The following is a 288,358-nucleotide window of genomic DNA, read 5'->3' as shown; positions in this document are numbered from 1 at the left end:
GTACCTGAAGCTAGTGTGATGCAATGTGTGGGATAAATCGCAAAGGAAGAAATAGTACGAATTCTCAATGGCCACTTAGAACCTGGCCAACCGTTCCAAATCAAGAAGTGTTTCCTAAACTAAATAAAACCGCTTGAAAATAGCAACAATAAACCAACAAAAGACGTGAACAAGATCTGTGAGAGAGAGAGAGAGAGAAACTCTTGGCGTAGGTCGACTACTGAGCAATAACAAAGGATGAACACCAAAATCCAATACTAGTCACGAAGAAGTGCTGTATAAAGGATGGAAAGCCGTAGTGTTGCCTTATTCTACGGGAGGTTAGTTGCCAAAGGACGAAATTATCCACCAAGTTCAAATGAATCAACTATCGTGTACCCGTCCACCTGTTTTGAATTTCGCGAGGTTCAGTTGTAGTGAGGAGGGGCGGTGGTGTATTGGTTAGTTATAGAAAAACCCGAGTTCAATGACCAATCTGTTTGATTCCCATATGTCCCTGTTCACGCGTCAGATACACTTAGGAATGTGGATGAAAGCTCGATTGTTCTGTATCGTAATATGAGTCAAATTGTACTCTTCGTAACTCCTCTTTCTTACTGATTTAGTTTGCATGAGTCCATATCATCTTGTATGTTATTAATATAGGTTTAATAGCGACATGATTTCCATCAGCAACAAGCAAGCCGATACTGAGGCTTAATGTGCAGAATAAATCGCCAAGGAAAAAGTGTTACGAAGACTCCGAAGCCAACAAGAAGTAGGGGCCTAATTTTAAGCTTATTTTTTAATTTAGAGCTCTGTCAGACTGAGGTCGGAATCGGATTAAAGTTCGTATTCTGTCTGGAGATTTCGCAGTACTGCTTCTGTAGCGATTAATTTGCACATAACACATCTATAGTCTCCTGCATGTTAGTAATGCAAACTACGTGGGTATTAAAACGACCTGAATAGCACACAAGAGAATGGTAAGATGTAATACGCAGAATTAACGGCTTGAGAAGACGTGCGACGAAGTCTCCTATGGTCTTTTGAAATAGGGTTGTTCTTGCAGCATTATTTTGCCCTAACCTGGTGCTGCAGAGTGTCGCCTTCATGTGGTGGCACCGACATAACTGGGTGACTTCACGGCTCGGTTATACAAGCATCCCTCAGCTCCCTTCCCTATCCCCGAAACGAGGAATGTGGGCTCCAGGAGAGGGGCAACTTCAGCCTGCAATCCATCGGGTTCACGTTTCAAGTGAACCTGAAGCTACATCTATTACAATTACCCTGGCCTACATCTGTTGGGTGAGGTCCTTCAGTTTTTATATATATGTAATTTCTGTATACCATCTTATAAAAGTTATCCTAATTAGGATACACGGTATATGGAATAGTTCCTGACTCCTCTGATTCCCTTTCATATATTGATGTCCCCTATATTAGGTTGTGCCTTGAGTGACAGTCGCCAGGTGATGAGTGCAGGTATGTAATGTAGAAAGGTATTATATATCCGCAGTCGATGGTGTTCTCTTGGTCGAGGAATTTTTATCATTAGTGTAGGTTTAGCTATTTGTATCTTTAGGATTTAGTATACGTTAGCGATTTGTCTGTTAGGTTATTAATTTTAGAGTTTTTAGATTCGGGTTTTTTTTTTCAAATAAATAAGATAATATTTTAAAAATAGGATAAAATAAAAAGAAAAGAAAATAAAAATAAAAATATATATATATATATATATATATATATATATATATATATATATATATATATATATATATATATATATATATATATATATTGAGCCTCCAGAGAATGCTAGCCGATAGAAATCTTATAATGCTTTATTTTTCAGCATACTGTCCCTTCAAGTCAACACACTTCTTCCACCGGTGGTGGAGTGCCTGGATCCCGCTGGAGTAGAAGTCCTTAGTTTGGGCCCCAAGGTAGGCGTCCACGGCCGCCATGACCTCCTCATCGGTGGCTTAGCCTTGTCCGGCCATATCCTTTTTCAGGTTCGGGAACAGGTAGAAGTCAGAGGGTGCGAGGTCTGGTAGTACGGCGGGTGAGGGATGAATTGGAAGCCACAGTCATGGATTTTTGCCATCGCCACTACCGAGTTGTGGGCCGGAGCATTGTCCTGATGGAACAAGACCCCTCTGGTCAGCATTCCTGGTCTCTTCTTCTTCATGTTCTCGAGCAGCCGTATCAGCAGGTCGGTGAAGTATTGCCCAGTGGTGGTGTGGCCCTTTTGGAGGTAATCCACCAGCAACACACCTCATGCATCCCAGAAAACGGACTCCATGACCTTTCCAGCCTCGGCCGTGACCTTGGCCTTCTTTGGGGTGGAAGAAGAGGCGTGCTTCCACTGCTTCAACTGCTGTCTGGTCTCAGGCTGGTAGTGATAAACCCAGGACTCGTCCATGGTAACGAATCGAGCCAAGAAATTTTCCGGATCAGCTTCGAAGAGTTCCAAATTGTTGGTGGACAGGGTGCACCGTGTGGCTTCTACTCCTGGGTCAGGAGACGTGGCACCCAGCGAGCGCACACCTTCGATAAGCCAAGCTCATTCCTCAGAATGTTGTCGGCTTGCTCCTGGAACATGCCCAACCTGTCTGCTATTTGACAAGATGACAGTCGCCTATCCTCCATAACCATCCCGAGGACAAGATCAATGTACTCTGGTGTGGTCACGGACGATGGCCTCCCTGACCTTGGATCGTCTTCGAGGCTCTCCCTGCCACACTTGAATTCTCTAACTCAACGTTTGACCGTGGCATACGAAGGAGCATCTTCCCCTAAAGTGTTCACCATATCCTCATGGATCTCAGATGGAGTCATGCCTTTCAACTGAAGATGCTTGATCACGGACCGGTACTCGAGTTTCTCCATTTCCACGACATCTGTCAAGTACGTTCACTTCGAGAGACTGCCAAAAGGAAACGAAAACTGTTAGGATCAAGAAACTTGATTAGCACAATAATGTTATTTGGTAGATTACGTAGACTGTTTCATTTGCCTATCTCACTGTTTTCTGGGTGAGGCTCGAAACTTATCAGTCACCCCTCGTATAGAGAGAGAGAGAGAGAGAGAGAGAGTATATGTACAGTACATGTGTATGTATGTGTGTATGTACAATTGTATATATGCATGGATGTGTCTGTATATATATATATATATATATATATATATATATATATATATATATATATATATATATATATATATATATATGTGTGTGTGTATGTAAAATCTCAATAGCCGTTTGAGTGTCCACTGAAGGACCGGCCTATCCCGACCGAAGTGGGGATGATACAGCCAATGTATTTCTACCAAGTGGCTTAGGCTGTCTGGTAGAGACTGTATGTATGGTGAGAAGTGCTTGTAAGTGTAATTGTTGTGTTGGAGTGGCTTTGGATGTGTGTGTAGTCTGTGAACCAAGTGTAATCAGCCCGTCCAAGATGAATGGGTGCAAACATACTTTACAGTATGCGACACTGGTTCAACCACAGCACCCCTTGTATCCGCCAATGCAGTACATGACATGAAGAACGCTCCCAAAGTTTATTACCCTAGCAGGGCGCGAACCCTCGTTCTTCAGTGTACGACAACTCACACTTTACCACTGTACCACAGAGTCTACATATATATATATATATATATATATATATATATATATAGAGATATATATATATATATATATATATATATATATATATATATATGTGTGTGTGTGTGTGTGTGTGTGTGTGTGTGTATACATATATATATATTGCCTTATTACCTTAACGACCAGGGGCTTCGGCCCCAGTGGTCGATAGACATAAAAAAAAAGGTAAAATGGCCTACGTGATCGGACAATTTGCTGCAGAAGCGTTGTATTCTAAGTCACTGTGGAGATTAAACACGTTTTCCTTAGCGATTATCCTACCCACAATATCCTTCTGTATGAAATGAGTTACCTGAGAGGAGCATGTGGAGTGGCGTGGAGGGACAGGTTGACGGATGGAGAAGTGAAGGAACATTGTGGGGTGGATATGGATGTGACTGAGAAAATTAGGAGTAATACACTGAGGTGGTTTGGACATGTGGAGAGAATGGAGAATGAAAGACTGTCCAAGAGGGTGTATGTAGGTGAAGTGGAGGGAGGGAGAGGGAGGGGAGACCGAGGATGAAATGGAGGGATGGAGTTGAGAGGTACAGCATATGAGGGAGGGGGGAGTGAGTTGGGGGGAAGGCAGTCAAATGAAGGGTAACAGAGCGACTTGGAGGCGTTATGTCTGCGCCCACCCTTTGCGGGATTAAGGCGTTGGGCTATAGATAGGTAGATAGATGTTACTGACGCGAAGTTTGTCGATAATGAAGCGATGTAAACAGCATGCGAGAGAAAGTTAAGATGCAATATGCAAAATTAATCAGTACAGAAGATTGCTACAAATCCTTCCATGCTACCTTAGAAAAATATAGTTTGTGAAAGCCGCATTCTTGTGAGGCGCTTAATTCTCTTTTGTCTCAGTGTTCTATATGATATATATTTCTGCACACTATACTCCTTTTATCTTAACTTGGCCTTGATTCTCGACCTTTTACAGCTGATTTCAGGCAGGTCAGTGGCAGAAAAAGACAACAATACGGTACTGCACCCCTTGTATGTCACTTCGTCATGCATCATATCCTGGTATCAGAACAATTATTGTAACAACTCAGCAACCTTAATTGTGATGTGGCAATTTATGGTCACATAGCGCAAAAAAGAGTAGCCTGTATCATCAGTTTATATGAAGAAATAAAATGATAAGGGTAGTGAGGATATCTTCAACTGATGAGAATAAGGCGTAAGTGTTTGTCGTTAAGTGAGGATGTACGAGATAGTTAGGTCGCTGTGAATGGTGTCATATTCAAGTACATCGTCACATAATATTAGAACCGCCAGACAGTGGCCAAGGTGAAGCTTGTCATAAAACTCGTTGAAGCTGCATTTGTACAGGGCGTCCATATACTGTACAAGGCTTCCCTTCCACCACTTCTGTGTGTTGCAGGACGGCTTAGAGTTATGAATGTCTGTCCTGCATCATTTATTCATTTCTAACTCTCACAGCCGCATCAACGCCCACACCAGCAGACTGAGCAGTCCACGCAACATACAACACCAGCCGAGTATGAATGAGGGTGTTATTAACGGGCCACCCCGTTTTTGACATGTATTTATGTACTATTTAATTATAGTCATCGAGTAATGTGTTTCTATCCTAGTTAATCAAAGCTGACAGTAATGTAATCCCCCCTCCCCGGTTCCGCGATTACAGGCAGGTTTCAAGTTTCGAGCGGCATCTTTAAATGTAGAAACTTCAACAATTTTCTTAGTTACCTAGATTCCATATCTTCATATTCAGACACTTTGTTCAGTAATGTTTTTGTTACCTGGATTCCATAGTATGTCTTCAATCCATCCAGTCGAATATAGACACACACAGCACTGCCTTATAACTCAAAATTTGAAGCCTGCCTGAAACACGGAGCTCCAACGATTATATAAAAGTTCATAATTTCAAGCTTTGTTTGTTTACATTCGACTAGAGAGAATTATCATAAGAGACATACCATGGAACCTATCTAACAATACTTCTGAAAAAGAGTTTCTAGACTGAAAGATAATGTTCGTATTTATACATTTATATGAGAGGAGTTTAGTATAGATGAGTTCTGTAGTATCAGAGCCAATCTCTGTTTGCATAGACTGTATCTGAGTTTATTCTCGAGTGACTCAGGAGTGTGTGATGCGGCTGCCTGGGTCCTGTAATCTGTCACGTGAACCATCTCAGGCCCAGTCCAGTCATACACCCTCACCCAGTCCATCACCACTCACCTCACCACTCGTTCACCACTCCTTTGGTACTGTTTGAGTCTAAGAAGCAGTCCGAAACCTCATGACTGCTCGTGAAGCACGCTTGAAGCTTGCTATCATCTCAGTGCAGTTCACGAGCTGTCTTGGTCGGTAACGTCTCAGAGAGTCACCAAAAGCCAAAAGTAACATAACTACACAGGGAGCTCCTCTCATCGTAAGTCGAAAAATCCTTTCATCCAGAGAATCTTTTTTTTTTATTCCCGTTATCTCCAAACAAGAACGTAGACGAGGAGGTGTGTGTGTGGGGGGGAGGGGATTGGGCCATATCCACCTAGTTCAGAATAAAATATTGCTTAATTTTTCGCATTAAAGTTTAAGACAGACATCAACTACGTCAGAAATGAGAAGCAAGTACAACACATTCCTTTGCGTCATTGTAGGCGTCATTACAACGTAACTAAAAAATACTTTGGTAGACATACTGTACATATAGCAAGAATTTTTATATTCAGTGTAAAATGCCGGCTTCTGCAGTATACTGGATATTTACTATATCCTCTTAGCTGCCTACAGGTGAAAAGTTCTTAAACAAGTCGTTCTGGTTTAAACTCAAACCATACTTCCATACTGACAACGCACTCTCACTTTCATGTATACAACAGGTCAGCTCTGGAACACTCGCCTTCATACTACATTTCCCACTGCCTACGACCTCCAGTATGTTGAACTAAATGTGTCTAGGCATCTCGAAGTGAATTATCTTGCTTTTGGTCTGCCTTTGTTCGAGTTTCTCTGGACAGACTAACTCAGTTTTCGTTAAGGTTTGTGGCTATTGTTTGTTTTTTTTTGTGAGAAAAAAAAAAATCGCTGACATTGTTAATCTGCCACCCACACCCAGTTCGTAAACCTTGCTAAGCCCTTTCATTCAGATGATTTTGTACAGGTTAGGAACTGCTGTGTGAGGGAGAGGATGTCGCCTGTGTTTCTGTACGTGTCTGGTGTATGTCTTATTTGTGCCGTCGTGTGTGCGTATTTGTGTGTATATGTGTTTGTATGTGTGTTTGTGTGTGTATGCTTGTTGCGCGTGTGCTAAACGTGCGGTCCAAGTGTATGTGCTTGCTTGCCTGCGTGCGAACGAGCGTGCGTGCAAGTGTGTGTGCATGCATGCGTGCGTGCATGCATGCGTGCGTGCAGGCTCAAAGATCGTTCTGAGACGGTCAAACCCCCTCAACCTGACGTCTTCTTTTAATTTTATATTCAAACCATCTCCAGACGATTTATTTAGAGAAATCTTTCGAACAAGAGAGCTGCAGGTATACTCTGTTCAATTTAACTTGGCCTAAAATTGCCGTGATTGCTGAGTTGTAACAAGATTTGAGCACTAGAATATGGTGTCAGTTGTGAAAAAGTGCTACGGAAAGGATGTAGAACCGTAGTATTTCTGCCACTACGCTAAGTGAAAGAAGCTGCAAAAGGACGAGAATTTTGGCCAAGTTAAAGTGAATGAACTGTAGCAAAAATTAAAATGTCAAAATGCGTCCTCTCGCTGAAAAAGTTAGCCAGTTGCGATGGCCCTGTAGGATACAACAACCCGGTGACCTTTTCAGTTCTTGCTGTAGTTCGTTCATTCATTTTCACTAGGCGGAGATTTTCTTCCTTTAGCAGTTTATTTGGTGTAGATCAGTGGCAGAATAAAACAATACTGTGGCTCAACCTCCTTTCCACAGAACTTCATGATTACCAACACTGGTGTTAATCTCTTGCTTCAGCTCAGCATTCAGGATATGACAGATGGCAATCTTACACCTAGTGTGTGAACAGAGTGACCCTCAATTTATTTTGTCCAACTTAGGAGAGGCTTTTCAGACTGAGTGGATTAGATGCAGCCTTCATTAACGCCTTCACTACACGGTGGCCCAGCCTGAGATGAATAAAATCGTCTAGCGGTAGCAAGTATAATTTGCGAAAAACACACGAGGTTAATTGACTCGCTCACATGAGGAGCGCCTTTTTCCGGCGGGATTAAATGTTGTAGAACGCAATCAACAAACCCTCTCCAGGTGGGGATAACTCTGGTATTCTATTCCAACCTGTGCCAGACTACCGCTCTCAGCTTAGTGTCATGAGCCTAACATCTATATGAAAGAACTGGCAAACTGGTATATGTACAGTACAATTGAAATCCGTACGGATGTTATATTTTCAACTGGTTGTTTATTTAGTCAGCCAATACTGCACAATATTTGTGTTTGGATAATAGTTGGTTACAGCCACCATCCACTCACTCGATGTACTACTTCCTTTATGTGGGTTAAGGCGCTCCGACCGGATGTAGCCAATAAGCAATTGAATGCAGCGCCTGGATGGAGTACCTTGCTTATATTTAACCACTCAGGGATGGGACGGCTGGTTATTCACTAGCCGTGGACCCCTGTACTCCCAATGGGGCAATGAAAGATGTGGCGGTAACATAAACAACTGTATAGTGCATGTTGTATCATTACCGTTATCGTTATAATGTTCATTATTATCATTAGTACTACTACTACTACTACTACTACTACTACTACTACTACTACTACTACTACTACTGCTTCTATTACTATTTCTGTTACTACTTCTGTTACTATTACTACTTGTATTACTACTACTACTACTCTGCTGCGGCTGCTGCTGCTACTCCTGTTAGCAGTAGTTGTAGTAGTAGTAGTAGTAGTATTGTGGTAGGTGGGGACGCTCACCATCCACTCACTCGATATCGTGTTGCTTTGGGTTTCTGCCCTTTCCTTTCTTCCTTCCTTCCACTTTTGTCTTTCTTTCCTTCATTCATTCCTTATCCTTCTGCCTACAGGTGACTTTACACTTCCTCTTCTGTCTTTCTTTACTTCATTCTTTCCTCTTCCTTCTGCGTATTGGTGACTACACTGAGTGACAAGCCAAATGGTTCCCTGCACATCAGGAAACCATTTACTATGCTGGGTGGTAACCATATAACCAAATTATGGCGCCTGGTGGTTTAATGGGTTATTCAGGCGCTCCAATCGGATCGAGCCTGAGTAGGTTTGTATCCAAGGAGTGATTGGGGTTCACTGAGCACGTAATGCCACTCGGGAATGAGTGAGGCAGGTCCTCTCATCTTAATTGTCAGGACCAACTTAGCTAGCCCCGAGCTCCTACGCTCCTCATGGGGCAGCACAGGATTGGATGATGAATGGATGAATGGAGTATTATTAGTAGTATTACTTCATTTCGGTATAAACATTATTTTATAATGTACTCCATCATTTAGTCACAATTTGCTTATACGAAATGTTACGAGTAGGTACAAATACAACAGTCCTTTCGCCTCCTATGCCTCTCTCATCGTTGAATTCACACACGCATGAATGTGTCAGCGGACAGAGTGCATGTTGTCATCCTTACGCGGGTGACAGCAGGCGCCTTTGTCCACCCCGTCAGTCAAGCTTCTATGACTCCAGCGTTGAGAGAGTCAGGAAAGGCGCACGGCCTTCAGCATTTGACTGCACAGCATCGATTATTTATGATTTACTTGTGTAGATGTTTCGTGTACGTCTGTTTATCTATCTATTGCCAGACGCCTTAATCCCATACGGGGTGGCCACAAACAAATCGCCTCCACGTCGCCCTGTCCCCCGCCATTTCATTGCCCTGCTCCCAACTCACACACTCCTCTCTCACATACCTCTCCACTCCATCCCTCCATCTCATCCTTGGCCTCCCCCTCCCTCTCTCCCCCTCCACCTCACTCACATACACTCTCCTCGTCAGTCTCTCACTCTCCATCCTCTCCACATGTCCAAACCACCTCATTGTGTTTCTCCTAACGCTTCCTATCACATCCAAATCCACACCACAATGCTCCTTCACATCCTCATTTGTCAGTCTGTCTCTCCATGTGACTCCACAGGCTCCTCTCAAACACCTCATTTCCACTGCTCTCACTCTTGACTTGTGTCTCTCCAACAACGTCCAAGCTTCACTTCCATACGTTAGAGTTGGTATCACAATACTGTCATGTAGTAACTTTTTCACTTCCATGCTCACTTCCCTGTTTCTTATCACTACTTTCAAGGAACCAGCAACCTTTCTTCCTTGCTGTACCCTTTCAAGCACTTCACTCTCCAAATTTCCATCTTTACTCATCACACTACCCAAGTACTTAAACGTACTCACATTTTCCATTTCCTCATCATCCAACCTCACTGTAAATTCACGGATTTCACTTCTCTCGAAGACCATAACTTTACCCTACATTCACCTTTAGATTCCGTTTCTTACAAACTCTCCCAAACTCATCCACCAAGCTCTGCAGCTCCCCTTCGTCTTCACTTAACAACATAGTATCATCTGGAAACAACAGTACAGGGAGTTTCCAAACACTACCCTCTCTCATTAGGGCCACTTCAACATCCACTGCACTACCTTGTATCTCATTTATAACCGCATCCATGTACAGATTGAACAACCAGGGAGACATGACACACCCGTGTTTCAACCCAACCTTCAAATAGAAAAATTCACGCAGTTCACTATCCACACACACTGCAGCCTTAGCACCCTCATACAAACTCTTCACATCATTCAACAACTTCCCATCTACTCCATATATTCGTAATACTTTCCACAACCCTTGTCTATCCACCCTGTCATATGCTTTCTCCAAGTCCATGAAGGCCGCATACAACTTCTTTCCCTTCTTTAGAAACTTTTCCACTAAAGATCTAAGAATGAATATCTGATCTACACAACCTCTTCCCTTCCTAAAGCCTCCCCGTTCTTCTCCAACTAATTCTTCTGTTATTTCCCTAACTCTGTCAATAAATATCCTACTATACATTTTCCTATTACACTAAGAAGACAAATGCCCCTATGATTACCACACACTCTTTTTCCCCTTTCCCTTTGTACAAGGGAATAATTATACCTGACTTCCAATCCTCCGGGATTTTACCTTCCTCCCATGCCAACCTGCACATCTTCCACATCCATTCTACTACTATCTCTCCCCCATACTTCAACATTTCACCACACACTCCATCAATTCCTGGGGCTTTCCCCATTTTGACTTTCTTTTCATTGCTTCCACAACCTCCATCCTACTGATTTCTTCCTGTCTTTTCACATCCCTCCTTCTCCTAGCCATTCCCCAGCCACTTATTCCTGCATTACTTTCATTCTCTATGTTCAACAATTCCATAAAGTGTTCTCTCCATCTGCTCACTTTTTCTCCCTTCTCCACTGGTAATCTACCATTTTTATCTTTCACTCTCCTACTAACTTCACTGCCACCCTGTCTTACTCTCTTCACCTCTTTCCAGAACATTTTCTTACATTCCCTCCATTTGACACTCAAATTCCTTCCAATTTCCTCATCCACTCTCTTCTTACTCTCTCTTACTAATCTTTTCACCTCTCTCTTCCTTTCTACATATAGCTCTCTCTTCAGTCTCTCAACTTCTTCCTCGCCCCTATTTCTCATCCATTCATTATATGCTTTCTTCTTTTGTGCCACAGCCTGTCTCACCTCTTCATTCCACCATGCTGTTCCTTGCACCCCCTTTCGTCTTCTCTTCCTCCCACACACCACATCACATGCTACACATATTTCTTCTGTAAATATCTTGCACACACCTTCCACGTCCCCCATATGCTCCAATTCATATTTACCTGATCGTTCCTCCACTTCTCTCTTATATTCTGCCTTTTTCTCATCCTCTTGTAACTTTTCCACTCTCCTTGCATCTACTCCTTCCTCCCGCCCTTCTCTTCTTCTTTGTCTTCATTTTACTTGGACCTTGATTCTGACCACCACACACATCTTCACATCCTTTCATACACACACACATTATCAATCATTGCCTTCCTTTCACTTAGTTCACCACCCACCCTTCTCATCACACGCCATGTATACCTGTGGATCATTTTGTGCCTGAAGAGGGTATTGGCTATCACCAACCCTCTCCCAGCACCAATGTCCACTAAAGCACTGCCATTCTCATCTGTCTCAGCAGGCACACCCCACTCACCAACTACTCCATCCACCTTCACATTCCCTACTTTACCATTCATATCACCAGCAAAAAACACTGTCTCATTCCTTTCAAACTTTTCGTGCATGTGCTGCATCGTATTAAGGGCGATTGGGATTATAAGGAAGAAGTTGAATTAATAACTACTGTATACTCGTTTTGTACTAACTAGGCCTAAAACTGACATCTGTCCATCTTCAGTGCTGATAGGTGACAACAAACTGACACCGGATTATGACGCTAGGTCTGCGGACACCAGAGATGAAGGGAGTGTGCTTAGATAGTATGGGCATGTGGACAGAACGAGTGTGAATAGAGTAGTCAATGTGGTATTTCTGAGCTAACTTGAAGGTGGGAGAAGGTGTGGTAGACCTAGAAGGAGGTGAATAGATTTGACAAATGACTGTGTGAGAAAGAGAGGTACCATACAAGAGATAACGAGGCTAGGGAACTGATGAATGAACGAGATGTCTAAATGAATTTTGTGCAGAGTAGTGTATAACCTGCGTTTGATACCCCTTTTCACTTGAAAGTCGTTGGACTGACTCAACCAGATAGGTAAGTGTGAGGCTACGTGCAGAACGTGTTTGTTTTTATTTATCAGGTGACCCTCCCTCCCCACAAATCCCCTGATCGTCTACCCGCACGTGGAGTGAGGTCTGATATACCAGACTTGCCCGGTGATCTAATCCCATATCACTTACCCTCCCACCATAGACCTCGGGGGTTAGATTATAAACAGCTTCGCCATTAACGGTGCCTTTTTCCTCCTCTCTGTTACCATCTAAAAGATGCCTAACCCAGTCATCTAGAACCCTACCTAACCTAGCTTTTCTTACACTATTGAGCCCTATTGAAACGAAGGCCGCTTCTACCACACAAGCTCCTGTCATGACTAAAATTACCCCACACATCAACGAACATCACACCCTCCTTTCTACACAGACTTTCTAGCCTACCACTGACTCCTGTCAATCTGCTGAGAATCACAGAACCAACGTCAAGTCCTGGCAATATATCACGGTTAACTAACTTCCTACGGTTTTCCTGAATTTCCTAATAAGATCAATATACTTCCTAAGTAACTCATCTGACCTTTCTGAAGCTACATTATTAGTCCTTACCACAATGTAATAACTGAATTGAAACTTAACAAATTGATTACACTGTCCTGACCAGGATTTGAACTCAGGCCCTCGCGCGCACGTTACCATTGAGCCAAATAGAGGATCTCCACTCTGCCTGCAGGCAATGCAGGCATTTTATAGACCCCATTACATCCCTCTGTCTCTCGCCATTGTGATCAGTTTGGTGAGTTTCGAATATACATGGTAGAGTAGCGTTAGAGGCCACCACTGGGGACGCTGCAGACCGCACCGAACAGCTCATCCCCGGGATGTAAGGACAAGGACGCTGCCAGCTAACTAAGGAATAACATCAAATTGCCAACTAAGCCTCGCCCCACATCCCACACCGCTGCCAATCAGATTTAGTAACTGAAATGAAATTTAACAAACTAATCACACTATCCTGGTCGGGATTCGAACTCAGGCCCCTGAGCTCTAAATGCGCGCCCATTACTACTGAGCCAAACAGAGGATCCCCACGCCACCTACAGGCAACGCGAGCATATTTATAGATCCTAGTACAACAGTAACAAAGACAGAGTTTTCTAAGGTGGTTAAATTCATCAAAACTCTGTCATGTCTTGTATCCTACACCCAGGAAAGCAAAGACACATTCGCCTAGAACCCTTAACACAAAACTCCTCCTGATGCCTAATCAATGAATCCCTGACAAGTATGAGGGTAGGCTCATCCTGCACTTCATCTTTAAGAACCTGAAACCTATTCCTAATGTATACACTCCATTCAATGTTACTTACCTTTTAATACTCCCTTGAGAGGCTGGAAGCTATCACTATCATCCATCCTGATCTCGACCTTAACTAGCGTTGTCTCTAAGTTATCTACCTTACCTAACACTTCTGCTTCCACTTCACCTACATACACTGTCTTATCACTCACTCTTCAGCCTCGTTTTCCCAAGCATTCAACGTGTCGCTTAACACATTAATTCTCACTTTTTTCTCAGTTTCTAAATTAAGCCTACTCGCTAACACGCCAAACAAAAACACGCATACTCCTCTTCTTTCACCACTAAGTCTGTTATAAACTCCTTAGAACACAAGGAGCAGGAGAATCATTGGACAGACACCATCTAAAGGGAGGCTTGGGAAGAGCACCGAAAGAGTCTTCGTCAGAGCAGGTGAGAGGACTGTGAGGGAGAAACAGTGGACAGGAAGGATGCGAATAGAAAAGAAAGAAAGAATGAAAGGAAAAAATATATATGTATATAGGGATGGAGAAGGAAAAAGCAAATATAGGACCAAGGAAAATCAAAAATAAGGAGAGAAGGGTAAAAGAATGATGGGCAGGAGTCAAAGGAGAAGACAGCATTTTGATGCCACTCACCTCATGGATCATGACTCCTAGTAAGGACAAGAGATTACCCTAGGGTGTGGCTGCGAGCTATAAGGAGAGCGGCGAGTAGGTAATGATGGGGGAAAGGAACGAGAGGGAAGGGAAAAGAAGACACAAAAGGCATACTGCATGTCCCCTTACATTTTAGGGAAACTGCCGGGGGGGGCCTGGATCCGCCCCGATATACACACTTACTGAAAGTTGAATACCAAAAGCCACAATTCTACAAACAGAATAATGTAAATCGTTAAGTTTCGTTTATAAAGGTGCCAGTACCTAATAGTAGCTCTCCACTCTGCACGATCTCTAGCAACCTCGCTCTTCAGTCCTTAATCCCTGAGATCACACTCTATTGCCTAGTCCCATTTTTTTTTTTTTTTTTTAATATTTCTCTTGCAACCCGATCCTCAACGTTCACACCTCCCGCCCCCTGCACCCATTTTCATCCATCTCCTCTCCACAGACTTTGGATGGCCAAACCATCTCAATCTACCCCTTCCCATAACAATGCTAATATATTCAAGTCTCATCCTTCGTCGCAGCTCCTCATTCGAGATCCTAAACTCCATCCCTCAGGCCTCTCATTCAAGGACGCACTACACATCCATCTAATCACTGTCATCTCTGTACTTTTAAGACTACGAATATCCTCTTCCTATACTGCCCAAGCCCCAGTACCGCACAGTATTAACATTCTTAACACTTGATGCATGCAAGGTAGCACAGAGGGACGGTGCCCACAAAGGCAATAGCTTGAAATTATTCCAACCACTCCTTATTCTAGCCACAAAGCTCGCTCCAGCCCCATCTCCAGCACATATATACCCCAAATGAACACACACACACACACACACACACACACACACACACACACACACACACACACACACACACACACACACACACACACACACACACACACACACACACACACACACACACACACACACACACACACACACACACACACACACACACACACACACACACACACACACACACACACACACACACACACACACACACACACACACACACACACACACACACACACACACACACACACACACACACACACACACACACACACACACACACACACACACACACACACACACACACACACACACACACACACACACACACACACACACACACACACACACACACACACACACACACACACACACACACACACACACACACACACACACACACACACACACACACACACACACACACACACACACACACACACACACACACACACACACACACACACACACACACACACACACACACACACACACACACACACACACACACACACACACACACACACACACACACACACACACACACACACACACACACACACACACACACACACACACACACACACACACACACACACACACACACACACACACACACACACACACACACACACACACACACACACACACACACACACACACACACACACACACACACACACACACACACACACACACACACACACACACACACACACACACACACACACACACACACACACACACACACACACACACACACACACACACACACACACACACACACACACACACACACACACACACACACACACACACACACACACACACACACACACACACACACACACACACACACACACACACACACACACACACACACACACACACACACACACACACACACACACACACACACACACACACACACACACACACACACACACACACACACACACACACACACACACACACACACACACACACACACACACACACACACACACACACACACACACACACACACACACACACACACACACACACACACACACACACACACACACACACACACACACACACACACACACACACACACACAAGCACACACACACACACACAACAAACCACAAGCACACACACACACACACAACAAACCACAAGCACACACCACACAACACACCACACACACACAACACACAACACACAACACAACACAACACAACACAACACAACACAACACGCCACATCACACAAAATGGAGTATGCATCAGTAGTCTGGAATCCACATTTCAAAATACACGTAGATAAGACTGAAAAAGTGCAAAGGGCCGCTACAAGATGGGCACCAAGCTTAAGGAATCTAAGCTACGAAGAAAGACTAGAAAAACTGGACCTACCAACATCACAAGAGAAAGGGAAAAGAGGAGACATGATTATGCCACATAAATTCATCACGGAAAGAGAAAATAGACATAAATGAGAATATAACCTACGGAGAAGCATCAGCAAAAGGACACTGCTTAAAAAGAACGATAAAGACATAAGGAAATTCAGTTTTCCAAATAGGGCAATAATGCACTACCGAATGAAATAGTGTGTGCCAAAACTATTCATAAATTTAAGGGTATGTATGATAAAAATGGTTTAATACACGGGACGGTACGAGCTTGATTCATACCTGTAGAGGTACAGTTAGATAAGAACAATTACATAAAAACTCTCTCTCTCTCTCTCTCTCTCTCTCTCTCTCTCTCTCTCTCTCTCTCTCTCTCTCTCTCTCTCTCTCTCTCTCTCTCTCTCTCTCAGAAGACTGGCAAAATCCATTCTTTCCCACCTCTGTCTGTGCATCCTCTTCCCTACGCACCCCACATGAAACCAGCAATATTTCACAGCCTACCTCTAATACCACTACACCTCCTATGCTCCCACTTGTTACAAACATTGCGCAACATGGAGTTACTTCCCACACCCTTGTGACAACAGCGTATGGTCACACTTCCTCTGCACTGACAGTACCATCACCAGCCCTAGATATCATTACTTCTGTTTATGCGCGTTTACTCTCAAACCCTTGTACCTCATTCCATCTCCACTCTGACCAAATCTTTCCTCTGCTACCTTCTCATTCTCAGCGATCAGCACAAAATCATCAGGATACAACACCTCCCATGGGAGTCAAGTTCTGAATTCACGTAAGAGAGTTTCCAGAACCACGATAAACAGTGAGGGGGTTAAAACTGCCCCCTGATGCACACCAGCATTCACGGAAAATTCATCATTGAAACTTCCGTTCACTCTCACCTGGGCGCGAGTACCCTCATACATTGCCATAACCACCCTATGCAGCCACCCCTCAGCCGCAAGTTTTCTCATTGCCCACTCCACCACCTCCCTAGAAACTCTGTCATGGGCTTTCTCCGAATCAACAAAAACAAAGTACTATTCTCTCTTCCCTCCTACATATTTTTCCTGAAGCTGTCGGACAGTTATAACGCACCGGTGGTTCCTTTGCCTGACTTAACCCAAACTGCTTCTCATCAGTATTCACTCTTTCCTTTCTTATACCTTCCAGAAATCTCTCCATTACCTTCACTGTCTGTTTCAAAAGTTTCATGCCTCTGTATTTCCTCTTTCCAGAGAATCACTCTTTCCCTTATATATATTTACAATGATGATCTCCAACCATCATCTGGAACAACATACTCATAATAGAAGTTACCAAATCTGTAACTAAACCCACTCTTGTATTTCATGAGGCCTTCAACATCTCGATAGTCATCCCATACACACCCACTGGTGCGCCGCGTTCTCCAGCTGCATGAAGCCGATTTCCCTGCTCACGGTACCATCAAACAAAGACCATGGGCCAAATATCGATCTATTGACTCCAAACCTTCCCTTTTGCAGTCAAACTCCTCATTCAGCAACCGGTTATAATGCTCTCTCCAAACATCCTTAACATCCATTCTATCCACCACTATCCTTCCCTTATCATCCTTCACACACTGCTCATCTATGATACCGCTATATCACCTTCTTCCTTTCAACACGGAATTATTTAGGCTATCCAGTAAAAGTCTCTGGGACTCAGACTTTGTTCTGTATATCTCCATTCTGGCTCAACGTTTATCATTTAAATGTTCCTCTTTGTTACCACCCTTTTTCTATTCCCGGAAGAGTCTTCCTTTCTCCTTAAGTACGACTTCTACACGCTCATCCCTCCATGTTACCTCATGTCTTAGTGGACCTCTTGACCATCCATACACTGAGTCAGCAACTCTCAAGAGATTGTTCTTCAATGCTCTGTTCTGCTCTTTAACACTTCTGCCAACGACTCCCTGTTCAGCCATCACTATCAGGGCCGGATCCAGCACTTTGGAAAAGAGGGGGGCGTGATTCCTGGCAGATTATCACTCGATGAATTTGAGTAATCAGAAAATTACGATATACTATTATTTAACTTGTCTTGATTATATCAGTACAATAATACAAGCAAACGCAAGTGCAGTAAGATATTTATAACATATACCCCCCCCCCCAATACCAAGCCCGTTGCAGTCGCGGGGGGGGCTCTGGGGCCTGGGGCTGGGGCCTGATGGTGGGGGTGGTGTCGCTCTGTGCTGCTTCCCCCGCCCTCGGGTTCCAATCTTTGACCCAACTTATTTTGCTTGCTCCTTTTTCTTCTCTTCTTTGTTCTATCTTTCTTCTCACCCTCCAAAGGTGTGAGAGCTGTGCTGATGGGATGCAAGGCTGTCTCTTTTGTGTCAGTCACGAACGGCCTCAGGGAATCATGGATACGGTAGCCCTTGTCTCTTTCACCCTTGCTCCTGACTCGGGCTCTCAGGAGTTGACCAGTTTAATTTCCGTAATGTACTGTACAATTCGGCTCACCATGGCCAATCATGAATCTGCTCCTTTAATACAAGGAGTAACGGGAGATGCTCCTTCAAGACCTTCTCCCAGTCAAGCGGATTCCCCCTCCCCTACTTTTTCACCCTTTTCCTCTTCTTCCTATCTTTCTGTTTCTTCTTCTCCCCCACCTCTCCCTCCTCCCCTCTTTCCGAACCCCCCCTCAATATCTTCGATTTGGAGGCGCCAGACATGGCCGAAATATTTCAGCCTCCAGCCGATGAAGAACAACCTCACACTCCATCTCTCTCTCCTCCGACAAGTAGGTCCCGATGTTACATTCTCTTCACGTCCTAATGGCGACCGACTCCTGATAGTTCAAATTGCTGTGCAAGTTGAAAAAGTGTTGTCAATAACCCTTCTGGTCACCCTATCACTGCAGTTCCAGATGTTCACCTAAACTCTACCACCGGAACTGTTCTGATCCCGTCCTATATAAATCCATAGGTGACTGCAATTTCTCTGAATGTTCTGCTGACATCCAAGCAATCTTCTTTGCTCAACACCTTGCTGTACTTTCTCTTCAGTGCTACACACTTCCCCCTCAGGGGCGTTACAGATATTCAGCCAACGTAGCAAAGATCACCTTCAAGGGTCGCGACCTTCCCACCTCTGTTATTGTTAGTGGTACATTACTTCAAGTCAAGGAATACACGCTTCGTCCTCAACAATGTTCTTCCTGTGGATGATATGGTCACACAGCTAAATACTGTAGGTCTGAAGCAGTCTGCCCCGCCTGCGCTCAACCCGGCCACACCTCTTCAGCCTGCATAGCTGAGTCACAAATCTGCCCAAACTGCCAAGGCTCTCATGCTGCCTCGTCCTGAAAATGTCCAGTCTACATCTTTGAAACTGAAGCCTCCAGGATTCGATGGAAAGAAGGTCTCTCCCTCCGTGCAACCAGTCAACGTTCCCATGACTTAGGATTCTTTTCCCGTGCCACTTATGCTTGAATGGCCCATCCTGTCTCCACTACCTCTGCTGTCTTTCAGTCCCGCCCCACTGCAACTATCACAACCTCTAACTCCTTTTCTGCACTCACCTCCCTTTCTGACACTCCTGCGCCCTTGGTGTCGCCAATTTCCAGCTCCTTTACTGTCTCGGCCTCTTTTCCTGTCTCTACTCATACCTTCTCCTCACCTATCCCTCCGACTGTCATTGTTGTCTCCTCTCCCTCTGTTTCTGTTCTCCCCTGTTCCTCCTCCCCTTCTCCCGCATCTTGTTCTACTCCCTTCTTTCAGGCCCCTCCTGTTTCTCTTTCCACATCTTTCTCTGTTCTAGACTCCTCCACTCCTACCTCCTCCTTGTCACCTTTATTATCCACTCCTCTCTCTTCCCCTCATCACCCTTCCGGTTCTTCTGCTCCCCCTTTGCTCTTCCTCTTCTCTTCGTCAACGACTACTCCATCTGCCACAGCGTGGCACCCTCCATCCGCCTCCCTCTGGTAAACATAGGCTGCCCTCCACTGCATAGGATGCCAAGGGTTCCACAAAACCCTCACATTGTCCCCCAGCTTATAAAATGGATACTGCCCATCCCTCGCTCTCTGTGACACTTACTTCAACGAAGATCCCTGTCTTGACTTCACGATCTTGTCTCATCCCTACCCCAACCTGTCAACGCTGCAGATGACGTTCCCTACAGTTGCTGAGGATGAAACCCTCACTGACATCACGGATTTTCTGGCGACTCCTTTACAGGAACTCACGAGCCCCAAAATCGTGCATCATGTGGCTGAATTCCATTCGTTTCCTTCTGATCTCCCTCCTACTCCCTTCCCGCCTTCCCCTCCTGCCCCCTTCTTCTTGTTTTACTCCCTATCCTTTATCCCTCCCTATGCCACCGGGCTATAGTGACCGTTCCGCTCATCCGCCTCTTCCACCCTCTGTTCCTATTCCTGCTATCGTACCTACCCAGTGATGTATGGTACCCATCTGTCGTAAATTTATTTCCTGTGTATTATATTTTGTCTTTTGTAATCTTTCTTATGTTTTTTACTTTTCTTTGGTTTTACTTTTATTTGGTGTCGTAAATTTTAGTATGTCTGTTTTACAGTGGAACCTTCGAAGTTTTATGGCCCATCATAATGACCTTCGTTATCTTACATCCTTCCTTAGTCTGTTTACAAACACCTCATTTGACTTCCTCTCCAGTACCTATACCTGACTATTGTTCTCCTGCTTCTCTTCCTATTTTAGCTTAGTCCACTACACAGTTCCTCTTAAACGTCTATCCCTTCACACAACGGTTCCATATCATTTTATCCTCGTTTTTCTCGGACGTTGGAGTACGGTGGTTTCCATTTATTTCCCTCCCTCCCATCCTATTGATTTTCCTGCCTTATCTCTTTTATTGACCCAGTTACCCACCCCAGTTTCATTACTGGGAGATTTTAACTGACTCCATGCTTTATGGGGCGATGCTGTTACTGATTCTCGTGGCCACCGCCTTGAGTCTTTTGTTTTTAGTAATTATTTATCTTTACTGAATACGGAAGCTTCGACACATTTTGATGCTAGAACTCATACTTTCTCCTGTCTGGAGCTCTCTGTTCCCTATCTCTGTCTTCAGATTTTCATTGGTCAGTTCTTTCTGATGCAGTATATAGCGATCACTTTCCTATCAAACTTACTCTTACTTCATATTGTCCCATACTCAGACCTCCTAGGTGGTGTTTTCCGAAGGCTGACTGGCTGTCTTTTACTTCTTTAATTGTTCCTTCTATGTCCCCTTCTTCCTTCTCTACTGTTTGAGATACGCTCACCTTTTTCATTGTTTTAGTTCTGAGTGCAGCTTTGACTGGTTCCTAGGTCGTCCCATCCTTTTACTTCTAAGTGTGTGCCTTGGTGGGATTCTGATTGTACTGTGGCACTCCGTATTAAACGCGCATGTTGGAAAAATTACCTCTGTAAACGCAACACCCCAGACGAATCGAGTGCGTTTAAAAAGGCCCGCGCATTTCTTCGGGAGACTGTTAAACGGGCTAAATGCCATAGCTGAAGATTATACGTTTCTACTATTACTGCCAATATGCCCATTGCTTCATTCTGGAAACGTATATGTAAAATAGCCGGAAAGCATTTTCCTATGCCTTCCCCTGTCATCCGTTTGCATGGGGAGTGCAGATGCTCATCTTGTTGCTAATGGCCCAGGTCTTCATTTTAGTAATGTTAATAGCGGCTCTCAACTTTCACCTGAATTTAATGCCCTTAAAGCTACTCCTGAATGTACGCCTGTTGTCTCCCGGTGAGTTAGTTGTGTAACGCGCCTTTCACACTCCTTGAATTGTCCTCCGCTCTTCATCTTTGTAAGAACACTTGTGAGGGTCCTGATGGCATACACTATAATATACTCCGTCACCTTTCCCCCCAGGCCCTGGTCTTATTATTAGCTATTTATAATTGTATCTGGACAGAGGGTGTTCTTCCTCCCTCTTTTCGTAATGCCATCATTCTCCCGTTTCTTAAGCCGGGAAAGCAAGGCCATGCCCCTCAAGATTATTGCCCCATTGATCCTACTAATTGTCTCTGCAAATCGTCTTATGTGACTCCTAGAATCCAAGCAGCTTTTGTCATCTTCACAGTTTGGTTTTCGAAAAGCTCACAGTACCTTAACTCCCCTCTTAAATCTATAGAGACTTAAATCTGCTCAGCCTATGCCACTTAAAAATCTGTTGTCGCAGTGTTTTTTGACCTTGAGAAGGCTCATGACACAACCTGGCACTACCATATTTTACGCACAGTTCGTTCTTGCGGTATTGATGGTAACCTTGGTGTTTTCCTAAAGAATTTTCTATCAGCTTGTTTCTTTAGAGCCTAGGTTCAGCATACTTATTCGGATCCATTCCCACAATATGAAGGTGTTCCCTAAGGCAGTGTTCTTTGCACTACTCTCTTTTTATTAGCTATTAATGGGATTGTTTCTTGTCTCCCGGTTGGGGATCGCCCTTCTGTATATGTAGATGACTTTGCAATATATGCCTCAAACTCTGATATCTCTGCCCTTGGTGCTCTTATTCAAAGTGCAGTTTCTGCTGCCTCAGAATAGGCTACTTCACATTGTTTTCGTTTCTCTCCTCTTAAGTTTCATGCTATTACTTTTACTCGCCCTCATCTCATTTCCCAACCACCTCATTTTCTCTATGGCTCTCCTCTCCCATACAAAACCTCTGTTTCCTTTCTTGGCCTTCTTTTCGACTCCCGTCTTACTTGGAAGGATCATATTGCCTCCTTGATAATTTCAGCCTTGCAGTGCCTCCATCTCTTGCAAACTTTTTTCTTATGTATCGTGCGGTGCTTATCAGAATACTCGATCTCCTTCGTCTCTATATTGTTCTCGTGCTTTCCAAAATTGATGATGTTTGCCAAGTTTATTCTTCCGCTTCAGACACCGTCCTCCAACAACTTGATTCTGTGCATCATCACGGTTTGCGGCTGGTTCTTGACACTTTCAAATCTTCCCCAGTTGAGTGTCTCTATGCTGAAACAGGAGTTCCTTCACTTTTCCGCTGTCGTGCTTTACTTTCTGCTCGTGCCTATGCTAAGTTGCATTATTTTCCTCATGCCCCTTCTCTACTTCCTTCCAGTCCTGACTTAGACACGTTTTCCTCACATCCTAGGATAAAGCCACCTTTTGCAGTTCGAGCTCGTACTCTCCTCTCGCACTCCTCCCTTACTGTTAATGTTTTTTTTTTCTTTCCGCACATGCCTGTTTCCCCCGTGGCTACTTCCGCGACCCCACGTTTGTCCTTCCATATTCCAAGTCCAATTCTTCTTCATTCATTCTCCGTTCCCAGTTCTCCAACCATCTCTCCCACCATTCCTCTGCAGTCCCTGTATACACTGATGGTTCAAAAACCTCAGTGGGTGTTGGGTTCGCAGTTTTCTCTTCTGACACCTTTTATCATTTTAGCCTTCTTGCTTACGCGAATGTTCTAACAGCAGAGTTATATGTCCTCTTGTTTTTGTTCCGGTATATTTGTCGTGCCTCCTCTCCCTCATTTGTGATATTTTCTCGTCGTAACGTCCGGTTCTGTTGGGTCTTAGGACATGTGGGCATCGCGGGCAATGAGGGTGCTGATCAGTTGGCTCGCACGGCTGTTGCCAGAGATGCCTCTCCTTCCTTCCTTCCTTCCTCATTCCAGTCTCTGATTTTCTTCCTGTCCTATCTTCCTTCAACACCGGTGGCAGTCTTGTTGGGAATTAGCCTATCACTAATAATACACTCCGTGTTGTTAAACCCTTTATTTCTCCTTGGTTGACCCCTTGCCACCGTGATAGGAGGTGGGAGACTGCTTTAGCTCGTCTTAGAATTGGTCATACTAGACTTACCCACTCTTATTTGATGTCTGGTGACCGCCCTCCTCTCTGTAGTCATTGTAATACCATCCTCTCCGTGCGCCATTTTTTCCTTGATTGTCCTCTTTACACTCTACAGAGACGTATTTCTTTTCCTTTCATGTCTCACCTCCAACGTCCCCCCTTTCTTGCAGAATTCCTCCGAGAGTCACCGTAGTTTTCCTTCCATATCATGTCCTTCCTTACCTCTGTTAGTCTTCTTTCCATCTAAATCCGTTCCCTACTTCAGTAGCCCCATCTGTAAAATTATATACTTCTTTCACTGATCCATTTCTCTCACCAAGTCGCGTCTGTGCTCCTGGCTCCGCGAGCGAACACAACTTGTAGCTGATGATCCGGCTTTGTGCTTGATTTTGAGCACTAGGTTCTTATTGTTCTTCTTTTTTCACATATCTTCGTAAATAACAATGTCCATTTTATTTTATATGAAGAAAGGAAGGGAAAAAACAAAATTTAAAAAAAATTCATACAGAGTACAGGTGTCTACCAGTCATTAAAATTAAAAAAATATATATATATAACAGTTGAACCTGAACTACTGTGGGTTGAAATTTGGGGGTAAACTAATCTGGGAAAGTGAGCTCCAAAATGAAGCAGTTTAAGGAATAAAAGACTTCTGATAGGCAAAATTTTTGTTATTGAAATGCGTGAGCTACAGCATAGTGCCCCCGGAAACTCACCGACACCCCCACCCGGACCCCACGGAGTAGCCGCAGCCGAACCACAGGATGCACTGCGACAACGGCACAAGTCAGCCTGAGCTGTGCGCCCCTATGGCACTCAGCCTCCTCACCGTCGCCCTAGCAGGAAGACAACAATACATTCACGGAGAGGGACCGCCAGATCAGATTGGGGTGGACCTGTCTGTTCAGCTCCAACAAGAGCCCCTCAGGAGACAGCCGATAGCCGCTCCTGCGTTCTACAGTAGTGCACCCATAGCTGCTCAAAAGGTGCCTTCTCTTTAGGGACGGCCGATAGCCGCTCCAAAGGTGCTCTCCCCAAGTCGGCCTATAGCCCCTCCCCCTCCCTCCTGCAGAAGACGGCAAGAGGCCGCTCCCGCCTTCGTCAGATGACCGATAGCCGCTCCAAAGGTGGTCAGAGGCGCGCTGATTCCCCCACTCAGGCCACAGCCAATAGCCGGGCCTTGGCGCCCTATAGGCTAGTTGTGCCCTTGGGCAACCACGGCCAATAGCCGGGCCCCACGGCCAGAGAGAGGTGCGAGCAGTGTCACCGCCCCAGCGTGAGGCGAGTGCCTGGACCTCCAGCACAGAAGGACCCCAGGCAGGCCCTACAGCTTCCCCCAGCCTCTGCTCTTTACGCCTGGCCCTGGAGAAGACCCACCTGACGGACCCTGATTCAGGTCAGTGCTGCAGTCCCTCCCTGACGGCACCCCTTGACTCTGGGGGCTGCAGTCCTAGGGTACTCCAGGCCCTCCCCAGGACGCCTGGGCATGATCTCCCCAGGCCCCGACGGCAGAAGACCTCCACCTCCGGCTGAGATCTGAGTCAGAGATTCCTGGACCTGTTTGGCCCCAGTCCTGAGGGCCACACTCCTGTACCCAGGCCAGAGACTACGGGCCCCTTCGCCACCTGCAGCCCTGGACGAGAGAGGACACCCCTGCGAGTCGTCCCGTGCCCTCTCGGCACGCCCTCCCCTGGCGGTGCCCCTGTTCCGGCAGAGTTGTCGCCGGCATGTCTCCCCGCCGCCCCCGCCATGCAAGTAACTTATGTTAGTATGATGTTGCCCCAGAATTAGTGTAACAGTGATACAGTGACCAGGGCGAGTGATATCATGGGGTGGATTAATAAGGAGTGCAGAGACCAAGTTCTGGTGAATCAGACTCACGAGTGACGTCCTTGTATAAAATCAGTAAGACTCCTAGCACGAGAGATTCTGCTAAGTGAAATATCCAAACGTCCCTTGCTACCAGGAAATAGTGGAGAAAAAGTGTTAGTAATATCCTCCCGCTCATATTGCCATGAACATGTAAAACTCTCAGTGTCTTCTACCCTCCCTTAATAAATCTCCCCTCAGCAGTCAGTGCGTGTGTAAGAACCTGGACTAGCAATATAATTAATTGTCAAAATCCCCTTGCTATCAGAAAATACTGTCAGAATCCGTAACATCAATTCCCTCCCAATATTACTATAACTTTAATCTGACCCTCCACGCGTCACCCCTCGCCCTTCCCCCCCCCCGTGTGAGACTCACTCCTACACTTCCCCACGTACCGCGACCCTGTATTCCAAGTACACCTGTGCACTAAACCTAGAGTGTTAACATCAGTGTCTGTTAAGCTAGTATCCTGCGAGATATTAATTATCTAGTTAAGGTTTTACTTTCTGCCATGTACTGTGTTGTATTGTCTGTTGATTTTGTTCTGTGTCTGACTGTGGTAATATACGTGTGAAGGTTATTGCCTGGAGTTTTTGTGCCCTACCTCTCTTTATTGCACTAAGCCCCGGTCTCGAAAGAGGACCCCGCTACACATTAGGTATTCTAGGACCGAGGAGTTGGGCCTTTTTTACCTAGCATTACAGTTATATGACAGTGTAACAGTCAAATCGTGAGCCGCACCAGATGCCCGTGAAGCACGGGGAATGGCGTTGAGAAGTGGCGCAATGGATGCAATTTCGTCTGCACATTTGCCATAAAAGTATATGTAAAATAATGCAAGGGAGGCAACATTCCCTCTTACTTGTAGGTAGTTCATTTGTTACTGCTGGGTTCATAATTATTCTTACAGCTTTGTTTTGGATTTTGTTTAGTTAATTTTTAAATACCCGCCGCCGCTGGACCACTCACCCCACCACCCCCCACCCCACCATCAAGCCACGACAACCCCAGGAGGACACCACAGTGGGGTTAGTGACCCAGGACAAGAGGGTCACCAGGACACCTCTGTCCAGAGTCCCTCTTCCCCGCAACTGTCACAACACCAGGTGAGCGTGAAGAGGCAATGACCCTGCAGGCGGGGCAGCCTTCACCAGGTTCGAGGTGGGGCTGATCTAGAGTCAGTCCCACGCAACACCGCGATACGGCCACCGTACGTACTGGGGAAGGAGAGGTCACTGTACGCCCTTCAGTTGTTTCCCCCTGTGACACCGCCATCACAGCCACCGTATGTGAAGGGGGAGGGAGTGGCCACCGTACGCCCCTCAGTCACAGCCACCTCTGAGGACGGCCTCGGGACGTTAGTTATTGAACGCACCCCAACTGGCAGAGAGAGGAATAGTGGAACTGCAATCACGGCCACCGTATGTGACGGGGAGGGAGTGGCCACCATACACCCCTCATCCACTATTACCTCCTACTACGGGAGTAACGCCTCAGTTACTTCCCGAAGGGCAGGCAGGCCTATGGCTACGGCCTTTGTACGTACCAGGGTAGATAGACCCTCGGCTACAGCCTCTACATACCGGAGAGGGCGCTGCCCCTGTGCACCCCTCTCTTGCCTTTTCCTCCTATGGGAGTAACACCATGTTCACGGCCACCGTACGTGACGGGGAAGGAGCGGCCACCATACGCCCTCCAGTTACTTCCCGGCAGGTGGGCAGGCACACGGCTACGGCTGCAGTGTGTGCAAGGGTAAGTAGACCCTCGGCCACAGCCTCAGCACACACCGGAGAGGGTGCTGCCCCCATGCACCCCTCTCCTGCCTTTTCCTCCTTCGGAAGCAGCACTGCCAGTACTGTTTTAGTATGTGTGGGGGAAGGAGCGGCCACCGTACGCCCTTCAGCTGCGAGCCCTAGGAGTCATGAAACCGCGTTCACAGCCACCGTACGTGATGGGGAGGTAGTGGCCACCGTACGCCCCTCATTCGTGACTCTGAAGGCCCTCCCAGAGCAGGAGATCCCTTGCCCGGCCGACCCCTTCCCTCTCGGCTGCGTGGGATGCCCTTTGTCTCCCAACAGGAGTAGTTACCCAGAGGTGCTGTCGGAGTGGTGGCGTGGCCCAGTCCAAGCCCTATCACCTACCCCTGGGAGGTCCCTGTCCCTGACAGACACCCGACGGAGGCAACGCTGCAGTTCACCCCTGACAGCGCTTCTTCCCATAGGCGGCCGCAGTCCCCGGACTCCCAGGTCTGGCCAGCAGCCCCCAAGCCCAGACACCCCAGGCTCCCTCTCTCCTCAGAGCCAGAGGCGCCAGGCCCGCCTCCTGCAGCTGTTCGGCCCTAGTCCCGAGGGCCACCTCCCAGGTCGAGGACCCCAGACCGGAGGGCTTCCCTGCACCCCACTGATGCGGCCCCAGTGTGAGGGCCGCCTCCCAGGTCAAGGCCCCCAGATCGGAGGGCCTCCCTGCACCCCAACGACGACTACAACCCGGGCAGTGACGCCTCTATGGACAGTGCGTTGCCCCCTGCAGGAGGGCTTCCCGTAGGACCCCTCTCTCACGCCCAGGATGCGCAACAGGTAATACCCAGGGAAAATATGGGCACATAGTGACACTAATAATACTAGTACAGTGAACAATCAACACAATAGTGTACAGTGACAAATAACAGAGTAAAGGCCCAAGTGATACATAAGTGACTAGAGTTACACACAGTGCACAGCGACCCGGTACCTGGCAGAACCGAAAAGACCAATAACTATATACGGGAGGACTTATAGAAATCGTGGGCTAAAGTCAGGGACGTGCGGGGTTCATCAGATACTTGTGAACTAGTGTTACTGCAACTAAGTGACTCCCGCGAGTGTTGCGACCCGCATCCTACCCACTTATGGTAATATTTATTCCCCCTACTCTTGGTCACGTCCTCTCCTAGTGAAATGAACTCAGTATATAAAACGCCATCTCTGCCTAGAAACAGTATCCGAGTAATATAGTATTAGTATCATATATCCATGTACAAGCGAAGCGTGACCTATTGTGCGTGTAACCCTACCCATTTGTATTAAAGGCTAATTCTGTGTTTCCTGTCTCTATACATATCCAATATCTCTTTGTGTATATTGTCACGGTGTAAGAATTAAGACAATAGATGTGTTAAGGTGTACTGCCTGATTTTTTTATCCTGTTCCTTTGTGGGTGCTTTACTTCCGGTCCGAAAAGAGGACCCCGCTCAGTCGCTGGTGTTCTTAGGACGAGAGGTCGGACTAAAAACACCCAGCAAAACAAATTTATTGCAAACTCTCCTCATCTGCTCCACAAGGATGAGCAATATTCGGGAAGAGAGCGCACATGACTCTCGTAAATTGTAGTTAACTGCTCGTCAGTGAAGCAGATACGGATTCTGTATAATAATTCATGTTTCTTTGTGGCGGTTTTAGCAGGTGATCTAACGTGCTAGATCCAGCTCTGGGTTTTGTTTAACACGCTGATAATTTCAGTACTCTTAGGGATATGAATATTGGTTGCACTGAACGTAATACAGGAATCAGGCAGTCTCAGTTTATTAATAGTAAATTGGATTATTTGGCTTTCCTGGCAATAAATGAGACTGTTATTTTGTCCCCTGTCAGTGATCTTTGATGAGTCTTGATTTTTGGAGACTGCTGTTTTGAGTTGGGAGTTATAGATATCAAACTTTGTGAATGAGTGGTTAAATGTGAAGGAACTGTGAAGCGTTGAGTCATCTGCATATGTAGGCCTACGAATGGGACTGTGGAAGGCAGACAAGAGATCATTAATATGAATGAGGAACGGTTGCAGCCAGAGCTGATCCTTGTGGCACGCCGGCATTAATTGAGTGGAAGTTGGAATATAAATCATTTACTTTTTTTTCTTATCTTTCTGTTACTGAGATATGAGATCAATGGACAAAAGACGATAGGCCGTAGCAAGGGAGTTTGAATAACAGGGAATGGTGCCTCATTTTCAAGAGCTTTAGAAATATCAGGGGTTACTGCATGGGTTTCCCAATGTTGGTCATTTGACTGATAGATTGTGTGAGTAACGAGATTCAATATATCATTAGTTGATCTTTCTTGGCAAAAACCATACTCTAAGTGAGCAAATGGAGAGAACAGTCTAATGAATTTTGGAACATATTGTAGAGAACGAAAGTAATGCAAGCACAAGTGGCTGGGGAATGGCTGGGAGAAGGAGGGATGTGAGAAGAGAGGAAGAAATCAGTAGGATGGAAGTTGTGGAAGCAAAGAAGAAAGTTAAAACGAGGAAAGTCCCAGAAATTGATGGAGTGTGTGATGAAATGCTGAAGCATGGGGGAGAGATAGTAATAGAATGGATGTGGAAGATGTGTAGATTGGCCTGGAAGGAAGGTAGAGTCCCGGAGGATTGGAAGTCAGGTATAATTATTCCCTTGTACGAAGGAAAAGGTGAAAAAGAAGTGTGTGGTAATCATAGGGCATTTGCCTTCTTAATGTATCTTATTGACAGAGTTAGGGAAATAACAAAGGAAATAGTTGGAGAAGAACAGGGAGGTTTTAGAAAGGGAAGAGGTTGTGTAGATCAGCTATTCATTCTTAGATCTTCAGTGGAAAAGTTTCTAGAGAAGGGAAAGTTGTATGCAACTTTCATAGATTTGCAGAAAGCATGTGACAGGGTGGATAGACAAGGATTGCGGAAAGTATTACGAATATATGGAGTAGATGGGAAGTTGCTGAATGCTGTGAAGAGTATGTATGAGGGTGCTAAGGCTGCAGTGCGTGTGAATATAGGTAACCGAGTGAATTTTTCTAATTGAAGATTGGATTGAAACATGTCTCCATGGTTGTTCAATCCGTACGTGGATGGGGTTATAAAGAGATACAAGGTAGGGCAGTGGATATTGGAGTGGCCCTAATGAGAGAAGGCAGTGTATGGAAATTCTCTGTACTGTTGTTTGCAGATGATACTGTTGTTGAGTGAAGACGAAGGGGAGTTTCAAGACTTGGTGGGTGAGTTTGGGAGGGTGTGTATGAAACGGAATCTAAAGGTGAATGTAGGGAAGGGTAAAGTTATGGTCTTCGAGAGAAGTGAAGTCAGTGAATGTACAGTGACATTGGATGGGGAGGAAATGGAAACTGTGAGTGCGTTTAAGTACTTGGGTAGAGTGATGAGTAAGGATGGAAGTTTAGAGGGTGAAGTGCTTGAAAGGGTGCAGCAGGGAAGAAAGGTTGCTGGTTCCTTGAAAGCAATGATAAGAAACAGGGAAGTGAGCATGGAAGTGAAAAAAACACTACATGACAGTATTGTGATACCAACTATAACGTATGGAAGTGAACCTTGGACCTTGTTGGAGGGACAGAAGTCAAGAGTGAGAGCAGTGGAAATGAGTTATTTTAGAGGAGCATGTGGAGTCACATGGAGTAACAGACTGACAATTGAGGAAGTGAAGGAACGTTGTGGTGTGGATGTGGATGTGATAGGAAGCATTAGGAGAAACACATTAAGGTGGTTTGGCCATGTGGAGAGGATGGAGAGTGAGAGACTGATGAGGAGAGTGTAGGCTATATGAGTGAGGTGGTGGGGGTGTGGGGGCGGGGGAGGCCAAGCATGAGATGGAGGGATGGAGTGGAGAGGTATATAAGAGAAGGGGGTGTTAGTTGGGAGTGGGGCGGTGAAATGGAAGAGGGACAGAGCGATATGGAGGCGATTTGTTTGTGGCCTACCCTAACGGGATTAAGGCGTCTGGCAATATATATATATATATATATATATATATATATATATATATATATATATATATATATATATATATATATATATATATATATATATATATATAGACAAGGTCTGATTGTTTTTAAGAAGTTCTGAGGTACCAAGTTCTGTTTTTATTTATTTATTTATTTTTGTTTTTATTTATTTATTTATTTATTTGCTAAATGCAGTTTAACTGTATTATGCGACAGTCTTCAAGCTCAAGCGGCAAAAACCCTAGTGGTGTTATAAATATTTTTTAAGTTATAAAATATTCTAGGTACTGTCACATACTAATCGATTTTCTGCAGTTTCTAGTAATGAAGTTTGGCACCATTCGTTCAGTTTGAGTTGGCAACGCTGATTGGGTTCACTACTTGTGTGAGTGACCCGACCCGGCCATCGACCTCAATTGGCTCGTTCATCGTTCCTCCATTATATTCTCGTGACCCATCTTCTTTCTTGTGGTAGTGTATCTGTAGTTCCTTTATTGTGTTTAACACTGTCCATATAGATTTTGGATCTTGTATGTTGTGGGCAATTCCTCAGTTTATACTCTGGAACTACTGTAATTCGCCCGTTTATATCAGACTATGAGGATCCCGCAATAAACTTTTTTTCTCATTTTATTTTGTATGTTATTGCGTGTAAAACTGTAATCATGGTAACCTGTGCATAGACTTCAAGCAAAAGTTATAAAAGTGTATTGGTTGGGTAAGTAATGTGCGAGTATTTTTTGTGGTAGTCACTTGTACTGGCCTGTGATGCTAGGCCTGTGGGGCTGTTTATTCCACCCACCACAAAGCAGGTTCACTACATGTTGACCATTGCAATGTCAGACTCCAACAAGTGCCCAATATTTTTTTTTTTTTTAATACTTTTGTAATTATAGAAAATGATTTGTTATTCATTTCAGCCATTCTATAATATAATCAGACAAGGAATGCTTATGGTGCAAAATGTTATTCACATGAACAAAATAAAACCTACTCCAGTCACTGAATTTTAAATATATTAAATACTGTACTATTGTTTGTACTTGTTGCTGGCAGTTCTGTTGTTCGGGTAGTATTTTATAGAATAAAATATGAAGTCTGTATATGTGCTGAATGACTTGTAATATACAGTACAGCATGGCATCTCTTAACTAAGTTTGTTTACCCAACAGACTCAGCAGTATCCAAGAGATGGGTCGGCTTTTCCTTGAACACATAAATGGGCCACAGGTGTTCCAGTGTGTGGTGTGCAGGACACCCCTCACTAATCGCTCCCATATTCTTTCCATGCGATTCCAAGGCGGTACAGGACGTGCATATCTCTTTGACTATGTCGTCAACTTTACTCTAAGGTCAGCAAACTGTTCTGAGAGTGATCCAGTACTGTACATGTACAGACCCCTGCTTAATAAATGTTCCCCAACCCCTCCCCACCACTGAACCTGTGGCACCTTTGCAATTGCAGTTGACAAGTGACATAATACAGTGAAGTACCTTGATGGTGGTAAGGCATGGTGGTTAATTAAATGGAAATACTTTTTCTCGTTGTCACGGGGCCAACTGAGTGAACAGTTTGGGGAATGTTTATTGTACTGTAGGCTGATATGTAAATTTGTTTCGTGGTATATAATCTCTTTTAATCATGAGTAGAGATTGCCTATTATGGGATATTTCTGTTTATATATACTACAGTAGTTTAAAAGAATATCAGTGTTGTGTCTCCCTTATCATTAGTCAAGAACTTGGTCCAAACTATCAGTAAATTTTTCATACAACCTTTATTGCAAATTTAACCCTTTAAACGCAGATCGTCGCGTTTGCGACGCTCGGCGAAAAGGGCATAATGGCGGAGCGTCGCGTTTGCGATTCTAGTAAATTTTGAATAACCGCAGGCAAGCAGGCTCCAGCTGGTATTGTCTATCAGTACCACCTCCCTTTAGGTACAATTAGCATACTTTACCTTTGTACTACTGACCTCCGTTGTTGCCAAGTATCGCGCTTTTCCCCCCTCCCCCCCCCCACCATGGCCCGGCCAGCCTGGCTGTGATACATGGCAACGCTCTGACTGCTCAGAACTGTAAATCTGCGCTCTCCTCTCACAAGCAGTTTATGCTACTAGGAAACGCTTGTTTCCCCAGTTGTAACACTAGCTTTTTTTCGCACGGTTTGCCCCTGTTTAGCGTCAGTTTACCGCAGGCTTTCATAGTGACATTATGGCGAGTTCTAGCTCTTTCGAGTCAGTGCAAGCGGCCGACAGGAACAAGAATAAAGTGACGGGCGTAAGGCAGAATAAAAAGCATGCCACGGTAATCTTTTGGGAAGTAATATGATTGAAAATAATGTAGTATACATGTTTTTAGCTGTGAAAATGGAAATGTTTGTCAAGTGACCGGAAGACCACCGCCGCGCTGCTTGTTGGCCGTACGCTTCGTTGATTTTAGCCTTATTTTCAGTGCTTATTGTACAAATACGGATTCCAAACTACCTTTACGATGTAGTATAAAGTTTACTGTGACAAAATGAGGTTGTGGTAGAGGGGAAACCAGGTTGCTGGAGGTGTGAAAGTGAAGATTTGGTTACCCAACTTTGCAAGTCTCCACAAGTCCTTGGGTAGTCCACGAAGGCTCAACACCTGTCTCTGGAGAAAGCTGAATGTAAGTACTATCTGCCATACCAAGTATAATGTTCTAGGGTTAATCTCTGATTTTTGGCTAATATTTTCCTACAGGTACTCAGACCGCGATACAACCCCGCCACTCGGGGGGGGTCGACTGTTCACGGCCGCTTTTAAGGGGTTAAGGAAATTGATGAAACAGTTTTATAAGTGGCAGTTGCTTTTTATTATGCAATTTTTTTTTTTTTTTTTTTTTTTTTTTTTAATGTGATGTAGCCATCCATCCATCATCCAATCCTATGTTGCCCCACGAGGATCATAGGAGTCCGGGGCGAGGCAAGTTGGTCCTGACATTTAAGATGAGAGTGACTAGCCTCACTCATCCCTGATTGGCATTACGTGAGCAATAAACCCCAACCATCCCTTGGATATAAACCTTCTCCGGCTCAATCTGATTGAAGCGCCGTAATTACCCACTAAACCACCAGGTGGCAAAATCTGGTTATATGGTTACCACCCAGCATAGTAAAGACATAAAATAAGGACATACCAAACATTCACAGCCTGGTATGTGATGGTTGAGTAGTAGATCAGTCAATAGTGTGGTTAAAACAAAAAGGTTCTACCCAGTTTCAGATTTACAATTGCAGAATTTGCTTTTATGATAATTATGGTGGTCACATACAACAATCCCATGTGTACAGTATATGGTGCCACCTGCACAAGGTGACAGTCAGACTTTTTAGCCATGATGGCTTTCCAGTGTTCACATGCACAAAACCCCAATCTAAGGTCTCTTTCACATGTGGCCTGCTTCGCACCATCCCTTTGAAAACTCCATCTCACTCATCCACTTGCTCACATGTCATGCACCTGTGATTATCTCCCATACATTCCCTGTGGTACACACACACAAGGCCATTGAAACACCATCGCTATCACCAAATGACGGTGCAAGTGCAAAACAAATAGTGTAGTGTGTGATATTTCATGGATTTGGAGAAAGCATATGACAGGGTGGATAGACAAGGATTGTGGAAAGGGTTAAGAATATATGGAGTAGATGGGAAGTTGTTGAATGCTGTGAAGAGTATGTACGATGGTGCGAAGGCTGCAGTGCGTGTGGATGGTGAACTAAGTGAATTTCTCTCTTTGAAAGTTGGTTTGAAACAGGGATGTGTCATGTCTCCATGGTTGTTCAATCTGTACATGGATGGGGTAATAAAAGAGGTACAAGGTAGGGTAGTGGATGTTGGAGTGGCCCTGGTGAGAGAGGATAGTGTTTGGAAACTCCCTGTACTGTTGTTTGCAGATGATACTGTGTTGTTGAGTGAAGACGAAGGGGAGCTGCAAGGCTTGGTGGATGAGTTTGAGAGAGTGTGTAAGAAACGGAACCTAAAGGTGAATGTAGGGAAGAGTAAAGTGATGGTCTTTGAGAGAGGTTGGATGGTGAGGAATTGGAAAATGTGAGTACGTTTAAGTATTTGGGTAGTGTGATGAGTAAGGATGGAGGTTTGGTGGGTGAAGTGCTTGAAAGGGTACAGCAGGGAAGAAAAGTTGCTGGTTCCTTGAAAGCAGTGATAAGAAACAGGGAGGTGAGCATGGAAGTGAAAAAGTTACTACATGACAGTATTGTGATACCAACTCTAACGTACGGAAGTGAAGCTTGGACATTGTTGGAAGGACACAAGTCAAGAGTGAGAGCAGTGGAAATGAGTTATTTAAGAGGAGCCTGTGGAGTCACATGGAGAGACAGGCTGACGAATGAGGATATAAAGGAGCGTTGTGGTGTGGATGTGGATGTGATAGGAAACGTTATGAGGAACACACTGAGGTGGTTTGGCCATGTGGAGAGGATGGAGGGTGAAAGACTGACGAAGAGAGTGTATGTGAGTGAGGTGGAGGGGGGAAGAGGGAGGGGGAGGCCGAGGATGAGATGGAGGGATGGGGTGGAGAGGTATATGAGAGAGGGGGGTGTGAGTTGGGAGCAGGGCAGTGAAATGGCGGGGGACAGGGTGACTTGGAGGCGATTTGTTTGTGGCCACCCCAAACGGGATTGAGGTGTCTGGCAATAGATAGATAGATTGTGATATTAAGTGGAGTGATAACTTTTTGTGCATGAAATACTGAAATTTGTAACTTAGAAATAATGTCTGGCAAGGGTGTTACCCCAGTGGAAAGAATGGTGCTACTGAGGATGCCGAGGGCAACCCTAAAATGGTATGACATAGGTTTTCGCATGATGTGAAATTGAACATTTTTAAGTTCTACAAGGACAGGCAGAGGGTGAAAAAATTGTCAAAGCTATTAAACTGCCCTGTCCACGGTCTCTGCCATAATAGAAAAATCTGATGCAGTCGCAAAATATGCCTATTGTGTCAGCTAAACTAGAGGTCTCATTATGGAGGGGATGAAATGTCTCCTGTGCTATGAGTTAATGAACTTAACCAAGTGAAACAGCCCCTGCTTCATTGCTTCATCTGTATCAGGGCGCTAGATCTTTTAAAGAATCTCAAGGACAAGAGAGGAGTGGAACTGAAGGAACATTTCAAGGGAAGCACAAGGTGGTTCGAGTGATTGAAGGCCTGTGTTGGTCTTAGACACATGACCATGCATGGGAAAGCTGCTAGTGCTGACCACTTAGTGGCTGAGGCCTTCCCTGCCAAGCTAAAAGTGATCATCAGGGAAGGGAGATACTCTCCAAAATAGGTTCTGAACTTTGATGAGACGGGCCTGTTTTGGAAACTTATCTCCCACAAGACCTACATCAACAAGGAAGAATGACTTGTGCCGGGCTTTAAGGCAGCCAGGGACCGCCTCTCTCTCCTCCTTAGTGCGAATGCAGAGGAGGACCTTTAGCTGAACCCCTACTTGTCTGTCATTGGGAGAACCCCTGGGCATTGGCAGGGCACTTAAAAGAGAACATGGGGATGACTTGGAAGAGTAACCCCATGGCCTGGCTGACCTCCATACTCTGCTGATCCTACATGGCAGGTTACCTGCATCCCTGCTGCCTGTGTGACTATCCCAGCAGGAGCAGTGGCCAGACGCTTTGTCTTCCTGGTGAACACCACCCCAGACCACCCTGACAGCATGGAGAATTGGATGGATAACATAAAGCAAGTGTACTTGCCCCCACAGCACAGTATCATTGCCCCAGCCCATGGAGCAAGTGGTGAGGGTGAGCAGGTCCGGGAAGACCGATGCCATGCCGTGGTTTTGGAAGAAATTTAACATCAAGAATGCCATCAGTACCGGTACCATCATGGCAGCGTGGAAGAAGATACAACCGAACCCACTCAATGCCATCTGGAGGAAAGTCTAGCCAGGGAGTGTTCACTCCGTCACACGGTTTCCAGCAATTAAGGGCATCCATCGTGAAATCCTCAACCTCTCCCACGAGGCAGGGTTTGACGAGGTCAATGGGGTTGATATGCTAGAGATCCTGGAGATCCACACAGAGTAGCTATCCACAGAGGAGTTCATTGAGCTAAGGGAGCAGGTGGCAGAGGCACAGGAGGGTGGTGAGGATGGTGAAGAGGACGATCCTGTACATCAACACACTAAAGAAGTTCCATGCCAGGATCATTGATGACACTGTTGACATCCAGGACGTGGACCTGAACCCAATGAGGAGTGAAACAGCGACATACAGTATAGAGCAACACATCAGACCATACAAGGAGCTCCAGGTGACTAAGTAGGCAGCACAGCAGACCACCATCATTCACCTTTGCAACAACCATCTGCATCATGGAAGAACCCAACTCATCAGTGAGTGGGGTGCAATCTCAACACACTGCCTCATCTGAATCTGTCTTGTCTGTCTTGCCATCATTGCTGCCTGGCTCACCCCTACACTCCTTGCCACCTCACCACAATGCTTTCCCACCACCTCACCACAATGCTTCCCTGCCACCTCACCGCAGCACCCCCCCGCCACCTCACCGTAACACTCCCCCGTCACTCACTGCAGTGTTCTCCTGCCACCTTACCTTAGCATTCCCCCGCCACCTCACCTCAGCATTCCCCTGCCATCTTACCTCAACATTCCCTGCCACCACACCACAGTGCTCCTCCGTCACCTCGCTGCAGAGCTCTCCTGCCACCTCATAGCAACACTCTCGCTCCACCTCATTGCAACACTCTCCTGCCACCATACCACAACACTTTCCTGCCACCTCACCACGGCATTTTCTTGCCACCTCACCACGACATTTTCCTGCCACTTCACCGCAGCACTTTACCACCACCTCACCACAGTGCTTTCCCATCACCTTGTTGCAGAGCTCTCCCACCGCCTCACCATAGCGCTTTCCTGCTGCCTCACCACAGCACTCCCCACCTACCTCACTGCTACTCTATCCCTTGGCCTCACCCCTTTGCTCTCCCCATTGCTCCCCACCTCCTCCTGAGGACCTGGAGTGATTGTTCAGGCCCTCTAGCTGTCCCCCAGCTTGAGGGGGGGGGGTTCTTTGTGACAACTAAAACCAGTCTGAGACATACATCAGGTGGATGACAATTTTTTTTTTTTTTTTTTTTTTTTTTGTTACTTAGTCTGTGGCCCCCTCCCCATCCTCACCAAACTCATGTTAAATTGACCTTAGTACAGTAATCCCTTGATTATGCGACGTAATACAGTAATACCCTGATATACGATACCCTGGCCTAACAGTGGGGGTAGAAATACCACCATATCCCACCTAACGATGGCCAAATCCCGGTATAACGATGGGTTTTTATTTTTTTTTTACCAAATTTGATGATACTTTAGACTAAAACAACCGCTCATGGGCCCTTCTGGCCCTCTCGCACTTGGTCCTGAGGAGGGCTCTCACGCTTCGCACTCGCTTTCTCGTACTTTTCACTCATTTCCTTGTGCTTCTCACTCCTTTCCTCGCACTGTGCACGTGCGTTGCGATCATTTCAGGTAATCCGAGTCACGTTTATGTGCTGTTCTAGTCTAACATTGTCACTATCAGCTGTCGAGGCGACATCAAAGGGCCTATGATGGTCTGTTTATGTGCTGTTCCAGTCTAATGTTGTCACTTGGATTTTTTGCAGCTAACCACTTGATCGTGTTATTTGCAGCTTTGGGAATGGAACCCAAGATGTCCTCACGCAAGTCTGAGATATTAACCACTCGGCCACGGCAACCAACCGGGTGCCAGGAGCGGCGTTTTTTTGTCAAAATCTGATCGCTCATTAAATATAGTAAAAGTTTTTCGATCGTGATGGGACCAAGTTTTTTCACATCAGTGAATTTTTTGCAATTTTTGTGCCAATTTAGGTGCGATTTGAATGTGTAGTTTCAGCTGCCCAAAACACACACACACACACACACACACAATTATGTTGGCGCCAGTAATATTCCTGATTTACGTAAATGATATGGTAGATGGAGTGAACAGTTATGCAAGTCTGTTTGCTGATGATGTAAAGATCTTGAGGAAGGTAGAGGTTGAGGAGGATTGTAAAATACTGCAGGAGGATTTGGATAGGATACACGATTGGAACTGGACATGGGAAATGAAATTTAATGTAAAGAAATGTAAAATATTGGAAATGGGTAAAAGTACCAGGAGGCCATCACTGAATTATTAGTTGGGTAATGAATTAATCACAAAAAGGAGAGAAGAGAAAGATTTGGGAGTGCAGGTCCAAGATAGTTTGTCACCAGAAAAGCACATTAACAAGATAGCTGGAGAGACTTATAAACTCCTGACTAACATAAGAGTAGCATTTCATTATATGGATGAGGAGATGATGAAAAAATTGATAGTGGCCATGATCCGCCCCGGGTTAGAATATGCAGCGGTAGTGTGGTCCCCACACAAAAAGAAAGATATAAACAAGATTGAGAGAATACAAAGAACAGCAACCAAGATGGTCCTCAGTCTGACAGACCTGTCATACAGAGAGAGGCTGGAAAAACTGGATTTGCCTTCCTTAGAGGAAAGGAGAAAGAGGGGAGATATGATTGCAGTGTTCAGGACCATGGTGGGAGTAGATAAAATTGACAAAGAAGATCTGTTTGTATGGGATAAGAGAGCAACAAGAGGACACGGAATGAAATTGAAAAAGTCAAGCTGCTTGAAGGATGTCAAGAAATATAGCTTTCCTTACAGAAGTATAGACTTATGGAATAGCCTGGACAAAGAGATCGTCCAGTCTAAAAACTTAAACGAGTTTAAAGCTAAATTTGACTTATTGAGAAACAGCGACGGAAACCCACGAGCATAGTACATTCCGTGTATATCACAATTAGGTATATTAGATAAATACTTAAATATTTGGAACAACTTAGACAAAGAGGTGGTGCATGAGAAAAACATTCTTGTGTGTAAAGGTAGACTAGATAAATGTGGATATGGAGACAGGACAACACGAGCATTGCTCAGTTCCTGTATACTACAAATAGGTAAATACAAATAGGTAAAATACACACACACATACATGGCTACTGCTAAAGTATATTAGATTGTGTATTTAAGTTGATGTATAAATAGTTTTTAAACTTAGATTAATGTGTTTTAGCCATAGGTGTGATGAACATTGTCATTTTGGGGTACAGTGTACTATTTTTTTTTTTTTTTCCCAGCCATATTTGACAATTTTCAAGTTTTATTTCTTGGTTTTAGTGAGTTATTTATGAGTGTTAGGCTTAGTTTAGCTTCCTTTACACCTGTTAGGCCATTTAGATTGGCTTTAAACTTGTTTTGGGGCTCATTTGGGTAGGTTTTGGTCTTGGTTGGGGGGGGAAACCCAAGGCTGAAAAACACATCCCATTACATGTTAAAACTATCCCGACATACAATACCCTGCCTACCGATGGGTTTTTACCTAACTAATTGCATCATTAAACTGGGGTATACCTGCACTGTATATGAAAACACATGAAACTCTACATTTAGGTAGACGTAGCCGAGGGGTGTAATTCTGTAGAGAAGGTTATCTGGTTAAATCGTCAATGGGAGGAGAGTCACTAGGAGATAGTAATGGAGAAGCGTGTAGGAGATAATCAGTATAGGCCTTCTCTTGTTCCGTTATTCTCTTCATATTTTAAGAGGGATGATGAAATAAGCAGATTTGGGTCGACAGAGTTTATTGTGAGACAGTTACTTGAATAAAAGTTAAGAGCTCAGCATGACCCGTGAAGCCTATGGTTAGTAGCAGTTTGTGCAAGCTGTTATCCTCCTACTTTACTCTCATTCTCCTACTCCCTATCATTCTCACCTTGTCTAGTCTTGTACTGTCCTGTCCTGCTGTGTCTCACTCTGTCTTCTGCTACCTTCTAACCTTCCTGCATGTGATATTTGACTTATATCTCCCTTTAGCTTCCAGCTAAAGTGTGTGGGGGTACATGTGCATATGTTTGTGTGTTTATGTCTGTCACGTTTCCAACACATGATCAGAGGTGTTTGAGATTCTTGCGTAGTCTTGGATAAGGGGATGTGTTCTTTAACTCTTCCTGGGGAATTCAGACATAACTACGTGGTTTACGTATTGTTACCTATAGCTATATAGTTACATGTAGTATTGTGTTACATTATGCCTACATATCGCTTGGTCACGCGAAACTGGCGTTCCATCAACAGTAAATATTGTCCTAACCTATTAATGCATACTATATACATATTACAATTAAGCTGTAACCAAATTAAGTGAAATATAATACTGTAAAAGTAACTTAATTATATGAATATTGTATAACTGCAGTTACATTGTGTTAATGCTATTGCAGTTACATTATAATGCAACTGTTATGCAAGTGTGACTGTAGAATAACATTGTGTTACTGCAACTGTTGCCATAAAATTATACTGTAGTTACATTTTGTTAATGCAACTGTTACATAATTGTGTTGACCATAAAATTGTAGTTACATTTTGTTAATGCAACTGTTACATAATTGTGTTGGCCATAAAATTGTGGTTACATCTTCTTGCAACTGTAACAGTTGTAGTAATGCTATCGTTTGTAGTTACATAATTGTAAGAACTGTAACATAATTGTAGTACTGCTGTCGATTGTAGTTACATAATTGTAGGAAATGTAACAAAACTGCAGTAATCACAAGTGTGGTCAGTGTAGCTATATAACTGACATCCATCCATCCATCATCCAATCCTACATTGCCCCATGAGGAGCGTAGGAGCCCGGGGCTAGGCAGTTGGTCCCGACATTTAAGATGAGAGTGACCAGCCTCACTCATCCCTGAGTGGCATTACATGAGCAATCAACCCCAACCACCCCTTGGCACATATGTATAAAATTAATACAATAATAGCAATACCGTCATATTATGAATCAGCCATATTTGATGTACCTGTTCATTTGAGACACCATAGGTGTATTATCTTAGTTATGTGAGACACCATAGGTGTATTATCTTAGTTATGTGAGACACCATAGGTGTTTTTGCTTAGATACGTGAGACACCACAGGTGTGTTATCTTAGTCATGTTGCACAGTTTACATGAGACACCATGGGTGTATTAGCTTAGTTATGTGAGACACCATAGGTGTATTATCATAGTTATGTTGCACAGTTTACATGAGACACCGTGGGTGTATTAGCTTAGTTATGTGAGACACCACAGGTGTATTATCTTAGTTATGTTGCACAGTTTACATGAGACACCGTGGGTGTATTAGCTTAGTTATGTGAGACACCACAGGTGTATTAGCTTTGTTATATTGCACAGTTTATTGAGACACCATGGGTGTATTGACTTAGTTATATTGCACAGTTTGAATTAAGATGACTTTGTACCTGTATGTAAGCCATATTTTGTTATTTTATATACAATTATGTATACAATTGTATATAAAAACAGGCTGTGGCACAAAAGAAGAAAGCATACAATGAATGGATGAGAAATAGGGGCGTGGAAGAAGTTGAGAGGCGGAAGAGAGAGTTATATGTGGAAAGAAAGAGAGAGGTGAAAAGATTAGTAAGAGAGAGTAAGAAGAGAGTGGATGAGGAATTTGGAAGGAATTTGAGTGTAAAGTGGAGGGACTGTAAGAAAATGTTCTGGAGAGAAGTGAAAAGAGTAAGACAGGGTGGAAGTGAAGTTAGCAGGGGAGTGAAAGATAAAAATGGTAGATTACTAGTGGAGAAGGGAGAAAAAGTGAGCAGATGGAGAGAACACTTTAAGGAATTGTTGAACGTAGAGGATGGAAGTAATGCGAGTATAAGTGGCTGGGGAATGGCTGGGAGAAGGAGGGAGGTGAGAAGACAGGAAGAAATCAGTAGGATAGAAGTTGTGGAAGCAATGAAGAAAGTTAAATCGGGGAAAGCCCCAGGAATTGATGGAGTGTGTGGTGAAATGCTGAAGCATGGGGGAGAGATAGTAGTAGAGTGGATGTGGAAGATGTGCAGATTGGCCTGGGAGGAAGGTAGAGTCCTGGAGGATTGGAAGTCAGGTATAATTATTCCCTTGTACAAAGGAAAAGGGGAAAAAGAAGTGTGTGGTAATCATAGGGGCATTTGTCTTCTTAGTATAATAGGAAAAGTGTATGGTAGGATACTTATAGACAGAGTTAGGGAAAGAACAGAGAAATTAGTTGGAAAAGAACAGGGAGGCTTTAGGAAGGGAAGAGATTGTGTAGATCAGATATTCATTCTTAGATCTTTAGTGGAAAAGTTTCTAGAGAAGGGAAAGAAGTTGTATGCAGCTTTCATGGATTTGGAGAAAGCATATGACAGGGTGGATAGACAAGGATTGTGGAAAGTGTTAAGAATATATGGAGTAGATGGGAAGTTGTTGAATGCTGTGAAGAGTATGTACGATGGTGCGAAGGCTGCAGTGCGTGTGGATGGTGAACTAAGTGAATTTCTCTCTTTGAAAGTTGGTTTGAAACAGGGATGTGTCATGTCTCCATGGTTGTTCAATCTGTACATGGATGGGGTAATAAAAGAGGTACAAGGTAGGGTAGTGGATGTTGGAGTGGCCCTGGTGAGAGAGGATAGTGTTTGGAAACTCCCTGTACTGTTGTTTGCAGATGATACTGTGTTGTTGAGTGAAGACGAAGGGGAGCTGCAAGGCTTGGTGGATGAGTTTGAGAGAGTGTGTAAGAAACGGAACCTAAAGGTGAATGTAGGGAAGAGTAAAGTGATGGTCTTTGAGAGAGGTGAAGTTAGTGAATGTACAGCGAGGTTGGATGGTGAGGAATTGGAAAATGTGAGTACGTTTAAGTATTTGGGTAGTGTGATGAGTAAGGATGGAGGTTTGGAGGGTGAAGTGCTTGAAAGGGTACAGCAGGGAAGAAAAGTTGCTGGTTCCTTGAAAGCAGTGATAAGAAACAGGGAAGTGAGCATGGAAGTGAAAAAGTTACTACATGACAGTACTGTGATACCAACTCTAACGTACGGAAGTGAAGCTTGGACATTGTTGGAAGGACACAAGTCAAGAGTGAGAGCAGTGGAAATGAGTTATTTAAGAGGAGCCTGTGGAGTCACGTGGAGAGACAGGCTGACGAATGAGGATATAAAGGAGCGTTGTGGTGTGGATGTGGATGTGATAGGAAGCGTTATGAGGAACACACTGAGGTGGTTTGGCCATGTGGAGAGGATGGAGGGTGAAAGACTGATGAAGAGAGTGTATGTGAGTGAGGTGGAGGGGGGAAGAGGGAGGGGGAGGCCGAGGATGAGATGGAGGGATGGGGTGGAGAGGTATATGAGAGAGGGGGGTGTGAGTTGGGAGCAGGGCAGTGAAATGGCGGGGGACAGGGCGACTTGGAGGCGATTTGTTTGTGACCACCCCAAACGGGATTGAGGCGTCTGGCAATAGATAGATAGATAGATGTATACAATAGTGGTAGGTGGTGGCGACCATCATCCTCTCACTTGATGTAGTGCTGCCTACTTCATCCTTAGCCTTTATCATTCTTTTTCTGTGCCTGCCCTCCTCTCTTCGTATTTCTCTTATCTTTCCTGTCGCTTCTTATTGCTTTTCTTTCCTTTATAGGTGGCTTTACATTGAGTGACAAGCCAAATGGTTTCCTGTAAGCCAAGAAACCATTTACAACGCTGAGTGGTAACCATATAACCAAACCATACGTGCTCCCTACATGTCAGCAAGTGGGTTGGTGGATGGTTAGTGCCCCTTCCTGTAAAACAAATAACTCAAAGTCGAATGGCCACCTCTTATGGGATTATGGCAATTGGCAATAGATAGATAGATATATACACTATTTACAATATGTTCAGTGTTCACTAATTAGTTTCACACATCACTTGACACTATAGTCCTCCAAAGGTTGTGAAGTCAACTTGATATGTTTGTTCATTTTTAAATTCATCTTTAGGTACTGGTTGCAAGTACTAAGTGTGTGGCTGAGTATAGCACACTGTTGCTAGCTCCATTTTTGTTAGTCTTTTTGACTTGATTTTCCTTGTCGCTGTAATATGAAGAATACATGTGTACTAATGTTTTAATTTTCTAGTTTTACCAGATTTTCATATGTATGTGTTATATGTTCATGTAGCAATACCGTCTGTCACTGTGTATATACATAAGCTTTTATATAAATGAAGTAGCACTTTTAAACTATTAGAGTAAATGTTCGACTCACTGTGGTGATGATAGTGATGTTGATTGAAGGGTGCTGGTAGGGTTTGGTTGTGGTAGGTCAAGGTCCTGGTACGACAGCATCAGCACTCGGTGTTATGGGTAGGCAGACAGGCTGGTAGGCAGGCAGGCTGGTGTTGTCAGGCAGTTAGACTGTTTGACCTGTTATGATGATCTTAGCATATGATGACACTATTAAGCCACTGCCTGCACTGTGGTAGTTGTGGTGGAGAAGATGGTGGTGGTGGTAGTGTTCGAGAAGGTGGAGGTGATGATGGAGGGTGGTGGAGGTTCAAGGAGGAGGGAGGAATGGAGGTCAGTTGTGCTGATACATGACCATGATAGGTCAACAGTCAACACTATTAGCACAGTACAGGTGCACTTCCTCCCTTCTCACTTTTGCTTGTTATTGTTTGTCATTTCTCACTTCCTTGTTCGCTTTTCTTCATCTTAACATGTAGTACTTGACTTTCCTTACTAATTGAGATCAACTTGTAGGCTTGTGGAGTTGTCGATAGATGTAATTTATCGCTGCTATTGTTTCTCGTAATCGTGGAGTTGTGGTTGAGGTGGTTTGGAGCGATTAGGAACGAAGGACGTAGATACTCCGCCAGCTCTTGCTCTCTACTTGCTTGTTATGTTGCAATAGTTGATAGTTGTAGTTCGTTGGTTCGTCATAGGAATTAAGTTATGAGGCATCGTGGGGCTCGAATTGTAGTATCATTTGTCTTCTGTCTTGATAATGTAGACTCAGCTGTAGACTTGTAGCCTCATAGACTAGCAAGCGTGGTTCGTACGTTCATGGCCACCAGTCTAAGTACAGTAGATGTAACTTATGGAAATGCCTCACCTCATTTACTGCATAAGTGATCCCTCAATTATCCGGCGTGTTCATTATCTGGACGCTGGGCCTTGGCTCTATTAAACCATTATCCGAATTTACTTACAATTATCTGGACATAAAAGTGCCAGAGAACTTTGGACAGCCAACCGACATGTCCTTACATTCGGTATCATGGCTTCTGGGCTCGAGCCATGAACGGGAAGAAGTCTGTAACCTACAACCAGAGCTAAAATGTCCATCCGCCCTTGTACTGAATGGTCAAAGTCACGCACTGGTCCGATCACTCCTGATGAACCTCCAGCACCCGAGCAATATGACTGTAACCCACAAGTGGTGTCAAAACATCCATACACATCCCCACCCAGTGTCTAGTATCACACAGCCACCGGACTAGCTCCTTCCTCGCTGCCATTGTGCATGTAACACAGACCACAAGCCACGAGTACATGTTCACTGACAGTGTCCGTCCACCTCTCCATCAAACGTCAAAAGTCACACAGCCACCGGGAGGCACTCGCACCACACACAAAGAGAGAGACCTTGCTATGCTGAGTACAATATCGGTACAGTACAGTGATTTCTGTACCAATGCATATAATAGTACTACAGTACTTTACTGTACACAGTGCAGTACTGTATGTGTGTATGTGCAGTACAATACCGTACAGTACACATCCATTTGGTATGGGTATTTGTTTCAGTGCCACAGTCACCCACCTTTGCCAAGCAGCCGTATTGGGATAGGTTAGGTTTGGTAAGGTAAAATACAGTTAACCTGTGTAATTTTGCCTTGGAAACTTACTGGGCATATTTTCAAGCAAATCCTATGGTTATTTTTTAAAGGACGAGGCGAGTGTGGTTCCTGGCTGAGGGGTGCAGGTGACCACCGCGCGTGTAACACAAACCACAACCCATGAGTACATGTTCGGTGACAGCGCCCGTCTGCCTCTCTATCAAAGGTAGAAAAACCGGGAGACTCTCACGTACCACACACATAAAGAGATTCCTTCACACGCTGTAATGACAATAAGAGTATCAGTACAGTTATTTCTGTATCAATGCATATGATAGTACTACAGTACAGTACTGTATGTGTGTACAGTATGTACAGTACAGTACGATACTGTCCTGTACAATACACTTCCATTCAGTATGGGTATTCATTTCAGTACCACAGTCATCCATCTTAGCCAAGCAGCCCTATTAGGAAAGGTCAGGTTTGGCAAGGTTAGGTAAAGATATATGTAATTTTGCTTGGAAAAGACATTGAGCATATCTCTGAGAATATTCTATGGTTATTTTTGAATGGAGGAAGCATGGGTTGTTCCCGGCTGAGGGGTACCGGCGGCCACAGCGTGTGTAACGCAGACCACAGCCCACGAGTAAATGTTCAGTAAAACTGCCCGTCTGACCCTACACCGAATGGCGGGAGTCTCCTGGCCTCTGGAATTAGTGCAGAAACCCCCCATCACGTGCGCCTGTTCGCTTCCCTACCGAATGGTAAGTCGCCTGGCAGGCCGCATGAGTCATACATTGCGTGAGGCGGTGATCTACTAGTCATCCACTCTCGCCATCAAGTACTAACCCTTGCCTGGGACGGAAGTGAACCCTATAGACAGATGTCAGTTTGTTGCATGTGACTTCTTCTGTGCATGTAAGCAACTGTTGTGTGTGATATTGCCGTGCTGTACTGTACTGCTTGCCAGCAAACAGAAGCACACACCACATTTCTCACCTTTCTGCCCTCATGAGTGGTTCTGCTTGCAATAGTGGCTGTGTCTGCAGTTGTTTTTGTGGTGATTCCCTACCTTCTTCAGGTTGTGGCCCTGTTCTGCTGTATTCTTGTGTGTGTGGTGATGGCCCCACCACCACCTGAGAAGTGGAAGAGGAAGGTCTGAGTCTGGAAGAAGCATGAGGTATTGGGCAAGGTTGACGTGGGCTGGACCATAGGACGCATTCTTCGCGAATATGAACTTGCCTATTCAACATTGTTCGAGATCAAGAAGTCACAGAACAGGCTTATGCAGTACGGACAGGACTTTGGCGAAAGCACATGTTGCAGCGACAGGAAGGTGTTGGCCCAGGCCCGGCTCGCCAATATCGACCGGTTGACTTTGATGTGGTTTCATCACCAACATGGTGTCGGTGTGCTAATGCATGGGACTGAGGTGAAGGCTGCTGCTGAGAAGTTTGCACTTCTGCGCAACGTGCAGGACTTCAAGGCATCCAAGGCATGGCTCTTTCGGTTCAAGCTACGCCATAGACTTACTGGGCGTATGGCACACAGCAAAGCCTTGGACGCGTCAGCAGAAGTAGTAGACCCATTTCACCAGAAATTGCATCGCCTGATCGAGGACGAGGGCCTTGCCCTTGGTCAAGTCTATAACACTGATGAAACTGGCCTCTTCTACTCCTCCTTGCCCACCCACACCCTGGCTGAGAAAACGGGAAAGTCTGTGCGTGGTCAGAAGATGTCCAAACAACGTCTCTCTGTATTGTGATGTGCCAATGCCAATGGGACACACCGCCTCAAACCCATTGTAGTTGGGCATGCAAAACAACCACATTTTCTCTGTGGGTTGATGGATAACCTGCCTGTTGTGTGGTATCATTCTGTGAAGGCCTGGTTTACCGCTAAGATCTTCAGAGATTGGTTCCACAAACATTTCATCAAGGAGGTTATCCGTTATCAAGCGGAGGTCCTTGGAATCACTCACGACCAGGTGAAGGCACTCCTGCTCCTGGACAGTGCTCCTGTGCATCTGTCTGAGAAAGATTTGGTTGCTTTTGACTGGCGGATTAGGTGCATGTTTCTACCACCTAATATGACTGCTCTGATTCAACCAATGGACCAGGGTGTTATCATGGCTGCCAAGAGACTGTACTGCCGGAGGTTCCTGAATGAGGTGATGGTGATGCTGGAGGACGAGGACACAATGGAGAATACACATGGGGAGCAGACCTTGCACAATCTTCGGTGTTACGACCTGAAGTCTGCCATGTCCAACTGGGCGAATGCGTGGAAGGAGGTTTCCATCAAAACCCTCAAAAGCAATTGGTCTCGTTTCCTGCAGGGAATCAAAGCTGAGTATGACTTTGAGGGGTTTGACGTGGATGATTTCCACAGTCGCCTTAGACTGGCAGGAGAGCAGGTGGACTTCAGTGACGTGTGGGATTGATTGGACGATGATGGTGGTGATCCTGGTTACCAGACCGTGTCTGATGAGGAGATCACCGCTGCTGCCTCTGCAGGCACAGAAGAGGACAGCTGGACCAACAAGGACAAAGATGAGGACCCTGACTCGCAGCCCTCCTCAACTCCTTCATTCCTTCGTCTCAGTGTCCTCCTTGGCTACATAGAGGGGATGCTGGAGTATGCTGAGCACCCACATTGTGACAGGGAGTTGGTGCTGCTCAGGCTGGCAGTGGAGCTGTGGGCAGTCCGGGACGCTGTTATCCTCTGGCAGAATCGTCAGTCCTACCATTAGACCAGGATCAACCCGTTCTTCAAGCCTGTAACCCCCACAAGTGCCAGCCCATTCTCACAACCACCAGCTCGTTTCCTGCCTTCACCTTCGGACCCGCAGCCAAGCACGTCGACAACCGCTGAGTCTCCATTAGGCGTAAGTTTGCGGCTGTCTTCGGAGTCTGAGGTGGGTAGGTGGGTAGGCCACCATCACTGCATCGCACATCACTGGTCATCGCCCAGCTCCAAGAGGTTGAGGATGATGAGGACGAGTTCCTTGACCTCCGTTAGGCGCTAATGTTTGCCACTAGACCACACAGGACAACCTGCTGGTGGTGGCGGGTTACGAACCTGCTGGTGGTGCACTGGATGGTAAGTACCGCAACCGAATGTTTTTCAGCAGGTAGCTTTTGGTTTCTTTTGTAGTTTCCTTGGTGCTAAAATTTATTTAGGATATTCCTATGTATGTTTTGATGTCAGAATATGCCAGAATGACCTGAAAATAAGGAGAAGTACTGTACATACAGTGGTGTTTAGGTAGGGTGTTTTTTGGCTTTCAGTGTTTTTTTGCATGGTTTTCTTGATGTTGGAAATTATTTAGGATATTCCTATGTATGTTTTGATGCCAAAATATGCCAGAATGACCGGAAAACATTACCAAAATAAGGAGGGGTACTGTACATACAGTAGTGCATAGGTAGGGTGTTTTTTGGTTTTCCTGCATGGTTTTCTTGACGCTGAAAAATATTTAGGATATTCCTATGTATGTTTTAATGCCAGAATATGCCCGAATGACCTGAAACCACTACCAAAGGATGAAGGGGTGCTGTACATACAGTAGTGTATAGATATGGTGTTTTTTTGGTTTTCATTGGTTTTTCTACATGGTTTTCTTGGTCTTTACCATTACTTTTGATATGCCTATGTGTGTTTTGATGTCTAAATATGCCTGAATGACCAAATACACTGCCAAATTAAGCATAGGTATTGTACAAATAAGTTAGGTATAGGTTGGAGGTGGGTATAGGTAGGGTCTGGGTGTGGTAGGGGAATAGTGTTCATTATCCAGATGTTGCCACTACCTGGACGTGCCTTTGGCTCTGTTATTTCTGGATAATTGAGAAATTACAGTATATGATATGGATGTGTATTAATTGACAACAGTTTTGGTAACTGGAGGCTGATTGTACCCAGTTTTGTTGCTCATTCTTTGTCATCACATTTTAGGTACGTTGATTCAAAAATTGTTGCACTGCAATTCACTGTTTCAGCCAATTAGTGGGTACAAATAATTAAACAGAATGAGAATTTTTGTAGCATATAGAATATTATTACAGTAATCCCTCTATTATCTGAACAGTCCATATCCAGCCATGTTCCGTACCCGTTCATTAGGCCTTGGCTCTATTATTCCCGTATCCGGATTTATTTGTCCGTAATTGGACATAAAAGTTCTGACCTCGGTGGCTGACGTGCCTAGAAAGTCAGAAAAGTCTGTTGGGTAGCACACCAGTCTCTCTGTCCATGTGCGGGTAATAGACCATAACCCACAAGCTGAGCTAAAATGTCTATCCAGCTCCCTACCGAATGGTTGAAATCCCCCGGCCACCCCAATCACCAGTAACATACTAACAGCGCGCAAGGAAGACAGAGCCTAACCCACAAGCTGAACAAGAATGGCTGTACAGATCCCTACTGTATGGTCAAAATCCCCCCGGCTGGTCTGCACGTCGAAAAGGTCTGTTGGGCGGCTCACCAGTCTCTCTGTCCACATGTGGGTAATAGACCGGAACCCACAAGCTGAACAAGAATGGCTGTACAGATCCCTACCATAGGATTACCCCAATCACCGGAAACTTAACTGGCAACTCGCAAGGAAAACTGACATATTCCACAAGCTGGGCAAGACTGGCTGTCCTGCTCCCTACTGAATGGTGGAAATCCCCCCAGCCACCCTGATCACCGGTAACATTCCTGCAGCGCGCAAGGAAGACAAAGCATAACCCACAAGCTCAGCAAGGATGGCTGTACAGATCTCTACCAAATGGTTGAAATTCCTTGGCTGCCTGGATTTGTCAGAAACTCCTGGCCACACACGGCCATCTGCCCCCTTACCGAATGGTCAGAGTTGCATTGCTGTCCTGATTACTCGGCCACTCCTTAGGCCCATGATGTACGGGGACCCAGTGTTTCTGCCACATTGCGACATTTGCCTGGGCAAGTGAAAAGGACCCTTGCACTCATAGGTCAGTGTGCCGCTTTTTGCTTGCATGCTCAAAGCCAAGCATGGGTAGAGACAAGGCAATTGCTGTACACTCCCAAGCGCTACCACAACTCAGTTCCCGCCTTTGTCTCTCTGCATACGGATGTGTTTGGCTGAGGTTAAACAATGGCAGCTTCCATTGTTGCATTTGTCACCTTCTGCAGGCCTTAATTCTCTTGTGGTGTTCTCATGTGTGTGTGGTGATGGCCCCACCACCACCCGAGAAATGCAAGAGGAGAGTTTTGACTTTGGAGAGGAAGAATGAGATATTACGGGCAAGATTGATGCAGGCTGTCCAACTTCAAGCATTCTGCATGAATTTGACTCGGCCCACTCAACCTTGTCTGATATCAAGAAATCACAGGGCAAGCTGACTCAGTACAGATAGGACTACGGAGACACCACGCACAAAGGCGACTGGAAGGTGATGGCCCAGCCCCACCACGCCATCATCAACCAGTCGGCTTTGGTTTGGTTCCGCCAGCAACGGGGTGCTGGCGTGCTGGTACGTTGAACCGAGTTGAAGGCTGTAGCCAAGAAGTTTGCACACCTGCACAACATGCATGACTTCCAGGGATCTGAGGGTTGACTATTCCAGTTCAAATTTCAACATGGACTTACTGGCCGTTAGGCACACGGAGAGGCTTTGGATGTGGCAGTGGAGGATGTTGAGCTGTTTCACCAGAAGTGCAGCGCCTGACCGAGGAGGAGGGCCTTGCTCTCGGTCAGGTGTACTCTGCTGATGAAACTGGCCTGTTCTTCCACTGCTTGCCCACCAACACCCTGGCAGTGGAGACAAAGAAGACTGTGCCTGATCGGAAGTTGTCCAAACAATGTGTCTCAGTGTTGTGCTGTCAGTGCTAATGGAACGCATTGCCTCAAACCCATTATTGTTGGATGTGAAAAACAACCACGTTGTCTCCATGGGTTAAAGGATAGCCTACCTGTTGTGTGGTGCCATTCTGTGAAGGCCTGGTTTACCACAAAGATCTTCAGAGATTGGTTCCACAGACACTTTGTTAAGGAGTTTATCCATTATCAGATGGTGGAACTTAGTATCCCTCATGGCCAGGTGAAGGCTCTCCTGATTCACAACAATGTCCCCGCTCATCCATCGGAGAAGGATTTGGTTGCTGATGACGGTCATATTAGGTGCATGTTTCTGCCACCAGATATGACTGCTTTCATCCAACTAATGGACCAGGGTGTTATTGTGGCAGCCGAGAGACTGTACCATCGGAAGTTCCTTGACGTGGTGATAGTAGTGTTTGAGGATGAGGAAGGGGCCGACACATGTGGGGCGTGGACCTTGGAGAATCTGCGGCATTACAAAATCAAGTCCACGATGTTCAGCTGGGCCAGTGCTTTGGAAGGAAGTCTCCATTAAAACCTTGGAAAGTGATTGTTCTTGTCTCCTTTTGAGATGCAAGGCCATACCCGACTTTGAAAGATTTGAAGTGGATGGTTTCCACCTTTGACTACGAAAGACATGCGACAATGTGGATGGCAACAGCGGTGATCCAGGTTATCAGATGTTGTCTGACGAGGAGATCGTCGCTGCTGTCTCTGCCGGGCCGACAGAGGAAAGCAACAAGGATGAGGACGAGGACCCTGACTCTGGCCACCCCGCCATTCCATCACTCCTACGTCTTGGTGTGCTGTGGACCGGCATTGAGCAGGTGCTCGAATATGTCAAGCACCTTCATTGCGACAGGCAGTTGATGCCACTCAAGCGGGCCATGGATCTAGGGGCAATCAGGGACGCTGTCATCGTCCGACAAAATCACCACACCTATCGTCAGACAAAAATCGACTCCTTTTTCAAGCCCACCACCCCCACAAGTGCCGGCCCCTTCTCCCTCCCCACGACCACCACCACTCGATTGACCCCAGTCTTCGCTCTTGGACCCACAACCGACCACATCGACGGCCATTGAGCCGCTGTTTGACATGAGCGTGCAGCTGTCTTCGGAGAGTCCTGAGGTGGGTAGGGGTCCATCACCTCACCATACATCCCCGCTGATCAGCCAGCTTCAGCAGGTGGAGGAGGAGGAGGAGGTGGAGGAGTTCTTTGACCTTTGCCAGGTGGCTGTGTTAGCCACTGGACCAGATGGGATACCTGTACATCTGCTGCAGCCTGGCAGGTTACGACTCATGTGTGCTGTTCAGTACGTGGTGAGTACAGTATACTGTTTTTTTTTTTTTTTTTTTTTTTTTCTTTTTTTCCCCTAGTGTTTAGGATAATATTGCATATTCCAATGTGTTTTTTTTATGTCTGAGAAGAACCAAAAGACCGCAAAACACTACCAAACTAAGCAGGGGTACTGTGCATAAAGGTAGGGTTTTGCATATTGTTTTTTGTTGTTGTTGTTTATGCATTGTTTTCTTAGTGCTTAGGATTATATTGCATATTCCAATGTGTGTTTTGATGTCTAAGAAGAGCCGAGACTGCAGAACCCTGACATAATTAGGAGGGGTACTGTGCATATTGGTAGTTTTTTTTTCCCCCTTGTTTTCTTAGTGTTGAGGATGATATTGCATATTGCAGTGTATGTTTTGATGTCTAAACATAGTTGAAAGACTTCAGAACACTGCCAAAATTAGGAGGGCTACTGTACATATTGGTAGAGTTTTGCTTATTGTTTGCTTGTTTTGTTGTTGTTTATGCTTTTTTTCCTTAGTGATTAGGATTATATTGCATATTATAATGTTTATTTTGATTTCTAAAAACAGCTGAATGACTGCAGAACACCGCAAAAGTTGGAGGGGTGCTGTGCATATAGGTTGAGTATGGGTACAGTAGAGGATATTGTTCTTTATCTGGACATTGCCCATATCTAGTCATGCCTTTAGCTCTATTATGACAATTAATCAAGGGATTATGTACAGTATTATTATTATTATTATTATTATTATTATTATTATTATTATTGTTATTATTATTATTGTTATTATTATTATTATTATTATTATTATTATTATTATTATTGATGGTGGTAGGTGGGGATGCACACCATCCACTCACTTGATGTGGTACTGCTTTGGGTGTCTGCCCTTTCCTCTTTTCCTTCCTTCCTGTCTTTCTTTCCTTCTTTCTTTCCACTTCCTTCTGTCGGTGCGTGATTCTACACTGAGTGACAAGCCAAATGGTTTTCTGAACACCAGGAAACCATTTACTACACTAGGTGGTAACCATATAACCAAATTATGGTGCCTGGTGGTTTAGTGGGTAATTAAGGTGCTCCAGTTGGATTGAACCTGTGTAGGTTTATATCCAAGGGGTGGTTAGAGTTTACTGCTCACATAATGCCATTCTGGGATGTGAGTTTTTATTATTTTTTTTTTTTTTACGTATTGGAATGCAATGTGGTGGTTAATTTTCGGTAGCTATTGCTACATTACTCCTTGTATAGCGGCATCAGATAATAAGCTTTACAAAGGTGGCGATATCAAGGGCTGGCTCATGAGAGAAATATACTGACGTGACAGATCACACATTAGTGTAGGGCCAGATATTTGTGTTTATCTGTGTATTTTGACTATGGTTGCAGAATGGAATCTGGATGCCTTTACTTCCGTAATGTTTTTGTAAAAAACATTCTGTACCGTTACATGTAATTAATTTATGGAACTAAATATCATTACTGTTTACACAGTAAATATGATCATCCTCTCCGTATACATTCCCTCCGTACAGTCATCATCATGTCAGCTATTTTATGGCATCTCTACATGAAAAGGCTGTTTAACATAATTGTGCATAAAATATTAGTGGACCTGTGCCAGTATGGGTTTGAATGCCTGTCCAACAACCCAACACTGTCTCATCACCACGGAATAATATTTCCCTCCAACAAAAAACAGCTAATTACAAATTGGTGGACAAGGCAATAGTGTGTTGTGCTGGAATCTTGTGGCTCTTCACTAATGTTTGATCTGTCATGTCAGTATATTTCTCTCACGAGCCAGCCCTTGGTATCGCCACATCTCTAAAGCTTGTTATCTGACGCCACTATACAAGGTCTAATGTGGCATTACTGAATATTAACTCCCTGAATGAAAGAAAATAGACAAATACTGTGGCCACCACTTCACATTTCATTCTCCCTCCCCAACCTACCCTCCCTCTCCTCTCTCACTCTACCCCCACACTGTAACTTGTCACCCCACCCACCTTCCCTTCTCTCTCTGGCCCCACCCTCTCAACCCCTCTTACTCCAGTGTGACTTGCCACACATACAGGAGCCAGCCTGAGGCACAGGGTACCAGATGATAGGTGATTATTTATGACCATAACTGTACATTATTTTTTTTAGCTGTGTTGCAGTGTCAAGGCCTTGGCAGTTGTCTTGGTTGTGCTTGTACCAGCCAGTGTTTTGAGCGTTAAAATTCTCAGCAGTGATCGAATTATATTTCCTTGTTAAAGGAAGGAGTTCAGAGTTGTATTGCACAGGTACAACATAGAAGGGGTCAGGGGGAATGTAAATGCTAAATGTGTTCATTTTTTGGTTGTGAAGAGTGTTGACACTGAGTGGCTGTATTGCTGATGTGGTATCATTTTGGAAGTGGCTTGTGTTGTCTGGGGATGGATTTGTGAATGCAAGTGATCCTCCTTCATGGCCATCAGTTCTGTTGGTGCAGATATGTGAATGATGTTTGATTTGTGGAATGTGTGTGTGTGTGTGTGTGTGTGTGTGTGTGTGTCTGTCTGTCTGTCTGTCTCTATCTGTCTGTCTGTCTGTCTCCTGTGCCCCTTCCTGTGTCCGCCTCTGGGCATAGGCTTCACAGCCTGCTCCCAAGGCCCAGTAGTCCCTCTGCATACCATACACCTCCACATGTCACCTCTTTGGTACTAATGCCCGACATCCACATTAAGTACATGGTAGGACTGTTTCACACAGGACTGGTGTATTGGTATTAGCAGGGGTATTTTTACATGTCAGTGGGTCATCTGTTACTTCATTAAAGTCTGCCTAATGAAATTCAAATCCTTGAACTATTCTTTGCCCCAGCCAGGATTCGAACCTGTGTCCATTAGGCCTGCAAGCGACCTTTCAACTAATTCAGCATGTGTGTGTGTGTAAGAGTGTTTCTTGTAGGAGTCCAGTATGTATACTGTATTGTGTTTGTGAAGCAAGTCTTCAGTTTGTGGTATCTTGGAGCTGAGGCCATCAACACAGAGTTGCAGTAGTTTATGTTGTGTGTTTGAGGCTCTGAGTGTGGATTTGTGTTGTAAGTGTAGTGTTTGTATGCTGGGGCTGAGTTGTGGTTGTGTGAATGAAGGAGTGAAGAAGCATTGTGGTGTTAATGCAGATGTGCAACAAAGCAGTATGAATATTTAGAGATGGTTTGACCATGTGGAGAGAATGGAGACAGAAGCAATTATAGGAGGATACATGTTTGATGGAGGGATGAGCAGGAAGGAGAGACCAAGTATGAGATGGAGGGATTGGGTGGGGAGGTATATGAAAGAAGGAGGTGGTAGTAGGAGAGAGAGCTGCCTTGGAGGCAATTCGTTCATTGCCATGCTATATTCAGTTAAGGTTAAGGCATCAGTCATTAGATAGGCAGATGGATCTGTGTAAATGATAAGCATGAGAATAAAGCAGTGTAGGATAGTGAGTCAGTCCACCACCACAGTGGTGGGTGCATCAAGCCCAGGGTAGACTTTACTTTCTTTACTATAGTTTACTGGCATACTGGCATGTGCTTTGTCACCGAGGGTAAAATTAGAGCCATTTTTTACTTATGAGTAGGTCACTGCAAAGTCCACTTCCATTATTCTTTCTTCTGCAAGAAGGTACTGGTATTCATCACTCTAAGGCTTCCTTTCTGTAAATCTCTTTAGCATACAGGTTTAGCCAAGCTCGGAATCAAGGAGTGGATGTTTAGATCGTTTATGGCAGTGTACAAGGGTGCTGTCACCCGGGTGAGGGGGAATGGAGATTTGAGTGATGAGTTTTCCGTGAATGTTGCTGTACATCACTGGTCAGGCTTGAGCCAGTTATTGTTTATCATGGTGCTTTAAGTTCTCTTGTGTGATTTCAGAAATGGACTCTCGTGGCTGATGTTGTATGCTGACAACAATGCAGTTGATTGTGGAGAATGAGAGGGAGGTGGAGGAATGATTTTGGATGTGGAGGGATACAGTGTGGTACCATGTACAAGGGTTTCAGAGTAAATGCAGATAAAATAAAAATGATTACATCTAGGACTGGTGGTGGTACCAGTACTGTCAAAGTAGAGGGAATGTAGCCATGCACAGTTTGCCACAAAGGTGTGGAAAGTAACTTCATCTTGTGCAGTGTTGGTGATGAGTGGGCAAATAAGAAATGAAGTGGTATTAAAGGTAGGCTGTGAAATTATGTTGATTTTGAGAGGGAGCATGAGATTGAGAGACATCAAAGGATTGTTCTTGTTGGAGAGTCTCTTGATTGTGTGAATGTACTTTGCTATATGGAGGACAAGCACATAATATTATTATGTGCTGGAGGTGGGACTGGAGCCAGCTCTGTGGCTAGGGTAAGGAGTTGTGGGAAGAAGGTTAGGGAGCTGTTGCCTCTGCTGACATTGAGAGGACTCTTCCTCCATGCTTTGGGGTCATTTGTGCAGCCTGTGTTAGAATGCTGTATGGTAGTAAGACATAGGCAGTAAAGGAAGAGGATATTCTTGGGCTCAAACATACTGAAATTATATTGATGGTTGTGTAGTGTGTCCTTGAATGAGATGCCTGGGGAGGTTGGGATTGCAATTAAAGATTTGAGAGGAAGGATAATGCTTGAATGTATTAGTGCTGTGATGAGGAAGGGTAAATTGAGATGGTTCGGGCATGTTGAGAGGATGGAATATAACTGGATGCAGAAGGTGAGACGTGAGAATGTCGAGGGTAAGGTGGCGAGAGGCAGAAAAAAAAAAAAAAATGGGATGAGGTCACACAGAATGCCCTCAGGGATAAGGGACTGAATGGGGAGGCTGCCAGTGACTGGGCAGTATGGAGAGCTGCCATTAGGTGACTAAGACTGATGTCTGCAAGCATGTTGGAGCCTTCGCAAATGGAATTAAAGTATTCTGCTACAGTCTTGCCTACAATTATCTCATGTACTTTTGCACTGAAGTTTCCCATCACAAATGTATACAGGATTACATGTTTTCCATTGCTTCCTCACCATCCTCATACTACACTCCTTTTTCTACATTGTCATAATACTGAGTTAGAGTGTATACAGTATTTGTACAGTATTATCTTTGTCTTGTATCTCTTATTCAGTTTATTAGCCCTGCGATGCTTTCATTTATACTAAGGAATTCAATATTGTAACCAAAACCTACATCATCAAAAGTCATATACCAAGTTCCTCTTTTTATTTTTTTTCCTGTAGCATAATATGTAATTATTAGACACTTCTACGAGGGCCTCACCTTGGATTTTGACTTCACTAGGAATTATGATATTTGTCCTCAATGTCTTCAAAAACAGTCAGGTCAAGATATAATACAGTACATCATTACATTTCTAAAGTAAGTGGTGGGTGGGGGCGCTCGCCATCCACTCACTCGATGTAGTGCTGCTTTGGGTGTATGCCCTATACCGTCTTCCATCCTTCCTCTTCTGTCATTCTTTCTGTCACTCTGCTCTTTCTTCTGCCTACGAGCGACTTTACACTCCCTCTTCTGTCTTTCTTTCCTTCATTCTTTCCTCTTCCTTCTGCCTGTGGATAACTCTACACTGTGTGACAAGCCAAATGGTTTCCTGTACACCAAGAAACTATTTACTGTGCTGGGTGGCAACCTTATAACCAAATTATGGTGCCTAGTGGTTAAGTGCGTAATTAAGGTGGTCCAGTTGGATTAACCCTGTGTAGGTTTATATCCAAGGGATAGTTGGGGTTTGTTGCTCACATAATGCCACTCAGGGATGAGTGAGGCTGGTCACTCTCATCTTAAATATCAGGACCAACTTGCCTAGCCCCGGGCTCCTACGCTCCTCATGGGGCGACATAGGATTGGATGATGGATGGATGAATAGGTAGTTTATGGTTGCCAGAAATTATTAGCACCCCATGCTCTGGAAGTGGTCTGACTTCCACTATGGCCAGTTGTTTCATCATTGCTTGGGGTAAAGGACTGTGGATTGATAGGACTTGTCATAATAGTTTAGAGGGAAGATTTTGCTAATTACTTGTAGAGTCATCTCAGTCGAGAACATATTTTGTGCGATCCTTAACAAAGAATAGGCCTATTATAGTTGTATCTGATGGTGCCATTGATGACTGGAATCCACAAGCTTCTTCACCATAGCCAGTGTTCCTTCAGGAAGAAGCCAGAAGAATACAGTTCAGATATCTGCATGTAAGAATTTTTGCATAGGTTTCCTCTGTATTTGTGGCAGCCACTTTATACTCTCATAGTACAGTAGTGCTTCCCAGGTTGGTGGTGACCAGTCACCTAACACTGGAAGAGTGCAAAAGAGCAATGATTCAAATAATAACCAGAGTATTAGCACAATACATTAATTGGCATCAATCATTTTAATTTGCTTGGTTTTCAGAGTCATTGATTGTATTTATTTTTTTGTAACTCTGATGAAAGCAAAGTTATGAAGGTGTTTGTCAAAAAATTACTTATCTAATAATGATTTTCACTGAATCGTCCAATGGTGTACTCATTCTTGCTGAGCATTTGAGGAGTGTCTGTAGAATGCCTTCATAAGTCAGTTCAGTGCTGTAAGGAAGAGGTATCACATTGTACTGTCAGGACAAAAGTTGCTTACTATGCCATTGCATCTGCCACACTAGGGTCATGTTTGTCGCTTTCTTCTTGGACATATCACGTCAAAGATAATCTCAGCAAACATGCCATTACCAAGTCCCTCTTACATCAAATATAAGTTGAAGAGTCAGGAGTATGATAATTAATATCTTGAGGTATATTGGGAAGGTAAGTGATGTGTGCATAAAGAGCAGCATTGTTGTTATTGTTGTTGTTGTTGTTCCATGCTTACCCTGATGTGAATCCAGTGACCTACAGGTTGAGGTTGCCCTTCTTTTGCAGTCCACCATCCTCTTTTGGGGAGACAGGCATGAAGTTGAGGGGTATTTACAAAACTGAGCAGCAGAGTTGCCTGGTTAAATTGGTGCCATCACATGAAGGTATCCCTCTCCTATACCATTTCAGGAATGAAGTTTGAGTGACGGCTGGCATAGGATTAGTCCCTTCTGTCACATGTTTATAGTGGCAGAATATTGTTTAAGGTGGTATGAAGTTTATTTAGGTTGATTTAGGACTTGGGTTAGGTAAAGGTACCTCTCACAGGTGCATTCTTGGGATCACCACAAATATGGACCATCCCCATTGAAGTCATATTGTAACATGATCATGTAATGAAAGTTTTGTGCTGTGTAACCCTATTGTTAAGTAATGGACACCTGTAATTTCTCCATCCGTCCATCATCCAATCCTACATTGCCCCATCAGGAGCGTACGAACCTGGGACTAGGTAGTTGGTCCCGACATTTAAGATGTAATTTCTCCACCTTCGTAAATTGAGTGCATGAATGTACAGTATTGAGGAAAATAAAATATGAATTTTTACCGTACATTACAATATGCATTTTTTCCTTGGCTCTGCATTTCTACAAAATCATCCAACAACCTGATATATTTCTACCAGAGGTGAACAAGCTTGACGAGGACGTCAGGGTAAAATTCCCTAATTTATGTCAACAGCCAAATCCCAACAGCACTTCCATTTCTTCATTAACCATATTAATATCCACGAATGTGGCTTTTTTTTTTTTTCTTCTTTTTTTCCAATCTGTGGGCACAGGCTTGACAGTTTGTTCTGAATGAGCCACTAGACCTACTCCAAGTCATGCATCTCCACGTCACGAGTTAAGCAGTAATATTTCATATCAGTAATGAATAGTTTGTGGGGCTGTTGTGCAGGAGAGGTATACCTTCTCATGGCAGCACTGATATAATCGTGCAATGGAACTGCTTTTTTTAATGTCCCTCTGCTCTGTTCCCCTCTCCCAAAGGAGGAGGATGAACTGTACAAGAAGAGCAGCGAGCAGCTTCGGTTTGCAGTTCATTTGATCATGTCCAGATGAACTTGAGGCCACAACAGCAACAACAACAACAGTAATAATAATAATAATGACAATAAAAAGGGCAGAATATAAGAGAGAAGTGGAGGAACGATGGGGTAAAAATGAATTGGAGCAGTTGGGGGACGTGGAAGGTGTGTGCAAGATATTCACAGAAGAAATGTGTGCAGCATGTGAGGTGGTGTGTGGGGTGAAGAGAAGACAAAAGGGGGTCCAAGGAACAGCATGGTGGAATGAAGAGGTGAGACAGGCTGTGGCACAAAAGAAAAAAGCATATAATGAATGGATGAGAAATAGGGGCATGGAAGAAGTTGAGAAATTGAAGAGAGAGTTATATGTAGAAAGGAAGAGAGGTGAAAAGATTAGTAAGAGAGAGTAAGAAGAGAGTGGATGAGGAATTTGGAAGAAATTTGAGTGTCAAGTGGAGGGAATGTAAGAAAATGTTCTGGAAAGAGGTAAAGAGAGTCAGACAGAGTGGCAATGAAGTTAGTAGGGGAGTGAAAGATAAAAATGCTAGATTACTAGTTGAGAAGGGAGAAAAAGTGAGCAGATGGAGAGAACACTTTATAGAATTGTTGAACATAGAGAATGAAAGTAATGCGAGTGTAAGTGGCTGGGGAATGGCTGGGAGACGGAGGAATTTGAGAAGCGAGGAAGCAATCAGTAGGATGAAAGGTGTGGAAGCAATGAAGAAAGTCAAAATGGGGAAAGCCCCAGGAATTGATTGAGTGTGTAATGAAATTCTGAAGCATGGAGGAGAGATAGTAGTAGAATGGATGTGGATGATATGCAGATTGGCCTGGGAGGAAGATAGAATCCTATAGGATTGGAAATCAGGTATTATTATTCCCATGTACAAAGGGAAAAGGGAAAAAGAAGTGTGTGGTAATCATAGGGGCATTTGTCAATTTAGTGTAATAGGAAAAGTATACGGTAGGATACGTATTGACAGAGTTAGGGAAATAACAGAGCAATTAGTTGGAGTAGAACAGGGAGGCTTTAGGAAGGGAAGAGGTTGTGTAGATCAGATATTCATTCTTAGATCTTTAATGGAAAAGTTTCTAGAGAAGGGAAGGAAGTTGTATGCAGCCTTCATGGATTTGGAGAAAGCATATGACAGGGTGGATAGACAAGGATTGTGGAAAGTATTAAGAATATATGGAGTAGATAAGAAGTTGTTGAATGCTGTGAAGAGTACGTATGATTGTGCTAAGGCTGCAGTGCGTTTGGATAGTGAACTGAGTGAGTTTTTCAATTTGAAGGTTGGGTTGAAACAGAGATGTGACATGTCTCCATGGTTTATCAATCTGTATATGGATGGGGTTATAAAAGAGATACAAAGTAGGGCAGTGGATGTTGGAGTGGCCCTAATGAGAGAGGGCATTGTTTGGAAACTCCCTGCACTGTTGTTTGCAGATGATACTGTGTTATTAAGTGAAGACGAAGGGGAGCTGCAAGGCTTGGTGGATGAGTTTGGGAGTGTGTGTAAGAAATGGAATGTAAAGGTGATTGTAGGGAAGAGTAAAGTGATGGTCTTTGAGAGAGGTGAAGTCAGTGAATGTACAGTGAGGTTGGATAATGAGGAAATGGAAAATGTGAGTACGTTTAAGTACTTGGGTAGTGTGATGAATAAGGATGGAAGTTTGGAAGGTGAAGTGCTTGAAAGGGTACAACAAGGAAGAAAGGTTGCTATTTCCTTGAAGGCAGTGATAAGTGAGCATGGAAGTGAAAAAATTATTACATGACAGTATTGTGATACCAACTCAAACGTATGACATTGAAGCTTGGACGTTGTTGGAGGGACACAAGTCAAGAGTGAGAGCAGTGGAAATGAGTTACAGTATTTGAGAGGAGCCTGTGGAGTCACATGGAGAGACAGACTGACAAAGGAGGATGTGAAGGAACGTTGTGGTGTGGTCGTGGATGTGATAGGAAGCATTAGGAGAAACACATTGAAGTGGTTTGGCCATGTGGAGAGGATGGAGAGTGAGAGACTGAGGAGGAGAGTGTATGTGAGTGAGGTGGAGGGGGAGAGACGGAGGGGAAGGCCAAGGATGAGATGGAAGGATGGAGTGGAGATGTATATGAGGGAGTGGGGTGTGAATTGGGAGTAGGACAGTAAAATGGCGGGGGACAGGGTGACGTGAAGGCGATTTGTTTGTGGCCACCCCGTACGGGATTAAAGTGTCTGGCAATAGATAGATAGATAGAGATAATAATAATAATAATAATAATAATAATAAGGATAATAATAATGATGATGATCATGATCATAATAATGATAATAATAACAATGATCATGATCATGATAATTCTTAAAAATAATAATAATAAGTAATAATAATAATAATAATAATAATCTAAATAAACAGGGGGCCAAGACAGCAACAGCTAGGGCTCTCTCTGTTAGGATAGATCTGATGTTTTATTTTTGATGTCACATGTCATTTGAAAGATGTCACATGTCATTTGAAAGATCAGTTAAGATTTTTCTAATGAAATTCAAATACAAGTACAGGTAATCAGTCTATTCTTTGGCCCTCCCAAGGGTTGTACTGGCACATCTTCTCTAATCAGACTGACAACATATGAAGCACTAGGCCTTGCATTGACAACGTGATTACCAACATGAGTAGTATGCAGACACAACTTCACTGATTTGTTGGAGCATGATAACAAGCAGCAGTAGGAACAGATTGAGATGCACCTGCCATATTGTCTGTACTTAGCACTGTGTCATTTCATCTTTTATCATACTTAACTCCTTCAGTCCAGTGACATTTTTTTAATTTGTTTTGCTACTGCCAGACATCCAGCTCAGGGGAGACCATTGACTGCAGGGTTTAGATGTAGCATTCATATTAAGTTGAATTATCTGGTGAAAGCAGTAATAAACCAAGCTCATACATCCATTCAATGTGATGCAGCCTTCAGGTGGTACGTACCACACTGAGCAACAAGCCAAGTGGTTTTCTCTCCTCCAGGACACCATTTAATAGGGTGGGTAATTTTACCTTGTGAACCATTTACTATGTTAAGTGGTAACCATGTAACCAAATGATGTCTGTTGATTTCAGCCACTCAGGAGTGCCTTAAATATTGGGACTGGGTAGCTTAGATCTGGGTCTGTCGTCTTGATGAGGCACAAAAGGGTGGTATGGTGGATGAATGGACATATATTGTTGTACTGAAATGGTTAAGGATAGTCATGGACATGACTGTGGCTCCATTGAATTGGAAATGGTTATCATAACCTGGCAATTGACATCAAAATGTAAAATTTTATTGTAACTGCTCAGTCAAGCTTGTTCATCATTGGCAGAAATGTGTCACGTTGTTTAGTGATTATGAGGAAAAATTCATAAAGTAAAGCAAGCAGATGATCAGACAACATTCACATTTTATTTATCTCACTGTATTCATTCTCTCACCTTAAAAAGATTGAGGCATCACCTTCCACTCAACCCTCTTTAAAATTAGGATACAAAATCAGAGAGTTGGCTTTATTTTTAAATTATTTAAAATATATTTTAGGAGCTGTAAACAACAGTATCAAACCTGCTGCCTTAACAGTAGCCAGGTGTCAAGGTGACACCACTTGCCACAAAGTTTTGGGTACACTACAGTGATCCCTTGGTTATCACACAATTGATACTGAATATGGCTTGTGATAAAATAATTGTGTGGTAATGAAAGCACAGAATCTTTGGGATTTATCCTAATTGGTACCATGCATCCCAAGTGAAAAGCCCAGATTTTCCCATTTACAACAGTTTAGACCTACTAAATACATTATATTATTATGGTATCAGAAACATACATAGTCATGAGTAGATTAACAGAAAGTGATGATAGGGACACAATAAGGAAAAAACATGTAACATGGAGAGACCTGAGATGGGCTTCAGGTAAAGGGTTCCAAGGCTAGGGGTGGAGAGTTAATGGTCTTCACCACCTGGGATTAACTCCTGGAGTAGGGCCTCATCTTTGAGTCCCTCAGAGTCAACAGAAGCCACAGACACTGCACCATCATTGTTGGCAGAAACCAGCTCAGGTGTGCAATAATAATGTTTTTTAGCCCAAAAGTGCTTTTTATCAACAGGAGTGCAGATTTTCATTTCACTGATAATGAAGACTACGTGCTGTGCACCATAACAAAGGGATCACTGTACTTTTAGATTTTCATAGGAAATATAGGTTTTCTGTGTTCAGAAAATTCTCCTGGTGAGGTAGGTGGGGGCACTCGCCATCCACTCACTCGATGTAGTGCTGCTTTGGGTGTCTGCCCTTTCCTCTCTCCCATCCTTCCTCTTCTGTCTTTCTTTCCCTCGCTCTCTCCTCTTTCTTGTGCCTACGGGTGACTTTAAACTTCCTCTTCTGTCTTCTTTTCCTTCATTCTTTTCTCTTCCTTCTGCCTGTGGGTCACTCTACACTGAGTGACAAGCTAAATGGTTTCCTGTACACCAGGAAACCATTTACTATGCTGAGTGGTAAGCATATAACCAAATTATGGTGCCTGGTAGTTAGTGGGTAATTAAGGTGCTCCAATTATTTTGAGCCTGTGTAGGTTAATATCCAAGGGGTGGTTGGGGTTTATTGCTCATGCAAGGCCACTCAGGGATGAGTGAGGCTGGTCACTCTCACCTTAATTGTCTAACCCCAGATTCCTACACTCCTCATGGGGCGACGTAGGATTGGATGATGGCTGGATGGATGTAAAACTCAAGCTGCACAACACCCTTATATCCTGGGAAATGATTTCCAAAGGAGAATTTAAAGTCTGCTGTCAGTAACAGAAACTGTTTATTACAGCGAAATTCAAGATCGACTGATGATAACAGGAAGACACTTAATCCGGGACGTGTCCTGCAAGAAATGTGACACAAAACTTGGCTGGCTCTATGAACATGCCTTTGATGAGGACCAGAGGTAAGAAAATTTAATGCATGTTGATGATACCAATTAATTAAACCAAGCTCCAATGACTCACTTTCAGTTGAATAAAATACAGTAATTTGGTGTTAGAATACTAAAGCTGTTCAGACCATGGGTGGGTTAATGATGATAGCATTAACTCCTCCAAGCTGCTAAGCTCATTATCATGTGAATAGAATTGTCTGCTGGAGCAGAATACTAGAGCTTTTCTGACCATGAGATGTTATGAAAGATTCAGGTACAGTATTTAGAAATTTCTTTCTCAGCAAGCATACACTTTGTTCATTTTTCAATATAAAACTAAATTTGGACAGTTCTCATTATACTTCCCTTATTAGGTACTGAGTTGTCAGGATATGCACTGAATTCTTTTGACTAGAGCAGTTTAACTGAATTTTATTTATTTCAAGTCCTTATGCAAGGCACCCATGAGTATTACATACAAATAAAAATGCATCTCATCAAAACTTTCGGTGCTATGATCCATTCATTCATCTGCCGACCCTGCATTGCCCTATCAGGACCATACGGGCCTACGGGCCTGGAGCTGGGCTACTCATTCCAGGCATTTTTAAGACAAGTGTGACAAGTTGCTTTCCCTTTAGTGGCAGTACATGAGTAAAAAACCTCAACCACCCCTGCTATAGAGATTCATAGAGGCCACATCTAGTTCTTAATCTTTAACTCATGAACTGCAACAGAGGCATTGCAAAACAGGGTCTGCAGTGCCAGTATAGTGACCATTGCAAAATTACTTCAAGTGTACATCATCATCATGAAAATGATATTGCACACCTACCCAAAATGCTCAACTCACCATATCACGAAGTTATTGTCGTCAGAAATTTCCCAGTTGGCAGGAAACTCACTCCTGACAAAACCTTAGTGGGTTGCCTATTAGTCAAATAAGTCATAACTTGAGCATGACATGCTACTTTTGATAATTTGATTCATATTTCCCTCTCTTTCTTTAGCCACTGTCAGCCATGCATTCAATATTATCATTTAAAAACGTTTTTTCAAGACAGGTTTGAGCCTTCCTCAAATGCTGATGCCCTGGTAAATAGATCAGGAATTGCATGAGTTTCATTCATACTAATAACTGCTACAGTTCTTTGGTTCAGGTTTCAACCTAGGGGGTGGGGATGAGAGATGATAGATAGCCTAATGTCCAATAAACATTGGCTGACACTGCTTTTGTGAAAAACTCCATACTGCATTGTTAAAAAGGCCTTCTCTTATGAGTCAAGTTGCATCCCTCGTGAGTTGACTCAGGTGATAAATGGTGCAAAAAAAATTACCTGAATGTTCCCTGTGAAATGCTGAAAATTGATTATCAATCTGAACTGATCATTTACCAATGAGGATAGTAGATACCTGCTGTTGAACGAAGGTTATCAGTCACTGAGGTTAGCAGGCCTGCAGTCCTGATGGACCCGGGTTCAAATCCCGCTGAGGCAGGGAACAGTTTAAGGATTTGAATTTCATAAAATCAGACTTTACTAATCAACCAGAAGGCCTGCCGACATGTCGTAAAAATACCCCCACTAATACCAATACACCAGTCCTGTATGAGACAGCCCTAGTATGTATTCAGTATGGACGGTGGGTGTTAGCACCGAAGTGGTGACATGTAGAGGTGTGCGGTATGTAGGAGGACCTCTGGGCCTTGAAAGCAGGCTGTGAAGCCTATGCCCAGAGTCGGTCACATAAAAATAAAAATTAAAAAAAAAAATAAAAAAAGTTAAAGGGCTACACTAAAAAGACCACCAAGTGACTTATAATGTATATCAGAGCTGCTAGGCTAAAGCATTATGTCATTGCACAGCACAAAAGAGGGAAGTTCTTATGTGCAATACGTGTAATACAGTAGAAGTAACCACAGAGTGATGAGAAATTTGTTATAGTTTTAAATGTAATTTCTGTATTTCAGATTATGTATATATCTAGCCAGACGCAGTAATCCTGAAAGGGGTAGCCGTTTGTCCATAAGTTAGTTGTTTTATGTGGAAGGGTACCAACCCTCCAGCAACCCACTTGTTGACACGTAAGAAACACGTATGGGTTGGCTATATGATTACCGCCCAGCATTTTAAGTGGTGTCCTAGCTTACAGGAAACAATTAGGCTTGTCAGTCAACGTAAAGCCATCTGAAAAGGAAAGAAGATTAATGAAAAGTGACAGGAAAGATAGGAGAAATAGGAAAAGAGGAGGGCAAGCACAGAAAAAAGTGATAAAGGTGAAGGAAAAATTAGGCAGCACTACATCAGGTGAGTGGATGATGGTCACCACAACCTACTACAAATTTCAGAAAACAAAATTTTATATTAGAGCACAGTGTTTTGTTAGTGGTGTTTGCTTAATGTGGCAGTTTCCAAAAACAGACTTGCCAAAACTGAGGAATTGCTACGTTGTATAACATTGTTTCAGTTATTTTTATATTCATCAAAATCCATAACTACTGTACTGTGGAATTTCCTAAATCGTGCGATCCTAAACAGCAGATTCATAATATGCAGCAACATCTTGCAAGTTTGCAATATCAGTAACTCACAGAAATTACATGTAATTTGCGAGTGCAGCCTTGAAAGGGACGCCTTTCCGATGCATTGTGCAATATGTGCAACCATTACCTCAAGCCCGCAATCTGGCTGGGCATAAACCAATCATAGTCAAGCATGGCAATTACTAAACCAGTCATATTCAAACATAGCACTTACTATAAGCCAATCACAACATCTTTTTCCCACTCCAAACATGAAGGACAGGCATGCTTGACACCCCAGCACTCTGCTCAGTGCATTGTCTCCTTTCCATTCCAGGCGTGTGGTTCCGGTGTGGTTTGGTACAAAGATTTTTTTTTCTCCTGTGCTTCCTCCACCTGCCCAGTGTTACCATGGCTGATCGTAACTCTCCTAAGCCTACAACTTCTTAAAGGAAGGGGAAGAAGAAGAGACCAACGTTAACTTACAGCCAAAAGTTAGATGTATTATGGAGGATTGATGGCGGTGAAAAGATAGCCAAAGTTGCCCACCATTACGGGCTCATCGAGGTACTTCTTTACCAAATGTGCACAGAAATGCCACCTATATTATAATAATTTCATGATCTCGAGTTAAGTATTTTTGGTGCATATGCAACAGTGATAGTTAACTGTTGAATTGTGACTGCAAGAAGTGAATGAAAAAAACAATTTACAGTAGAAATTCGATTTAACACTAATTCAGCCAACCGCCATTCTGTTGTCTCGAATTTTCTGCTAAATTGAGTCCCGTAACCAAGGTTTAGCATAAAGGAATCTTTCCCAGTATTTTGAGGTACTTTCCACTAAATCCTTCGTCAGTGGTCAAGCTGAGTTCCTGACAGTGCGCACCCAAACCTAGCAAACTATGTTAACTCTCAATGCTACTCATAGCAGTCTGAACCCATAATTAATATCCTCACTTTAATGCGGCTTTACATTGAGTGACAAACCAAATGGCAGTATCGTAACCAATGAGGTCTTGCCTAAGTGACATATTTGCTGCTGCTATAAAGCTCGAATTGGGAAAAATTTCAATACCATCTCAGCACTTTTGTGGCACCTCGGTTTGGGTTACCTTTCCTAGAAGGGTAGTCAAGTCGTACCCCACCTGCTCGTGGTGACCTCGCAGACACCCTGTTTTCTTGTTTTTTTTCCATATCTGTTTTTTGTGCTTTTTTTTCTTTCGGTTGTCTTTTTTTTTTTTTTCTCCTAAATTAGGGTGACACAAACAGTGGCGGCGCTACCCGGGTTTATCCCGGGTAGTATTGTATATACGTTTTGCTGTTGTTGTCATTTTTTGTTTTGTTTTTTTGTTCTCCCCTATCATGAGTAAACAACACCAGTGCCCTCGCTGCAGTAGGTCTGTAGCAAAAAGTGCACAAGCACTGAAGTGCGCCTACTGCAGCGAGTGGATTCACATAGCTTGTGAAAATTTGGATGCAGGCGACTATCCATTCATAAAGAAGAGCCACCAGCTGGACTTTCGCTGGCTGTGTAGCCAGTGTGTTGCACCAGCAGACGAGGTCTTGGCTGGTGGAGGAAGTAGTCCCAAGAAGGAGTTTGAAGATAAAGTTATTGGGCTGATCTTTCAAGCAATCAGAGACATATCAAATAGACTGGAGGCACTAGAGACCAAGGTCTCATCACCCATGGCGGTCACACAAGATCAGGCCAAGTCATTTGCAGATGCTGTTCGCGGGTCTATCGTGGGGGGAGGGAAGGATCTGCCTGGGGGCATGATTGAGAACAGTGCTCATGGCCAGAAAAAAGCCATTCATAGTCAGCATGTACTGATTGTGAAACTAGAGAGTGGCGCTGGTGCCCTGACAAATCAAATGGGACCAGAAGACATCAGAGGCGTACTTAACTCGGTACCGGTTGATAGCTGCCTTAAGACCAAGGCTGGTGGCGGGCTGGTAATGAGGTTTCCGTTAGCTGAGGCCAAGGGTGAAGCAACTGGGGTGCTGACTGATCATTTTGGCTCTGAGGGCACTTTATGCATATCAGAGCCAAAGAAAATGCCTAAAATTACCGTGACAGGCCTTTCCTCTTCCTTGGATGACTCTGACATCATCCCAAATATTCTGAGAAAAAACAATAAAATCAAGATGCTCGTTGATCGAGGTTGTACCCTCAACCTTCTCTTCACAAGGACAAGGAATGACACCAAAACTGCTGTCTTGAATATGTCGCCAGAGGTGAGATCCTCCATTGTAGAACAGGGCAATTACATCTATGTGGATCTTACAAGATGCCGCACTTTCGATAGATTCTGGGTTACACAGTGTCATCACTGTTAAGGCTTTGGTCATACATTTGAAAGATGTTTTAGGAAAAGTGATGAACCTAAATGCGTCTTTTGTGCTGGAGCCCATAAATCTGTAGTAACAGAAATTCTCCCAAATGCATCAACTGCTCCTCTTTAAGACATCAAGATGCTAATTCGAAGTCACAGGTGGTTGCCCATTTTGCATCAAGTAGAAGATGTCCAGTTATGATTTCTCATAGGAATAGATTGATTGTAAACACCAATTTTGACCATTCAAAAAACTGACTACGTCCCTCTTGAACCAGTTAAGGATGGGTCTTTTAAATATTCGTTCCATCTGTAATATGATAGACCATATTAATGAAACCCTCAATCAGCACGAGCTTGACATTTTGTGCTTGACTGAAACCCTTGATGTCCTGAAATCCCTTTCATGTAAAAAGGTCATCAGGTTCAGAAATTACAACAATGTTGACCGCCAGTTGATGTGTTTTGAAATTGATCAACGTTTAAACTCCATCGATTCTTCAAGTCTTTCTTCTGGTGAATTGGTTGATATTTACAACGAGCTCAGGTCAATTTTTGACCATTATTGTCCTGAGGTAGTAAAAACAATCACTGTACGTGATAATTCTCCGTGGTATGGTCCATCCATTAAATCTTTGCGTAGACAACATAGAAGGGCAGAACATGAGTGGCGCTTGCAGCGGACCGAAGTAACTCATTTGCGTTATGTTTTTGCGAGAAGAGCAGTCGTTCACACTGTAAAAGCCCAAAAGGCTAGGTATTATCAAAATAAAGTTGATTTATGTGGTGGTGATAAAAAAAAACTGTCTGCAGTTGTGAACAATTTGCTTGGTCGGAGGAATGTAATTGTTAAACCAGCTTCTGTATATGATGCCCAATTGGCTTCTGATTTTGCTTCATTTTTTACAAGTAAGATATTTTGCATAAGAAGTGATTTAGACAGCAATTCTCCTAGTGAAGCGTACTCAGTTGACTTCCAGCCACGGTGCACCAGGGATCATTTGCTTTCAACATTTCATCCGCTGGATGTAAACAGAGTCAAATGTTACATCAGAGAACTTAATAAAACATTTTGCTCACTCGATCCGTGTAACATGTCACAACTACCTGATGTGTATGAGCCCGCTGCAGACTTTATCTGCAACGTAATAAATAGATGCTTCTTAGAAAGTAATTTTGTGCAGTCTGAGAAACGTGCTTTGCTTAGGCCCCTAATGAAGAAACCTGGCCTTGACGTCGAGAGCATGACAAATTATCGTCCCATCTCTAACCTGTCTTTTTTATCCAAGATTATTGAGCGGGCCATACTCGATCAACTCTTACCACTACTGGAACACAACAGAGTTGTTCCTGTTGTTCAATCAGCATACAGAAAATACCATTCAACTGAAACTGCACTAACAAGGATTCAGAGTGAATTGGTGGCAAACACTTGTAGTGGGATGTCCTCTCTCCTAGTTCTATTGGATCTGTCTGCAGCTTTTGATACAGTAGATCATAAACTATTGTTGGATGATCTGTATTTTTATGGCGTTCGTGATAGTGCCCTTTTGCTCCTTAAGTCGTATCTGTCGGACAGATCTCAGAGAGTGGTTGTTGATTACGCTAGCTCTGATTCTGCTCCTTTTCTATTTGGAGTCCCTCAAGGATCAGTTTTGGGTCCAGTTCTATTTACTATGTACACAAGTAGTTTATCGTCTATATTTGATGCTCATGATGTGTCCTATCATTTTTATGCTGATGACACCCAGCTCTATGTTAAGATGTCAGATATCAACGATACTAAGACAGAGTCTGAATCTCTAATGTCTGATATTAAGATTTGGATGGCTAAGAGGAAACTTAAGCTGAATGATGGTAAAACTGAGATCATCATCATCAGAGGAAACAGAAGGGGTGATGACACTGACAATGCCCTGGCTTTGAACATTGGCGTGTCACAGCTGCATCCAGTCAGTTCTGTTCGAAATCTGGGTGTTTATTTTAATTCTAAGTTAAATTACAAAGAACATATTAATCAGGTTGTAAAAGGGTGTAACTTGCTTATCAGAAATCTGTACGCTGTGAGAAAATTCCTATATAGACGGTGCCTCTTAACATTGGTCCATGCAGTGGTCTTGTCTCGTGTTGATTATTGTAATTCACTGTGGGTTGGTCTTCCAAATAATATACTAACAAAAGTTCAGTCTGTGTTGAACAGGGCGGCACGGCTTATCTTTGGTCTCCCCCCGAGAACCCCAACTACCCTGTTTCTGATTGAGTTGCACTGGTTACCAGTAAAGGCTAGAATTGAATTTAAACTGTCTTATTACATTCAAGGTTCTTAAGTTTGGTGAACCGAAGTATCTTGCTGAATTGTTAAAACTCCCATCGACACGCCCGGGTGTGATGTTACGCAGTGAAGATGATTCCTTGCGTCTTGATGAGCCGGGAGCCATTCACCAGTCATCTTTCTCTGATCGTTCTTTTGCATATAGAGCCCCTAGATTATATAACAGATTGCCATTGTCCATAAGACAACTCTCTACTGCTGAATCCTTTAAGAGACAGCTGAAAGCCTTTCTTTTTTCAAAATGCTATGACCTGGAGAGAGGTACTATGACGGATGATTATAGGGTTTAATTATTGCCACTTTCATGTATATATGATGTAGCTTGTATTATATACAAGAAATGTCACAATTCTTGTAATTGTAAAAATAATGTATGTGTCGAGTGCTAGTGAATTCCCAAAAGGAAGAAACGGTGCTTTTGAGAAACAAAAGGCCAGATTATTATTATTATTATTATTATTAAGCCAAGAAACCATTTACAACGCTGGGTGGTAACCATATAACCAAACCATACGTGTTCCCTACGTGTCAACAAGTGGGTTGTTGGAGGGTTAGTGTCCCTCCCTGTAAAACATATAACTCAAAGTCAAATGGCCACCCCTTACGGGATTATGGCGTCTGGCAATAGATAGATAATAGACTTTAATGCATTGTTGTGTACATGTTAACAGTGATACATACAGCACTGTCTTAGTAATAAAATATGCACACATATAGAATAAGGTGAGGATAGCAGTGTACCAAATACTGTAGTACTGTACAGTAAACAGGGATTGTAAACTACAGTAAGGTTTACCTCCAAAAAGAGAGGTTCTGCACTTGTTGCAGAAATATGCCTGACACAGGTAGCCATACTGTGTCAGGCCTGGGTGTGGTTTAGTCATTGTCACAGTCACCCTCCATCAGCACTGGAGGCATTACAGGGGTGACAGAGGGGCTGGGGAGCATCAGGGATGGCTCTCCGTCTTCTCAGATATTTCCAGTTTTTAGCCAAGGGAAAGCCTCACCCTCTCCTTCATTTCCTGAATCTTAGGCATGGTTCATAAAAGCTTTGGTTCACTGAAAAAAAAACACAAATAAGGCCACAATACCAAAGCAAAGCCACACACACATGGAGCATTTGTTTACAGCGGGGGAATGAAGTGAAGACTGTATGCTTGGCGGGGACATGTGGCAATACCGCACACTGTCAATCAGGGGAGTGTTTCCAGTATGGGCTCAATTTACGGGACTTTTTCCAGTAATTAGCTGGTTTTTGGAATGGAATTTCCTTAAAGGAATTATACTCACTTCAGCAGAAATTTTTCTATCAATTTGGCAGAATAACACAAGAGGAAAATGATTCCGTTATCTTGGCCATCTGCTAAATCGGTGTTTGTTAAATTGAGCATCTACTGTATACCCCATTGAGTTTGAGGGTATTGAAGGAAACTGCCGAGTCATCTACAGCAGTGAATGCCAACGCTCTCTCCGATTGGCCACATTGTTTACCAGCTACTGCTTCAACTAGATGTGTCAGTGTATCACACATTCTAAATCCTCATTTATAGCTTTCAGAGGTAAGTTTGTAAAAATGCTCAGTAGCTGTGGTAATCCAGGAATAATAACAGGTAAACTGTGAAAGACTAATTTCAATAGAAGATATGGAAAAGCCGCGCCTGTTTGGTAAACGATTAATCCCAGCGAATTGATGAATTTTGACATCATGGAGGCAGCTTAGGGGACGACAACACCATTTTCATTGTCTCCACACTGGACTTTGAAGGGTTCCTGAGGGAGATTGAGAGGAGGAAGCGGCACAGAGGCGGGGCAGCACAAGATGGCAGCATGCTCACCTCATGCTGAGGGCCGTAGTCTGCCTCAAGCCTCAGAACCCCTCCCCCCTACCCCATTCATTCAAGCAGTGTCATCAGTCGGCATCAGGTAAGAATCTTACAGTATTTATCATTCCCGTTAAATATCTATCTATCTGTCTATCTATCTATAGCCCAATGCCCTAATCCCACAAAGGGTGGCCACAGACAAAACGCCTCCAAGTCGCTCTGTCACCCACCATTTGACTACCCTCCCTCATAAACCTCTCTACTCCATCCCTCCACCTCATCCTCGGTCTACCCCTCCCTCTCCCTCCCTCCACCTCACCTACATACACCCTCTTAGTCAGTCTTTCGTTCTCCATTCTCTTTATATGTCCAAACCACCTCAGTGTATTTCTCCTAATCTTCTCAACCACATCCACATCCACCCCACAACGTTCCTTCACTTCTTCATTCGTCAACCTGTCCCTCCACGTCACTCCACATGCTCCTCTCAAGTAACTCATTTCCACTGCTCTCACTCTTGACTTGTTCCCCTCTTGCAAGGTCCACGCTTCGCTTCCATACGTCAGGATAGGGATCACAATACTATCATGAAGTGACTTCTTAACTTCCATACTCACCTCCCTATTTCTCATCACTGCTTTCAGTGTACCAACAACCTTCCTTCCCTGCTGTACCCTTTCAAGCACTTCATCCCATTAAATATGCTTTACTAATCTCTTTTCTAGGTTGTTAGTCAGGCCTACCGAAAGGGGGGTTCAGCCGGTGCATTGCCGCAGGGCCCATGGAGTCTTGGGGGGGGCCCATGAGTATTTTGGGAAAAAATTCAAAACCTCTGTTGTATACAGTTTTTCAATACAGTCATCCCTTAACATCCGCAGGGGTTAGGTAACAGAGACACGCGAATGTTAAAAATCCGCAGATATCTGCTGCCTCCCTTGAAAACATCTCTGGAACCCCCATTTCCTTATATAACTAAAGAAAAACCCCACGTGACATTTACAACCACTTTATTTAATACAAGAACACTAAACAACTACTTTATTTAATACAAGAACACTAAAAGTTAAAAATAATGAACAGTGTACACCTGCTTGGCCTCTCCTGACCACTGTGCTCATCCCAGCTCCCTCAGAAAAGAAGAGTGTTACAGTATATTTCATTCACTGGATAATGCCATTACTGTACTAAAACAGCCACAAACTGTGCCTGGGATAATGTTACAGTGTCAGCAGAGTTCAATGAGATATTTTTTATTTTTCTGTAGCCATCCACGGATATTCAAAACCATGTATGTTAAAACCGCGGATGTTAAGGGATGACTGTAATGGGGACGAATTGGGCCAAAAGCCATATTTGACAGGTAGACTGACTATAGACTATACGTACGAACTAAGAGAGATTGGATAGCCTTTACAAAGGCCTGTAGCTCTTCGTGTCCATGAACGTCATGTGAATGTTTTGGATACGTCATTTTCGTGTGTTTACAGTCTACTTTTCATTATTTTTATGCGTTATTGGTATGATTGTATCCTGTAGGTTTGTATGGACCTTATGCAGATAGCCATTGTTTACATTTTGAAAATGAGGCTAAGAGCACGTACATCTTATGTGGGTCATGCTATTAGTAAACAAACTAGGTTTTCTCAGAAGACAATGGTTGTTTTAGCTTTTGAATACAAACGTCCAAATTTTTTAGCTTGGCATGAACTAAAAAGACACCTGTCATCTGGCAGAGGTGTTGATAATCTCTTGGAGGCATCAGTTGAACAGAATCTGTCAGATGGTACAACATTATGAAGAGAATCATTGATGTTATACTATTCCTGGGAGAACGTGGGCTTGCTTTTCGGGGTCATTCCCAATGTATCGGTGACACAAGCAATGAAAATTTCCTGGGGCTGATAAAGTGACATTCTTCATTTGTGTGATAGTGTCTGTTGTATGGTACAAAGTCCAAGTTCCAACTGACTTCTGTAATAAAGTTATTCAAGCCAGAGATGCGACACTGGACGTTGAAGTGTCAAACATAGAGGGCTTGCTTGTAGAACTGACAGATCTCTGAAATAACTGACAAGCTATGTGGAATGCAGCAAAGCTAGTTGCTTCAAACCTGGACATTGAGGTGAGTCTGTATCTTCTATCTATCTATCTACCTACCTACAGCCCGACGCCCTAATCCCACAAAGGGTGGCCGCAGACAAAACGCCTCCAAGTCACTCTGTCACCCACCATTTGACTCCCCTCCCCCCAACTCACCCCCCCCTCCCTCATATACCTCTCAACTCCCTCCCTCCACCTCATCCTCGGTCTACCCCTCCCTCTCCCTCCCTCCACCTCACCTACATACACCCTCTTAGTCAGTCTTTCATTCTCCATCCTCTCCACATGTCCAAACCACCTCATTGTATTTCTCCTAATCTTTTCAACCACATCTGTATCTTGGTCTGTATCTTGGATGTGGTAAATCAGCTAGAGCTAAACACAAAAGAAGATTTCGTGGTGATGGTGATGCTACGGCAGATACAAATTTATCAGAACAAAGTGAAGCAGATGAATCACCAGAAGAAGCATATTTCAGAAAGTCTTTTTTTTATGTATTATTGGATAATGTAATTGGTGGACTGGCTGTTACATTCAAAGCTGCCAAGAATATTTCTGAATACTTCAGTTTCCTATGGAAGTACCTAACAATATCAGCAGAGGAGCTGGAACTGAAATCAAAATCACTGGCAGATAAGTATCCTGTCGATATTAGTCATGATATCATGATGGAAATAAGGCACCTGCCAACAGTTCATCGCTCAAATTTTGGGCAGAACCAACTAAGCCCATTGCAGCTTTTGAATTGCTTGACAGAGTACAGACTAGGAGGGCTCTTCCCAAATGTATCTGTCAGCCTGCGCATTCTGCTAACAATCTCTGCCACTGTCACCTCTGCAAAATGCTCATTCAGCAAACTCAAGCTGATAAAAAATTTTCTACAAACAACAGTGACCCAAGCATGACTTGTGAACTTGGCTAGACTCAGTATTGAGTTTCAACATGCAAGACCTCTAGACTTGATGTCAATGCTGTGCTTCATAATTTTGCCAAGAGGAAAGCAAGGATAGCACCATTGTTTGTAAAATGAATGAGCCATATATGTATTCTGTATTTGATCTTTATGTATTGTATTATGATTTTACTTACATTATTATCAATTTAGTGCTTAGTTATTGCTTTGCTTGTATTATTATCAATTTAGTGCTTGGTTATTGCTTTTCTTGTACTTTTTGTAATAATTACATATATGTGTATCATTTGTATGTCTTATCACTCTAGTGGATGAAACTATTTCTGGTCAACAGTTCATTTGAATGTATTTCTAAGTTGTTGAAACAATAAAAAAATTATGTTACATATACTGTACATATAACGTACGCCCCCCACCTCTGCCTTTTAAGTACTGCAGGGGTGGGGGCCCCAAACTAGGCCTGCCCTGGCACATTTTAATTTTCTCAGTGCCCCTGTTGTTAGTGTTTGCTGGTGACCAGTTTGATGTAGGTTTGGGGGTATGGGGGCAACTTTCCAAGATGGCAAACCCGTAAGTAATTTTCTCCAAAAGATTAGTTCTTTCTCACTCGCAGAATTCACAGATTGCAGAGTGTTCTCAGTCTCATAAGGCTGCAATTTAGGAGATTCCACTGTAGTTGAAAAATTCCTGTATTTTGGAAAGTTCATGCTGCCTAACAGTCCTCCAATCCACCCTAATATGTCATTGGACTTACAGTAAGTTTCATAGTAACAGTGAAGGTTTTTCATTATTGCAGCCTTGACTTTCCCAAAAGTCATCATATCACCCCACCACACCTTTTTCTATAGTGTGACGGGGAAAAAAAAAAAAAATCCATTCATCCGTCATCCAGTCCAGTGTTGCCCCATCAGGAACGCAGGAGCCCGGGGTTAGGCATGTTAGTCCTGACATTTAAGATGAGAGTGACCAAGCTCACTCATCCCTGAGTGGCATTGCGTGAGCAATAAATCCTAACCACCCCTTTGGATATAAATCTTCATTGGTGCAATCTGATGAAGCGCCATAATTACCCACTAAACCACCAGGCGCCATAATTTGGTTATGAGGTTACCACCCAGCGTAGTAAATGGTTTCCTGGTGTACAGGAAACAGTTTGGCTTGTCACTTAGTGTAGAGGCACCTACAGGCAGAAGAGGAGAGAATGAAGGAAAGAAAGACAGAAGAGGGAGTGTAAACTCACTCATAGGCAGAAGGAAGTGGAAAGAATGAAGGAGAGAAGGACAGAAGTGGAAAGAAGGAAGAGAGGAAACAGCAGACACCCAGTGCAGCACAGTATCGAGTGAGTGGATGGTTAGCGCCCCCACCTACCACAAATAATAATAATGAATAACCAATTTGAGCCGATAAGGTTGTGGACAATAGCTTGTATTTCACCTCTTTTACTTCTCACTTTCATCTGCTTGTTAATTTTCATACCCTGAGAGAGGCTTGGTATGTTTTTCTGCCCATACATGATAAATGCTTCATCAGGGAGGAAAGGAACATACATACCTTAAATATGAAATAGCCATCCTTCTTTCCTTCCATCCTCTTCTGTCTTCCTTTCCTTCATTCCTTCCTTGTTGTTCTGCCTACGGGTAACTTTACACTCCCTCTTCTGTCTTTCTTTCATTCTTTCCTCTTCCTTCTGCCTGTGGGTGACTCTACACTGAGTGACAAGCCATATGGTTTCCTGTACACCAGGAAACCATTTACTACACTGGGTGGTAACCATATAACCAAATTTTGGCACCTGGTGATTTAGTGGGTAATTATAGCGCTCCACTCGGATTGAGTCGGTGAAGGTTTATATCCAAGGGATGGTTGGGGTTGATTGCTCGTGTAATTCCACTCAGGGATGAGTGAGGCTAGTCACTGTCATCTTAAATGTCGAGACCAACTGCCTAGGCCCGGGCTCCTATCCTCTTCATGGGGCAATGTAGGATTGGATGACGTATGGATGGATGGATGAAATAAAAGGCCAACTTTCCTTTGCTTCACCAACAACACTCCCACCTCACTTCTCTCTTTGCAGTGCTTTGGCCATTAGGCCGTGATTGAAGATTATTTACAAGAAATCAACACAGAGATCCTTTTCATACCTCATTATTGTAAATTGCAGCTTATCTGTTGACTTGGGCTTTAAGTCTAATCCAGTTTATTCAACAAAAATTAATCAACTCTGAAGTTTACTGAGGTATAATACCTTCTTCAAACTGTGCTGCTGTTAATGAACACAATGTACTAAGAATTTTCAGTGAACTTCCTTCATAGTGGACTGATTAAATAAAAAGTCTGCTTCAGCCAATGCACAATACAGTGGGGTCTCCCAATGTGCGAGAATATGATTGACAAAATGCACCACATATTGGAAATTTCATATATTAGAAAGGTAACCATATAACCAAATTATGGCACCTGGTGGTTTTGTGGGCAATTAAGGCACTGTAGTCAGATTGAGCTGGTGCAGGTTTATATTCAAGGGGTGGTTGGAGTTTACTGCTCACATAATGCCATTCTGGGATGTTTTTTTGTTTTGTTTTTTTTTTGTTTTTTTTAATGTGTCCGACTCTGGGCAAAGGCTTCAGGGCCTATTTCTCAGGGGCAGTGGCCTATCCCAAGGCTCAGTAGTCCTCCTACATCTCCACATGTCACTCATTATAAACATCAAGACCACTTTGCCTAGCCCCATGCTTCTATGCCCGTCATGGGGTGACACTGGATTAAATGATCAATGAATGAGAAACCATTGAATCATTGGAAATAAATGTATATGGTCATCACCTCACCCTGTCTTTGTCATTTACAGTACTTCCCCATTATTAACGTATCATTTTAAGTAAGACTTTTGCTCAAAGAAAGATAACAGAACTATGAATGTATGGTGTGCTAGGTAGCACTCCATTTCTATAATTGTGGGATTAGCAACCTTACTGCGCCTGTCCACTTGCTGACCTCCATAAGTCTTGATGGTTCATAAAATTTGCTCCTTGTTCTTGAAAATGTAACTCACTGTCGATTCACCTAAGCCAAGGTCACGTCCAGTGTTTGGGTTCCCTTTACTGTACCTTGCTTATTCAACTTTATAACCTTCATTTTCAGCTCCAGTATGATCCTCTTATTCTTGAAGCAGTAGGGCCGTAATGTAACAGGTGAGCAAGAGCAGGTCTTGTACAATGCAAAAAACACCACGGTATGTGAGTGCAGTATGGGCAGACACAGACTGAGAGTCTTGGGACATGAGAGACACCATGAGGGAGGGAAAGGGCGGGAAACTGATCAGCCATCTGGTGGTGGCTTCGGATAATACCATTTTGAGCGGGAACACTGTTTTTCTCTTGCTTTCAGATAATAGATTTGCATTTTAGAATCACATTTCGCCTGTTACAAAATTTATTTTATTTTCCTGAGTCGAGTTCACATAGTAGATGTTTCACATACTGAAATCCCACATACTGGGAGAACCACTGTACAGTATAACCATAAGTTGTAATGTGCAGTTCATATATGTCTATCACTGCCAGCTAACAGGCAATTTGTGTGGGGGAAGGGGGTGGAGGATCCAAAACCCACAAATGGCATATTTATAGTATATTGTGAGGAAAAATATCAGTAACAATGAAGTCAGAACTGATGTACATAATATTCAATGAAAAATCAATAGTTGTAGTAATAGTAGTTGTTCCCTAGGCAGTCTGGCCAAACAGCCCCGAGTCCCTTAGGAAGGCCATGGTCGAGACTGGGCTTTCCCACAGAGCTTTCAAAGAGTGTATGTTGCGTTCTTGGCATAGGTGATTGTGTGCAATGCAGTCTTCAATAATGTGCTTAATAGTATGGGGTGCTGTGTTACATCCTGGACAGGCATCAGCAATGGAGTCATCCAGCCTCTTCTGGTAGCTTAAGAGGGCTGGATGGTGCCCACATCTCAGCCTGGCCAGGTGGACCCTGTCTTCACAAGGGAGATAGGATTCAGAAGGCTGGATGTCAGGAGGCCGTGCATGCAGCTGTGTGTTGTCTTTAACCCCTCTTTGGCCGAAGGCCCGGAATTTTCAGTGCACACCAGGCTGACGGCGGGGCCATTTTTTGAAGTTTCGAAAATAGAATTTTTTTTTTTGCCATATTGAAGAGAAAGTTCTGATACACCTAACACTGCAAATCCCAGCTTCCTAGATGCATTTTTTGGCTTGCAATGGAGAGCAGAAGTTGCAGAAATATCGGCAACCGATATCGTCGCCCAGGGGCGCTGCCGCAACGCAACCGGGCAGGTGTTGTTATTTTTTTTGTTACCTCCCAAAACAAAGCGAATGGTGCTGAAATGTTGTGCATTTATGAGATATGATATCGAATGATTTCAGTACATAATCTGTTAGGAATGGCTGGAAAAAAAAAAAATGTTATGAATACTTTTTTACCATTTTGATATAAAATATGTTTATGGTATATAAAAAATATAAAAAAATGGATGAGAAATAGGGGCGTGGAAGAAGTTGAGAGGCGGAAGAGAGAGTAATATGTAGAAAGAAAGAGAGGTGAAAAGATTAGTAAGAGAGAGTAAGAAGAGAGTGGATGAGGAATTTGGAAGGAATTTGAGGGTAAAGAGGAGGGACTGTAAGAAAATGTTGTGGAAAGAGGTGAAAAGAGTAAGACAGGGTGGAAGTGAAGTTAGCAGGGGAGTGAAAGATAAAAATGGTAGATTACTAGTGGAGAAGGGAGAAAAAGTGAGCAGATGGAGAGAACACTTTAAGGAATTGTTGAACATAGAGGATGGAAGTAATGCGAGTATAAGTGGCTGGGGAATGGCTGGGAGAAGGAGGGAGGTGACAAGACAGGAAGAAATCAGTAAGATAGAAGTTGTGGAAGCAATGAAGAAAGTTAAATCAGGGAAAGCCCCAGGAATTGATGGGGTGTGTGGTGAAATGCTGAAGCATGGGGGAGAGATAGTAGTAGAATGGATGTGGAAGATGTGCAGATTGGCCTGGGAGGAAGGTAGAGTGCCGGAGGATTGAAAGTCAGGTATAATTATTCCCTTGTACAAAGGAAAAGGGGAAAAAGAAGTTTGTGGTAATCATAGGGGCATTTGTCTTCTTAGTATAATAGGAAAAGTGTATGGTAGGATACTTATTGACTGAGATAGAGAAAGAATAGAGAAATTAGTTGGAGATGAACAGGGAGGCTTTAGGAAGGGAAGAGGTTGTGTAGATCAGATATTCATTCTTAGATCTTTAGTGGAAAAGTTTCTAGAGAAGGGAAAGAAGTTGTATGCGGCTTTCATGGATTTGGAGAAAGCATATGACAGGGTGGATAGACAAGGATTATGGAAAGTGTTAAGAATATATGGAGTAGATGGAAAGTTGTTGAACGCTGTGAAGAGTATGTACGATGGTGCGAAGGCTGCAGTGCCTGTGGATGGTGAACTAAGTGAATTTTTCTCTTTGAAAGTTGGGTTGAAACAGGGATGTGTCATGTCTCCATGGTTGTTCAATCTGTACATGGATGGGGTAATAAAAGAGGTACAAGGTAGGGTAGTGGATGTTGGAGTGGCCCTGGTGAGAGAGGATAGTGTTTGGAAACTCCCTGTACTGTTGTTTGCAGATGATACTGTGTTGTTGAGTGAAGACAAAGGGGAGCTGCAAGGCTTGGTGGATGAGTTTGGGAGAGTGTGTAAGAAACGGAATCTAAAGGTGAATGTAGGGAAGAGTAAAGTGATGGTCTTTGAGAGAGGTGAAGTCAGTGAATGTACACCGAGGTTGGATGATGAGGAATTGGAAAATGTGAGTACATTTAAGTACTTGGGTAGTGTGATGAGTAAGGATGGAGGTTTGGAGGGTGAAGTGCTTGAAAGGGTACAGCAAGGAAGAATGGTTGCTGGTTCTTTGAAAGCTGTGATAAGAAACAGGGAAGTGAGCATGGAAGTGAAAAAGTTACTACATGACAGTATTGTGATACCAACTCTAACGTATGGAAGTGAAGCTTGGACGTTGTTGGAAGGACACAAGTCAAGAGTGAGAGCAGTGGAAATGAGTTATTTAAGAGGAGCCTGTGGAGTCACATGGAGAGACAGGCTGACGAATGAGGATATAAAGGAGCGTTGTGGTGTGGATGTGGATGTGATAGGAAGCGTTATGAGGAACACACTGAGGTGGTTTGGCCATGTGGAGAGGATGGAGGGTGAGAGACTGACGAAGAGAGTGTATGTGAGTGAGGTGGAGGGGGGAAGAGGGAGGGGGAGGCCGAGGATGAGATGGAGGGATGGGGTGGAGGGGTATATGAGAGAAGGGGGTGTGAGTTGGGAGCAGGGCAGTGAAATGGCAGGGGACAGGGTGACTTGGAGGTGATTTGTTTGTGGCCACCCCAAATGGGATTGAGGCGTCTGGCAATAGATAGATAGATAGATAGTTTCGAGTTATTTTTTTTATGTTATCGTTGTGCTCATGCTTGGAAAAGGGAGCGAAAGAGTTGACTTATTGGTCCTAAATGAGAAAATTGCACGTCTTCCAAGGCTAGACTCTGCCCCGGGAGAATAAAGTGGAGGGTCAGATCCAATTAGCAATACGGAATTTGAGTCGCAACTTCGAGCTCCCACACCACAAGCATAGCTAAAAAGAATCATAATGCAGTTTCAGACCTAAGAATAAGTCTAATTACTACAAATACAGATACAAAGCAGAAATAAATACATTTACAGAGGGAGGAAAACGTATTTTTTCCGTAATAACTTGTTCATCTTTCTCTCTCTTTTTACGTTCATCTTTCTCATTTTACCTTGTTATTTTTGCAACATATATTGCTGTCTCATAAACAGGGTGGTTGTGTGTGTTATGCAAGGGAGGAAAAAGATTGTATTTTCTGTCTGAGTCGAGATAATAGGTGTAACTATGTGTTTTTAGACATGGCCACGAGCGAAAAAATCGTACATCCACTCGTCATGACAGCAGGTGGTGAACTGACATGATATGTGAGAGGGTGAAGTCAAGGTCAGTCTCATGTCCCAGATTTTCGTTCACTTCCCGAAGGTTTTCACAGTTTTCTACAAGTTGCACTGCATCAAATGATCCAAACCATTACAGCAAACCTGAGCAAATAGGTAAAGATACCAAGACAAAAATGTATTTTTCACTTATTATCATGTCTTTTTTTGTATGTGCCTGTATTACTTCATAATCGTAAACAGGTGGTTGCGTGTGTTTTGCAAGTGAGGACAAAGATGATATGTTCTGCCTGGGTCAAGATAATGGGTGTAGTTGTGCTTGTTTAGGCATGGCCAGGAGCAAAAAAATTGAAAATCCACTCATCACAGCAGCAGGCTCTGAACTGTTTGATGAGATGTATGGGAGTGTAGTGTAGGTCAGTGTGAAGATGTTCAGAACGTTCGTTCACTTCCCAAAAATTTTTGCAGTTTTTTATAGGCCGCTCTCAAACGATGCCGGCGGCCATTTATCGGCTAAACGTCATTCATTGCCGGCGACCATGGAGGGGTTAAGTGACTGAATGGAGCGGCGAGTGATCTGAGTGTGGATATGCTTCTGGAAGCTGGTCTGAGTTGGTGAGGGGGAAGAGATGACAGTATTTGTGTATGGTATCGTGTGCTGGGTGTTGTTTTGATGTTCCTGGGTGTGGGTGGATGTGCTGCCATGTAATATAGTGGATGTTGTGGGTTTGTGGAGGCTGCAGCAAAATACTGGGTGCCTCTCATGTCTAGGTGATCCTTGACTTTGAGGACTTTGGTTTCTTGATGTAGGTGGTCTGTGGGTGTAGTAGCTGTGCAGCCTGTGATTATTTTTAGGGCCTTGTTCTATATGGTCTGTAGAGTATTGTAGTGTGTTTTGGTGAGGTTAGAAGCCCAAGCGGGCTTGCATAATTCATCACTGAACGTATGTATTGTTTGTATACTGTGGTGGTGGTTTCTTTGTTGTGTCCGAATGTTGTGTGGGTAAGTGACATCAGAGCATTGAGTCTTGGTGTTATTTTATTTTTAATGTTTGTGATGTGTTGTTTAAATGACATTGATGTATTACACCAAGGATTTTGTGTGTGTGTGTGTGTGTGTGTGTGTGTGTGTGTGTGTGTGTGTGTGTGTGTGTGTGTGTGTGTGTGTGTGTGTGTGTGTGTGTGTGTGTGTGTGTGTGGTAGGGGAGTGTTGTTTATGGTGAGGTGTGGGATGTGACTGTCTTCTGCTGTCCAGTTTGTGAGAAGGGTCACTGTAGATTTGGCTGGGGCTATTTTGAGCCTGTTTGTGGTGAACCATTCATGTAATGTGTTGAGGTAAGGTTGAATGATGTGTGCAGCTGTGTTTGCATTTTGGTGCGTACATGTAAGTGTTATATAATTTGCATCGGAAGCTGTGTGTATCTGTGGTGTGTAGGGTGTGGGTATGTCGTGCATGTATAGGTTAAAGAGTGTAGGGGACAAAACAGATCCTTTGGGGACGCCATTTGTAAAGTTTCTGATGTTAGAATACTGACCGGCAAATGTTACGTGTGCACATCTGCCTGCTAAGTAGTTTGACAGCCATCTTTTTATGTTATTGTGCATGTTTGTGTTGAGTATTTTATTTGTGAGGTTATGGTGGGGGATGGCATCAAAAGCTTTGCTAATGTCTAGTGTGATTAGGAGTGTTCTGTGTGGTGGCCTAGCTGAATTCATGCCATCGAAAACTCTCTGTGTAGGGTTTGTAAGAAGGGTGTTTGTGGAGTGTAGTGGCCTAAAGCCATGTTGTGGCTGGAATAGGGGAATGTGCGGTGTGACTAGTTGTAGTACCAGTCGTTCAGTGACTTTAGAGGGGGTGCAGAGGAGTGTGATGGGGTGGTGTGAGGAGGGTAGCATGGGGTCTTTGTTGGGTGTAGGGATAGTGATGATAATGCCATGCTTCCAGATGTTGGGTATTATGTTGGTGAGTGCTTGTATACCTTGTGGTCCAAGGTAATTAAGGTGAATATTGCTTATGTTATGTGATCCACAGGCAGATGAGTGCTTGAGGTTGTTAATGATGTGCTTCGTCTGGTTGTAAGTGAAAGGTGCGTAGTCTGGGTCTGTGGGGAACTGTCTCTTACGTCGGATGATACCTCGGTCTTCGGGATGGGGGTTTAGATAGCAGACTTGTGAAAAGTGATTGATGAGAGTGTTTGCTTGTTGTTTGTTTAAGGATATGGTGTCTGTTGTTGTGAGGGCAGCATGTGATTGTGTGGTGTTGCTGTTGGAAAGTGTGATGCTGTTTAGTGTTTTGTAGAGTTTGCTGATGTTTGTTTTGTGGTCATGTGTTTGGAGGTAATTTTTCCAGTTTAGTGTTTGCTGTTCTGATATTTTACTGCTTACTTGAGTGTTGAGTTCTTGTATTTGTTGTACGGTGTCTTGTGTATGGGGTGTTGGGGAGTGTCGCAGTGTGTCCCGTTGTCTGATGAGGCCTTGAATTTCTGGTGATAAGTTGGGGTGGTGTCTCTTTCTGTTGCCTCTTGGGATGTGTCTTTTGTCTGCATTTTGTATAATTGTATTGAAGAATTGGAAAATGTGAGTACGTTTAAGTATTTGGGTAGTGTGATGAGTAAGGATGGAGGTTTGGAGGGTGAAGTGCTTGAAAGGGTACAGCAGGGAAGAAAGGTTGCTGGTTCCTTGAAAGCAGTGATAAGAAACAGGGAAGTGAGCATGGAAGTGAAAAAGTTACTACATGACAGTATTGTGATACCAACTCTAACGTACGGAAGTGAAGCTTGGACATTGTTGGAAGGACACAAGTCGAGAGTGAGAGCAGTGGAAATGAGTTATTTAAGAGGAGCCTGTGGAGTCACGTGGAGAGACAGGCAGACGATTGAGGATATAAAGGAGCGTTGTGGTGTGGATGTGGATGTGATAGGAAGCGTTATGAGGAACACACTGAGGTGGTTTGGCCATGTGGAGAGGATGGAGGGCGAAAGACTGACGAAGAGAGTGTATGTGAGTGAGGTGGAGGGGGGAAGAGGGAGGGGGAGACCGAGGATGAGATGGAGGGATGGGGTGGAGAGGTATATGAGAGAGGGGGGTGTGAGTTGGGAGCAGGGCAGTGAAATGGCGGGGGACAGGGCGACTTGGAGGCAATTTGTTTGTGGCCACCCCAAACGGGATTGAGGCGTCTGGCAATAGATAGATAGATAGAGTATTGAAAGTGTGCATAGTGGTGTTGATGTTTGTGATGGATGTACTGTTTAGTGTTTCGAAATGTTGTTCTGTTTCAGTTACAAAGGCCTCCCAGTTGGCTCTCTTATAATTAGTGTATGTGTGGTTGTGGCCAGCTGGGGTGATTCTGGTTTTGGTAGTACAATATTGATGATTGGGAGGTGATCAGAACCTAGGGTTTTGACCACTCTCCATGATGTAGTGGGGGCTAGGTTTGGGGAGCAGAAGGTGATGTCTGGAGATGATGGGAGGAGGAGGGCTTGGTGTGGGATATGGGTATGTTGGTCTGGAACGATTGTGCTTTGGTTTCTGGGTCATATCCATACACCAGAGTCTCATCTCCGGTGATCAACTGAAGTTGTTTTACAGCTACATCTGAAGCAAAACCAAAGTTAAAGATAAAATACAGTCCATCATGGATGAGAGGATAATCTGTGTCCAAAAAGAAGATATGACGTATTTATCAAAAACTTCCAATCAGTTTTTACCGAAGAAAGTAATGTTGAGAGAGATGATAAGGAACATGCATGCCCACATAATTATATTACCTGCTAGTGTGAATATCGGAGCAAGAGGTACTGGAAGAGTTGAGCAAATTGGACAAAGGAAAAGCAAGTGGTCCTGACAGAATTTCAGGTTGAGTGCTACATGAATGTGCAGAAAAGTTAAGCAGACCAATATATTTAATATTCAAGGAATCCTTAAGTCAATGTAAAGTACCTGATACTGTATTTGGAAGGAAGAAAACACAGTTCCCCTGTTCAAGAAAGGAAATAGACAGAATCCACTCACCTGCTGACCACTATCCCTGACCAGTGTTTTAAGTAAGATATTAGAAAAGCTGATATGGAAAATTTGAATAAACCATTTGGAAAAATACAATATGATAACAGAAAGTTCAGTTTTAGTAAGGGAAAATCATGTGTTACTAATATATCAAGCTACTACGACAGAGTTGCAGAAACACTGCAGAAAAGATAAGGGTTGGTAGACAGTATTTATTTAGATTTCAAGAAAGCATTTGACAGTGTACCACACCAAAGACTGGTATGGAAACTGTACCATCAAGGAGGAATCCAAGGTAATCAGTTCTGTTGGATGCAAGATTTTCTCAGAAAAAGGGTTATGAGAATAGTACTAAGGGTAAATTACTTGTCATAGAGAGAAGTGACTAGCAGAGTTCCACATGGCTCAGTGCTGGCACCAATTATGTCTGTGTATCTATTGCCAGTCGCCTTAATCCAGTAAGGGGTGGCCACGAACAAACCACCTCCATGTTACCCTGTCCCTCGCCATTTCACTGCCATGCTCCCAGCTCTCACCCTGTCTCCCATTTACCTCCAAAAGTAGGGGTTCTGCACTTGTTGCAGAAATATGCCTGACACAGGTAGCCATACTGGCCCCACCAAACCTGTGTCAGGCCTGGGTGTGGTTTAGTCACTGTCAGTCACCCTCCATCAGTACTCAAGCTGTTACAGGGGTGACAGAGGGGCTGGGGAGAATCAGGGACAATGCTCCATCTCGTCAGTTATTTCCAATTTTTAGCCAAGAGAAAGCCTCACCCTCTCCTTCTTTTCCTGAACCTTAGGCACGGTTCATAAAAGCTTTGGTTCACTGAAAAAACACAGATAAGGTCGCATTACCAAGGCAAAGCCGCACGCATGTGGAGCAGTTGTTTTTAGTTGGGGGATCAAGTGAAGACCGCATGCTTCATGGGTACGTGTGGCACACCACACACTGCCGTTCCAGGGAGTGTTTCCGGTATGTTCTCAATTTATGAGGCTTTTTCCGATAACCAGGTGGTTTTTAGAATGGAATTTCCTTAACAGAATTACACTCATTTTGGAGGAAATTTTCTTTTGACTTTGGAAAAAAAAAAAAAAAATACTGGAAAAAAAATTATTCCATTATCACGGGCTTCCACTAAATCGGTGTTCGTTAAATTGAGCATCTTTTGTACTGTATATATATACAGGCAAACCCTGGATTAACGATGCAGTTGGTTAAGTAAAAACCCATCGCTAGGCAGGTTGTCTTATCTCTGGGTAGATTTAACGTGTGAAGTACAATGCACCCCCACACAATGCGAACTCACACGGTGTGAATCACCTACAATGCAAGGTCAATGCCAAAAATGCTTATTTTCATTGAATGCTAAATCTGCAAACTGAACTTCCCTTACATGTGATTGTATGATTCCAAGGCAAAAATGGACTTGCTGTCATTACCACAAATGTCGGGCTGGACAGTGCGAGTCAGTCACACGAAGGAAGGTGGCTGGCAACAAGCCAGATTCAAAATGGTGGGTGACTGACCAGCTATCTGCATGCCATCTACCACCTTTCCTGGGTAAACAGACACTTCTCCTCCATATTGCTGCAAGAACACATGTTGTACCTCGCACCATGTGGTCCGTTTTAGCATCACAGCAGTACCTACCTGTTCATCATGGTCTCAGCTGTCGACTTTGAAGGCTTTATGGCACCTCCAGGAGACCTCATCAGTGACAGTGAGAATGACAACAGGGAGCCCCACCCTGCGGGGCAAGAGTAGACGCCTTGAGCCTCGGATACCCACCCCAATCCCTTCTTAACAAGCCCAGAAATCACTTAAACAAAGTTATGTGGTGTTCTGTTTGTTATTTATTTGTTGGTCCAACTAGAAGTGCTATTAGACAAAGTATTAGCAGGGTAGAGTAGGCTGAAAGGGGACCCGAAGACCAAACCCTGGGTGGGTTGTCCACCATATACCATTTTTCCCATAAGTTCTTTGGTTCACACATTGCAAAATTGTAAAATGCAAGGGTTTCTGTCACCCAGAAACTCGTATTGTGTGAGGATGCACTGTATAGGGATACATTTTTGAGCTTTGGGTTTCCCCCTCAACCAAGTCCTACAGCCACCCAAATGAGTAAAAAAAAAGTTTAATGCCAATCTAAATGGCCAAACGGCTGTAAGAGAAGTTAACCTAAGCCTAAAACCAGTGCCAACACTTACAGCGCCGCACTCCCCACTGCACCAACACTTCCCTCCACAGACTCCTCATGATCACCTTCCCCAGGAGCATCAAAGTCACTCACTTCGGCCATAAACCCTTCAAAGTCCAATGCTGACACTTCTGACATTGCATCCTCTTCATCCTCAACTGGAACAGGAGCAGACGATGTCGCTGGTTCTGCAATTTCACCAACTTGAGCCCGCTGTGTGTAGCTTGTTATGAGTGTCTGTCTTCTCCTGTTTATTTCTTCCCTGTGCTTGTCTGTGTAGAAATGGAAGAGTTTGTCGTTACCAACCAGAAGTTCCTCCGTTATCGGGTTGCTCACTTCCTGTTCCTTCACCTCTTCCTTGAGCTTATCCACAGCAGCAAGGATCTTGCTAATGTTTGACATACACAGCTCAGTCCTGCCTTCCATCACGCTATGCTGCTCAACTTGACTCTGCCTGGTGTCAGCCTCGTCTATCCGTTGCAACACTTCCTCAGGAGGCAGTTCCTCAGTAGCAGTGTGCACTACTTGTATGTCCGCCAATGTAACGTCCTCAAAACCTGGTACAGCTTTTGCTGCTGTCAGTGTTGCTGCCTCAGCCTCGGGCAGTGGTTGAATGGCCGTCTCCTGGGTTGTGCATAAGTGAGGCACGAGCATTCGCCACGCATGGTTCACCATTGCAGGTGTAATCTGGTGCCAGGCTTGTAGGAGAAATTCAACTGCGTCATTCACCGTAAAATTACACCAAAATGCCTCAACAGTGGCAGGTCGGGATACAGGTGCTGGTAGAGATGGAACGGGAGCAGATGCCTCATCAAAGTCTTCGTCGTGATCTTCTTGTAGGGCATGAAGCTCCTCTTGTGTGTCGGTCGTCCTGCGTAGGTAGTCGTACACTTGCTTATGGTAGAAGTGCTTCACAGTGGCGATTAGTTCTTGATCCAGTGGCTGCGCTGGTGACGTCGTGCGGTGCGGCAGAAACACAACACAACAATCCTTATGCAGATCTTCAAGGTATGGAGGGTGACTTGGTGCATTTTCAAGCACAAGGAGCATCTTAAATGGAATGCCCAGTTCCTGACACTTGGCCCTGGCATCAGGGACACACCGCCTCGTTAACCAGTCTGCCATAATGTTCCCAGTCATCCAACCATTTGCGGACTTGTACCAATACATGCCACTTGCATCCATGTTCGTGAGGTTTTTGTAGCACCTTGGGTGTGAAGCTGTGTGTACAACAACTGGCCTCATCTTGTGGCTCCCAGACAGGTTTACAGTGAACATTACCGTCATCTTACACTTCTGGAGCTTGTGACCAGGGGCTTGTTTCTGTCTTTTAACGATGTAAGTTGATTTGGGCATGGCCTTGTAATATAACGACATTTCATCGATGTTGTAGATCTGGTCCTTGGTGTACTGTCCCTCTTCAATAATCACTCTAAATATCGCAGGATAGTCTCTCGCAGCCAGCTCATCGGCAGAGGCACATTCACCAGACACTTTCACGTAACGGAGTTCTTTGCGCTTGAGAAAACGGTCCAGCCATCCAACCGATGCCCTGAAAGGTTTTTCCACTTTTAACCTGCGAGATGCTGCTTTGTAAAAGAGCTGGGCTTGTTTCCGAACAAACCTTCCATTCAGTGGAACACCTTCCTTTTCTTTCCTCATTATGAAGTTGACAAGATAGTGCTCCATTAGTATCATAGCACGATTTCCCACCTGTGAACGGCCGTCTAAGTCAGAGGCACCGTACGTCTTCACTACAGCCTTTATGGCTTCACGGTTCTTCCACACAGTTCTCACTGCAGATTCAGCCAGTCCCAGGGCTCTCCCGATGGCAGTGTTTCCTTGACCCTCCTCCTTCATCTTAATGATCTTTAACTTGATGGCGTGCATCAGAAGTTTCTTAACTCTTGGGGTTGCAGCCATGGTGTGGCAAAGTAACAGGCAAGGATGGAGCAGCACAAAAAACACCACACGTTTTACATGACAGGTTAGCTGTAGAGAGCGGATCCGCATAGTGCACGAGCCAGGACTGTTATGGCGCGCCCGCTCCCTTGTACCCAAGGCTGCGCAGTACAATGCCCGGGAATTTCTGCGCATCAACATGATGACACGTTGACGCACTGTGTGAGGGGTGGTCGCGCACTAGTAGAAAATGGCATTTTTGAGCCACTCCTTGCCTCTGCCTCGCATTCTGTACAGTAAACTCGCTCATTCAAGGGTTTTTGGTTATGATTTTTGGTCACTCCCGCACAATGCGAATCGCGCACTGCGATGGCGCGCACTATGCGAACCTACTGTATATATACATATATATATATATATATATATATGTACCTGTATGTATATTTTTATATATATATATATATACAGTAATCCCCGTACTTTCTGGACACCCACTTTCCGGACACCCCACATACCGGACATGGTGGGCCTTGACCTTCGGAACCCAAAAATGGCCAAAAAAAGAAAAAATCCCCAAAAAATCCTAATTTTTTCCCATCCGTAATTTGAAATAGCCACACGGCACCAAACAGCTGTTACACCACGGACCCTTCACACCTTGCTTCCTCCCCCCTCCACCCTCCCCTGTTAGGGTTGCCATTTGGTATTTTTCATTACAAAATGTGGGCCAATTTGGTAATGAAAAATTCGTTTGGTAATGAATCAAAATAATGCATTACCAAATGGATTTTTCACATGTATGAGGATACACAGGATGGAGATGGTGGATTGTTTGCTCTCTCTGATTAATTTGCTAGCCAACATAGCAAAATAATCAACATGCTGTTAATTATAAGAAGAGTGATTACATGTATTTACACTTTTATATATAATTAGTGAAGAATAAATGCTAGCTTTACGAATTTGGTAATGAAAAGTTAAATTTGGTAAAGGAAATTGAAGAGTTTGGTAGTGTGGCCGTTGCGATCTGGCAACTCTGTTTCCCCATCACCAACACTCCAACAGTTACTGCCTAACTTCGATCGCGGGTAGATGCTTATTGCAATGGAAGCCACACGTGCTCATTTTTTGTGAATAAACAGTGAATAAACTGCAATACCTCGCCACTAGACCACACGGGAATTTACAGTGTTGTGCAGTGTTAAGAAATTAGAATTTAGAGTGCAGAGGATTAACTGTGGAGTGCAAATTGGCAATTGAAACTGGCGTGGTGCAGTTAAGAACAGTGTGCAGTGTTAAACAATTATAACTCACAGTGCAAAGAACTAAGTGCAGCACAACAGTGGATTACTGTATGTGCATCAAGAGCATTTTCACCACTGCCAAAACCTTAGACAAGGCGGCCACAAACGTGCTGTAAGTCCCCTGGCTGAGGTACAGTCACTTCTAATTCCTCATTCTTTGGTTCCATTTCATTTATTTCGTGCTTTATGTCCATTATTGGTGTGAATAGGGTCTTAAATAGGTGCTGTGCATGTCTGGTAGGGAGTTATTTAGGTAGCTTTCAAAGTTAGGCTGGGTTAGGGTCCTTAAGTACCAGTCCAGGAGCTAGGGGTCCACTTTCCGGACAGGACTGCTTTCCGGACATGCCTTTGGCTGTATTACATCGGATAGTAGAGGGATTACTATATATATATATATATATATATATATATATATATATATACATATATATATATATATATATATATATATATATATATATATATATATAGATATAGATATATAGATATATACCCCGTGGGGGTAGGGGGGGTTTTCAAGAATACTCCTCCAGTATCCCTGCTTGTCATAAAAGGCGACTAAAAGGGTTGGCGGAGGGTTAGTGCCCCTCCCCGGAAAACAACTAACCAAAAAAAACAAACAAGAAGCCTCGGACAAGGACTGACCAAACGATGATGACCCAGGACCGGACAAAGGACTTGGTAATGGCTACGTGGAATGTAAGAGGAGCGAATGATGAGGTGAAAGAGAGAGAGATTGTCCAGGTGCTTGAGGGTGCAAAAGTGGATGTATGTGGAATGACTGAAACAAAATGGAGAGAAGAAAGTGTGAGAGAATGGAAGTATGGATGGGGTATATGTTCAGGAGTAGGTGAGAATGAGAGGGCAAAGGAAGGAGTATGTATAGTTGTGAGTAAAAGATGGAAGAAGAGCATAAGACAGTATGGATCAGTTGGGTCAAGGATTGTGTGGGTAAAGTTGAAAGTTGGAATACAAATGTGGGCGATTGTGTGTTTGTATGCGCCAACGCAAGATTGTGCTAGCAGAGTGAGAGAAGAGTTCTGGACAAATGTGGAAGTGTGCATGGAAAAGTTTGAGAGGAATGAGAGAGTGTTTTTGATTGGTGATATTAATGGTAAAGTAGGGAATGTGAAGGTGGATGGAATAGTTGGTGAGTGGGGTGTGCCTGCTGCGATAGATGAGAATGGCAGTGCGTTAGTGGACATTTGTGCTGGGAGGGGGTTGGTGATAGCCAATACCCTCTTCAGGCATAAAATGATCCACAGGTATACATGGCGAGTGATGAGAAGGGTGGGTGGTGAACTGAATGAAAGGAAGGCAATGATTGATTATGTGTGTGTGGATGAAAGGATCCGAAGATGTGTAATGGATGCAAGAGATTATGGAGGTTGGGGGAGTGGACTTTCTGACCACTACTTGATCGTGGCCAGAATTAGGATACAAGACAAGCAAGATGGAGGAATAGAAGACGGGAAAAACGAGAGGAAGGAGTAGTTGCAAGGAGAGTGGAAAGGTTACAAGAGGATGAGAAAAAGGCAGAGTATAAGAGAGAAGTGGAGGAACGATTGGGCAAATATGAATTGGAGCAGATGGGGGACGTGGAAGGTGTGTGCAGGATATTTACAGAAGAAATATGTGCAGCATGTGATGTGGTGTGTGGGAGGAAGAGAAGACAGAGGGGGGTGCAAGGAACATTATGGTGGACTGAAGAGGTGAGACAGGCTGTGGCACAAAAGAAGAAAGTATACAATGAATGGATGAGAAATAGGGGCGTGGAAGTAGTTGAGAGGCAGAAGAGAGAGTTATATGTAGAAACAAAGAGAGAGGTGAAAAGGTTAGTAAGAGAGAGTAAGAAGAGAGTGGATGAGGAATTTGGAAGAAATTTAAGTGTAAAGTGGAGGGACTGTAAGAAGATGTTCTGGAAAGAGGTGAAGAGAGCAAGACAGGGTGGAAGTGAGGTTACCAGGGGAGTGAAAGATAAAAATGGTAGATTACTAGTGGAGAAGGGAGAAAAAGTGAGCAGATGGAGAGAACACTTTAAGGAATTGTTGAACATACAGGATGGAAGTAATGCGAGTATAAGTGGCTGGGGAATGGCTGGGAGAAGGAGGGAGGTGAGAAGACAGGAAGAAATCAGTAGGATAGAAGTTGTGGAACCAATGAAAAAAGTTAAACTGGGGAAAGCCCCAGGAATTGATGGAGTGTGTGGTGAAATGCAGAAGCATGGGGGAGAGATAGTAGTTGAATGGATGTGGAAGATGTGCAGATTGCCCTGGGAGGAAGGTAGAGTCCCGGAGGATTGGAAGTCAGGTATAATTATTCCCTTGTACAAAGGAAAAGAGGAAAAAGAAGTTTGTGGTAATCATAGGGGCATTTGTCTTCCTAGTGTAATAGGAAAAGTGTATGGTAGGATACTTACTGACAGAGTTAGGGAAATAACAGAGGAATTAGTTGGAGAAGAACAGGGAGGTTTTAGGAAGGGAAGAGGTTGTGTAGATCAGATATTCATTCTTAGATCTTTAGTGGAAAAGTTTCTAGAGAAGGGAAAGAAGTTGTATGCGGCTTTCATGGATTTGGAGAAAGCATATGACAGGGTGGATAGACAAGGATTGTGGAAAGTATTAAGAATATATGGAGTAGATGGAAAGTTGTTGAATGCTGTGAAGAGTATGTACGATGGTGCGAAGGCTGCAGTGCGTGTGGATGGTGAACTAAGTTAATTTTTCACTTTGAAAGTTGGGTTGAAACAGGGATGTGTCATGTCTCCATGGTTGTTCAATCTGTTCATGGATGGGGTCATAAAAGAGGTACAAGGTAGGGTAGTGGATGTTGGAGTGGCCCTGGTGAGAGAAGATAGTGTTTGGAAACTCCCTGTACTGTTGTTTGCAGATGATACTGTGTTGTTGAGTGAAGACGAAGGGGAGCTGCAAGGCTTGGTGGATGAGTTTGGGAGAGTGTGCAAGAAACGGAATCTAAAGGTGAATGTAGGGAAGAGTAAAGTGACGGTCTTTGAGAGAGGCGAAGTCAGTGAATGTACAGCGAGGTTGGATGGTGAGGAATTGGAAAATGTGAGTATGTTTAAGTACTTGGGTAGTGTGATGAGTAAGGATGGAGGTTTGGAGGGTGAAGTGCTTGAAAGGGTACAGCTGGGAAGAAAGGTTGCTGGTTCTTTGAAAGCAGTGATAAGAAACAGGGAAGTGAGCATGGAAGTGGAAAAGTTACTACATGACAGAATTGTGATACCAACTCTAACTTATGGAAGTGAAGCTTGGACATTGTTCGAAGGACACAAGTCAAGAGTGAGAGCAGTGGAAATGAGTTATTAAGAGGAGCCTGTGGAGTCACATAGAGAGACAGGCTGACGAATGAGGATATAAAGGAGCGTTGTGGTGTGGATGTGGATGTGATAGGAAGTGTTATGAGGAACACACTGAGGTGGTTTGGCCATGTAGAAAGGATGGAGGGTGAAAGACTGACGAAGACAGTGTATGTGAGTGAGGTGGAGGGGGGAAGAGGGAGGGGGAGGCCGAGGATGAGATGGAGGGATGGGGTGGAGAGGTATATGAAAGAGGGGGGTGTGAGTTGGGAGCAGGGCAGTGAAATGGCGGGGGACCGGACGACGTGGAGGCAATTTGTTTGTGGCCACCCCAAACGGGATTGAGGCGTCTGGCAATGGATAGATAGATAGATACTGTATATATATATATATTCACTCTCATCTTAAATGTCGGGACCAACTGCCTAGCCCTGGCTCCTACGCTCCTCATGGGGCGATGTAGGATTGGATGATGGATGGATGGATGGATAGAGAGAGAGAGATGTATAATATGAGTAGGTCCTAGTAGTATTTTACAAGTATCAGCATGAATGTCTGCACCCTAGGTTTCATCATATTTGTACTACATGTTTCAACCTGTAGTCCAGTATTGAAAAAAAATGGCAGTATGGTACTCTGCTATAAAATGTATTTTGTACAATATATATCGTTTAAAAGAAACAAAAATATTTACTGTATGTTTATCTCTAGGCTTGTAAAAATCCTGGGTTTTACCCAGGTTTTATTCTAAACATCCAAAGTTTTTAATATAAACCCCTGGCAGGTTGGGTAAATTTTTTTTTTGCCCCCCGACCCTCTTGTTGGCTTTGTACAGGGGCCTAATTCACCCATGTAGAGTACAGGATATAGTTCACATGTAGGGTTGGGGCGGGTGGGGGGGGGAATACGACATGCTGTATAACTCTTCTAGGCAGGAAAGAGTCAAAGGCTTTTTCTCTCAACAACACTCCACCTCTTACTAACTCGCATCATTGTCTGTCTTTTCACCAGTGTTGCTATATGTGTCGCTCTACTATCACCATTTTAGTGATGCTTGCTGCTAGCACCCTTCCTCCATTACAGAAGGCATGCATCACCCATGTGACTGTACACTTACTTATATACCATTTCTGTCCAGCTCCTCAGTGCAAGAGTTGGCCAGTGTCCTCAGTCCTTCATTTATGCAACAGGTCAGCTCTGGAACTCTCTTCCTTAGTCTGTATTTCACATTGCCTATTACGACCCTCAGTGTTTCAAACACACTGTGTCCAGGCATTTTGATATCAGGGGATCTTTACTTTGGAGCCTTTTTGTTGTTTCCCTGGGAAGAACAACTTTTTGCAGGCTTACAGTCCCCCCCCCCCCATACACAGTTAACCCTCTCGGGACCAAAAGACGGAAGTTGCGTCCAAGCACTTGACCCCACCTCCATCCCTCATCCTCATACAGCCATGTGCCAAAAGTTTAGAACTCTATTCATCCACTTACAATTCTACTTCTTTTTCCATGTTCTTTTTCCCCAGTACTCCTGAATAGTTGTACTTCCTGTTGGTGGTGTAAGAAAGACCAGTCTAGGCAAAATTATGTTGGGTCACTTAAATCTTCTCTTTTGCTTCTTTTAAGATGGATACAGTAAACTCTCAATTATTCGTCGTCACAATATCCAGCCAAACACAATATCCAGCACTGCTAGTTCAGCTCTATGCAAGCAGTATCCGGCAAAATTAGGTAATATCCAGGGCCAAAACAGGACATAACTGGAGGTTCTATGCATTATCTCACATTTAAGTGTATCAGCCATCTCATAAATGGTAGCCAACTGACACTTTATTACTGTATTGTATCAGTACTTTATAGTCCACTAATCTTTCATTTATCTGGATGCTCTGTATCTGGTCATGCGCCTTATACGGACGTTCGGCTGTATTAGATCTGTATCCGGATTTATTTGTCCGTAACTGGACATAAAAGTTCTGGCTTCAGCAGCCGGCCGGCCTACAGAGTAAAAAAAGTCAGTTGGGTGGCTCACCAGCCTGTCTGTCCACATGCAGGTAATAGACCGTAACCCACAAGCAGAGCAAACAATGCTTTCCAGTTCCCTACCGAATGGTCAAAATCCGCCGGCCAACCCGATCACGGGAAACATAACGGCAGCGCGCGAGGAAGACAAACGTGACCCACAAGCTGAGCGAGAAGGGCTGTCCGGCTCCCTACTGAATGGTCAAAAACCCCCAGCCACCCAGGTTAGTCAGAAACTCCCGGCCACGCACGGCCATCCGCCCCCTTACCGAATTGTCAAAGTCGCGTCGCCATTCAGATTACTTGGCCACTTCTTAGACCCATGATGTACAGGAACTCAGTGTTTCTGCCACATTGCAACATTTGCCTGGGCAAGCGAAAAAGGACCCTTACACTCGTAGGTCAGTGTGCTGCTTTTTGCTTGCATGCTCTTAGCCAAGCATGGGTAGAGACATGGCAATGCTGTACACTCCCAAGCGCTACCACACCTCGGTTCCCGCCTTTGTCTCTCCGCGTGTGGACGTTTGGCTGAGATTAAACAATTGCTGCTTCCATTGTTGCATTTGTGGTGGTGCCCTACCTTCTCCAGGCTTTAATTCTACTCAGTGGTGTTCTCATGTGTGTGACGATGGCCTCACCACTCCCGAGAAATGTAAGAGAGGTGTTTTGACTCTGGGGAAGGAGCATGAGATATTGGTCAAGGTTGACGTGGGCTGGCCAACTTCATGCATTCTGCATGAATATGACTTGGCCTGTTCAGCCTTGTTTGACATCAAGAAATCATGGGACAAGCTGACTCTGTACATATAGGACTATGGCAACACCACTTGTAAAGGCGACCAGAAGGTGATGTCCCAGTCCCACCATGCAGGCATCGACCAGTCGACTTTGATTTGATTCCACCTGCAACGAGGTACTGGTGTGCTCATATGTGGGACCGAGTTGAAGGCTGCAGCCAAGAAGTGTGCCCGCCTGCACAACGTGCATGACTTCAAGGCATCCGAGGGTTGGCTCTTCCGATTCAAACTGCGACATGGATTTACTGGCCATAAGGCACATGACGAGGCTTTGGACAGTGCAGTGGAGGATGTTGAGCCATTTCGCCAGAAACTGCAGCACCTGATCAAGAAGGAAGGCCTTGCTCTTGTTCAGGTGTACAGTGCTGACAGAACTGGCCTGTTCTTCCAATCCATGCCCACCAATACCCTGGCAGAAGAAACAGAGAAGACTGTGCCCAGTTGGAAGTTGTCCAAACAACATGTCTTGGTGTTGTGCTGTGCCACTGCCTACAGGATGCACCACCTCAGACTCATTATTGATGGACATGCCAAACAGACACGTTCTCTCTGTGGGTCGATGTTGTCTCTGTGGGTTGATGGATAGCCTGCATATTGTGTGGTACCATTCTGTGAAGTCCTGGTTTACTGCAAAGATCTTCAGAGACTGATTCCACGGGCACTTTGTCAAGGAGGTTATCCGTAATCAAACAGAATTGGTTTTACACCAGGTATCCCTGAAGGGCTAAGGCGTTGCCCCTTGGTAGAGGACTTTTGATTGGAGCGTGTAGCATTTTATGACCGGATGCTCTTCCTGATGTCTACCAATGACCCTTGGGTGAATTCAATCCTCCGACCCTTCGGTCAGAGCAGAGCGCTCTAACCCACTGATCCATGGCTGCTACTTATCAAACGGAGGAACTTGGTATCCCTCGCGGCCAGGTGAAGGCTCTTCTGAGCTTCAACAATGTCCCGACACATCCGTCAGAGAAGGATTTGGTTGCTGATGACGGCTGTATTAGATGCATGTTTGTGCCACCTAATACAGCTGCTCACATTCAACCAATGGATTAAGGTTTTATCATGGCAGCCAAGAGGCTGTACCATCTGAAGTTCCTCGACGAGATGATGGTGGTGCCTGAGGATGAGGAAGGGGTCAACACACGTAGGGAACAGACCTCAAAGAATCTGCGGCGTTACAACATCAAGTCCCCAGTGTTCAACAGGTCCAGTGCTTGGAAGGACATCTCCATCTAAACCTTGGAAAGTGGTTGGTCTCGTCTCCTTCAAGGATGCAAGGCTATGCACGACTTTGAAGGATTTGACGACGATACCTTTGGCTAAGAAACTGAGGTGAGTTTGTGGACGTCAGCAACATGAGAGATTGGTTGGATGACGACAGCGGTGATCCAGGTCATCAGACATTGTTTGATGAGATTGCTGCTGCTGTCTGTGTGGGGCAGACAAAGGAAAGCGACGAGGACAAGGACAAAGACCCTGGTTCTGGCCATCCTGCCATTCCATTACACCCTCGTCTTGGTGTGCTGTGGGCTGGCATTGAGCAGGTACTCGAATATGCTGAGCACCCTCATTGCAACAGGGAGTTGGTGCCACTCAAGCTGGCGATGGATCTGCAGGCAGTCAGAGACGCCGTCATCCTCCAACAAAATTGCTACACCTATCATCAGACAAAGATTGACTCTTTCTTCAAGCCTGCCACCCTCACGAGTTCCAGCCCCTTCTCCCCACCATGACCACCACCACCCGCTAGGACCCCAGTCTTCATTTTCGGACCCACAACCAAGTACATCGACAGCTGTCGAGTTGCTGTTAGATATGAGCTTGCGGCTGTCTTCAGAGAGTTCTGAGGTGGGTAGGCCTCCATCACCTCGCCACACGTCCCCACTCATCGGCCGGCTTCAGCAGATGGAAGAGGAGGAGTTCTTTGACCATTACTAGGTGCCGCTGTGTTAGCTACTAGACCGTATGGGATATCTGTAGACCTGCAGCAGCCTGGCAGGTTGTGACGCCTGTCTGCCATTCACTTGGTGGTAAGTGTATTGTGCTTCTTTTCATCATCATTATCATCATTTTTTTAATAATTTGTATTGTTTATTCATTGGTTTCTTAGTGTTTAGGATGTTATTGCATATTATAGTTTGTGTTTTGATGTTTAAAAACAGCCAAACGACTGCAGAACACTGCCAGAATTAGGAGGGGTACTGTGCATATAGGTAGTATTTTTTTTTTTTTTTTTTTTTTATTACTGTGTAAGATTATACTGCATATTGTAATGTGTGTTTTGATGTCAAAAAACAGCCAAAAGACTGCAGAACACTGCCAGAATTAGGAGGGGTACTGTTCATATTGGTAGGGTTTTGTTGTTTGTTTATGCATTTTTTCCTTAGTGTTTAGGATTATAATGCATATTCCAATGTGTGTTTTGATGTCTACGAAGAACTGAAAGAATGCAGAACATTGCCAAAATTAGGAGGGGTACTGTGCAAATTGGTAGGGTTGTGCATATTGTTTTGTGTGTGTGTGTGTGTGTGTGTGTGTGTGTGTGTGTAAAGGGTTATGTGTTTGGATGTCTAAAATGAGCTGAAAGACCACAGAACGCTGCCAAAATTAGGAGGGGTACCATGCTTATTGGTAGAGTTATTTTGTTTTGTTTTTTTTGTTTATGCATTGTTTTCTTAGTGTTTAAGATTATATTGCATATTACAATGTGTGTTTTGATGTCAAAAACAGCTGATGGACTGTAGAACACTGCCAAAATTAAGAGGAGTATTGTACATGTAGGTTATAAGTACCTGTAGTAGGTTGGGTATATTGTAGGTAGGGTGTGGGTACAGTAGAGTACAGTCAAGTCACCAGTGGTGCGTGCTTTTATGGCACGGTTTTCTATGACACGGCAAGGTACCAGACCCCAAAAAACGAACCATGCGCATAAACTATACGTATGGCGTGGGCACAGCAAGGTTTGAAATTCGAGGGCAAATTTCTCTGGCGGCCGGAGAGCGAACCTCAGCCCTCACCCGCCATTCAAGCCCCACTCAGTGTGTAACCAGACAGCGTGTTATCTGATCACACTCCTGTTTTTTGTGCCTATTGTTACGTATTGTGCCCTTTATTATTTATTTTCTAGTGTTTAATTTGTGTGTAATACATGCATTGACTGATTGCTTGATTGTGTGCATGTGCAAAGTGGGGAAGAACAAGGTGAAAAGGGGGACTTGGCCGAACATCCAGAATCAAATTGCATTTTTCCCATAGGTTTAGTTATTTGTGTGACGTGGTTTTCTATGGCATGGGTGCGATCCAGAACCAATTAACCGGGCCTTAGGTGACTTGACTCTATGTTGTTCCATATCTGGTTATGCCTTTGGCACTATTGTGTCAGATACTCGAGGGATTATTGTATTTTAAGCTTAATTTTCATCTTTTACTCATGGGAAAGTTTTTAGAATAGAGGTTCGAGATGTACAGTAACACAGTATCCGGCTCAACGCAGAATATTGAGCCGATGGGGGGTACTATGCAATATCCGGCATCTTAACTGGCATAGGGCTTGGCGGAATTACGCCGGATAATTCAGAGTTTACTGTGTACGTGTTTCATGATGGTATGCTGAGAGAAAATTATGGATAATTTCCTTCCATACATATTGGTAAAAAAAAAAAAAAATGTAGCTCAGTTAGGAATGATTTTATGAAAGAAAATGTTTCCAGGCTGTGGGAAGTACTTCTCACTGCAGCAAAAAAATTTACGGACTGTTTATTATCCTACCTATATTTTTGCTCCTACCACCATACTTCTTCTTCCTCAATACACCTGAATAGTTTTTATCCTGTTGGTGTTGTAAACAAGACCACCTTAGGCAAAATGAACAGTTATTTCACTAAATCTTTTCATCATTTCACTATTTGAGATAGAAATACGCATATGCTATAAAGTGGAACCCCTCATTTTGTGCCTATTCGGTTCTGTGAAAAGTACCTCAAACCATGACTGGGGCATTGGTCCTATGGGAAATAGACTAATTGGTTCAAGGTCCCATGCCAACTCCCCCTAAAACCCATTTGTGCTATATAAAATTTACTGATCACACCTGAAAAGAAACTAGTATTAATACAAAGTACATAATAGGCAAGGAAACTCACTTGGAAGGCTGGAGTGAGGTGCTTAATGGAAGGGATGGGGGTGTAATTTTGGGGGCAGGTGGTGAGGCTACTGCACCCTGCCACCTCTGGCACCTCCACCCTCCTCTACGAGTACCTCTGCTGTCTCCACCTCTCCACACAACACATCTATCCTGTGCTGCATCTCTTCTGTCTGCTGCTCCTGCACAAACTTGGAGAACTGCTCATCCTCGAACAGGTCCATGATGGCATCTTCACTAGGTTGTGCTCCATGCTCAGCTGCCCTTGCTGCTTGCACTGGGCCTTCCACCTCTTCACTTCCCCGGGATCTGCTGAGGTAACAGGTTATCAGAGCTTGCTGTCGTGCATTCACTTTCTCATTAAACACAGTGTTCATCAGCTTTGCCAATGCAGAAACATGATACATGTGCTCATGTTTGCGGGCAAACTCTGCTAGTTTGACTTCCTCCTGCAAATTCTTGAGAGTGAGCAGCCATGATGAAAGTGATGAAGTTGTTGGAGTTTTGTCATCATGTTTTGGCTGCTCTACTGGCTACTGCTGTTCCATATCATCCTCCTCCAACTCCAATATTTCTGCAACAGACACTGTTTGTGTGTGGCTGATCAAATGCTCCCTTTCGTCGGTGGGTATGTCACCAAACCCGGGAAGTGGGAACCGCTGCAGGGTTTGTTTATGTTTTTCTTGCTGCAAACGGAGTTTTTGCGTGAAATCTGGTGTTTAGGAATTCGGTAATCCCTTGACTATCCAGACGTTCTGTATCCAATCATGCTCCTTATCCATTCATTAGGCCTTGGTTATATTTTAACCATATCCGGATTTATTTGTTGGTGGCCGGCCAGTCAACAAGGTAAAAAAAATTCATTCCCTGGCTCACCAGCTTCTCTGTCCATGTGCGGGTAATAGACCCTAACCCACAAGGTGAACGAGAATGGCTGTACGGATCCCTAACGTGATCGAAATCACCCAGCCACCCCAATTAACAGAAACATACCACCAGTGCACGAGGAAAACAGACGTAAACTACAAGGTGAGTGAGAATGGCTGTACAGGTCCCTACCAAATGGTGGAAATCCCTCGGCCACCCTGATCACCAGTAACGTTCTGCAGCATGCGAGGAAGACAGAGCGTAACCCACAAGCTGAGCTAAAATGGCTGTACGGGTCCTTACCAAATGGTGTAAGTTCCCTGGCCAGCCAGATCAGTGGGAACATACCATCCTCAGAGGAATAATACAGAGCCTAACCCACCAGCTGAGCAAAAGCGCTTGTTCGCCTCCTCACCGAACAGTGAAAGCCCCGTGGCATCACTCGCTTCTCCCCCCCTCCAATCAGTTCCTTCTCCATTCCTCCCCAAACTCACAGCTGGCCGGCTTACCTCCCTCCGTCTCCCTCAGCCCTCCCCCACCCTTGCATTGCCCACCATCCCTGAGTGAGTTTTTTAGTTTTCTGTGATGTATTTGAATACTATTGGTCATATTGAAATTGTGAAACAACCACAAGAAAGCTCATGAAATTCTGCATCTAGTCATATACTTAGCTCTTGCACAGTGCAGGCAAAATTTTGTGCTAGGATGTTGGGAAGTTATTTGAAGGTATTTTGTACTCTCCAACAAGTTTAGTCTCATAGCCTTTTTTGTATTTTTACTTGTCAGTTTTGTGTGTTTTTATTAGCTTATAGTATAAACACCAGTGAAGATGGTGGTATACAGTTCATTCATTCATTTATTCATTCATCATCTAATACATTGTTGCCCCATGAGAGGCATTGGAGTCCGAGGCAAGGCAAGCTGGTCCTTTATACCAATATAATGAATTTCCAGGGGGCATATTGAAATTGAAAGAAATTTTTTTCTTTATGCCATGGATTCAGCCATTACTCGTACTGTCTCAGAAACCCTTTGAATTCTCGAAAGGGGTAAAAATACTGCAACTGTCATCATTGATTTTGTGTGTGTGTGTGTGTGTGTGTGTGTGTGTGTGTGGACTTTTGTTATATAGGCATTGCTTTTTTAGTGTCTAGCATTTCACTGGATATTCCCACTTGTGTTTTGATGTCTAACTACAGTTGAAAGACTAGAGAACACAGCCAGAATTAGGAGGGGTACTGTACATTATAGGTAGGATATTTGTGGATTTTTGTTGTTTAATGCATTGTTTTCTTAATGTCTAGCATTACACTGCATATTCCCATTTTGTATTGATGTCTAAATACTGCTGAAAGACTGCAGAAACACTGCCAAAATTAGGAGGGGTACTGTGCTTATTGGTAGTCTTTTTTTCATTTGCTTATGCATTGTTTTCTTAGTGTTTAGGATTTTATTGCATATTGCAATGTGTGCATTAATGTCTAAAAACAGCCAAAGACCACAGAACACTACCAAAATTAGGAGGTATACTGTGCATATTGGTAGTTTTTTTTTTATGCATTGTGTTCTTAGTGTTTTGGATTTTATATTGCAATGTGTGCTTTGATGTCTGAAAACAGCCAGAAGACCTCAGAACACTGCCAAAATTAGGAGGGGTACTGTGTATATACAGTAGATTTGGTATGGGTATAGGTAGGGTATGGGTACAGCAGAGGATATTGCTCTGTATCCGAACATTGCCCATATCCGGTTGTGCCTTTGGCTGTAATATGATGGATAATTGAGGGATTACTGTACTTAAAGGCCACCACTAACCCTGAAATCGCGAATGATGATGTTGCTAAACTTGTGGCTCCACTGTACTTGTTTTGCAATACTATGCTGAGAGAAGGTTATATATAATTTCCTTCCCTATGTATTGGTTTAAAAAAAAAAAAAATGGTTGCTGTACCTCAGGAACAGTTTTATGTAAGAAAGTGTTACCAAGCCACAGAAGCTGCTCCTCTTGCTAGTGAAAAAGTTTATAAGCTACTTATTCCACTGCCTATATTTTATTGCTTCCACCTCCATCCTTCATTTTCCTCAGTGCTTCTGAATAGTTTAACCTTGCTGATGATGTAAACAAGACTAGCAGAAACTTTTATACAAGCATATTGATTACAGTATTTTGTTGGACACAGCCTGCGTCATATGGTAATGAGCAGTTGGATTTTGGTTGGTCGTAGTCTGCTTCAAATGGTAAAGAGTGGTTACAATTTGTGCCAATATCTTGGTCATGAAAGGGTCAACTTTCATTTGTAAAAAAAAAAAAAACTATCAGCCTGTCCCAGCAGCATATGAAAATCAAACCATGGCTACTGTAGTCCAGATCATTTAATTGTAGGAGACTGACCTGTTCCCTTGGCAGCATTTTTCTTGATATTGTCATAAAAATGTTTGTATAGTATCCTGAAGGCTTTAATGTGTTTGTGATAAATAAACTTCTTTTAAGAAATGAAAAAATGTACAGTAATCTCCAGTTTGTCATAATTCAGCCAAGGCCCTTACTGATAATACATCCTGACGGACAATGTCGTACTACCCCCTCAACCACTATATAACCTTCATAAAATCCTATACTGGTACTGTACCATATGCCTATCCACACATAGAAAAAAAACAACCCCAAATAGAGTTTTCCTGATTAAAACTCGTGGTACAATATGCTGTATTACATATTCTGTAATTCATGCTGAAAAACATAGGTATGCAGTAATGTTGTACATAAGGCGTGCAGTACAGTACAGCACAGTACAGTATTTTACAATAAAAATACAGCTACTGTATACTTACCAGAGAGAATGGAAGATTTTGTTGATTATTCCCTTGTGGCTCATGGCATATATCCCGTGTGTGTTAAGTGGTGTAGAGGAGACAATTTTATACCTCCTTCTCTATCCAAGGGGCACAGGGGTGGGTGCTGGTGATGGGGTAGTGGTGAAGTTGTCTAGCAGAGTCAGTTAATGACTCTGGCACACCCATAGGATGAAACTATTGGAGTCGCTATTATGGGAGTAGAGGGAGAAGGTACAATGCAATAAATGCCATGTAGGGTGTTGGTGGCAGCTGGAAGAGGAGGAGAAGGGGGAAAGTGGGTGCCTGAAGTGCTGGGCATGCGGCTTTGGCAAAGGCATAGCTAGTGTTATTGGCATGAAGAAGGACTGGATGGTTATCTGCATGTAGTGCCAACGCTGTTGGACCTGCCCTAGCACTTCATGCCTCCCATAAAATTTGGTGGCCACTGAAGGCCACAGAATTGAGTGGTTGGAATTGGAGTACTTAGCGTACTCAGTGAGTACGTCCATAGCCTTCCCACACATTCAGCAGTTTTAGGATGTCTGGTTCTGTGTCCTCAACATCCATACCTTTATCCTCCTTAGCACCTTCTTTGGATCTCCTCATCGGACATAATTTGGTGGTCTGCATCTCGCTCATCAGTCTTCAACCAATCTTAGCTGCATTCTTGCCAATGATCTCGCTGGAACTCTGCAGATGTTGATGGAAGTCAGTCACCTCGAACCAGCGTAGTCAACATTTGGCTTCTCCCCATTCAAGAGTTGCTTCCCTCTGTTCTCCCTGAGTGCTGTTGGAGATATCTTTCCAGGCTTGAACCCAGCTGAAGATGGCAGTCTTCAGATTGTACTTCCTCATGTTCTCCAAGGTCCACTTTCCCCTCACATTGATGCCAGTTCCCTCATCATCATCATCCAAGAACCTCCAACAGTAAAGCCTCTTCACTGCCATGATAATGTGGTGGTCCATCACCTAAACAACTGAAGGACATCTGCAATCATTGACCAACTCCTTCTCCAAAGGATTAACAGGAGTGTTGTCAAAGAATTGGTGAGCTTTCACCTGGCCATGTGTTATGCCAAGAACCTCCATCAGATAATGGATAATTTTGTAGGTGTGGTTATAAAACCAATCTGAGAAAATCTTGTTCATGAGCTTAGCCTTTGCAGAACTGTAATAAACCACTTGGAGTCTAGCCATTATCCCATGGAGACAGTGCATTTGTGTTTTTTACCCAACAACAGCAGGTGTAAATTGATGTCCACCTGCTGCATTTACACAAAACAAAGCCAGTACACACTGCTCATTTTATGACCAGGCAAAAACTTCTCCTTCTCACCTATCTGGGTATTGGTCAGGACAGAGCAGTAATTAAGGTTGGTCTCGTTTGCATTATAAACGTGATTGAGGACAAATCTTACATCATCAATCAGTTTTTTAGCTTCTGCTGGAAATGGTCAGTTTATGCATCTGAGGCATTCAAAGCTTCACCATAAAGTCCTCCTCTTAGAGATCCAATTTGAAGTGTGAAACTATTCAGCCTACCCTTGGAAGCCATGAACTCAGGGGCATTACAGTGGAGAACAAACCTCTACACTGCCATCTTGAGTTCTGTCACCCTCACCATGAGGCCACTGCCATACTGCTGACAATTTCAGTTTTGCACTGCCTGGCCAAGTCTTCATGCCTTGGCTTGGCCATTGTTTTCCACTCCTGTTGCAGCGAGATCTGTCCATACTCCACTTGATTAATTCAAGAGTTTCTTTCAAGACTTCATGATGTACTGTGCCAGCACAAAGGCAAGCAACATAAACCCTTGTAAAAGCTGAGGGAAAGTAACAAAGGTCACAAACTCCTTGATGATCTTGACAAAATTAACACATGCCAAGACTGGATGGCTTACTCTGTGACTGATGTGGAGTGGCCCCTACCCACAGCACATGCTCTGTGCTTTGTTTTGGTAGGAATTGTCCATGGCATAAAGGTGGGGGGGGGGGATATTGCAGGGACCGCTGGGAGCAGCGTGCAACTTGAAAAATTTGGTATAGATGACAGTTGGGTGCAGAAAATGAGAAGTGTGAAAATCAGGGGTGGGGTTGCAAGAGGCAGACCGAAAAAGTTCTGGAATGAGGTCATATAGTGTGAGCTGAAGGAGAAGGGACTGAATAGGGAGGCTGTCAGAGACAGAGCAGCATGGAGAGCTGCCATTAGGTGAACAAGCCAACACATGCAAGCATGTTGAAGCCATTGTAAATGATAGAAACAATGCACACTGATGGATAACACAGTGGAAGATGGATATTGCTTTAACCCCTTAAACGCGGATCGTCTCATTTGCGACACTCGGCCAAAAGGACATAACGGCGGATCGTCGCGTTTGCAATTCTAGTAAATTTTGAATAACCGCGGGCAAGCAGGCTCCAGCTGGTATTGTCTATCAGTACCACCACCCTCTAGCTACAACTAGCATACTTTACCTTTGTACTACTGACCTCAGTTGTTGCCAAATATCGCGTTTTCCTCCCGTTCCCCCCCCGACCATGGCCCAGCCAGCCTGGCTGTGATACATGGCAGCGCTCTGAGCGCTCAGAACTGTAAATCTGCGCTCTCCTCTCTCAAGCAGTTTATGCTACTAGGAAACGCTTGTTTCCCCAGTTGTAACACTAGCTTTTTTTCTCACGGTTTGCCCCTGTTTAGCGTCAGTTTACTGCAGGCTTTCAAAGTGACATTATGGCGAGTTCTAGTTCTTCCCAGTCAGTGCAAGCGGCCGACAGGAATGAGAATAAAGTGGCGGGCATAAGGCAGAATAAAAAGCGCGCCGTGGTGATCTTTTGGGAAGTAATATGATTGAAAATAATGTAGTATACATGTTTTTAGCTGTGAAAATGGAAATGATTGTTGAGTGACGGGAAGACCGCCGCCACAGTGCATGTCAGCCGTACGCTCCGTTGATTTTAGCCTTATTTTCAGTGCTTATTGTACAAATACGGATTCCTAACTACCTTTACGTTGTAGTATAAAGTTTACTGTGACAGAATGAGGCTGTGGTAGAGGGGAAACCGGGTTGCTGGAGGTGTGAAAGTGAAGATTTGGTTACCCAACTTTGCAAGTCTCCACAAGTCCTTGGGTAGTTCACGAAGGCTCAACACCTGTCTCTGGAGAAAGCTGAATGTAAGTACTATCTGCCTTACCAAGTATAATGTTCTAAGGTTAATCTCTGATTTTTGGCGAATATTTCCCTACAGGTACTCAGACCGCAATACAACCCCGCCACTCGGGGGGGATCGACTGTACACGGCCGCGTTTAAGGGGTTAATTCAGCCATATTTTCTTTTTGGATGAATAATGACATGGTGGGTAATGCAGAGATGGGTAAACAGGGGATTACTTATGATAGGTGTGAGTACTGTTGAAGAAAATTATTCTAAATCACAAGAAAGTTTTCAGGTTAGCTTCATTATAACTGTGGTATACTGTACTGATCACATAGTTGACAAGTGCAGATGTTGTTTGGGATGTTTCTCTGTATTTAAAGTACTGGTATTTTATTGTAGTTTGGATCAGTGATCAGTGATAAAGGTAAGTGGCATGGTAGCCTCACATTATTGATGAAATGAGAATTAAAATCCAGTACAAATTGATATAAAATGAAAAACTGGTTTTTATGTAATCTTTTTATTTTTTTCCAGACAAGTTGATCCCATAATTTTGGAAGTAGAAAATTATAAAGAAAAGTTTATGTGCAATGCATGGTTTATGTTAACCATATTTCATGTTTACCAGGTTTTTGTGTTAACTGCAGTCTTGCTTGTCTGCTTTGATAAGTGTTTACTCACCATTACTCTACTAGTTTTGAAGAGGATATACTGGAGTCTTTTCTAACATGTAACCAAATACTGTACCACACCACAAGCATATTCATTCTTTAAGAAAATTTAATACACAGCTGCTGTATGATCACCAGTCACCTAATCCCAATTCACCATTTTCATTAGAGTTGGGGATTGTGTTCAATGCCCTTCCATTTCATTTCATAGTGTTATCTGTTAGAGAAGAGTGGAAGTTACAGGTCCAGTTTGTACCCCCTTGTTCTTTGTGAGATACAATGGTGATCAGAACTTTGCCTACTATTCAACTGAATCTATTTTGTTAGAGCCTGTCCATCACTTTCCTTCGTGCCTTATCATATCAGCATGTGTCATCTATAGGCAGAAATATATACCATGCCTCTCCCAGCATAGAAATGTTGATCTGTACTGTAGATGTAAGTGAGACATGGAAATATTTTATGTAATATTGTCCCTGATAGCCTAAAACAGTTTACAGTTTAAACTGAGTCTTTGGAACCTGGAAAAGTTAATGCTGTTACCATTAACCCTCACATGATCAGAAAGACTAATATTGCATTCCATTTAGCATCGGATTATTTATTCAGCTCTGAGTTAGTCAAGGGAGCCTGAGAGTGTAGGGAAAAGCCAATTTAAAATTAATACAGTTCAGCCCCAGTTATCCAATATCCTGACAACCAGAAGTGTCAGGCAAGTGGGAAAATAAACAGCCTGGCAAATATATAAATAAAATAGCTGTGTGTACCACTTTGAATGGCCGCCCATGTACAGGTTAGTCACATGTCACTTTAGACTGGGTGAAGCAGGGTGATGTGAAGTTAAGGCATTTCTGGTCAAGTTCGTTTCCTAGTTAATCCATTTTCCACCCCTCCTCCCCCCTCTTTCCCCTCCACTGATTTAGTCACTCTACATACCTCCACAAAATTGCCAGTCAGCTTACTGCCGCCATTCAGTAAACAAGCTCTCTCGCTTTTGTGTTGTTGTGATTAGTGATTTGTACACTTCGTGATGTCTAAAGTGCAAACTAATCTTGAGCACTTTGTGCTCATCTTGAAACAAAAGCTGGACAAATGCAACAGTCTTGAAAATGGCGAACATTATAAGACACTGATAACAGAATTTAACATAGGAAATTCCATGATTTATGCTATCAGATCCCAAGGATCCTAGCTCAAGTCCTCCTCCCCCACCCCCTACCCCAAAAAGCAAGACAAATAAGTCCACTGAAAAACAGATATACTCTTCATTGGCCAAAAGTGTGTGGTACTGGTACAGTTTTCTACCTAATGAGCAGACTCTAACTACCCACAAGCTTCTAATTACCTTGGCAAGTCCATTAGGTAAAATATTATTCATTATTTTATTCATAAAAACATGGAAAAATAAACTATAGAAATAAATTTTGATCATATATAGCTGAACTGATGATTTGGAATGAAGTGTTGTACAGTAGAATTATCATGACCCCTGTACTCTGTCTATTCTATCTATTGCCAGACACCATAATCTGGTAAGGGGTGGCCGTTTGTCTTCGAGTTATTTGTTTTACGGGGAAGGGCACTAACCCTCCGCCAACCCCTGTATTCACAGTTATGTATATGGCCTGACCACTGTCACTCCACCCCTCACCCGTCATTCAGCTGTTTCACAGATAATACAGAAAGTGCATAGGAATTGCAAGCCCAGTAATTTTGTCAAACAGAATAAGTGCTTCATTTCTATTGACTTGAGTTTATCTTTGCTGCCAATGCAAATGTGTTCTAAGATGATGTCATCTTAGAACACATTTGCACGGGCATTGTCATCAAATATATCCTAAGATTATGTCATTTTAGAATGCATTTGTATTGGCATTGTCATCTTAGAATGCATTTGCATTGGCATTGGCATCTTAGAATGCATTTGTATTGGCATTGTTGTCTTAGAATGCATTTGCATTGGCATTGTCAGCTTAGAATGCATTTGCATTGGCATTGTTGTCTTAGAATGCATTTGTATTGGCATTGTCATCTTAGAACGCATTTGCATTGGCATTTGCACGGGCAGAAAAGATAAACTTTAGCTGACAGAGATAAAGCATTTATTTTATTTGACAAAATTACTGAGCTAGCAATTCCTACATATTTACTGTATTATCTGCAAAACAGCTGAGTGACGAGTGAGGGATGGAGTGATGGCTGTAAGGTGAGAAATAAATAGGTAGGCCACGACCAGATGCACAACTGTGAGCAAGGGAGTCGTCATAGCACTACCATACAACACCTTTCCAAATCATCATTTCAACAATAAATGCTGAAGATTTATTTCTTTAATTTATTTTTCCATGGTTGATGAATAAAGTAACGAATAATATTTAACAAAATAGACTTACTGTGTGTATTTTGCACTACCGCAAGACACTGCAGTCATGTGTGTTACGTCTATGAGGTGTGTCTGAGGTTGTTTCAGATGGAAATATGTTAGCATGACCCTGTATAGGAGTGGTATTGTATATATTGCAATATTATAGCATATGTATAAGAATACATATCAAATACCCAGGAAAAATCAGTAACCAGGAAAGTAAATTCCCCAAGCTTCCCGGTTAACTGGGATTCTGCTTTAATTGAATACAGTAAGCACTGACTCAGGGAACAGTGCTATCTGATGTTAGCTGTAAAATTTTTTACTATAGGCGTTCTATTTTATGAAGGCAGTTTGGGTGGGGCCGCCTAAGACCTCACACCACTAGCTCTGTTGCCACATCACTGCTGCCACACACGTGTAATTACTCCTGCTCACCTCTCTCTCCCTCTCTTTCTCCTATTTTAAGTTAGTATCTACTTACAAATGAATTTTAAATACTCTGTATAGATGTAATTAAAAAAAAACTACAGTATATCATACATCTCATACTACTTGTCAGAGTTGCTTTTGTGACGTTGTCAAGTGGAGTGACACTAGAGATAGCCTTGTGTGTGCGGGTCATACTCGGTCAGTCTTCCACCATGAAAGCTTGCCCATCAAAATTCAAAACAAGAGAAAAAAATAAAGATATAAAAATTAGTAGTTAATATAAATATAAATATGAGCGAGTGAGAGAGAAAGAGCTAGGGGGAGAAGCACGTGTGTGGCGGCAATGTGGCAACAGAGCTATCAGTGTGAGGTCTTAGGAGGCCCCTCCCAAACTGCCTTCATAAAATAAAAAGCCTATAGTTTCCAGATCCTGCCCATCAGGTTTCCTTACATATAAGATGTTGTATTGTCTCCATTTCATCAGAGATCTGCAGACTTTTTACATCATAACAAAGAGTGGAACACCTGGTAGCCCAGTGAATAAAAGCTCTCAAACTGAATGTGTAAAGGAGGGTCAGGGTTTATTATTCTCATAATGCTGCTGGTCACTTGCTGTAAATACCTAGACTGAGTAGCTTAGCCCCAGCCTGATTGTACAACAAGGGATTGGATGATGTCTGGATAGAGCCAGAAGTTTGTTGCTGGACCCCTCAAGCAACCCATTACTATTACATACTGGTATAAAACATTGAATTATTTCCTTTATTGAACTGTTTCAGGTACAAGGAGGGGAAGATCATCCTGGAGAGATTCTACCTTAAAGATGTTTCTCAGAATATTTCATGAAATTTTGTCAGAATTCCTCCTTTTTTTCACACCACCCAGCATCACAACACAACACTCACAGCCACACCTTTCAACACAGCTACACGTATATACTCACAGCTACACCTCCATACACAAAGGTATGCCACTACAAACACAGCTGCATCTCTCCTCTCACAACTACACCACAAAACACATTGTCACACATCTACACTTACAGCCACATGTCCACATGTACAGTCTCAGTTGTACCTCCACACACACACAGCCAAACCTCTGCATACATAGCTTCCACACTGCACAGCAATAATCACTGCAGGGAGTGAAAGAAGAATCATCCAAAAAACTATTAATGGTCTAGTAAAAGAACAATGTCTGTGGAGTACAGTATCAAATATTTGTAGTTCCAGCTTTCCTTAAGGCTGTGTTTTTAAATATCCAGATATAAGTATCAGGGAATTGAAATTTTATTGTTTAATGTGCCTTACTTTTTAAGGTACTTGCACTTTTTTTTAGTCACAAGTGCCCTAAAGTGGTGTATTGTAGCATTAGCATCTGTTACTCGACCTTGCTGCAGAGAGCCACCAAAGCACATAAGCAAAAATTTTATTCAGCTCAACACCCTGCTACATGGTTCTTAGCCAGTTAGCTACTTTGCAAGCTGGGTTTACATTTGAATCTCTGTCTGCAGGAGTAGGCATGTGCAGAGATTAACCTTTCAGATCTGCAAAGCATCCTTTTTAGTTTACTCTTCCTTCTTTTAGATCAATTTATTTGGCATATAAAAAAACCCTTATGTTGAAAGGGGTTATTGAGGGTATATCTTACTCCAGTTAGAAAAGTGTATCCCAAGCTTAATAAAATTATCTGATAGCAGCAGGAATAAAATGGATATGATATTCCTGAGGTAAATATTTGTTTTTCATCATGCAAGCAGAGATCACACTATACGTACAAGGACATCTCACACCCCATTAGAAGCTCCCACTAACTAAATATTGGCACTGGTAATAAAAATAGTGTACAGTGCAATGCCATGACAAAATATATAATCATTAGTTGTAGTTTATGCTCATCTTCTGCCCCTGTTGATTGCTGGGGGGAAGTCATAACCAAGTTGTTACAGCAAATGAAAACCAGTTTTTGATAGTTTGGAACTTTTCTAGAGTGTACTTAGTGTCATTGCAAACTAGCCAAGTAAAGCTTTGAACTAACATTTAATCCCTTGAATCTGATGACAGTTTTCAAAGTTAATTCTTGTGACCTTCAGATTATTTTATTCATCTAAGAGAGAGAAATCAAGTTGTGAAGGGTCAGTAAGACTGTTTCAAACCCCTACACTACAAGTGGTCTCTTCAGAACTTAATATCATCTGGAGATAACAGGAATGAACTGAAAAACACATAATTGGTATGAAAGGGTTAATATTGAACAGCAGGTATTCATAGTGAAAACCCTGCACACAACTTCACACCAGCCAGGGGTATGACTAGAAGGTAAGCATAGACTCTCCGGCCAGGGGTATAATTAGAGGGTAGGCAAAAACTCTCTCTCTCTCAACTGTACCAAAAATCAAATAAGCCCAATAATTTTCAGGGTAAAAGTACAAATATGTCCTTTTGTGTCCCTAAGAAATATATACCCCCTGCATCTCAGGATAATGACACATAAATATCCTGTTTTACCAAGGCAGATTTATGTTTGTACTAATAACTATATGGAACCCTCGTACAGTCAGCAACAAAAGTCCAGTCACCTCTCCTGCATCTCCCTCCATGGGCTTTGACAGTTAGTCTTATTTGACCATAGATCGTTGTCATCAGTGTTGTTTGCTTTGGATTCATCAGAGTAGAATCCATGGGTGGGGAAACAGAAGAGGTGACATGACTTTTGTTGCCAATAGTACCTGAAACGAAATAGTACTCTTCATTTCAGGGTTATAGTACAACAATATCCTACCTCATAATTTACCAAGAAGTGCAATAAGGCCATTAAATGCTGCTAATTTTATGCCCTTTTATAGTATTTCAGTCAGTGGTAAATTACTAGTACAACAAGAATACCAATTAAAGTTCCATTCATACAAGTAAAATTGTTCTGCACATATTCTTAGTTTGCAGTACCAGTTGTTCAGAAAATGTTGTGATTTTCTTTTTTTAATAGTCCTGACTTATCAGGAGGACTGCTTGTAGTTATTAAGAATTACTGTATCTGTTGTTGCTTGTACTGGTACTTTTATTACAGTATTTCTGTCCCTATAATACTATGTTAATATAAACTGGAGTTCATTGGAATGTCATAGTCATAATGTACACTGTTTTTTTATGAGTTGTCTTTGAAGCCCCTTGAATCTGATGATGCTTTTTCATATATTTTCATACTACTGTCAATAGATGGTAGTTGGTGGCGACCTTCATCAACCCACTTGATGTAGTGCTGCCTATTTCTTCCTTTCCCTTTTTCAGTCTGTCTCTGTGTCTTACCTTCTTCCATCCTATGTCTTTCTTTCCCTCCTGTCCTTCCTGTCACTTTCAATTACTCATCTTCCCGCTTCAGATGGCCCTACACTGAGTGTTGAGCTTAACAGTTTCTGTAACCCTGAAAACCATTTACAGTGGCCTCACATCCAACATGTGTTCCTTTAGTACTGATCGCACTCAGCTAATTAATAAGCAAAGACATTAGTTTTGTATGGAACTCTTACATTGGTACAGTTTGCTTCTACAGATATGCATGAAATCCAAGGATTTTTTAGGGAGGTCTGTTATAAGTCTCAGGAGAATCCCAGTAGAGGTGTTGCAGCCAGTGAGAACATACATTGGCCAGGAGACGTGCAGCAGCCAGTCAAAATTTTCATTTGCACATGACATCATTGAACTTTTTATTTTATTTTTTTTCCTCCACCCCCTACCAGCCCTTATTCATCGTGCCTTACATGGCTACAGCCAACCCACATAGGCTATGTTAAATTGCATTTTTATGTGTTTATCTGTCATTGTTTACATGATTCTAGAGATTTTCGTGCCAAAAAATTAGTCTTGTCGGAGCTATATAATTTTTTCACTGAAGTTTATCATATGTTCGGCACAGACCAGTACAGCAGTGTTGTCTGATCAGTGTTAGCTACTATGCTGGATGTGAGGTTACTGTGTAATGCTGGGTGGTAGTCATATGCCAGTTGCCAAGTTTCAGGGTGAAGGAAGCCTGTTATGGTGTCTCTGTTAACTGGGTGGAGAGACATAAATACAGTGTCCATCCAGGAACCAAACCTCCACAGTTTTCCCTGTTTCTCACCGCGATGAGACACTGTCAGCCAGGCAGGAACATTGGTTCACTGCACAGGATGGCCATGTATGGCAGTTGCTTGCCTGTGGTTGATGGGTCTTCATGGCAAGACAGATAAGCTGAACAACAACAACAACTACTGTCTGCCAAGTTTCTTCAGCTTAGGAAAGACCTCTAGTTGTGAAGGGGTTAATGAAAACTATTGTTGAACCCTACAGTTCAAAGAGTCTCTCCAGAGCAGAATATAGTATATCATCATGTCATAGCCACACTAAAACATAACATACACCATTGGATTGAAGGGGTTAACATTCTTTTTCGCAACTTAGCCCTCAATAAATTTTTAAAAATGGTATAGTTATACTAGTACCTATAAAATATATTTGCCATTTTCTCCAGTTTACATTAGCAATCAGGTGTAAAAAGCAATTGATTCATAGAGCAGTTTCTCTTTGAATAAAGTGGACTGACTAGTTTGTGTTGTATTCAAACTTTTAACATATAAATGTTGTGATTGTCAAAGCTGTATCCATATACAGTTCTTCATTCATCAGTTTTCCTTGGGGTTCTGAAAACAATAATACAGAATAATGAGTTTGTTTGTATATATATTTTATGAGATCACTTTTTAGCATTGTAGATGTTTTAGCAGGATTGCATTCTTCATAGTTCATATTTTATTGGCTAAATTGTAGTTTGAAAATTATGTAGTGAATACCTTTACTGATTTTAAAATGTTTTTTATTAATGTAATTTGTACTGAACATACTATTAAAATTAAACAAAATATTACTCGAGTTAACTTTATTAATGTTTTTAACTTTATCATACAGGGAATTCTTGTTACAAATCTCCTTTATGTAGATATATATATATATATAGAGAGAGAGAGAGTGAGAGAGCAGTGCGAGTATAAGTGGTTAGGGAATGGCTGAGAGACGAAGAGATGAGAGGAGGGAGGAAGAGATCAGTAGGGCGGAAGCAGTGGAAGCAATGAAGAAGATCAAGATGGGAAAGGCCCCAGGAATTGATGGAGTGTGTGGTGAAATGCTGAGGTATGGGGGTGAGACTGTTGTGGAGTGGATATGGAAGTTGTGTAGTTTGGCTTGGGAAGAAGGAAGGGTTCCAGAGGACTGGAAATCAGGTATAATTGTTCCTTTATACAAAGGAAAAGGGGAGAGAGAAGTATGTGGTAACCATAGGGGTATCTGCCTTCTTAGTGTGACTGGTAAAATATATGGTAGAATACTCATTGATAGGGTTAGGCATATGACAGAGGAGCTAGTTGGAGAAGAACAAGGGGGATTTAGGAAAGGAAAAGGGTGTGTAGATCAGATATTTGTTCTAAGTTATTTAGTGGAGAAGTATCTAGAGAAGGGAAAGAAAGTGTATGCTGCCTTCATGGACTTTGAGAAAGCTTATGACAGAATAGATAGGCAAGGTATGTGGAAGGTATAAAGAATATATGGGGTGAAGAGGAAATTGTTGAATGATGTGAAGAGTATGTACGAAGGAGCTAGGGCTACAGTGCGAGTGGATGGTGAGCTGAGTGAGTTCTTTTATCTCAGTGCGGGACAGAAACAGGGTTGTGTGATGTCTCCATGGCTGTTTAATATATACATGGATGGGGTTGTAAAGGAAGTGCAAGGTAGGGCAGTGGATGTGAGGGTGGCTCTAATGAATGAGGGTGAGATTTGGAAGATTCCTGTGTTGCTGTTTGCTGATGATACAGTATTGTTGAGTGAAGATGAATGGGAGTTGCAAGGTTTGGTGAATGCATTTGGGATAGTGTGTTAGAGGAGGAAGCTGAAAGTTAATGTAAACAAAAGTAAAGTTATGATGTTTGAGAGGAATGAAGTCACAGAATGTACAAGGTTGGATGGTGAGGATATGGAGAATGTGAGTGCATTCAAGTACTTGGGTGGTGTGATGAGTAAGGATGGAACTTTGGGGGATGAAGTGCGTGAAAGGGTACAGCAGGGAAGGAAGGTTGTTGGTTCACTGAAAGCAGTGATGAGAAATAGGGAGGTGAGAATGGAAGTTAAGAAGTCACTGCATGATAGTATTGTGATCCCTACCCTGACGTATGGAAGCGAGGCGTGGACCTTGCAAGAGGGGAACAAGTCAAGAGTGAGAGCAGTGGAAGTGAGTTACTTGAGAGGAGCATGTGGAGTGACATGGAGGGACAGGTTGACGAATGAAGTAGTGAAGGAACGTTGTGGGGTGGATGTGGATGTGGTTGAGAAGATTAGGAGAAATACACTGAGGTGGTTTGGACATGTGGAGAGAATGGAGAATGAAAGACTGACTAAGAGGGTGTATGTAGGTGAGGTGGAGGGAGGGAGAGGGAGGGGTAGACCGAGGATGAGGTGGAGGGATGGAGTTGAGAGGTATATGAGGGAGGGGGGGGTGAGTTGGGAGGAGGGTAGTCAAATGGTGGATGACAGAGCAACTTGGAGGCGTTTTGTCTGCGGCCACCCTTTGCAGGATTATGGCGTCAGGCTATAGATAGATAGATACTGTATATATATATATATATATATATATATATATATATATATATATATATATATATATATATATATATATATATATAGGTAGATAGATAGATAGATAAATACAGATAGATATATTATTGATAGATATAGATAGATGGATATATATATAATATATATTATACCCACAATAGACTACAGAAAAATTGCCAGTTATGTTAATAGGCTACTTATAAGATTTTTTTTTTTTTTTTTTTTTTTTTTTTTTTTTTTAAACAACAGTTTACAGTATCAGCTGTTTAGAAAAAGTTGTGATATTTTGGAGCACATTCCTGACTTATAAATGAGAACTGCCTGTAGTCTTACATTTATAGTATCAGATTATGTGTCAGAGGAAAGCAGGATAACTTGATACTGTACTTACTGCATTTCCTGTCCCAGGTATACAGTTTTTCAGTTTGTAATTAATGTTCTGTACAGTGATCAGCCTGAATAATCAGCTGCAAAAATTTACCTGAAAAATTCACTTGAAGTTGACTGAAGCAGTATTATTTACATGTACTTTACTTCAAATCCAGGAATGTTAATTGTAAAGATTGCATGAATTTAAGGAATTTTGTGTCATGTCTGACAGATTCTCATTTAGGGGCAGCAGCTGCAGGTTACTTTCCCCTAGACTGTATCCCTAGCCTTGACTTCTTCCATCAGTGCAACTTGCCAAGGCCTCTCTTACCTGGATGATGGTTTTTAATAATGCACCAGCTGCATCATTGAGAATGTATAAAGTCTTGACATTTAGGTGTTCATCATTTACATTATTCATCTTTTACATGGTAGCTCCAAGTGCTGCATTTTCAGTATTTACACAGAACTTTTCACAGTTTGCACAGTTTTGAGGCCTTTGAGGCCTAGCCTCAGCCTATGAGGGTAGAGGCACCTCCACTTCTACCCCCACAGCCCATGATCACACACACACACACACACACACACACACACACACACACACACACACACACACACACACAGGGAGTCAATCGAGGCAGACGTGCGACATCGGCGCTCCGTACTGAACCAACACGGCCAGTGGCATTGCCTAAATTAGTATCTTTGTATGAGTCAAGCTCTGTACCAGGTTAGACTAAATGATTTTTCATTATTAAAAGAAAAAAAAAAAATAAGTTTAAACAAGACTTGTTCAAACAGAAAAGAGAACCAAGACGAAAGAATGCGCTGAGTCAGCTGAGGTTTGTTTAGACTACAGCAGCACGGGGAATGTAAGTACATACTCTGTACTTTTAGTATTGCAAAATGGATACATACTTTAGTAAAGCAAATTTGGAAAAGAAAAGGGATAAAGGTAAAAAGCAACATGATGATTTCTACCAAGAACTGGTTGAAGTGGAGACTCACAATAGACTGGTTGAACGTGTAAACAAACTAGAAATGGCTTTCAAAAATGAAACTGATGAAATAAAGAAGCAGATGCACTTGCAAAAGGAAGAAATAAAAAAACTAGGAAGGGAGGCCAATAAGAAAGACACAACCATCAGTGAAGTAACAGTGGAATTGAGTACACTTAGGAAGAAAATGAGTGAAATGGCAAGTACAGTAGTCAGTCACGAGAGTGTTATGGAAGAGTTAAAAAATGACACAGAGACAATTAGGCAAGTAAGCAGTCTTATAGACCAGAGCAGTGATATTGAGGAGAAGATAACACAGGTGAATGAAGCTGTGCAAAGCTACAAAAATGATGTGGAAACCACGTATGCTGAAATGGTGAAAGTAAAGAAAGACTTAGAAACAAGGGTGGAGGAAAAAAGCATTAAACAGGAAGTGAAAAGGATAATCCAAAACAATCTGTAGTCAGAGATTCAGTAGATATAAACAAATCTATAGTAATCACTGGTATAGAAGATGAAGAAGTAAGAAACAAGATCACAAGAGACAAAAAAGGAGATGGCATGTAATGAGCTTACTGAAAGAAGTATCATAGGAAATCTAGAGTAAAGACATAGAGGAACACAAAAGGTTAGGGAAATACTAGAAAAGCAAGACAAGACCTCCAAAGGTGACTTTCCAGAGTGTAAACACTGTGGAAGAGACACTAAAAAATGCAAAGAATCTTATGGAAAAAGAGGAGTTCAAAAATGTATGGATAAAAAGATGCCTAACACAAGAGGAACTGGAATTACTGAAAGAGAAAAGGGAGGAAGCAAAAACAAAAAATGAGGGAAGATCAGAAGAGGAGAAGAAGACATTTTTTTTACAAAGTAATAGGATTGCAGGTACAAAAGTGGTACACAAACAGGATGGAATAAAAAGGAGGAAGGTAGTAAAACCATGTCATGACAAGTATATAAACAAGATGATAAAGTTGATGTACTCAAATGTGGATGGAATGGTATCTAAATTACTAGAGATGAATGATTATGTCAGAGAAAATGAACCACAAATAATATGCCTAACTGAAACAAAATTAACACCAAGGATATCCAATGACATACTAAATTTAGAGGAATACAATATATGGAGAAGAGACAGAAATTTTAAAAAAGGAGGGATTATAATATTAACTAAGAAAAATCTAAAAGTCAATGAAATAAAACTAGATATACCATCACAAGTAGAACTGATTGCAGTAGAGATCAACACATCTGAAGGGAAAGTAATTGTAGCCAATTTGTACATGCCACCCAGATCAAACACATGGGAAAGAGATGAATATGAGGACCTGGCAGAGAGTACAATTCAGAGTTTAAGATCATTACTACATAAAATGGACGCGAAATCGGAAAGAATTATACTAACTGGGGATTTTAATACAAATATAAATTGGAATACTCTAGATATAATTAGCCAAGAAAGCTGTTGAGACCAAAAGCTCCTGAATCTCGTGCAAGAGTTTTTCCTAACGCAACATGTGAGGCAAACCACCGGAAAAAAGAGGACTTGATGTACCTTCAGTGCTAGAGCTAATATTTACTAGGCAAGAAAATTATATTGACAGTTTAATATATCACCCTCCACTTGGCAAAAGCGATCATGCAGTACTAAATTATAACTTCAGGATAGCATATGACATAGTTAACAGCAATGACAGTTACAAAAAGAGCCTAAACTATAAAAAGGGAAATTATCAAGACCTAAAGAAGTATTTCTTAGAAGTTGATTGGGAAAATGAGCTTAGAGGACAAGATTTAAATGCTGTATATAAAAAATTCTGTGAATTTTATGAAATAGGAGTCCAGAAGTACATCCCACAGCACAAAGAATAGAAAATACAGAAATGGTTCAATATAGAATGTAAAAAATCAAAAGAAAAAAAGAGATTTGTTGTGGAATAGATACAGAAGAGACAATAGTGAAAGGGCGTATAATAATTACAAATGGGCAAGAAACTATTATACAAGAATAAGGAGGGAAGCCCAAAAACAGTTTGAGGAGGATATAATTAAAGCAGTGACCAACCAAAGCTGTTTTACAGCTACATCAGAAGCTAAACCAAAGTAAAAGATATAATACAATCCATTACGGACGAGGGAATCACTTGTACACAAGAGAAAGATATTTGTGAAGCACTAAACAAGAATTTCCAATTAGTTTTTACAGAAGAAAAAAATTTTGAGAGGGACTATGTGGAACATGCATGTCCACACATACTACCAGATATACAAATAGCAGAAAAAGTAATATAGGAGGAGTTAAGTAGATTAGACAGAGGAAAAGCAAGTGGTCCTGATGAAATTTCATGTTGGGTACTACGAGAATGTGCAAAGGGGTTAAGTAAACCATTATTTTTAATTTTCAAGAAATCTTTGAGTCAAGGTAAACTACCTGATATTTGGAAAAAAGCAAATATTGTCCCCTTATTCAAGAAAGGAAATAGACAAAATCCACTCAACTACCGACCAGTATCACTGACCAGTGTTGTAAGCAAGGTATTAGAAAAGCTTATAAGAAAAGCTTGGGTAATTCATCTAGAAGAACACAGTATGATAACAGAAAGACAGTTTGGTTTCAGAAAAGGAAAATCATGTGTTACTAATCTGTTGAGCTACTATGACAGAGTGACAAACACAATACAGGAAAGGGAAGGATGGGTGGACAGTATCTATTTAGATTTCAAGAAAGCTTTTGACACAGTACCACACCAAAGACTTTTATGGAAACTGTACCATCAAGGAGGAATTCGAGGCAAACTGTTTTGTTGGATGCAAGACTTTCTCATAAAAAGAGAAATGAGAACAGTACTAAGAGGAAACTACTCATCATGGAAAGAAGTGACTAGTGGAGTACCACAGGGTTCAGTGCTGGCACCAATCATGTTTTTAGTGTATATAAACGATATAAACAGTAACACTGGAAATGACAGCTATCTGAATATGTTTGCAGATGATGCAAAAATACAAAGGAGAATTACTAACACAGACTCTTGTAAAGAGCTACAAGAAGAATTAAATAAACTTCATGAATGGAGTAGTACATGGCAAATGGAATTCAATGTGGACAAGTGTCATGTAATCAAGTTTGGTAAAAGTGGAAAAAGACCTGATTGGGATTATAAGTTAGGAAATAAACCCCAATACATATCAGAAAGAGAGAAAGACCTAGGTGTGATTATTAATAACAGACTATCTCCGGCTGACCACATCAGCGAGAAGGTACGGAACATGTATACACTGCTTGCAAATATGAGAATAGCATTCACATACATAAATGAAGACATGCTAAGAAGGATAATAACATCATTCATTAGACCAACCCTGGAATATGCATCAGTAGTCTGGAGTCCTTATCTCAAAAAACACATAGACAAGATTGAAAAAGCTCAAAGGGCCGCTACAAGATGGATACCAAGCTTAAGGGACCTAAGCTACGAAGAAAGACTAAATAAATTGAATCTACCAACACTACAGGAGAGAAGGAAAAGAGGTGACATGATAATGCTATATAAGTGCATATCAGGGAATGAGAAAATAGACATAAATGATTACTTAACATATGGAGAAGCATCAGCAAGAGGACACTGCAAAAAACTGCATAAGAAGAGAGGTGATAAAGACGTAAGGAAATTCAGTTTCCCAAACAGAGCAATTGATCAATGGAATACACTGCCGAATGAAATAGTGTGTGCCAAAACAATTCACAAATTTAAGGATATGTACGATAAATATGGTTTAAGACACGGGACAGTACGAGCTTGACTCATTCCTGTAAAGATACAATTAGTTAAGAACACACACACACACACACACACACACACACACACACACACACACACACACACACACACACACACACACACACACACACACCTGTCTTGTCATCTTTTCTACAGTCTCAAGGTGAGTAAATTTCCCTGTTGAAGTCTTCTTTTACACAGCTTGTCTACCTCCCTAATTAACCACATACATGGTGACATCACTGTATGTATTACTTTACTTCTTCTGTAAGCCAGGAAATAATTTCATACGCTGGATGGTAACCTTATATCCAAAATGCATGTGTTCATACATGTCAGGAGGTGGGTTGGTGGAGGGGTAGTGCCCCTCCCTGGAAAACAGCTAACTAAAAGGACAAACAAAATGCCTTGGACGTGAACTGACCCACAGGTGACAACCAAGGACCAGACAAAGGGCGTGTTGCGGATTTCAGGGTGAAATGTGAGGGGCGTGAATGATGAGGTGAAAGAGAGATTGTCCAGGTACTTGAAGATGCAAAAATGGACATAGTTAGATTGACTGAAACCAAGAGGAGAAGTGAGACAGACAGTTGGAATATGGATTGGGTGTATGTGTGGGAGTAGGTAAGAATGAGAGGGCAAAGGTGGGTGTATGTATTGTGTGCAAGAGATGACAGAAAAATAGAGTATGGATCAGTTGGTTTAAGGATGGCATGAGTAAAGCTGAAAGTAGGAATGCAAGCATGGGTGATTGTGTGTATACCTATATGCATCAACAGAAAACCATGTGAGCAGAGTGAAGGAAGAGTCCTAGGCAAATATGGAAGCATGCATGGAAATATTGGAGAGGAATGAAAGTGTTTTTGATTGGAGATATGAATGGAAAATTAGGGAATGTGAAGGTTGATGGAGTAGTTGATGAGTGGGGTGTGCCTGCAGAAGTCAGTGAGGATGGTAATGCTCTAGTGGACATTTGTATGGGGAGGGGACTAATAACAGCCAATACCCCCTTTAGAAACAAAATGATCCACATGTATACATGGCGAGTGATGAGAAGGGTGGGTGGTGATATGAATGAATGGAAGGCAGTGTTTGATTATGTGTGTATGGATGAGAGAATGAGAAGACATATGGTGGATGTGAGAGCTTACAAAGGTTGGGGATATTTGGGGGGATAATTTTGTAACTGGCGAGAAGATATTCTGTTATTCACAGAGGGAAACTTTAACTAAAATTGTTAAATAAATATTATTTAATTCTTGTGGTTTTTATTCATTTCTATTTTTTTCTTATGACATGAAATAAATATTCAGAAAGTGGTGACCAGCTGTGGAAGCTGTCTGTTTTGTTTCCAAAAAAGTGGAAATCAGATTGTGACCAGTATTTGATATGCTTCCTTCGGCAAGGAAAAACTCTAGTAGACTGCCTTGTGGCTCTGGAGTTGCTGAAGTATGTGAGGCGGTTGCAGAAACTGAGGAAAAGGGAGTGGGTACTCCGTGGTGGTTTGTTTATAAATGACCACGAGGCACCGAGGCAGATGACACTGCAACTCGTTTCAGCTTGCAAAAACACGCGTGTGATGGCAACTCAACTTTGCTAGCCATTTTGCCTCACACAAGCTGCTTGCATGTTAGCCACTTTTGGCCCAGTGTGATGCCACCTTAACCCTCAGGCATGTTACTGAAAGGGTTAATATTTTTTTAAGCCACATTTTCTAACCAGCAGACGCAAATACATTATCTCGATTTTTTGAGACAGAAGTCCGAGCAAACTTCAGATGTTCTACATCTTTTATTTATCTGTATTTATCTATCTATAACAGGTGGCCACAAACAAATAACCTCTACATCATCCTGTCCCCTGCCATTTGGCCTCCCTTCCTCCAACTCACAAACCCCTCTCTCATATCACTTCACTCCATCCCTCCATTTCATTTTTAGTTGCCCCTGAGTCCCCTTCCCAATTTCCTCCTCCAGATCACTCACAATCGCTCCTAATCAGTCTCTCATTCTCCATCATCTTCACATGCCCAGACCATCACATTACCTCAACACTCTCCCCTACCTGCCGTCTGCCCCTCCATGCAACTCCACACATTCCCTCAAACAACCCACCATTGCTCTCATTCCCAACCTGAATCCTCCCAACAGGGTTCAAGCCTCCCCATCACACACCGGAGTGGGAACCGCAACACCCCCATGCAACGACATCAATTCCATGCTCACCTTCCAGCTCCCCATCACTGCCCCCAGTGAACCAACAACCCCACCTCCCCATTGCACCCTTCCAGCACTCCATCCTTTAAACTTCATTCCCGACTCATAACACTGCTTAAGTAGATGAATACACTCACCTTCTCCATTTCCTCACCATCCAGCCCCACTGCATTCTGTGCCTTCATTTGTCTCAAAGACCATAACTTTATTCTGTATACACATACTTTATCCCGTTTCTTACATGCACTCCCAGACTCATTCACCTAGCCTTGCAACCCCCACTCATCTGCACTTACTGTAGCAACAAAGCATCATCAGCACACAACATTACAGAAAATTTCCAGATCCTACCCTCTCTCATTAGAGATACTCCAGCATCCACTACCCTACCTTGTATGTCTTTTATAACTCCATCAGTAGGCTAAATGAAGTGAACAACCATGAAGGCATGACACATAGTTGTTTCAGTCTAACATTTAAATCAAAGAACTCACTTAGTTCACCATGCACACGTACTGCGTGTGCATAGTCTTCATACATACTCTTCACTGCCTTCAACAAACCATTTACTCCAGCTGTTCTTAATACCTTCCACATTCCTTGCCTGTCTACACTGTCAGATGCTTTCTGCAAATCCAAGAACAGTTCTTTCCTTCACACTTTCTCTCTAAACATATTACAGTACAACAAATATCTGATCTATGCAGTGTATTCCCCTTGTTTTTCTCCAACTAATTCCTCAGTTATATCCCTGACTATGTTGATAAGTATCTTTCCATATATTTTTCCTGTTGCACAGAGAATACAAATCCCCCTATAACTGCCACACACTTTCACCTTTTCCCTTGTATAGGGAAAGAGTTATACTGTATCTGACTTCCAATCCTCCAGCTCCCTTCCTTTCTCCCAGGTCAATTTGCACAATCCATATCATTTCTGTCACTAACTCTCCATGTATTTCAACATGTCATTTCATCTTTTCCTGAGGCTTTCCTTATTGTGACATCTTTCATCACTGCCACAGTAACCTCCCAGTCAATTATCCATCATAATTCAGCCAAAGCCATGTTCAATAATGCATTTTTTTTTTTTTTTTTTTTTGATAATATTACACTACCCCCAGCCCATCTACAGGGGTATAACCCTAAAAAAAATATATAATATATATATAGATATATTTATATATATATATATATATATATATATATATATATATATATATTGTACTATATAACTATCAAAACAGAAAAAAAAAAAAGTTTTCCTGATAAAAATTCATTGTAGTGTATATTATATGGTATTACTGTACTGTACTGTACATACAGTATGCTCTGCACACACTAATTCATGCATATAAAATAGGCATACAATAATGCCATAAGTGAAAGACATGTTGTACAGTACAGAATTTTACAGTAACATATGTAGCAACGGTATTCCATACTCACCATACTTTAGCACGATGTGCAATTTTGTTGATTAAATTATTCTTGTGTGGTTAATGGCATAGTGGAAACATCATAGTGCATTAACATGGGAATTCTCTATCTCCTGCTTCTTCTCAAGGGACAGGATGTTTCTTGCATGCTTAGTAGGAGGGGGAGCCAGGGGGAGCCATGCACATACATGCCACCACAAGGACAAGCAACGTAAGCTCCTGCAAAAGCTCTGATGTGGCAACAAAGGGCACAAACTCTACAACACCTCTATCTTGGAAACGACTATACACTGTAGTGATCAGATAATCCTTCATTAATTTCCTATTGATTGTTACTCCATCAGCTCTACATAACCCAAGTACAATATATCCCTAAGAGCATCATTTCCATTGCTCTCTCTCTCTCTCTCTCTCTTGACATTTCACAGTTATGCCATACCGGTCTCACACTAATATGTCAATGTGAACATCAACTTACCTTCCTGCAATACATGTGCAGCCACCATCCATACATATATTTACTACAGTCCTCTGACTTGTATCAAGGCCATCATAGCACAAGCTATTTTTCATCACTGAACCAGTCACTCTCAACTAGTTTCTTTTATACATAAACTCTTCATCCAATTCAAGTACCTCTTCATTCACCAGTACATCACATTGAGAGTCACTTCTCTCACCCATCATCACTTTAACCTTATCTATATTCACTTTCAAATAACATTACAGGCGGGTCCCATTATAAGAGTGGGATGAAGGACTATTCAGATAGTGAAAATTTGTATAACAGAGTGAAAAATAGGATCACAGAAACTCGTATAATGGACATAAGGGTAAAATAGGGTTAGGTTGACTGATTGTGCTCACATCACCAAATTTGGGTCTAAACTCTCCATTCTCGTATCTGGTTTCTCGTATAGCGGATGATTGTATAACAGGACCTGCCTGTACTTATATTCACAAAAAACTGAATGTCTTCAAAGATTCTTTTCACTGTAACCAGCACTGCATCATCTACATACAGATCAGATTTTAAATACAGTATTTGTACTTCAGGGTTTATGCTTGCAGCATCACCACCTCATCCCCACCTTTTTGAATTTTCACATACTGATACACATCCTCACAGGGACATCAAACACTTCTGCCACATTCCAGCACATAAACCATTCATTTCGACATTCTGATAGGCACATTGTTTGATAACTTTTTTTTTACAGCATTCAGTAGCTTTCTGTCTCCACCATAGGCCACATATGTTTATATTCTTCCATAATCCTTCCCTATTTACCTTGTAATGCAATTTCTTCAGATCCACGAATTCCGTAAATGCATTACGATCCTCACATTCTTTCTCACCCACCATCAGCCTTGCTTCACACATATGATGCATACATCTCTTACCAGTGTTAAAACCACTCTTCTGTCAACCTTAGTACAGTAAGTTCATATTTACTTCCCTGGCATGTCTCTTATCGTCATTCTTCCATTTCCCCGCCCTACAACTCTCAACAGATTAATGCACCTGCACTCCTGCCACTGTTTCCTTTGAACAGAGGTGCAATCACAGCTTTCTTCCACTTTGCTGGCACAGTGCAAATTTGACTCATCCTGGATTTCTGGCATATTTTCCATGTACAGCATAATTCATTCCTCTCTCCAGTATGTTTATAGTATTAAGTTATATATCATTGACACCTGTGTACCACCATATCCAATCATGTATATCACTCCACTTCTATCATCATTCTTATTACACTCTAAGCTTTTCAAAATATTCTTAGCATTTGCTCATACATCTCCTTAACTACTTTTAAGTACTATATTCTCCCACTCTCATTCCTTATACTTTCACATTTTTTCCCCTGGTCCTACATTACTGCACATCTCACCAATATATTTTCCTTTTAGTCAGGTTGGTTTACTTTGCATTTATGTTTTTGACAAAATAATCACTTACCTTTCTCTTCATTTTTGCTCAATAAAGTCTTCACACATTTCACCATTTACATATTCTCTGTTGCCCCAAAAGAAGTGTCAGGGGCATGGGCCAGGTTACTTAGTCCTGACATCTTAGACAAGTGACCAGTTGCCAACCCCTAAATAGCATTATGTGAGCAAAAAACCCCAACCATCCCTTGGATGTTGCTCGATCATCAGGGATCCATATGCTTATATGGTTACCACACAACCTAGTGGAGTACCGTAGTATTCTGTAAATGATTTCCTGGGCTATTAGAAAACATGTAGCTTGTCAGTCTACCTAAAGGTAGAACTACATTATGTGAATGGACAGTGGATACCCCCCACCTACCACTCACAGTAAATTCCCTCCTATCATAAAACTTTCTTACATCCACCTTACCACCAGTTTTGCATATTACAGGGAGCTCATTTATAAGTTCAGGATGTGTTCCAGAATATTTTAATTTTTTTCCGTACAATCAGTAAACTATGCGTGAGAACCTGGCAAATCAGCTTTATAACAGTAAGTAGCAATGACACTTTGATAGGTAATTTTTCTATAATTTCCCATGGATTTAATAGCAAAAAAATAAAATGTTAAAAAAAAATAATAATAACGTTGATGACTTAGTGCTGTTGTTGATTGACTCCAGTCTGTCAGGCTGAGCAGATCCGTCAATTGCAGGCAGGCAACTGCTGCAGGGCCGTCCTGTGCAGAGAACCAATGTTCCCTAGTGGCTGATAGTGCGTCACAACAGCGAAGCATGGGGAAAAGTGTGGAGGCTTGGTTCCTGGGTGGACACTGCATTTGTGTCACTCCACACAGCTATCAGGGCCACCATTATCCCCATGTCTCATCATATGGTTACTACCCAACATTGTACTGTAAATGGTTTCTTGGGTTACAGGAAACCATTAAGCTTGTCACTCAGTGTAGGGCCACCTGAAGTGGAAAAGAAGAGTAATAAAAAGTGACAGGAAGGAAAACAAGGTATTGGAAAAGAGGAGGGCACACACACACAGAATGATAAAAAGTGAGGGAAGACGCAGGCAGCTCTACATCAAGTGAGTGGATGATGGTCAGTACCATCTACCACCTGATGACTTAAGTGTCCATACCGTACACTGTATAAGAATGGATAGGTTGTGAGGTCTGTTAACCACTTCACAAAGAAGGGTTGCATGCACACAAAAGAATATTATCAAATATTGCCTAATTCAAGGTAAAACAAAGTGTCATCTTGCTGAAAGGGTTCATCATCATCATCCAGACCTCTCCCACCCCAGGGCAGGGTGAGGAGTAGCAATTATCCAGACAGTCCAATGAGCCATGCTTCCATTCACTCAACATTCAAGCCCCCGGAATCCTGGCATTATCGGATACACGAAAAACATTCACCACGTTCTGTAGTCTCACATAGACGTATCCGATTGAGTCAGTCCAGATGCTGCCATGTTAAAAAGGGGTACCAAATCCCTGATCATGCACTTCTCCTCACAACATTCATCCAGCCAGCTCGATCTCTTGTCAATTCCCTAGCCTCACCGACTTTCAAACCTCTCTTCTTCGCACTCATCCACCATATCTCTCCACCTTCTCCTTGGCCTACCTCGCCTCCTTCCTCCTTCAAATTTGCTCAGATATACCTTTTTCACCACTCTATTGTTATCCCCTCTCATCACATGATCATACCATCTCTGTACACTCTCTTCGAGTCTCGTGTCCACCGACTTCCTCACTCCACATCTTACACAAATCACATTATTTCATATCCTACCCACCCTCTGTACTCCACATACATTCCTCAGCAGTCCCATCTCCACCGCTCTTACTCTTTTCATTTACATGCCACACCATAGTCTCACATCCATATGTTAAAGTTGGCACTTCATGTTAGGCTCGTGCAGCTGCAACACTCAAGCCTCTGTTTCTTATCAAGGCCTTCATTGCACCAGCTACATTTCTTCCTTGTGTCACTCTACTTTCAACTTCTTTTGAATATTTTCCTCTCTTTTCTACCACTGTACCCAGGTATTTGATCTCTTACCAATTCCAGTCCCTCTCCATTCACTGTAACATGGCACAGGGAGTCACCATCTCTCTCAGTAACCATCACTTTACTCTTTTCTGCATTTACTCTGAAGGCATGATGCTCACAGACATCAGCAAAACTCTGCACTAACCTACCAAGTTCTTGTCTGGTATTTGCAAGCAGTACTGCATCATCAGCGTATAACAAATTCGAGATATTCCGTCCACCACCATTCATTACCAACGCCATCCCTTTTTCCATTACTCGTGCTTTGACTTCTCTCATCACCCCATCCTTAAATATACATTGAACAACCATGAGGACATCACACAACCTTGTAGCACGCCCACACCGATCGTGAACCATTCGCTTAGATGCCCATTAACCCATACACATGCTTCACTACCATCATAGAAACTCTTGAAGAGAGAACCTGTATTTTTTACACAGGAAAAATCATCAGAGAAATTACCAATATGCCGGGAATCGAACCCGGGACTCTCAGGTGAGAGCCAGGCAGCATACCACTACACCACGACCAGGTAAAAGTTAACTCACGTTGTCACAATCTTGTAACCAACGTCCCTCCGCCCCCCACTGTGGGCCTGAAGAGGATGAGTTAACCCCCTGGCACTTGTGGAAGTAGATGCTTTTAATCTATCCCAAACACTTACGGCAAGTCAGAATGAAGAGAGAACCTGTATTTTTTACACAGGAAAAATCATCAGAGAAATTACCAATATGCCGGGAATCGAACCCGGGACTCTTAGGTGAGAGCCAGGCAGCATACCACTACACCACGACCAGGTAAAAGTTAACTCACGTTGTCACAATCTTGTAACCAACGTCCCTCCGCCCCCCACTGTGGGCCTGAAGAGGATGAGTTAACCCCCTGGCACCCGGGTTCGATTCCCGGCATATTGGTAATTTCTCTGATAGAAACTCTTGATGACACCTAGCAGTTTATCATCTACCCCTTACATGTGCAAAACTTTTCACAATCCCTCTCTGTCCACTTTGTCGTATGCTTTTTCCAGATCTATGAATGGCATAAACACCTTATGGTCCTTCTCACAAGCCTTCTTTGCTATCTGTCTCACTGCAAATATTTGATCCACACATCCTCTGCCTCTCCTAAAGCCACCCTGTTCATCACTCGCTAGGACTTCTGATATCTCTCTTACTTTCTCTATAATAATTCTTCCATATACCTTCCCTGCCACACTCAGTAAACTTATGCCACAATAATTCTGGCACTCACTTCGCTCACCTTTATTTTTTTATGGGGGTACAATCACAGCCTTTTTCCACTCTGCAGGCACAATTTCACTCATCCATGCCTTCTTACATATCTCCAACAAGCACTTCATTCCACTCTCTCTGCAACACTTAAGCATCTCTGCATACACCTCATCAACCCCAGCTGCTTTCCCATTTTTCAGCCGCTTCACAGCACTCTTCACCTGTGTGAGTGTCATGTCTCCTGGCACTGCATTCCTTCTCTGCACACCCCCAAAACCAATCATATTTACAGCTGCTCTGCTCTATCTATTCCCGTTCATCAGGCTTTCAAAATATTCTTTCCATCTGGTCCATACTTCATCCCTATGGGTTAATAATCTATCACCTACATCCTTCACACCATCACATTTCTTTCTTCCATTTTCACTTTACATTTCCACACCTCTTTCCAGAATAACTTCCTATTTTCAGAGTAGTTTGCTTTCATTTTTCTTCCTAGATCATCATTTACCTCCTTCATTTTCCTCTTCACCAGTCTTTTTATGTGCTTCTTGCTCGCAATATACTCAGCTCTTATTTCAACTGAACTCCTGTCCTGTAACCACTTTAGCCACTTCTACCTCTTTTCCTCCACCGCTTTCTTAACCTAATCATCCCACCATGCCGAACCTTTCTTCTTTGTTGTTACTCTTGCCACACCACACACTGCTTTAGCATTCCTAACTCAGCAATCCCTATATGCATTCCACAGGCTGTCCAGATCCAGTTCCTTCCAATTCACTGATTCCAACTCCTTCTCTACTTTGGTTCTGTAATCATCTTCCACGTCTTTGATCCTCAGCTTCTCAATTTTCAGTCTTTCTCCATGACTGCTCCTCTCTCTCCTGATCCACCTCACTCCTCTCAGCTTGATCTTGCATATCACAGTCATATGATCTGACAGACCTCCACCTCGTCCTCTCACAGCCCTCGTTTCATCAACCATTTCCATCATCGACCTCTCTACAAGCACGTAATCAATCAGGCTTCTTTCAACACGATCCCCGTTCCCTCTATACCATGTATATATATATGTGCATCTTTGTGTTTGAAATATGAGTTACAAATGCACAACCTCCTGACACATATCCTTTAGTGCTTCTCATTATCATTTTCTCCTGGTACTCCGTAACAGCCCATTATGGGTTATATAGTTAAAATGCCAACTATAATCAATAGGTGACTTTTTATAGGGGTTTTATTTGCCCTGTGTAGAGTACAGCTTTACAATGGCTTTGTCATTTCATTGCCTCTCTTATTGGTAACTCCCTTCAACCTGTGTCTCTTGACTGCATTGTTTCATCTTTATCTCTTTTCTATCACTTCTTCAGTGGTCACTCCTCTTCTGAACTTTCTGCCTGCATCAACCTTCCACTACAGCAGGCACATTGCACCAGTCTTGCAGCAAACTCTCATCCCATTTCTGTCTGACTCTCTAACGCAAGAGTTAACTGATACTCCCTGTCCTTCACGTATAAAACAGGTCAACTGTAGAACTGTCTTCCTCTATCTGTATTTACCTTTGCCAATAACCTCCAGTCTTACACAGTGTGTTCAGGTATCTCAAAATGAACAGATCTACAACCTGGCTGTACTTTTTTTTTTAGGAAGAAACAATCTTGCAGGCTTCTAGCCTTTGGTTCCTTCTGTCTTACATTAAAAAAAGGAAAAAGTATATAAGCAACAGTCTTGAATAGAGGGTCTTTACAATAAACATCATCATTGCCAACAGCCATGCCACGTTGAGTACACCGCTTCCCGTCCGATCAGCGAAGTTAAGCAACGTTGGGTCTGGTTAGTACTTGGATGGGTGACCGCCTGGGAACACCAGATGCTGTTGGCATCCCTACGTGTCAAGTGGGGTTGGTGGAGGATTAGTGCCCCTCCCTGTAAAAACAATTAACTCTAAGCCCTTGACCACCCTGTTTGGGATACATGGCGTCTGGCAATGGATGGAGGGATGGATTATAAACGTCTTTCAACTATACATGAGTTGGGAGGAGTCCAGAAACATGAACAGGAAAGTAAAATGAGCTGGAGAAATACCAAAAAAAAGGGCACCCATTACAACGGTCCACAATTCATGCCTTCAGAATTTTGGGTTACACTTTGCACATCACATGATCCACAGAAAATTGTGCTGCATAATGCCTAAGGGATAGAGCCACTCTGTCAACTGCCTAATTTAAAAAGGGGGTTATGAACACTGCCACACATACCTCATCCGTACACTCCCTGTCCTTAAATCATTTCTTCTGCCTCCTCAGTTTTCATACCCTGCTTCCTCATGCATTGCTTTACATTATTACATCCACTTTCTTAGCCTTAAACATCTTCCCTTACCCTCCAACTTACTCATGTGGATAATAATATAAGTACTACAAACCCAATGGATTTATTGTTAATAAAAATATCCATAACATATACTTTTCAATAATGCATGTACAATATATGTCAGCTTGAAAACAGCAGATGTATAACAGATCATAGTACTGAACCATACATAAACCTTTAACAGCAGTTATGCTCTATACTATGGAGGGAATAAAATCACAGTTGTGGTTTTTTTCTTGACAACAATTAAACTTTCATCACACTAGCCTGATACCCTACCTGGCAAATCATACGATATTATGCTGTGTGGCAAGACTTTTTGTACATGGAGATGTGGCACATTATGTCAGCTATAAATTAAATATTTGGGTAATGTTTATGTCAGATATGAAGGGTGTGGGACAAATAATAATACTAAAAAGAATAACAATAATAATAATGTTGAACTAGACACAAGGATGTCTCATAACTCCAACACTAGGAGGAGTATCAATTACATTTGCTTCCAAAAAGTCATGCCCAGTTACCCATAAAAGTAGAAACATCAAGAACACTGAACAAACTTGTGTCATCTGTTTCATATATATATATATATATAGTATGCCAGCTACTGTTATTACTGCATTAACCCCTGATGCAATATGACTCTCCATATACTCGTATGTCATATTTATTAAATTTTGTCCACTTCAACTTGCTGGAGATTTTTATCCTTCTCCAGCTTATTTCCGAGTTCTGCATCTCCGCATCCTTTCTGTAAAACTATTTCATTAGTACCATATTTTACTGTAATGTGATCTCTTGCTCTACCTCAGCATTCAAGGTGGAAAGGAGGCAATTATATTCCAAATTCAAGAGTACAGAGTACAATATATCTCAATATATCTTGGGAGCATTACTGGGCTAGTTTGGTGAGACACTAAAACTAACTTATTAATACCTGTACAAACCCATCTGAAATGGGAAAGAAACAAAAGAGTACAAACTACATTAGAACTTAAGGAATATCAAAGGCCACATGTGCCTTACTCCATGTTAGTTAAATAATATGGCAAGAATTGAGATACAGGAAGCCTGGTGACAACACTGATGTAAGCAGCATCTAATACAAGCAGTCACCAGTATATGTTAAGTCAGGAATGTGTTCCAAAATATCACAACTTCTTCCATACAGCTGGTACTATAAAAAGGAGCTGGCAAACCAGTTTTACAGGTTGGAATGGAGCTTTTTAAAGGCATTTGCTGTATAATTTCCTGTGGAACATATGGGAAAAAAGACATAAAAAGGTGACAATTTTCTGTGCATGAATTAGGACAAAATGCTTCACTGAAAAATTGTGGACACTAACAAAAAAGAAAATAATAATAATAATAATGATAATAATTCTGAATCCACCTACTTTTCATACGCTGATCAAAACAAAGTGTTATTGTTTCTAAACCACTTGCTTGTTTGCATCTCCTACTATGAATTATCCCCAGACCTCTCTTCTACTATAGTTCATGCACTGCAACCTCGCTGAGATTTTCATCATTCTGCTGCTTATTTCCCATAGCAATGACAGATCAAGACAATACTGTGTCTTCATATTGTTTCCACTATACTTTTTTGTGGTTTGCACCATACTCTAATTTTAAAACTCTTATAGTTTAGCATCCACAACAAAGAGATGACATGTTTCAAGACAAGATATTGCTGACATGTCAGTCTCTCACTGCAGTATATCAGTAGAGTATCCCCTTCCTATAAGTCAGTTTAAACTTAAACCTGTACATTCTTGGACTTCATTGGTTCTCAACTCTCTGCATAAACATCTGTCACTGCAGATGTAAGTGTAGACCACTGCTGATTGGCCTTACCATTCACTAAACCACCTTGTGAACAAGTCTTCATATTTCCCCTCTTCTACAACCAAAGCAATTTATTCAATATGCCACATGAAGATGGGATAGCATTACTGTGAAGTAGATGTCTCACTAAACTTCCCAACATTTGTGCATCACAGTTACTTGGCCATTTCAGGTAAAAATTAGTAACCCCATTCATTCATGTCAGTGCCATTAACAAAAGCCTGAATTCACCAAAGCTATCAGACGTACCAAATGCCAGCCCTCCAATACACACTAATGCTGTTCCAGGTTCTGAAGCGGTACAAACCTCCCAGAGGTGACTATGGTAACCAAGCTTCAGGCCTCTATGCTTCAAGGGTTGACATGGGATTTTTCATCATCATTATCTAGTCACTTGTTTCTAAAATGCATCAGTTCATCCAAAAGAATTCACTAGTATTTGAAACATTTGCATCTTTACAATTAATTGTGAAATTATTCATGTAGCTTATAATACAGACTTCACCTGCAGAAGTGGCAACAAACTAAGCTGTTTATCATCCATCACAATGCCTCTTCCAAGATCAAAGCTTCTTGAAAAAAGAATGGCCTTGAGCCTAATGGGTAATGGCAACCTGTTATATAACTTAGGAGTCACATACAAAAATACAAGAAAGATGACCAATGAACAGCTCTGTTCCTAAAGGTGCAAAGGATCAATCTTTGCCTCATGTTACCACACTGGAGTGCTGACAGGAATTTCAACAATTCGGCAATATACAGTACTTTGGTCTGCCAAACATGAAAGCCCCCAAAGCCAAAAGACACAGCTTAAATTTCAGCGCAGACTGGCAGCCACTACAACTCAATTAGAAATGAGATACTGTAGTGAGGTTCTCAAAGGGAGACCAATAAGCCTCTGACATGTTTCTACACAGAACTACCAAATCTATTTACCAATACTAACATTATCATTTTAGATTTAAAAATTTAACAGCTCAATTCATTCCTCTCTTTTCACTCATTATATATATATATATATATATATATATAATTATTTCCAGATTCTAACATGGACAATTCCAGCACCAGTCCTTCTCTCCTCATATGCAGCACAATTTCTTGCTTGACATTTGGCCATGTGGACAGACTGGATGAAGAAAGACTGACTAAAAGAGTGTATGTAAGGTGGAAGGGGAGAGCGAAGGGACCAGGTACCGGTATATAAGTGAGTGATCTTAGTTGGAGAGAGGGCAGCCTGTCTACAGACAACAGGGCAACACTGAGGCAATTCTTATGTGGCCACTCCTTTCAGGATTAAGGCACCTGGCTGATGACTGATACACGTTAAAGTTAGAAAAATATGAAATTCATCGACACTTTCCAGATGGCTGTGTTGGTGGAAAGCGTTACATGAAATATTTAAATATTTCAGTGTACATGCTGTAGGACTGACTTCATCTGATAGGCATGAGAATATGAAACACTTGTGTTTGGACAATTATGCCTGTGAGGTGCAGTCAGGATTCCTGAAGCTTCAATGGTGAATGAAGAGGTGTGTGGCCTGCTTCACTGGACATGCTGTTGATTAGTTCTCCCTCTTCTCTCTCTCTCTCTCTCTAATTTCTTGCTATAGTGTCTGGGCCATACCTCAACCCATCTTTTGGAGGGATAAAGAGGTTGGGATGATGATGATCATGATGGAAGGATACATTCACTGACATTAGCCTAGGAATGAGAAACATGGAAGACAGGACACACTGCTGACACATGACTGTCCACAAAATTTTGCTCACAAGAACTTTGTGGTTTCAGTACCAGGGAAGCAGGAGGCCCACACTGAGTTCCTTGTTGTCATCAGGGACCGTGATTATGTCCAAACACTTTGTAGGGGTAGATTATTTATTCTTTCCCTTTCAACTAGAAAAGGAAAGTTACTGTTTCATTCTGCACAATATTATCAATTTTCAGTTATTTCATGACTCTCTTAGATCCAAGTCAGTGGTCAGAGGTTTGAGTACAATGGATCCACAGTCTCGCCAGGGACACAAACTTCTCAGCTGTCTGCATTTCATGTAATGTACCAGGGGCATAAATTACGGTAGTCACCTACCTTTCAATGTTCTGGATTATGATAGCCTAGGTTCAGGCCCTACATCCTGAAATAAGTAATACTGAAATGGATGTAGTGCTACCTTCCTCCACACAGAGTAAGAAGCTAAATGGTTCCTCTACCCCATGAAACCATGTTTTTGTAATCACCCTATAACCAACATACAGATGCCTGGTGGTGGGTCAAGGCATTTAACTGACTGCAATTCATATCCAAGGGGTAGTTGAGGTGTATTGTTCATATAATGTTCCTAAGAGGAAAGCAACTAGTCATATTTACCTTATTAAGAATGAGTAGCCTTGCCCCTGTCCCCAATACTCCTGAGAAGGCATTAAAGGTTTTGCTCTTCTTTAGTAAAGATCATGAAGAGTCTACTGTAAAACTTCAAGTATGTTTTTGCAATTCCTTGCTCCCCTCCTCCAAAGACTTTATTGTTGTTGTAGCCCCAGGTTCATCTGAAACATATACCCAGTGGACTGCAAGCTCAGCTGCCCTTCTACCTACCATTCAAAGTTCTTTCAAGAGATAAGGAGGGTGCTGAGGGACATGTCCTATCATCAGCTCTCTTCCTTTTATTCATCAATGAACTTCTAAGCTGTAAATCTAACCCTGTCCACTCATACGCTGATGACTCTAACCTTCACCTTTCCATTCGCTTCCTGCAGCATCCATCTCTGCAGTTACTTCAATAAACAAGGGATGAGTCTAAGGCACACCTGATGTCTGACTTGGCTCATATCTCTGACTGGGGTAAAAGTACTCTTGCTTTTAATGCATCAAAAACTCAGATCTTACATCTATCAATCCCACAAAGTCTTCCACAGAAGTATACCCTAATTTTTAACAATATCCAGCTCAATCCTACATCATCTTTAGACATAATTGGGGTTTCATTTTCTCAGGATTTATCTTGAAAAGATCATATTACCTCTCGGAAAATCTGCTTCCAAGAGATTAAGTGTGCTAAACCAGTTCCATGCCTTTACCCCTCCAGTTTTTATTTTTCTATTTTATTTTTTATTTATTTATTTATTTATTTTTTGTCTGACTCTGGACATAGGCTTCACAGCCTGTTCCCATGGTCCAGCAGTCCTCCTGCATACCATACACCTCCACATGTCACCACTTCGGCACTAACACCCATGGTCCATATTGAATACATGCTAGGGCTGTCTCGTACAGGCTGGTGTATCGGTATTAACAGGGGCATTTTCACGATATGTTCACAGATCTTCTGGTAGATCAGTAAAGTCTGTTTCATGAAATTCAAATCCTTAACCTGTTTCCTGCCTCAGCCGAGATTCGAACCTGGGTCTATTAGAACTGCAGGCCACCTCTCTTCCGATTCAGCCACCAAATTTTATTCACCCCAATGGAGAGTACAACTCTCACATGTGGGAAGGCTCCCCACATACAGCTCTTCTCAACATGGTGGAGTCAAAGGCTTTTCGTCTCATTAACTCTCCTCCTCTAACTGACTCCCTTCAACCTCTGTTTCTTTGCCACACTGTTGCACCTTTATCTCTTTTCTATCACTACTCCAATCGTCACTGCTTCTCTGAAATGTCTGTCTGCATCCCTCCACCACTACGGCAAATGTGTATCACCTGTCTAGCAACATGCTCTCATCCCTTTTCAGTCCAACTCTCTAATGCATGAGTTAACATTACTCCCATTCCTTCATGTATGCAACAGGTCAGCTCTGGAACTGTCTCCTCTGTCTGTATTTCCTACTGCCTATGATCTCCAGCCTTTCAAATGCAGTGTGTCCAGGCATCTTGAACAGATCCAGAATTTGGCTCTCTGTTACCTTGTTTTTGTTTTTTCTTAGAGGGAACAATTGGTGGGCTCCTGGCCTTTGGTTCCTTCTTCCTTGCATTATTTTAAAAATAAATACACGGAGCTGCCATAATATCAGTGCTACCACATGAAGATGTTTCCCTCCACCACTGTCCTGGACTCCAAACTGTCTGAACAAATTTTCAAACTGAAACATTTCTAAATGTGTTTCTGGGACTCAAACAAGAAATAGTAATGTTTTTACCCCAATCATTTATACATTCTTAGTAGAGAGATGTGTTTCCATGTAATAACACTGACTCATAATATAGGCTGCAAATACAGACAAGAAAAAAATCCATCAGCTTCATTCTTATTGTATATGAAACTGATGCTACAAAATTATATACTGTACAGAGAACTGTGAAAAACTTGTGCACAAGGACAAGAACCATTAACACTGTACATATTGCATCTACCTATCCTACACTGAATATTTACAAAGCAGGTTTCACTGAGCACTTTGTGTTTATAGTACTACACTGTAAATATTTCCCAATACTCTGACATATCTGAAGATTCCTGCAGGTAATACACTCCATATTTACAGTCTTATCTCCACCACATGTAAGTCAACTTTACTTCCACATGACCCACTCAACACTGCCAATGTGTTCTCAATATGAAGTTTAAGCCCATAGCAGGATGACTAAAGACTCGTATTACAATGTTAAGCAGGAGAAAGGGGAAGAAGACAAGAAGGCTTAGAGTAATGCTTATCAACTGCTAGGACAACACTGGCAGTGCTGGGTAGGTCATGTACAAGTGGAGCCAACTGATCATAGTAAAGTTATAAAAAAAAAAAAGTTAGATACAAACATCTACACTAATTATAATCACACAATACACCATTCTTCAAATACTATTCCAGTCTAATATACAGCTGGACCTCAACATCCATATTATGTTGGATTCACTTAGTAAAACACTTTCAGCAATATCATACATTCCACAAGCAACAAATTCCTAAAAACTTATGTAAAGCTTTTGTAACCATTAACAGCGAAGTGGGGGGGGGGACTTCAGTCATGGATAACCCGACACACTTGCATGTAAGTACTGTCAAGACAAGGAATATATCAATGTGGACTGTGGCAATGTGGGCTGGAAGTGTGCATATTGTGTGTACATGTATAGCATGATATCTAAAGTACAGAATGCTTGTGGACTGTGTCTGAGAGAAGCAAAGAGTGTGCCCATTTGTGTAATCAAAACTTGTTTTGAAGTGTACATGAATGGAATGTGTGCATAAAGTAATTTCCAGAGCAGGAAGTGCTTGAAAAAGAGTCTGAAACACAGAAACGGGAGGCAGAGTCATATATAGAATATGTCTGTTATACAGGGTGGGGTAAAGCAACTGGAAAGGTAAATAGATAGATTTTGAGAGGTAGGGGCCAGACTCGCTGACTAACCCCTGACACTTTTTGTTCATGTTAAGCAAAACATCCCTGGGTTGCTGGGGTCAGAAATAATCATCCCTTTACATGAGGGATGTCCTTTTTTTTATTCTAGTTATTCAGATCATTTTATTTGGCTTATGTAAGATGTATCTTGTCTAATGACACACTGTTCATGAATTTCACACACATGTGTGAGTGTAAGATCCAAATTCATGTCAGTGTTGAGGTGTAACTATAATAACTTGCAGTGCACTAATCCATTCATGAAAACCAGCACTCTATGATTCCTAAGCCAAAGCTTTAAAAAGTGTAATGTAAAACACTGTGAATTGGCAGCAAGAAGTTAGAAATTTTAATAAAAACTTAAATAACACATGGTGATAGTTGTAATACACAATATATACTATATATATATATATATATATATATATATATATATATATATATATATACACACACAGTATATATATTCGACACATACATACTTGAGCACAACACAGCAATCAGGAATGTTGAGTACAGAAATGAAATTCTGTCAGATGCTGTCATGACAGTTCTATTTCAGATATAGGAAGAGATTTGTTTTGAAAATTATTCTAGCTTTAAGAACTGCCATAACTCTGAACACACATTGCCACTGCACATACACAGATATGCTTCATTCACAGCTAGGGATATCAATTAAACCATTTTACAGATGGGTTTGAGATGTCATATCCATTTGGCAACAGCTTTGGAAGAATCTTTTGCAAACTTTTATGTCTGGAGATTTTTTTTTTTTTCTACGGCCATACCAACAACTTATGAGTGTAATTCTAGTGACCATTGTGAATCTGGTTTGACAACTTTAATCACTCTATTGCATTCATGCAGGATGCCTTCATGTGGTGGCTTCCATACTCCATTTATCACTAAAGACGTTAACCATATACAGTAACCAACAAGCAGGCACTTTGTGGTCAAGTGGATTAGGGCACTCCAACTAGATAGGGCCCATGTGCTGCACAGATCCCAGGGTGGTTGGTGTTTCTTGCTCACATAATGCCACCAAGGGTCAGCAACTGGTCATTCATGCCTTGAAAATCAGGACTGAGGACAGTAGTCTAGCCTTGAGTCCGTATGCTCCTGATCAAGGTTGAAAAGTGCCAGGGTAAGGGAAGGGGACGATAGCATTACAGGAGTAGGATAAAGAAGTACTGTATTCTATTTCAGTAACTTTCAGTTATTTAAAAAAAAAAAAAAAAAAAAAAAAAAAAAAATCTCCTGTGTGGGCACCACAGAGCTCAGAACACAGCAAGGTCCATGGTTAAACTACCATAATCCAGGTCATTATTACCACAGGACACTACCCTACATCCCTGGCAGTATGCTGATGACAGAAAAGCCTCCAACCACCTAATGGACTTGCACGAAGGTGGATTAGCACAATGTCTCTACTGTGATAACTAGGAAGAGAGGAAGAGGGGCATGAATCCCGCTGAGGCAGGGAACAGTTTAAGGATTTGAATTTCATAAAAATCAGACTTTACTGATCTACTGGAAGACCCGCCGACATGTCGTAAAAATACCCCCGCTAATGCCAATACATCAGTCCTATATGAGACAGCCCTAGCATGTATTCAGTATGGACGATGGGTGTTAGCGCCGAAGTGGTGACATGTAGAGGTGTGCGGTACGTAGGAAGACTACTGGGCCTTGAAATCAGGCTGTGAAGCCTATGCCCAGAGTCGGTCACATAAAAAAAAAAAAAAAAAAATCAAGGTTTCATACAATAAAACCTACTGCAAAGTACACGTAAACACTCCTCACCTCCCATACCCGGTACTAAGAAGTTAGGACTGTGGTGGCAAACATTTCATTATATAAGTGCTAACAGAAAAAGAAACAAGTTGTTAAGAGATTTTATGAGTAAGATTAGAGTGTTGTGAGAGTAACTTGGGATTGTTCATCCCATTCCCCCTCGTTGACCCAACAACGAATACAGGTATTTGTCAATGTACATCTCCAGACAAAGGAAACAGACATTCAGACAGCCCCTACAAAGCAGAAGTAGGTGTATGAGTCTGGGAGAGTCTGTAAGAAACAGACTCTAAAGGATGAATGTAGGAAAAGGCAGAGTTGTGGTCTTCAAGAGACATGAAGTTACTGAATACACAGTGAGGATGGATAGTGAGGAAACGGAAAATGTGAGTGCATTTAAGTACGTGAGAATTGTGATGCGTGATGATGGAAGCTTGGAGGATGAAGTGCTTTAACCCCTGCAAGACAGGTGTCCGCATATGCTGTCCGACGGTACTAGGGCCAAAAAGACAGGTGTCCGCATATGCAGTCAGGCCCCCCCACCCCACCCTCCACCCCCTAACCCCCCACCCCCCACACCCATCCCACCATCTTGCACCCGCCGATTATGCCCATCCTGAACATATGTCACACCATTTCAATGCCCATCTTTAAGAGGTTAAGGGTACAACAAGGAAGAATGGCTGCTGGTTCACTAAAAGCAATGATCCCATCTCTAACTTATGACAGCAAAGCTTGGACCTTGTTAGAAGGACACAAGTCAAGAGTGAGAGCAGTGGAAATGAGTTATCTTAGAGGAGCACGTGGAGTTACATGATGAGACAGACTGACAAATAAGGAAGTGAAGGAGAATTGTGATGTGAATGTGGACATGATGGAATGCGTTAGGAGAAATACATTAAGATGGTTTGACCATGTGTAGAGGATGGAGAGCGAAAGACTAACTTGGAGAAAATATGTGAGTGACATGGAGTGGAGGAGAGGGAGTGGAAGACCGAGGATAGGATGGAGAGATGGAGTGGAGAGGTTTATGAGAGGGGGGGGGTTGAGGAGAGGGCAGCTAAATGGCAGGGGACAGGGCGACATTGATGTGATCTGTTTGTGGCCACCTCTTATGAGATTAAGGTGTCTGGCTACAGAAAGACAGATGGATATAAAGTACTGATGTGTGGGGAGCAGGTAGTGGTAACTGGGAGAGGGGTTGAGGGACAATGAAAAGAGGGTGGTTGCCAGAAGGAGGGACAAGGGGGACAGTGGTGGGACTGGCAGAGGTAAAGGTCATATAGGAGATAGTAAAGGCAGGTGGACTGAGGTAGCAAGCATCTGAAAGGTGGAGGTTCGAAGTTGGTGGCCAGCTCCCATAGCAGATATTTTATCTCGGTCATTTTAGCTTAATGATGACATCCACAGCATGGAAAGTGATTTAAGAAACTGCATATGACATGTACAAGGTACTGTAACATATATTATTCAGGATAAATGATCGCAAATAGGATCACCGTTCAAACATACCAGTTCAACACCTGAACACACAGGAACAGATTTTTACGTCTATGGAAACATGACTCCGGTATGCTTTCTTCAGTAAATCTAGGAAAACATCATTAAAAATAATATGGAACTGAAGACCCCATACTTTTCAGCAGCTGTTTCATAGCAACAGGTATAATGAGGCTTGTTCTTATAAACTCAGTACCACCTATGAAACAAGCAGATATATTGATCCTGACTGTTATGTTCCGTTGCTTCTCTAGTCAACGAGGTGTGTGAAATAATAAGCCTACTGCTCAATGAGAGTTTTTAATGCTCTAGCCGAGTGGCTTAGCTTTAATCACACTAACACACTATGGTGTAGTGACATGGTGCCTGGCTCACATCTATATATATATATATATATATATATATATATATATATACATTATCTATCTATCTATCTATAGCCCGACACCCTAATCCCGCAAAGGGTGGCCGCAGACAAAACACCTCCAAGTCGCTCTGTCACCAACCATTTGACTACCCTCCCCCCAACTCACTCCCCCCTTCCTCATATACCTCTCAACTCCATCCCTCCACCTCATCCTCGGTCTACCTCTCCCTCTCCCTCCCTCCACCTCACCTACATACACCCTCTTAGTCAGTCTTTCATTCTCCATTCTCTCCACATGTCCAAACCACCTCAGTGTATTTCTCCTAATCTTCTCAACCACATCCACATCCACCCCACAGCGTTCCTTCACTTCTTCATTCGTCAACCTGTCCCTCCACGTCACTCCACATGCTCCTCTCAAGTAACTCATTTCCACTGCTCTCACTCTTGACTTGTTCCCCTCTTGCAAGGTCCATGCCTCGCTTCCATACGTCAGGGTAGGGATCACAATACTATCATGCAGTGACTTCTTGACTTCCATACTCACCTCCCTATTTCTCATCACTGCTTTCAGTGTACCAACGACTTTCCTTCCCTGCTGTACCCTTTCATGCACTTCATCCCCCAAAGTTCCATCCTTACTCATCACACTACCCAAGTACTTGAATGCACTCACATTCTCCATATCCTCACCATCCAACCTCACCGCACACTCTGTGACTTCATTCCTCTCAAACACCATAACTTTACTTTTGTTTACATTAACTTTCAGATTCCTCCTCCTACACACTGTCCCAAATTCATTTACCAAACCTTGCAACTCCCATTCATCTTCACTCAAAAGTACTGTATCATCAGCAAACAGCAACACCGGAAGCTTCCAAATCTCACCCTCATTCATTAGAGCCACCCCCACATCCACTGCCCTACCCTGCACCTCCTTTACAACCCCATCCATATATATATATATATATATATATATATATATATATATATTCACTCTCATCGACCCTTATTTTAAGATATACCAGGATACAATGAATCATTTATACTATGACCAAAAGGTTAGTAATTTTTTTTTTTTTATACGATCACATTTTTGCTTATACAATCATTATGATCGTATCAGAAGCCTCACTCGTTGATGTAAGATCGCTACATTCGTTTATGTAATCGCCGACAAGCAAGTTTAATCTCATTAGTTTGTTCCACGATGGCCTTTGAACTCAAGTCACTATTGTGTGTGTTGGTGTCAGTGATGGAACAATGGTGTACTGCTGAAGTTCAAGCAGCAGGTGAAATGCAGTGAAGTGAAACAACTGCCAGAGTAGGTGAGTTGGAAACTATTTGTTTATACTTATTTTGGAGGGTACACAGCAACCAAAGTGCTTTGAAGTGAAAATAACTACCAGGTCAGAAGAGTCAGGAAGTTGTTTTTAGCCTCTGTTGGGTGAGTGTCTCTTACTCAAAAAGGCATTCCCACCGAACCCATGCTATAACCGATGACATATGATAAATAATTTTGCGACGGATTTAATCAAACACATCCTCACCATAAAATGAGAGTGGTCTGTAAACTGAGATAGATACTTACTGGTAAACAGACAGACAGATGGATAAAATAATCCATCCATCCATCCTCCATCATCCAATCCTATGTCGCCCCACAGAGACGCATAGGAACCACGGAGCTAGGCAAGTTGGTCCTGACATTTAAGATGAAAGTGACCAGCCTCACTCATCCCTGAGTGGCATTATGTGAGCAATAAACCCCAACCACCCCTTGGATATAAATGCATAATGTAATCTTAAAGATGATAAATACATTGACTCTTGGTAATAACAAGCTTAACGTCCTTTTACCTCCCCCCCCCCACATCCAACGCCCCTCTCCACAGTCCATGACACAGCACTATGCACAGAGTTTGACCATATGTTGTGGTAAGCAAATGTGACATTCTATTGTAAAATCCTAGGAGCCAACCTGCAGTTGCAAATATGGGCTTTCCCATATCCTTCCTAGAACATGTCTGACAGACTGAAGTGAATGAAGTGCGTAATATCAATGCAAATAATTATGTCAGTTATATGAGACTTCACCAAATCAAGGCTTATGCAGGTACCACAGGTACACAACATATACTGCTATTCAGTAAAATGACCATGCATCTGGCTAGCATCTTCCATCTCCCATCTCATGTCACTTTTGTCCTCTACCTATATCCTCTGCATTATCCTGATGGACCATAAATACATGAATCCAGAGCAGTCCTGAGCAGCACCCCCAAACAACAGCTCACCACTGACCCCCCCCCCCTCCAAATCACCCTTTCCCTCTACCACTCCTCCCTTGCCACACTTCAACACATCAGCTACAAATGACCCATAGCCTCTGTGTAGGGACTGCCTGGATGTTTCTGTTTCTTTTGTCTGGAGATGTACACATCTTTCATAACTCATTAATTTTCCTTCTCATTTATAAACTTATTTCAACACAAGTATCAGTGTGGCATGCACAATACATGTGTAACATGTAGCAATAATAATCTGTTAATTAAAAACACTGAGAGTTTCAATTACTTGATAAGAAAGAAAAAAAAAAAGGCATTATAAAAATATCCTTGGCCTGCTCAAATCGATGGTTCCCAAACCAGATGTGTCAATGCCTTCTTGAGGGACACAGCCAATCCATGAATGCAGAGATTTTTAAAAATAAAAAAACAAAACTGTATACAAACTGAAATTAAATGATATTAGTGCATATAAGGTTAAGTACAGACTTCTTCACCAATATTCTCATGGTGAGAGACTCTCACTGCCGTGTATGAAGGCACTGATATCATGGCAAAACATGAGTAGCTAAAGAGGAAGAAATATAGCAGAACTGAGGAAAACATGTAAAAATAAATATACTTCAGTTTCCTATCACGGTTATCCAAGACCTAGAACTAACTCAAGTATTAACTATATCTACTGGGCTATCACACTGAGAGATACTAGATGCATGTGTCAAATATGTACCTGACCTACATGTCTAACTATTTAAGACTGCAGCAAACATAATAAGTATACAGTAGTATATCACCCTCCCTTAATATGGAAAGTGGTCCATACTAATATCTGGATAATGCCTTATATGTTCAAGGGCATTACTTTCTGTAATGGCCACAGGAAAGGAATCTGCAGCTCATTCTATTCTAACAAATTTCCTCAATCAACCCTCATTTTTCCTCTGCCAATTAGAATACTGTTAATTTTCCTGTCCCATGTAGCTGGAGATCAGTGTTGTGAATCATCATCTCACAGCACTACTGTAGGCTCTTGACACATACAACTGACATTCCTGACTCTAATAACAACCAATTTGTGATTAACTGTACACATCATGCACTGGGTTTTTAAAGCTGGAGTGGAAAATGGCTATTCCTTTAAAGACAATTACTTGTAGAAAAGCTATCATATTTTGTGGCTCATTGTTTTACATTAATCTTTTACATAAGAAAGTTAAGTACTGAATCACAGCAAACACTAATACAGGTCATAAAGCAAGTTGTTAAAGGAGGTAAAACACTGCCACAAGAAGTACTAGATCACAGGCAGGCAGGTACTTGTATACAGGATGTCACCAGTCACTAAGCCTGCCATACAGTCTACAGTCAGTTACAACTCATTAGAAGGCCAATCATTGGATGGACCACTACAGCATTGGTCCCCAACATTTTGTAGGCTATGGGCCACATTTACCAACAAAATCAAATTCACACATACACACACATGCATGTGTGTGTGTGTGTGTGTGTGTGTGTGTGTGTGTGTGTGTATATATATATATATATATATATATATATCGCTCTCATCTTAAATGTCGGGACCAACTGCCTAGCCCAGGGCTCCTACGCTCCTCATGGGGCAGTGTAGGATTGGATGATGGATGGATGGATGGAGATATATATATATATATATATATATATATATATATATATATAAATACTGTATATTTATATATACACCATAGCTGAGAAAGAATGACAAATATATCATTTGTTTTAGAGGCGCCCCTCGGGCTCCATAATAATGTTCCATGGGTGCCACGACACCCACGGACTACAGGTTGGGGACCACTGCCCTAGGACAATGTGTTAGAACGAACCCCTTAAATCTGATCACATATTTTCTTGGTTTGTTTGTTACTTCTGGACAATTTTATTGAACTTAGAAAAGGCCTTTCTTATTGAATGATAAATCTAACTCCTCAATGTACAAATCTCTCTCTGCATCTTGATAAAAGTACCTGGTGGTGGCAAGAACACATTTTAAAAAGGCATTACAGATTCAAGGGGTTAACAGAGAGCTAGGAGGTGAGTACAAGAGCAAAAGGTGTACATTCTACACATCCAATAGCCAATTAGATCATACCTAATTATCCAATATACACATTAATCTGCCTGTTTGTCAGATGTAGTACTGTACAGTACAAAAATTGTTATGCTCATCATACTGAAGATTATTAGCTACCAGATAATGCTTTAAAAGTTATCCAAAAAAAACACAGTAGTCACTGCCACTGCTAGATGTAAAACCATATACTGTGCTATGCAATATGATGATAATGAAACTACAGTACCAGTACCATAACATGGGATAAAACTGAGTGAGGTGGAATGCTGGTTCGTACCAATGTTCACATCCTAAGTATTACTTTTTACCCCAAAGGTGAGAACATGGGATTGGCTGTTACCAATTTTTATATGCATTTTAAGCTTTTCAAGCCATCTCTCAGATTTCTAGCATAAATATTCTTCCTGTACATACGAGATGCATTAGAATGAATATGAAACTGACTTGAGGAGGCATGAAGGAGATGTCATTCTTGAGTGTTCTGATGAATTCTGCTTCTTGGGGGATTGGATTACCACATGGGGTGGTGCAGGAGCTAGTGTGAGGGTAAGAGGTGGTTGGATAAAGCTGGGAGAGAAAACACCCCAACATATAATCTCTCTATTAATGAATGAAAACTTCACCTTTCAACAATGTGATGTGTGATGCTGCACTGCTGCAACATATGGACAGTAAAGAGGAAGACATGCAGATCTGTGTGCAACAAAATGAGACTAGTTTAATGAATGTGTAGTGACATAATGAGAGACAGAGCAAAGTGTGTAAATAAAAGAGGATGTTCAGGTAATGAAAGCTAAGAGAGATGATGTATATGAGTAGACAATGAGAGTGTTAAGGGAGATGATGCTCAGTGGTAGACAATGAAAGTAGTAAGTGAGATGATGCTCATGGGCTGGCTCAGGTATTGTAGACACAGAGAGTGTGTGAGAGCAACAGGGTGAAGCACTGTACAAACCTGAATGTGGAAGGACATACCCTACAAGCAGACCATGGAAAACATGGGATGACATCTTGAAAAGGGGTCTCAGCGTCAAGGGATAAAACCAGAATGTTGCAGAAGACTATATGTTTCAAAATCTACCATGTAAAAATAGACTGACATTTGCAAGCATGGAATGTGTGAAAATATGGACATCTGTATCTGCTGGGAAATTTTCAGTTTTAAACCACTGGCCACATTTATCCCATTTTATCATACATCTCCATGGCAGTATTGTCTGTGATTTGTACTGTGCAGATACAGATCACTTTATCTCTCATTACAAAGCAGTTTCATCCACTGTTAACATTTATAGGCTGGTACAGTGTAAGTTTTCAAAACATTTCAATGTTATGTGTCATAAAATTAGTCCTTACAATAATGGAATGTGTCAAAATGACCTGTAACAATACCATGTTTTTGAGATAAGATATAATGCACTGAACTGAGATTGCTTGCAATGCATGAAAGATGCATTCTCGTTTTCAATCAACACTGTTCTTTCAAAATCACAGGGAAAGTAACTCACTGGGTTCAGGATCCATAGGAAAGTAACTCACTGGGTTCAGGATCCATAGGAAAGTAACTCACTGGGTTCAACATACATACATAACTCACTAAGTAATGTATGAGCTTTGCCACTCTGCAGTGAAATTGGGAACTAACTAGACAACTACAAAATGATAGTTTGAACAAGATAAATAACATTATAATCAACACATATTAGCTACATAAATCATATTTCCATAAATACATGTATTAGGAATGGATAAAACAGTAAGAAAACTTCTTAAAACTGCATGAATATATGTTTACATGATGGTGCAACATGAGCGAGCATCAACACCACCAATGACCTCAGCTGGATCCCCACAGAACTTACGAGGTGAAAGCGAGGGTGAGGATGGAGGACGGTAGGATACTGTGTCCACACGCACAGAAGAGGCGGTAAATTCCGAACCCGTGTCATACTCCGGACCACTTAAGGAGTAGGTACTAGAGGCTGGGGCTAGGGTATAAGAGCTCTGAGAGGCACGGGATAAGGCACGTTGCTTCTTTAAGTCAGCCAGAGTTCCAGGGGAGAATGGGTTAACTGTCACTGTAACATGAATGTCTATCTTGCTCCCACCCTCCCCACTGTGCGTCACCATCCCGCTCCCACCCCCACTTGGTGTGTTCTTGACCCCTGCTGCAATCACCTCCTGGCGTGTGGTGGAGGTGCTACGTGGAGGTGGGATGGGAGGGGTTGAGCTATGTTCCTCAGTTTTAACATCATCAGGACTCTTGGGACATACTTCTGGCTTACTGCTTCTCTTCAAGCTACTGCTAATACTCCCTGATCTCACCACTAGTTCTTTCTCTTTTTTAGGTATCCCAGCTGAAATACACAATACATGTAATATAGTACAGTACAGTCAGATCCTAACGAAAATCTACCATGTGTATAAGGATAATGCTACTTCTGTAAGTAATACCAGTACATGCTTCTGGTTCATGATCGAGGAGTTACACGTTTATTAAACATCCACTTCTGACTTCAGAATATCTTGATAACAAATTATTTGCAACTTCAAGTGAAGAAAAGGTATTATTTCATTACAAACTTAATAATTAACCAGTGGATTGAGCAATTACCTTTTTTCATCCCACCCCTTGGTGTGCAAAAAATGAAGAAAAGTATTTTTTTTAAGTTTTTGTTTATTATAAACTTGAAGATAAACATCCACGGCATCATCTGGTGAAAAAGAAAATAATCTCTCTCTCTCTCTATCTTTGCGTTGGGCCATGCATAAGTTTGCGAAGGGGAATAGTGAAAAACGTTTTTTTTTTTTAATTATTATTATTATTATTATTATTATTATTATAAACTTGGAGATAAACATCCAGGGCATCATCTGGTGAAAAGAAATAAATCTCTCTCTCTCTGTCTTTGCATAGCCCCATGCGTAAGTTTGTGTAGGGATGGAGTAGTTAGAGGTGATGCACGGCCAGCACAGCCTGAGCTGTGGCTCACAATGGGACACTTCCCAGCCTGAGCTGTGGCTCGCAATCCACGGGTTAAACAACTTTAAATGAGGAACAACAGTATGCCAATGCCCACAAGGTTAGTGGCAGAACTGCTGCAATGCTGAGCTCATCTGAACATGAACATGGTGGACTGCAGGCCAAAGCTCCCCTCCCCCCCTGCAGTCCACCATCCTCTTTCAGGCAACACACAGACGAAAGCTGTCATACGACCAGGCAGCCAAGCTGACCGGTTACCAGTATATTGGTGCCACCATGAAAAGGTGTCATCCTTGCAGGTAAAAGGGTTTAATAAGCAGGGCTCATTGGGAATATTCAGTAGTTTTAGCATCTGAATACACTAGACATGTCTACTGTATAGAAACACAGCAATAAATCAACAGTCCACACTTCCACAGCCAAACGGCATCCTTCATGAACCCTCATTAGATATTAATCAAACAGACACTGCCCTTCCAAGAGTTACTCTACCCAGACTATTATATGGCCATCACTTTTCTCTGCTTTCATGTCAACACAAAATACAACCTGCAAACAATCCATTCTTCCCCCCCCCACTGTAATACAACACCTACACCACAAAACACTTACTTATCTACCTCTGACACTAGGCAATATAACCTCAACATCTGGACCTGAAGCGGTGGCATCTTCACCATGGATCTACCCCCCAGTGGCTCTCAAAGTAGAAGAGCAGGACAGCATGGGGGCCAAACCACCACAAACTCCCCTGGCCCCTCATGGGGCCTGAGAACCTGGGAATGGCTTCGGTCGCCCGGGCAAGTACCACACCTCTCAGCACAACACATAAAACAACACCATTTTTTCTACACCGAGAAATGACTCCCCGGTGGTCATTTCTCGACAACGTCTTCTAGCCGGGGACATTGAGAGCAACCCAGGACCCATCAACAAATACACACGTCCAACATGCTCAAAACCTATCACGTCGAGCCGACAGACAAAGAGTTCAGTTCAGTGCAAATCTTCCAAGAACTGGACCCATTACACCTGCACAACACTTGCATCCAGAAAACATTACACAAACACCTGGACCTGCTCCTTATGCTCCTTCCCCTCACTCACTAACCCCCCCACCAACCCTACTCCTACTTCCTCCACACCTTCTCAGCCAAACCCACTGATCCTTCCCACACCATCCAATCCCCCAACCCCTCCCATTTCACCCCAACCCTTACCTCCATCACAACCTTCTCCTACCCCCCACCCACACCAACACCTCCCCCCCCATGCTGTAGCAGCCAACACACATCGCACACACAACATAAACATCCTTCAATTAAATATAGATGGCATAAACACCAAAAAACAAGAACTCACACAAATCATCAAACAACAAAACATACACACTGCTATCTTACAAGAAACAAAACTACACAGAACACAAAAAACACTTATCCATCCATCCATCCATCATCCAATCCTAAGTTGCCCCATAAGGAGCATAGGAGCCCGGGGCTAGGCAAGTTGGTCCTGACATTTAAGATGAGAGTGACCAGCCTCACTCATCCTTGAGTGGCATTACGTGAGCAATAAACCCCAACCACCCCTTGGATACAAACCTTCACCGGCTCAATCCGACTGGAGTGCCATAGTTACTCACTAAACCACCAGGCGCCAAAATTTGGTTATATGGTTACCATCCAGCACAGTAAATGGTTTCCTGGTGTACAGGAACCCATTTGGCTAGTCACTCTGTGTAGAGTCACCCGCAGGCAGAAGAAGAATGAATGAAGGAAAGAAGAAAGAGTGTAAAGTCACTCAAAGGCAGAAGAAATGAAGGAAAGAAAGACAGAAGAGGATGGAAGGAAAGAACGATCGAGGAGAGGAAAGGGCAGACACCCGAGAGCAACACTTCATCGAGTGAGTGGATGGCGAGCGCCCCCACCTACCACTACATTTCATAATTTCACCACCATTCAACAAGACCTGGCCGACAGCGGTGGCGGTGGACTCATCACCCTGGTATACAAAGCCATCAACTTTCCAGATACCAGTGCACACACAAAGTCACTTCTCCTCCCACATGACACCACAACTGAAATACAATCAATTAAAATATGCACTGGTAACAAATCACATATAACAATCGCCAACATATATATTCCCCCCCGACTGTCCCACACAGTACCACACAATTACTCTCCACAAATACACCACATCACTAACATACCCAACATCATCCTGGGTGGTGATTTCAACGCCAAGGCGGCGCCCTGGCATGTCAACAACCCTGACACAGACAGACAGCTGGTACTACAACCCCAAACAGATCATCTTTTCATACTGAACAATCTCCATCAACATACCCATATCCCACACCAAGCCCTCTTCCTCCCATCCCCAGACAACACCTTTTGCTCCCCAAACTTTGCCCCTACAACATCCTGGAGAGTGGTCAAAATCCTTGGATCTGATCACCTCCCAATCATCATCACTACTAAAACCAGAATCACCCCACCTGGCCACAGACACATCCATCCATTCATCCATCATCCAATCCTACATTGCCCCATGAGGAGCGTAGGAGCCCGGGTCTAGGCAGTTGGTCAAGACATTTAAGATGAGAGTGACCAGCCTCACTCATACCTGAGTGGCATTACATGAGCAATCAACCCCAACCATCCCTTGGATATAAACCTTCATCGACTCAATCCGATTGGAGCGCAATAATTACCCACTAAACCACCAGGTGCCAAAAATTGGTTATATGGTTACCACCCAGAGTAGTAAATGGTTTCCTGGTGCACAGGAAACCATTTGGCTTGTCACTCAGAGTAGGATCATCCACAGGCTGAAGGATGTGGAAATAACGAAGGAAAGAACGACAGAAGAGTGAGTGTAAAGTCACCCGTAGGCAGAAGAACAAGGAAAGAATGAAGGAAAGACAGAAAGAAGAGAATGGAAGAAAAGAACACATACACTAATTATAAGAGAGCCAACTGGGATACCTTCACAACTAAACAAACAACATTTTGAAACATTTAACAGTACATCCATCACAAACATCAACACCGCTGTGCACACTGTCAATACAATTATACAAAATGCAGACAAAAGACACATCCCTAGAGGCAACAGAAAGAGACACAACCCCAACTTCACACCAACCCCAACTTCACACCAGAAATTCAAGGCCTCATCATTCAACGGGACACATTTTGACGCTCCCCAACACCCCATACACAAGACACCATACAACAAACACAAGAACTCAACACTCAAATAAACAATAAAATATCAGAAGAGCAAACATTAAAATGGAATAATTATCTCCAAACACCTGACCACAAAACAAACACCAGCAAACTCTACAAAACACTAAACAGCATCACACTCTCCAACAGCAACACTACATAATCACACACTGCCATCACAATAACAGACACCATACATTCCAACAAACAACAAGCAAACACTCTCATCAATCACTTTTCACATGTCAGCCATCTAAACCCCCATTGTGACGACCGACATATCATCTGCCATAAGAGACAGTTCCCCACAGACCCAGACTACGCACCTTTCACTTACAACCAGACGAAGCATATCACTAGCAACCTTAAACACTCATCTGCCTGTGGACCAGACAACATAAGCAACATTCACCTTAAACACCTTGGACCACAAGGCATACGAGAACTCACCAACATATCAAACTACAGCTACTCACACAACATAATACCCAACATCTGGAAGCATGGCATTATCATCACAATCCATAAACCCAACAAAGACCCCACATTACCTTCCTCACACCACCCCATCACACTCCTCTGCACTCCCACTAAAGTCACTGAACGACTGGTACTACAACTAGTTACACCTCACATCCCCCTAGCCCCATCACAACATGGCTTAAGGCTGCAACACTCCACAAACGCTATTCTTACAGGCCTTACACAGAGAGTTTTTGATGGCATGAAATCAGCTAGGCCACCACACAGAACACTCCTAGTCACACTAGACATTAGCAAAGCTTTTGATGCCATCTCCCACCACAACCTCACAAACAAAACATTCAACACAAAAATGCACATAACACAATAAGATGGCTGGCAAACTACTTAGCAGGCAGACGTGCACATGTAACATTTGTCGGTCAGTCTTCGGACATCAGAAACTTCACAAATGGCATCCCCCAAGGATCTGTTTTGTCCCCTACTCTGACATACGCACACCCCACAGATACACATAGCTTCCTATGCAGATGACATAACACTTACATGTACACACCAAAATGCAAACACACCTGCACACATCCTCCAACCTTACCTCAACACACTACACGAATGGTTCACCACAAACGGGCTCAAAATAGCCCCAGCCAAATCTACAGTGACCCTTCTCACAAACTGGACAGCCGAACACAGTCACATTCCACACCTCACCATAAACAACACTCCCCTACCACACACACACACACACACACACACACACACACACACACACACACACACACACACAAAACCCTTGGTGTAACATACAATACATCAATGTCATTTAAACAACACATCACAAACATTAAAAATAATATAACACCAGACTGAAGTCACTTGCCCATACAACATTTGGACAACAAAGAAACCACCACCACAGTATACAAACAATATATACGTTCAGTGATGAATTATGCATGCCCTGTTTGGACTCCTAACCTCACTAAAACACACTACAACACTCTACAGACCATACAGAACAAGGCTCTAAAAATAATCACAGGCTGCACAGCTACTACACCCAGAGACCACCTACATCAAGAAACCAAAGTCCTCAAAGTCTAGGATCACCTAGACATGAGAGGCACCCAAATTCTTGCAGCAGCCTCCACAAACCCACAACATCCACTACACTACAAGGCAGCACATCCACACACACCAAGGAACATCAGAACAACACCCAGCACATGATATCGTACACAAATACTGTCATCTCTCCCCCCTCGCCCACCACAGACCAGCATCTAGAAGCATATCCATACTCAAATAAATTCAGTCACTTAAAGACAACACACAGGTGCATGCACGGCCTCCTGATATCCACCCTTCTGAATCCTGTCTCCCTCATGAGGACAGGGTCCACCTGGCCTCTTAAGTTACCAGAAGAGGCTGGATGACTCCGTCACTGATGCCTGTCCAAAATGTAACACAGCACCCCATACTATTAAGCACATTATGGAAGACTGCATTGCACACAATCACCTATGTCAACAACACAACATACACTCCTTGAGAGCTCTGTGTAAAGGCCCGGTCTCGGCCATGGCCTTCCTTAGGACTCGGGGCTGTTCGGCCAGACTGCCTAAGGAACAACTACTACTACTACCTCAACATCTCTAGGAGCATATGGCTGTTATTGCCTGTGTCCTGCAGACCACTGGGCTCATGTCCAAATGAGCTAACAACAACGACACCATCACCGCCTCCACCACCAACAATATCAACATTTGCAGTAGTCTGTGACAAGGCAACAAATATATTCATATATGAAACCAACCTGGAGGTAGGATATGATGATCTTCCTCCACCTCATCTTCTTCTTCACTGACATCCCGTGCAGCTTCTTCTTTCCTCTCCTTCTCATGCTCTTTTTTATCCTTTTCTCTTTCTTTCCTCTTCTCTTTCTCCTCCTTCTTGGTCTCCTCCTCCTCTTCTTCAACCAATCGATTATTATCTCTGGAAATTTAATAAATATGATAAACAAGAATGCACTTTACCCTAAGTGGTAATACAGACTCCTGTGACAAGTTCATGGTCACCTAAATTATTACAGTATTTTAATACTCACCAATAAAAATTTTCCTTTCAATGATGCCAGCTTAACATTGGTTTCACTAAATATAAGGGCAGGGTTACAAAATTTCCTTAGTAATATCATCATCCTGGCCTCTTTTTCTTACCTAAAGATGGGGTGGTGTAGGACCCAAAAAGCAAGGAAAGGGAAAGTACAATAAGTGAGAGCTATTACAGTAACAGTATGCTCAATGAAATGAATCTGACCATTCATGACCCCCAGAATCCTGGATCTGCTTCACCAGTGTAACCATCTCCACTTTTTTTTTTTTTTTTCAATAGATGTGCTTCACCTGCCAGAAAGTCACTCCAGTGATTACTGATTTAAAAAGCAGTGCCAAATCCAATATTTACTCCTCCTTACATACACTGCAATTAATCTGACCTCCTGTCAAGTAAAGAAAAAAATGACTTGGCCTCGAGGGTAAATCTGATACAGTACTGAACAAATCTGAATATGGTACTAAGAAAACTTCGTTTCCTAGATAAATCTAGTTTCGTTTTGTTTTGTTTCGTTTTTGAAGGCTCCAACATGCTTGCATGTGCCAGCCTTGGTCACCTAATGGTGGCTCTCCATGCTGCACAATCTATGGCAGCCTCCCTGTGCAGTCCCTTAACCCTGAGGTCACACTTAATGACCTCGTCCCACATCTTTCTCGGTCTACCCCTTGCAACCCCACCCCCAATATTAACACTTCTCACCTTCTGCACCCAAAATCTATGAAAGTATAAAGGCTGGAGGAATTCAAGATATTAAGTTCATGTCTTGTCTGGAGGAAAGAAGCAGCTATTGTATGGGAAGTTCTACGCCATACAAGAAGCACGCTCTCTTTCCCCATTCATCCCTAAAAACTCTAGTAACCTCATAAATGGATATTCCCTTGTACTGCAGCTGAAATGGAGATATGGTCAGGGACAAAAGTTTGCCAAACATTTCACTGCATCTTTATCTCACTTTTCCCTGCTAGCTAATATTTCTATATCGAGAAAAGCCTAGTATGTGTCTCTGCCCACAGATGACTCTTTCTTACAGGATGTATCAGGAAGTAAACTAACTGACATGCCCTAACTATGAGGCAGATAATGTGGAGCAATTGGCAAACTTTTATTCTTGCAGGTACACAACTGGATGAAGCTGAAAATACTAAAGTCTAATATTAGGTTGCATACCATACACACCATGAGAGAAATGTGATGTAATGATAAGAAAAGAGCATCATTTGAAAAATTAAATTCAACTGTGTATGTACTCATAGTTCCTCAACTTTCATACTTGATAATTCCTTGTTTATTAAATCCTACTTCACCTCATTCTTAGACAGATAGAAAGAAAAAAAATGTAAGACTATGATAATAGCAGAAAAATGTAGAACAATGATCTGGACTTACTTGGTCCTGTTGGTGGTTGTGGTGGTGCTAGCAGTGTTGGCAGTGGTGGTGGTGGCTGTGGTGGGGATGACAGCTGGGAAAGATGTGAGTGGAGAGGCCTCACCCTCCCTCACAGCTCTTAGCGATCCAATGGCAGGTACATCATCCTGCTAAAATATATATATTTCAGATTTCATTTGTAAGTTCTCATTGCTTTTTTTGTTCTTTTTTGCATGGAAATCCACCTTACATAACACTAACAAACCCTACTACAGTCAACTGCCACCTATAAAGCATATTTTCTATATACTCCCCAAATCAGTGTCTCAGTTACACAGAGAGTAGGCCAGCATGCTCTCCAGTACAAATTTCTCTAACTATCTTCACCAAACTACATGCACAGTACACACTACACTTCCTATTCAAAAATCAACAAAAATGGCGTCTACTAATCAAGCCTCGGAGTCCCCAGGGGGGGGGACCATAAATGCCCCCGCCATCTGCCCCTCTCCCGGTGACGACTCGAGGTGCCTGGAACCACTGTCTGACTCTCTTCTTCTTCATTTCTGCAACATTCGTGGCCTTTCATCTAACTTTCGCTCTGTTGAGCACCACCTCTCCTCCTCTAAACCTCACCTTCTTTTTCTGACGGAGACTCAGCTGTCTGAGGCAACCGACAGCAAACCCTTTTCTGTATCCTCCTACTTTCTCTATACTCATTTCAAAGCCAAAGGTGGCTGTTGTGTATACATACGCAACGACTTATCTTGCTCTCGTGTTCCTGAACTTGATTCTTCTGAATTCTCCACACTCTGGCTTCGGCTTTCCTGTCATTCTCTGACTAAATATATCTGTGCTGTTTACTTATCCCCTAATTCTACTGACTATCAAAAATTCTTCGACTATCTTACTTCTACGATGGAACACATTCTGTCCATTTCTCCTTTCTCTGAAATCTCCATTCTTGGAGATTTCAATGTTCACCACCACCTTTGGCTCTCCTCTCCTTTCACGGATCCACCTGGTGAACAAGCCTACATCTTTTCTATCCTTAATGACCTAGAGCAGCTTGTACAGCACCCTACCCGTATCCCTGACCGCCTTGGAGAGAGCTCCAACATACTTGACCTCTTCCTCACAACTAATCCTTCTGCTTACTCTGTTAATCTTTTCTCTCCGTTGGGCTCCTCCGATCACAACCTTATTACCTTAACCTGTCCTATCACTCTGGTACGGCCTGTGGACCCTCCAGGGAAACGTCGTCTGTGGCATTTTGGAGCCGCGAACTGGGAGGCCCTCAGGCAGTACTTCTTTGATTTTCCCTGGAATGATTATTGCTTCCATGGCCGTGAGCCATCTGAGTGTGCCTTGCGCATTACGGAGGTTATTCTCTCGGGCATGGAAGCATACATTCCTTTCTCATATCCTTTGACTAACGCAAGAAAGCCTTGGTTTAATCACGCTTGTTCTAATGCTGTCCGCAACAAGGAGAAGGCCTACAAAAGGTACCGGAGCCAACCCACCCCTGAATCACATCATCTTTACGTTTCTGCCCGGAATCGTGCTAAGTCTGTTCTTCGCTCTACTAAAAATAATTTCATCCATACTAAATGCTCTCAACTCTCCAACTCAAATTCTTCCCGCTCCTTCTGGCACCTTGCCAAAAATCTTTCTAACAACTTTACCTCATCATCCTTCCCTCCTCTTTTCTACTCTGATGGTTCTGTAGCTATTTCTTCTACTGATAAAGCAGATCTCTTCGCACAGACTTTCTCCTCCAATTCCACCTTAGACGATTCCAGTGCTGTTCCTCCATCACTTCTCCCCTCTGACTTCCTCATGGCTGACATTAAAATTTCTTCAGTTGATGTATTTTCTGCCATCACTGGCCTCAGTACTAACAAGGCATATGGGCCTGATGGGGTCCCTCCTGTTGTTCTCAAGAACTGTGCTTCTGTGCTTACACCCTGCCTAGGCAAACTCTTTCGCCTTTGTCTGTCAACTTGTACCTTTCCTTCTTGCTGGAAGTTTGCTCTCATTCAGCCAGTCCCAAAGAAGGGTGACCACTCCCAACCCTCCAACTATCGTCCAATTGCTTTAACGTCCTGTATTTCAAAAGTTTTCGAGTCAATTCTTAATAGAAAAATTTAAAGGCATCTTTCCTATCACAACCTTCTTTCCAATCGTCAGTATGGGTTCCGTCAGGGACGCTCCACTGGCGATCTTCTCACCTACCTTTCAGACTCCTAGTCATCCTCCTTTCGGGACTTTGGCGAAAGCTTTGCCATTGCTCTTGACATCTCAAAGGCTTTCGATCGAGTCTGGCAAAAATCTTTAATTTCCAAACTGCCCTTCTACGGTTTCTATCCTTCTATCTGTGCCTTCATCGCTAGCTTCCTTTCTGGTCGTTCTATAGCCGCTGTTGTAGACGGCCATCGTTCTTCTCCTAGATCTATCAACAGTGGTGTTCCTCAGGGCTCTGTCCTTTCACCAACTCTCTTCCTTTTATTCATCAATGATCTTCTAAGCTGTACATCTAACCCTATCCACTCATACGCTGATGACTCCACCCTTCATCTTTCCATTCGGTTCCCGCAACGCCCATCTCAACAGTTACTCCAACAAACAAGGGATGAGGCTATGGCACACCTAATGTCTGACTTGGCTCGTATCGCTGACTGGGGTAAAAATAATATGGTTGTCTTTAATGCATCTAAGACTCAGTTCTTACACCTATCAACCCGACAAAATCTTCCACAGGTATACCCATTAATGTTTAATAATATTCAGCTTAATCCTGCATCATCCTTGAACATGCTTGGGGTTTCATTTACTCGGGACTTATCTTGGAAAGACCATATTACACTCTTGTAAAATCTACTTCCAAGAGATTGGGTGTGCTAAGCCGACTCCGCTCTTTCTTTACCCCTGCACAATTGTTGACTCTATACAGAGGTTTTATCCGCCCCTGTGTGGAGTACAACTCTCATGTGTGGGGAGGCTCCCCACATACAGCCCTTCTCAATAGGGTGGAGTCAAAGGCTTTTCGTCTCATTAACTCTCCTCCTCTTACTGACTCCCTTCAACCTCTGTCTCTTCGCCGCACTGTTGCATCTTTATCTCTTTTCTATCGCTACTTTAATGGTCACTGCTCCTCTGAACTGTCTGCTTGCATTCCTCCACCTCTATGACGGGCGCGTAGCACCCGTCTGGCAGCAAACTCTCATCCCTTTTCTGTCCAACTCTCTAATGCAAGAGTTAACCGTTACTCCCAGTCTTTCATTTATGCAACAGGTCAGCTCTGGAACTGTCTCCCTCTATCTGTATTTCCTGCTGCCTATGATCTCCAGTCTTTCAAACGCAGTGTGTCCAGGCATCTCAAAGTGATCGGATCTTGAATTTGGCTCTCTATTGTATTTTGTTTTTCTCTTGGAGGGAACTGTTACTGCGGGCCATGGCCTTTGGTTCCTTCTTCCTCGCATTAAAAAAAAAAAAAAAAAAAAAAAAAAAAATCAACACAGCCAGATGTATGAAAAAAAAAATTTCTGCACTTTGAAACGTATCCCTGTTTTGTACAATAATGAGGTCTTATTTATATAGCAGCTGGGCTGCAAATGCTCTTTTGCCGAGGCAGGTGCCTCTACAGCAGTGGTTCCCAAACTTTTTTCCCTGGGCCGCACTCTTGGAGTGAAGATTTATTCGTGCATTGCCCAATTTTTTATTGATAAGAAATAGTCATGTCTTGGCACTGTATATGTTTGTTTAGTATGAGATAAATCAACACACCAATGAACTAAAAGTTATACCTAGTTTACAATAACGATGGTGAAATTAGCTTATGCAATACAGTAATTGTGACGGCCGCATACGACAATCCTGGGAGGACACAATGACACATACAAGCCAACAATTAGATTTGTGACCCAAGATGGCCGCTCTGTGCTTACACACGCAGAACCCCATCTTAGGCCTCTGCGCAGGCAGCATCCTTCATGACACCCCAATGGGTCGTACTATAAAAAACAAAAGTTCAGGCGGGCCAACTGTGACATTCAGTCATCAAACACTCCTGAGCATCATTCATCCTTAGTATAAAAAATCTGGACCATCAGCCTTGGCAAAACCCAGTTCAGGAGTTTGGATACCGTGACAGTCGCTAGATTGGTCGAGAATATGCTGCATGAGTGCTAACAGCGCACAAATTTTGAATGTTTCTTCTGTTTAATAAACCAGACACATCGCTAACCCATTCCAAACTGTTATTTTCATGAAGAAAATGTGTATATTTGCACTAGATTTGGGTAAAAAAATGATAGTAGAAAGCAAAAGGAGGATGCATTTATGAGCAAGATACAGTATGCTATACTGGCCGAGCAAGAATTATTATTTATTCTCTTTATGCCATTATTTGCATGAAATAATTACTGAAGATATCTAGATTTGAATTTATACGAGAAAAGTTAACGTATTATCACATGCCTCATAGACTTCCAAGGTATATTTCCTGCCACCCCACCAGTCAGAAACTATACATCCGTATATCCAGATCATGTGCACCTTCACTCATGTTGCAGTGCATCCCATATTCATAAATTTATATTGGAAGATGTAAATCCATAGTTAATACAGAATTATTTTTGGCATGGGGACTGCTTTGCTTCTTTACAAAGCTGGTTGAATAGTGACATCCACTGTAGCACCAAAAGATATGGGATGCAGTAACACTCATCCACTTGCTTTTTCAGCAATTTCTTTCCACACCTACCATGCAGCAATGGCCAGCAGATCAAGCTGGAAAATAAAGGTTATCAAACGTGTGTACTGTCACAGCTGTTTATCCAGTTTCTATGTATGTGGCTAGTTTTTTCCCCCTATACAATTGCCACCTTCTCCATCCCAGTTATTAATAGTAAATTTCCATTTTAGCTCAGCAATTATACTTCTCTGGTATTCATGTTCTTAATTATTACCTTTCCCTTCAACCACTGTCCAGTGATTTCTTAAGCTACCAGGTACAGCATTTTTTTTTCTATCCCAGTCTGCTTGATAGATCCCCAGAAAGCATTCCACCTCTACAGTACTTTCTTACAATTCTGCTTTATATGTTTTCAGACTGCTTACTGTTCTATTTTCCTAGTTTTCTCCTAAACTGTTCATATGCTTAATGTTGGCCTTCTTCACTAAATATTTATCTCATTTTTTCCTGTTAGTCACAGTCACTGCTTAACTGCTCCCTTCATGCTTTTGTATAACCTTTCCACCCAAACTAATATTCCCTGCCTTTCTTATAACCACTTACTCCTCCAGCACAGCAACTGTAATTTCCATTTAATTAACCATTTTTTTTTATTATATATGCATGGTACAGGCCATTTCCTTACGCCTGTAGCTATTTACAAGGAAGAAAAGCTCTTGGGGAAGAAAGTTGGCCCAAGTTGTTTTTTCCTTTTTGTGAGTCTCATGAAATAATCTGCACTTTTTACTAACAAATTTTTATATTAAAGCCAACACACTTATGCTCAAATCAGGCTCTCAGAGAATCTTAGCTTGGGGACTAAAATTGTGTGCTGTCTATATACATATATTTGAATAAATTGTGTGCCGTTTAGTATAAGGTAATTACCTTAAGGACTTTTGATGTGTGTGTTTTAGCATGAATTAAAGAAGTAAGCTGTTCCACTGAAAATAATGTACTTAATGAACGCTTAGTTGGTGAATCTGCCATATTAATCCAAACAAATGGCAGTGTAGTACGACACTATAACCATAGCAGAGTACAAGGAGTTGAAATGTAAACCTACTAAACCGTGCAATGGAGCAAGGGAAACATTTAACCCTTTCCCGCACGGTAAGTTTCAGTAAGTTTTCTGGTGCAGGAATTTTCACTACGAAGCCGCCCGGCCGGGGAGCGCTTGCGCGGCAAATTTGAACAAATTTGAGCGAATGAAACACATTCTTGCCTTATTTTCGCCACCCAAAAATCCATGTATTCCCATGAAACCTATCTCCAGGTATGCATCGATGTTTGTTCTCTCTGATAAACATGACCAAAACACAGGAAAACACCAGCAAAAAAAGTTATTAGCCCTGGAAGCATGGTCGAGTAAACTTTTTTCACTTCCCAACATCGCCGTTTGAAGGTTTTCCATCATACAGGAAAATGATCTAATAAGTTTTTATAGAGAATTTCATCAGCTTTCTAACGAAACCAATCCGGTTGAGATACGATGTATACTTTTCGAGAAAATGGCCAAAAACTGAGAGCCATTTTTGGAAAAATTTCACTGACCTCTGAGAGCAAAGTTTTCCCAGGCACCTAATGTTTTTATTACATAGTAATATGCCCCAATTATCCAGCTTTCCCACTGTGACGGGAAAACCCCATACGCCTCATAGTTCTCGAGTAAATCGAAAAAAAGTACTAGGCACTCCGTACGTGATTGACTTTCGTGATGCGCGCAAGGCGTACGCAATGTTCCCGTCTACGTAACAACGAATTCTTATCAGAAATATTACATATTTATGTATTGTACATATGCAGAATTTCCTGCTCTTCATCATGGTTCAAACGTGAAATCGATACGTCCAATAGTTTCCGAGTAATTGGCAGAGAAACAGAGAGTATTACTACGAGCATTTTTCAATGGTAACAGCCGGGAAGAGACACTCATTTCCACCGCCTTTTCTCGCACAAAACGTAACATGATGCTTACATTTTGGTATTGATCATACGTAGAATTTAGTGGTATAGATCATGGTTGTTACAGAAAATCGATGTCTAATAGTTTTCGAGTAATTGGCCGACAAAGTGAGGTTAGTACTCGAGCGCTTGTCACTGATAACAAACGCGAGGAAAAAGAAAAAAACCCTCGCCTTTTACCCCCCAAAACGCTACCAAAGGCTTACATTCTGGTATTGATTATACGTAGAATTTAGTGGTATTGATGATGGTTGTAACAGAAAATCGATGTCTAATAGTTTTCGAGTAACTGGCCGGCAAAGTGAGGTTATTACTCCGAGCGAATGTCACTGATAACAAACGCGAGGGAAAAAAACATTTCCCTCGCCTTTTATCCCCCAAAACACTACCAAAGGCTTACATTTTGGTATTGATCATACGTAGAATTTAGTGGTATTGATGATGGTTGTAACAGAAAATCGATGTCTAATAGTTTTCGAGTAACTGGCCGACAAAATGATGTTATTACTCCGAGCGCTTGTCACACAACAACCGCTAGGAACAAAAACATTTCTCTCGCCTTTTACCCCCCAAAACGCTACCAAAGGCTTACATTCTGGTATTGATCTTACGTAGAATTTAGTGGTATTGATGATGGTTGTAACAGGAAATCGATGTCTAATAGTTTTCGAGTAATTGGCCGACAAAGTGAGGTTACTCTTCCGATCGCTACCAACTTTTACACACACTGTTTTTTCCTTGCACACCTGCCTGAAGACTATGCTACCAACTTTTTTTTCCCCCTATCTGTACAGACTGTTACATCTTCCATGGATGTTTTTCTATTGTTATAACCTACTGCACATAAACATAACTCTTCTATAGTTACTGCTGTGGAGATTTACTTTCTTTCATATGTGTAATCTGTAGGAGAAAATGGTTATTTGTCTGAAAGTGTGAGAGGTAATGGTAATAGATTATTACATATATCAACAAAACTTGCAGAACTCACTTCCTCCAGGGGTGTTGATCCAGTTAGACCAGGAATTTGAAGATGAGGAGTTATGTAGTGTGTGTGTGTGAGCCAGCTTCTCCCTGAGAGTATGAGGCAACGCTATTTTTAGCACACACCACACTCGTTCACGGAAACTCGCAGCTTGTTTGACGTATATTTCATACAATTCCATACGCATTTACACTATCAGAATCACAATAATTCCAGCCCTAAAACACCGGTAATTCTCCCCTCCCGACTTCAGGTTTGCCCCTTCACAACACTCTGTTTCATGCCATACGTAACGCTTGCTGGCTCCATAATTTCACCAAGCCATCCACAGTATGTTTCACACAATATATATTTATGCCTTGGCTTCATTTATATACGTATTTCCACTCACGCCATACGGCCTACGGGGGGGCGGAGTGGCAAAACCCCGCTACACTGACCATGCGTCTCTCTCCAAGGCCCAACGATTCCTAACCGCCATTATTCCTTTTCAACACATATATATATGTTCCATCGACAATATCACGTCACTATATGTTCACATACAATGTATTATCACACTGAGTCAATAGGGGCCTTTGCTTTGGGCAAGAGGGGGAAAATAATGGAGGATTTAAAGGGAAACGCGAGCTGTCACTCTCACCGCCTGGCTGCTTGACAATGACTGAGGTTGGAGGGAGCGGGGTGAGGGAGATGAAGCGACACAGCGTTGCCAATGACTTACCTCGAGAAAGCCTTGGCTACCCTATGACGCGCCCAAAAATCACGCAAATCGGCCTATAAGTTTTTTTCTGACGAATATTTTTGTGCCTAAACCACGCGATTCGCGTGACTGTGCAAGACCTAGTGCAAGGCGACGTCACGCGAATCGCGTGACTGTGCCTGGGAGGGTTAAAATAATTCTTTGTGTTTGACTTAGGCTACTAAGATGATCAAGATGTCCAACAGGTCGTATTGTTATGAAAAGTTATACGTCAGGCAGGGCAGCATATCGAATGTTGCTGCCAAATCTGTGGCTACATATCTGTTTTCTTTTGTGGATACTTACAAATGACAAAAATTTTAATTACTGTTACCTTGCTTTATGTATGGTTCTAGTAAAATTGCCTAGGTTTCGTCTCTATGTTATCCTTACAGAGATGAGTAAACTGACAAAAGTGGAGTTTACAAAATGACGCTTATAATACTGTACATTATATATAATCAGAAGGCTCCCATATCGTAATTTCTTTGTAGCATATCATGTCATCTGAGTAATTTGATACGTAAAATGTGTTTTGAGGTGTTTTACTTTGTGTCAAAATTAAAAAGAAATTAAGCAATGGCAACTTTTTCAATGCCTACCCTGCATCAGAGCTGGGCGACAGAAACGAACCTAGTGGCAGATTTCTGAAACAGGATCTGGTGAAGTGTCTAATTCACTCTTAACATCTAGTACCTTTACCTATCTTGTCAACTTATTAATTCATTTTGGTGCAAAAATAAACTACATATTTCAATAAAGAACTTAAATGATTGCATTTATTTGTTGGGACTGATGAACAACTTATATGCTCTATTTTCTTACCCATTACTGTAACTTAACGGTATAGGTGAACACTAAAGCTGGTGACAAATACAAACCTAACAAACCATTTACCAACACTGACCTAAGTCACATCTGTAATTTCGGCCATGTAATATAATACAGCACTGTATATATACACTCCTTATATATTATATACTTATTTAGCCTCAAATATGGGGAAATGTAGTACTGTACCCAAAAAAGTACTGTGACTTTCAATGATTACGTTAGCAACCACTGGAGCTGCTGCATGAATCAAATGTACACTTGAAATGCATGTGATATACTTCAAGAAGCTCTACATTTAAAAAAATGGCTTTCCATTATTTTCCAAAGGTATACCCCGATTTAACAATGCAATTGGTTAGGTAAAAACCCATCGTTAGGCGGGGTATCGTATACTGGGGTTGTTTTAACATAATGGGATGCGCTTTTCAGCCTAGGGTTCTCCCCCTCCACCCACAAACCAAGTCCAAAACCCACCCATATGAGCCCAAAAACAAGTTTAAAGCCAATCTAAGTGGCCTAACAGCTGCAAAAGAAGCTAACCTATGCCTAACACCAGTTTATAACTCACTAAAGCCAACAAATAAAATCTGAGAATCGTAAAATATAAGTCTGGAAAAAATCAAACTCAGTATACTGTACCCCAAAATGACAATGTTCACCCCACCTATGGCTAAAACACATTAATCTAAGTCTAAAAACTGTTTATAAATCACCCTAACCACACAATTTTAGTCTAAAATATCACCAAAATCAGTAAAAAAAATAAAACCCCATCGTTAAACCGGGGTTTGGCCAACGTTAGGTGGGATGTAGCAGTACTTCTACCCACACCGTTAAGCTGAGGTATTGCATCTAGGGGTATCGTATATCAGAGTATTACTGTACCATGATTGTCTCACTGCAGATATTATTCAACTAGAGGCAGAAGCTTATAGGTTTCCTCTCAAATGTGACGACTATAACAATGAGCTGGCTAATGCATAAACTTTAATACTGTTGCCATATCAAAAACCTACTGAGAAATGACATAGGCAGTCTGAAATTACCTTAGGTGCACAGTTTATTATATTAACTCCAAATACTATGCACCACATCGCCACCTCATCACCATGGATGTTTTGTTTACTCATATTCGTTTACAAGAACATATTTTAGTCTTGTAAAGCTTCCTGAACAGCCCTGTATTTCTCATATAAGGTATTTTAGCCTGCCAAGGAATTTTTTTTTCCTGAATTATTCAGTGTTTATTGAGAGAAAAATCGGCTATCGTATTTATGAATATTTTTGTTACACAAAAGGGGGGTTTCTGGTGACATTTATCCTCCTGTCATATTCCAATACTATTTTACACCATAACCAGGTGACGAACGCCTGGCATGAACAGCAAATTTATTTATTGTACAAAAAACAGGAACGCCAGATGCTCTCATTTGTAAATACTGGCATTTAGTTTTTACAGAGTGAGTCCTCACATAACGCACAAATATTGTCCCTGGAAGGTCCCACATTATGAGATTTTCGCATTATTGGGCCATATGTTTGCATGTTAACGGGTTTCACGGTACCCAAGCCAGCCCCAAGTTCACCTATAGGGCCAATTTCAGGGATTTTTCCCACGACATTTACCTACCCAATAATGACTTTATTACAAACGAATGCTGGAGGATTCCTCACCTTGAATTGAAGAGGTTGTGGGCTTGCTGGGGGGAGGGGAAGTGGGGTTCTGAGGCAAAAAAAAAAGAAAAAAAAAAAAGCAAAGATAACACACAGCACGAGTGGAGCCAGAGCGCGGGAAGAGGGTAGGCTCAAGTGGGGCAGCAGAAATGCTCAGAGGACCACGATGACACCCCAGCAAACATGTGACAGCCATACATCATTGGCTGATGCAACCTGCACCATGACTACTGCTGCCCGTATTGTCTGTTCCCACCGTGTTATGACCAATTTTTACGCATAATGACCGTTTAAACCATAATTTGTAGCCTCTGGTCACGTAATCCCTATCATTGCAGCATACTATGTTTTTCAAAAAAAAGGGCAGATTTTTTCACCCACGTTATATCTGTCATTCTCGCATTTTGACCATCTCCTGGCCTCAAATATTGCCTTCTGTGTTATGTGAGGTTCACGCACTCTGATCGCGCATTAAGTAAAAGCTGGTTGTACAGCCCTTTGAAGGCCCCATCTCACTCATCCACCCGCCCACATCTCCCACATAAGATGGTCTCTCTTGTGTTCCCTAAGTGACCTAACTGTCTCGCATGTACAAGGCCACTGAAACAAAAAATCTATCTATCTATTTATTGCCAGATGCTTTAATCTCACGACGGGTGGCCACAAACAAATCGTCTCAATGTCGCCCTGTCCCCCGCCATTTCACTGCCCTGCTCCCAGCTCACACACCCCTCTCTCATATACCTCTCCACTCCATCCCTCCATCTCATCCTTGGCCCCCCCCTCCACCTCACTCACATACACTCTCCTTGTTAGTCTCTCACTGTCCATCCTCTCCACATGGCCAAACCACCTCAAGGTCTTTCTCCTAATGCTTCCTATCAAATCCACATCCACACCACAACGATCCCTCACTTTGCCATTTGTCAATCTGTCTCCATGTGACTTCACATGCTCTTCTCAAATAACTCATTTCCATAGCTCTCAATCTTGACTTCTGTCCCTCCAGCAAGGTCCAAGCTTCACTTCCATATGTTAAGAGTTGGTATCACAATACTGTCATGCAGTAACTTTTTCACTTACATGCTCACTTCCCTGTTTCTTATCACTTCTTTCAAGGAACCAGCAACCTTTCTTCTTTGTTGTACTCTTTCAAGCACTTCACCCTTTAAACTTCCATCCTTACTCATCACACTGCCCAAGTACTTAAACACACTCACATTTTCCATTTCCTCACCATCCAACCTCATTGTACATTCACTGGCTTCACCTGTCTCGAAGACCATAACTTTACTCTTCCCTATATTCACCTTTAGATTCCGTTCCTTACATACTCTCCCAAACTCATCCACCAAGCCTTGCAGCTCCCCTTCGTCTTCATTCAACAATCAGTATCATCTGCAAACAACAGTACAGGGAGTTTCCAAACACTGCTCTCTGTCATTAGGGTCACTCCAACATCCACTGCACTACCTTGTATCTCTTTTATAACCCCATCCATGTACAGATTGAACAACCATGGAGACATGACACATCCCTGTTTCAATCCAACCTTCAAATAGAAAAATTCACTCAGTTCAATATCCACAAGCTCTGCAGCCTTAGCACCCTCATACATACTCTTCAAGGCATTCAACAACTTCCCATCTATTCCATATATTCGTAATACTTTCCACAATCCTCGCCTATCCTCCCTCTAATATGCTTTCTCCAAATCCACGAAAGCCGCATACAACTTCTTTCCCTTCTCTAGAAACTTTTCCACTAAAGATCTAAGAATGAATATCAGATCTACACAACCTCTTCCCTTCCTAAAACCTCCCTGTTCATCTCCAACTAATTCCTCTGTTCTTTCCCTAACTCTGTCAATAAGTATCCTACCATATACTTTTCCTATTACACTAAGAAGACAAATGCCCCTATGATTACCACATACTTTTTTTTCCCCTTTTCCTTTGTACAGGGGAATAATTATACCTTCCTCCCAGGCCAATCCGCACATCTTCCACATCTATTCTCCTACTAGCTCTCCTCCATGCTTCAGCATTTCACCACACACTTCATCAATTCCTGGGGCTTTCCCCATTTTAACTTTCTTCATCTCTTCCACAACTTCCATCCTATTGATTTCTTCCTTGCTTCTCAAATCCCTCCGTCTCCCAGCCCTTCCCAAGCCACTTACACTCACATTACTTTCATTCTATATGTTCAACAATTTGTTAAAATCTTCTCTCCATCTACTCACTTTTTTTTCCCTTCTCCACCAGTAATCTACCATTTTTATCTTTCACTCCCCAACTAACTTCTTTCCAGAACATTTTCCTACATTCCCTCCACTTTACACTCAAATTCCTTCCAAATTCCTCATCTACTCTCTTCTTATTCTCTCTTACTAATCTTTTCACTTCTCTTCCTCTCTACATACAACTCTCTCTTCTATCTCTCAACTTCTTCCACGCCCCTGTTTCTCATCCACTCATCATATGCTTTCTTCTTTTGTACCACAGCCTCTCTCACCTCTTCACTCCACCATATGTTCCCCGCACCCCCTTTTGTCTTCTCTTCACCCCACACACCACCTCACATGCTGCACAGATTTTTTCCATGAATATCTTGCACACACCTTCCACATCCTCCATCTGCTCCAATCCATATTTCCCCAATTGCTCCTCCACTTCCCTCTTATATTCTGCCCCTTTTTCATCATCTTGTAACCTTTCCACCCTCCTTGTATAAGCAATTGCCAAATAACAGGACAAGTGTGCAACAAACAGTGCTCTGTGCAATAATAAGTGAGGAGATAACTTCTTTTGTGTGAAATACTGAAACTTGTGGAAGAAGTGGCTCGAGTGGACAGAGGTTCAACTGAAAAAGGAACTGATTATACTGAGCAAAAAGCATTTAAAGAGGGTAGTGAATAGGAAAATGAAGGAGGTAAATGATAATCCAGGAAGAATAATTAATAAAAATTACTCTGAAAGCAAGAAGTTATTCTGGGATGATGTGCAGAAATGTGAGTGGAAAGAAGCATGAAACTGTGAAGGATGTAAGTGGTAGATTATTAACCCATGGGGATGAAGTATGGACCAAATGGAAATGATATTTTGAAAGTCTGATGAGCTGCTATAAACATGATTGGTTTGGGGGTGTGCAGAGAAGGAAATCAGTGCCAGGGTACATGACACTTGCAGAAGTGAAGAACACTATGAAACGGTTGAAAAATGGGAAAGCAGCTGGCGTTGCTGAGATGTTTGCAGAGATGATTAAGTGTAGTGAAGAGAGCAGAATGAAGTGCTTGTTGGAGATATGTAAGAAGGCATGGATGAGTGAAACTGTGCCAGAAAAGTGGAAAAAGGCTGCAACTGTACCACTGTACAAAAATAAGGGTGAGCGAAGTGAGTGCAAGAATTATCGTGGCATAAGTCTATCAGAGTGTTATAGGAAAGCTAAATGGAAGAATTATTATAAAGAAAGTGTTGATTGCAGAGAATGAAAGGGAGGCAGACGAAAGATTTAGGAAGTGGAGAGATGATATGGGGCACAAGGGCATATGAGTATATGCAGATGAAACAAAAGTGATGGTATCTAAGGCTGGTGAAGGTACTGTCAAGGAAGAGGAGGAGTGGCCATGTGCAATATCCCACAAGGGTGTGGGAAGTAATTCCACTTTGTGTAATCTGTGATAAGTGGGTGCATAAGAGATGTAGTGGTATTAGAGGTAGACTGAGATAATGCTAATTTCATGTGTGTGGTGTGTCGGGGAGAGCAGGTGGAGATTGTCAGGCGTGAATGGATTGAACTTGTTGGTGAGTCTCTTGAGTGTGTAGAAGAGTTTTGTTATTTGGGAGACATGTTATGTGCTGGAGGTGGGGCTGGAGCTAGCTCTGCGGCTAGAGTGAGGAGTGGTTGGAAAAGTTCAGGGAGCTGTTGCCTCTCCTGACATCGAGAGGGTTCTCCCTGTGTGCTATGGGATATTTGTATGCTGCACGTGTTAGGAGTGTAATGCTGTATGGTAGCTAGACCTGGGTATTAAAGGCAGAGGATAATTGCAGGCTCAAACATACAGAAATGACAACGATTAGATGGATGTACAGTGCGTCCCAGGGTGTGAGGCCTGGGGGAACTAAGTTTACAACAGAAGAGCTGAGGGGTTGGATGGGACTGAAATGTATTGGTGTTACGATGAGGAGAGGTAGATTGAGGTGGTTTGGGCATGTGGAGAGGATGGTGGATGATAACTGGGTGCAGAAAGTGAGGAGTGTTAATGCTGGGGGAAGGGCTGCAAGAGGCAGACCTAAAAAGATCTGGTACGAGGTCATTGAGTGTGACCTCAGGAATAAAGGACTGAATAGGGAAGCTGCCAGAGATCAAGCAGCATGGAGAGCCGCCATTAGGCGACCAAGGCTGACGGATGCAAGCATGTTGGAGCCTTCAAAAAGGAAATGAAACGAAAGTAAGACAGATATCAGATGGGATAGTGAGTAACGAACAGGGTGCCTTGAGGAGTTGCAGATGATGTGTGGATCAAATATTTATAATGAGACAGATGAACAGCATGGCTTTAGGAGTTGCAAAGGATGTGTGGATCAAATATCTGTAGTGAGACTGACAGTGAAGAAGGCTTGTGAGAAGGACTACAGGGTGTTTATGGCATTTATGGATCTGGAAAAAGCATACAGCAAAGTAGACACAGAAGGACTGTGGAAGGCTTTACGCATGTACGGCATAGATGGTAAGCTGCTACATGCCGTTAGAGATTTTATGATGGTACTGAGGCATGTGTAAGGGTAAATGGACATCTAAGTGAATGGTTCACGATTAATGTGGGCCTGTGACAAGGTTGTGTGATGTTCCCATGGTTGTTCAATACATAGTATATATGGATGGGGTGATGAGAGAAATAAAAACAAAAGTAATGGAGAGAGGGATGGCACTGGTAATGAATGATGATGGATGGAATATCTCATATCTGATGTATGCTGATGATGCAGTACTGTGCTACATGCAAATACTGGACAAGAGCTTGGTAGACTAGTGCAGAGTTTTGTAGATGTCTGTGAGTGTCGTGCCTAGAGAGTAAATGTAGAAAAGAGGAAAGTGATGGTTACTGAGAGAGAAGGTGACTCCCAGTGTGATGTTACAGAGAATGGAGAGAGAGACTGGAATTGGTAAGAGAGCTCAGATACCTGGGTACAGTAATACCAAAGAGGGGAAAATATGCACAAAAAAAAAAAAGGTGGAAAGTAGAGTGACACAAGGAAGGAAAGTAGCTGGTGCTATGAAGGCCTTGTTAAGAAACAGAGACTTGAGTGTTGTAGTGGCACTAGGCTTACATGAAGAAGTGATAGTGACAACTTTAACATACGGGTGTGAGACTGTGCTGTGACGCGAAAATAAAAAGTGAAGAGTAAGAGCAGTGGAGATGGGACTGTTGGGGATGTATATGACGTACAGAGAGTGGATAGGTTACGGAATAATGTGATTCGTGAAACTGAGGAATGAGGAAATCTGTGGACACCAAAATCGAAGAGTGTACTGAGATGATATGGTCATGTGGAGAGAATGGATGAAAACAGAGTGGTGAAAAATCCATATCTGAGAGAATTTGATGGAGGGAAGAGGTGAGGTAGGCCAAGAAGGTGGAGAGATATGGTGGATAAGTGAGTGAGGAAGAAAGGTAAGGAAGTTGGTGAGGCTAAAGGACTAACAAGAGATCAAGCTGGTTGGATGCATTTTGTGCAGAGAAGCGCATGACCAGGGATTTGGCACCCCTTTTAATCTGACAGCGTTCGGACTGACTCTATCGGATAAGTATATACAGTAATCCCTTTACGAACCGGACACCCAAGTCCCAGACACCCCAAGTCCTGGACATTTTGGGCTTGGATCCAAAAATGGCCAAAAAAACATCAAATTGGAGGAAAAAAAAAAAAAAAAAAAAAAGTTGATGTGTTCATCCCTACCCTAAATTTGCCGCACGGTGACGAACAGCTGTGTTTTGGCACGTAGTTCTGGCGACATTTGCTAGAGTGCCCCGGCATCCTCTCCAGTTCCCGCCTACCTACCGTCGTGACTGCACACTCGTCACCATGGCTGCCCACGTGCTCGCTTTTGTGGTGGATAGTGAATAAACTGCTATACCTCACCACTAGACCACATAGGAATTTACAGTGTTGAGCAGTGTTATAGTGGTAGGTGGTGGCGACCATCATCCACTCACTTGATGTAGTGCTGCCTACTTCTTCCTTAGCCTTTATCATTCTTTTTCTGTGCCTGCTCTCCTCTCTTCCTATTTCTCCCACCTTTCTTGTCACTTCTTATTGCTTTTCTTTCCTTTACAGGTGGCTTTACAATGACTGACAAGCCAACTGGTTTCCTGTAAGCCAAGAAACCATTTACAACACTGGGTGGTAACCATATAACCAAACCATACGTGCTCCATACGTGTCAACAAGTGGGTTGGTGGAGGGTTAGTGCCCCTCCCTGTAAAACAAATAACTCATAGACAAAAGGCCATCCCTTATGGGATTATGGAGTCTGGCAAAAGATAGATATATAGAGCAGTGTTATGATATTAGAATTCAGAATGCAAAGGATTAAGTGCAGAGTGCAACACTGGCATGTTGCAACTAGCGTGGCGCAAATAAGAACAGAATGTGCAGTGTTAAACAATTATATTTCACAGTGCAAAGGATTAAGTGCAGCGCAACACTGAATTACTGTACGTGCTTCAAATGCACCTTCACCACTGTCAGAGCCATAGAGGAGGAGGGTTAATCTCTGTGACAGCCACGGACGTGTTGTAAGTATCCTGTACACTGCTAAATATTTTCCATACTCACTTCTAATGTAGGGAAGAGTAAAGTTATGGTCTTCAAGGGAAGTGAAGTCAGTGAATGTACAGTGAGGCTGGATGAGGAGGAAATGGAAAATGTGAGTATCTTTAAGTACTTGAGCAGTGTGATGGCTAAGAATAGAAGTTTGGAGAGTGAAGTGCTTGAAAGGGTACAACAAGGAGGAAACGTTGCTGGTTCCTTGAAAGCAGTAATAAGAAACAGGAAAGTGAGCATGGAAGTGAGAAAGTTACTACATGACACTATTGTGATCAACTCTAACGTATGGAAGTGAAGCTTGGACCTTTTTGGAGGGACACAAGAGTAACAGCAGTGGAAATGAGTTATTTGAAAGGAGCATGTGGAGTCACATGGAGAGACAGACTGACAAATGAGGATGTGAAGGAGCGTTGTGATGTGGATGTAGATATGATAGGAAATGTTAGGACAAACACACTAAGGTGGTTTGGCCATTTGGAGAGGATGGAGAGTGAGAGACTGACAAGGAGAGTGTATGTGAGTGAGGTGGAAGGGGAGAGAGGGGGGGGGGAGGTCAAGGATAAGATGGGATGGAGTGGAGAGGTATATGAGGGAGGGGTGTGTGAGCTGGGAGCGGGGCAGTGTAATGGCGGGGGACCGGGGGACATGGAGGCGATTTGTTTTTGGCCACCCCGTATGGGATTGAGGCATCTGGCAATAGAAAGACAGACAGATAGACTTCTAATTTCTCATTATCTGGTTTCTTTTCATTTATTTTATGGTTTCTGTCCCTTGTTTGTGTGCAAAGGGTCTTAAACAGGTGCTGTGCATGTTCGGTAGGGAGTTATTTAGGTGGTTTTCAAAGTTAGGTTGGGTTAGGGTCTATAAGTACCTGTCCAGGGGCATTTTGCCCAAGTCCCGGACAAGACCAAGTCCTGGACGTTGTTTGGGTTCTATTACGTTGGATCTTGAAGGGATTACTGTATGAAGTTATAGTACGTGGTGAAACCGTTGGGACTATCAGATGGAGCTAGGATTCTGTGGGCTTGAATGATGAGCGAATGGAAGTGTGGACCATTGAACTTGGCAACCTTTGGCTGTCTGAACGCTGCTATTCCTCACCCCACCCTAGGTTGGGAAAGGAAGTCCAGACGACGAGGAAGCAACTGGCGTGATTGTGTGTAACACGTATCTTAGGAAAAGAGAGAGTAAGTTTTTTTTTTTTTTTTTTTTTTTTTTTTTTTTTTTTTTTTTTAAGAAGAAGGAACCAAGGGCCACGAGTTCGCAAACTGTTCCTTCCAAGAGAAAAACAAGATACAAGAGAGAGCCAAATTCAAGATCCGTTCATTTCGAGATGCCTGGACACACTGCGTTTGAAAGACTGGGGATCATAGCTAGCAGGAAATAAAGACGGAGGGAGACAGTTGCAGAGTTGACCTGTTCCATAAACGAAGGACTGGGATTAACAATTAACTCTTGCATTTCAGAGTTGGACAGAAAAGGGATGGGAGTTTGCTGCTAGACGGGTGCTACACGTCCATCATATAGGTGGAGGAATTCAACCAGACAGTTCAGAGGAGCAGTGACCACTGAAGTAGCGACAGAAAAGAGATAAAGATGCAACAGTGTGGCGAACAGACAGAGGTTGAAGGAAGCCTGTAAGAGGAGGAGAGTTGATAAGACAAAAAGCCTTTGACTCCACCCTGTTCAGAAGAGCTGTATGTGGGGAGCCTCCCCACACGAAAGTGGTATTCCATACACGGGCAGATAAAACCCATGTAAAAAGTCAACAACTGTGCAGGGGTAAAGAAGGAAAGGAGTCAGCTTAGCACACCTAATCTCTTGGAAGCAGATTTTACAAGAGATGTAATATGATCTTTCCAAGATAAGTCCCGAGTAAATGAAACTCTAAGCATGTTCAAGGATGATGCAGGTTTAAGCTGAATATTATTAAACATTTGTGGGTACACCTTTGGAAGACTTTGTCGGGTTGATAGGTGTAAGAACTGAGTCTTTGATGCATTAAAAACAAGATTATTTTTACCCCAGCCAGAGATACGGGCCAAGTCAGACATTACGTGTCCCATAGCCTCATCCCTTGTCTGTTGACGTAACTGCTGAGATGGACATTGTGGGAACCGAATGGAAAGGTGAAGGGTGGAATCATCAGCATACGAGTGGATAGGGTTAAAACTACAGCTTAGAAGGTCATTGATGAATAAAAGGAAGAGAGTTGGTGATTGGAAAGAGCCCTGAGGAACACCACTGTTGACAGATCTACGAGAAGAACAATGGCCGTCTACAACAGCGGCTATAGAACAACCAGAAAGGAAGCTATAGATGAAGACACAGATAGAAGGATAGAAACTGTAGGAGGGCAGTTTGGAAATTAAAGATTTATGCCAGACTTGACTGAAAGCCTTTCAGATGTCAAGTACAATGGCAAAGTTATTGCCAAAGTCCCGAAAGGAGGATGACCAGGAGTCTGAAAGGTAGGTGAGAAGATCGCCAGTGGAGCGATCCTGGCGGAACCCATACTGACGATCAGAAAGAAGGTTGTTATAGGAAAGATGCTTTAAAATTTTTCTATATAGAATTGACTCAAAAACTTTTGAGATACAGGATGTTAAAGCAATTGGACAACAGACGGTTGGGAATGGTCACCCTTCTTTGGGACTGGCTGAATGAGAGCAAACTTCCAGCAAGAAGGAAAGGTACAAGTTGATAGGCAAAGGCAAAAGAGTTTATCTAGGCAGGGTGTAAGCACAGAAGCACAGTTCTTGAGGAAAACAGGAGGTGACCCCATCAGGCCCATATGCCTTATTAGTATTGAGGCCTGTGATGGTACAAAATACATCAGCTGAAGAAATTTTAATATCAGCCATGAGGAAGTCAGAGGGGGGAAGTGATGCAGGAACAGCACCAGAATAGTCTACGGTGGAATTGGAGGAGAAAGTCTGAGCAAAGAGATCTGCTTTATCAGTAAAAGAAATAGTTACAGAACCATCAGGGTAGAAAAGAGGAGGGATGTATGATGAGGCAAAGTTGTTAGAAAGGTTTCTGGCAAGGTGCAAGAAGGAGCGGGAAGAATTTGAGTTGGAGAGTTGAGAGAATTTAGTACGGATGAAATTATTTTTAGCAGAGCGAAGGACAGCCTTTGCACGATTCCAGGCAGAAACATAAACAAAATGTGATTCTGGGGTGGGTTGGCTCTGGTATCTTTTATAGGCCCTCTCCTTGTTGCAGACAGCATTAGAACAAGCATGAGTAAACCAAGGCTTTCTTGCATTAGTCAAAGGATATGAGAAAGGAATGTATGCTTCCATGCGCGAGAGAATAACCTCCGTAATGCGCAAGACACACGCAGATGGATCCCGGCCATGGAAGCAATAATCACTCCTGGAAAACTCAAAGAAGTACTGCCTGAGGGCCTCCCAATCCGCAGCTCCAAAGTGCCACAGATGACGTTTCTTTGGAGGGTCCACAGGCCATACCGGAGCGAAAGGACAGGTTAAGGTATTAAGGTTGTGATCGGAGGAGCCCAACGGAGAGAAAAGATTAACAGTGTATGCAGAAGGATTAGTTGTGAGGAAGAGGTCAAGTATGGTGGAGCTCTCTCCCAGGCGGTCAGGGATACGGGTGGGGTGCTGTACAGGCTGCTTTAGGTCATTAAAGATAGAAAAGATGTAGGCTTGTTCACCAGGTGGATCCGTGAAAGGAAAGGAGAGCCAAAGGTGGTGGTGAACATTGAAATCTCCTAGAATGGAGATTTCAGAGAAAGGAGAAATGGATAGAATGTGTTCCATCATAGAAGTAAGATAGTCGAAGAATTTTTGATATTAAAATTAGGGGATAAGTAAACAGCACAGATATATTTAGTCAGAGAATGACAGGAAAGCAGAAGCCAAAGTGTAGAGAATTTGGAAGAATCGAGTTCAGGAACACGAGAACAAGATAACTCGTTGCATATACAGTATATACACAACAGCCACCTTTGGCTTTGAAATAAGTATAGAGAAAGTAGGAGGATACAGAAAAGAGTTTGCTTTCAGTTGCCTCAGACAGCTGAGTCTCAGTTTGGAAAAGAAGGTGAGGTTTAGAGGAGGAGAGGTGGTGCTCAACAGAGCGAAAGTTAGAGGAAAGGCCATGAATGTTGCAGAAATGAAGAAGTGAGTCAGACAGTGGTTCCAGACAGCTCGAGTCGTCACCAGGAGAGGGACGGAATATGGGGGCATTTATGGTCCCTCCCCCTGGGGACTCCGAGGCTGTGTTAACTGATTCCATGATTTGTTTTTAAATTTTGGAAAAAGAAGCGTAGTGTCTACAGTGCATGTAGTTTGGGGCTGACAGTTAGAGAAACTTGTATTGGAGAGCATGCTGGCATACTCTCTGTGTTACTGAGACACTGAGAAAGTTCAGCAAAGGGGGATGGTCAGGAACTAGTCCTGAAAGCTGATGAAACGGGAGCTCCAGCTTTCCCTGTCATCAGCTTTCCATCCAACCTTGGGAGTACTGCCCTGCTCAATTGGTGCTACAGTCTGGGGGAAATGGCAGTCAGATAGATTATTTTCTGGTTAGGAGGGCTGACAGGAGATTAGTGAGGGATGTTCAAGTTATAGGAAGCGAGGAGTGTGTGCAGCAGCACAAACTACCGATTTGTGATATAATGCTTAAAGAACAAGTGATGAAAAAGAGGACTTATGTACCTATGAGGAAAATATGGAAGCTGGAAAACCAAGTATTGAGGGATGCCTTCTATAGCGAGATGAGGAGAGTGGTGGCTGAACAGGGAGCTGTAGACAGAGGCGTTAATGAACAGTACAGAGCCCTCAAGAACAGTCTCTTGAGAGCTCTATCTATCTATCTCTATATTGCCAGATGCCTAAATCCCGTACGGGGTGGCCACAAACAAATCGCCTCCAAGTCGCCCTGTCCCCCGCCATTTCACTGCCCTGCTCCCAACTCACACCTCCCCCTCTCATATACCTCTCCACCCCAACCCTCCATCTCATCTTTGGCCTCCCCTTCCCTGTCCCCCCCTCCACCTCACTCACATACACTCTCCTCATCAGTCTCTCACCCTCCATCCTCTCCACATGGCCAAACCACCTCAGTGTGTTCCTCCTAATGCTTCCTATCACATCCACATCCACACCACAACAGTCCTTTATATTCTCATTTGTCAGCCTGTCTCTCCATGTGACTCCACAGGCTCCTCATAAATAACATATTTCTACTGCTCTCACTCTTGACTTGTGTCCTTCCAACAACGTCCAAGCTTCATTTCCATACGTTAGAGTTGGTATCACAATACTGTCATGTAGTGACTTTTTCACTTCCATGCTCACTTCCCTGTTTCTTATCACTACTTTCAAGAAACCAGAAACCTTTCTTCCTTGCTGTACCCTTTCAAGCATTTCACCCTCCAAACCTCCATCCTTACTCATCACACTACCCAAGTACTTAAACGTACTCACATTTTCCATTTCCTCACCATCCAACCTCACTGTACATTCACTGACTTTACCTCTCTCAAAGACCATCACTTTACTCTTCCCTGCATTCACCTTTAGATTCCACTTCTTACACACTCCCCCAAACTCATCCATCAAGCCTTGCAGCTCCCCTTCGTCTTCACTCAACAACACAGAATCATCTGCAAACAACAGTACAGGGAGTTTCCAAACACTACCCTCTCTCACCAGGGCCACTCCAACATCCACTGCCCTACCTTGTACCTCTTTTATTACCCCATCCATGTACAGATTGAACAACCATGGAGACATGACACATCCCTGTTTCAATCCAACCTTCAAAGAGAAAAATTCACTCAGTTCACCATCCACACGCACTGCAGCCTTAGCACCATCATACATATTCTTCACGGCATTCAACAACTTCCCATCTACTCCATATATTCTTAATACTTTCCACAATCCTCGTTTATCCACCCTGTCATATGCTTTCTCCAAATCCATGAAAGCTGCATACAATTCTTTCCCTTCTCTAGAAACTTTTCCACTAAAGATCTAAGAACGAATATCTGATCTACACAACCTCTCCCCTTCCTAAAGCCTCCCTGTTCTTCTCCAACTAATTCCTCTGTTCTTTCCCTAACTCTGTCAACAAGTATCCTACCATACACTTTTCCTATTACACTAAGAAGACAAATGCCCCTATGATTACCACACACTTCTTTTTCCCCTTTTCCTTTGTACAGTACAAGGGAACAATTACACCTGACTTCCAATCCTCCGGGACTCCACCCTCCTCCCAGGCCAATCTGCACATCGCCCACATCCACTCCACCACTATCTCTCCCCCATGCTTCAGCATCTCACCACACACTTCATCAACTCCTGGGGCCTTCCCCAATTTGACCTACTTCACCACTTCCACAACTTCTATCCTACTGATTTCTTCCTGTCTTCTCACCTCCCTCGTTCTCCCGGCCATTCCCCAGCCACTTATACTCGCATTCCTTCCACCCTCTATGTTCAACAATTCCTTAAAGTGTTCTCTCCATCTGCTCACTTTTTCTCCCTTCTCCACTAGTAATCTACCATTTTTATCTTTCACTTCCCTGCTAACTTCACTGCCACCCTGTCTTACTCTCCTCACCTGGACCTGGAGCGGTGGTGTCTTCGCCGTGGGTCTACCCCCCAGAGGCTGTCGAAGAGAAGAGGAGGACAGCATGGGGGCCAAATCACCGCAAACCCCCCCGGACCCTCACAGGGCTCGAGTACCTGGGAGTGGCTTCGGTCGCCCGGACAAGTACCACATCTCCCAACACAACACACACAACAACATCGTTTTTTCTACACCGAGAAATGACTCCCCGGCTGTCATTTCTCGACAACTTCTTCTAGCCGGGGACATTGAGAGCAATCCAGGACCCACCAACAAATACATATGTCCAACATGCTCAAAACCTATCACGTCGAGCCGACAGACAAAGGGTTCAGTTCAATGCAACTCCTGCAAGAACTGGACCCATTACACCTGCACAACACTTGCATCCAGGAAACATTACACAAACACCTGGACCTGCTCCTTATGCTCCTTCCCCCCACCCATCAACCACCCTTCCAATCCTACTCCTACTTCCTTCACACCTCCACAGCCAAACCCACTGACCCTTCCCACACCATCCAGTCCCCCAACTCCCCCCATTCCAACCCATCCTAATACACCTCAACCCTTACCTCCATCACAACCCCCTCCTACCCCTTCCCCTCCACCCACACCACCTCCCCCCCGTGCTGCAGCAGCCGACACACATCGCACACAAAACATAAACATCCTTCGGTTAAACACAGATGGCATAAACACCAAAATGCATGAACTCACACAATTCATCAAACAACAGAACATACACACTGCCATCTTACAAGAAACAAAACTACACAAAGCACAGAAAACACCAACATTTCATAACTTCACCACCATTCGACAAGACCGGGCCGACGGCAGTGGCGGTGGACTCATCACCCTGGTACACAAATCCATCAACTTTGCAGATACCAGTGCACACACAAAGTCACTTCTCCCTCCAAATGATACCACAACAGAAATACAATCAATTAAAATACGCACTGGTAACAAATCACACATAACAATCACTAACACATACATTCCCCTCCAATCGTCCCCCACAGTACCACACAATTACTCTCCACAGATACACCACATCACTAACATACCCAACATCATCCTGGGTGGTGATTTCAATGCCAAGTCGTCGGCCTGGCATGTCAACAACTCTCACACACACAGAGGGCTGGTACTACAATCCCAGACAGATCATCTTTTCATACTAAACAGTCTAGACCAACATACCCATATCCCACACCAAGCCCTCTTGCTCCCATCATATCCAGCCATCACCTTCTGCTCCCCAAACCTCGCTCCCATTACATCATGGAGAGTGGTCAAAACCCTAGGTTCTGATCACCTCCCAATCATCATCACTACCAAAACCAGAATCACCCCAGCTGGCCATAAACACACATACACTAATTATAAGAAAGCCAACTGGGAGGCCTTTGTAACTGAAACAGAACAACATTTCGAAACACTAAACAGTACACCCATCACAAACATCAACACCACTGTGCACACTTTCAATACAATCATACAAAATGCAGACAAAAGACACATCCCTAGAAGCAACAGAAAGAGAGACAACCCCAACTTCACACCAGAAATTCAAGGCCTCATCAGTCAACGGGACACACTGCGACACTCCCCAACACCCCATACACAAGACACCATACAACAAATACAAGAACTAAATACTCAGATAAACAGTAAAATATCAGAACAGCAAACACTAAGCTGGAAAAATTACCTCCAAACACTTGACCACAAAACAAACATCAGCAAACTCTACAAAACACTAAACAGCATCACACTTTCCAACAGCAACACCACACAATCAAATGCTGCCATCACAACGACAGACACCATACCCTCAAACAAACAACAAGCAAACACTCTCATCAATCACTTTTCACAAGTAAGCCATCTAACCCCCCCATCCAGAAGACCGACGTATCATCAGATGTAAGAGACAGTTCCCCACAGACCCAGACTACGCACCTTTCACTTACAACCAGACGAAGCACATCATTAACAACCTCAAGCACTCATCTGCCTGTGGACCAGACAACATAAGCAACATTCACCTTAAACACCTAGGATCACAAGGCATACAAGCACTCACCAACATATCAAACTACAGCTACTCACACAACATAATACCCAACATCTGGAAGTATGGCAATATCATCACTATCCCTAAACCCAATAAAGACCCCACGTTACCCCCCTCACATCGCCCCATCACACTCCTCTGCACCCCCTCTAAAGTCACTGAAAGACTGATACTACAACTAGTCACACCTCACATTCCCCTAGCCCAGTCACAACATGGCTTTAGGCCACTACACTCCACAAACACCCTTCTTACAGACTTTACAGAGAGAGTTTTCGATGGCATGAATTCAGCTAGGCCACCACACAGAACACTCCTAGTCACACTAGACATTAGCAAAGCTTTTGATGCCATCCGCCGCCACAACCTCACAAACAAAATACTCAACACAAACATGCACAATGACACAAAAACATGGCTGGCAAACTACTTAACAAGCAGACGTGCACAAGTAACATTTGCCGGTCAGTCTTCTAACATCAGAAACTTCACAAATGGCGTCCCCCAAGGATCTGTTTTGTCCCCTACACTCTTTAATCTATACATGCACGACATACCCACACCCCACACACCACAGATACATATAGCTTCCTATGCAGATGATATAACACTTACATGTACACACCAAAATGCAAACACAGCTGCACACATCATTCAACCTTACCTCAACACACTACACGAATGGGTCACCACAAACAGGCTCAAAATAGCCACAGCCAAATCTACAGTGACTCTTCTCACAAACTGGACAGCAGAACACAGTCACATCCCACACCTCACCATAAACAACACTCCCCTACCACACACACACACACACACACACACACACACACACACAAAATCCTTGGTGTAACATACAATACATCAATGTCATTTAAACAACACATCACAAACATTAAAAATAAAATAACACTAAGACTCAATGCTTTGAGGTCACTTGCCCATCAACATTCGGACACAACAAAGAAACTACCACCACAGTAAACAAACAATACATGCGTTCAGTGATGAATTATGCAAGCCCTGCCTGGGCTTCTAACCTCACCAAAACACACTACAACACTCTACAGACCATACAGAACAAGACCCTAAAAATAATCACAGGCTGCACAGCTACTACACCCACAGACCACCAACATCAAGAAACCAAAGTCCTCAAAGTCAAGGATCACCTAGACATAAGAGGCACCCAGTTTCTTGCTGCAGCCTCCACAAACCCACAACATCCACTACAGTACATAGCAGCACATCCACACACACCAAGGAACATCAAAACAACACCCAGCACACGATACCATACACAAATACTGTCATCTCTCCCCTCTCGCCCACCTCAGACCAGCTTCCAGACATATCCACACTCAGATCACTCGCTGCTCCATTCAGTCACTTAAAGACAATGCACAGCTGCATGCACGGCCTCCTGACATCCACCCTTCTGAATCGTATCTTCCTCGTGAGGACAGGGTCCACCTGGCCAGGCTGAGATGTGGGCAACATCCAGCCCTCTTAAGCTACCAGAAGAAGCTGGATGACTCCATCGCTGATGCCTGTCCAGGATGCAACACAGCACCCCATACTATTAAGCACATTGTGGAAGACTGCATTGCACACAATCACCTATGCCAACAACACAACATACACTCTTTGAGAGCTCTGTGGGAAAGCCAGGTCTCGGCCATGGCCTTCCTAAGGGACTCGGGGCTGTTTGGCCAGACTGCCTAGGGAACAACTACTACTACTACTCCTACTCTCTTCACCTCTTTCCAGAACATTTTCTTACAGTCCCTCCACTCTCGAAAGTTACTGATGTAATGTGAGGTTGGACAAGAGGACCACCAAGACATAAAGTAACTTGGTGGTGGGATGAGGGTGTAGAAGCTGCAGTTAAGGAGAAAAGAAGGTTTTTCCAGGAATGGAAGAAGGGTGGTTGCAAGGAAGAATACTTGGCTGCCAAGCGTACGGCTAGAAGAGAGGTATACAGGGCGAAGTCTGAGTCACAGAGACTTTTACTTGATAACCTAAATCATGGGGAAAGGAAAAACACGATATTAAAGGTGGCAAATCAGATGAAGAGGGATAATCAGGATATTATAGGTGAGCAGAGTGTGAAGAATGATGATGGAAGGTTGGTGGTGAACAACGAGGATATTAAAGATGCATGGAGAGAGCATTATAGCTGGTTGTTGAATGAGGAGTTTGACTGGGACATGGAAGGTTTGGAGCAAGCAGATCCAGTGTTTGGCCCTTGGCCTTTAATTGATGCTGCTACTGTGAGTGAGGCAATAGGCAGGATGAAGGTGGGGAAGGCAGCAGGTGTGTCTGGGTTAACTGCCGAAATGTTGAAGGCCGCAGGAGATATAGGGGTGACGTTAGTCACTGACCTGATAAATGTGATTATTTATGAGAGTGTTGTCCCACATGATTGGCTGAAGAGTGTAACTGTAAATGTGTATAAAGGGAAGTGTGATGCCCTGGAAAGAGGAAATCATAGAGGTATAAAGCTTTTAGATCAGATAATGAAGGTAATGGAGAGAGTTTTAGAAGGTATGATTAGAGAAAGAGTGAATATTGATGAGATGCAGTTTGGATTTATGCCAGGTAGGGGGACCACTGATGTCATATTCATTGTTCGACAGCTTCAGGAAAAATATACTGGTACGAAAAGGGATCTGTATTTTGTTTTTAATTTAAAAATGTCTTTGACAGAGTCCCTAGAGAGGTGGTGAAGTGGGCAATGAGAAAGCTTGGCTTGGAGGAGTGCTCGCACCCAGGTAAGAGTGAATGAAGATTTGAGTGATGAGTTTTCCGTGAACGTTGGTGTGCATCAGGGGTCAGTTTTGAGTTCCATGTTGTTTATCATAGTACTTGAATTCAAGCCTTCTCACGTGACTTCAGAAATGGACTCCCGTGGGAGATGTTGTATGTTGATGATTTGGTGTTGATTGCAGAGAATGAAAAGGAGGTGGAGGAAAGGTTCAGGAAGTGGAGAGATGGTATGGGGCACAAGGACTTAAGGGTAAATGCAGATAAAACAAAAGTGATGATATCTAGGGTTGGTGGTGGTACTATCAATGACGAGGGAAAGTGGCCATATGCAGTTTCCCACAAGGACGTGGGAAGTAATTCCATCTTGTGCGGTGTTTGTGATGAATGGGTGCACAAGATATGTTGTGGTATCAGAGGTAGACTGCGAGATAATGCTCATTTTATGTGTACGGCGTGTCGCGGAGAGCAGGTGGAGATTGTCAAGCGTGAAAGGATTGAACTTGCTGGTGAATCTCTTGAGTGTGTGGAAGAGTTTTGTTATTTGGGAGACATGTTGTGTGCTGGAGGTGGGGCTGGAGCTAGCTCTGTGGCTAGGGTGAGACATGATTGGAAGAAGTTCAGGGAGCTCTTGCCTCTCCTAACATTGAGAGGACTCTCCCTGCGTGCTAAGGGGTCTTTGTATACAGCATGTGTTAGGAGTGTAATGCTGTATGGTAGTGAGACCTGGGCAGTAAAGGAGGAGGATAATCGCAGGCTCAGATGTACAGAAATGACAATGATTAGGCGGATGTGTAGTGCGTCCCTCCGTGCAAGGTCTGGGGGGGCTGGGTTTATGATGGAAGAGTTGAGAGGTAGGATGGGACTGGAGTGTATTGGTGTTGTGATGAGGAGAGGTAGATTGAGATGGCTTGAGCATGAGGAGAGGATGGCGGATGATAACTGGGTGAGGAAGGTGAGAAGTGTTAATATTGGGGATGGGGTTATGAAGCGCAGACCGAGAAAGACATGGGACGAGGTCATTAAGTGTGACCTCAGGGTTAAGGGACCGAACAGGGAGGCTGCAACAGATCGTGCAGCATGGAGAGTCGCCATTAGGTGACCAAGGCTGACGCATGCAAGCATTTTGGAGCCTTTAAAAACGAAACGATTATGCTTAACTTCTTTTTTCTTAATTATTAGAACCTGTTTAACCATGCAATATGGGATGTCTTCTATAGCAAGATGAATAAAGTGGTGGCTGATCAGGGAACTGTTTGCAGAAGTGGTAATGAGCAGTACAGAGCTCTCAAGAACAATCTCTTGAGAGTTACTGATTCAGTATGTGGATGGACAAGAGACCCTCTGAGACATAAGGTAACATGGTTGTGAGATAAGGGCATAGATGTCGCAGTTACGGAGAAAAGAGGACTTTTCCAGAAATGTGGAAAAGGGGTGGTAACAAAGAGGAATACTTGGTTGCCAAGGATATGGTCAGAAAAGAGGCTTACAGGGCAAAATCTGAGTCTCAGAGACTTTTACTAGACAGCTTTTAACAGTATCAAATGGAGGAAAGTGAGTTTAAGGTGGCAAATCTGATGAAGAGAGAAAACAGGGATATCAACAGCTGAGCAGCACAAGAGAATGATGAACCAAAGGTGGGGGTGGACAGTGAGGATATTAAAGATGCCTGGAGAGAGCATTATAAATGGCTGCTGAATGAAGAGTTTGACTGGGACAGTGAAAGTTTGTAGTCAGCAGATCCAGTGTTTGACCCTTAGCATTTGACTGATGCTGCTACTGTGGGCAAAGCAATAAGCAGGATGCAGTTAAGGATGGTGTCTGGCGTGTCCAGGTCGGCTGCTGATATACTGAAGGCCTCAGAAGATATATGAATGGGTTTGGTTACTAATTTGATAAATCTGATTATATATGAGTTGTCCCAGCTGACTGGCTGAAAAGTGTGACTGTAAATGTGTATAAGGGGAAGGGTGATGCCCCTGGATGTAGAAATTATACAGGCATAAAACTTTTTGGAACAGATAAGGAAAGTCATGGATAAAGTCCTAGATGGTATGATAAGAAAAGTGTGAATACTGATGGGATGCAGTTTGGGTTTATGCCAGGCAAAGGGACCACTGATGCCTTATTCACTGTTCAATAGTTTCAAGAATAATATATAAGAAAGGAATGGGAACTTTACTTTCTTTATGTTGATTTGAAGAAGGCCTCTGACAAAGCCCTAAGTGAGGTGGTGAAGTGGCCAATGAGAAAACTTGGAATTGAAGAGTGGCTGGTTAGAGTGGTTATGACTAAGCATGTTGTGCCTGTACCCACATGACAGTGAATGAAGATTTCATGTAGAATTTTCCATGAACATTGGCATGCAACAAGGGCCAGACCTGAGCCCTTTACTGTTTGTCATGGTGCTTAAGGCTCTGTCATGTGACTTCAGAAATGGACTCCTTGGGAGATGTTTTATGTTGAAGACATGATGGTGCTGACTGCCGAGAATGAAAGGTAGAAGAAAGGTTTAGGAAATGGAGAGGAGTGGGGCACAAGGGTTTGATAGTATATGCAGAAAAAACAAAAGTGATATGAAGTAAGGTGGCAAAATGGGGCACAGTGGTTTGAGAGAAAATGTGGATAATACAAATGTGATGACATTTAGGGCTGGTGGCATTTCTGTCAGGACCAACTGCCTAGCCCCGGGCTCCTACGCTCCTCATGGGGCAACGTAGGATTGGATGATGGATGGATGGATGGATGGCAGTACTGTCAAAGCAGTGGGAGTTTGGCAATGTGCAGTTTGCTACAAAGGTATAGAAAGTAACTCCAACTTGTGTAGTGTTTATGATAAGCAGATGCATAAGTGATGTAGTGGTATTAGAGGTAGGCTGCAAAATAATGCTGGGATCATGTGTGTGGTGTCAGGGAGAGTATGTAGAGACTGACCAGAGTGAAAAGACTGATCTTGCTGGAGAGTCTCTTGAATGTGTGGAGGTGTTATGTTACTTGGGGGACATGTAAAGTGCTGGAGGTGGGGCTGGAGATAGCTCTGTGGCAAGGATAAGGAGTTGATGGAAGAAGTTCGGGGAGCTGTTGCCTCTCCTGACACTGAGAGGGCTCTCTCTCCATGCTCAGGGATCCTTGTATGCAGCAAGAATAGGAGTGTAATGGTGTGTGGCACTCAGGACTGGGCAGAAATGGATGGGGATATTCACAGACTTAAATGTGTAGTGTGTCCTTGACTGCAAGGCCTAGGGGGCTAGGACTGTTAACTGAAGAGTTGAGAGGAAGGATGGGACATGAATAGTATTGGTGTTGTGACCAGGAGAGGCAGACTGGGATGGTCTGGGCATGCCGAGAGAATGGAGAATGATAACTGGGTGTGGAAGGTGAGAGGTGTAAACATGAAGGGTAGGAATGCGAGGGGGAAAAAAAAAAAAAAAAAAATCAAATGAGGTCGTAGAGTATGGCCTCTGGGATAAGCAACTGAATAGAAAGGCTGCCAGAGATCGTGCTGTGTGGAAAGCTGCCATTAAGTGACCAAGGCTGACACAAGCAGGCATGTCGGTGCCATCATAAATGATACAAAAAAATATATATACTGTACCTGATCAAAATCTGGAAACTGGCTTCTAAACATATATTTACTGAATTACATCACATGTATCAAAATAAATAAAATATTTTACAAAATTAACTTCATATTTATTTCCTGCATATGAATAGAACAGGGACGCTTTAAGAAGGGAAGAGGTTGTGTAGATCAGATATTCATTCTTAGATCTTTAGTGGAAAAGTTTCTAGAGAAGGGAAAGAAGTTGTATGAGGCTTTCATGGATTTGGAGAAAGCATATGACAGGGTGAATAGACAAGGACTGTGGAAAGTATTAAGAATATATGGAGTAGATGGGAAGTTGCTGAATGCTGTGAAGAATATGTATCATGGTGCTAAGGCTGCAGTGCATGTGGATGGTGAAATGAGTGAATTTTTCTCTTTGAAGGTTGGGTTGAAACAGGGATGTGTCATGTCTCCATGGTTGTTCAATCTGTACATGGATGGGGTAATAAAAGAGGTACAAGGTAGGGCAGTGGATGTTGGAGTGGCCCTGGTGAGAGAGGGTAGTGTTTGGAAACTCCCTGTACTGTTGTTTGCAGATGATACTGTGTTGTTGAGTGAAGATGAAGGAGAGCTGCAAGGCTTGGTGGATGAGTTTGGGAGAGTGTGTAAGAAATGGAATATAAAGGTGAATGTAGAGAAGAGTAAAGTGATGGTCTTTGAGAGAGGTGAAGTCAGTGAATGTACAGCGAGGTTGGATGGTGAGGAATTGGAAAATGTGAGTACGTTTAAGTACTTGGGTAGTGTGATGAGTATGGATGGAGGTTTGGAGGGTGAAGTGCTTGAAAGGGTACAGCAGGGAAGAAAGGTTGCTGGTTCCTTGAAAGCAGTGATAAGAAGCAGGGAAGTGAGCATGGAAGTGAAAAAGTTACTACATGACAGTATTGTGATACCAACTCTAACGTATGGAAGTGAAGCTTGGACGTTGCTGAAAGGACAAGTCAAGAGTGACAGCAGTGGAAATGAGTTATTTAAGAGGAGCCTGTGGAGTCACATGGAGAGACAGGCTGACAAAAGAGGATATAAAGGAGAGTTGTAGTGTGAATGTGGATGTGATAGGAAGCGTTAGGAGGAATACACTGAGGTGGTTTGGCCATGTGGAGAGGATGGAGGGTGAAAGACTGACAAAGAGAGTGTATGTGAGTGAGGTGGAGGGGGGAAGAGGGAGAGGAGACCGAGGAGGAGATGGAGGGATGGGGTGGAGAGGTATATGAGAGAGGGGGGTGTGAGTTGGGAGCAAGGCAGTGAAATGGCGGGGGACAGGGCGACGTGGAGGTGATTTGTTTGTGGCCACCCCGAACGGGATTGAGGTGTCTGGCAATAGATAGATAGACAGAACTTCATATTTATTTCTTGCATATGAATTTTTAAAAAACATCTCTAAATCTTTGACTGTCTGAATCTTTTCACAACATCTTACGGCGGACAAGTGTGGCGTACCACAGCATTTGGGAACCACTGCTCTGCAACATAAGTTCTTGCTCCTGAGTGGCAACTAAACTGTAGGACTAAGGAACAGTATTGTTTGTCACTGAACAAGTTATGCAACCCCATCCTTCTAACCACATTAGTACAGAAGTAAGAGGCTTTTTACAGTGCAAGGTGAGAGGTGCACATGGAACTGTGGTCTGTACTGTATATGTCTCATTAAACCTTTAGCAGCCCAACACATCCCATATTACACCTATAAATGTAATGGTTCAAGGCTAAGCACCTGCAGCCCAGGTCATTTAACTCTTACCCCTTGGGGGAGGACTTACCTGTTTTATTATAGCTTATGCCACATGATTTTACTTGCCACTGAGAAACCTCCTTAAGTCTGAAGGTTAAGGAAACTACCTAGATTTAACCCTAAACCTCTCCACATCAGGCAATATCTCTTCTGCCACTCCCTCCAGTGAGGCATATTTGCCTTATAATTTGTCAGTCTGGCTAACTGGTGAGTGAGTGACAAAGTGACTTGGGGAGTGTGGCACAGCTATGATTATGATACAGACATAAGGTACCTGACAGCACATTAAAAAAAAATAAATAAATAAATAAGACCTGGGGGTTCAGAAAAATAAATAAAATAAATAAATATATATGATGTGGGGTTTCAAGGTGGGAAACCAATCTATGTCCCTGACAGCACTACATCATCAAAAAATATCCAGTTATCTTTTGAGGTTCAACCTCATACACAAAAGAGCTGCCACTCTGATTGTACTGTTCCAACTACAGTACGGTGCTAAACCACCAACCACCTGATTTTTCGAAACGATAATAATCCTCACCCTACCCTACGGTGGGAACGGAGGTCTGGATGATGATGATGATGATGATAAAGCTCTAAACGATATTGTGATGATAATAATACTGATGACAATACAGCTTCACACTGGACAAGCACCTCTTGATAAGCTGTGGCACTGTTCTTATTTAAAGGTACTTGATATCCTTCCTGCTGCGTTGCTCAAATATATGACATGACATGAAAAGTAGTGACTAAGTGCACTGATAACTACAAGAAGGATGATCAAAATATGTTAGTTCTACTGTTAATCTGAATGATATCCTCAATGACTCAAGATTATCTGTTGAGAATGAGAAGGAAAAATATACCTACCAAGGGTTTCTTTTTATTCTCCAACTGTAGTCGTATCCTGGCCTCCTCCTGTGCCTCTTTCTTCGGTGTGAGTGTCTTCTCTCGTATAGAAGTTCGACGTACTGACTGTGTTCGTGTGTTGGAGTGTGCACGTCGGATCTGGAAATACAAACATGTGGTACAGAAGCTAAAATAATAAAGTAACTTCTGATAATACCCACTATGGTACACTCGACCCTCCATTTCCCGGACTAAAAGGGGGGGGGAAAGACCAATCCAGGAACCCTGAAAGTCCGGGAATCGCAAAAGTCCGGACCCACATGCCATTCCCCGTACTTTTACCAAACTTCGTCCGAATTCTCCAATATTGACCAGCAATTATTCTGATATTCAAGAGCATTCCGGAGTGTCGGCTACCTGTACCAACATAACTAACACACAAAGTACGCAAAATAATAACACTTGACACAATAACATAAATATAACTGCAATACATACCGAAATAACATAAATATATAAATAATGCCATGAGTTGGAAGGAACCAGTGGGGTGAAGCATGATGGTGGCCATGATGCTTTTCATGTATGAAAATATCTTTACGTGTGTGTTACAAATGGTCTTTATCGAGTCTAAACCTTGCTAAAATTATACTGTGTTGTGCAGCAGGCTGATTATAGTTTTACATGAGGGAATAATGGCTGGACTTTTGTGAGAATCCCGGACTTGTACGGGCATATGTCAGGCATGTGATAATATAGCCCAGCCTCAGCCCACGTCCATGAAATCCGAAATCCGGGAAATTGGGGTACAGAAAATGAAGGGTCAAGTGTAATTAGAGCTAGTCCTCTATCAAGCTACGTTGTTGATTACTTAACATTTTTCTTCACTTGAAGTTGTTTGTGATTCACTATGTTACTCTGTGTGTGTGTGTGTGTGTGTGTGTGTGTGTGTGTGTGTGTGTGTGTGTGTGTGTGTGTGTGTGTGTGTGTGTGTGTGTGTGTGTGTGTGTGTGTGTGTGTGTGTGTGTGTGTGTGTGTGTGTGTGTGTGTGTGTGTGTGTGTGTGTGTGTGTGTGTGTGTGTGTGTGTGTGTGTGTGTGTGTGTGTGTGTGTGTGTGTGTGTGTGTGTGCTTTTAACCCCTGAGTCATGAACAAGAACCATGCTTCAGTTTAAGAAATATTTTGCCTGTACACATCCTAGACTGTACATGAGGGCTGACTATAATATGCAAAATGTTCCTGCACACATGCTGCTGTTAATGCTGCTTAACTTCAGTCTGGCTGAGAAGTCCTGTCAACCAGAGGTAAGCAACTGCTACCATGGGTCTGTCCTAAAGGTACAGTACAGTACATAACAATGTGTACACTGTGTAGAGATCCGGAGCCCCCTTGTGGTAGACAATGCCTCACCAGGGTCAGACCAGGGTCCTTCCAATGGCAAGGTACAAGGAAATATGAGGAGGTTTGACTCCTGAGTAGGAGTTGCAACTGCTCCATTCCGGGTGCACAGTATTACCACACGTAGGTTCCTCATAAACAATTGCACACAAGTAATATAACTTGTGCGAATGGTTTAGTACAAGGTGGGAACACACAAACTTCACCTATGCACTAATGTAAAGAAAGACAAAAGATGGATGACTACCACCTACCCTGAGAGGAGCTACCAAATGAATGAAGTATATGTACAAGCTTGGTAACTAACCACAAAACCAATACTTAAGGCAGAAAACTCAGCCACATGTACATAGTATTTTAGTCCATGCTGAGACACACATCACTGCAAATCTTACTTCACATATTAATTTTCTTTTTTTCCCATGAGATTCCAGGAACTGCTTGGAAATAATTACAGTAACTAATTCTGGCACTTAGTTTAGCTTCCAGTCCATAGAAAACATCAGCTGTACTGCTGCCAACCTCAATGTAAGGATTCCTTAAGAGGAAGTATGGCATAATTTTTATGTATGTATGCAGAAACAGGAATGTTCAGAAAAAGAAGCGAGAGTAACAGTGACATAAAAACTAAAAGTATAGTACCAGACTGTATTTCTCACCCTTCTGTTCTGATCTTGTATTCTCTTTGTCTCTTGTTCATTGATGAGTTGCATGATTCTCTCTCGTAATTCAGCATCCTCACAAATATCTGTGAATTACACAAAATTATCATACTTGGCTTATTATTCTGCTTACAAGTGACTATATTGCTTTTACTCTAACCTGGCTTAAAATTGCCATCTCTTCATCTTTAAAGCTAAGCTGTAATGAGAGATCAATACTAGAATATGGTGCTAATCATAATGCACTCCTACTGGACCCAGGTTCAAATCCCTGCTAGGGCAGGGAACAGTTTAAGGATATGAATTTCATAAAATCAGACTTAACTGATCTACCAGAAGACCCTCTGACATGTCATAAAAATACCCCTGCTAATATCAATACACCAGTCCTGTATGAGACAGCCCTAGCATGTATTCAAAATGGACGGTGGATGTTGGTGCCGAAGTGGTGACATGTGGAGATGTATGGTATATAGGAGGACTAATGGGCCTTGGAAACAGGCTGTGTAGCCTATGCCCAGAGTCAGACACTAAAAAAAAATAAATAAATAAATAAAAAAAAAGCCATTTGTATTGTCTTTTTCTCCCCCTGAGCCACGTGCAATAAGCTGCAAAACGGAAAAAATCTGGACCAAGTTATGGTGAAAAAGGTAGAGTCACTACAAGTACTGCTATTTCAATGATCATACAACTGCAGCTGCTACTCTACACCTACCTTGAGAGCTATACACAAAGTTCTATAGACAAAATTAAAGAAAAATTTTTTTTTTTTTTTTTTCCAAGAAAAGTCTCTTTCAAGATATTTTCATTCATCATTCAAACCGGAACGACCCAATCAAGAGCACTCGGACCCAGGTCTTGGCTCTCAATAAATGGACAACTGATGAACTAATGGGCTGCACTCCTACCTGATATGACCCATCAGGGTTCACATCCAAGAAAGAGTTGGAATTCACTATTAAGAGGTGATACACTGATCACTTTCACCTTCAATATCTGGACTGAGTGGCCTACCCACAGGCTCCTATGATCCACATGGGACACCACAAGTAAATGTTAATTGGATGGATGGATGAAGGCAACAAGAATAATCTACAGAATAATACCACCACAATGAAATTACTGATGGAAACAATTTCTCATCACTTCACTATGAGGTCCTTAAAAAATAAATGAGAGGTCATAATACATTAAAATAACCTCTGTAGTGAAGGGGATTAAAAAGGAAGAACGTGGTTATATAAAAAATAATCACAGTAAATGAATACAATGCATGAACAGATCCTGCCTTTTAGCTCTTTCGCTGTAATTAGCACGACTGGGTATTTTACCTCCGCCAACATTCAGACTGCAAAAACTATCACAACTAACCCTCTGAAAGTTAACAATACACCTAGAAATGGTAATGGAGAAGGATGCTTCAATGTGGTGGCACCAATATGGCTGGGTAACTCCACTTCCTAGACATTTAAATGTCTCAGCTGCATTCCTATCCCCCTGAATGGAGGATGGTGGGTTTACAGGAGGAAGGCAACTTCAGCCTGCAGTCCACCAGGTTCATGTTTAGATAAGCCTGGGATTGCAACACCTACTACTTTGTACTCTACTACTACTACTACAACTTTTACGCCTAGAAATCGTATGTAGGCTAACGCCAGACAGTTTTGTTCAGTCCTGACAAATGCAGTTAAAGGATAATGAACACCTTATTAACCCCTTCTTTACCAAATGTTTCTGTGGTAAATGACTACCACACACCCTACCACCTCTGCCGGACCGGATCACTGGCCGTGGCAAGCTATTACCACACCTATAAGCTGGTGCAAATGGGTCCCTGAGAAGCTCAGTTTGGGATTTATATGGCAACCACGTGGTGGCAAGAGGTGTGTGTTTTGTCAACAATGAGTGTGGCATGTTTCTGACGTCATGTAGTGTAATAAAGATGTCATGAACTTCAACCAAAGATTTACTGCATCCATGACGTAGCTTCTCATTGACCAATCATTTTTTTTTTTTACTTCCCTTCTTTGGAGAGTAGTTATATAACATCCTCCGACACTGTTGCCAACTTATCCAGATGAGGGTAGCAGATCAGTCATGATTTAGGCATAAAGAGAGATGTATTACTCTCTTCATTATGCAGTCCTTTGTGCCTTCTGAGAGTGATGATGAGTTTGGTAATTATGGTATTGATACTGACAGTGATGCAGAGGTTTCAAAAGAGTCTTTAGATGACTATGACAGTGATTTGGACCCAGAAAATGCGAGTGATAAAAGTGGCAGTGCAAAAAGTGAGAGAGTGTCGAGCTCAGAAACGATGGTGGCAAGTAGCAACGACAACTTGCCCCAGCAGTAGCTAGCACTCACACACCCCACCCCTCATTTTTCTCCCACTTTATTCTCATGTCCATCTTCATTTCTTTTATTTCATTCTTTTTCTCCCTCTTCATTCTCTAGTACATTTCTTTCATTTTACTCTTACATTTCATTATCACACACACACACACACACACACACACACACACACACACACACACAAACCAGATCTGCCTCTTCTCATCCATCTGGGAGCGTACTAATGCAGTTCTCGTCATTATGAACCAAACAGGGGCAGGTACTTTTTGCACAAACTCCACACCACTTACAAGGTAAATAAATAGAGCATTATTCAGTGCACAATTTTATTTTCAAGCTGATATGTTCTTCAGTTATCTGGATAAACCCAATTTAGCAAATATGCAAAATCATATAGTAATGTATTTTACTATTATTTTCTTTACAGAAACAAAATTTTGTTGGGTTTATCTGTTTGCTGACATGAAAATAAGACTGAGCAAATTGTCTGGGTGTTGCAATAATTATAACACTACCCCTCATAGGGCCTGGGGGGCCAGTAGGGACTTGGTGTGGGGATGGAACTGCTTTACATTGGGGGGGGGGGGCGGCGGTAAAGGAGGAGTTAACAAACATCCTCACAATAAGAGCACCATACAGTAAGAACAACTTCTGATTAAAACTAATTTACTCCATCCATCCATCATCCAATCCTGTGTCCCCCCATGAGGGGTGTAGGAGCCCAGGGCTAGGTAAGTTGGTCTTGACATTTAAGATGAGAGTGACCAGCCTCACTCATCCCTGAGTGGTATTACACAAGCAATAAACCCCAACTACCCCCTGGATATAAACCTACACCGGCTCAATCCGACTGGAGTGCCTTAATTACCCACTAAACCACCAACTGCCATAATTTGGTCATATGGTTACCACCCAGCATAGTAAATGGTTTCCTGGTGCACAGGAAACCATTTGGCTTGTCACTCAGTGTAGAGTCACCATAGGCAGAATGAGGGGAGGAAAGAATGAAGGAAAGAAAGACAGAAGAGGGAGTGTAAAGTCATCTGTAGACAGAAGGAAGAGAAAAGAATGGAGGAAAGAAAGACAGAAGAGGAAGGAAGGAATAGGGAAAAGGGCAGACACCCAAAGCAGCACTACATTGAGTGAGTGGATGGTAAGCACCCCCACCTACCACCAAAAAATAGTTTACTGATGTTCATAAATACTGTACATTCCAGCCTCACTATACAAATGATCACTTTGCAATCATTCAGTTATGCAATCAATAGGAAGTTACACTCCTTCTGTACTTATCGATCGTGAATCTTCACTTATACAATCTTGAGCGATCCCTCCAGCGTCCACAAGGTGACACACAATCCAACAGTCATGTCTTTGAGCCAAGAGGAGTGCCCAATGTTTACATGCACAGAACCCAATTTGAGTCAACTGCACACAATCCCTTCTGCCTGTCACCCTTTTGAAGTCTACCATACCACTTGCCCATTCTGTCAGTGTCTCACTGAAGTGATAGTGTCTCCTTTTTCGTGCATCGTGTTAGGCTACATCACCTTCATCAATGTGCATAACCATCAAACCACCATTGCTATCATAACATTGCAGTGCAAGTACATGACTAACACTTACAGTAACAAAATGTTCTAAGTTCCAAATAACTCCTTCTTTGGAAAATAATAAAATGTTTACATAAACATGCAAGATGGCAACATCAGCCTGTCTCTTTTGTGTTAAATACCAAACACAGCTAGTCACATGCTTTCAGCTCTACTTATTGTCATCAACATATCTCACTCACACATTCAACATGTACATAATCTTAGTGTCTCTAGCTTCTTTTGTGAAAAGTAATAAAGTGTCTGTATAAATATGCAAGCTGATAGTGCCAGCCTGTCTAATTTGTATTATGTATGTAGCTACTTCCATGATTTCAGCTCCCACTCCCCTCTTCTTGGGAGGAACCCAAGGTGATGACAGACTGGCCAAGAAACCACTCTAGGTGAATTGCATATTTGTTTTCAGACTTTTTAGGTCGGGTGACTCGAGCAAAAACATATTCCCAATGAATCTGTTATAATGGCAACACTTCACAGCCAACTGTTATATGATCAATTGCCATCTGACTTAAATCGATTGTAGTGAAGCTGGACTGAACTGAGGTATATATATATATATATATATATATATATATATATATATATATACTTGTATATATATATATATACAAAAAAAAAAATAAATAAATAAAAGAACTTACATAGAAATGTAGCAAAGAACATCTGCTACAATATTACTACTTGCTATACTGAAAAATTCCCAGCATCAGATTTCTCTTATTGACCCGTGGATTTCGAGCCACAGCTCAGGCTAGGTAGTGAAACGCTGCGAGCCACAGCTCAGGCTGTGCTGGCTGTGCATCACCGCTAACTTCTCCACCCCTACGCAAACTTATGCATGGCGCTACACAAAGATGGAAGGAGATTTTTTTTCTTTTCACCGGATGATGCCCTGGATGTTTATCTTCAAGTTTATAATGAATAAAAACAAAAATATATTTACATATATTTTTTATTCATTACTCCTGTATGTAAACTTATGCATAGCCTTATGCAAAGACAGAGAAAGAGAGAGAGAAATTTTTTCTTTCACCAGATGCTGCCCTGGATGTTTATCTTCAAGTTTATAATAAACAAAAACTAAAAACAAAATCTTTTTTTTTCTTTGTTTTTTGCACACCACAGGGTGGGATAAAAAAAGGTAACTGCGAAAGCCATGGGTTAACAGCAAAATATCTCTGTCTCTCAGTTCAACCCCTTAAACAAGAGTTAAGTCATTTAGATTTATTTTTGCTGCTACCGGATTACTATATTCAAATTAAATGAAAACCCCAGAAAGGAAGAGTTTAATAAAGCCCATATAGTCACAACCCTGTATTCAACTGTCTGGTATGCAACTGATCGTTATAATGATCTATGAAAACTTATACCCAGTTTCGGGCTAATGATGGAAAAAATCGCTTATACGATTTTTGTGATGGCCATGCTTTCGCTCCAGAAAGTATCGCTGCAGAATATACGTTAAATATTATGACACAAAAAACAAAGAATGCTGGGAATTGCGGTTCTGTCCTCCCACACACAGGCATCCCAGACAATAGAAATCTGCTACATCAGATACCATTTGTGTCCATCATTATGAGTAGGGAATGGCCGTAAATGTTATAATATATACAGGTGCTGTATTAATGGGCTGTCACTGCCACTTGGTCGAATCATTCTGGATGGCATCAGACCCACAGTGCACCAATACTTTCTGGAGCCATCACACAATGAAACCGTGCAAATGCTTGCTGCCTGTGCATGCCAACAGTCATATGTTTGAGCCAAAATGGCCGTCCCATGTTTACATGTGCATATAAACACCATCCCTAATGCAAAATAAGTGTAAGTCCGTGATGAGTGGGACAGTGTCCAAAACTGTATCAAGTGGAGAGAAAACATTTTGCGTGCAAAACACTGAAACTTGTGACTTGGAAAACACAGCATCACTCTCCTGCCACCTCTTCACATTACTCCCCACCTGCCACACTGCTATGCTCTCCCACAGCCTCACCATGTCAGTGACATGTGGAAGTGTATGGACATAGGAGGACTACTAGGCCATGGTAACGGACTGTGAAGCCTATGCCTAGAGTCAGAAACATTTTTAAAAATTAAAATAAAAAAAATAAAATAAAAATAAATCCCTATCACTAATCACCTCCTCCTGACAACCTGGAGTAATCATCCAGACCCTCCAGCTGTCCCCCAGCCTCAGGTGGGATGACTCAGAACGACCTACAGCAATCTTCAAGTGGGTGGAAGATTTTTTTTTTTTTTTTTTTTTTTTTAAGATTTTAGATTACCTGGCTCTTGATCTCCAACGTATACCCACTGAACCAACATTAAATCCACATCAATTTATGATTTACTGGTATGCCATTGGTTCTCACTTGATGCAACTCAATTATAAATCGGGTCATGACTGTACCTAATTCATCCAATTGAAAAAGTCTCACCCAAGCTAAATAAATCATCTGAAAGAAGCACCAATAAAATTTTAAATACTGCACAGCAAACCCGCGCCATAATGAACCCGATATAGCGGACATCAGATTTAACAGAAGTCACAAAGCCTACAGAACTTTCAACGGCTATAATGAACAATATTCGTTAAATAAGGTGCACTGGGGCACAATACATGTACTGTACGGTACCACTGGAGTGACATGGTTAACCCCTTCAGCCTGATGATATAGCTTCTAATTTACTCTTACAATCTCTGAGTTATTTTTTTCTGTTCAGGAGTGACTTTTCTAACTGAAATGGTCAGCTATGGCCTTTCTTATCCCATTCACACTTACAGATACTTTTACTACATTAAATACAATCATCTGGATTTTGTAAAAATAAATTAAAAACTACTTCAGATTCAAGTGGCTGAGACTGTGTTATACCAACAACATACAAAGAACCAAAGTTCAGAGTATTTGGGCTGGAATATCAAATGGCCAGTGTGCTAGAGGCTGGAAATAAGAGAACTTCTGCACCTAACACATTCACTACCATGACACATTTTTAATTTTATTCTTGCTATCACCAGACAATTCTACTCTGCTTAGGAAAACTAACAGTAATCCCTCCAATATCCAACGTAATAGAGCCACAGGCAGGTCCAGATAGTGGTCCTGTCCGGATATTGGGCCCCAGTTTATGGACTTGTACGTATGGACCCTAACTCAGAGAAACACCTATATAACTCCCTCTGGACATGCATAGCACCTATTTAAGACCCAACTCACACCAATAAGGCACATAAAAGACTGAAATAAATGCAAAAGAAGCATAAAATGAGGGTTCTGAGGTAGGTTCATACAACATTCAACATTCTAGTTACTTACAAGTCCCTGGCTCCTGGACTGGTACTTATGGACCCTAACCTAGCCTAACTCAGAAAAACACCTTCCTACTGCACATGCATAGCTCCTAACACCCTATTCACACCAATAAAGGACATTAAAGAGTGAAAAGAGGTGTTTGAGGTAAGTATAGTATGGAAAAAAGTACAGTATGAAACATTCTGCCTACTTACAGCAAGTCCATGGCCATCTCGATGAATTATCACCTCCTCTCGGACTCTGACAGTAAGAAGGATTTCCTGAAGCACTTGCAGTACACTGTTCATGAAGTCTTGCACTGAACTTACTCAATCGCACTCAGAAGTCCGTTCTCTTCACAGTGCGCATTCTTGTCTAACTTATGGTCCATTGTAACTTACTAAGTGTTGCACTCTGCACTTTAACTTTTCCCACTCTTCTAACCATTTTCTAAAGCAAAAACAAACAAGTCTATTTACGTTAAATTTAGTTCAAAAATTGTCTTTTCACTCACAGCTGTAAATCCTTAACACAACGCACTGTTTTTTTCAATGCACAACACTGTAAATTCCCGTGTGGTCTAGTGGAGAAGTTCTTGCTGTTCAATCACTGTCAGAGTCTGAGAGTATCACTGGCAGGTGACATAGGGGTGCGTCGCTGGGTCATGGTGATGGCGTACCCACTGTAGACAACTCTGAAGATAGACGCAAACTCACGTTGAGCAGTGACTCCATCGTGGCTGATGTGCTGGGTTGGCTCGGAGCATGAGGGCCTGTCTTGGGGAGGCAACGGAGTGGAGCCAGGGCTGGGCACAGCGGGGGTCACAGACCTGAAAAAACTGTCAATGGTTGATTGACGCAAGGAACGACGATTCTGAAAATTGATGATGCGCTGCCTGAAAGCACACACTTCCTCCACAAATCCCAAGGGCCCCATCTCCCTGTCACAGTCCAGGTGTTCCAGGTAGTTGAGAATGAACTCTAGGTGTTCCCGGAGTAGCTCAGCTTGGGGATGGCTGGAGTAGTGTCATGCTGAGAGGAGTCCGCATCATCGTCGCCGTCCTCGTCGGAATCTTCAAGCTGAGGTACTGACACCTAACCTGCAACTGAAGATGCGATCTCGATATCAGACAATGTCTGATACCCAGGATCGCCCTTGTCATCATCCAACCACTCACGCACATCGTCCACATCAACATCGTCGCAATGCGTACGTAGACGTGCATGGAAGTCATCCACGTCAAAACCTAGGAAATCGTACTCCACATCCGTTCCGAGAAGCAGACGAGACCAACCATTTTCTAGAGTCTTGACAGGGACTTCCTTCCATGCAATGGCCCAGTTGTAGATTGCAGACTTGATGTCGTAGCGGCGAAGGTTTTCCAAAGTCCGCTGGCCTCGCGTGTCCCGTCCCTCCCTGCGCTCGTCCTCGTCCTCGAGAATAACCATCACCTCGTCCAGGAACTTCCTTCGGTATAGGCGCTTTGTTGCCACGATCACTCCTTGGTCCATTGATTGGATGAGAGCAGTCATATTAGGTGGCAGAAACATGCACCTAATCCGGCCATTCTCAGCCACCAAGTCCTTGTCGCACGGGTGGGCAGGTGCATTGTCGAGGAGAAGGAGGGCCTTTACCTGGTCGCGCGGGATTCCCAGTGTCTTCGTCTGGTAATGTATGACCTCCTTGACGAAGTGATGGTGGAACCAGTCTTTGAAGATCTGGGCTGTAAACCATCCCTTCAAAGAATGGTACCAGACGACAGGAAGGACAACCATCACCCCATGAAGACACCGAGGCTGCTTTGCACGGCCAACAATAACGGGCTTAAGCCGGTGCATGCTGTTAGCATTGGCACAACACAAAGCAGATATCTGTTGCTTGGAGAGCTTGCGGCCAGGTACAAGCTTCTCCGTCTCCTCGGCTAGAGTGTTCGTTGGCAAAGAGCGATAGAATAAACCAGTTTCGTCAGCATTGTAGACCTGACCGAGAGTGAGGCCCTCCCTGTCGATCAAGCCCTTCACCTTGTGCTGAAACTCGTCAACTCCATCCTCGTTAGCGTCCAAAGCTTCGCCATGAGCTTTACGGTTGGTAAGGCCATGCCGTAACTTGAACGTGAAGAGCCAACCCTCGGATGCCTTGAAGTCTAGGGCATCGTGAAGCCTGGCGAACTTCTCAGCAGCAGCCTTCAGCTCCGTTCCACGTACCATCACACCAGTAGCACGTTGCTGTCGATACCAAATCAATGTGGAACGGTCGACTTCAGCAAACTTGGGAGTAAACATCACCTTCCTCTCCATGTTGCGTTTGCTTCTCGAAGAGAAGTCAGCCGTGTACTGCATGAGTTTGTCTCGGGATCTCTTGATATCGAACAAAGTAGATCAGGCCAGGTTGAACTCACGGAGGATGCGGGAAGAAGATCACCCCGCATATACTTTCTCCAATATCTCCCGTTTCTTCTCCAGAGTCAACACCACTCTCTTCCTCTTTTCAGGCGGCGAGGCCATCATCACACACACTAATAAGCGGCACGAGAGCAGCAGGAGTGCCTGCAGCAGGTAAGGAACCACCACAAAAGCGAGCATGTGGGCAGCCATGACGACGAGCGTGCACTCGCATACAGGCAGAAAATGGGGAGGATGCAGGGGCGCTCTATCGGACGTCGGAGGAATGACGTGCCACAACAAAGCTGTCCAGTGCCGCGCGCGCCAAGTTCATATTACGGGCGGGAATCCCCCCCCCGAATTTTTTGCGGTTTTCAGACCATTTTGGGAATATTGGATCCCGGGACGATTATGTCCGGTTATTGGGGATGTTCGGATATTGGGCGTTCAGATATTAGAGGGATTACTGAAGTAGATTAATAACAGGTATTTTGAATCCCTCTAGCTCAAAAAGTCTCCTAAACTAAAACAAACTGTCAGGAAATAGTAAAAATAAAACCAAAACACTCTCAGAGCACAAACCTCCACCAACGCCAATAAAAATTTATGATTTACTGCTGTAATTCTTCTTTCCTGACAGACAAATACTTTTCTCGTCGCACAGTCAATTACTTCTATGGTCTTAGTTTGCCCAGTTAAACAATTTCAGAGATTGCATACCTCTGCCAATATCAATAAAATCTATGGTTTCCAGCATCCAGATCCAGATCCACCTCAAAATCTAATAAACTCTTTCTTGACCTACTGCCCACCTATCCACTATATTTAACTCAAATCCGATAACTTTTGGGATATCTTGTACAGTACATAGACTGACACACAGACATGGCTGAATATATAACCTCCAACTCTGTCGGCTGAGATAATAAAAAGTATGTCGTCCCACTGAAATGGCTAAACCTTCTGCCTGGTATCACATAAATATCAGCAGGCTACAGCAAGATATTTTAATCAGCTACAAAAAACCCTGTGCTCAAAACATTAATGAGTTGACAGCCAAAAGAAACATAAAGCTGTAATCAAGATGTTACATGAACAAGCACAGAATTCTGTCTCTCACACCGTGTACATGGTGCTATTAAAAACTTCCTGGACTTACCGTACATCCTAGCCCATACAGTCAGCTTTGAAGTACCCCCCTCCCACAACTGTACACCGATTCCAGTGCTGCTGCAACTTCTGGACACACTTCTTTAACTCTTCTTTCATGATGGTGTCCAATACCCTCTACAATTTGACCTGAATGTCCTCCACGCTCTCAAAATACCAGCCTTTCATGGCCATTTTCATTTTTGGAAACAAGCAAAAAAAAGTCACAGGGGTCCATATCTGGAGAACACAGGGGATGGTGGAGTTCTGACATGTTGCTAGCAGAGATAATCTTCTGAATATGTAGACCTCCATGTAAGAGTGTAATGTCATGATGCAGCAACCAGTCTCCTGAGAGCCAAAGTTCAGGCTGTTTTCACTTCACATCCTCCTTTAAATTCCTCAAAATGTCAAGATAAATATACTGGTTAACGGTCTGTTTCTGTGGAACAAATTCCCTGTGAACACCATCCTGCCAGTCAAGAAGACAATCAGCATTTTCTTGACATTGCTCTTCAACTGGCATGATTCCTTGTCGTCGTGAATGTGGACTCTTCCACTGCGAAGACTGGTGCTTTGTTTCTGGGTTGTACCTGAAAACCCATGGACTGTCATCAGTAATTTTTTTTTTTTCTGCATAATTTTTGGCCTGATTTTTCAATTCCTGGCAGATTTCCGAGTGGTGATGTTTTGGTCTGCCGTGAGCACACACGGCACAAATTTTGCTGCTGCTCTGTGCATGTTCAAATTTCTGATATAAATGCTGTGACATGAATCAAATTAAATGCTGATGACACTTGCAATGTTTTGAATGCTTTGACAACAATCAGCTCGAGTTAGTTCACACATTTTCACCATCTTTTCACTGATCACTGATGTTGTTTTATGTCCTGAATGTGGATCGTTGTCAACAGACGATCTGCCGACTGTGAATTATGAAAACCACTTGAAGCACTGCATTTTTTCAATTGCTATGTTCCAAAAGCTTACTTAAGCGTCTGGTGTGTTTCTGAGGCTATTTTACCAAGTCTGACACAAAATTTGATGCAAACTCATTGTACCTTTAAAGAATCATTTTCAAAACACACGAAATTGTACTGGACACTAAAACATGATCATTTACAATGAGCTGCAAAACATGACTGAGAGCAATGTCACACCTGAAATGTTGGGGAGTACCATAAACACTTAATTACCCATTGTAATTCAGCCAAGCCCTTCACCGGTTAAAGTTAAATGCCAGATATTGCACATCCACTGCAACATTCGGCTTTGAGCCAGATATTGTGATTCTGTCCATCTCAACCTTCTATCCTACAAACCTTACCATGAGTAAAAGGTAAAAACTAAGCACATAAAACCAATACAGTACAGTAATGATACCATACTATACATAGTGTACTATTTTATGTACCGTACTCATCAACTGTTGGCACTGATGGAGGGTAGAGCTGTACACCGTGCAATGCAATACTGTACTGTACTATACAATCCAGTACACATAATCCCACATGGTCTAGTGGCAAATGTCTCCCTCTATGATTATTCCACCTCCAACACCTCAGGCTTGACCTATGCCAAGGGTGCTGGAGCAGATAGTGGAGATGGAGGGGCAAAAGGAGTCAGCTGGACATCCAGTGAGGCCTCTAACTGGCGGGAGACCTCAGGTGGTGGTCTCATGACCATGGTGCCTGGCTGTGATGAAGAAGTGGCCAAGATGGTGTCTGGCTGGGGTAAATAACAATGTAAGGAAGTAGAGGGCTGGAGTGACAAGAGACCAGTAAGAGGAGGCTGATGGCTGGGGTGACAGAGGACAATGCCAGGAAATCGAGGGCTGTGGCAACAGAGTGGTCAGCGTCACAGGGCAGAAAATGGACGTGATGGAGGACTGCCTGGGGATCCTTCTCAACTGCAGCTTTATTACATTATCTCAGCCCTGTCACAGGTAAGTGGCCATGGCATCAGCAAAGATGGATCGCCAATTAGGATGCTCGCAGTAGTCATGTAGGATGTCCACTGTGTCACGAACCTGCTGAAACCTCGGGATTTCTGCCACTTCATCATCATCATCATCATCCTCTTCCTCCTCCACTTCAGGCCTTGTGCCCCGTGCAGTCACAGACTACACAATTTCCCTGGTGGACAGAGTCTGGTACCCAGGGTCTCCCTCGTCCACTTCCAGCCAATCGTGGATTGTGTTCTCAGTTACCAGTTCTCCTGTCCTTCCATATGCTGAATGAAGTCCTGTGCTTCGAAGCCCGTAAAGTCGGCAATGGCCTCTTCACTGCTGAGGAGCTTGTTCCAACCATGCTCAAGCATGAGTGCAGAGTTCCTCCAAGCCCGCACCCAGCTGTAGACTGCAAACTTGAGAGAATACCGCTTGAGGTTGGCCAAGGTCCTTTTCGCCCCAACTGTCCATGCCTTGGGCTGCCTCCTCATCATCCTCAAGCACAACCATCAAGTCTTCCATAAACCTCTTCTGGTACAGCCACTTCGTTGCCATGATAATACCCTGGTCCAAAGGTTGCAAGACTGAGGTCAAATTAGGGGGCAAGAACATAACCCTAATACGACCTCCATCTCCAACCAACTCCGTCTCAGAAGGAAGAGAAGGAACGTTATCATGGAGAAGTAAAGCCTTCACTTGGTCATGAACAAGGTCAAGACTCTCCATTTGATAACAAATAATCTCCTTCACAGTACGACTGCAGAACCAATCTTTGAAGATCTTGTCTGTCAACCAAGCCTTCAGTGAGTGGAAATAAATCACTGGGAGACAATCCATTAACCCCCAGGGACAACATGGCAGTTTAGCAAGCTCCACTACAACAGGTCTCAGATGACGGAAGCCTGTCGCATTGGCACAACACAAAATAAAGATGCAGTTTGCTCACCTTACGACCAACTATCAACTTCTCCTTCCCTTCAGCCAAGGTATGAGTCAGCAATGACCTGAAGAGAAGACTTGTTTCATCAGCATTATAAACCTGATTGAGACAAAACCCTTCTTCATCAATCATGTTTTTAAGCTTGGTGCAAAACTCATCTCCTTCTTCAGTGTCTGCATCCAACGCTTCATCACAGATCTTGTTGGACAGCCCATGTAAAAATCTGAAATGAGTCAGCCAATATTCAGACGCCCTGAAATCCGCAATCCCCAGTTGCTCAGCAAACTTGGTGGCTCCAGCCTTCTCAATAGGATGCACAGTCACGCCACTGGCATGCTGTTGTCAAACCACTTTAGGCAGGCCTGTTCGAGTTCACAAAAGCATGACTTGGCCATCATCTTGCATTTATGTCATCACACAGTCTCACCATGTTGACCCCGGAAGAACATCTTGATGCAGTGTTTGTTCTTCCGTAAATCCTGCAACGTGGTCCAGGGCATGTTGTTGTGCTCCATGAGCCTTGCAAATGTCCAGCCTTCCTCCATCTTCTCAATTACTTTATCTCCATCTTCTTCTCCATGAAGAAAACAATATGACACCTCTTACCAGGTGATGGATGCACCATGGAGGCAGGGTCCAGGACAAAACACAAGGCCAGCAGCACCTGCACTAGCCAGGGCACCACCACAAAAGGCACAAATTCAGCCATCACGCACAACTACTGTACTGTTGTTTCAAGCATTTCAGGCCACAGGTGAAGCATGTCAGGTGAAACAGCACTAGGGGGTAGGAGAAATAGCACTGGGGTTGGCACTCACACTCATAAACAGTACAGCACAAAATTTCAAAATAACAACACAAAACTACGATACAATCACCAACAGGCCATTAGCTTTGCAATACAATACTGTACTGTACAGAACATTGCCTCGAACGTAGGACAACAAAGAGTTAGTAACAGGACCAGGGTTCTGAGACCGCGTGGTAGGTGGGGGTGATCACCATCCACTGACTCGATGCAGTGCTGCTCTCGGGTGTCTGCCCTTTCCTCTCCTCCATCTTTCTTTCCTTCCATCCTTTTCTGTCTTTCTTTCCTTCATACTTTCCTCATCCTTATGCCTATGGGTGACTTTACACTCCCTCTTTTGTCTTTCTTTCCTTCATTCTTTCCTCTTCCTTCTGCCTGTGGGTGACTCTACACTGAGTGACAAGCCAGATGGTTTCTTGTACACCAGAATCCATTTACTACACTGGGTGGTAACCATATAACCAAATTATGGTGCCTGGTGGTTTAGTGGGTAATTACTGTACTCCAATCGGATTGAGCCAGTGAAGGTTTATATCTAAGGGATGGTTGGGGTTTACTGCTCACGTAATGCCACTCAGGGATGAGGCTGGTCACTCTCATCTTAAATGTCAGGACCAACTTGCCTAGCCCCAGGCTCCTATGCTCCTCATGGGGCAACGTAGGATTGGATGATGGATGGATGGATGGATGGATGGTCAGAAGAGAGAAGCGCAGATACGTCTTCACCGAACGATATCCACGGGCAAGAATGAGAGCACACAGGTATTCTCAGCATCCCGAGTGAGGCGGATTCTGATTGGCTGGTGCGTAGCGAGCATTTTCACTGACTCCCTTGTTTCGAGATTTCCCCTGGCGCCGGCTGGCTATGCTTATAAGCTGGTTGAGACCCTGCAAAGCCAGATACTGCACTGGATCACCGGTTACATCCCATTCCAACACTGGATGTTGCATAAAAATTGCCAGATACTGTTTTAATATAGCGAAGATGGCTGCACCAGATATTGTGCTGGACCGCATATTGTAATGACAGAAAACTGGGAGTTTCGTAAACAAAAGGTTTTACAATGAATCACACTCTGTGCATTGGTCAAGGTCAAACAGTTCACATGGGACAACTACAGTCCATAGTTGTCCAGGAACTTTTTGACAACACCTCGTATTAAAATAGACGCTCTATCCCTGTCAACTTTAACTGGCCTAAAACTACCATCTCTCCACCTTAACCCCTAAATACCGAAGCACATCAATGTACGTGTTGACCACTTTACCCCTCACAGCCAAATCACATCAATATAGCACACCTTGTAAAAAGCTGCCTGCAACGGCCATACCACATTGAGTACACCGCTTCCCGTTTGATCAGCATACGTTAAGCAACGTTGGGTCTGGTTAGTACTTGGATGGGTGACCGCCTGGGAACACCAGATGCTGTTGGAATAACGTTCTCCCTACGTGTCAAGTGGGGTTGGTGGAGGATTAGTGCCCCTCACTGTAAAACAATTAACTCTAAGCCGTTGGCCACCCCGTTTAGGATACATGGCGTCTGGCAATGAATGAATGAAAAACATTGCTCCGCCTCAATTGTGACGTATATCCCTTCAAGCTAATGAGGACTAACCCCTCCGGCCTCGGGTTGGGTGATCCGGCCATTCTGGGGGCAGGGGGGGGTCACCCCCCCCTCTTGGCCCACCCGTTGCCTGAATGTTTCATCATGTCACGTAATAACCCTCTCTGAAGACTCTCCCACCCCTCTGTACACCCCAATAGGACATTGTTAGTCAAAGTTTACCCCTCCCCCAACCACAAGGCCCATTCCATCCCCCTCCAGCCCCCCCCCACCTTTCCCCCCTACCTTGTATACACTTACCTACCCTACCCCTTCCCTCCCTTTCGGCCTCATACTACCCTCCTACCCCCAATAAACCATCGTGTGACAGCGAGCACACAGCTTGGCTTGCTCTCTCCCCCCACACCTCCCCTCCCCCACTCCCCCCACCCCCAACACATGTACATGTGCTTTACATGTATTGCCCCGATTTTTCTTTTTTTTCCTGTGCCTTTTCGTACCTGAACATAATAAATGCTTCTCTGTATACTGTTCTATACATGCAAACACGTACAATCACAGGCTTCTGAGCCCCAGCCCCCACCACCACCCAGCCCCCTCCCCCCACCACCACCCAGCCCCAGCCCCCCACCACCATCCCTCCACGTCAATACATCTATTACTCCCCATACGTGAATTACTCCCCATATGTGCAAACAAACCTGCTTGCATGGTTGATATGCTACATCACATAGATTTTGTTTGTTTCAACTAGCCAAATTCGTTGTTACCATAAATGATCTCCCAAGGTTCAATGTACTCATTGTGGGCCTTCTCCCCAATCGAATTTTATCTCCTCACATGTACATACACATCTGCTTTCATAGTAGTTGGTCAAGAACAAACTAAAGTGCTCTACTTTGATGAGAAAAGATGGCTTTATCCAACCTCCATACCTACAAACCTTCTCTCCACAGGGTACTTTATCTCCCCAAAAGCAAGTAATCTCCCCACACCCCAAAACACCTGTTCTCGAGCTTGGTGTGACTCATGATATTGCAATGACCTATTTCAGTAACAGAAATAGTTAGTTACCAAAACTATGGGGCTTTCGAAAATTCTGGGGATGTGGCAGGAGTAACAACAAAGAAGAAAGGTACAGCATGGTGGGATGAAAAGGTAAAGAAAGCGGTGGAGGAAAAGAGGAAGAAGTGGCTAAAGTGGTTACAGGATAGGAGTTAAGTTGAAATAAGAACTGAATATGCTGAGAGCAAGAAGCAAGTAAAGAGATTAGTGAAGAGGAAAAAGGAGGAGGTAAATGAAGATCTAGGAAGAAAAATGAATGCGAACTACTCTGAAAATAGAAAGGTATTCTGGAAAGAGGTGCAGAAATGTAGAAGTGAAAGTGGTAAGAAATGGGCTGGTGTGAAGGATGTTGGTGGTAGATTATTAACTCATGGAGATGAAGTAAGGACCAGATGGAAAGAATATTTTGAAAGCCTGATGAATGGGGATAGAGAGAGCAGAGCAGCTGTAAACATGATTGGTTTTGGGGGTGTGCAGAGAAGGAATGCAGTGCCAGGAGACGTGACACTCGCACAGGTGAAGAGTGCTGTGAAGCGGTTGAAAAATGGGAAAGCAGCTGGGGTTGATGAGGTGTATGTAGAGATGCTTAAATGTAGTGGAGAGAATGGAATGAAGTGCTTGTTGGAGATATGTAAGAAGGCATGGATGAGTGAAACTGTGCCTGCAGAGTGGAAAAAGGCTGTGATTGTACCACTGTACAAAAATAAAAGTGAAAGAAGTGAGTGTAAGAATTATCATGGCATAAGCTTACTGAGTGTGGTAGGGAAGGTATATGGAAGAATTATTATAAAGAAAGTAAGAGAGATATCAGAAGTCCTAGTGAGTGATGAACAGGGTGGCTTTAGGAGTGGCAGAGGATGTGTGGACCAAATATTTGCTGTGAGACAGATAGTAGAGAGGGCTTGTGAGAAGGATCATAAAGTGTTTATGGCATTCATGGATCTGGAAAAAGCATATGACAAAGTGGACAGAGAAGGATTGTGGAAAGTTTTGCGCATGTACGGTGCAGAGGGTAAGCTGTTAGGTGCCGTCAAGAGTTTTTATGATGGTAGTGAAGCATGTGTCAGGGTTAATGGGCATCTAAGTGAATGGTTCACAATCAGTGTGGGCATGCGACAAGGTTATGTGATGTCCCCATGGTTGTTCAATATATATATATACAGTAGAACCTCTCTCATTCGGACTACATGGGGGGAAGGGTTGTCCGAATTAGCAGATTGTCCGGACCATCAGGGTAATCTCCAGTTCATGCCAAACTCTATCTACATATGGTATGTTTGTTAATTATTAACATATGTGGCATATGTCAACCCTACATAACTGCAAAAGATGAAAGGATACTAAAATAACAAAACTAATCGTGTACAACAGTTTTGTATTGCATAATTTACGGGTAAGGCCATGACAAGAAACTAGCCTATATTTTAAATTGTAGTAAGTGACTAAGGCCCGTGTAGGCAAAAAAAGAAATTAATTAACTGTAATATTTGGAATAAAAATATAAATTATGTAAGCAAAAAATACATTGTCATCGTTGGCATATTGATAATGCCCATATGGGCAAGAAGCTAATGTTTGATGTACAAGTAAAGCACATTTAAGTACAAAAAATAACCTACAGTAATCATTAAACACTGCAGAATATTCTGACCCATTTTTGTGTAAGCAAACTCCTCCTTTTAACACCTTTATTCATTACAGATGCTACACTTGCATTAAGGGGCATTGTAAGGAGGATTAACTTTTGAAATACAGCGTAAAAATATAAATGGTTGGTGAACTAGTTGATGGAACGAATGCTAGCGTGTGTTTAAACAGGCGCCCATGCTGCGACCTAGCGTGATCCGAGACTAAACGAATGACGATCGCTTTCTGCGCCGATACTGTAAATGACTTTAGAATTACTTTCAACATATTTTTGGAGCTTATTATTTTTAAATTTTGTCCGGATTAACAGAAATCCGGATTAAAGGGGTCCGGACCAAAGAGGTTCTACTGTATATATATATATATATATATATATATATATATATATATATATGGATGGGGTGATGAGAGAAGTGAAAACACGAGTAATGGAGAGGGATGGCATTGGTAATGAATGCTGATGGATGAAATATCTAAAATTTGTTGTATGCTGATGATGCAGTACTGCTTGCAAGTACCGAACAAGAACTTGGTAGGCTAGTGCAGAGTTTTGCTGATGTCTGTAAGTGTCGTTCCTTGAGAGTACATGTAGAAAACAGTAAAGTGATAGTTATTGAGAGAGAACGTGACTCCCAGTGCAATGTAACAGTGAATGGAGAGAGACTCGAATTGGTGAGAGTTCAAATACCTGGGTACAGTGATAGAAAAGAGAGGAAAATGTGCAAAAGAAGTTGAAAGTAAGAGTGACACAAGGAAGAAAAGTAGCTGGTGCAATGAAGGCCTTGATAAGAAACAGAGGCCTGAGTGTTGCAGCTGCACGAGGCTTACATGAAGGAGTGTTAGTGCCAACTTTAACATATGGATGTGAGACTATGATGTGGCATGAAAATGAAAAGTCAAGAGTAAGAGCAGTGGAGATGGGACTGCTGAGGAATGTACTGTATGTGGAATACAGAAGGTGGATAGGATACAAAATAATGTGATTCGTGAAAGATGTGGAGTGAGGACGTCGGTGGATACCAGAATTGAAGAGAGTGTACTGAGATGGTATGGTCATGTGGAGAGAATGGATAACAATAGAGTGGTGAAGAAGGTATATCTGAGTGAATTCGAAGGAGGGAGGAGGCAAGGTAGGCCAAGGAGAAGGTGGAGAGATATGGCGGATGAATGTGTGAGGAAGAGAGGGTTGGAAGTCGGGGAGGCTAGGGAACTGACAGGAGATCGAGCTTGCTGGATGAACTTTGTGAGGAGATATGCATGATCAGGGATTTTTGGCACCCCTTTTTAACGTGGCAGCGTCTGGATTGACTCTGTCAGATACGATATGTGAAGCTACAGAAGTGGTGAATGTTTTTTGGCAAATCCAATAGAGCCAGGATTCCGGGGGCTTGAATGATGAGTGAATGGAAGCGTGGCCCAGTGGATTGGGCAATTTTGGGCTGTCTGGACATTGCTACTCCTCATCCTGCCCTTGGGTGGGAAAGGAGGTCCGGATGACGATGACAGTGATGATGAACTATTTTTTTTTTTTTTTTTAACTTTGACCCTCGATTGTGCAGTAACCATTAGGCCTAGTGGGTGCCGAATGCAATGTCAGGTATGTAAATTCTTCCTCTTTAGCCAGAACATACTGATTTTCCCCTTGGTGAAAGTTGAAAAAACAACCTCGAATTGTGGCTCCAGTGGCAGCCGTGCCAGATCGAATTGCAGTATTTAGGGGTTAACTGTAGAACTGTACGAGGAGATTAAATGAGGAATGTGATGCAGTCACAAAGAAGTGCTATGGAAGGATGTAGAGCCAAAGTGCTATCTTATTTCACCATCAAGCTATGGAAATTGAGCTGCAACAGCATGAAAACCTAAGGTGAACAAACTACATTATAAGAAACACTACAGCCATCTCACCATAGGGAGTCTCCTGGTTCTTGGTGCGGGCATGTAGGTTGGCTCCACTCTGTACCAGCATCTCCAGGACATCCGGCTGGAAAGCAGGAAGGAAAGAATACGCTGAAGTTAACATAACTACATTCTTCACTTTAACTTGGCCTAAAATTGCCATCTCTCCATCTTGAATGCCCCACTGAAACAATAAATTACACTGAAATATGATGCTAGTCATGAAGCTGAGCTATGGATAGATTGCAGAGCTACAGTACTGTCTTAATCTCCCAATGAACTTTGTGGAAAAAAAAAAAAAAAAAAAAAAAAAAAATGAGACACTTATAAACGAAATGTTGCACATCAATCCTGTGCTGGGTGACTCGCAAGAATCAAATTAGACATGTCAACACTACAAAGGGTATAGCGTGTAGCCACTGGAAATGGGTATACAGTACACAGAAATTCTGATCATCAAGGTTACCAATTGAGATTATTATCTGACTGATACTATTGTTTTTAAAAATTATGATTATACATGGAAGGTCAATGGTCACTATGACCCCTGGTTGGTGCTGTAATACCTTAAAATTCACAGGGCATACTTCTTATGGAGTACAAATCCATTATGCAATTTACTTTTAACCACACTGAAGCATCTGCAGTTACCAATCCTGTACCGAACACATTAACACATGGGGTCCGGGTGTCATGTATAGATGACCGCCTGGAGACGTCCGGGTAGCACATATACATAATCTAATGTTTTGCGGCATTGTCTGAATATTTCGTGGGTAATTACCATCACAGGCAAACACAGGGCAACCCTCCTGCACGAATCCCAGACACGCACTAGTTACCTGCATACCTCCGTCATGGATAGACCTACACAAAAAGTTTTCCCTGAGTTCAGTAAGACATCAGCCAGCCTGCCTCAAAGTCGTTGCATTTGCGACCGCACTCCCCTGCTCACACCACCACACACTCACACCACACTTCTCACAGCCCACACAGAAATGGTGTTTGTGGTTGACTGCAGAATTCTGAAAGTGTTCTTTTATTGTGGAGGGCTAGTACAACCTTACTTGTGCCACCACACCTCAGCCATGCATACGGACACAGCCACAAAAAACACGAAAAGTTACCCCACTTCCAAAGGCTCTCTCTCTGACTCTCCACAATACCCGGACAATTTGAGGCCATCAGCTTAAAGTAGGATTGGTGAATATTATGACACTTAGTTCTTTATTTCTGGCTGAGTATCAACCGAGATATCATGGTTTGAAAAAATGGTGATTTTCCAGAAATCCCTGGCTGAAGGGTTGGCAGAAATAAATGCCGGATGCCACGGGTTAAACTACTATGTAAAAGATTAGAGATAATGAAATAACTACTGCAGATAAAACAAAAGTGATCAAATCTAGGACTGGTGGCAGTACTGTCAAATAAGAGGGAGAATGGTCATGTGCAATTTGCCACAAGGGTGTGGAAAGTAATTCTATCTAGTGCAGTGTTTGAGATAAGTGGATGCATAAGAGATGTAGTGGTATTAGAGGTACACTACAAGATAATGCTGATTTTATGTAAGCGGTGTGTCACGGAAAGCATGTGGATATTATCAGGTGTGAAAGGATTGAACTTGCTGATGAGTCTCTTGAGTGTGTGGAAGCGTGATGGAGGACGATAATTGGGTGCAGAAACTGAGAAACATTAATATTGGGGGTGAGGGTGCATGGGGTAGACCAAAAACGACCTGGGATAAGGTCATTAAATGTGACCTCAGGGTTAAGGTACTGAACAGGGAGGCTGCCAGAGATCGAGCAACATGGACAGCCACCATTAAGTGACCAAGACAAGCATGCTGGAGCCTTCAAAAACAAACAAAACAAAACAAAACAAGCTTCCCCCTCCCCCCCAGTAAATTTACAAACAAGAAAAGTAACTGTGCCATATATATAAAGCAAATGCAATTATAGAAAGAGTGGAGGTGATCATGTGGTGAGGTACTGGGGGCTTGCAATGGTAGCAGACATGACATGTCACAGCCAAACCGAGACGGTCAAAAAACACACCGCTCATTAATGAAATTCAACTCACGAGTAATTCATCTTTCAACTAACAAAATAAACAAACTAGAAGATTCTAGGTGTCCTCATTTAAGCAAAATGATGAGCTGAAGACTGTTTTTGTTCATCAACTGATCAGTCTAGTACGAAATAACCATCTAGCCTGGCTGCCCACCCACCAAGTAAAAACACATATAGCATAGCAGACTGTTTGTTGGAATATTTTTATATTTTTATAATACAGCTTCACCTGGAACAAACACACAATTCAGCCTTGCTGTCGGTAAAAGTTGCACATCCTATCAAGAAAACCTGCTGCAACACCTCATCTCAAGGACTGTGAACCAAAAGAGACTTGATTCTGCCAAGAACTATCATCATTTCATACAAGAACGGTGGTGTAATGTAACATTTTTTGACTAACTCTCCTTTAAATATATTCAAGTAAAGCATATAAGTGTACCAAGGCCATGAAGGTCAGTCATTTTGGCTCTCACTTCAAGATGGTCAAACATTTTGGAAGTGTTATGGTAATGAGGTTTCATTAGTGATATTCCTTACCCAGAAATCAAACACTGAACAATGAATGTTATCTTAAGGTGTCAGAAGACCATACGTTACTTGCAACTGAAATTTACCGATGCAACAGTCTCATTCATGAAGTGGCCATTCACGATATGGCAAAAAAATGGAACACTAAGGGAAAAGAATATACAAGTGTTAATGTGGCTGGAAACTATCCAAACCTCAATCCAACTGAGAACTGTCAGTTCCAGATGAAAAGAAACCTGAATTGATGCAATATATCATTAGTGCCCAACTTTTAAAATAAGATTTAATCTACAGATTATAGAAAGTATTAAGAATATACGCAGTAGATGGGAAGTTGTTGAATGCCATGAAGAGTATGTATGAGGGTGCTAAGGCTGCAGTGCGTGTGGATAGTGAACTGAGTGAAATTTTCTATTTCAAGGTTAGATTGAAACAGGGATGTGTCATGTCTCCATGGTTGTTCAACCTGTATATAGATGGGGTTATACAAGAGATACAAGGTAGGGCAGTGGATGTTGGAGCAGCCCTAGTGAGACAGGGCAGTGTTTGGAAACTCCCTGTACTGTTGTTAGCAGATGATACTGTGTTGTTAAGTGAAGACAAAGGGGAGCTGCAAGGCTTGGTGGATGAGTTTGGGAGAGTGTGTAATAAACGGAATCTAAAGATGAATGTAGGGAAGAGTAAAGTTATGGTCTTTAACAGCAGTGAAGTCAGTGAATGCACGGTGAGGTTAGTCTATCTATCTATCTATTGCCAGACGCCTCAATCCCGTTCGAGGTGGCCACAAACAAATCGCCTCCACGTTGCCCTGTCCCCCGCCATTTCACTGCCCTGCTCCCAACTCACACCCCTCTCTCATATACCTCTCCACCCCATCCCTCCATCTCATCCTTGGCCTCCCCCTCCCTCTCCCCCCCTCCACCTCACTCACATACACTCTCCTCGTCAGTCTTTCACCCTCCATCCTCTCCACATGGCCAAACCACCTCAGTGTATTCCTCCTAACACTTCTATCACATCCACATCCACACCACAACGCTCCTTAATATCCTCATTTGTCAGCCTGTCTCTCCATGTGACTCCACAGTCTCCTCTTAAATAACTCATTTCCACTGCTCTCACTCTTGACCTGTGCCCTTCCAACAACGTCCAAGCTTCACTTCCATATGTTAGAGTTGGTATCACAATACTGTACTGTCATGTAGTAACTTTTTCACTTCCATGCTCACTTCCCTGTTTCTTATCACTGCTTTCAAGGAACCAGCAACCTTTCTTCCTTGTTGTACCCTTTCAAGCACTTCACTCTCCAAACCTTCATCCTTACTCATCACACTACCTAAGTGCTTAAACGTACTCACATTTTCCAATTCCTCACCATCCAACCTCGCTGTACATTCACTGAATTCACCTCTCTCAAAGACCATCGCTTTACTCTTCCCTACATTCACCTTTAGATTCCGTTTCTTACACACACTACCAAACTCATCCACCAAGCCTTGCAGCTCCCCTTCGTCTTCACTCAACAACACAGTATCATCTGCAAATAACAGTACAGGGAGTTTCCAAACACTACCCTCTCTCACCAGAGCCACTCCAACATCCACTACCTTACCTTGTACCTCTTTTATTACCCCATCCATGTACAGATTGAACAATCATGGAGACATGACACATCCCTGTTTCAACCCAACCTTCAAAGAGAAAAATTCACTCAGTTCACCATCCACACGCACTGCAGCCTTAGCACCATCATACATACTCTTCACAGCACTCAACAGCTTCCCATCTACTCCATATATTCTTAATACTTTCCACAATCCTTGTCTATCCACCCTGTCATATGCTTTTTCCAAATCCATGAAAGCCGCATACAACTTTTTTCCCTTCTCTAGAAACTTTTCTACTAAAGATCTAAGAATGAATATCTGAACTACACAACCTCTTCCCTTCCTAAATCCTCCCTGTTCTTCTCCAACTAATTCCTCTGTTATTTCCCTAACTCTGTCAATAAGTATCCTACCATACACTTTTCCTATTATACTAAGAAGACAGATGCCCCAATGATTACCACACACTTCTTTTTCCCCTTTTCCTTTGTACAAGGGAAAAATGTAAGTGCATTTAAGCACTTGGGTAGTGTGATGAGTAGAGATGGAAGTTTAGAGGGTGCAGTGCTTGAAAGGGTACAACAAGGAGGAAAGGCTGCTAGTTCCTTGAGAGCAGTGATAAGAAAGGGAAGTGAGCATGGAAGTGAAAAAGTTACTACATGACAATATTGTGATACCAACTCTAATGTATGGAAGTGAAGCTTGAACCTTGTTGGAGGGACACAAGTCAAGAGTGAGAGCTGTGGAAATAAGTTATTTGAGAGGAGCATGTGGAGTTACATGGAGAGACAGACTGACAAATGAGGAAGTGAAGGAGCATTGTGGTGTGGATGAGGCTGTGACAGGAAGCGTTAGGAGAAACACACTGAGGTGGTTTGGCCATTTGGAGAGGATGGAGAGTGAGAGACTGATGAGGAGAGTTTATGTGAGAGAGGTGGAGGGGGAGAGAGGGAGGGGGAGGCCAAGGATGAGATGGAGGGATGAAGTGGAGAGGTATATGAGAGAGGGGGGTGAGAGCTGGGAGCATGGCAGTGAAACGGCGAGGGACAGGGCGACATAGAGGCGATTTGTTTGCGGCCAACCCTTACGGGATTAAGGTGTCCGGCAATAGATAGATATATCTAATGAGTCTACAGTACCGGACCAAGTAAAATCCATGCCACATCATATAATGGTCATTTAAGCTAATGGAGTGTCGACAAAATATAGGGGATAAATGTACCCTTTATTTCAGTATAGAGGGTCTCTTAATATTTTTACTTATAGCCCAGGTGGCCTCTACTTTTTTGTGGATAATGAAGCTATGACAAGATTTCATTCATGGGCAAGGGGCAAGGTACCAAACCATAAACACTGTACACATATTCCAAGCAACTAGAACTCATGCTATCATACATAGTACACACACATCTCTGATATCTTTTCCTTCTAACAAAGGGCTAAAGTCGTTTTTCAAGCCACAAAAAAAAAAAAGAAAAACAAAAAAAAAAACTGATTCATGCCTAATGGTTGCTCAGGCCACTGATGGCAGGGTTACACTGTGGTTTCCAGACAAAACATGCTGCTCCATGGGACTGGCATGAGGCCTGAGCTGGAGGGTACAGGACAGGTAAATTCTACCACGTTGCTATTACCACCAGTGGCCTCAACTCCACAGAAGCAACTTGGAAAAGATTCCATATAAATTATTTATTTTAATGAATTAATAAAGTTGTGTCAGCTGAAAGACCAAGCTTCATTTGGATTACTGTCTCAAAGTCACTGGTCCAGCATGTGGCAACAATCACAGGGCTCCAAAAGAAGCGGCCTTGCCTTGCAATGGTGGATGGGTGAGGCTGGGTGGCTGAGATCTGACAGCACCATTTTAACAATAAGGTAACTAATACTGCCTTAACAAAACCTAACAGACCAAAGCAACTAAGGAAGGAATTGTTCTCATGTTCAGGCTGGCCAGCCTTCATGTGAGGACAATAGGGGCAGGGAGGGGAGACTAGCGAAGTTACTCTTGAGAAAGATAAATTATGAGTAATTCATGCATAGGACAAAGTGGAAGGGGGGATCAGCTAGGTGTATAATAGTCAAGCCTGACAAGCATTAGTCTTCCTGGTCAGGTGAGGAGCCAAGAACGGGTGAGACACTATACAAATTCTGGTTAAAATCCAACGGGTAGATAATTGTTCAAGTGTAGGAGAGTGGATGTAAAACTACATCTTGCATTATAATGACCATGTGTGATATTCATCATCCTATTAGTTTTATCAGCATATGTCCCACAGGTTGAGATATGGGAGAAGGTGAAGGATAGGCTTTAATATGTACTATTACTTGTGGTGTCCAAACTGGGCACCAATAAAAAAGATCATGGTGCTGGGTGGTCATCTGAATGTATATTTAAGTTGCTTTTTGGTGTTGATCAATCCCAGTCTGCCTGGCCACCAGATCCATCAACTACAGGCAAGCAACTGCCACAGCAGGGTTGTCCCGTGCAGTCAACCGTGTTCCCTTGTCACTCCACCCAGGTAGCAGGAGCACCACTGCACTCTCATTTCATTAATATTTAAAGGCAACAAGCCCCTGGGTATGAGGGGGTGCTAGGGGATCTGGGAAACAAGAGCAGAAATGATGGACTGAGAACAGTGTAAAAGTTGAAGTACATCAGTCAAGGACAACAAGATGAATGAGTGCCAGGGAACTGATTATAGAGGAATCAGATGCTTACAAATCAAAATGCTTATTTCCTCGTCAAGAAAGCTTAATGGAAGTCTCTCAAAGATATGAAAGTAACTGGTGGCAAGAATGTATCCCACAGCACAAGCTGCTTCTGTGTAACATGATACAGAGGGAATGCAGCAAAATGAAAATGGTGTATATCCCATGAAGTGTGTGAAAGTTGGGGACTTGGAATATTAAGAATCCATATGATGATGAGATGATCTGGACATTGTGAGAGACTCCAAATGACAGTGTTGGTGGGAAATATCAAAATGCTGCATTCTAGAAGCAAAACACAATCTCTGTGCAAGGACAAAGTGACCACCTCAATATAGTACTTTGTGGTGGTGAAATGACACAGACGATAAAGTAGTAAAAGAAAAAAAACCAATTCAGGACCTTACAAAGGGGTAACAGTAAAGAGTTGGACCTTGACTACTGGCCACACGCACTGAACACAAATATGATCTCACTGTCTCAAATTTTACCTGATAACACTGACCCTGCATTTCCAGTTGTATGATAACCACCGATTGCCCTCTCATGTTTCTATCACATACTACTCCTAGCACTTTATTCTTTAATGGATGATGTTTCTTTCATCTGTACATTTCACCATAGACGCATACATTAAGTACAGATGAATAGGAGTTGCATGGCTTGGTGAATGAGACTGGAAGTGAATGAAACTTAAAAGAGACTGGGAATAAGAATAAAATTATGTTTTTTTAGATAAATTAAGTCATGGAGTGCACAGTCAGACTGGATGGTCAAGAAATGGAGAATGTGAGTGCCTTCAAATATTTACGTAGTGTGATGAGTATGGATGGATGATAAAAGGATAGAGTGCATGAAGGGGCAGAGCAGGCTCCTGGTTCACTGACACCAGTAACAGGGAATAAAGAAGTGAACTAAGAAGTAAAAAATGAAAAGTTTCTGCACAACAGTATTGTGATCCCCACTACAACATTCTGATATGGAAGTGAAGCTTGGACCCTGCTGGAAGGACACAAGTCCAGAGTGGAAGCAGTGGATATAAGTTAGCCTATCTGAGAAGAGCATGTGGAGTTGCACAGAGAGAAAGACAGACAAATAAGGATGTGAAGGAGCACTGCGGTGTTGATGCTGATGTGCAAGAAAGCATTAGCAGAAATACTCAAGAGATACTATGGCCATTTGATGGGGATGGAAAATGAACCTGACAACACTGTAGGAGACAGTGACTGAAACGAAGAGGGGAGGGGAAAAGTGAGACCAAGGATATGATGGATGGTTGGGATGGAGTGATACACATGAAAGGTGTGTGTCAGTTGCAGAAAGGGCCGCCAGATGGCACATGGCAGGGTGACATGAAGTGTCCACCCCTCACAGGATTAAAGCATTGAGCAAAAGACAGATAAACATTTAACTATCCTTCCATTTAAACAGCCATTTATTTGCTTATTATAGTTTGTTACTAACTTGAAGTATGAGTTCAAATGCTCTCTCTCTCTCTCTCTCTCTCTCACACATACACACTTCCAAAGTGTAAATTCACTCGGGCAATGGTCTGTTCACAGAACTTATCGTAGTTTTAACACACAGGTTGCACTGCTCAGTAGGATGCAGGCAATCAAGATACTCCTCCCTCTAGCTACATTTTTATTCATTTTTTATGCAAGAAAGAAGGAACCAAAGGCAAAGCCTGCAAAATCTTCCTTCCAAGAAAAAAACAAAAACAGTACAACAGAGAGCAAAATTCAAGATCCATTCATTTCAAGATGCCTGGACACTGGACACACTGCATTTGAAAGAGCGGAGATCACAGGAAATAGGAAATACAGGCAGTGGGAGACAGTTCCAGAGTTGACCTGTTGCATAAATAAATGACTGGGAGTAACAGTTATCTCTTGCATTAGAGAGTTGGACAGAAAAAGGACGACAGTTTGTTGCTAGAAGGTACATGCCCGTCATTGTGGTGGAAGGATGCAAGCAGATAGTTCAGAGGAGCGTGACCAATGAAGTAGCAACAGAAGAGACAAAGATGCAACAGTGAAGAGACAGAGGTTGAAGAGAGGAGAGTTAATGAGATGAAAAGCCTTTGACTCCACCTTGTTGAGAAGAGCTGTATGTGGGGACCCTCCTCACACATGAGAGTTGAACTCCACATATAGGCGAGTAAAACCCATGTATAAAGTCAACAGCTGTGCAGGGGTAAAGAAGGTACAGAGTTGGCTTAGCACACCTAATCTCTTGGAAGCAGATTTTACAAGAGAGGCAACAAGATCTTTCCAAGATAAATCCCAAGAGAATGAAACCCAAAGTATAATTAAAGATGATGCAGGAGTGAGATGGATACTATTAAACATTAGTGGGTACTCAAGTGGAAGATTCTGACGGGCTGATAGGTGTAAGAACTGAGTTTTTGATGCATTAAAAACGACAAGATTACGTTTACCCCAGTCAGAGATACAAGCCAAGTCAGACATTAGGTGTATCATAGCCTCATCCCTTGTTTGTTGAAATAAATGCTGAGATGGACGCTGCGGGAAGAGAATGGAAAGGTGAAGGGTGGAATCATCAGTGTATGAGTGAATAGAGTTAGATGTAGAACTTAGGTCATTGATGAATAAAAGGAAGAGAGTTGGTGATAGAACAGGACCCTAAGGAACACCACTACCGACAAATCTAGAAGAACAGTGGCTGTCTACAATAGCAGCTATAGAACAACTAGAAAGGAAGCTATAGACGAGGGCACAGACAGAAGGATAGAAACCATACGAGGGTAGTTTGGAAATAAAAGTTTTATGCCAGACTTGATCGAAAGCCTTTGTGATGTCATGTGCAATGGCAAAGCTTTCACCAAAGTCCCAAAAGGAGGATGGCCAGAAGTCTGAAAGATAGGTGAGAAAATGACCTGTGGAGCACCCCTGACGGAACCCATATTGACGATCAGAAAGAAGGTTGATATAGGAAAGATGCTTTAAAATTTTTCTGTTATGAATAGACTCGAAAACTTTTGAGACACTGGATGTTAAAGCAATTGGGCGAGAGTTAAAGGGTTGGGAATGGTCATCCTTCTTTGGGACAGGCTGAATGAGAGCAAACTTCCTGAAAGAGGGAAAAGTACAAGTTGATAGACAAAGGCAAAAGTTTACCCAGGCAGAGTGTAAGCAAAGAAGCACAGTTCTTGAGAACAACAAAAGGGACCTCATCAGGCCCACATGTCTTGTTAGTATTGAGGTCAGTGATGGCAGAAAATACATCAGTTGAAGAAACTTTAATGTCAGCCATGAGGAAGTCACAGAGGAGAAGTGATGGAGGAACAGCATCAGAATCATCTAAGGTGGAATTGGAGGAGAAAGTCTGAGCAAAGAGATCTGCTTTATCAGTAGAAGAAATAGCTACAAAGCCATCAGTGTGGAAAAGAGGAGGGAAGGATGAGGAGGTAAAGTTGTTAGAAAAGTTTTTTGTCAGGTGCCAGATGGAGTACGAAGAATTCCATGTTGGAGAGTTCAGGGCAATTAATATGACTGAAATTATTTTCATTAGAGCGAAGAACAGACTTAGCACGATTCAAGCAGAAACAAAAAAACATGAGATTCAGGGTTGGGTTGGCTCCAGTACCTACTGTTGGCCTTCTCCTTGTTGTGGACAGCATTACAACAAGCTTGATTAAGCCAAGGCTTCTTTGCATTAGTCAAAGGATATAAGGAAGGAATGTATGCTTCCATGCCCGAGAGAATAACCTCCATAATGCGCATGGCACACTCAGATGGCTCTCGGCCATGGAAGCAATAATAATTCCAGGGAAAATTAAAGAAGTATTCTCTGAGAACCTCCCAATCAGCAGCTCCAAAGTACCACAACCGATGTTTCTTTGGAGGATCCACAGGTCGTACCAGAGCAATAGGACAGGTTAAGGTGATAAGGTTGTGGCCGGAGGTTATCCCTTCATTTCGATGTTGTTTCATCCGAACTCTTATATTCTCCTCTTAACAATGCTTCATATTTTGCACTGATGTACAATTAGCGAAGTATTCATCATACGGAAGATTTGAATGAAGTAGGCAATTGTATGAGATACTTCCAAAAGTCTGCAAGGGACAGAGGCAACAAGTCTGAACATTGTATGGTACCTTGATTTTGTTTGAAAGCTCCAATTTCATTTGGCTACTCAAACACTCTGAAACATTCTAACTAGCCATCAAGCATTGGGTTCATATCCTGTATTAAATCCCTGTCTGTACATCATTAATGCACCAATGGACATGTGCTACATAATGTTCTCCATTCTTCACTGTTATCAGTGCACAAGCATTTACCCCTACAATATTTGGATTGGGATGGGCATGAATAACTGGCAGAAATGAAGGTAGGAGGTTAAGGGAGAGTTGGGGAAGAGTGTCATCATTGAGTGTCATCACATGTCCGACAAAGTTTGGGAATGGGATATTCAATATGCGTACAGTTACCTGTGGCCAACTGTACATCAGTACTGTTCGTGCAGAGAGGAGAGAAAAAAAGTGACAAAGGATAATGGAAAGCATGTGTGGTAATGGTAAGGTATTCAACACAGCTAGACAAATGCCACTGATCATCCTCACCTTAAAACTCTGCACATCTCCTGCTGGGCATTTCCAAGGCAAGGACAAGTATCAGAGATGAACAGCCTAGTCTTGGGCTCCTAAAGTAGTGTCGGGAAAAAGGGGAACACATTTCTGGATCACAACAGCTTATAAACAAGGCAAATTAGAACCACAACAGGCAGAATTACAGGATGATTTATACCGGTAATTGACTGAGGGACTCTTAGCATTTTTTTTTTTTTTTTGACTCATGATTTTCTGAACTATGAATGAACTTGTAATTTTCTTATTTTTTCATCAAAGTGGAATAATAAATGTCTCATCTTTTGAGTGCGTGGATTCATGTGATGGGATTTAAACATGCGGCACAAAATATATTCCTCAAAGGAAAAATATATAAAAGCAAGGGTCACAGGTACTAAATCCAAGGATCTAGAGCAAAGGTACTTAAATGGTAGCTATACCACGGTCCTATTCCAGACCACGATGAGCTGTGGTGTGGACCCCAGTGAGTACTCTTACTGAGGGTACATTAACTTGGTCAAAAATGTAATATTATTATTTATGGAATTCGATATCCTTCACAGTACAACTCGAATTAGTAGAATTTCATAAAGTTATCTACTTACATGATGTTTAGCTACTGTTTTAACTTACGACATGTGTATTACTGTATACACAATTTTCTTTCAAGAATCCACGACATGAAAAATATCAAGCTGTTCACTTCATGTTTATGAAGCACACTAGGGACACAACTGAATAAGTGAGCCATTAATGATTCTGGCAACTCCAGGTGCTCACATTGCTCAAATTAATGTTTCATTAATAAGACATGGTAGCCCTGTGATCTGGTTAGAATTTAACACTGGTAACCTGAGAACAGCATTTTCAGCCACGAGAATACTGGAAGCCTGTGCAGTAAGCATCACTACAAGTACCCAAAGATTTTTGTCATTAGGCTGCTTAAATGGTGGACTGACAGAGGGACAGTGACAAGTGTTACACTGGCTACAAGTGGACAGTGTACAGCACTGGTGAAGTAGTTTAAGGAGGGAGGAAGGGAGGGAGGGAATTCAAAGGTCCAAATCACTTTTACCTTCACTACATAACAGCATGAGAGTAATGGTGATTTGGGCCATTGAACTCTCTCCCTCCCTGATGGGATGGAGATGGAGCTGGTGGCAGTCTAGTGACTGGGTCTGCATGACATGATTAACCACATATTCACTTTACTGACGGGAAAGGAGTATATCTACCTTAACCCCTTAACCGCGAGGCGTCACTTTCATGACGCTTGGGAGCAAGGGATCATACCGCGGGGCGTCACTTTTGTGATTCTGTGTTATTTTGAATTCACCTGGGCTTTCAAGTGGTGGCTTGTATCATCTATCAGTACTGCCAATGTCCAACACAAGTCAGCACTCCTAATCTCATCTGTACTCCCATCCATTGTTGACAATTTAGCCATTTCTCCCCATTTTTGACTCCCCTCCCTACCTCCCCTCCATTACCCTATCCTCTCCCCTGCCCGGCCATGCTATGCTAAGTAAATCTTCCCTGGAATTTTTCACTGATTTCATCCATTGAAATAAGCCCTATGCCCTATTCTTATACCAAATACAGGTAACTCACACGGAACACGATCTCACGGAACGCGCTCGCAATTATACACGGTAAGGGCTGGGATACATATAAGACAACGTAAGATTAAAAAAACATTATGAAAACTACAAATTAACGCAGGAGAGGCCTTTGAAAGATCAAATCCTCGAACGTCACCGCAGCGCGCGGTTTGTTTTGATTACGTGACGATCTAGGCCGGAAATTATTCAGTGAGTGAGACATTCCCGAGTACAGTAGCACAGTATTTGTAAGTTAAATATTTACAGTACTGTACTGTTCTGGTAAGTTTATGTGCAACTTAAAGTACTATTAAATAACGTTAAAGCAAGAAATAAAGTCTTATAACCAGTTTACCTGATAGGCGTCAGAATATTGCTTTTTTTATTTGTTCGTTTTTTCCACAATACTGTACAGTATTTGTAAGTTAAATATTTACTGTTCTCGTATGTACTGTACTTGTAAGCACTTAAATAAAGTTAAATCATTAAATAAAGCCTTGTAACCAGTTAACCCGAATTATATGATTACCTATGATCGGCGTCGGAATATTGCCTTTTTTGTTTGTTCGTTAAACTCTTACTGTACTGCTTTTCTACAGTACTGTATTTGTAAGTTAAATATTTCCTGTTCTGGTATGTACTTGTAAGCAATTAAAGCATTAAATAAAGCCTTGTAACCAGTTAACCTGATTTATATGATTACCCATGATCGGCGTCAGAATATTGCCTTTTTAGTTTGTTCGTTAAAGACTTATAATAAAAGAAAAATACATTTTTGTCTTGGTATCTTTACCTATTTGCTCAGGTTTGCTGTAATGGTTTGGATCATTTGATGCAATGCAACTTGTAGAAAACTGTGAATAAACTTTCGGGAAGTGAACGAAAATCTGGGACATGAGACTGACCTTGACTTCACCCTCTCATGTATCATCTGTCACTTCAGTTCACCACCTGCTATCGTGATGAGTGGATGTACGATTTTTTCGCTCGTGGCCATGCCTAACCATGCATAGGTACACCCATTATCTCGATCCAGACAGAAAATACAATCTTTTTCCTCCCTTGCAAAACACAAACAACCACCCTGTTTACGAGACAGCAATATATATTGCGAAAATAACAAGGTAAAATGATAAAGATGAACGTAAAATGATAGAGAAAGATGAACATGTTATGACGGAAGAAGTACGTTTTCCCCGTCTGTAAACGTACAGTATTTATTTCTGCTTTGTATCTGTATTCGTAATAATTAGACTTATTGTTAGTTCTGAAACTGCATTACGATTCTATTTTTAGCCATTCTCGTGGTGTGGGAGCTGGAAGTTGTGACACAACTTCCTTATTGCTGATCGGACTGACCCTCCACTTTATTCTCCCGTGGCAGAGTCTAGCCTTGGAGGACGTGCAGTTTTCTCATTTAGGACTGAAAATTCAACTCTTTCGCTCCCTTTTCCAAGCATGGGCACAACGATAACGTAAAAAATAACTCGAAACTACCATAAATATATATCAAAAAGGTGAAAATGTATTCATAACATTTTTTTTTTTTTTTCAGCCATTCCTAACATTATGTACTGAAATCATTCGATATCACAGTACTGCACTTCTAAGTTAAATATGTACTGTTCTGGTATGTACTTGTAAGTTAAAGCACTGGTACCAGTTAACCTGTTTTATATGATTACCTGTGATTGGCGTCGGAATGTTTCCTTGTGTTTATGTACAGTATTTGTGTGTTGAAGTTTTGCTCTGGAGTGCTGTATTTGTGAGTTATAACATTAAATAAACCTTCTAACCACTTAAAGTGCTTTCTAGTGATTACCAGTGACAGATAACAGCAAAACAACACATTTGGGGGGTCTAGGGAGCAAAATACGGAGTAGTTTAAATATACGCGATTTCGCACCTAACACGGCACGGCAGGAACGAAACCCACGTGTTCCGTGCGAGTTACCTGTAATATATACAAGAAAGAAATAAGGTAAGTGAGAGTGCCATAAACCTAGAATTGGCTAATTATCACCTGACAACACTTCACGTGCACTCGTTCGCTAATTTTCGCTGTTTATTTCCCCTTGAAATATGCCGTATAATCTATTTTCATAATAAAATTATATATAAGAAAGGAATGGAGAAGCCTAAGTGATATTTACATTCACCTGGAACTACCTAATTTATTATGTATTGTCTTGGTTTCCTGCCGATCATTTCATTGCTATATATTAGCAGGTCTCACAAGGCTGAAGTTGGCAGTATTGCACTCACCCTAGCCAGGCAGCAGGAGGCCACCACTATCAGTTCACTGTTGTCTTTCAAGGTGGAAGTATGTCGGATTCGCTCCTGCTAATTTCCGCCGCTTTTTAGCCCCATGCAAAGGGCCCTGTGACCTTTACCCCCTACTAAACCTCGTGTGGAAAGAGGTAAAGGTTTGACAATTGAAAGAGAGTGACTATGATCTTTTTGTTGGGTAAAACAGTGCAAGTGGAATTGTAAATAATGTGTAAATAATGTGTAAACAGCAAGTGAAAGCAATGAATGTAAATATAAGTGAACAGTGGAAAATAGTTTTATAAGTTACTTCAAGCGACAGTGCATAACACAGTGTAAATAAAATAGAAATGTAAATAATGTAAATAAAATAGAGAACATAAACAGAAATGTAAATGAGTAGTATTATAAGAATACGAGTATATATACTAGGAGTAATGAAAGTGAAAGTTCACTCTAGCATGTATGAATACTATGAGTTATGAGAGTGAAGGTGAAAGTGACATTCACTCTCAATGCTAGTATACAGGACGAGAAAGTGAATGCTACGTATTTTACTGAAAGAAATTGAATCCCTACAGTGACAATAAACTACTATTACTGAAGGAAACTTATGGATAAAAACTGTAGATATATATGTTATATAGTACTAGAAATATAAACTGTGAGTGTTTTTATGAATAATAAATGATACCACCAGCAGCAAACGATCGGAAGTGGGATGGTCATACGCCCTCGTAATTTTCATCGCTTTCACAGTGTTTTTTTTTTTTTTGGAGTATGGATTCCAAACTATTTGAGAATCATAGAATAGTGTTTCTTGTGATAATATCAGGCTGTGGTAATCATATTACGAGTTGTCGGGAAGTGTAAAGAGGAGACTTCATTACCCAACTTCAGAGGTCTCCACAAGTCCTACGGTACTCGACGAAGGCTCAACAAACACCCCAGGAGAAAGCTGAAGGTATGTGCCATAAGCATATGTGATTTAAATATTCTAGGACTAATAACTGATTTTTGGCAAATATTTTTAGAGAGTCTGTCGGAGCGCGAATATGCCCACGGGAGCCGCAAGGCAAAGCAAAACAAGCCCGCGGTTTAAGGGTTAAAGAAAATTTTAATTTTACTTCAGAAGCTAATATTCCAAATCTTTTGTGTCTCTTTCATTATGTTTTATAAGAATAATTATACATGCATTCTGAAACAAATCAAAGTCAGTTCTCAAACATACATTTTATTACACTCATATATAACTTTTTCATTTGGACCCCTGACCTCTGACACATGGGACCTTCAAAGAAAGTAATACAGGAGCCCAGATCTAGAGGGTCAAGTGGAGAGGCAGTGGTCAAGTGGTTGAGTTGGCTTGCTGTAAAAAAAAAGATGAAAGTTCAATCCTAGGCTTGGGCTGGGAACAGTTTCATATTTTGAATTTTATTAAAACAGACTTTATGGACCTTCCACAAGACCCACAGACATATCATATCCTAAAAACATCCCTGCCTGTATCATTAAACAAGTCCTGCATAAGACAGCCCTAGCATATATTCAATAAGGATGGTGAATACTAGTGCTGAAGTGATGATATGTTAAGACGTGTGGCACTCAAGAGGGCTACTAGGATTCAGGGAATGGATTACCAAGTGTAAGTCCATCCATTAAAAATAAGTGTATGTGTGTGCTTAATCAGAAAAAAGGGTATGTGTATGTATGCACTTGTCTACTCACATGACCCCAGCATGCAGCAGCGTGGAGGGGAGACCAATCATCGTGATCGCGCACCTCCGTCGGCACACTCTGGCTCAGCAGATACTCCACCACTCTCATATATCCATTGGCTGCCGCAACATGGAGCTGCATAAAAGGAACATTTGCATTTACATGTATTGGTGCTGGAGAGACGCTCTCAACTGGTGGCACCAATATAACTGATGTTGGGTTATACAAACTTCCTTCAACTCCCTCCCTATCCCTAAGAGGAGGATGGTAGACTGCAGAAAAAGTACACCTTCAGTATGTAGTTCACCAGCTTCACATCCAAATGAGCATAAATAACAACATTTACAGGTACTATGATGCATTCAGCGTTCCTGTCACATTCATCCACCCCTCAAAAGCACATATTAAAAAACTGCAACAGGTACAGTAATATACAAAAAAGTTAGACTGTACCATAAATGTAGTTCTCTTTATACACACTTAATAGGTTCCTAAATATCAAAATTTTTCCACATAAATGGTCCTGTATATCAGTGGAAACTAGAAAATGTTTAATAAGTATGAATGAAACTTTACGATGCAATCTTTTTAGTAAATTACTAAAGATTTAACAGACTAAAACAGCATCAAAAAAGACAATTTATTAAAAGAACCTGTCCATACTTTTGCGCATCCATATACAGTAAAAGTCCTCTCATTCAGCATCTGGTCTACCAGTATTTCCAATCTTTCGGTGGTTTTCATAAGTAGTCCCATTACGAAAGTTCTCTGCTCTTCCGACACGTATGCTGTGCCGATCAGCACCCGTGAAAGGGTTGCCAACTCACAGCTGGTACCCGTGTGCCCATAATTGCCAATTTGGCACTGTTGGCACTAGCTCTAGTGCTTTTCACAATAATTTAGTGCCAATAAAATTAAACTTTCTTTTATATCTAGCACATTTTTTAGTGCTAGATGGAAGAAGGGCATAAGACAGTATGGATCAATTGGGTCAAGGATTGTGTGGGTAAAGTTGAAAGTTGGAATACAAATGTGGGCGATTGTGTGTGCGTATGCGCAAACGCAAGATCGTGCTAGAAGAGTGAGAGAAGAGTTCTGGACAAATATAGCAATGTGCATGGAAAAGTTTGGAAGGAATGAGAGAGTGTTTTTGATCGGTGATATGAATGGTAACGTTGGGAATATGAAGATGGATGGAATAGTTGGTGAGTGGGGTGTGCCTGCTGAGACAGATGAGAATGGCAGTGTGTTAGTGGATATTTGTGCTGGGAGGGGGTTGGTGATAGACAATACCCTCTTCAGATATAAAATGATCCACAGGTATACATGGCGAGTGACGAGAAGGGTGGGTGGTGAACTGAATGAAAGGAAGGCAATGATTGATTATGTGTGTGTGGATGAAAGGATGCAAAGATGTGTAATGGATGCAAGAGCTTATAGAGGTTGGGGGAGTGGACTTTCTGACCACTACTTGGTGGTGGCCAGAATTAGGATTCAAGCAAGATGGAGGAATAGAAGAAGGGAAAGATGAGAGGAAGGAGTAGTTGCAAGGAGAGTGGAAAGGTTACAAGAGGATGAGAAAAAGGCAGAGTATAAGAGAGAAGTGGAGGAACGACTGGGCAAATATGAATTGGAGCAGATGGGAGACGTGGAAGGTGTGTGTACGATATTTACAGAAGAAATATGTGCAGCATGTGATGTGGTGTGTGGAAGGAAGAGAAGATGGAGGGGGGTGCAAGGAACAGCGTGGTGGACTGAAGAGGTGAGACAGGCTGTGGCACAAAAGAAGAAAGCATAAAATGAATGGATGAGAAATAGGGACGTGGAAGAAGTTGAGAGGTGGAAGAGAGAGTTATATGTAAAAAGAAAGAAAGAGGCGAAAAGATTAGTAAAAGAGAGTAAGAAGAGAGTGGATGAGGAATTTGGAAGGAATTTGAGTGTAAGGTGGAGGGACTGTAAGAAAATGTTCTGGAAAGAGGTGAAAAGAGTAAGACAGGGTGGAAGTGAAGTTAGCAGGGGAGTGAAAGATAAAAATGGTAGATTACTAGTGGAGAAAGGAGAAAAAGTAAGCAGATGGAGAGAACACTTTAAGGAATTGTTGAACACAGACGATGGAAGTAATGCACGTATAAGTGGCTGGGGAATGGCTGGGAGAAGGAGGGAGGTGAGAAGACAGAAAGAAATCAGTAGGATAGAAGTTGTGGAAGCAATGAAGAAAGTTAAATCGGGGAAAGCCCCAGGAATTGATGGAGTGCGTGGTGAAATGCTGAAGCATGGGGGAGAGATAGTAGTAGAATGGATGTGGAAGATGTGCTGATTGGCCTGGGAGGGAGGTAAAGTCCCGGAGGTTTGGAAGTCAGGTATAATTATTTCCTTGTACAAAGGAAAAGGGGAAAAAGAAGTGTGTGGTAATCATAGGAGTATTTGTCTTCTTAGTATAATAGGAAAAGTGTATGGTAGGATACTTATTGACAGAGTTAGAGAAAGAACAGAGAAATTACCTGGAGAAGAACAGGGAGGCTTTAGGAAGGGAAGAGGGTGTGTAAATCAGATATTCATTCTTAGATCTTTAGTGGAAAAGTTTCTAGAGAAGGGAAAGAAGTTGTATGCGGCTATCATGGATTTGGAGAAAGCATATAACAGGGTGGATAGACAAGGATTGTGGAAAGTGTTAAGAATATATGGAGTAGATGGGAAGTTGTTGAATGCTGTGAAGAGTATGTACGATGGTGCGAAGGCTGAAGTGCGTGTGGATGGTGAACTAAGTGAATTTTTCTCTTTGAAAGTTGGGTTGAAACAGGGATGTGTCATGTCTCCATGGTTGTTCAATCTGTACATGGATGGGGTAATAAAAGAGGTATAAGGTAAGGTAGTGGATGTTGGAGTGGCCCTGGTGAGAGAGGATAGTGTTTGGAAACTCCCTGTACTGTTACTTCCAGATGATACTGTATTGTTGAGTGAAGATGAAGGGGAGCTGCAAGGCTTGGTGGATGAGTTTGGGAGAGTGTGTAAGAAATGGAATCTAAAGGTGAATGTAGGGAAGAGTAAAGTGATGGTCTTGGAGAGAGGTGAAGTCAGTGAATGTACAGCGAGGTTGGATGGTGAGGAATTGGAAAATGTGAGTACGTTTAAGTACTTGGGTAGTGTGATGAGTAAGGATGGAGGTTTGGAGGGTGAAGTGCTTGAAAGGGTACAGCAGGGAAGAAAGGTTGCTGGTTCTTTGAAAGCAATGATAAGAAACAGGGAAGTGAGCATGGAAGTGAAAAAGTTACTACATGACAGTATTGTGATACCAACTCTAACGTATGAAAGTGAAGCTTGGACGTTGTTGGAAGGACACAAGTCAAGAGTGAGAGAAGTGGAAATGAGTTATTTAAGAGGAGCCTATGGAGTCACATGGAGAGACAGGCTGACGAATGAGGATATAAAGGAGCGTTGTGGTGTGGATGTGGATGTGATAGGAAGCGTTATGAGGAACACACTGAGGTGGTTTGGCCATGTGGAGAGGATGGAGGGTGAAAGACTGACGAAGAGAGTGTATGTGAGTGAGGTGGAGGGGGGAAGAGGGACGGGGAGGCCGAGGATGAGATGGAGGGATGGGGTGGAGAGGTATATGAGGGGGGTGTGAGTTGGGAGCAGGGCAGTGAAATGACGGGGGACAGGGCGACTTGGAGGTGATTTGTTTGTGGCCACCCCAAACGGGACTGAGGCGTCTGGCAATAGATAGATAGATAGATAGACTTTTTTTAGTCCAATTTAGTGCAAAAATTTGAACAGTTCACCTATAACTTAGTGCGTTGAGCTTAGCGCTTTTGAAGATTTCTGCTTGCCAACATTGCATGCACCACTGGCCATCATGACTCGTGAGTGTCTGGCTTTGTGAGTGGGACCTTCCGAGTGTTTAGAAACTTTGTTGTGCTATTTTACAGTGTCCATATGTAAATACACCTAGGTTAAGGTAAGGTCATGTGTCTTGCATCATTAAATACATTAAATATAAGTCGCTTATTAAATATTTAGTGCTTAGGGTTGACACTGTGATTACACTGGGGTGATCAACCATGACTGCTAGAAGCTTTCTGGCAGGTTTTCTCAGTCATCCGGCAGTTTCTGCTCTTTTAGCACCTGCTTGGTCCCGAAGATGCCGAATGAGAGGACTTTTAATGTACACAGAAATAAACAAAAGCTAACAAAGCAGTACAAACTATAAGAGTTGTATATTTATATATACTAACTGGTGTTGCACCCTGGTGATCCCTGAACATGAGGCTTTGGCCGTCATTCTTGATGCGCCTCAGGTCAGCCAGCATCTGGGTCTCAGTGGCTGAGCGAGTTTGGTCAATGAGCCGCTGTGTTACCCCACGCCGTGCCATCTCACCTTCTATGTAGTCCAGTGTAGCATCATCTTCACAGATGTCATACGGCATATTGCCATCTGCATTCACTGCCAGCAAGTTGGCACCCCTGAACACATACAAACCATACATTACTGCAGCTACATCAACAAATTAACTACCTCACTACAATGATGCATTTATAATTAATCCCTGCCATATCCAGTCAAATTATTCTCAGCTTATAAAAGGGACTAATGACGGCTGTATCAAAACCTCCAAGTTAAGGGACTAAATGGAGATGCTATCAGAGATTGTACAGCATGGAGAGCACTACCAAGTGAAAAAAGCCTAAAACCCTTCTAAACAAGACAAAGACAAACATATTCAAGCCTTTCACTTCAAAAAGACTTTCTTAAGCCAAATACAATCATCAGGCAATTGCCAGAACAAAATAAATACTGTACTGTACTGTATGATGTCCTTTAAATAAAGACATTATGCTCAAGCAAGCACTGTTAAATTAAATTTTTTGTAGGCCAATTGTGAAAGGTGAGGTCACCCATCATCCAGTCACTTGTTGTAGTGTGCTCTCTCTCTCTCTCTCTCTCTCTCTCTCTCTCTCTCTCCAGATGGATTGTACAGTACACTAAGTGACAAGTTAAATGATTTCCTGTAGTCCAGGAATCCATTTACTGCAATGGATGGTAACATATAACCAAACAAAGCTAGGTGGTTTAGTGGGTCAAGGTGCACCAACTGGATGGAGACTGTATGGATTTCCACTGCAGGGTGGTTAGAGTTTCTTGCTCACATAATACCACTAAGGGAAGAGTGAGGCTGATTACACTTTCCTTAACCCATAAACTGCATTAGACTGGATATCCAAAGTACACCCCATATGCAAAAAAACAACAGATTGTCAAGTTCCCAAATTGGTTTTCTTGTCTTTCCACTTGATAAGGATGCAAAAAAGTATACGTCTATCAATTTTCAGGTCAATATATGCCATAGTTTATCCACTACAGCATTTTGAAGTTCGGCAATTTTGGACCGCCAAAAGAACTTGCACATACAGAGATCCTTTGGTTATCGTGCATAACTGGTACCTCATCTACTGCATGATAATGAAATTGCATGATAACGAAAGCACAGAACCTATGGAATTTATCCTAATTGGTACCGGGCACCCTACTTATAAACCCAAATTTTTCCCTTTACAACAATTTAGGCCCACTAAATACAGACATACTGTTCTGGTAAGTATAAGAAACACACAAAGGCATGTCTAATGATAAAAAGGGCACAACAAGGAAGAAACAGACCATGTAGAGACCTGAGATGGATGTGAGTTAAGGGATTCTGAGGCTAGGGGGTGAAGGACTGGTGGTCTCCACCACCAGGGATGGGATTAACGGCAAGACTGGAAATTTTCACCAAGCAGTGCAGACAAAAACCGCTATAACCAAGTGAAAAATAATGAAAGGATCACGGTATATCATTTTTTCCAAATACCAGTTTTATGGGTATAATACTGAAGAGAGTATAGTACAGTATGTGTGTGCAAATTTTCAGGTAAATATCTATCATTGTTTGGCCATAAAGAGCTTAGATATTTTCATTACTGTATTCTGAAGTTGGGACTTGGGCAAAAATGCTAATGGAGCTGTACATCACAGTGTACAGTATCTTGGAATGGCTGTGGCTGCACATCACAGGTAACAGGTTTGTCACGAATTTGCGCGATTGTGTATTTATACAAATTCGTGACATTGTACTTTTGTGGGAAACCACGAATTTTAGTGGAAAACCCACTGTGTATCACTCAGTTTAACAGTCCCTGTATGCACTTTGATCGGGATAATTTTTTCAGAATATTTGTCACTGCTCCAGAAGTGACTGTTCTTATGCATGACATTAGTGCTCCACTGAGTGATTTTACTACACGTGTATATCGTTCGCCCTGCCTCCATTGACCACTGAAGTTAGGCCACACCCACTTCCGGTGAACATGACCATCTCTCACTCCCATACCCGGCTTGGTTACATCAGTCAGTTTTGGACCGCCTCGGGAGAAGGTACTCGTGCCCAGCATTGAGAGCAGCGTCTCCGTTGTACAGCGATTCCCCGCATCCCCCCACCATTCGTGATCGGTGTAGTGGGCTAGCAGCGAGCAGCGTCTGCTGTAGAAACAGATAGACGCCCAGTCTTGTGTAGCTTCAGCTCCGTTCATTTTCCTACGCTTAAGTCTGATTAGCTCTTTGAATGAGTGAGTGAGTGTATTTCCTTTGATATCTGAATTCACTAGTCCCCTTGCGACAGTGAATTCCCCTCTTGAATTCATTTTTGAAATTCATGTAACGTATTTTTATTTCATTGTAATTAATAATTTTACAGTTCTTTTCTTGACCTTAATGTAAATGTAACAGCCTTGTTTGATTTCTCCACACTGAGATTACTTTAGTTTGCTACTCCCAGTTTGCACTAACTCCTTATATTAATCACAACTGGTAGCTGAGCCAGTTCTTTCGTATTTGTTCCTTGTGCCAACAGCCATACCACGTTGAGTACACTGCTTCCCGTCCGATCGGCGAAGTTAAGCAACGTTGGGTCTGATTAGTACTTGGATGGGTGACCGCCTGGGAACACCTGATGCTGTTGGCATAACGTTCTCCTGACGGGTCAAGTGGGGTTGGTGGAGGATTAGTGCCCCTCCCTGTAAAACAATTAACTCTAAGCCCTTGGCCACCCCGTTTGGGATACTTGGCGTCTGGCAATGAATGAATGAACGAAAAATCCGCTTGTGCCAACTAGGAGTTAGCACCGGCAAGAACCTGTCCAATATTATTATTATTATTAGTTATTGACTGTCAGGGGTGGAGTCACTTTTTCAAGAGGCCAACAGTACTAATGATACAGCATTCATGAGTGATTATTCTCCGCTGTGTACTGTTGAGAAAGTTTATAAAATTTTTATCCTTAGAGAATCGGCGAAGTAAGTCAGCATAAAGTAAAACTTACTACCTGATTTCACAAGTCAATTCCTTGTGTTTACTTTTGATTAATTCAGCATTTCTATTCTTAAATTTTACATTCCCCCATGACAGGGTTAAATGTCAAGATTATGTAGCCTTGCCCCAGGCTGATGATGATGACTAATAATGATGATGATGATAATGATTATGATGATGATGAAGATGATACCGATGATGATGACTGATGACTAATTGACGATAATGACCACGACAACAAAAACACCAGCAACTACTCATATGTACACCAGGATCCCTTATGCAGTACAGTAGTTGGAAATATGGAACAAACATTACTTCAACCAAACAAGGACCCAACACACCTTTCTTCGTACAGACCCATAACACTACAAGTACTCCCATTACAGTATTTGGAAATGTGGAACAAATATCACTGTACTGTACTTAACCCAAACAAGGACCAAACACACCCCTTCTTCACACAGACCCATAGCACTAGTTAGCACAACATCCAAAATAACTCAGTGTCTCATTCTCAACAGTCATATGCCATGTTCCCCTTGCTCCTTCACAACACACAATTTAAAGCACTACACTCTACAAACACCTTACTGACTAATCACACACACCATGCATCGTATGGCATTACCTCTTCAACATACACATAACACACACAGTTCTCACAACAAATCTTTGATGCCATCCCCCAACACAAACTAATCACCAAGATATACAACAAAACATGGAAAACAATACCGGTACCAAATGCTGGCTTGCCAACTATCTGTCTAGAAGACAAGCACACATTACAGTTCAAGGCAAGTCATACATGGCAAGTTATGATGGAGTTCCAGACAACTCTATTCTCTCACCCACAACTCTTCAACATATACACGCATGATATACCCACACCAAACCATCCACTAAAATTGCCACATATGCAACCGACATCACCATAACAACCACAAGCTATATTGTAGACAGCCTGCATACTGCAACAAGACTACCACAACACACTGCAGACTTGGGTTACAGACAACAGGTAATACTACCTCAAAACAATGCAGACTTGGGTTAAGGAAACCAGGCTGACAACTGCCACAGCCAAATCTACCACCACGCTCATCACTAGCAGCAAACATAAACAAAGGTACTACCACTCCCCCCAGATCACATTTGACAATGTGTGTGCCCCACACACCCTTCACTAAGATCCCTGGAGTGACATTAGATTCAATGCACTGAAGGAAACTACAGGGCCAAACATTGCGTAAAATAAAGAAAAACCCTCTTTACTTGGCAAAAAATACATTTGATCAGTGATGTTCAATGCCTCCCTGGAATGGGCTCTCACCCTACCTAATACTAACTACAGTATAACAGCTTCAAAACTATACAGAACAATTCCCTATGCATTATCACTGGCTGCAGCAAAACCAATCCCACACTTCACTTACACTCTGAAACTAAAGTCTTCTCTGCCAGAGACTACCTTGATATGAGAGGCACACAATTCTGTGCAGCAGCCTGCGCCAATACACACCGTCCCTGTCACTACATGACTGACACACAGCAACACACCTAGGCACATAAAACCGTCACCACAAATATTATCAAACTCTTTACAGCAATGGAAGAAGGGTGGTAACAAAGAGGAATACTTGGCTGCCAAGCATAGGATTAGAAAAGAGGTGTACAGGGAGAAGTCTGAGTCACAGAGACTTTTATTCAATAACCTAAATCGTGTGGAAGGGAAGAATATTATTTTTAAGGTGGCAAATCAGACAGAGCGGGAGAATAGGGATATCACAGGTAAGCAGTGTGTGAAGAATGATGAAGGAAGGGTTGTGGTGAACAGTGGAGATATTAAAGATGCATGGAGAGAGCATTACAGCCAGTTGTTGAATGAGGAATGTGACTGAGACAGGGAAGGTTTGGAGCCTGCAGGTCTAGTGTTTGGGCCATCGCCTTTGATTGACGCTGCTACTGTAAGCAGGGCAATAGGCAGGATGCAAGTGGGGAAGACACCAGGTGTGTCTGGGTTGACTGCTAAAATGTTGAAAGCCTCAGGAGATACAGGAGTGAGGTTAGTCACTGACCTGATAAATACGATTATATATGAGTGTGTTGTCCCAGATGATTTTCTGAAGAGTGTAATTAAAACAAATAACTCAAAGTCAAATGACCACCCCTTACGGGATTGTGGCATCTGGCAATAGATAGATAGATAGTAATTGTAAATGTGTACAGGGGAAAGATGATGCCCTGGAAAGAGGAAATTATAAAGGCACAAAGCTTTTAGACCAGATTATGAAGGTAATGGAGAGAGTTCTAGAAGGTATGATTAGAGAAAGAGTGAATATTGATGAGATACAGTTTGGGTTTATGCCTGGCAAAGGGACCACTGATGCCATATTCACTGTTCAACAGCTTCAAGAAAAATATGCAGGAAAGAAAAGGGAACTGTACTTCATATTTCTTGATTTGGAGAAGGCTTTTGAGTGTCCCTTGAGAGGTGGTGAGGTGGGTAATGAGAAAGCTTGGGAGCGAGGAGTGGCTGGTTAGGGTTGTCATGGCCATGTATGTGGGTGCTCACACACAGGTAAGGGTGAGTGGAGATTTGGGTGATAAGCTTTCCGTGAATGTTGGTGTGCATCAGGGGGTCAGTCTTGAGCCCCTTGCTGTTTATCATGATGCCTGAAGCCCTCTCAAGTGAATTCAGAAATGGACTGTGGGAGATGTTATATGCTGATAAATTTGTGTTGGTTGCAGAGAATGAAAGGGAGGCAGAGGAAATATTTAGGAAGTGGAGATATGGTATGGGGCACAAGGGCTTAAGAGTAACTGCAGATAAAACAAAAATGGTACTGCCAAAGAAGGTGGTACTGGGGGTGGTACTGTCAAAGAAGGGGGAGAGTGGCCATGTGCAATTTGTCACAAGGACGTGGGAAGTAATTCCATCTTCTGTTGTGTTTGTGATAAGTGGGAGCATAAGAGATGTAGTGGTATTAGAGGCAGACTGTGAGATAATACTTATTTCATGTGTACGTTGTGTCAGAGTGAGCCTGTGGATATTCCCAGGCATGAAAGGATTGAACATGCTGGTGAGTCTCTTGGGTGTGTGAAAGAGTTTTTTGTTATTTGGGAGATATGTTATGTGCTGGAGGTGGGGCAGGAGCTATACCCACCACAAACTGACTTAGGACCCACACACAGAATTGCTATGGGAGAGTTGTCTGTCTTTGCTTTGTGTTTCCACCTCTACCAATTGAATTTTTTGGGCAAGAAGTAACTGGCAACTCCTACGGTGTTGGCAGGAGGTGGTGAAACGCTCAGCACATTAGTGCTTGCCCAGAAGCGAGAGTGGGAGTATATGTTCCCGTCGCTCCGAGCTTGCACCTCCCTCTTTTTTCATATGAATTATTGTTTGCCCTGTTTTTTCCTAGGGTCAAATTGTCATGCTTGGAAAGTATTGCTCAAGGGATGAGAGGGTCCGTATCATTGCAAGGAGGCTGGATAATAATGTACCTATCAACACGATTTGTGAACATATTGGATGCGCAAAAGTCGACTGTCATGAAGATTCTTGCTGTAGAGCGCGGCCTGCCACCTGATGTTGTACCAGAGCACAAGCATGACGGTGGAAAGAAGAGGACAACTTCCAGAGGTACAGATACGCATCTAAAGAGGGACGTAATCAAGAATCCTCAACTGACAGCAGCAGAATTGAAGAGAATGCATCCCCAGCTATTACAAGACGTCTCAATTCGAACTATCCAACATCGCTTGCAGAAGCTGGGTTTGCCAAGCCACACCGCAGCCAAGAAACTGCTTCTCACTGACCGCATGAAGAAGCAGCACATTCAGTTTGCCAAGAAGTATGCACACTGGACATCAGATGAGTGGAGAAAATTTATGTTTTCTGATGAAAGCACATTTCAAGTGTTCCAGGTGCGTTCTGCCAGGGTTTGTCACCCTTGCCTCCCGAAGTCAATACGACCCTGCTTACACGGTGCCGACTGTTAAGAACCCACAATCAGTAATGGTATGGGGGTGTTTCTCAGATGAAATGGGAAGGGGAGTCCTCTACTTTCTTCCTAAGAACTTGATGATGAATGGTGGCTGGTACATTCAAGTTCTGAAACATTTGTTAAACTTTTTTGCTATTCATGGATGCGACTTCTTCATGCACAATTCAGCTCCATGTCACAAGTCAAGAGAGGTGACAAAATGGCTTCAGGATAATCGGATTGAGGTCCTCAACTGGCCTGGCAACAGTCCGGATCTAAATCTGATAGAAAACTGCTGGGCAAAGATGAAGAAAATCATGGCAGAGAAGAAGACACCCAATCTGGACATCAAGACTGAACTGACAAATGTTTGGTGCAAAGAAATGTCCTTAGATTACCGTAGAGATCTAAGTGATTGCATGCCAAAATGCATCCAACTGGTCCTGAAAAACATGGGGAAACATGATTTCATATTAATGAATGGCATTTCATGAACAAACATTGTGATATACTATGATTTCTGTGTTTTCCAATACCTAGTGGGGGGAGGTCCTAAGTCAATTTGCGGTAGCTATAGCTCTGTGGCTAAAGTGAGGGGTGGTTGAAGAAGTTCAGGGAGCTGCTGCCTCTCCTGACATTGAGAGGGCTCTCCCTTGGCATGTGTTAGGAGTGTAAAGCTGTATGGTAGTGAGACTTGGGCAATAAAGGAAGGGGATATTTGCAGGCTTAAACCTACAGGAATGGCAATGTTTAGGTGGATGTGCAGTGCATTCTTGAGTGCAAGGCTGGGGGGACTAGGTTTACGATGGAAGAGTTGAGAGGTAGGATGGGCCTGGGGTGTATAGGTGCTATGATGGAGAGGTAGATTGAGATGGTTTGGGCATGTGGAGAGGATGAGGGATGATAATTGGGTGCAGAAAATGAGAAGTATAAACGTTGGGGGTAGGGTCGTGAAAAGCAGACTGAGCAAGACCTGAGACGAGGTCACTGAGTATGACCTTAGAGTTAAGGGACTAAATATGGAAGCTGCCAGAGATCGAGCAGCATAGAGAGCCGCCATTAGGTGACAAGGCCGATGCAAGCAAGTATGTTGGAGCCTTCAAAAACAAAAACAAAAATGATACCCCCCTCCAGACACTTCAACACCTGCAGTGAAGAACCACCTACAAACTGTACTTCACCTGCAAGGTAATAACAACATCTCGATCAGAACATATTATTACAAGCCCTCCCCCTGACATCCACCCATCAGAGATGTCCATCAACACAGATGATTAAGCTCATCTAGCTAGGATTAGAGCAGGACATCATCCAGCCCTCGACAGCTACCAGCTTTGATTTGGGCTATGTGGAATCACAGATGACACATGCCCAGCTTGTAGAATAGGCCCACACCACATAAGACAAACGAGTACTGCACAGCAAATGCCACACTGTCACAAATTCACGACATCATATTACAGTATTATGGGAGACTATGAACATCACTGAAATCCCTGTGTGTTTCGCTCAGTACTAACCATCCTGCATTTCCACTCCATCTGGTACAGATTTTCAAAACATTTATCTTCGTTTCACAAGTGACTGTTCTTACGCACGACCTCAGTTTATCACTAAGCACAGTTAGTACTGAATACACAGTTCACCCAAGTCTGTAACGGTCAGGGCAGGGAGCCCCACCCACTTCCCACATAGCAAGCCCGCAGGGGTAAGAAGGCAGTTCAGTTCGAGAGGGACAGCTCCCAGGCTTGGATGTACAGCGAGCAGTGTGAGTAATGATTCCCAGAGACCACCCCATGTGTCTTGATCTGGGGATCATCTTGCAGCTTTCCGACACCATACCTCTCCACTCACCGTAGTTTGTCAGAGATTAGCAGTTAAGAGAGACACGGACGAAGCCAGAGCAGTGTGAAGGGGCAGTGACCAGCAGAGACCATCCGTTGTTAGCAGTGTCTTCAGGCAGTGGATCACCATTCCCTCACAGTTCTGAAACTCCATTCTCAATGCATGGCAGTTCAGGACAGAGCAGGGCAAGATAGTCTTCTAGCAGCTCTGTGACTCCATCTCTCTCCAACTACCAGCATTTTCTTTCTGTTTTCTAGATGTAAGAATGTTAGGTAGCTTGACTGCATGAGTGAGTGAATTTACTTGCTTAAGCTCTCCTGTAATGTAAGCATTTATTTGCTGTGATTAATAAATTCACAATCTTTTCTTTTCAGCTCGAGCAAATGTAAAAATAGTGTTTCATTTTTCCATCCTGTTCCTACTCAGTTTTCTTTGCTCCCAGTTTGCTCAACTTGTCCTGGTATTAATCACAACTGGTAGATTGCTCGTTCTTCCGTATTAATTCACAATAAAATCATCTGCACAAGCTAGGAGATGCGAAAGCAAGAATCTGGTCTAGTATCACTAAGTTCCGGGTTTAATTATTAATTGTCAGGGGGCATGGGTCATTCCTTCTCTCAAAGGCCAACAGTATTAATAATTCAGCAGTCATGAGAGATTATTCCCACCTGAATACTGTTTGAAAGAGAAAGTTTATAAATCTCTTGTTTCCTGAGGCTGGCGACATAAGCCAGAATAAAGTAAAAACTTAAAACTCTAATTTCATAAGTAGACCCCCCTTGTGACAAGTGGCGACTTCCCTCACCCCGCCATGGCAAGTGGCTAACTCACTAGGATATTAACTCCTAACAAAATAGAAACAAACTCAATCACTCCTCACAACTTACTAGTTATAAACATTAAAATTTATGGACACTAGCTTACTAGTGGTTACTGTTTAGCAGGTTATCATTCCTGCCTTATTAATAATTGTGAGAGTTTTTTGCTAGCTAGTCTGTGGATTTCTTTTCCTTGCTTACTAAGTTTATTAGATAAAACTGGTCACCACCAGCCTGTGCCTACATTCTTAATTTTGAATTATTAGCGTTCAACTGTGGGACAGCACAGCCCATACATTGATTTTTAGTTCACTCCGTCTCAGTGAGTTACCGTGGCTACTAACCTGTTCATACAGGAGGCCAAGGATATGGGGTTTACTGACCCCCACATCAATGAGATTGTTTCCTGAGGCACATATCCAGGTAGCATCTCCATTTTATACTGGCTAGACAGTTGCATTTGTCATGCCAGAATATTAGTTTGACCTTAATACAGGGAACATAATGGCATAAAAAATAATTGTGCCATTACCGTCACTACTCAGATTTCAGCTGCTGCAGTAACACGAGCCATGGCCATGGCTCCAGACTGTGTCACCTTGATGACCACTGCAGCACCAAAAGATCTGATTCATAGCCAAGATGCTGTTCTAGGACAACGGTCCGACCCGACACTTGCCGTAGTGCAAAAGAAACTAAAGGGTAAAGTGATTAAGCATTCATGAGGAGGTCAAGCCAGGTTCCTTCATACATGAGGACAGCTGTATCATGAGTCCAAAACACCCCTGGACAAGGTTCAGTTTGTTGGTTCCACAAAGTGTCGCCGAGTAGTGTTCGAATTGGGTCATTGTTCAGTGCTGGGAGGTCACATGGGCCAAAAGAAAATCTTTAAATGTATCCACACTGACTCTGTCGGGCCATGAATGGGTCATGAAATAAATAGGCTTGTGCAGTCCTGTGATGTGTCAACGTACCACTGACCGGGGGCACGCCTGTCCTGCACCACTGAAACCTCTACCTTTAGTCTCTGAGCCAACTGAGAGAAAGGGCAGTAACAATATGGGTGCAGACCTGATGTCTCGTCTGTTGGTTACGCAGGAAATGTTTCAACCCTGACCTGTATATACATATATACTGTAGGTTAGGGAGAAAGCTCGAGAACCTCACAGATGCATTCCAAGGCTGTTTGAAATATACTTTATGGTGCTATCACTAAGGCTAGAGTATCCACATGAGTGGTCACAGCTGCACTGTGCGTTATAAAAGACTTTCCCTGAGTTTGCACAAGGATTTTCCAGTTTACCTGTATCAGCTGTAAGTGTAGAGTAATAAGGATGTCCAAGTACACAGACTAGAAGCTTGTGCACAGATGGCCCCAAGTTAATGGTCACTGTTCTCACTTTCAACCTGTGATGGACTGTGGGTCACTGACGGCCCTATTAGTTAACTGACACTCATCAGGATCTTTTCAATATACCAGAGGTCGATGCTGCAAGGAGTGGATCAGCTGAACTGAAGCATGGTCCTGCAGTGAAAAAAAGGAGCTGGGGCCTGACTGACTGCTGACTTCCTTCAAAGCACTAGGCAAGGCTCTGAACCTCCACCCCTCATATCCACATTGTGCCTATGCATTAACCAGGGAACACCTTGTTCTCCAGTTAACAGAGACATAGCATTTAACCAGGAAACGACTAGCCATTCTAAGCAGTTTGTCAACCCAAGAACTAGCACATTTCCTGGTTAATAGTCTACCCAATAAAAATTTAATGCCAACCTCGCATGTACGAAGCTTTGGCTGGCAGCCAAGTTTCTAAGCCAGAGCTCACTTACTCGGGAGAGGGTAATTGTAGTTAATAACTTTTGGCACACTGACACTACTGATGCTAAACTTTGACTGACTTCACTGGTAGTGTGATGGACATAGCAGTTCTGTGGTGAAGGTCAGCTGATCATCTTTACCGAGCACTGCCACCCCTTCTCTTCTCCACCCTCATCATCAGCATATCTCTACAACTTTGTATTGTACCATTTTACACGTAAGTACAATACAGTTACTACACTACAACTCTCGCACCTACTCCGTGTATTACATACACCATGCTACATAACAGTTAGGTGTTAAAGTATATATAACGAACTTTCGCTCAGTTTGACCTGAGTACAGGATCTTTCATCATCATCACAGAGTTTTTTCTCTCAAGCTTGCAGTCATTAACATAAATATGAGGTTTTTACACTCACTGACAACAGTAATTTTCCCCTGTAACACCGCAGTGTGAATCGTGAGGGCTGAGTTAGGATATATATACAGTATGTATATATATATATATGTATATATATATATATATATATATATCTATATACTGTACATATATCTATATCTATCTATCTACATAGATATATATATATATATATACTGTATACATCTATATATCTATCTATCTATTGCCAGACGTCATAATCCCATACGGGATGGCCATTTGACTCTGAGTTATTTGTTTTACAGGGAGGGGCACTAACCCTCCACCAACCCACTTGACACGTAGAGAGCACGTATGGTTTGGTTATATGGTTACCACCCAGCGTTGTAAATGGTTTCTTGGCTTACAGGAAACCATTTGGCTTGTCACTCAATGTAAAGCCACCTGTAATGGAAAGAAAAGCAATAAGTAGTGACAGGAAAGATGTGAGAAATAGGAAGACATATATATATATATATATATATATATATATAGATATATATATATCTCGTTTCGTTTTTAAAGGCTCCAACATGCTTGCATGTGTCAGCCTTGGTCACCTAATGGCGGCTCTCCACGCTGCATGATCCATTGCAGCCTCACTGTTCAGTCCCTTAACCCTAAGGTCACACTTAATGACCTCGTCCCATGTCTTTCTTGGTCTACCCCTCATAACCCCACCCCCAGTATTAACACTTCTCACCTTCCTCACCCAATTATCATCCCCCATCCTCTCCACATGTCCCAACCACCTCAATCTACCTCTCCTCATCACAACACCAATACACTCCAGTCCCATCCTACCTCTCAACTCTTCCATTGTAAACCCAGCCCCTCCAGGCCTTGGACGCAGGGACGCACTGCACATCCACCTAATCATTGTCATTTCTGTGTGTCTGAGCCGGTGAATGTCTTCCTCCTTCACTGCCCAGGTCTCACTGCCATACAGCATTACACTCCTAACACATGCTGCATACAAAGACCCCTTAGCACATAGGGAGAGCCCTCTCAATGTCAGGAGAGGCAAGAGCTCCCTGAACTTCTTCCAACCACTTCTCACCCTAGCCACAGAGCTAGCTCCAGCCCCACCTCCAGCACACAACATGTCAACCAAATAACAAAACTCTTCCACACACTCAAGAGATTCACCAGCAAGTTCAATCCTTTCACGTCTGACGATCTCCACCTGCTCACCCCGGCACGCTGTACACATAAAATCAGCATTATCTCGCAATCTACCTCTGATACCACTACATCTCTTATGCACCCATTTATCACACACACCGCACAAGATGGAATTACTTCCCACGCCCTTGTGGCAAACTGCCCATGGCCACTCTCCTTCGTCTTTGACAGTACCGCCACCAACCCTAGATATCATCACTTTTGTTTTATCTGCATTTACTCTTAAACCCTTTTGCCCCATACCATCTCTCCACTTCCTAAACCTTTCCTCCGCCTCCCTTTCATTCTCTGCAATCAACACCAAATCATCAGCATACAACAACTCCCACGGGAGTCCGTTTCTAAAGTCACGTGAAAGGGCTTCAAGTACCATGATAAACAACATGGGACTCAAGACTGACCCCTGATGCACACCAACATTCATGGAAAACTTATCACTCAAATCTCCATTCACTCTCACCTGGGTGTGAGCACCCACATACATGGCCATAACCACCCTAACCAGCCACTCCTCCAAGCCAAGCTTTCTCATTGCCCACTTCACCACCTCTCTAGGGACTCTGTCAAAGGCCTTTTCCAAATCAACAAAAACAAAATAAAGATCCCTTCTCCTACCAATATATTTTTCCTGAAGCTGTCGAACAATGAATATGGCATCAGTGGTCCCCCTACCTGGCATAAACCCAAACTGCATCTCATCAATATTCACTCTTTCTCTAATCATACCTTCTAAAACTCTCTCCATTACCTTCATTATCTGATCTAAAAGCTTTATACCTCTATAATTTCCTCTTTCCAGGGCATCACCCTTCACTTTATACACATTTACAATTACACTCTTCAGCCAATCATCTGGGACAACACACTCATAAATAATCCTATTTATCAGGTCAGTGACTAAACTCACCCCTATATTGCCTGAGGCCTTCAACATTTCGGCAGTCAAACCAGACACACCTGCTGCCTACCCCACCCTTATCCTGCCTATTGCCTCACTCACAGTAGCAGTATCAATCAAAGGCCAAGGGCCAGACACTGGATCTGCTGGCTCCAAACCTTCCCTGTCCCAGTCAAACTCCTCATTCAACAACCAGTTATAATGCTCTCTCCATGCATCTTTAATATCCTCACTGTTCACCACTACCCTTCCTTCATCATTCTTCACACACTGCTCACCTATGATATCCCGATTATCCCTCATCACCTGACCTGCCACCCTAAATATATTTTTCCTTTCCCCATGATTTAGGTTATCAAGTAATTGTCTCTGTGACTCAGACTTTGCCCTGTATACCTCTCTCCTAGCCCTATGCTTGGCAGCCAAATATTCCTCTTTGCTACCACCCTTCTTCCATTCCCGGAAAAGCCTTCTTTTCTCCTTAATTGCAGCTTCTACACCCTCATCCCACCACCAAGTTACTTTATGTCTTGGTGGTCCTCTTGTCCAGCCGCATGTTACATCAGTAACTCTCAAGAAATTGTTCTTGAGGGCTCTGTACTGTTCATTAACGCCTCTGTCTACAGCTCCCTGTTCAGCCACCACTCTCCTCAACTCGCTATAGTAGGCATCCCTTACTGCTTGGTTTTTCAGCTTCCATATTTTCCTCCTAGGTACATAAGTCCTCTTTTTCATCACTTGTTCTTTAAGCACCATATCACAAATCAATAGTTTGTGCTGCTGCACACACTCCTCACTTCCTATAACTTTAACATCCCTCACTAACCTCCTATCGGCCCTCCTAACCAGAAAATAATCTATCTGACTGCTATTTCCCCCAGACTCATACGTAATTAACCTACTGTCTCTTTTCCTAAAATATGTGTTGCACAAAATCATGTCCGTTGCCTCCCCAAACTCGAGTATCCTTTCCCCTTCTGCATTCCTTAGACCATATGCACATCCCCCATGCACTCCTTCATAACCTTGTGCTGCTTCACCTACATGACCATTTAAGTCCCCTCCCAAAATCACTATCTCATCATCCCACATACCACCCACTACACGTAACAGATCATCCCAAACTCTATCTTTCTCTGATTCATCCAATCCTGCCTGTGGAGCATATGCCGATATAATCACAGCTATATATATATATATATATATATATATTAGCTCTTTCAAATTTTCCAGAGTAAAACTTCATTCTGATGGGACATAATGTCAAACATTTGCAATATCGTATTATTCGAGGTGAAAGTGGCAGTGATTTAGCAAATGCAACGTGTGATGACAGGAGCGAGACAAGGAAATTCAGTATTTGGAGATGGGCTGGATGAAGCAGTGAGAGAAATGCCCAGAAGTTATAAAGTGATTGTAATGGGTGGCATGAATGGGAGAGTAGGCACTGGTCCCATGAATACATACATACATACTGTATGTATTCATGGGACCAGAAGAGATTGATAATGGGCAGTGAATAAAGGACATGTGTCAGGAAAGGAGGTTGTGCATTTGAAATTCTTATTTCAAACACAAAGATGCACATAAATATACGTGGTACAGAGATAATGGAGATCGTGTTGAAAGGAGCCTGACTGATTATGTGCTTGTAGAGAAATCAATGCTGGGTAGTGTTGATGATACAAGGGCCGTGGGAGGACCATGTGGAGGTCTGTCAGATCATATGATTGTGGTATGCAAAATCAAGCTGAGAGGAATGAGGTGAACCAAGAGAGAGAGAGAGGTGCTGTCAGGGAGAGTGACTGAAAGTTGAGATGCTGAGGATAAAAGATATGGCAGATAAATACAGGGCCAAAGTTGGGGAGGAGTTAGAATCCGTGAATTGGAATGAAATGGATCTGGACAGCTTGTGGAAAGTATAAAGGGACTGTTTAGTTAGGAATGCTAAAGCAGTGTGTGGTGTGGCATGAGTAACAACAAAGAAGAAAGGCACAACACGGTGGGATGAACAAATTAAGAGAGCAGTGGAGGAAAAGAGGAAGTGACTAGTGTGGATACAGAAAAGGGGTTCAGTTGAAATAAGAAATATATTGAAAGCAGGATACAGAAAAGGGGTCCAGATGAAATAAGAAATACAGTATATATATATCCATCCATCCATCATCCAATCCTACGTTGCCCCATGAGGAGAGTAGAAGCCCGGGGCTAGGCAGTTGGTACTGACATTTAAGATGAATGTGACCAGCCTCACTCATCCCTAAGTGGCATTACATGAGCAATAAACCCCAACTGAGAGCAGGAACCATGCAGTGGTAGGTGGTGGTGACCATCATCCACTCACTTGATGTAGTGCTGCCTACTTCTTCCTTAGCCTTTATCATTCTTTTTCTGAGCCTGCCCTCCTCTCTTCCTATTTCTCCCATCTTTCCCATCGCTTCTTATTGTTTTTCCATCCTTTACAGGTGGCTTTATAATGAGTGACAAGCCAAATGGGGTCCTGTAAGCCAAGAAACCATTTACAACGCTGGGTGGTAACCATATAACTAGACCATACGTGCTCCCTACGTGTCAACAGGTGGGTTGGTGGAGGGTTAGTGCCCCTCCCCATAAAACAAATAACTCTAAGTAAAATGGCCACCCCTTACATGATTATGGCGTCTGGCAATAGATAGATAGATAGGAACCATGTAAAGTGACTAGTTAAGAGGAAAATGAAGGAGATAAATGATGATCTAGGAAGAAAAATGAAAGCAAATTACTCTGACAAAAGGAAGTTATTCCAGAAAGAGGTGCGGAAATGTAGAAGTGACAGTGGAAAGAAAAGTGAAAGTGTGAAGGATGTAAGTGGTAGATTATTAACCCATGGGGATGAAGTAAGGACCAGATGGTAAGAATATTTTGAAAGTCTGATGAATGGGAACGGAGAAAGCAAAGTGACTGTTAACATGATTGGTTTTGGGGGTGTACAAAGAAGGAATGCAGTGCCAGGATACTTGACATTCACAGAGGTGAAGAATTCTGTGGGGCGGGAAAAATGGCAAAGCAGCTGGAGTTGATGATGTGTATGCAGAGATGATTAAGTGTAATGGAGAGAGCGGAATGAAGTGCTTGTTGGAGATATGCAAGAAGGCATGGATGGGTGAAACTGTGCCAGCAGAGCCGAAAAAGGGAGTGACTGTGCCCCTGTACAAAAATAAAGATAAGCAAAGTGAGTGCAAGAATTATCATAGCATAAGCCTACTGAGTGTTGTAAGGAAGGCAATTTTTTTTTTTTTTTTTTTATAAATAACAAAACGGAGGAAGGAAAAACAAATGGGTAAAAAAAAAATAATCCATACACCAGATTACTTGTGTCCTCTGTTCATAAAATATCTGTAACAGTTAGACTTGAATAGTTGTGGGTTGAAATTTGGAGGAAAACAACTCTGGGGAAGCGAGTTCCAGAGAGATGCAGTTCGGGGAATGAAAGAATTCTGATAGGCAGAAGTTCTGCAATATGGTTGAGTGACATTCCAGTCATGAGCGCTACCAGATGCCCGTGTAGCACGAGGGAAGGCATGGAGAGGTGGCACCATGGACGCAACTTTGTCTGAGCATTTGCCAAAAAAATATCTGTAAAATAATGCAAGGGAGGCAACATTCCTTCTTACTTGCAGGGGAGGTAGTTTATATGTAATGGCAGGGTTGTTATTGATTCTAACAGCTTTGTTCTGAATTTTGTCTAGTTGTCTTAATGCAACCTCTCCACAACCATTCCACAAGGGTGAGCAATATTCAAGCAGAGAGCGCACATGACTCTTATAAATTGTAGCTAACTGCTCATCGGCGAAGAAGTTACGGACTCTGCACAATAATCGAAGTTTCTTTGAGGCGGTTTTAGCAAGTGATCTGACATGAGAGGTCCAGCTGAGTGCACTGTTAAGTGAGACACCAAGAATTTCAATACTTTTGGAGATGGGAATATTAGTAGCACTGAAGGTAATGTACGAATCTGGCAATATCTGTCTATTAGTAAACTGTATATACAGTATTTAGTTTTATTAGCATTAAAAGAGACAAGGTTGTTTTGTCCCCATTCACTGATTGTAGATAGATCTTGATTTATGGAGATGGCTGTACTGAGTTGAGAGGTAGAGATATTAGACTTTGTAAATGGATGTCTGAGTGTGAATGAACTATGTAGTGTTGAGTCATCTGCATATGAGTGACTGGGATTGTGAGTGACAGATAAGAGATCATTAATATGAACCAGAAATAGGGTTGGTGCCAGAACTGATCCCTGCGGCACGCCGGCATTAACTGAGTGGAAATTCGAATATACATCATCTACTTTTACTCTTATTTTCCTGTCACTAAGATAAGAAGAAATCAATGGAACAAAAGATGTTAGTCCATAGCAAGGGAGTTTGGACAGCAGGGAACGGTGCCATACTCTGTCGAAAGCTTTAGAGATATCAAGAGGTACTGCATGAGTTTCTCCAAAAAGATCAATTGATTGATGGATGGTATGAGTTAAGAGATTGAGTATGTCAATGGTGGATCTTTCTTGGCGAAAACCGTATTGTCTATCACTAATTAAGTTGTTGGATTCAAGATGTTTAACAATATGCTTATTAATTAAAGTTTCAAATACCTTACCAAGAGAAGATGTGACAGCTATTGGTCTGTAATTGGAGGGGTCAGACGAACTTCCTTTCTTCGGAACTGGGTGGATATTGACTTCTTTCCATGAAGGTAAATGGAAGAATTATTATAAAGTAAGACAGATGTCAGAAGTCCTAGTGAATGATGAACAGGGTGGCTTTAGGAGTGGCAGAGGATGTGTGGATCAAATATTTGCAGTGAGACAGAGTGTGGAGAAGGCATGTGAGGACTCTAAGGTGATTAAGGCATTTATGGATCTGGAAAAAGCATACGACAGTGTAGACAGAGAAGGATTGTGGAAGGTTTTGAGCATGCACTGTGTAGATGGTATGTTGCTAGGTGCCGTCAAATTTTTATGATGGTAGTGAGGCATGTGTAATAGTAAATGGGCATCTACGTGAATAGTTCATGATCAATGTGGGCGTGCGACAAGGTTGTGTCACGTTCCCATGGCTGTTCAATATACAGTGACCTCTCAACTAACACAAGTTTAAAAAACTCATTTTCGTTTTAACACGAGCAAATATTTAAGGAGATACAGTAATCCCCCCAATATCCGATGTAATAGAGCCAAAGGCACGTCCGGAAAGTAGTCCTGTCCGGATAGTGGGCCCCAGCCTCCTGGACTTGTACGTATGGACCCTAACTCAGAAAAACACCTATACAACTCCCTCTGGACATGCATAGCACCTATGTAAGACCCAAATCACACCAATAAGGGACATAAAAGACTGAAATAAATGCAAAAGAACCATAAAATGAGGTTTTAGAGGTGAGTTTATACAATATTAAACATTCTGGGTACTTACAACAAGTCCCTGGCTCCTGGACTGGTTTGAACAGCCAGTTTGCAGTCCACAGTTAATCCTTTGGACTCTAAATTCTAATTTCTTAACACTGCACAACACTGTAAATTCCCGTGTGTTCTAGTGGCAAGGTATTGCAGTTTATTCACAAAAAACGAGCACCTGTGGCTTGCATTGCTATAAGCATCTGTTCTCGATCGGAGTTAGGCTGTGACTGTTGATGGCGGGGTAACAGGGTTGCCAGATTGCAATGGCCACATTACCAAACTCCTCAATTTTCATTACCATTTTTAACTTTCATTACCAAATTCGTAAAGCTAGCATCTATTCTTCACTAATTATATACACAAGTGGAAATACATGTAATCACTCTTCTTATAATTAACAGCATGTTGATTATTATCATGCTATATAGGCTACCAAATTAATCAGAGAGAGCAAACAATCCACCATCTCCATCCTGCGTATCCTCATACATGTGAAAACTCCGTTTGGTATCGTATTATTTTAATTCGTTACCAAAAAAAAAAAAACATTTCAAAATTGGCCCACATTTGGTAATGAAAAATACCAAATGGCAACCCTGACAGGGGAGGGGGGAGGGGGGAGGAAGGAAGGGGTGAAGGGGCCATGGTGTAACAGCTGTTTGGCAATTTCAAATTACGGGTGGGAAAAAAGTTTTTCAAATTTTTTGCGGTTTTTAGCCCATTTTGGGAATATTGGATCCCGGGACGAAAATGTCCAGTAATTGGGGATGTCCGGAAACTGGGCGTCCGGATATTACATGGATTACTGTATGTTTAACTAACAAGGGTTTCTCCATTTAACGCGACTTTACACGTACGTGATGGTTTCAAATTAGCCACACGCCTTGGGCAGTCCCGAGCTTATAGACCATGTGTGGCAGTTTATGCATAAATACAATTCTTTATTTGCCTGTTACTTAAACTGCTTTTATTCGAACTATAATATTCAAAAATGAAGTTTGGCCCCATTCTGAGCAATTTGGCTCATTTTCGGACAAAATTCGGCCAGGAAAGTGACGGCAGATCTAAATTGTTACAACTTGATGCTGCAGAACAAAAATAAGAAAACCACTCAGACCAAGATAGAGCAGTTCTTTATGAAGAAGACAGAAAACTTAATGGAGTTATCTTCATCACCAGTAGCACGGGAGTCATAGGAAGAGGAAGGACAGCAGAGCGAGGAGGGACAGCAGAGCAAGGAGGGACAACAAATTTAGGGTGGCGAGCGGCGGAAAGTGGGGGAGCGGGGTGAGGAGGGACAGCAGCAGCAGACGAGTGATGCATAGATGAAGAGAGGCTGTGTGTTGTTATTGTTTGTGACCTACTTACTGTAATGAAAATGTTGCTTTTACTGTAGTGTTTTTATGACCTACTAATGCATTAATAATGTTGAGGAACCTTCACAATGCCGTGAATGAAGCTGAATTGAAAGAAAATCCACATAAAAAATGAAAACAGTATGTATTTGGGGAGAAGTAAACAACGCTTCGGCCCAACTAGGGCTCAGATGTTGTTTATTTCTCCCCAGATATACAGTATACTGTTTTTGTTTTTTACGTGGATTTTCCTTCAAATTAATATTGTTGCTTTTAAGTTTAGAGTAGCATAGCTCCCCAAATGGGTAGACTTTCCCAGAGTCCAGGAACATAACCCCCAATATTACCATTGTTTTTTATGGGAAAATTATGTTTAAAAAATGCATTTTTAACTAACGCGACCTCTCCAGGAACCTAACTCTCGCGTTATTTGAGAGGTTACTGTATATACGGATGGGGTGATGAGAGAAGTAAAAACACGAGTAATGGATAATGGGATGGCACTGGTAATGAATGGTGATGGATGGAATATCTCAAATCTGATGTATGCTGATGATACAGTATTACCTGCAAATACAGGACAAGAGCTTGGTAGACTAGTGCAGAGATTTGTAGATGTCTGTGAGTGTCGTGCCTTGAGAGTAAATGAAGAAAAGAGTAAGGTGATGGTTACTCAGAGAGAAGGTGACTCCCAGTGTGATGTTACAGTGAATGGAGAGAGACTGGAATTGATGGGAGAGTTCAAATACCTGGGTACTGTGATAGAAAAGAGAGGAAAATATGCAAAAGAAGTGGAGAGTAGAGTGACACAGGGAAGGAAAGTGGCTGGTGCTATAAAGGCCTTGATAAGGAACAGAGGCTTGAGTACTCTGCAGCAGCACGAGGCTTATATGAAGGAGTGTTTGTGACAACTTTAACATACGGATGTGAGACCATGGTGTGGGACAAAAATGATGTGTCAAGAGTACAAGCAGTGGAGATGGGACTGCTGAGGAATGTGTGTAGGGTACAGAGTGTGGACAGGATACAGAATAATGTGATTCGTGAAATAAGTGGAGTGAGGAAGCCCGTGGACACCTGAATCGAAGAAAGTGTACTGAGATAGTTTGGTCATGTGGAAAGAATGGAGGGCAATAGAGTGGTGAGTGCTGAGTGATCATTTTGGCTCTGAGGGCACTTTTTGCATTTCAGAGCCAAAGAAAATGTTGCCAAAAATGACCGTGACAGACCATTCTGCTTCCTTGGGCGATTCTGACATCATCCCAAACATTCTGAGAAAAAACAATAAAATTAAGATGCTCATTGATCGAAGTTGTACCCTCAACCTTCTCTTCACAAGAACAAGGAATGACACCAAAACTGCTGTCTAGAATATGTTGCCAGAGGCGAAATCCTCCACTGTAGAATAGGGTAATTATATCTATGTGGATCTTAAAAGATGCCACACTTTGACAGATTCTGGGTTACACGGTGTCATCGCTGTCAGGGCTTTGGTCATTCATCTGAGAGATGTTCTAGAAAAAATGATAAACCTAAATGTGTTTTTTGTGATGAAGCCCATAAATCTAAGGATTGTTGTTACAGAAATTCTCCGAAATGCATCAACTGCTAATTCAAATTCACAGTCAGTTGCCCACTTTGCATCAAGTTAAGACTGTCCAATTATGATTTCTCATAGGAACAGACTGACTGAAAACACCAATTATGACCATTCAAAAAACTGACTACGTCCCTCTTGAACCAGTTAAGGATGGGGGTTTTAAATATTCGTAATAAGATAGACTATACTATATTAATGAAACTCTAAATCAGCACAAGCTGGACATTTTGTGATTGACTGAAACCTGGCTGTGAGTCTGATACTGATATTATTCGTAATGCTTTGCCTAAGACACATTCTATTATAAGTACTGTACTCCCAGCCATGCTGTTGACTATCCGGGAGGAGGTGTAGCACTCATCTACTCGGCAGCACTTGCAAACGTTTCTCTTGTAGACTTGGACCTGACCCCATCTTCCTTTGAATTTATGGAAGTACTGTATTAATAAATTTCCATCAGAATACCATTAGAATTGCAATTGTCTATCGACCAGGTCATCCGGGCAGAGATCGAGGTTTTATGGAGGAGTTTGGGCAGTTTCTTGATGTGTTTTAAATCAGAAGGACTTCTTGTTTGTGGTGATTTCAATTATTGGGTTGACTGTCCAGAGTCAAAACCATTTTCTTCAGAATTCCTTGAGTTGATCACCCAGAACAATTTTTGCAATCATGTGAGTAATCCAACTCATGTCTCGGGACATGTCCTTGACTTGATCTTGTCCCCTGTTGGTTGCAGGAGCATATCAGATATGGAGGTTGACTCATTTGACCCCCTCACCTCCGATCATGCTATGATCCCTCTCAGTTTTGATGTCCCGAAATCCTCTTATAAAAAGGTCATTAGGTGCAGAAATTACAGGAATGTTGACCGCCAGTTGATGTGTCTTGAAAATGATCAGCGTTTAAACTACATTGATTCTTCAAATCTTTCTTCTGACGAACTGGTTGATATATATAACAATGAGCTTAGGTCAATTTTTGACCATCATTGTCCTGAGGCAGTAAAAACAATCACTGTACGTGATAATTCTCCATGGTATGGTCCATCCATTAATTCTTTGAGTAGACAACATAGAAAGGCAGAATGTGACTGGCGCTTGCAGCAGACCAAATTAACTCATCTGCGTTATGTTTTCGCGAGAAGAGCAGTCATTCACACTGTAAAAGCTCAAAAGGCTAGGTATTATGAAAATAAAGTTGATTCATGTAGTGGTGATAAAAAAAAACTGTCTGCAGTTGTGAACAATTTGGTTGGTCGGAGTAATGTAATTGTTAAACCAACTTCTGTACCTGATGCCCAATTGGCTTCTGATTTTGCTTCACTTTTTACAACTAAGATATCTCACATAAGAAATGATTTAGACAACAGTTCTCCTAGTGAAGCGTACTCAGTTGACTTCCAATCACGGTGCACCGGGGATCATTTGCTTTCAACATTTCATCTGATGGATGTAAACAAAGTCAAATGTTACATCGGAGAACTTAAAAAAACATTTTGCCCACTCAATCCATGTAACATGAAACAACTGCCTGATGTGTACGAACACACTGCAGAATTTATCTATCTATCTATCTATTGCCAGACGCCACAATCCCGCAAGGGGTGGCCATTTGAGTCTGAGTTAGTTGTTTTACGGGAAGGGGCACTAACCCTCCACCAACCCACTTGTTGACACGTAGGGAACACGTATGGTTTGGTTATATGGTTACCACCCAGCGTTGAATGGTTTCCTGGCTTACATGAAACCATTTGGCTTGTCACTCAATGTAAAGCCACCTGTAAAGGAAAGAAAAGCAATAAGAAGTGACAGGAAAGATGGGAGAAATAGGAAGAGAGGAGGGCAGGCACAGAAAAAGAATGATAAAGGCTAAGGAAGGAGTAGGCAGCACTACATTAAGTGAGTAGAATTTATCGCAACAAAATAAATAGATGCTTCTTAGAAAGTAATTTTGTGCAGTCTGGGAACTTGCTTTGCTTAGACCCCCGATTAAGAAACCTGGCCTTGACATCGAGAGCACAACAAATTATCGTCCTGTCTCTAACCTGTCTTTCTTATCCAAGATTACTGAGCGGGCCATACTCAATCAACTCTTACCACTACTGGAACACAAGAGTTGTTCCTGTTGTTCAATCTGCATACAGAAAATACCATTCAACTGAAACTGCACTAACAAGGATCCATAATGATTTGGTGGCAAACATGTGTAGTGGGATGTCCTCTCTCCTGGTTCTGTTGGATCTGTCTGCAGCTTTTGATGCAGTAGATCATAAACTATTGTTGGATGATCTGTATTTTTATGGTGTTCATGACAGTTCTCTTTTGCGTCTAAAGTTGTATCTGTCGGACAGATCTCAGAGAGTGGTTGTTGATTACGCTAGCTCTGATTCTGCTCCCCTTCTGTTTGGAGTCCCTCAAGGATCAGTTTTGGGTCCAATTCTATTTACTATCTACACAAGTAGCTTATCATCTTTACTTGATGCTCACGATGTGTCCTATCATTTTTGTGCTGACGACACCCAGCTCTATGTTAAGATGTCAGATATCAACGAAACTAAGACTAAGCTTGAATCTCTAATATCTGATATTAAGATCTGGATGGCTAAGAGGAAACTTAAGCTGATTGATGGTAAAACTGACATCATCATCATCAGAGGAAACAGAAGGGGTGATGACACTGACAATGCCCTGGCTTTGAACACTGGCATGTCACAGCTTAATCTAGTCAGTTCTGTTTGATATCTGGGTGTTTATTTTAATTCAAAGTTAAATTGCAAAGAACATATTAATCAGGTTGTCAGAGGGTGTAACTTGCATATGAAAAATCTGTGCTCCGTGAGAAAATTCCTGAATAGATGTTGCCTCTTAACACTGGTCCATGCAGTGGTCTTGTCTCATTCTGATTATTGTAATTCACTGTGGATTGGTCTTCCAAATACAGTCAAGTCGCCTATGGCGCAGACTTCTACGGCATGGTTTTCTATGACACAGCAAGGTGCCAGGCCCCCCCCTCAAAAAACGAACCATGCGCATAAACTACCTATGGCGCGGGCACAATAAGGTTTGAAACGCGTGGGCTAATTCCCCTGGCAGCGCACTCCCCTGTTTGTAAACAAAGAAGATGGTGATCATTTCAGCTCCATACTACAAGTGCTCCAACTGTGGACTATTTTCTCTCTTATGAGGAGGTTAAACTTCACCAAATTCATTGTGTTAAGTAATGAATCATTAAAGATTCTTTGGGTATTGTCACTAGTTTATATGTTTGTTCGTAAAACAGCTATGAACGGGTTAGTGACGAAGCACCTATCTCTGAGCTAAGACGAAGTATAATGCCTCCCATCATCATCATCTATATAAGAATAATTATAAATGTGTTAAATATGAGTTTTGTTGACACCTGAGCACACAAACTTTATCAAATAAACTTCTTCAATCAGTGATTGACCAGTGCCATCTTTAATGTTTTAGTCGGTCAGCTGATTTGTGTCTACTTGGCCGAGCTTTTTTTTGCTCGATCTGCAGCCCACAGTATTGCCCAAGTACACACAAGGCTGATCACCCTCTCGTTTCTTGTGCCTATTGTTACGTGTAATACATGCATTGACTGATTGCTTCATTGTGTGCATGTGTAAAGTGAGGAAAAATGGGGAAAAGTAGGGTGAAAAGGGGGACTTTGGCTGAAGGTCCAGAACCAAATTCCATTTTCCCCATAGCTTTAGTTATTTGTATGGCATGGTTTTCTATGGTGCAGGCTTGGTCCAGAACCAATTAGCCGCGCCTTAGGTGACGACTGTAACATACTAACAAAAGTTCAGTCTCTGCTAAGCAGGGCAGCACCGCTTATCTTTGGTCTCCCCCCCGAGAACTTCGACTACCTCGTTCCTATTTGAGTCGCATTGGTTACCAGTAAAGGCGGGAAATGAATTTAAACTGTGTCTTATTACATTCAAGGTTCTTAAGTTTGGTGAACTGAAGTAGATTGCTGAATTGTTAAAACTCCCATTGGCACGACCAGGTGTGATGTTACGCAGTGAAGATAACTCCCTGCATCTTAACGAGCCTGGAGCCATTCACCAGTCACCTTTCTCTGATCATTCTTTTGTGTACAGAGCCCCTAGATTATATAACAAATTGCCATTGTCCATAAGACAACTCTCTTCTGCTGAACCCTTTAAGAGACGGCTGAAAGCCTTGCTTATTTCAAAATGCTATGACCTACAGAGAGGTACTATGATAGATGATTATAGAGTTTAATTACTGCCACTTTCATATATATATTATGATGGTCTCTCTATCTATCTATCTATCTATCTATAGCCTGACGCCCTAATCCCGCAAAGGGTGGCCGCAGACAAAACGCCTCCAAGTCGCTCTGTCACCCACCATTTGACTACCCTCCCCCCAACTCACCCCCCCCTCCCTCACATACCTCTCTACTCCATTCCTCCACCTCATCCTCGGTCTACCCCTCCCTCCACCTCACCTACATACGCCCCCTTAGTCAGTCTTTCATTCACCATTCTCTTCACATGTCCAAACTACCTCAGTGTATTTCTCCTAATCTTCTCAACCACATCCACATCCACCCGACAACGTTCCTTCACTTCTTCATTCGTCAACCTGTCCCTCCACGTCACTCCACATGCTCCTCTCAAGTAACTCATTTCCACTGTTCTCACTCTTGACTTGTTCCCCTCTTGCAAGGTCCACGCCTCGCTTCCATATGTCAGGGTAGGGATCACAAGTCTATCATGCAGTGACTTCTTAACTTCCATACTCACCTCCCTATTTCTCATCACTGCTTTCAGTGTACCAACAACCTTTCTTCTCTGCTGTACACTTCATGCACTTCATCCCCCAAAGTTCCATCCTTACTCATCACACTACCCAAGTACTTGAATGCACTCACATTCTCCATATCCTCACCATCCAACCTCACTGCACACTCTGTGACTTCATTCCTCTCAAACACCATCACTTTACTTTTGTTTACATTAACTTTCAGATTCCTCCTCCTACACACCCTCCCAAATTCATTCACCAAACCTTGCAACTCCCATTCATCTTCATTCAACAATACTGTATCATCAGCAAACAGCAACACTGGAATCTTCCAAATCTCACCCTCATTCATTAGAGCCACCCTCACATCCACTGCCCTACCTTGCACCTCCTTTACAACCCCATCCATGTATATATTAAACAGCCATGGAGACATCACACAACCCTGTTTCAGTCCCACATTGAGAACTCGCTCAGCTCACCATCCACTCGAACCGTAGCCCTAGCTCCCTCATACATACCCTTCACAGCACTCATGATGGTGCTTGTATTATATATGAGAGATGTTACAATTCTTGTAACTGTAAAAATAATATATGTGTGTCGAGCACTAGTGAATTCCCAAAGGAAGAACTAGTGCTTTTGAGAAACAAAAGACCAGAGTATTATTATTATTATTATTATTATTATTATTATTATTATTATTATATCTGAGTGAATCTGAAGGAGGCAGGAGGCAAAGTAGGCCAAGAAGAAGGTGGAGGGATATGGTGGATGAGCATGCGAGGAAGAGAGGTATGGAAGTTGGAGAGGCTAAGGAACTGACAAGTTACCGAGCTGGCTGGAAGAATTTTGTGCGGCAAAGCACATAACCAGGGATCTGGCACCCCTTTTAGATGTGACAGCATTCAGATTGTCTCCAGCAGATAGGTGTATGTGAAACTACAGAACGTGGTGAAATTTTTTGGCCTATCTGATGGAGCCAGAATTTCGAAGGCGTGAATGGTGAGTGAATGGAAGCGTGGCCCACTGAATTAGGCAAACTTTGGCCATCTGGGTGTTGTTACTCTTCACTCTGCCATAGGCTGGGAAAAGAGGTCCGGGTGATGATGATGATATCTATGAACATTAGTGAAATCCTAGAGTGTTTCTCTCAGTTCTAACCATCCTGCACTTTCACTCTGATTGGAACAGATTTCAAAATATTTATTGTTTCACAAGTGTTCTTATGCGTGACCTCAGTGTATCACTGAGCGAAGTTAGTACTGTAATCGTTCATAATCCCTGTAACAGTCAGGGCAGGAAGCCCCGCCCATTTCCCACATAGCTAGCCTGTACATGTGAGAAATACAATTCAGTTGGAATGGGACAACTCTGAGGGACGAAGCCCCGTACAGCATGCAGTCTGAGAGGTGATTCCTAGTGACCAACCCTCATGTCTCAATCTGCAGATCATCTTGCAGCTCTGCAATGCCACACCACTCCATTCATCACAGTTAGCCAGAGATTTGCATTTGAGAGAGATGGACATAACCAGAGCAGTGTGAAATGGCAGTGACCAGTGGAGATTACCCCTCGTTAGCAGTGTCTTCAGGCAGTGGATCATCGTTCCCTTGCAGTTCTGTAACTCCATTCTCAGCGCAGGGCAGCTTAGGACAGAGCAGTGCAAGATAGTATTCTTGCAGCTCTGCAACTCCATATCTCTCCAATTACCAGCATTTTCTTTCTATTTTCTAGATTTATGAGTGTTGGGTAGTTTGACTGCATGAGTGAGTGAATTTACTTGTTTAACCCCTTAAACGCGGCCGTGTACGGCCGATCACCCCCGTGTGGCGGGGTTGTAGCGGGGTCTGAGTACCTGTGGGAAAATATTTACCAAAAATCAGAGATTAACCCTAGAACATTAAAATCTTTATGGCATATAGTACTTACATTCAGCTTTCTCCTGAGACAGATGTTGAGCCTTCGTGGACTACCAAAGGACTTGTGAAGACTTGCAAAGTTGGGTAACAAAGTCTTCACTTTCACACCTCCAGAAACCCGGTTTTCTTTCTACCACAGCCTCAATCTGTCACAGTACACTTTATACAACAACGTACAGGTAGTCTGGAATCCGTATTTGTACAATAAGCACTGAAAATAAGGCTATAATGAACGGAGCGTACGGCCGACATGCAGCGCGGCGGCGATCTTCCCGTCACTGAACACACATTTCCCTTTTCACAGCTAAAAACACGTATACTACATTATTTTCCTTCATAGTACTTCGCAAAGGCTCGCTTGGCACTATTACGGCCCTAAAAATCACTGTCACTGCCAGTATTGTGAAGCGGGAATGAGGAAGACCACCGCGGCGCGAGTTTATTCAGCCTTACGGCAGGCACTTTATTCTCGCTCCAGTCGGCCACTCGCACTTCATTTCTATCGCTCACTTTCACTCTAGCTGTCAGTTTTTTGCCTTATTCATCAGTGTCACTGTCATTTGTTATAAAAATAATATTTTCTACACAACAAACTGTCACTGTCAGAACATAGAATAGAAACATATGCTTTCAACTTCTTACACTGCAGTGACTGTCACTCTCAATACTTATATTATTACTATGTACAATTATTTACACAAAAAAACACTGTCACTGTCAGTGCTTTTACAACTACATACACTAATTTACTCTCATCAGACTGTCACTGTCAGTACGTAAAAGAAAACTAAACACTAGTATCTCTGTCACTCTCAGTATTATTTTCAAGATTCTTACCCTTACTTTCAATATCTAGTCAGGCTGTGGTAGTCAAAGAAACACAGGTAAGCACAGAGGGGAATTTTGCACTCTTTGCAGTTCAAGGAGGTGCGCCTAAATGTTCTGTCCTGCCTGGTAGTGTGGCTGCACACATGACACCTCCTGAGTGCTTTTCCCCTCTTGGCAGTGGCAGGCAGTGGCTCCAGGCGGTGTCGCTGAAGGTAGTCCTGACACTGTAGGCGGTCTGGAGGTGTGTGTGGGTGGCGCCTGGGACCTGATGGCAGTACCTGCCCAAAACGCTGAAGCAGCTGGTACACACAAGTCTTTGAAAAACGCCGGAGAGAGTAGTTTGCTGGCTTCCTGTTCTTGATCTTATACAGGATGAAGGCGTTCTGCATGCACATATCAAGCAAGTGCAAGAACACCTTCATGTACCAGCGACGGTTCCTCCTCAGGCAGTCTATCTCTCGTATCATCATGTCAGACTTGTCCACCAGCCGCATATTGACGTTGTAGTCAATCACAGCATCAGGCTTCATCACAGGCTCGCCAGTCCTTCTGTCGACCTTCCCTGTGGCTTGCATTTCCCCCTTGTGAACTGTGGTGAGCACATTGACGATTCTCTTATCGTGCCACCTGATCGCCAGCATCTTGTCAGTTTTCTTCAGGTGCATGTCTCCCCGCTTTGATCTTTCAGCCTCGGGGAAGGCAGGGTAGTGTGCCCTATTGCTACGGACAGTGCCACATGATCTGACACCGTGTTCAGAAAGGTACTTGGCGAGTTTTGGAGCTGTATAATAATTGTCCGTATACAGGACATGATTCCCGCCAAAGTACTTTTCCAAAAGCACTTTCACCACAGAACCAGAGAATCCAAGGGGGTCAGTCTTGTCCAAGTCCACATTGCTGGCGGTGTAGATAACGAAGTCTAAGATGAACCCCGTCTTGCAGTCGCACAGCACGAAAAACTTTATTCCAAAGCGGTGGCGTTTGCTAGGAATATACTGCACGAACCGAAGACGGCCCCTGAACAAAACCAAGGACTCGTCAATCACAACTTTCTTGAAGGGGCGAAGGAACCTCGTAAACTTATCCTTGATCAGGTTCAGGATTCCCCTCACTTTCCACAATGGGTCAGTTGGGGAAGGCTCATCGTTGTTCGCAAAGTGAAGGTAAGTCATGAGTTGCCTGAAACGATCGCGACTCATGTATTTATTGAAGATGGGTGTGGGGCAAAGATCGTCAGCACTCCAGTATTCCTCGAGCTTGTGCTTCCAATTGTGGGGCATCAAAAGCATCAAGCCAATAAATACAAACAGTTCCCTGATCGTTACAGGAACCCATGCTGCCATCCGTGACGTGGATGGCGTTGCAGCTTCACCTTCACCTTCACGAACTGCAGCAGATTGCCCCTCGTACCCGTTCGTCTCGGTACAAATCTGCTCCATTACTTCATTATCCAGGAAGGCCAACAGGTAGTCCAAACATTCACCATCCTCTGGGACAGGGAAGTCAGCCTGTATTCCACACCCACTGGCATCAAAGGGCAGATCTTCCGGCACAAAATCTGAGCCCTCAGACGACACGAAGGCATCCAGAGTGCCCTGCCTAGGCTGGGAGGTGCTGGGGGCGGCGGGGGGTGAGGCAGGCCATGTGGCAGTGGGTGAGGCAGGCGGTGAGGCAGTGCGTGAGGCATAGGCTGTCCTAGGTCGTGTCGGTGTAGTGGTGGTGGGGAGATAAGCCGAAGGTTCAAGGTCACTCGCGGTGGCGTGACTGGCGAGTTGCCTAGTGCGAGTAACCTTAGCAAGTCTTACACTAGGAGACAAAGTTCTACTCCTACTAGCACGGACACTGGGCCTACGGAAACCTCTACGTAAACTAGACTGCCTACTTCCCTTCCGAGGTGGTGAAGGCGACTCTGAAGACTCCGGAGAAAGGGCAGCTGAAGATGACGACGAGAGAATGGGGCTGGGAGTGCGTGGTGGGCTGGCGGCGGCGTGACGTGGTGTAGGGGACAATGGCCGGTCTGAGGAAGACAATGGCTGGGAAGCTGGGTCACCACTTCGTCTCCTCTTGGCCCCCTTTCCATACACTAGGCCCCTTTTCACAGGAGCCTTGCCTGTTGAGGTGCTGGGCACAGGAATAGTCACTTCTGGCACCTCAGACTCAGCACTCGATAGTGTGTCTGACTCTGCCAGGCTAGATAAAACACCGACGTCACTTCCATAATCCATGGACGCTTTCAATAACTCACTAGCTATAGCCGAGTCACTAAGTCCCTTAGCAGTTCCTTGTAAGGGTTTGTACGGGGTGGAGGTCGCAAAACCCTTTTTCGGAGGGCTGGAAGGCACAGACTCGGAAGAGCTTGAGTTTGACATGGTGTCACCTTGAAAGATTCTGGTGGACTGACGCTAAACAGGGGCAAACTGCGGGAAAAATTGCTAGTGTGACAACTGGGGAAACAAGCGTTTCCAATTAGCACAAAGTGCTTGCGAAAGGAAGGCACACATTGACAAGTATGAGCCGTCCGCGCGCTGCCATATCGCACGACGAGGGAGGGCCGGGCAGCGGTGCGTGGGTGGGTAAAAAAAATGATACTTGGCAACAACCGAGGTCAGTAGTACAAAGGTCAAGTGTGCTAAAAGTAGCTAAAGGGTGGCGGTACTGATAGACAATACCAGCTGGAGCCTGCTTGCCCGCGGTTATTCAAAATTTACTAGAATCGCAAACGCGACGATCCGCCGTTATGTCCTTTTGGCCGAGCGTCGCAAACGAGACGATCCACGTTTAAGGGGTTAAGTTTTCTTGTAACGTAAGCATTTTTTCAGTTATGATTAATAAATTCACAGTCTTTTCTTTTGAGCTAGATTTAAATGTATAAATTGTGTTTCAATTTTCCATGCTGTTCTTACTCAGTCTTTGCTCCCAGTTTGCGCAAACTTTTCTTGATATTAATCATGACTGGTAGTTAGCCAGTTCTTTCGTATTAATTCAAAATAAAACTATCTGCACAAGCTAGGAGATGAGAATGCAAGAATTTGATCTAGTATTACTAAGTTCCAGGTTTAATTACTGTCAGGAGGCAAGGGTCATTCTTTCTCTCAGAGGCCAACAGTACTAATAATTCAGCATTTGTGAGTGGTTATACCCAGTTGAGCACTGTTTGAAGAGAAAGTCTATAAATCTCTTGTTTTCTAAGACTGGTGACATGAGCCAGAACATAGTAAAAATTTAATACTCTAATTTCATAAGTTAATCGCCCTTGTGACAAGTGGTGATTCCCTCCCCCCCATGACACACATTAAGGCTGCGTTCACACCAAGCGATTCGATTCGATTCAATTCATGGAGAATCATTTGATTCTATTCATTTTGAATCAGCGCCGTTCATACCGACAGAATCAAACTGTCAGAATCAACAGGGAGTAGTGCAAAGGCTGACTTGAACGAGGATGGACGTAGACGCTCTTGCTGAAATAGAGGTGTTGCTGTGGCTGAGACGGCGTAGGCGTAGGCGTCCAAGAAGAATATGGGTGCATGAAATTAATGCAAAAAGACCTGATTTTGGGAGTTTCGGACACTTGTTCCTAGATTTGATAAAAAATTCAGACAAGTTTTATGATTATTTTAGGATGACCACTGAACAGTTTAAAATGCTAGTGGAGTTGACTGCACCCAACATAAGAAAACAGAATACTAATTACCGACGTGCAGTTGGAGTTGAAGAAAGGATTGCCATTTACCTTAGGTAAGAAGTGAACTGTTAAAAAGTCTGAAAGTTGGGAGAAGTAGTGTTTCATGCAGTATAAAAGACATCTTTTATTTCTGGTTATGAATACAGAATACATTAAGAAAACATATCTTTTATTTCTGGTTGTGCATAGAGTAAAAATAAGTATAAATTCTTTGTTTCTGGTTGTGAATATATTAAGAAAATAGACATCCTTTATTTATGGCTGTGAATACAGTAAAAAAATAGACATCCTTCATTTATGACTGAATAGAGTAAAAAAAATAGACATAATATGTTTATCGTTGTGAATGCACCAAAATCATTGTTCCACTTTTTAGCATCATAAATAGCACGTCGCTCTCTCACTAAATTTATCAGGACGTCCGGTAGCATGGTGCTCACTCCTCCACTGAATCACCGTGACTGATGAAAAAATGGACCCTCGCGCATCAGTGATTCTGAATCGCCTTGAATTGCCATGATTTGAATTGAATTGATTCGCTTGGTGTGAACAGTTCCTATAGGAATTAACATGTCGCATCAAGACGAATCATGAATCGATATGATTCTCCATGAATTGAATCGAATCGAATCGCTTGGTGTGAACGCAGCCTAAGATGCAGACACATCACTGGTGTAGGAAACCTATGGGACAATCCCAAAGGGGCAGTTGCTTACCTGTGGCCAATTCGTCTACTTGATCAGACAGACCTGAGTTAAGCAATAGCAACAACAACAACTCTACATTTTGCTAGGCTGAGTTCTGTACTTTTTAACATCATAACTTGATTGCACTCTCTCTCTCTCTCTCTAAATCAGCATTTTTTGAAATGCTAGTCCTCACAAAGAGTAAAATATTTCTAACATCCTACTGCAGAAACTGATGATTTCATTGATGGCAATAAGACAATAGTTGCATGCACATGTGTGTGTAAGCATGCATGAATGCTTGTATGAATGTGTGTGAATGCTTACTTTGCAATAAGGAATTTGGCCAGGTGTAGGTGACCACAGGTGGCTGCAGCATGAAGTGGTGTCCATTTTTCAGAATCCTGAGCATTAACATCAGCCCCGTGTGCCACCAGCAGCCTCATCATTTCCTCGGAGTCGTCTATGCAACACTGATGCAGTGCTGTCAATCCATCTTCGTTGGTGGAGTCAGGGTCAACGCCACTCTCCAGTAAGCTTTGCACTGAAGACAATTTCAAAATTACTTAAATGGCATCTCTAATTTACATGAAATTTTTTCTATGCTAGTTGTGACTCGTCTTAAGCATTTATATACACTGCAAAAATCACCTACACAAGAGGCTGATATGAAAGGTAAAGTTTTCAATGATTACTGTATACTGTACAAGTAACAACAAACACTCTAGCGGTCATACACCGACCACTACCCCGCCAGCTAGAATATGCAGGGTGTCCCAGGAGGAAAGGGCACTTTCAACTAAGAAAATATACATCTGGGAATTCTAAGCAAAAAATGCAGTACAGGTATCAACACGGGTCAAACTCCTGGCAATTAAGAAGCTACAATTACTGATGAGTGAATTATGAAGGAGACCATTTTCTTCCCACAGGGTCAACAATTACTGTAACTGTAGCTCTCTCACATTTTAGACTTGGACTTGTGTTCATGTAGTGTCTTTCACTTAGAATTCCCTCATCTATTACTGTATTTCCCAAAGTTACGCCACCTATACAAGTAATCCCTCCACTATCCGAGGTAATAGAGCCAAAGGCACGTCCGAAAAGTGGTCCTGTCCGGATAGTGGGCACCAGCCTCCTGGACTGGTACTTATAGACCCTAACCCAGCCTAACTTTGAAAGCCACCTAAATAACTCCCTACCGGACATGCATAGCACCTATTTAAACCTATTTAAGACCCTATTCACACCAATAGTGGACATAAAACATGAAATAAATGAAAAGGAACCAAAGGATGAGGAATTAGAAGTGACTGTACCTCAGCCAGGGTACTTACATCACGTTTGTGGCTGCCTTTCTAAGGTTTTGGCAGTGGTGAAAATACTCTTGAAGCACGTACAGTAATCCAGTGTTGTGCTGCACTTAATTCTTTGCACTGTGAGTTATAATTGTTTAACACTGCACATTGTTCTTAACTGCACCACTGCAGTTCTAACTGCCAGATAAACTGCCAACTTGCACTCCACAGTTGATCCTTTGCACTCTAAGTTCAAATTTCTTAACACTGCACAACACTGTAAATTCCCATGTGGTCTAGAGGCAAGGTATTGCTGTATATTCACTGTTTATTCACAAAAAACGAGCACGTGTGGCTTCCAGTACAATAAGGATCTATTCACAATCGAAGTTTGGGAGTAACTGTTGATGTCGGAGAAACAGAGCTGCCAGATTGCAATGGCCACATTACCAATCTCCTCAACTTTCACTACCAAATTTAACTTTTCATTACCAAATTCGTAAAGCTAGCATTTATTCTTCACTAATTATATATACAAGTGGAAATACATGTAATCACTCTCCTTAAAATTAACAGCATGTTGATTATTTTCACACTATGTAAGGTAGCAGATTAATCAGAGAGAGCAAACAATCCACCATCTCCATCCTGTGTATCCTCATACATGTGAAAAATCCATTTGGTAATGCATTATTCTGATTCATTACCAAACAAATTTTTCATTACCAAATTGCTGGGTGGTAACCATATAACCAAACCATACGTGCTCCCTACGTGTCAACAAGTGGGTTGGTGGAGGGTTAGTGCCCCTCCCCGTAAAACAAATAACTCAGAGTCAAATGGCCACCCCTTGCGGGATTATGGCGTCTGGCAATAGATAGATAGATAGAACCCTGACAGGGAAGGGGGGAGGGGGGAGGAAGGAAGGGGTGAAGGGGCAATGGTGTAAGCAGCTGTTTGGCGCCGTGCGGCAATTTCAAATTACGGGTGGGAAAAAATTCGGATTTCTTGGGGACTTTTTATCTTTTTCTGGCCATTTTTTGGTTCCGATGTTCCAGGCCCACAATGTCCGGTAAGTGGGGATGTCCGGAAAGTGGGCTTCCGGAAAGTAGAGGGATTACTGTATATATATTTACACACAAAATCATATACCGGTAAGTACTTTAGTTGGGGTTAAAGAGGGGACATTAGTAAGCAAGTAGGTCAAGACTGGGAGTTGTTTAAAAGACCAGCTTTTATAATGACAAAGCATATCCTTGTATAAAGGGCTCCAGCCTGCGCAATACCCCTAGGTTAACAAATGACTGAATACTGTATACAGTATAATACAACTTCTCATATCTATGCAAGCACCCATAGCATAACCCTTGACTATCATACAAGGTCTCCCTCAGTTTTTATAAACATCTGGCACAAGCCTAAGGTAATCTTGATGTTGTATCTGTATCAGTTCATATGAGGTCCACTGCAGGATCAGAGCTTCTCCTTGGAAAGGGAGTTATTGCCAGAATTAATCCTTCCTTATACTGATTAAGTATAAACTGGCATGTGGTGCCTACAGTATCAGCAATAGTAGCTCATGAGATAGATGAAGTGCTGTAATGGCTACTGGTAAATTGTGCATGTGTCAGTCTATACATTTATTAATGTCAACAACTGAAACAACAGGGTGCGAATATATGCAAGCATATGTAGAGTCACACTACCAGGACTCATTTTAAATGTCCTGCACAGCTCTAGTTAAATATGAATATGCTACCATCTACACACCTTGGTTACCAGTCTAATTCACAAAAAGTAAAATGGGGTCTCCCAGAGGTAAATGTACTGCATTACAGGATAAAAAAAATTCTCACAAAATTTTTAAAATGCAACTTTGCAACACTCTACAGTACTCTAAGACTGCAGGAATATCTTTACCACACAACCAAAGATAGTTTATGTACTCACAAATACTGTGTTTGTTAATTTATTAAACATATAACCTTACTAATTTAACTGGAATGTGGTCATCAGCCTAACTTGTGGGGAAGATTTACTGACATACCACCCACTATATCCTTCTGAGATACTGGTAGAAATATGCAACCAGTTGACTAATGTGATATTTTTCAAAGTTTTATAAAATCAGCCTAAGTCAGCCAGAATAAAAATACTAGTGACTTTACCAACAGTTGTGTCCACACCACACAAAGATAACAAACCATTAAAAAAATAACAGGTTTTATTCATCAGGTATGACAAAAAGTCAACATTAAAAAAAAAAAAAAAAAAAAAAAAAAAAAAAGAGGTACACTACAGTATTCACAAGCTAAATGCAGACCAAGTGCTGTCCAGTCCCTTTTGTGATGCTAACAGAATACAGTAAACTCTCAATTATCCACTGCAATTCAGCCAAGCCCTTTGCCAAATAACATGAAATGCCAGATATCGCATATGCAGTGCACCATTCCCCTTTTAGCCAGATACTGTGATTCTATCCATCTTGACCCTCTATCCTAAAAACTTTACCAAGAGTAAAAGATGAAAACTGAGCTTATAAACATAATACCATACTGTAATGACACAGTACTATAATACAGTACTGTACATAGTGTGCTACTGTACAGTATGTACACATTTAGTGTTGGCAACAACAGATGGTAGAGTTGCACACTGTGCAGTACAGTACTGTATGGTCTATGTAGTCTAGTGATGAAAGTCTCCCCCAACGATTACTCCAGCTCCACCACCTCATGCTTGATCTCTGCCAAGGGCACTGGAGCAGGTAGCGGAGATGGACTGGCAGAGGGAGTCAGGTGGAGCTCCTATGAGGCATCTGACTGACCTCAGGTGGAGAGACAACAGTCAGTGGGGCTGATGGTGGAGCCATGGCTGAAGTGCCTGGCTGAGATGAAGAAGTGGCCAAGGTGGTGCCTGGCTGGGGTAAACGACAACAATATAAAGAAGTAGAGGGCTGGGGTGACAGAGGCCAGTACGAAGAAGTCAATGGCTGGGGTGACAGAGGATGATGCGAGGAAGTCGAGGACTGTGGCGACAGAGTGGTGGGAGTCGTTGGACAGAAAAAGGATGTGATGGAGGACTGCCGGGGGATCTTTCTTGACTGCTGCTTCATCACATTCTCACGGCCCTGTCGCAGGTAAGTGGCCACGGCATCAGCAAAAATGGGCTGCCAAATATGATGCTCGCAATAGTCAAGAAAGACATCCACTGAATCACAAACTGTTGGAGCCTCAGGATTTCTGCCACTTCGTCATCAGTGTCCTCCTCTTCCTCCTCCACTTTGTGCTTATTGCCCCCTGCAGTCACAGACTCCACAATTTCCCTGTTGGACAGAGTCAGGTACCTGGGGTCTCCCTCATCCTCTTCCAGCAAACTGTGGATCATGTTTTCAGTTAACTGTTCCCCTGCTGCTTCCATACGCTGGACGAAATCCTGAGCTTTGAGGCCAGTAAAGTCAGCAATGACCTCTTTACCCTTTGAGGAGCTTGTTCCAACCATGCTCAAGCATGAGTGCAGAAAGTTCCCTCCACGCCTGTGCCCAGCTGTAGATAGCAGGCTTAAGGAAAGACCACTTGAGGTTGGCCAAGGTCTTCTACCCCCTACGGTCCACCCCTAGGGCTGCCTCCTCCTCGTCCTTGAACACAACCATCACATCTTCCATAAATCTCTTCCATTACAGCCACTTCGTTGCCATGATAATACCCTAGTCCATGAGTTGCAGGACTGAGGTTGAATTAAGGGGCACGAACATGACCCTAATACGACCTCCATCTCCAACCAACTCCGTCTCAGAAGGATGAACAGGAGCATTGTTGAGGAGCAGCAGAGCCTTCACTTGATCATGGACAAGGCCAAGACTCTCCGTTTGATAACAAATAATCTCCTTCACAGACTGTAGAACCAATCTTTGAAGGTCTTGGCTGTAAACCAAGCCTTCAGCATGTGGAAATAAATCACTAGATGATCCATTAACCCCTGACACAACGTAGCTGTTTAGCACGCCCCACTACAACAAATTTCAGACAATGAAGCCTGTTGCATTGGCACAATCCAAAACAGACAGGCACTGTTTGCTCACCTTCTGACCAGGTATTGACTTCTTTACATCTGCCAAGGTATTAGTTGGCAAAGACCTGAAGAACAGACCAGTTTCATCAGCATTATTTACCTTACTGAGACATAACCCTTCTTCATCCATCAGGTTTTTAAGCTTGGTACAAAACTCACCAATTCCTTCCATGTCTGCATCCAACACTTCACCACAGGTCATCTTGTTGGACAGCCCATGTCAATGTTTGAACTGAGTCACTCAATCTTCAAACACCCTGAAATCCGCAATCCCCCGCTGCTCAGCGAACTTGGCTGCTGCAACCTTCAGCTTGACAGGACACAAAATCACGCCACTACCACACTGTTGTCAAAACCACTTCTGGCAGGTCTGGTCGAGTTCACAAAGGCATGGCTTGGCCATCATCTTGCATTCATGCCTTAGCATAATCGCACCATGTTGACCCTGGAAGAACACCTTGATGGAGTGCTTGTTCTTCCACATATCCTGCAACGTGGTCCAGGGCATGTCACAGTGCTCCATTAGCCTTGCAATGGTTCAGCCTTGCTCTATCTTCTCAATAATCTTCATCTTCTCCATGGAGAAAACAATACGATGCCTCTTAGCAGCTCATGGAGGCAGGGACCAACACAAGGCCAGCAGGACCTGCACCAGCCAGGGCACCACCACAAAAGCCACAGCTCAACCATCATGCACAACTAGTAACGAGCACTTTCAGGGCACAGGCGAGGCATGACAAAAGGAGAAACAGCACGCGGGGGAAGGGGGGGGGAGAAGAAACAGCACTGGGGAATAGGAGAAACTGCACTGGGGGCTAGCACTCACACTCGTAAACAGTACAGTATAAAGAATTTTATAACAACAATGGAACACTAGGACATGATAACTGAGAGGCTCTTGGCTTTGCAATACAATACAGTACACAACCTTGAACGTAGGACGCTCAGAGTTAGTGACAGCAGGAAGGTTTTGTGATTGTGTGGTCAGGAGAGTGGAGCACACAGGTACTGCACATCCTCACTCAAAAACATTCACATGCGAGAATGAGAGCGCCGAGGTATTCTTTGTGCACTGAGTGAGGCGCACCCATGGCGGATTCTGATTAACTGGCACATAGTGGGCGTTTTCACTGGCTTCTGAGTTTTGGAATTTCCCCTGGCGTTGGTTGGCTACCTCTTATGAGCCAGTTGAGATGCCTTAACACCAGATATTGCATTGGACCGCCAGTTACATCCTGTTTTGGCGCTGGATGTTGCATAATTTAGCTGGATATTGCATTAACAGAGCTAAGACAGGTGCGCTTGATATTGCGTTGGGACGGATATTGCAGCAACGGATAATTGAGAGTTTACTGTATTTTAAATTCTCTTCCTCTCCTATGTGAACACTGCTGCTAACAACAGGATACAAGTTATCCTCATTATAGGACTGGGATGTATTCCAAAATATGACCAAGCACCAGTAGTTATACAAACTGAGGGAAACCTGCTTAATCTTTATAAGTAGCAATGTAATTCAACTGACAATTTTCTGTTATTTACTCTGGCCTTAGTAGCAAAATAAAAAATAAATAAACAAATAAATATATAAAAAGTTATATAAATCAGCAGACCCTCACTATAACATACAAACTGGGGGGAAGTCTGTTCTGATACAGTCGATAATCTGTTACATCCAATCGTCCCACCAATGTCTGATATCAAGCATAAGTTTGAAAATAAATGAATACAACAGCATATTCTAGTAATAAAATTTTACATTAACCTGATCCATAATTTCACTCTTTTGCAGCTTATTTCACAACCTTGTCATAGCACCTCTTCATGACTAGTACAGTACTGTACTGTATTACTATACAGTACTGTACACTGTATTACTAAACAGTACGGTACACTGTATTATGTTAATACAACTAAACAGTCATGATGGGGAGGGGACAATTTCGGGCCAGGCTGGAGTAAAAAGGGTAGGAAACACATTTATTGCGACTCAGAGCATCCCATTTAACAGTCATTGTTTGTTTTGGCCGACAGAAGTTCAGTGGCATTTGCAACATACACTAAAGTAAGATTCTACTGGAAGTAAAAGGTGACATACAACCAACTTACTGTATTAGCTACCATACTAAAAATCATAATGAAGGAAACTAACCTTCTTCAATATCATTCCTGGCAGCAGCTTCCAACAGCATCACATTACTAATAAAGAGAACTTTCTTTGCATTCTCCCGCCGCCTCTTCTGTGCTTCATTCAATGCTGTTTTTTCCCTCTTGCTTCCCACCATCTCCTTCTCCTTTTGTGACCACTTCTTCATCTGCTGCATGCGTCGGCGTCTGGCCAGCTTAAGTCGCTCTTGCGTCGACAGCTTCTCAATGTAAGCCATCTCGGCAATAAGCTCACTGTGCTCCATTTTGACAAGCTTGCCGCCCACCTCACGCGCTATCACAATTGACAGATGCTGAAGTTTCACATTGGAATGACACCTTACAAGAGTTCAAGGGGATCACTGTTTTGCAAGAATACACTTAACAAGGCAGTACTTCTATTATCACTTCCCTCTAAGACCATGGCTGATAATTCAGAAACACTATGGGAGTGTAATCTATAGAAAAATATGAGACTTCTCAGTTTACAGTCTAAGTTCATATTATGCAGCATACTTCTCACTCTTACTTCAACTGGCATCTTGTTCAAATGATAAATTTTCTACTAAACTTTCATATTTCCAAATAAAAACTCAAAGCTACTGTACAAAACTAAGGCACCAAGATACAGTTGTACTGTATTGAGATCATGCTTGGACGGATTATCTATTATGCTGTAAACCTGCAAAGAAAAACAAAAATATTATACAAGCAAACATTAAAATAAAAAAGTTGAAAATACATTATGATGCCACCACTGTTCTCTGCTTCAGTACTAGGATAAACATAAAATTAAACTAATGAACTATCTTCACTATCCCCCAACTGTAATGCAGCTTCTCACACCAAGACAACACTTGCTACCTCATGTACAGTTTTTGTCAGGAATATTGCTCCACTTTTTGGTTGAAGAACCCTCATACAATACAGTACACTATTCTGAAAAGCTTGTTGTAATTTGTAATTTGAAGATAACATCAATAATGTTCAAAAGTCACTGTTCACCGACCTGCTATTTATCATAAGGCAGTGGATCGATAGTAGAGTCTTTAATAGTAGCTCCCTCACTCTCCTGCCACAGACAGTCCTTCAATATAACCTCAGCAAAATTTCTCTGGGAGTATGGCTGAAGTGGCCAATGTCCTGCAATCCACCAGCTTTAGCTACACTCAGATAGGCTAAACCTAAGGCCAAAACAAAATAATGTACCGGTAACTCAAATTCACAAATAAGTATTCACATAGGCTAAGGTGGGAAGGTCTAAAACACAGCTGTTTGATCTCCCTGTAGATACAAATCAGAGAAGAAGAAGCCACAGGGATACTGGTACTCTTCTCCCCTGTGCTATAAGCTTCTGTACACTCTCTACCACCACCATTGCCCAAATTTCTTACCAAGTTAAAAACAGTGGTTGGTGGTCTGAAGCTACCACAGCCTGAAGTTCATACCAAATGAATAACTGTGGTTGGTAGGTTGAAGCTTTTCTAGATTGTAAAAGGAAGAGTCACTGAACAATTTCTTGTTTGGTCTAGCAAAGCTCTGAACTATCATATCATATTAAATGAATAGGCCTTCATTCAGTATAACACCCCATCTACAGTATTGCTTCCATTCAGTCAAGAGGAGGATTTTGGGATTAGCTCAAGTGTACCGGTACTACACAGCTGCTTGCAACATGAACTGAAGCCAATATAAAAAGGA

General features: G+C 42.7%; 1 protein-coding gene, 2 non-coding genes and 1 pseudogene across 3 annotated transcripts; 3 read left to right on the top strand and 1 right to left on the bottom strand.

Annotated features, from left to right (window-relative positions):
- Positions 1-139,232: 139,232 nt before the first annotated feature.
- On the top strand, positions 139,233-139,351 carry LOC145396892 (5S ribosomal RNA). Its single transcript, XR_013896851.1, has one exon. It is a non-coding gene; the product is annotated as a 5S ribosomal RNA (ribosomal RNA).
- A 17,529-nt stretch (positions 139,352-156,880) lies between these two features.
- On the bottom strand, positions 156,881-286,923 carry LOC145396864 (protein phosphatase 1 regulatory subunit 16A-like). The gene is made up of 10 exons (XM_080270151.1): positions 286,665-286,923; positions 279,471-279,687; positions 244,756-244,984; positions 240,530-240,655; positions 223,431-223,506; positions 202,751-202,839; positions 200,716-200,853; positions 165,296-165,444; positions 163,642-163,789; positions 156,881-157,426 (listed from the first exon to the last, which is right to left on the bottom strand). Exons 1-10 carry the CDS (start codon positions 286,921-286,923, stop codon positions 156,881-156,883), a joined length of 1,977 nt encoding a protein of 658 aa, XP_080126277.1.
- On the top strand, positions 218,564-218,683 carry LOC145396925 (5S ribosomal RNA; annotated as a pseudogene).
- LOC145396896 (5S ribosomal RNA) lies at positions 247,400-247,518 on the top strand. The gene has a single exon (XR_013896854.1). It is a non-coding gene; the product is annotated as a 5S ribosomal RNA (ribosomal RNA).
- Positions 286,924-288,358: the final 1,435 nt, after the last annotated feature.

The sequence above is a fragment of the Coenobita brevimanus genome, chromosome 39, assembly GCF_032717465.1.
Source record: "Coenobita brevimanus isolate Jiangsu-jjx chromosome 39, ASM3271746v2, whole genome shotgun sequence".
NCBI classification, from domain to species: domain Eukaryota; kingdom Metazoa; phylum Arthropoda; class Malacostraca; order Decapoda; family Coenobitidae; genus Coenobita; species Coenobita brevimanus.
This window is presented reverse-complemented; position numbering and strand designations above follow the sequence as displayed.

Bases quoted from the DNA above. Each gene is read 5' to 3' on its own strand.
- LOC145396864 (XM_080270151.1), bottom strand. From the start codon at position 286,923: ATGGAGCACAGTGAGCTTATTGCCGAGATGGCTTACATTGAGAAGCTG. The intron at 244,985-279,470 runs GTAAGCATTCAC...GTATGTGTTCAG, and splicing joins GCCAAATTCCTTATTGCAAA to GGGTGCCAACTTGCTGGCAG. The intron at 200,854-202,750 runs GTGAGAAATACA...TTGTATTTCCAG, and splicing joins TACAAGATCAGAACAGAAGG to ATCCGACGTGCACACTCCAA.